Here is a 249,164-nt window from a genome sequence, read left to right as displayed (position 1 = left end):
ATTGGAGACAATCCTGTCCACCCTTTGGAACTGTGACTTAGGAATAGAGTTTTTTATGGATGGGGGGTGGCAACTGGTGAAATGTAGTAGGCCATTCCTATCCGTAGGTTTGGTGAATAGGTCTATGCCAAGTGTCCCCCCCCTCTCCCGATAAATCGAGGTGTCCAGGAAACTGATTCTGTTTGTATCGTATTGTATGGAAAATTTGAGTTCAGGCCAGATGTTGTTGATGTGATTATCAAAGGTTATAAGTGACTCCATAGGTCCATCCCAGATGCAAAAAATGTCATCAATATATCTCCGCCAAGTGATACAGTGAGCTAAGAACAGGGGATGACCATATACAAAGTCGTTTTCGAAGGCTGCCATGTATGCAACAGCATATGGAGGCGCTACATTAGAGCCCATTGCTGTGCCTTGTTGCTGGACATAGAAGGAATCTTGGAACATAAAGTAGTTCTCTCTAAGCACCAAGTCCAAAAGGTCAGCACAGAAATGACGAATTTTCATGTCTACCCCGGCCTCACTTAAAAGTCTATCCGTGGCTGCCAAACCTTTTTCATGGATGATGGACGTATAAAGGCTATTGACGTGCACTTTCTTGGGGTCCATACGAAAACCCTCACAGGACACAATCATCCCCATCCATCTCACATCCTCCTCAGAACTGTTCTTAACATACAATCCTCGGTCTCCAACCACAGACAGCCACCTCATGCCCTCTCCTGCTCCCACCTGCTAACACTTTCTCTGCTCCTTCTCACTGCTGGTGATATCTCTCCAAATCCTGGTCCTCCTCACCACATTCCCACAGTCAGTTCTACCTCCCATCCACGCTCTATCACTAATTTTCATAACCTCTTTAACCTTATACCCATTCGCCCAGCCCCCACTTCCCCAGTCCCACTAACAGGAGCTCTGTGGAATGCTCACTCTGTCTGCAACAAGAACAATTATAAAAAAATCACAGTAATAAGCAAGTGCTAGTCAAAAGATGTAAAGAAAACAGGGTATTTAGTTGATACGTTTTTTTGCAAAAAAAGACTTGTTCAGTGTGCAAGTAGCCCATGTGTTTCTGGTTCTATAATTGTTCTCTTGTTTCTACAAGACTGGGGAGTCCACCACTCCTCTGTGGGTCATTTGCATTTAAGCTGTTCCATCCTGCATGTCCACATGTATATTTTTTTCTCTCTGAACCCTGCTTATACAGGTACTATACAGATAATCAGGTTTTAAATACATCAGATAGGGATTGCATACATTAGTTAGGACTGCTCTATAAGGGTATACCTTGGCGATTTGGTGGAGCAGCTTAGTATACATTTTTTTGCAAAAAAACGTATCAACTAAATACCCTGTTTTCTTTACATCTTTTGACTAGCACTTGCTTATTACTGTGATTTTTTTACAACAGAGTATTTTTGACCTCACTGTGCTTTTTTGTCTCTTTGGCTGTCATTTACTGCCCCTCAGGGCCAGCCACCACCTTCTTTGACCACTTCACCACCTGGCTACTTAATTTCCTTTCTGCGGACATCCCCACTATCATCATGGGCGACTTCAACATACCCATTGACACTTCCCTCTCAGCTGCCACTAAACTTCTATCTCTCACTTCCTCCTTCGGCCTCACTCAATGGTCTTCTGCAGCCACTCACAAAGATGGTCAGTGGTCACACATTGGACCTCATCTTCACCCGCTTCTGCTCCCTATCTAACCTCTCTAACTCACCTCTTCCTCTTTCTGACCCCAATCTACTCACATTCTCTTCCCTCTCCACTCATTGTCTACAATCCCCACCCCACAAACTTGCACACCCTCACAGAAATCTTAAACACCTTGATCTACATTCACTCTCTGAATCCCTCCTCCCTCTCACAGACATAAGTACCCTACACAATGCGGATGACGCTGCCGCTCTATATAACACCACAATAGCTGCAGCTTTGGAATCTCTTGCCCCTTTCACACATACCAAAGCTCGCTAAATCAACAGACAGCACTGGCACACCAGCCTGACCAAAGAACTGAGGCGAGCTTCCAGGGTTGCAGAGCGGAGATGGAAAAGATCCCACTCCAACGAGCACTTTATCGCATTCAAACAGTCCCTCACTACTTTCAAGACCACACTCGCCACAGCAAAACAAACCTACTTCTCATCTCTCATATCCTCCCTGTCTCACAACCCTAAACAGTTATTCAACACCTTCAACTCTCTCCTCCATCCCCCAGCACCTCCTCCCTCCCCACTCATCTCAGCTGAAGACTTTGCCTCATTTTTCAAGCAGAAGATTGAGAACATCAGAGAGTTTTAGTCGACAATCCCCAGAGCCCTTCCTCCCAACTACCCAGCCCTCCACATCGAAAACCAACTTCTCCACCGTTACAGAAGATCGACTCTCCACTCTACTCTCAATATCGCATCTCACCACCTGTGCACTTGACCCGATCCCTTCCCACTTCATCCCAAACCTTGCCACAGTCTTCATCCCAACTCTAACCCATTTCTTCAACCTATCACTAACAACTGGTGTTTTCCCCTCAAGCTTTAAACATGCCTCAATCACACCTATCCTCAAAAAGCCCTCTCTTGACCCATCCTCTGTATCTAGCTATCGCCCTATATCACTTCTCCCCTATGCCTCAAAACTACTGGAAAAACACGTCCATCTTGAACTGTCTTACCATCTATCTTCCTGCTCCCTCTTCGACCGCTTACAATCAGGCTTCCGGTCACATCACTCCACTGAAACTGCCCTAACTAAGGTCACCAATGACCTATTAACCATCAAGAGCAAGCAACACTACTCTATCCGCCTCCTCCTGTACCTGTCCTCTGCCTTTGACTCAGTGGACCATTCCCCCTTGGCATCACAGACTTGGTCTTATCCTGGATCTCGTCATACCTAATTGACCGGACATTCAGCGTCTCCCATTCACACACCACCTCCTCACCTCGCCCCCTATCTGTCGGAGTCCCGCAAGGTTCAGTTCTAGGGCCCCTGCTCTTCTCCATTTACACTTTTGGCCTGGGACAGCTCATAGAATCTCACGGTTTTCAGTATCATCTCTATGTTGATGACACACAGATCTACATCTCTGGACCAGATATCACCACCCTACTAACCAGAATCCCTCAATGTCTATCCGCTATTTCATCCTTCTCCACTAGATTTCTAAAACTTAACATGGACAAAACAGAATTCATTGTCTTTCCCCCATCTTACGCGACCCCCCCCAATGAACCTATCCATTACAGTAAAAGGCTGCCCACTCTCCCCAGTCCCACAAGCTCGCTGTCTCAGGGTAATCCTTGACACTGATCTCTCCTTCAAACCGCATATCCAAGCCCTTTCCACTTCCTGCCGCCTTCAACTCAAAAATATTTCACGGATCCGTACATTCCTAAACCAAGAATCTGCAAAAACCCTAGTCCATGCCCTCACCATCTCCCACCTCGACTACTGTCATCTCCTGCTCTGTGGCCTCCCCTCTAACACTCTCTCACCCCTCCAATCTATTCTAAAATCAGCTGCCCGACTAATCCACCTGTCCCCCCGCTATTCCCCAGCCTCTCCCCTCTGTCAATCCCTTCACTGGCTCCCCATTACGCAGAGACTCCAGTACAAAAGCCTAACCATGACATACAAAGCCATCCACAACCTGTCTCCTCCATACATCTGTGACCTTGTCTCCCGGTACTTTCCTGCACGCAACCTCCGATCCTCACAAGATCTCCTTCTCTACTCCCCTCTTATCTCCTCTTCCCACAATCGCATACAAGATTTCTCTCGTGCATCACCCCTACTCTGGAACTCTCTACCACAACATATCAGACTCTCACCTACCATCGAAACCTTCAAAAAGAACTTGAAGACCTACCTCTTCAAGCAAGCCTACAACCTGCAGTAATCGCCGATCGACCAAACCACTGCACGACCAGCTTTATCCCCACCTACTGTATCCTCACCCATCCCTTGTAGATTGTGAGCCCTCGCGGGCAGAGTACTCTCTCCTCCTGTACCAGTTGTGACTTGAATTGTTCAAGATTATTGCACCTGTTTTTATTATGCATACCCCTCATCACATGTAAAGCGCCATGGAATAAATGGCGCTATAATAATAAATAATAATAACTAAATAAATGAATGAAAAACCTGACATGGGTTCCCCCTATTTTCTTGAATCAACCAGTCAAAACCCTCAGCTTTCAAGTACATCAAGGTTGGTTATCAAGAATAGAGGGGTCCCCACGCTGTTTTTTAAATTATTTAAATAAATAATTTTAAAAAACGGCGTAGGGCCCCCCATTTTTGACAACCAGCCTTGCTAAAGCTCACAGCTGGGGGCTGGTATTCTCAGGCTGGTAAAGGGCCCTTGATATAGGCCCCCCAGCCTAAAAACAGCAGCCTGCAGCTGCCCAGAAAAGGCACATCTATTAGATGCGCCAATTCTGACGCCTTGCCCGACTCTTCCTACTTGCCCTGTAGCAGTGGCAAGTGGGGTTAATATTTGTGTTGTTGATGTCACCTTTGTATTGTCAGGTGACATCAAGCCCACAGCTTAGTAATGGAGAGGTGTCTATAAGACACCAATCTGTTGTGAATTCCGTTCTTGGGCTCCCTCTGGTGGTTTCTGGTGGAACTTAGCAGCTGCATTCACTAATCGGTTCCCTGGTCTTGTTATTTAACTGGGCTCTTGTCTGAAGTCAATGCCAGCTGTCAATGTTCCTCCTGTGGACTCAGTCCTTTCCTGGAAGTGCTCTGTTGGCCAGTTCATTTCAGCTTAAGATAAGTCTGCTAGTTTTGGGGGTATTTCCCTGCTTATGATCTTCAGTTCAAGTTAATGTTATGTCTTTTTGTCCAGCTTGCCAGTATGAATAATTGCGGCTAGTTGGAAGCTCTGGGGTAGCAGATTTGCCCCTCCACACCGTGAGTCGGTGTGGAGGTTATTTTTTGTAAACTCTGCGTGGATATTGAGTTTTTAATACTGACCGCACAGTAGCCTTTTCTATCTCTGTCTATTTAGATAGTTTTGGCCTCCTTTGCTAAAATCTAGTTTCATTTCTGAGTTCGTCATTTCCCTCTCCTCTCACCGTCAATATTTGTGGGGGGCTATCTTTCCTTTGGGGGTTTCTCTGAGGCAGATAGTTTTCCGTTTCCATCTTCAGGGGTAGTTAGCTCTTAGGCTGTGAAGAGGCGTCTAGGCAGAGATAGGAACGCTCCACGGCTATTTCTAGTGTTGGTGTTAGGTGTAGGGCTTGCGGTCAGTAAAGTTACCACCTCCTCAGAGCTTGTACTTGATTGGTTTTACCCACCAGGTCATCTCAGCACTGCTTCGTACCCATCAGGTCATAACACCAATCCATTACTAATCCTATAGTTATATGTTAAATAAAGGCACAGCCAGAATAAAATCCTTTAATTGAAAAAATGACACAGACTCCTTTAATATTCTCAATTAAACCATACTTACGACCTCATGGCTAAATAAGATTAAAATAGATAAATTTCCAGGTCCGGATGGCATACACCCACGAGTACTAAGAGAACTAAGTAATGTAATTGACAAACCATTATTTCTTATATTTAGGGACTCTATAGCGATGGGGTCTGTTCCACAGGACTGGCGCATAGCAAATGTGGCACCATTATTCAAAAAGGGCTGTAAAAGTGAACCTGGAAATTATAGGCCAGTAAGTCTAATCTCTATTGTTGGTAAAATATTTGAAAAGTTCTGTGGGATGTTATTCTGGATTATCTCAATGAGAATGAATGTTTAACTCCATATCAGCATGGGTTTATGAGGAATCGCTCTTGTCCAACCAATCTAATCAGTTTTTATGAAGAGGTAAGCTATAGACTGGACCAAGGTGAGTCATTGGACGTGGGATATCTTGATTTTTCCAAAGCGTTTGATACCGGGCCACACAAGAGGTTGGTACACAAAATGAGAATGCTGGGTCTAGGGGAAAATGTGTGTAAATGCGTAAGTGACTGGCTTAGTGATAGAAAGCAGACGGTGGTTATAAATGGTATATTCTCTAACTGATAGCTGTGACCAGTGGGGTACTTTCATCATTCTCCTCTGCTTACGCCAATCGCCGTCAGAGCAGGGGACAATGATGAGAACCGTCTTCAGCATCCACCGCCGGGGAACAGCGCTTACTGTAGCGCTTATTCCCCGGCGGCCGTCCGTGTGGGTGGTACATGGTTGCCACTCATGTGCCGCAAGTATTACACAAACGGATATCTCCGGTACCGGAAATAAATGGACATGTGAAACTGGTATTAGGCAGGAAACTCAGGCTAGTGTAGACCATGGCTCGCTGAGGTGGATGTGGGAGAAGAAGGGGAACAGTGCCCGAGTGACCAGGTGGCACCTAGCGCTTCAAGATTTTAGCTTCCATGTGTAGAGCATAGGCCCGGAAAACTACATGGCAATGCTGACGCTCTGTTGAGAGTCCACTATTTGATGGCGGAAGGTGTGAAGCCCCCCGGCTTTAGGCAGAGGGGGGTATATAAGATGGCAGCCCGACAGGTCCTCAAGGGAGATATGTACCATCAAGGCTGGTAGCCTCGGTGATGTAAGGCCAGAAAAGCAGGCTCCAGCACATATAGTGCTGAGAGAGTTAATAGGGCGTGTCAGGTTTACGAGCAGTCATAGAGATGGGTGGGACTGGTGGCTCACATATCCCCACCCCAGGGAAGTGTTAAGGCAAAAAAAAAGGAGACCAGTTATCTCATTCAGTGTCTGAGTGTTGAGGTGGGCTAACCTCCAGTGTGGTTGACTTTCCTAAAGAGCTGGACAATACCTCAAGCAAGAAAACCTGCACTGCTGTATAGACTTTTTGCTTTCTGTTTTCACTTTGTGCCTTGAAATCGCTGTCTTGTTTTGTTATCCAGAAGGGGTTTTGGAGTTTCAATAAACCAGCCTGGAAGTTGCACTAAAACATCTTCAAACTGCAACCTGGTGAGTAGAATTCTTACAAGCCATATAACTGCACAAGGCAGCCCTGTATAATATACGGCCATATAACTGTACACACAGCCTGTATAGTATATGGCCATATAACTGTACACACAGCCTGTATAGTATACGGCCATATAATTGCACACACAGCCCTGTATAGTATACGGCCATATAACTGCACACACAGCCCTGTATAATATACAGCCATATAACTGTACATACAGCCCTGTATAGTATACGGCCATATAACTGTACACACAGCCTGTATAGTATACGGCCATATAATTGCACACACAGCCCTGTATAGTATACGGCCATATAACTGCACACACAGCCCTGTATAATATACAGCCATATAACTGTACATACAGCCTGTATAGTATACGGCCATATAACTGTACACACAGCCCTGTATAGTATACGGCCATATAACTGTACACACAGCCTGTATAGTATACGGCCATATAACTGTACACACAGCCTGTATAGTATACGGCCATATAACTGTACACACAGCCTGTATAGTATACGGCCATATAACTGTACACACAGCCTGTATAGTATACGGCCATATAACTGTACACACAGCCTGTATAGTATACGGCCATATAACTGTACACACAGCCTGTATAGTATACGGCCATATAACTGTACACACAGCCTGTATAGTATACGGCCATATAACTGTACACACAGCCTGTATAGTATACGGCCATATAACTGTACACACAGCCTGTATAGTATATGGCCATATAACTGTACACACACACAGCCTGTATAGTATACGGCCATATAACCGTACACACAGCCTGTATAGTATACGGCCATATAACTGTACATACAGCCTGTATAGTATACGCTGTTATGGTTCTCAATGGCAAGAGAACATAGCCCAGCATACATAGGAACTAGCTCTTGGAAGGATGGAAACTTAAACTGACCATGAACTAAACCTGCCGCACAACTAACAGTAGCCGGGTAGCGTAGCCTGCGTTTTATCCCTAGACGCCCAGCGCCGGCCGGAGGACTAACTAATCCTGGCAGAGGAAAATATAGTCCTGGCTCACCTCTAGAGAAATTTCCCCGAAAGGCAGACAGAGGCCCCCACATATATTGGCGGTGATTTAAGATGAAAATGACAAACGTAGTATGAAAATAGGTTTAGCAAAATCGAGGTCCGCTTACTAGATAGCAGGAAGACAGAAAGGGTACTTTCATGGTCAGCTGAAAACCCTATCAATACACCATCCTGAAATTACTTTAAGACTCTAGTATTAACTCATAACATCAGAGTGGCAATTTCAGATCACAAGAGCTTTCCAGACACAGAAACGAAACTGCAGCTGTGAACTGGAACAAAATGCAAAAAACAAACAAGGACAAAAGTCCAACTTAGCTGGAAGTTGTCTGGTAGCAGGAACATGCACAGAAAGGCTTCTGATTACAATGTTGACCGGCATGGAAGTGACAGAGGAGCTAGGTTAAATAGCGACTCCCACATCCTGATGGGAACAGGTGAACAGAGGGGATGATGCACACAAGTTCAATTCCACCAGTGGCCACCGGGGGAGCCCAAAATCCAATTTCACAACAGTACCCCCCCCTCAAGGAGGGGGCACCGAACCCTCACCAGAACCACCAGGGCGATCAGGATGAGCCCTATGAAAGGCACGGACCAGATCGGAGGCATGAACATCAGAGGCAGTCACCCAAGAATTATCCTCCTGACCGTATCCCTTCCATTTGACCAGATACTGGAGTTTCCGTCTGGAAACACGGGAGTCCAAGATTTTTTCCACAACGTACTCCAACTCGCCCTCAACCAACACCGGAGCAGGAGGCTCAACGGAAGGCACAACCGGTACCTCATACCTGCGCAACAATGACCGATGAAAAACATTATGAATAGAAAAAGATGCAGGGAGGTCCAAACGGAAGGACACAGGGTTAAGAATCTCCAATATCTTGTACGGGCCGATGAACCGAGGCTTAAACTTAGGAGAAGAAACCCTCATAGGGACAAAACGAGAAGACAACCACACCAAGTCCCCGACACAAAGCCGAGGACCAACCCGACGCCGGCGGTTGGCAAAAAGCTGAGTCTTCTCCTGGGACAACTTCAAATTGTCCACCACCTGCCCCCAAATCTGATGCAACCTCTCCACCACAGCATCCACTCCAGGACAATCCGAAGATTCCACCTGACCGGAGGAAAATCGAGGATGAAACCCCGAATTACAGAAAAAAGGAGACACCAAGGTCGCAGAGCTGGCCCGATTATTGAGGGCAAACTCCGCTAAAGGCAAAAAAGCAACCCAATCATCCTGATCTGCAGACACAAAACACCTCAAATATGTCTCCAAAGTCTGATTCGTCCGCTCGGTCTGGCCATTAGTCTGAGGATGGAAAGCAGACGAGAAAGACAAATCTATGCCCATCCTAGCACAGAATGCCCGCCAAAATCTAGACACGAATTGGGTTCCTCTGTCAGAAACGATATTCTCCGGAATACCATGCAAACGAACCACATTTTGAAAAAACAGAGGAACCAACTCGGAAGAAGAAGGCAACTTAGGCAGGGGAACCAAATGGACCATCTTAGAGAAACGGTCACACACCACCCAGATGACAGACATCTTCTGAGAAACAGGAAGATCCGAAATAAAATCCATCGAGATGTGCGTCCAAGGCCTCTTCGGGATAGGCAAGGGCAACAACAATCCACTAGCCCGAGAACAACAAGGCTTGGCCCGAGCACAAACGTCACAAGACTGCACAAAGCCTCGTACATCTCGTGACAGGGAAGGCCACCAGAAGGACCTTGCCACCAAATCCCTGGTACCAAAGATTCCAGGATGACCTGCCAACGCAGAAGAATGAACCTCAGAAATGACTTTACTGGTCCAATCATCAGGAACAAACAGTCTACCAGGTGGGCAACGATCAGGTCTATCCGCCTGAAAATCCTGCAAGGCCCGCCGCAGGTCTGGAGAAACGGCAGACAATATCACTCCATCCTTAAGGATACCTGTAGGTTCAGAATTACCAGGGGAGTCAGGCTCAAAACTCCTAGAAAGGGCATCTGTCATGATCTCCATGGCCAGAGAACTAGCATAAGCCTCAATAGGAACAAGCTCTTGGAAGATGTAACTGTACTGACCATGAACTAAACCTACCGCATCATCTAGAAGTAGCCAGGTAGCATGTCCTACTTTTTATCCCTATATGCCCAGCGCCGGCCGGAGAACTAAATAATGCTAGCAGAGGGAAATATAAGACCTGACTCACCTCTAGAGAAATGCCCCAAAGGAGACAGAAGCCCCCCACATATATTGGCGGTGATATGAGATGAAACAACAAACGCAGCAGGAAAATAGTTTTAGCAAATTTGAGGTCCGCTTTCTAGATAGCAGAAGACAGAAAGCATACTTTCATGGTCAGTAGAAAACCCTAACAAAACACATCCAGAAATTACTTTAGGACTCTGGCATTAACTCATAATACCAGAGTGGCAATTCCTGATCAACAAGAGCTTTCCAGACACAGTAACGAAACTGCAGCTGTGAACTGGAACCAAAATACAAAAACAAAACATGGACGAATGTCCAACTTATCTAGTAGATGTCTGGGAGCAGGAACAAGCACAGAGAGGCTTCTGATAACATTGTTGACCGGCAAGCATCTAACAGAGAAGCCAGGTTATATAGCGACACCCAGATCTAATCAGAACAGGTGAACAGGGAAGATGATGTCACAAGTTCAATTCCACCAGTAGCCACCGGGGGAGCCCAGAATCCAAATTCACAACAGTACCCCCCCCTCAAGGAGGGGGCACCGAACCCTCACCAGAACCACCAGGGCGATCAGGATGGGCCCTATGAAAGGCACGAACCAGATCAGAGGCATGAACATCAGATGCAGTGACCCAAGAATTATCCTCCTGGCCGTATCCCTTCCACTTGACCAGATACTGGAGTCTCCGTCTGGAAACACGGGAGTCTAGGATTTTTTCCACAACGTACTCCAACTCAACACAGACATAGCTCTCCAGTCAAGGACTGGGTTGTGAGACTGCAGCCATGGCAATCCCAGCACCAAATCATCATGTAGATTATACAGCACCAGAAAACGAATAGTCTCCTGGTGATCCGGATTAATACACATAGTCACTTGTGTCCAGTATTGTGGTTTATTATTAGCCAATGGGGTGGAGTCAATCCCCTTCAGAGGAATAAGAGTCTCCAAAGGCTCTAAATCATACCCACAACGATTGGCAAAGGACCAATCCATAAGACTCAACGCGGCGCCAGAGTCGATATAGGCGTCCGTAGTAATAGATGACAAAGAGCAAATCAGGGTCACAGACAAAATAAATTTAGACTGTAAAGTGCCAATGGGAACGGATTTATCAAGCTTTTTAGTACGCTTAGAGCATGCTGATAAAACATGAGTAGAATCCCCACAATAGAAACACAACCCATTTTTCCGTCTAAAATTCTGCCGCTCGCTTCTGGACAGAATTCTATCACACTGCATGTTTTCTGGCGTCTTCTCAGTGGACACCGCCAGATGGTGCACTGGTTTGCGCTCCCGCAGACGCCTATCGATCTGAATGGCCATTGTCATGGACTCATTCAGACCCGCAGGCACAGGGAACCCCACCATAACATCCTTAATGGCATCAGAAAGACCCTCTCTGAAAGTAGCCGCCAAGGCGCACTCATTCCACTGAGTAAGCACAGACCATTTACGGAATCTTTGGCAGTAAATTTCAGCTTCATCTTGCCCCTGCGATAGGGACATCAAAGTTTTTTCTGCCTGAAGTTCCAAATGAGGTTCCTCATAAAGCAAGCCCAAGGCCAGAAAAAACGCATCCACATTGCGCAACGCAGGATCCCCTGGTGCCAATGCAAAAGCCCAATCTTGAGGGTCGCCGCGGAGCAAGGAAATCACAATCCCAACCTGCTGTGCAGGGTCTCCAGCAGAACGAGATTTCAGGGACAAAAATAACTTACAATTATTTCTAAAATTCTGAAAGCTAGATCTATTCCCTGAGAAGAATTCCGGCAAAGGAATTCTCGGCTCTGATACCGGAGCATGAACAACAAAATCTTGCAAACTTTGTACTTTCGTGGCGAGATTATTCAAACCTGCAGTTACACTCTGTAGATCCATTATAGACAGGTGAACATAGAGCCATTCAAAGATTAGAAGGAGAGAGAAAAAAAAGAAAGACTGCAGCATAGACAGACTGGCAAGTGATCCAATTAAGAGCACACTCACAACTAGAGAAAAAAAAAAAAAAAAATTCTCAGCAGACTTCTTAATTCTCTCCTTTCTCAGCCAAGGATTTTAACCCTTTAGTGGGCCGGTCAAACTGTCATGATCTCCATGGCCAGAGAACTAGCATAAGCCTCAATAGGAACAAGCTCTTGGAAGATGTAACTGTACTGACCATGAACTAAACCTACCGCATCATCTAGAAGTAGCCAGGTAGCATGTCCTACTTTTTATCCCTATATGCCCAGCGCCGGCCGGAGAACTAAATAATGCTAGCAGAGGGAAATATAAGACCTGACTCACCTCTAGAGAAATGCCCCAAAGGAGACAGAAGCCCCCCACATATATTGGCGGTGATATGAGATGAAACAACAAACGCAGCAGGAAAATAGTTTTAGCAAATTTGAGGTCCGCTTTCTAGATAGCAGAAGACAGAAAGCATACTTTCATGGTCAGTAGAAAACCCTAACAAAACACATCCAGAAATTACTTTAGGACTCTGGCATTAACTCATAATACCAGAGTGGCAATTCCTGATCAACAAGAGCTTTCCAGACACAGTAACGAAACTGCAGCTGTGAACTGGAACCAAAATACAAAAACAAAACATGGACGAATGTCCAACTTATCTAGTAGATGTCTGGGAGCAGGAACAAGCACAGAGAGGCTTCTGATAACATTGTTGACCGGCAAGCATCTAACAGAGAAGCCAGGTTATATAGCGACACCCAGATCTAATCAGAACAGGTGAACAGGGAAGATGATGTCACAAGTTCAATTCCACCAGTAGCCACCGGGGGAGCCCAGAATCCAAATTCACAACAGGCATCCGCCTTAACATTCTTAGAACCCGGTAGGTATGACACCACAAAATTAAACCGAGAGAAAAACAACGACCAGCGCGCCTGTCTAGGATTCAGGCGTCTGGCGGACTCAAGATAAATTAAATTTTTGTGGTCGGTCAATACCACCACCTTATGTCTAGCCCCCTCAAGCCAATGACGCCACTCCTCAAAAGCCCACTTCATGGCCAAAAGCTCCCGATTCCCAATATCATAATTCCGCTCGGCGGGCGAAAATTTACGAGAAAAAAAAGCACAAGGTTTCATCACGGAGCAGTCGGAACTTCTTTGCGACAAAACCGCCCCAGCTCCGATTTCAGAAGCGTCGACCTCAACCTGAAAAGGAAGAGCAACATCAGGCTGACGCAACACAGGGGCGGAAGAAAAGCGGCGCTTAAGCTCCCGAAAGGCCTCCACAGCAGCAGGGGACCAATCAGCAACATCAGCACCCTTCTTAGTCAAATCAGTCAATGGTTTAACAACATCAGAAAAACCAGCAATAAATCGACGATAAAAGTTAGCAAAGCCCAAAAATTTCTGAAGACTCTTAAGAGAAGAGGGTTGCGTCCAATCACAAATAGCCCGAACCTTGACAGGATCCATCTCGATGGAAGAGGGGGAAAAAATGTATCCCAAGAAGGAAATCTTTTGAACCCCAAAAACGCACTTAGAACCTTTCACACACAAGGAATTAGACCGCAAAACCTGAAAAACCCTCCTGACCTGCTGGACATGAGAGTCCCAGTCATCCGAAAAAATCAGAATATCATCCAGATACATGATCATAAATTTATCCAAATAATCACGGAAAATGTCATGCATAAAGGACTGAAAGACTGAAGGGGCATTTGAAAGGCCAAAAGGCATCACCAAATACTCAAAGTGGCCCTCGGGCGTATTAAATGCGGTTTTCCACTCATCCCCCTGCTTAATTCGCACCAAATTATACGCCCCACGGAGATCTATCTTAGAGAACCACTTGGCCCCCTTTATGCGAGCAAACAAATCAGTCAGCAGTGGCAACGGATATTGATATTTAACCGTGATTTTATTCAAAAGCCGATAATCAATACACGGCCTCAAAGAGCCATCTTTCTTAGACACAAAGAAAAAACCGGCTCCTAAGGGAGATGACGAAGGACGAATATGTCCCTTTTCCAAGGACTCCTTTATATATTCTCGCATAGCAGCATGTTCAGGCACAGACAGATTAAATAAACGACCCTTAGGGTATTTACTACCCGGAATCAAATCTATGGCACAATCGCACTCCCGGTGCGGAGGTAATGAACCAAGCTTAGGTTCTTCAAAAACGTCACGATAGTCAGACAAGAATTCAGGAATCTCAGAGGGAATAGATGACGAAATGGAAACCAAAGGTACGTCCCCATGCATCCCCTTACATCCCCAGCTTAACACAGACATAGCGTTCCAGTCGAGGACTGGGTTATGAGATTGCAGCCATGGCAATCCAAGCACCAACACATCATGTAGATTATACAGCACAAGAAAGCGAATAATCTCCTGATGATCCGGATTAATTCGCATAGTTACTTGTGTCCAGTATTGTGGTTTATTACTAGCCAATGGGGTGGAGTCAATCCCCTTCAGAGGTATAGGAGTTTCAAGAGGCTCTAAATCATACCCACAGCGTTTGGCAAAGGACCAATCCATAAGACTCAAAGCGGCGCCAGAGTCGACATAGGCATCCGCGGTAATAGATGATAAAGAACAAATCAGGGTCACAGATAGAATAAACTTAGACTGAAAAGTGCCAATTGAAACTGACTTATCAAGCTTCTTAGTACGCTTAGAGCATGCTGATATAACATGAGTTGAATCACCACAATAAAAGCACAACCCATTTTTTCGTCTAAAATTCTGCCGTTCGCTTCTGGACAGAATTCTATCACATTGCATATTCTCTGGCGTCTTCTCAGTAGACACCGCCAAATGGTGCACAGGTTTGCGCTCCCACAGACGTCTATCGATCTGGATAGCCATTGTCATGGACTCATTCAGACCCGCAGGCACAGGGAACCCCACCATAACATCCTTAACGGCATCAGAGAGACCCTCTCTGAAATTCGCCGCCAGGGCGCACTCATTCCACTGAGTAAGCACACACCATTTACGGAATTTTTGGCAGTATATTTCAACTTCATCTTGCCCCTGAGATAGGGACATCAAGGCTTTTTCCGCCTGAAGCTCTAAATGAGGTTCCTCATAAAGCAACCCCAAGGCCAGAAAAAACGCATCCACATTGAGCAACGCAGGATCCCCTGGAGCCAATGCAAAAGCCCAATCTTGAGGGTCGCCCCGGAGCAAGGAAATCACAATCCTGACCTGCTGAGCAGGATCTCCAGCAGAGCGAGATTTCAGGGACAAAAACAACTTGCAATTATTTTTGAAAGCAAGATCTATTCCCCGAGAAAAATTCAGGCAAAGGAATTCTAGGTTCAGATATAGGAACATGAACAACAAAATCTTGTAAATTTTGAACTTTCGTGGTGAGATTATTCAAACCTGCAGCTAAACTCTGAATATCCATTTTAAACAGGTGAACACAGAGCCATTCCAGGATTAGAAGGAGAGAGAGAGAGGAAGGCTGCAATATAGGCAGACTTGCAAGTGATTCAATTGAAAGCACACTCAGAACTGAAGGAAAAAAAAAAAAAAAATTTTCTCAGCAGACTTCTTTTTTCTCTCCTTTCTCTGCCTATTAATTTAACCCTTTGTGGGCCGGTCAAACTGTTATGGTTCTCAATGGCAAGAGAACATAGCCCAGCATACATAGGAACTAGCTCTTGGAAGGATGGAAACTTAAACTGACCATGAACTAAACCTGCCGCACAACTAACAGTAGCCGGGTAGCGTAGCCTGCGTTTTATCCCTAGACGCCCAGCGCCGGCCGGAGGACTAACTAATCCTGGCAGAGGAAAATATAGTCCTGGCTCACCTCTAGAGAAATTTCCCCGAAAGGCAGACAGAGGCCCCCACATATATTGGCGGTGATTTAAGATGAAAATGACAAACGTAGTATGAAAATAGGTTTAGCAAAATCGAGGTCCGCTTACTAGATAGCAGGAAGACAGAAAGGGTACTTTCATGGTCAGCTGAAAACCCTATCAATACACCATCCTGAAATTACTTTAAGACTCTAGTATTAACTCATAACATCAGAGTGGCAATTTCAGATCACAAGAGCTTTCCAGACACAGAAACGAAACTGCAGCTGTGAACTGGAACAAAATGCAAAAAACAAACAAGGACAAAAGTCCGACTTAGCTGGAAGTTGTCTGGTAGCAGGAACATGCACAGAAAGGCTTCTGATTACAATGTTGACCGGCATGGAAGTGACAGAGGAGCAAGGTTAAATAGCGACTCCCACATCCTGATGGGAACAGGTGAACAGAGGGGATGATGCACACAAGTTCAATTCCACCAGTGGCCACCGGGGGAGCCCAAAATCCAATTTCACAACAATACGCCATATAACTGTACACACACACAGCCTGTATAGTATACGCCATATAACTGTACACACACACAGCCTGTATAGTATACGGCCATATAACTGCACACACAGCCTGTATAGTATACGGCCATATAACTGTACACACAGCCTGTATAGTGTACGGCCATATAACTGCACACACAGCCTGTATAGTATACGGCCATATAACTGTACACACAGCCTGTATAGTATACGGCCATACAACTGTACATACAGCCTGTATAGTATACGCCATATAACTGTACACACACACAGCCTGTATAGTATACGGCCATATAACTGTACACACAGCCTGTATAGTATACGGCTGTCACGATATGGTATGAAATATCATAAGTTTAGTTTCTCTTGTCAGCCCAGGATGTGGGCTAAGAAACCCCCCTTCTCTTTTACTTCAGAGTTGAGCTTGCCTTGCCAATGTATGTGAGAGGGGAGTTTTATTGAAGAAAGGTATTTACGACCGGCATTTCCTGCCGCGTAAGCTCTTGTCCAGCTATCACTGGACTAGAAGCTTCTAGAATCATGAAAGTCCTTTGTTCTGTTTTTGTAAGATATTAGGCAAACGATTTAAAATACGAACACCAAAATATATCGTCATAATCACACTCGGAGGATCTACGCATCACTCTAAATACGGGCGTCTAACTCCATCTGGTGAAGAAGTAGGGATTTCTCTGTAAATATGTATCCCAGACAGGGCATATTTGATCTTATTAGAAAGCCCACGTTACTCCGAGATGAATGCTGGTTATGTTAGGACTATGATAGGTTCAGCAGCGGAATTACAAGTCTTAGAAAGATTTAGCTTATACTTAGTCAGAATGCAGAGAGAGGAGGGACTGGGATAGCCAGCCTTTTTGGTGATGTCACCAGGCTAAGCTATAACTGTTTTGGCTGGACTCCAGCAGTCGGTCTGTTGCTGTAAGAACATGTGGGTCTGACCTGAAGAGCTGTACCTCATGCATTGGGATTTTTGGGAGCCCCTCCCACTAGCATGGTGTTTGCCTGAACTGATATGAACTAAGAACATGTGAGTTATCTTTTCTTCCTTTAATCCTTTTATTTTCATAATTACCTTGTACATATTTGCAATTGTCTCATTTGTAACATCTTTGTATAATTTTGATAAAGCACTGCCTAACCTTTCTGGAGTATAATATTTAATGCTAGTTCTTCCTCCCTGCTCTAAAAACGTACCCTAAGTCTCTTGAAGGGAAATTACGCTACTGTTTTGGGTTAGCTCCGGACCCGTTTGATCGGAGCTGGTGGCAGCGACCGTGTGCAGGCTTTTGGGTGCTGTTTCAGCGACTGCGGCTTGATAATTATTGTTCCTGCCTGCGTAGGAGTAGTTATCGCGTCGCTGCAGCGCACCCAATAGCCAGTACATAGCAGGCAGCCTTTCTGGCGACTAATTACCCTAGGTGCAGTACCTAATCTGACCTGAGAGTAAGGGGGGCGCCAGAGAGCTGCAAGTGTTAAGTGGAACTGTAAGCGGGATACACAAATCCCTGCAGTTCATGGTATATTGGAGAGCAGTGGGATACCTACAATAAGCCCCTGCTGTAACCTAAGAGGTCAATAGCATTGTGTGTGGTTTTTTTTTTACACATTGTGGCAGTGGAGGGATAACTAAGATAAGCCCCCTACACATGTGATAGCCGTCTGTTGGTCTAAAGTCACCCCAATCCGGGACATATTGTGGGCAGCGGCTAAGGGATCTTGACAGTCACGGTGTGAATCATGACAATTGGTGGCAAGGCGGTGGGATATTAGAGCATTAGTGATTCGGTTTGAGCAATCATTCCTCTCACTAAAAACTTGCAGAAAGTTCTTGCGAGGACTCTGCGCAAATAAGTTTGGGAGAACGAACTCAGTGTTTTTTAGTCTTGAGACAATTGTGTACTGGTAATTATCCCCTCCCTTTTTCTTCGTTTTTCTATCCTATCTTTTATTTGGCAACCATGGTTGTGCTGGGAGAAACCTTTTATAAGAAGCAGTCCAAGGACACTCTTATGGCCTTGTGCATGTCACAGCAGATTGACTACAAACAAAACCAAGGCTCAAATGGTCGCTGAACTGGTGCAATTTGAAGCAGACCAAGCCAGGCCACAGAGCCCAGAGGCCGCAGAAGCCGGCACCAGCGAACATGGTGCTGCAGCAGAGGTCCAACCACTGAATGCTGGCCCTGTTAGCAATCCGGGCGAATTGGACCCCCACCTGCAGGCGGCCTTGAAAGAATTCCCCACTGACGACCATGAGGGACGTTGGCAGCTGATTCAGCAATACCGGCAGGAGACCGAGGCCCGAGCCGAGCGAGAGGCCCAGCGAGCCGAGCGAGAGGCCCAAGCGCAGCGGGAGTACCAGCTGCAGATGGCCCGACTGCAAATGCAGGGGTCGTCCCAGTCCAGTCGTGAGCCCAGCAGCGCTCAGACACCAAAGCCCCGGCCCGACCACTTTCCTGTTATGGAAAAGGATGGGGACTTGGACACTTTTCTGCGGGCCTTTGAGAAAGCCTGCAGACAGTACCAGCTGCCTACACAAGAATGGGCACGATACCTGACACCAGGGCTGAGAGGAAAAGCTCTGGAGGCGTTTGCTGCCCTCCCTCAAGAACAAGATGGTGACTATGAGGCCATCAAGCAGGCTCTCATAGCCAAGTACCAGCTTACACCCGAGGTGTACCGTAAGAAGTTCTGGACCCTCCAACGTGGCCCACACGACAGTTACAGTGATGTGGTGCATGGACTGGGGACCCACTTTGACCAGTGGACCCAAGGACTGTCAGTGACCACCTTTGCACAGCTGCGAGACCTGATGATCAAAGACCAGTTCTTCCATCTTTGCCCAACTGAGGTGCGACAGTTCGTGATGGACAGAGAACCCAAAGACGTGACGAAAGCAGCGCAGATTGCCGATGCCTATGAGGCCAACCGTAGATCGGAAGTGCGGAAGCCAGTCACCACCAGCTGGAGAGGGGGTAAGCCTGCATCCGACGCCAGTACTCCTGCCAGCCAACCTACCAGAGGTCCTGTCCCCGTGGCCAACAGCACCAGACCTACCACCGAACTTCGCCAGTGTTACCACTGCAGGCAGACTGGACACCTCAGTCACCGATGTCCAGCCAAGCAGAAGAACCCCTCATCCCAGGTCCCAGGGCCTAACGCAGCAGTTCTTTTGGTGGGTGGTGTGGCTGGGAGGGGGTGTGATAACGTACAGCATGTCATTGTGGGGGATCATGTTGCTACAGGCCTCAAAGACACCGGGGCTGAACGAACCCTCATCCGACCCGAACTGGCGGCCCCTGAAGAAATCATTCCGGGGAAAACCCTAACTGTCACTGGGATTGGGGGCATCAGCTGTCCCTTACCGATGGCCCGGGTTTTTATTGATTGGGGTGCCGGGAGTGGGGTGAAGGAAGTGGGGCTGTCTGATAATTTGCCCACTGATGTTTTGTTGGGGACTGATTTGGGGAGGTTGTTTGCATACTACGTCCCTGACACCCCTCCCCAATCTGCTAATAAGGGTAACGTTAACCCTGATGATGATGATGATGATGATGATGGGAAATCGCATGTGTTACCTGACCATGCTTTATCTTGTAATGATGCATCTGTTAACCAGTTTTTCCCTAGGATTGATGGTGGAAATGTTGTACCTGTGCCAACTGTATCTGATAATGATGTTTCTGTGAAAGTTGATGTGTCCATAGGTACAGGAGTGCTTAGCCACGTCGCTCTGCGGAGTGAGACGGCTGAGGAACCCCTAGCAGGGGCAAGTGTCGGAGCTACAAGAAATGGGGAGATACATGGGAACCGTGAGGAAGGTGATGCCATGCAATTGACCAGTGCCACCGAGGAAGGTAACTGGCCCATAAGTAGCAATGCTCCTGAGGTAATGGGGGAGGATGGGGAGGTAGAGCCCATAGCAGCGTCGGCTGATGGGTCTGTAGAAACCCCCGGGGAGACAGCCTACGTAGCTGCTGTCACCCGCAGTCAGAGTGCCCGGAACGCAGATACCTGTCTGCCTTCCGGACCCTCCTCAGTCATCAGTGTGACTGAACCAGAGGTGGACCCAGAGCAGGTCCCAGAGGGCTCCCGTGGGGAAGGGACCCTGACATCGCTTCTGGCTTCCCCTAGCCAGGAGTTTCAGGCCGCTCTGCACACAGATGCGAGCCTAGAGAGTTTGAGACAACTCGCCGGGACGTCATTCTCCGAGACTGATAAGGAGAAGGTGTTCTGGGAAGGAGGAAGGTTGTACCGGGAGACAGTACCTGGAGAATCACAAAAGGAGTGGTTGAGGGAAAGACAGAAGGTCGTCCCACAGCAATTCCGGGGTGAGTTGTTGCGGATTGCCCATGAGATCCCACTAGCTGGACACTTGGGGATCAGCAAAACTAAGGCCCGGCTGTCTCAACACTTCTATTGGCCTAAGATGGGGACAGATGTGTCAAACTACTGCCGCTCCTGTGTCACCTGTCAAAGAGTGGGGAAGGCGGGGCCTGCTCTTAAGGCTCCCCTGATCCCTTTGCCAGTGATAGAGGAGCCTTTCCAGAGGATTGCGGTGGACATTGTGGGCCCGCTGGCCGTCCCCAGCAGCTCTGGAAAGCAATATATTCTTACTGTGGTAGACTACGCTACCCGGTACCCAGAGGCAGTAGCTCTGTCGTCAACTAGGGCAGATAAGGTGGCGGATGCCCTGTTGGCCATCTTTTCACGTGTAGGATTTCCCAGGGAAATGCTTACTGATCAAGGGACCCAATTTATGTCTCACCTAATGGAGGCTCTCTGTAAGAAAATGCAGGTGAAGCACCTGGTATCGAGTGCGTATCACCAACAAACCAATGGCTTGTGTGAACGCTTCAATGGTACCCTCAAACAGATGCTACGCATGCTGGTTGAGACACAAGGGCGCGACTGGGAGCGGTACCTCCCACACCTGCTATTCGCTTACCGAGAGGTTCCGCAGGCCTCGACGGGGTTCTCCCCCTTCGAGCTCCTGTACGGCAGGCGAGTCCGGGGACCCCTTGGGTTGGTAAGAGAATCCTGGGAAGGGGAGCCGAACCCTTCTGAAGTGTCCATAGTGGAGTATGTCATGCGCTTCCGTGACAAGATGCAGACCTTGACGCAGTTGGTGCATGACAACATGACGCAGGCTCAGGCTGATCAGAAGCACTGGTACGACCAGAAAGCCCGGGAGCGGACCTACCACGTGGGTCAAAAGGTGTGGGTGCTGGTTCCTGTACCAACGGATAAGCTTCAGGCAGCCTGGGAGGGCCCGTACGTCGTCCACCAACAGCTCAACCCGGTCACCTACGTGGTCACGCTTGACCACACTCGGGGTAGGCGAAAGGCCTTTCACGTCAACATGATGAAGGCTCATCACGAACGTGAACCTTTCGTCCTACCGGTCTGCAGCGCACCCGAAGAAGGGGAGGAAGACACCCTCCTGGACATGCTGGCCCAAGCCAAGGCCCGTGGGTCCATTGAGGACGTGGAGGTAAGCGCCTCGCTAGATGAACCACAGGGGTTGCAGTTGCAAACCACACTGGAACCCTTCCGGGTCGTGTTCTCCAACCGGCCTGGAAGGACTGAGTTAGCCGTCCACGAGGTGGACACCGGGAATCACGCCCTACTACGGCGAACACCCTATCGAATCTCTGACCAGGTGCAGCAGATTATGCGTCAGGAGATCGATGAGATGTTACAGCTGGGGGTGATTCGACGGTCAAAGAGCGCGTGGGCCTCACCTGTAGTTCTCGTGCCAAAGAGGGACCGGACCACCCGGTTCTGCGTGGACTACAGGGGGCTCAACGCCATTACAGCCTCTGACGCGCACCCAATGCCGCGCATCGAGGAGCTGCTTGAGAAGTTAGCTGGCGCAAAATACCTGACAATAATGGATCTGAGTCGCAGATACTGGCAGATTCCCCTGAGCCCCGAGGCGCAGGAGAAGTCCGCCTTTATCACACCCTTTGGACTGTACGAGTCCACGGTCATGCCCTTCGGCATGAAGAATGCCCCTGCCACTTTCCAGCGGATGGTCAATCTCCTGCTTCAGGGACTGGAGAAGTACGCCGTGGCGTACTTAGATGACATTGCCATCTTCAGTCCTTCCTGGGATGAACACCTGCAGCATCTCGAGGAGGTGCTCAGGCGAATTCACCAAGCAGGCCTGACTATCAAGCCGGGAAAGTGCCAGATGGGCATGAGGGAGGTCCACTACCTGGGGCACCGGGTAGGCGGAGGCACCCTGAAACCGGAGCCTGACAAAGTGGGCGTGATCGTGAACTGGCCCACTCCTGGGACCAAGAAACAGGTGATGTCCTTCCTGGGCACTGCAGGGTACTATAGGCGCTTTGTGCAGCACTATAGTAGCCTAGCAAAACCTTTGACGGACCTCACCAGGAAGAAGCTACACCACATCGTCAACTGGACAGATGGCTGTGAGGGGGCCTTCCAGGCGTTGAAAACAGCACTGGGCAATGCCCCGGTGTTGAAAGCAGTCGACCGCAGTTGACCGTTTTTGGTACAGACCGACGCCAGCGAGTTTGGCCTTGGTGCTGTGCTCAGCCAGGTTGACTCGGAGGACCAAGAGCACCCCGTGTTGTACCTGAGCCGGAAACTTTTGCCGAGGGAAGTGGCCTACTCCACCATCGAGAAGGAGTGCCTGGCCATAGTCTGGGCCCTGCAGCACTTGCAGCCCTACTTGTACGGTCGCACCTTCACGGTGGTGACCGACCACAACCCTCTGCGCTGGCTAAGCACCATGTGTGGAACCAACGGCAGGTTGCTACGCTGGAGCCTTGCCCTTCAGCAATTTGACTTCACCATTGAACACAAAGCGGGCAGGGAGCATGGGAATGCAGATGGACTCTCCCGCCAGGGTGAACCCACGGAGGTGCGCATGGAGGCATACCGAGAGGTTCTGCCGCCGTAGCGCACGCCAAAAGGTGGAGGTGTCACGATATGGTATGAAATATCATAAGTTTAGTTTCTCTTGTCAGCCCAGGATGTGGGCTAAGAAACCCCCCTTCTCTTTTACTTCAGAGTTGAGCTTGCCTTGCCAATGTATGTGAGAGGGGCGTTTTATTGAAGAAAGGTATTTACGACCGGCATTTCCTGCCGCGTAAGCTCTTGTCCAGCTATCACTGGACTAGAAGCTTCTAGAATCATGAAAGTCCTTTGTTCTGTTTTAGTAAGATATTAGGCAAACGATTTAAAATACGAACACCAAAATATATCGTCATAATCACACTCGGAGGATCTACGCATCACTCTAAATACGGGCGTCTAACTCCATCTAGTGAAGAAGTAGAGATTTCTCTGCAAATATGTATCCCAGACAGGGCATATTTGATCTTATTAGAAAGCCCACGTTACTCCGAGATGAATGCTGGTTATGTTGGGACTATGATAGGTTCAGCAGCGGAATTACAAGTCTTAGAAAGATTTAGCTTATACTTAGTCAGAATGCAGAGAGAGGAGGGACTGGGATAGCCAGCCTTTTTGGTGATGTCACCAGGCTAAGCTATAACTGTTTTGGCCGGACTCCAGCAGTCGGTCTGTTGCTGGAAGAACATGTGGGTCTGACCTGAAGAGCTGTACCTCATGCATTGGGATTTTTGGGAGCCCCTCCCACTAGCATGGTGTTTGCCTGAACTGATATGAACTAAGAACATGTGAGTTATCTTTTCTTCCTTTAATCCTTTTATTTTCATAATTACCTTGTACATATTTGCAATTGTCTCATTTGTAACATCTTTGTATAATTTTGATAAAGCACTGCCTAACCTTTCTGGAGTATAATATTTAATGCTAGTTCTTCCTCCCTGCTCAAAAAACGTACCCTAAGTCTCTTGAAGGGAAATTACGCTACTGTTTTGGGTTAGCTCCGGACCCGTTTGATCGGAGCTGGTGGCAGCGACCGTGTGCAGGCTTTTGGGTGCTGTTTCAGCGACTGCGGCTTGATAATTATTGTTCCTGCCTGCGTGGGAGTAGTTATCGCGTCGCTGCAGTGCACCCAATAGCCAGTACATAGCAGGCAGCCTTTCTGGCGACTAATTACCCTAGGTGCAGTACCTAATCTGACCTGAGAGTAAGGGGGGCGCCAGAGAGCTGCAAGTGTTAAGTGGAACTGTAAGCGGGATACACAAATCCCTGCAGTTCATGGTATATTGGAGAGCAGTGGGATACCTAAAATAAGCCCCTGCTGTAACCTAAGAGGTCAATAGCATTGTGTGTGTTTTTTTTTAATCACATTGTGGCAGTGGAGGGATAACTAAGATAAGCCCCCTGCACATGTGATAGCCGTCTGTTGGTCTAAAGTCACCCCAATCCGGGACATATTGTGGGCGGCTAAGGGATCTTGACAGTCACGGTGTGAATCGTGACAACGGCCATATAACTGTACACACAGCCTGTATAGTATACGGCCATATAACTGTACATACAGTCTGTATAGTATACGCCATATAACTGTACACACACACAGCCTGTATAGTATACGGCCATATAACCGTACACACAGCCTGTATAGTATACGGCCATATAACTGTACACACAGCCTGTATAGTATATTGCCATATAACTGTACACACAGCCCTGTATAGTATACGCCATATAACTGCACACACAGCCTGTACAGTATACGCCATATAACTGTACACACACACAGCCTGTATAGTATACGGCCATATAACCGTACACACAGCCTGTATAGTATACGGCCATATAACTGTACACACAGCCTGTATAGTATACGGCCATATAACTGTACATACAGCCTGTATAGTATACGGCCATATAACTGTACACATAGCCTGTATAGTATACAGCCATATAACTGTACACACAGCCTGTATAGTATACGGCCATATAACCGTACACACAGCCTGTATAGTATACGGCCATATAACCGTACACACAGCCTGTATAGTATACGGCCATATAACTGTACACACAGCCTGTATAGTATACGGCCATATAACTGCACACACAGCCTGTATAGTATACGGCCATAGAACTGTACATACAGCCTGTATAGTATACGGCCATGTCACGATTCACACCGTGACTGTCACCAATTGTCAAGATCCCTTAGCCGCTGCCAGCCTGTATAGTATACGGCCATATAACTGTACATACAGCCTGTATAGTATACGGCCATATAACTGTACATACAGCCTGTATAGTATACGGCCATATAACTGTACACACAGCCTGTATAGTATACGGCCATATAACTGTACACACAGCCTGTATAGTATACGGCCATGTAACTGTACACACAGCCCTGTATAGTATATGCCATATAACTGCACACACAGCCTGTATAGTATACGGCCATATAACTGCACACACAGCCTGTATAGTATATGCCATATAACTGTACACACACACACAGCCTGTATAGTATACGGCCATATAACTGTACACACAGCCTGTATAGTATACGGCCATATAACTGTACACACAGCCTGTATAGTATACGGCCATATAACTGTACATACAGTCTGTATAGTATACGCCATATAACTGTACACACACACAGCCTGTATAGTATACGGCCATATAACCGTACACACAGCCTGTATAGTATACGGTCATATAACTGTACACACAGCCTGTATAGAATACGGCCATATAACTGTACACACAGCCCTGTATAGTATACGCCATATAACTGCACACACAGCCTGTATAGTATACGCCATAGAACTGTACACACACACAGCCTGTATAGTATACGGCCATATAACCGTACACACAGCCTGTATAGTATACGGCCATATAACTGTACACACAGCCTGTATAGTATACGGCCATATAACTGCACACACAGCCTGTATAGTATACGGCCATATAACTGTACATACAGTCTGTATAGTATACGCCATATAACTGTACACACACACAGCCTGTATAGTATACGGCCATATAACCGTACACACAGCCTGTATAGTATACGGCCATATAACTGTACACACAGCCTGTATAGTATACGGCCATATAACTGTACACACAGCCCTGTATTGTATACGCCATATAACTGCACACACAGCCTGTATAGTATACGCCATATAACTGTACACGCACACAGCCTGTATAGTATACGGCCATATAACCGTACACACAGCCTGTATAGTATACGGCCATATAACTGTACACACAGCCTGTATAGTATACGGCCATATAATTGCACACACAGCCTGTATAGTATACGCCATATAACTGCACACACAGCCTGTATAGTATACGCCATATAACTGTACACACAGCCTGTATAGTATACGGCCATATAACTGTACACACAGCCTGTATAGTATACGGCCATATAACTGTACACACAGCCTGTATAGTATACGGCCATATAACTGTACACACAGCCTGTATAGTATACGCCATATAACTGTACACACAGCCTGTATAGTATACGGCCATATAACTGTACACACACACAGCCTGTATAGTATACGCCATATAACTGCACACACAGCCCTGTATAGTATACGCCATATAACTGCACACACAGCCTGTATAGTATACGCCATATAACTGTACACACAGCCTGTATAGTATACGGCCATATAACCGTACACACAGCCTGTATAGTATACGGCCATATAACTGTACACACAGCCTGTATAGTATACGGCCATATAACTGTACACACAGCCTGTATAGTATACGCCATATAACTGCACACACAGCCCTGTATAGTATACGGCCATATAACTGTACACACAGCCTGTATAGTATACGGCCATATAACTGCACACACAGCCTGTATAGTATACGGCCATATAACTGCACACACAGCCTGTATAGTATACGGCCATATAACTGTACACACAGCCTGTATGGTGGTATATACGGCCATATAACTGTACACACAGCCCTGTATAGTATACGGCCATATAACTGCACACACAGCCCTGTATAGTATACGGCCATATAACTGTACACACAGCCTGTATAGTATACGGCCATATAACTGCACACACAGCCTGTATAGTATACGGCCATATAACTGTACACACAGCCTGTATAGTATACGGCCATATAACTGTACACACAGCCCTGTATAGTATACGGCCATATAACTGTACATACAGCCTGTATAGTATACGGCCATATAACTGTACACACAGCCTGTATAGTATACGCCATATAACTGTACACACAGCCTGTATAGTATACGGCCATATAACTGCACACACAGCCTGTATAGTATACGGCCATATAACTGTACACACAGCCTGTATGGTATACGGCCATATAACTGTACACACAGCCCTGTATAGTATACGGCCATATAACTGCACACACAGCCTGTATGGTATACGGCCATATAACTGTACACACAGCCCTGTATAGTATACGGCCATATAACTGCACACACAGCCTGTATAGTGTACGGCCATATAATTGTACACACAGCCCTGTATAGTATACGGCCATATAACTGTACACACAGCCTGTATAGTGTACGGCCATATAACTGTACACACAGCCCTGTATAGTATACGGCCACATAACTGTACACACAGCCTGTATAGTATACGGCCATATAACTGTACACACAGCCTGTATAGTATACGGCCATATAACTGTATACAAAGCCCTGTATTTTATACGGCCATATAACTGCACACACAGCCTCTATAGTATACGCCATATAACTGCACACACAGCCCTGTATAGTATACGGCCATATAACTGTATACAAAGCCCTGTATTTTATACGGCCATATAACTGCACACACAGCCTGTATAGTATACGGCCATATAACTGTACACACAGCCTGTATAGTATAGGGCCATATAACTGTACACACAGCCTGTATAGTATACGCCATATAACTCTACACACACACAGCCTGTATAGTATACGGCCATATAACCGTACACACAGCCTGTATAGTATACGGCCATATAACTGTACACACAGCCTGTATAGTATAGGGCCATATAACTGTACACACAGCCTGTATAGTATACGCCATATAACTGTACACACAGCCTGTATAGTATACGGCCATATAACTGCACACACAGCCTGTATAGTATACGGCCATATAACTGTACACACAGCCTGTATAGTATACGACATATAACTGCACACACAGCCCTGTATAGTATACGGCCATATAACTGTACACACAGCCCTGTATAGTATACGGCCATATAACTGTACACACAGCCTGTATAGTATACGGCCATATAACTGTACATACAGTCTGTATAGTATACGCCATATAACTGTACACACACACAGCCTGTATAGTATACGGCCATATAACCGTACACACAGCCTGTATAGTATACGGCCATATAACTGTACACACAGCCTGTATAGTATATTGCCATATAACTGTACACACAGCCCTGTATAGTATACGCCATATAACTGCACACACAGCCTGTACAGTATACGCCATATAACTGTACACACACACAGCCTGTATAGTATACGGCCATATAACCGTACACACAGCCTGTATAGTATACGGCCATATAACTGTACACACAGCCTGTATAGTATACGGCCATATAACTGTACATACAGCCTGTATAGTATACGGCCATATAACTGTACACACAGCCTGTATAGTATACAGCCATATAACTGTACACACAGCCTGTATAGTATACGGCCATATAACCGTAAACACAGCCTGTATAGTATACGGCCATATAACCGTACACACAGCCTGTATAGTATACGGCCATATAACTGTACACACAGCCTGTATAGTATACGGCCATATAACTGCACACACAGCCTGTATAGTATACGGCCATAGAACTGTACATACAGCCTGTATAGTATACGGCCATGTCACGATTCACACCGTGACTGTCACCAATTGTCAAGATCCCTTAGCCGCTGCCAGCCTGTATAGTATACGGCCATATAACTGTACATACAGCCTGTATAGTATACGGCCATATAACTGTACATACAGCCTGTATAGTATACGGCCATATAACTGTACACACAGCCTGTATAGTATACGGCCATATAACTGTACACACAGCCTGTATAGTATACGGCCATGTAACTTGTCACGATATGGTATGAAATATCATAAGTTAGTTTTCTTGCTAGCATGCGGGGGCTAAACCCCCCCTCTCTCTGGTTCTCTTTCCTTCCCTGTGTTTCTATCTGTCTGTGTAGAAGAGCTTGCCTTGTGGGGGAGTTATATTGACGGAAGGTATTTACGACTGTCATAGCTGCAAGGGAAATTTGTGTTAGCAGGAACTGTTAGAGAAACTTCTAGAATCATGAAAGTCTTTTGTTCCATTTTTGTAAGATATTACGCAAACCGTTTACGTTAAAAACACGAAAATAGATGTTCTTATTCTCTCTCGGTGGATCTATCAATGACTCTAATCACAGGCTTGTAGCTCCCTCTGGTGAAGAAGTAGGGATTGCTCTGTAAATAATAGGACATATTTGATCTCATAAGAAAGCTCATGTTAATACAAGCTGAATGCTGGGTGTGCTATGATTCTGATATGTACTGGAACGGAGTTATAAGCATTAGACCAAGTTGTATTCAAAGTACTCAGACTGAAAGGTAGGAGGATCTGGAAAAGCCAGCCCTTTCTGTGATGTCACTAGCTGTAGGTCTTAAGTTTGTGGCCAGATCCCCAGCTCCTTCTTCTTGTCTTTTCCTGTGAGGCCTGAGCAGCACGACAAATGAGCTGGGATGTCTGGTTGCCTGCAATGCAATGATCTGAGAATATGTGAGTGTTATCTTTTCTTCATTTAATCCTTTTATTTTCGTAATTACCTTGTACATATTTGTAATTGTCTCATTTGTAACATCTTTGTAAAATATTTTATAAACACTGCCTAAAAATCATTTGTGGGGTATAATATTTAATACTAGTTCGTTCTTCCTGCCCTAAACCGTACCCTGTCTCTGAAGGGAATTACGCTACTGTTTTGGGGTTAGCTCTAGACCCGTTCAATTGGAGCTGGTGGCAGCGACCGTGTGCCGGCTTTTGGGGGTCACTGTAGCGACTGCGGCTTGATAATTATTGTTCCTGCCTGAGTGGGAGTAGTTATCGCGTCGCTGCAGTGCACCCAATAGCCAGTACATAGCAGGCAGCGTTTCTGGCGACTAATCACCCTAGGTGCAGTACCTAATCTGCCCTGACAGTAAGGGGGGCGCCAGAGAACTGCAAGGTTTAAGTGGAACTGTACGCGGGATATACACAAATCCCTGCAGTTCATGGTATACTGAAGAGCAGTGGGATACCTAAAATAAGCCCCTGCTGGAAACAAGAGGTCAATAGCCTCGTGTGTGTTTTTTTTTCATCACATTGTGGCAGTGGAGGGATAACTAGGATAAGCCCCCTGCACATGTGATAGCCGTCTGCTGGTCTAAAGTCACCCCAATCCGTGACATATTGTGGGCAGCGGCTAAGGGATCTTGACAGTCACGGTGTGAATCGTGACATATTGGTGGCAAGGCGGTGGGATATTAGAGCATTAGTGATTTGGTTTGAGCAATCATTCCTCTCACTAAAAACTTGCAGAAAGTTCTTGCGAGAACTCTGCGCAAATAAGTTTGGAGAACGAACTCAGTGTTTATTAGTTGTGAGACAATTGTGTACTGGTAATTATCCCCTCCCTTTCTCTTCGTTTTTCTATTCTCTCTTTTATTTGGCAACCATGGTTGGGCTAGGAGAAGCCTTTTATGAACAGCAGACCAGAGACACCCTTGTTGCCTTATGCAAGTCACAGCACATTGACTATGCAAGCAAAAGCAAAAGCGAACTGGTCGCAGCCCTGATGCAATGGGAAGCCGCTCTAGACCACTCACAGAGCCCAGAGGCCGCAGAAGCCGGCACAAGCGAACATGGTGCTGCAGCAGAGGTCCAACCACTGAATACGGGCCCTACTGGCAACCAAGGGGGCGCAGACCTCCTCCTGCAGCTGGCGCTGCAACAATGCTCCGCAGATGACCTGGACCGACGTCTGCAGCTGATCCAGCAATACCAAGAGAGAGCCGAGCGAGAGGCCCAGGCCCAGCGAGCCGAGCGAGAGGCCCAAGCGCAGCGGGAGTACCAGCTGCAGATGGCCCAACTGCAAATGCAGGGGTCGTCCCAGAGCCGTGAGCCCAGCAGCGCTCAGACACCAAAGCCCCGGCCCGACCACTTTCCTGTTATGGAAAAGGATGGGGACTTGGACACTTTTCTGCGGGCCTTTGAGAAAGCCTGCAGACAGTACCAGCTGCCTACACAAGAATGGGCACGGTACCTGACACCAGGGCTGAGAGGAAAAGCTCTGGAGGCTTTTGCTGCCCTCCCTCAAGAACAAGATGGTGACTATGAGGCCATCAAGCAGGCTCTGATAGCCAAGTACCAGCTTACACCCGAGGTGTACCGTAAAAAGTTTCGGACCCTCCAACGTGGCCCACACGACAGTTACAGTGATGTGGTGCATGGACTGGGGACCCACTTTGACCAGTGGACCCAAGGACTGTCAGTGACCACCTTTGCACAGCTGCGAGATCTGATGATCAAAGACCAGTTCTTCCGTCTTTGCCCAACTGAGGTGCGACAGTTCGTGATGGACAGAGAACCCAAAGACGTGACGAAAGCAGCGCAGATTGCCGATGCCTATGAGGCCAACCGTAGATCGGAAGTGCGGAAGCCAGTCACCTCCAGCTGGAGAGGGGGTAAGCCTGCAACCAACGCCAGTACCCCTGCCAGCCAACACACCAGAGGTCCTGTCCCCGTGGCCAACAGCACCAGACCTACCACCGAACTTCGCCAGTGTTACCACTGCAGGCAGACTGGACACCTCAGTCACCGATGTCCAGCCAAGCAGAAGAACCCCTCATCCCAGGCCCCAGGGCCTAATGCAGCAGTTCTTTTGGTGGGTGGTGTGGCTGGGAGGGGGTGTGATAACGTACAGCATGTCCTTGTGGGAGGTCGTGTTGCTACAGGCCTCAAGGACACCGGGGCTGAACGAACCCTCATCCGACCCGAACTGGCGGCCCCTGAAGAAATCATTCCGGGGAAAACCCTAACTGTCACTGGGATTGGGGGCATCAGCTGTCCCTTACCGATGGCCCGGGTTTTTATTGATTGGGGTGCCGGGAGCGGGGTGAAGGAAGTGGGGCTGTCTGATAATTTGCCCACTGATGTTTTGTTGGGGACTGATTTGGGGAGGTTGGTTGCATACTTCGTGGATGACCCTCCTCCCCAATCTACTAATGAGGGTAAAGTTAACCCTGATGATGATGATGATGATGATGATGGAAAATCGCATGTGTTACCTGACCATGCTTTATCTTGTAGTGATGCATCTGTTAACCATTTTTTCCCTAGGATTGATGGTGAAAATGTTGTACCTGTGCCAACTGTATCTGATAATAATGTTTCTGTGAAAGTTGATGTGTCCATAGGTACAGGAGTGCTCAGCCACGTCGCTCTGCGGAGTGAGACGGCTGAGGAACCCCTAGCAGGGGCAAGTGTCGGTGCTACAAGAAATGGGGAGATACATGGGAACCGTGAGCAAGGTGATGCCATGCAATTGACCAGTGCCACCGAGGAAGGTAACTGGCCCATAAGTAGCAATGCTCCTGAGGTAATGGGGGTGGATGGGGAGGTAGAGCCCATAGCAGCGTCGGCTGTTGGGTCTGTAGAAATCCCCGGGGAGACAGCCTACGTAGCTGCTGTCACCCGCAGTCAGAGTGCCCGGAACGCAGATACCTGTCTGCCTTCCGGAACCTCCTCAGTCATCAGTGTGACTGAACCAGAGGTGGACCCAGTGCAGGTCCCAGAGGGCTCCCGTGGGGAAGGGACCCTGACATCGCTTTTGGCTTCCCCTAGCCAGGAGTTTCAGGCCGCTCTGCACACAGATGTGAGCCTAGAGAGTTTGAGACAACTCGCCGGGACGCGCTTCTCCGAGACTGATAAGGAGAAGGTGTTCTGGGAAGGAGGAAGGTTGTACCGGGAGACAGTACCCGGAGAATCACAAAAGGAGTGGTTGAGGGAAAGACAGCTGGTCGTCCCACAGCAATTCCGGGGTGAGTTGTTGCGGATTGCCCATGAGATCCCGCTAGCTGGACACTTGGGTATCAGCAAAACTAAGGCCCGGCTGTCTCAACACTTCTATTGGCCTAAGATGGGGACAGATGTGTCAAACTACTGCCGCTCCTGTGTCACCTGTCAAAGAGTGGGGAAGGCGGGGCCTGCTCTTAAGGCTCCCCTGATCCCTTTGCCAGTGATAGAGGAGCCTTTCCAGAGGATTGCGGTGGACATTGTGGGCCCGCTGGCCGTCTCCAGCAGCTCTGGAAAGCGATATATTCTTACTGTGGTAGACTACGCTACCCGGTACCCAGAGGCAGTAGCTCTGTCGTCAACTAGGGCAGATAAGGTGGCGGATGCCCTGTTGGCCATCTTTTCACGGGTAGGATTTCCCAGGGAAATGCTTACTGATCGAGGGACCCAATTTATGTCTCACCTAATGGAGGCTCTCTGTAAGAAAATGCAGGTGAAGCACCTGGTATCGAGTGCGTATCACCCACAGACCAATGGCTTGTGTGAACGTTTCAATGGTACCCTCAAACAGATGCTACGCATGCTGGTTGAGACACAAGGGCGCGACTGGGAGCGGTACCTCCCACACCTGCTATTCGCTTACCGAGAGGTTCCGCAGGCCTCGACGGGGTTCTCCCCCTTCGAGCTCCTATACGGCAGGCGAGTCCGGGGACCCCTTGGGTTGGTAAGAGAATCCTGGGAAGAGGAGCCGAACCCTTCTGAAGTGTCCATAGTGGAGTATGTCATGCGCTTCCGTGACAAGATGCAGACCTTGACGCAGTTGGTGCATGACAACATGACGCAGGCTCAGGCTGATCAGAAGCACTGGTACGACCAGAACGCCCGGGAGCGGACCTACCACGTGGGTCAAAAGGTGTGGGTGCTGGTTCCTGTACCAACGGATAAGCTTCAGGCAGCCTGGGAGGGCCCGTACGTCGTCCACCAACAGCTCAACCCGGTCACCTACGTGGTCACGCTTGACCACGCGCGGGGTAGGCGAAAGGCCTTTCACGTCAACATGATGAAGGCTCATCACGAACGTGAACCTTTCGTCCTACCGGTCTGCAGCTTACCCGAAGACGGGGAGGAAGACACCCTCCTGGACATGCTGGCCCAAGCCAAGGCCCGTGGGTCCATTGAGGACGTGGAGGTAAGCGCCTCGCTAGATGAACCACAGCGGTTGCAGTTGCAAACCATGCTGGAACCCTTCCGGGTCGTGTTCTCCAACCGGCCTGGAAGGACTGAGTTAGCCGTCCACGAGGTGGACACCGGGAATCACGCCCCACTACGGCGAACACCCTATCGAATCTCTGACCAGGTGCAGCAGATTATGCGCCAGGAGATCGATGAGATGTTACAGCTGGGGGTGATTCGACGGTCAAAGAGCGCGTGGGCCTCACCTGTAGTTCTCGTGCCAAAGAAGGACCGGACCACCCGGTTCTGCGTGGACTACAGGGGGCTCAACGCCATTACAGCCTCTGACGCGCACCCAATGCCGCGCATCGAGGAGCTGCTTGAGAAGTTAGCTGGCGCAGAATACCTGACAATAATGGATCTGAGTCGCGGATACTGGCAGATTCCCCTGAGCCCCGAGGCGCAGGAAAAGTCCGCCTTTATCACACCCTTTGGACTGTACGAGTCCACGGTCATGCCCTTCGGCATGAAGAATGCCCCTGCCACTTTCCAGCGGATGGTCAATCTCCTGCTTCAGGGACTGGAGAAGTACGCTGTGGCGTACTTAGATGACATTGCCATCTTCAGTCCCTCCTGGGATGAACACCTGCAGCATCTCGAGGAGGTGCTCGGGCGAATTCACCGAGCAGGACTGACCATCAAGCCGGGAAAGTGCCAGATGGGCATGAGGGAGGTTCACTACCTGGGGCACCGGGTAGGCGGAAACACCCTAAAGCCAGAGCCTGACAAAGTGGGCGTGATCGTGAACTGGCCCACTCCCAGGAACAAGAAACAGGTGATGTCCTTCCTGGGCACTGCAGGGTACTATATGCGCTTCGTGCAGCACTATAGTAGCCTGGCAAAACCTTTGACGGACCTCACCAGGAAGAAGCTACCCCACATCGTCAACTGGACAGATGGCTGTGAGGGGGCCTTCCAGGCGTTGAAAACCGCACTGTGCAACGCCCCTGTGTTGAAAGCAGTCGACAGCAGTCGACCATTCTTGGTACAGACCGACGCCAGCGAGTTTGGCCTTGGTGCTGTGCTCAGCCAGGTGGACTCGGAGGACCAAGAGCACCCCGTGTTGTACCTGAGCCGGAAACTTTTGCCGAGGGAAGTGGCCTACTCCTCCATTGAGAAGGAGTGCCTGGCCATAGTCTGGGCCCTGCAGCGCTTGCAGCCCTACTTGTACGGGCGCACCTTCACTGTGGTGACCGACCACGACCCTCTGCGCTGGCTAAGCACCATGTGTGGAACCAATGGCAGGTTGCTACGCTGGAGCCTTGCCCTTCAGCAATTTGACTTCACCATTAAACACAAAGCGGGCAAAGAGCATGGTAATGCAGATGGACTCTCCCGCCAGGGTGAACCCACGGAGGTGCGCATGGAGGCATACCGAGAGGTCCTGCCGCCGTAGCACACGCCAAAAGGGGGAGGTGTCACGATATGGTATGAAATATCATAAGTTAGTTTTCTTGCTAGCATGCGGGGGCTAAACCCCCCCTCTCTCTGGTTCTCTTTCCTTCCCTGTGTTTCTATCTGTCTGTGTAGAAGAGCTTGCCTTGTGGGGGAGTTATATTGACGGAAGGTATTTACGACTGTCATAGCTGCAAGGGAAATTTGTGTTAGCAGGAACTGTTAGAGAAACTTCTAGAATCATGAAAGTCTTTTGTTCCATTTTTGTAAGATATTACGCAAACCGTTTACGTTAAAAACACGAAAATAGATGTTCTTATTCTCTCTCGGTGGATCTATCAATGACTCTAATCACAGGCTTGTAGCTCCCTCTGGTGAAGAAGTAGGGATTGCTCTGTAAATAATAGGACATATTTGATCTCATAAGAAAGCTCATGTTAATACAAGCTGAATGCTGGGTGTGCTATGATTCTGATATGTACTGGAACGGAGTTATAAGCATTAGACCAAGTTGTATTCAAAGTACTCAGACTGAAAGGTAGGAGGATCTGGAAAAGCCAGCCCTTTCTGTGATGTCACTAGCTGTAGGTCTTAAGTTTGTGGCCAGATCCCCAGCTCCTTCTTCTTGTCTTTTCCTGTGAGGCCTGAGCAGCACGACAAATGAGCTGGGATGTCTGGTTGCCTGCAATGCAATGATCTGAGAATATGTGAGTGTTATCTTTTCTTCATTTAATCCTTTTATTTTCGTAATTACCTTGTACATATTTGTAATTGTCTCATTTGTAACATCTTTGTAAAATATTTTATAAACACTGCCTAAAAATCATTTGTGGGGTATAATATTTAATACTAGTTCGTTCTTCCTGCCCTAAACCGTACCCTGTCTCTGAAGGGAATTACGCTACTGTTTTGGGGTTAGCTCTAGACCCGTTCAATTGGAGCTGGTGGCAGCGACCGTGTGCCGGCTTTTGGGGGTCACTGTAGCGACTGCGGCTTGATAATTATTGTTCCTGCCTGAGTGGGAGTAGTTATCGCGTCGCTGCAGTGCACCCAATAGCCAGTACATAGCAGGCAGCGTTTCTGGCGACTAATCACCCTAGGTGCAGTACCTAATCTGCCCTGACAGTAAGGGGGGCGCCAGAGAACTGCAAGGTTTAAGTGGAACTGTACGCGGGATATACACAAATCCCTGCAGTTCATGGTATACTGAAGAGCAGTGGGATACCTAAAATAAGCCCCTGCTGGAAACAAGAGGTCAATAGCCTCGTGTGTGTTTTTTTTTCATCACATTGTGGCAGTGGAGGGATAACTAGGATAAGCCCCCTGCACATGTGATAGCCGTCTGCTGGTCTAAAGTCACCCCAATCCGTGACATATTGTGGGCAGCGGCTAAGGGATCTTGACAGTCACGGTGTGAATCGTGACATAACTGTACACACAGCCCTGTATAGTATACGCCATATAACTGCACACACAGCCTGTATAGTATACGGCCATATAACTGTACACACAGCCTGTATAATATACGGCCATATAACTGTACACACAGCCTGTATAGTATATGCCATATAACTGTACACACACACACAGCCTGTATAGTATACGGCCATATAACTGTACACACAGCCTGTATAGTATACGGCCATATAACTGTACACACAGCCTGTATAGTATACGGCCATATAACTGTACATACAGTCTGTATAGTATACGCCATATAAATGTACACACACACAGCCTGTATAGTATACAGCCATATAACCGTACACACAGCCTGTATAGTATACGGTCATATAACTGTACACACAGCCTGTATAGAATACGGCCATATAACTGTACACACAGCCCTGTATAGTATACGCCATATAACTGCACACACAGCCTGTATAGTATACGCCATATAACTGTACACACACACAGCCTGTATAGTATACGGCCTGTCATGATCTCCATGGCCAGAGAACTAGCATAAGCCTCAATAGGAACAAGCTCTTGGAAGATGTAACTATACTGACCATGAACTAAACCTACCGCATCATCTAGAAGTAGCCAGGTAGCATGTCCTACTTTTTATCCCTATATGCCCAGCGCCGGCCGGAGAACTAAATAATGCTAGCAGAGGGAAATATAAGACCTGACTCACCTCTAGAGAAATGCCCAAAAAGGAGACAGAGGCCCCCCACATATATTGGCGGTGATATGAGATGAAACAACAAACGCAGCAGGAAAATAGTTTTAGCAAATTTGAGGTCCGCTTTCTAGATAGCAGAAGACAGAAAGCATACTTTCATGGTCAGTAGAAAACCCTAACAAAACACATCCAGAAATTACTTTAGGACTCTGGCATTAACTCATAATACCAGAGTGGCAATTCCTGATCAACAAGAGCTTTCCAGACACAGTAACGAAACTGCAGCTGTGAACTGGAACCAAAATACAAAAACAAAACATGGACGAATGTCCAACTTATCTAGTAGATGTCTGGGAGCAGGAACAAGCACAGAGAGGCTTCTGATAACATTGTTGACCGGCAAGCATCTAACAGAGAAGCCAGGTTATATAGCGACACCCAGATCTAATCAGAACAGGTGAACAGGGAAGATGATGTCACAAGTTCAATTCCACCAGTAGCCACCGGGGGAGCCCAGAATCCAAATTCACAACAGTACCCCCCCCTCAAGGAGGGGGCACCGAACCCTCACCAGAACCACCAGGGCGATCAGGATGGGCCCTATGAAAGGCACGAACCAGATCAGAGGCATGAACATCAGATGCAGTGACCCAAGAATTGTCCTCCTGGCCGTATCCCTTCCACTTGACCAGATACTGGAGTCTCCGTCTGGAAACACGGGAGTCTAGGATTTTTTCCACAACGTACTCCAACTCACCCTCAACCAACACCGGAGCAGGAGGCTCAACGGAAGGCACAACCGGTGCCTCATACCTGCGCAATAACGACCGATGAAAAACGTTATGAATAGAAAAGGATGCAGGGAGGTCCAAACGGAAGGAAACAGGGTTAAGAATCTCCAATATTTTATACGGACCGATGAACCGAGGCTTAAACTTAGGAGATGAGACCCTCATAGGGACAAAACGAGAAGACAACCACACCAAATCTCCAACACAAAGCCGAGGACCAACACGACGGTGACGGTTGGCAAAAAGCTGAGTCTTCTCCTGGGACAACTTTAAATTGTCCATCACCTGCCCCCAGATATGATGCAATCTCTCCACCACCGCATCCACTCCAGGACAATCCGAGGATTCCATCTGACCGGAGGAAAATCGAGGGTGGAACCCCGAATTACAGAAAAACGGGGACACCAAAGTGGCAGAGCTGGCCCGATTATTGAGGGCGAACTCCGCCAATGGCAAAAAAGCAACCCAATCATCCTGGTCAGCAGACACAAAACACCTCAGATATGTCTCCAGGGTCTGATTAGTCCGCTCGGTCTGGCCATTAGTCTGAGGGTGAAAAGCAGACGAAAAAGACAAATCTATGCCCATCCTAGCACAGAATGCCCGCCAAAATCTAGACACAAATTGGGTTCCTCTGTCAGAAACGATATTCTCAGGAATACCATGCAAACGAACAACATTTTGAAAAAACAGGGGCACCAACTCGGAAGAAGAAGGCAATTTGGGCAGGGGAACCAAATGGACCATTTTAGAAAAACGGTCACACACCACCCAGATGACAGACATCTTCTGAGAAACAGGCAGATCTGAAATAAAATCCATCGAGATGTGTGTCCAAGGCCTCTTAGGAATAGGCAAGGGCAACAATAATCCACTAGCCCGAGAACAACAAGGCTTGGCCCGAGCACAAACGTCACAAGACTGCACAAAGCCTCGCACATCTCGTGACAGGGAAGGCCACCAGAAGGATCTTGCCACCAAATCCCTGGTACCAAAAATTCCAGGATGACCTGCCAATGCAGAAGAATGTACCTCAGAGATGACTCTACTGGTCCAATCATCAGGAACAAACAACCTATCAGGCGGACAACGATCCGGTCTATCCGCCTGAAACTCCTGCAAGGCCCGCCGCAGGTCTGGAGAAACGGCTGACAAGATAACTCCCTCCTTAAGAATACCTGTGGGGTCAGAGTTGCCGGGTGAATCAGGCTCAAAACTCCTAGAAAGGGCATCCGCCTTAACATTCTTAGAACCCGGTAGGTACGATACCACAAAATTAAACCGAGAGAAAAATAATGACCAGCGCGCCTGTCTAGGATTCAGGCGCCTGGCGGTCTCAAGATAGATCAAATTTTTGTGGTCAGTCAATACCACCACCTGATGTCTGGCCCCCTCGAGCCAATGGCGCCACTCCTCAAACGCCCACTTCATGGCCAAAAGCTCCCGATTCCCAACATCATAATTCCGCTCAGCGGGCGAAAATTTACGGGAAAAGAAGGCACAAGGCCTCATCACGGCGCAGTCAGAACTTTTCTGCGACAACACTGCCCCAGCCCCGATCTCAGAAGCGTCGACCTCAACCTGAAAAGGAAGAGTCACATCAGGCTGACGCAACACAGGGGCAGAAGAAAAACGGCGCTTGAGCTCCTGAAAGGCCTCCACAGCATCAGGGGACCAATTAGCAACATCAGCACCCTGTCTAGTCAAATCGGTCAATGGCTTAACGACATCCGAAAAACCAGAAATAAATCGACGATAAAAGTTGGCAAAGCCCAAAAATTTCTGAAGACTTTTAAGAGAAGAGGGCTGCGTCCAATCACAAATAGCTTGAACCTTGACAGGATCCATCTCAATGGAAGAGGGAGAAAAAATATATCCCAAAAAGGAAATTCTCTGAACCCCAAAAACGCACTTAGAACCCTTGACACACAGAGAATTAGACCGCAAAACCTGAAAAACCCTCTTAACTTGCCGGACATGAGAGTCCCAATCATCCGAAAAAATCAGAATATCATCCAGATACACTATCATAAATTTATCCAAAAAATCGCGGAAAATATCATGCATAAAGGACTGGAAGACTGAAGGGGCATTAGAAAGACCAAAAGGCATCACCAAATACTCAAAGTGGCCCTCGGGCGTATTAAATGCGGTTTTCCACTCATCCCCCTGCCTGATCCGCACCAAATTATACGCCCCACGGAGATCAATCTTAGAGAACCACTTGGCCCCCTTTATGCGAGCAAACAAATCAGTCAGCAACGGCAATGGGTATTGATATTTAACCGTGATTTTATTCAAAAGCCGATAATCAATACATGGTCTCAAAGAGCCGTCTTTTTTTGACACAAAGAAAAAACCGGCTCCTAAGGGAGATGACGATGGACGAATATGTCCCTTTTCCAAGGACTCCTTTACATATTCTCGCATAGCAGTATGTTCAGGCACAGACAGATTAAATAAACGACCCTTTGGGTATTTACTACCCGGAATTAAATCTATAGCACAATCGCACTCACGGTGCGGAGGTAGTGAACCCAGCTTGGGTTCTTCAAAGACGTCACGATAATCAGACAGGAACTCAGGGATTTCAGAGGGAATAGATGATGAAATGGACACCAAAGGTACGTCCCCATGAGTCCCCTTACATCCCCAGCTCAACACAGACATAGCTCTCCAGTCAAGGACTGGGTTGTGAGACTGCAGCCATGGCAATCCTAGCACCAAATCATCATGTAGATTATACAGCACCAGAAAACGAATAGTCTCCTGGTGATCCGGATTAATACACATAGTCACTTGTGTCCAGTATTGTGGTTTATTATTAGCCAATGGGGTGGAGTCAATCCCCTTCAGAGGAATAAGAGTCTCCAAAGGCTCTAAATCATACCCACAACGATTGGCAAAGGACCAATCCATAAGACTCAAAGCGGCGCCAGAGTCGATATAGGCGTCCGTAGTAATAGATGACAAAGAGCAAATCAGGGTCACAGACAAAATAAATTTAGACTGTAAAGTGCCAATGGGAACGGATTTATCAAGCTTTTTAGTACGCTTAAAGCATGCTGATATAACATGAGTAGAATCCCCACAATAGAAACACAACCCATTTTTCCGTCTAAAATTCTGCCGCTCGCTTCTGGACAGAATTCTATCACACTGCATGTTTTCTGGCGTCTTCTCAGTGGACACCGCCAGATGGTGCACTGGTTTGCGCTCCCGCAGACGCCTATCGATCTGAATGGCCATTGTCATGGACTCATTCAGACTTGCAGGCACAGGGAACCCCACCATAACATCCTTAATGGCATCAGAAAGACCCTCTCTGAAAGTAGCCGCCAAGGCACACTCATTCCACTGAGTAAGCACAGACCATTTACGGAATTTTTGGCAGTAAATTTCAGCTTCATCTTGCCCCTTCGATAGGGACATCAAAGTTTTTTCTGCCTGAAGTTCCAAATGAGGTTCCTCATACAGCAAGCCCAAGGCCAGAAAAAACGCATCCACATTGCGCAACGCAGGATCCCCTGGTGCCAATGCAAAAGCCCAATCTTGAGGGTCGCCGCGGAGCAAGGAAATCACAATCCCAACCTGCTGTGCAGGGTCTCCAGCAGAACGAGATTTCAGGGACAAAAATAACTTACAATTATTTCTAAAATTCTGAAAGCTAGATCTATTCCCTGAGAAGAATTCCGGCAAAGGAATTCTCGGCTCTGATACCGGAGCATGAACAACAAAATCTTGCAAACTTTGTACTTTCGTGGCGAGATTATTCAAACCTGCAGTTACACTCTGTAGATCCATTATAGACAGGTGAACATAGAGCCATTCAAAGATTAGAAGGAGAGAGAAAAAAAAGAAAGACTGCAGCATAGACAGACTGGCAAGTGATCCAATTAAGAGCACACTAACTACTAGAGAAAAAAAAAAAAAAAAAATTTTCAGCAGACTTCTTATTTCTCTCCTTTCTCAGCCAAGGATTTTAACCCTTTAGTGGGCCGGTCAAACTGTCATGATCTCCATGGCCAGAGAACTAGCATAAGCCTCAATAGGAACAAGCTCTTGGAAGATGTAACTATACTGACCATGAACTAAACCTACCGCATCATCTAGAAGTAGCCAGGTAGCATGTCCTACTTTTTATCCCTATATGCCCAGCGCCGGCCGGAGAACTAAATAATGCTAGCAGAGGGAAATATAAGACCTGACTCACCTCTAGAGAAATGCCCAAAAAGGAGACAGAGGCCCCCCACATATATTGGCGGTGATATGAGATGAAACAACAAACGCAGCAGGAAAATAGTTTTAGCAAATTTGAGGTCCGCTTTCTAGATAGCAGAAGACAGAAAGCATACTTTCATGGTCAGTAGAAAACCCTAACAAAACACATCCAGAAATTACTTTAGGACTCTGGCATTAACTCATAATACCAGAGTGGCAATTCCTGATCAACAAGAGCTTTCCAGACACAGTAACGAAACTGCAGCTGTGAACTGGAACCAAAATACAAAAACAAAACATGGACGAATGTCCAACTTATCTAGTAGATGTCTGGGAGCAGGAACAAGCACAGAGAGGCTTCTGATAACATTGTTGACCGGCAAGCATCTAACAGAGAAGCCAGGTTATATAGCGACACCCAGATCTAATCAGAACAGGTGAACAGGGAAGATGATGTCACAAGTTCAATTCCACCAGTAGCCACCGGGGGAGCCCAGAATCCAAATTCACAACAACGGCCATATAACCGTACACACAGCCTGTATAGTATACGGCCATATAACTGTACACACAGCCTGTATAGTATACGGCCATATAACTGCACACACAGCCTGTATAGTATACGGCCATATAACTGTACATACAGTCTGTATAGTATACGCCATATAACTGTACACACACACAGCCTGTATAGTATACGGCCATATAACCGTACACACAGCCTGTATAGTATACGGCCATATAACTGTACACACAGCCTGTATAGTATACGGCCATATAACTGTACACACAGCCCTGTATTGTATACGGCCATATAACCGTACACACAGCCTGTATAGTATACGGCCATATAACCGTACACACAGCCTGTATAGTATACGGCCATATAACCGTACACACAGCCTGTATAGTATACGGCCATATAACTGTACACACAGCCTGTATAGTATACGGCCATATAACTGCACACACAGCCTGTATAGTATACGCCATATAACTGTACACACACACAGCCTGTATAGTATACGGCCATATAACCGTACACACAGCCTGTATAGTATACGGCCATATAACTGTACACACAGCCTGTATAGTATACGGCCATATAACTGCACACACAGCCTGTATAGTATACGGCCATATAACTGTACATACAGTCTGTATAGTATACGCCATATAACTGTACACACACACAGCCTGTATAGTATACGGCCATATAACCGTACACACAGCCTGTATAGTATACGGCCATATAACTGTACACACAGCCTGTATAGTATACGGCCATATAACTGTACACACAGCCCTGTATTGTATACGCCATATAACTGCACACACAGCCTGTATAGTATACGCCATATAACTGTACACACACACAGCCTGTATAGTATACGGCCATATAACCGTACACACAGCCTGTATAGTATACGGCCATATAACTGTACACACAGCCTGTATAGTATACGGCCATATAATTGCACACACAGCCTGTATAGTATACGCCATATAACTGCACACACAGCCTGTATAGTATACGCCATATAACTGTACACACAGCCTGTATAGTATACGGCCATATAACTGTACACACAGCCTGTATAGTATACGGCCATATAACTGTACACACAGCCTGTATAGTATACGGCCATATAACTGTACACACAGCCTGTATAGTATACGCCATATAACTGTACACACAGCCTGTATAGTATACGGCCATATAACTGTACACACACACAGCCTGTATAGTATACGCCATATAACTGCACACACAGCCCTGTATAGTATACGCCATATAACTGCACACACAGCCTGTATAGTATACGCCATATAACTGTACACACAGCCTGTATAGTATACGGCCATATAACCGTACACACAGCCTGTATAGTATACGGCCATATAACTGTACACACAGCCTGTATAGTATACGGACATATAACTGTACACACAGCCTGTATAGTATACGCCATATAACTGCACACACAGCCCTGTATAGTATACGGCCATATAACTGTACACACAGCCTGTATAGTATACGGCCATATAACTGCACACACAGCCTGTATAGTATATGGCCATATAACTGCACACACAGCCTGTATAGTATACGGCCATATAACTGTACACACAGCCTGTATGGTGGTATATACGGCCATATAACTGTACACACAGCCCTGTATAGTATACGGCCATATAACTGCACACACAGCCCTGTATAGTATACGGCCATATAACTGTACACACAGCCTGTATAGTATACGGCCATATAACTGCACACACAGCCTGTATAGTATACGGCCATATAACTGTACACACAGCCTGTATAGTATACGGCCATATAACTGTACACACAGCCCTGTATAGTATACGGCCATATAACTGTACATACAGCCTGTATAGTATACGGCCATATAACTGTACACACAGCCTGTATAGTATACGCCATATAACTGTACACACAGCCTGTATAGTATACGGCCATATAACTGCACACACAGCCTGTATAGTATACGGCCATATAACTGTACACACAGCCTGTATGGTATACGGCCATATAACTGCACACACAGCCTGTATAGTGTACGGCCATATAACTGTACACACAGCCTGTATGGTATACGGCCATATAACTGTACACACAGCCCTGTATAGTATACGGCCATATAACTGCACACACAGCCTGTATAGTGTACGGCCATATAATTGTACACACAGCCCTGTATAGTGTACGGCCATATAACTGTACACACAGCCTGTATAGTGTACGGCCATATAACTGTACACACAGCCCGGTATAGTATACGGCCACATAACTGTACACACAGCCTGTATAGTATACGGCCATATAACTGTACACACAGCCTGTATAGTATATGGCCATATAACTGTATACAAAGCCCTGTATTTTATACGGCCATATAACTGCACACACAGCCTCTATAGTATACGCCATATAACTGCACACACAGCCCTGTATAGTATACGGCCATATAACTGTATACAAAGCCCTGTATTTTATACGGCCATATAACTGCACACACAGCCTGTATAGTATACGGCCATATAACTGTACACACAGCCTGTATAGTATAGGGCCATATAACTGTACACACAGCCTGTATAGTATACGCCATATAACTCTACACACACACAGCCTGTATAGTATACGGCCATATAACCGTACACACAGCCTGTATAGTATACGGCCATATAACTGTACACACAGCCTGTATAGTATAGGGCCATATAACTGTAAACACAGCCTGTATAGTATACGCCATATAACTGTACACACAGCCTGTATAGTATACGGCCATATAACTGCACACACAGCCTGTATAGTATACGGCCATATAACTGTACACACAGCCTGTATAGTATACGACATATAACTGCACACACAGCCCTGTATAGTATACGGCCATATAACTGTACACACAGCCCTGTATAGTATACGGCCATATAACTGTACACACAGCCTGTATAGTATACGGCCATATAACTGTACACACAGCCTGTATAGTATACGGCCATATAACTGTACACACAGCCTGTATAGTATACGGCCATATAACTGTACACACAGCCTGTATAGTATACGGCCATATAACTGTACACACAGCCTGTATAGTATACAGCCATATAACTGTACACACAGCCCTGTATAGTATACGGCCATATAACTGTACACACAGCCTGTATAGTATACGGCCATATAACTGCACACACAGCCTGTATAGTATACGGCCATATAACTGTACACACAGCCTGTATAGTATACGGCCATATAACTGTACACACAGCCCTGTATAGTATACGGCCATATAACTGTACACACAGCCTGTATAGTATACGGCCATATAATTGTACACACAGCCTGTATAGTATACGGCCATATAACTGTACACACAGCCTGTATAGTATACGGCCATATAACTGTACACACAGCCTGTATAGTATATGGCCATATAACTGCACACACAGCCTTTATAGTATACGGCCATATAACTGTACACACAGCCTGTATAGTATACGCCATATAACTGTACACACAGCCTGTATAGTATACGGCCATATAACTGTACACACAGCCTTTATAGTATACGGCCATATAACTGTACACACAGCCTGTATAGTATACGGCCATATAACTGCACACACAGCCCTGTATAGTTTACGGCCATATAACTGTACACACAGCCTGTATAGTATACGGCCATATAACTGTACACACAGCCTGTATGGTGGTATACGGCCATATAACTGTACACACAGCCTGTATAGTATACGGCCATATAACTGCACACACAGCCTGTATAGTATACGGCCATATAAGTGCACACACAGCCTGTATAGTATACGCCATATAACTGTACACACAGCCTGTATGATGGTATACGGCCATATAACTGTACACACAGCCTGTATAGTATACGGCCATATAACTGTACACACAGCCCTGTATAGTATACGGCCATATAACTGCACACACAGCCTGTATAGTATACGCCATATGACTGTACACACAGCCTGTATGGTGGTATACGGCCATATAACTGTACACACAGCCTGTATAGTATACGGCCATATAACTGTACACACAGCCTGTATAGTATACGGCCATATAACTGCACACACAGCCCTGTATAGTATACGGCCATATAACTGTACACACAGCCTGTATGGTGGTATACGGCCATATAACTGTACACACAGCCTGTATAGTATACGGCCATATAACTGCACACACAGCCTGTATAGTATACGTCCATATAACTGCACACACAGCCTGTATAGTATACGCCATATAACTGTACACACAGCCTGTATGATGGTATACGGCCATATAACTGTACACACAGCCTGTATAATATACGGCCATATAACTGTACACACAGCCCTGTATAGTATACGGCCATATAACTGCACACACAGCCTGTATAGTATACGCCATATAACTGTACACACAGCCTGTATGGTGGTATACGGCCATATAACTGTGCACACAGCCTGTATAGTATACGGCCATATAACTGTACACACAGCCTGTATAGTATACGGCCATATAACTGTACACACAGCCTGTATAGTATACGGCCATATAACTGCACACACAGCCTGTATAGTATACGGCCATATAACTGTACACACAGCCTGTATAGTATACGGCCATATAACTGTACACACAGCCTGTATAGTATACGGCCATATAACTGTACACACAGCCTGTATAGTATACGGCCATATAACTGTACACACAGCCTGTATAGTATGCGCCATATAACTGTACACACAGCCTGTATGGTGGTATACGGCCATATAATTGTACACACAGCCTGTATAGTATACGGCCATATAACTGTACACACAGCCTGTATAGTATACGGCCATATAACTGTACACACAGCCTGTATAGTATACGGCCATATAACTGTACACACAGCCTGTATAGTATACGGCCATATAACTGTACACACAGCCTGTATAGTATACGGCTGTCACGATATGGTATGAAATATCATAAGTTAGTTTTCTTGCTAGCATGCGGGGGCTAAACCCCCCCTCTCTCTGGTTCTCTTTCCTTCCCTGTGGTTCTAACTGTCTGTGTAGCAGAGCTTGCCTTGTGGGGGAGTTTTATTGACGGAAGGTATTTACGACGGTCATAGCTGCAAGGGAAATTTGTGTTAGCAGGAACTGTTAGAGAAACTTCTAGAATCATGAAAGTCTTTTGTTCCATTTTTGTAAGATATTACGCAAACCGTTTACGTTAAAAACACGAAAATAGATGTTCTTATTCTCTCTCGGTGGATCTATCAATGACTCTAATCACAGGCTTGTAGCTCCCTCTGGTGAAGAAGTAGGGATTGCTCTGTAAATAATAGGACATATTTGATCTCATAAGAAAGCTCATGTTAATACAAGCTGAATGCTGGGTGTGCTATGATTCTGATATGTACTGGAACGGAGTTATAAGCATTAGACCAATTTGTATTCAAAGTACTCAGACTGAAAGGTAGGAGGATCTGGAAAAGCCAGCCCTTTCTGTGATGTCACTAGCTGTAGGTCTTAAGTTTGTGGCCAGATCCCCAGCTCCTTCTTCTTGTCTTTTCCTGTGAGGCCTGAGCAGCACGACAAATGAGCTGGGATGTCTGGTTGCCTGCAATGCAATGATCTGAGAATATGTGAGTGTTATCTTTTCTTCATTTAATCCTTTTATTTTCATAATTACCTTGTACATATTTGCAATTGTCTCATTTGTAACATCTTTGTGAAATATTTTATAAACACTGCCTAAAAATCATTTATGGGGTATCATATTTATTACTAGTTCGTTCTCCATGCTCTAAAAACGTACCCTGTCTTTGAAGGGAATTTACGCTACTATTTTGGGGGTTAGCAGCCGAACCCGGTTAATCGGCGCTGGTGGCAGCTTACCGTGTGCCGGCTGTTGGGGAGTCACTGTAGCGACTGCGGCTTGATAATTATTGTTCCTGCCTGAGTGGGAGTAGTTATCGCGTTGCTGTAGTGCGCCCAATAGCCAGTACATAGCAGGCAGCCTTTCTGGCGACTAATTACCCCAGGTGCAGTACCTAATCTGACCTGAGAGTAAGGGGGGCGCCAGAGAGCTGCAAGTGTTAAGTGGAACTGTAAGCGGGATAGACACAAATCCCTGCAGTTCATGGTATATTGAAGAGCAGTGGGATACCTAAAATAAGCCCCTGCTGTAAACAAGAGGTCAATAGCCTCGTGTGTGTTTTTCATCACATTGTGGCAGTGGAGGGATAACTAGGATAAGCCCCCCTGCACATGTGATAGCCGTCTGCTGGTCTAAAGTCACCCCAATCCGTGACATATTGTAGGCAGCGGCTAAGGGATCTTGATAATTGGTGACAGTCACGGTGTGAATCGTGACAAATTGGTGGCAAGGCGGTGGGATATTAGAGCATTAGTGATTTGGTTTGAGCAATCATTCCTCTCACTAAAAACTTGCAGAAAGTTCTTGCGAGAACTCTGCGCAAATAAGTTTGGAGAACGAACTCAGTGTTTATTAGTTGTGAGACAATTGTGTACTGGTAATTATCCCCTCCCTTTCTCTTCGTTTTTCTATTCTCTCTTTTATTTGGCAACCATGGTTGGGCTAGGAGAAGCCTTCTATGAACAGCAGACCAGAGACACCCTTGTTGCCTTATGCAAGTCACAGCACATTGACTATGCAAGTAAAAGCAAAAGCGAACTGGTCGCAGCCCTGATGCAATGGGAAGCCGCTCTAGACCACTCACAGAGCCCAGAGGCCGCAGAAGCCGGCACAAGCGAACATGGTGCTGCAGCAGAGGTCCAACCACTGAATACGGGCCCTACTGGCAACCAAGGGGGCGCAGACCTCCTCCTGCAGCTGGCTCTGCAACAATGCTCCGCAGATGACCTAGAGAGACGCCTGCAGCTGATCCAGCAATACCAGGAGCGAGCCGAGCGAGAGGCCCAGCGAGAGGCAGAGAGAGCCGAGCGAGAGGCCCAGCGAGCCGAGCGAGAGGCCCAAGCGCAGAGGGAGTACCAGCTGCAGATGGCCCAACTACAAATGCAGGGGTCGTCCCAGTCCAGCCGTGAGCCCAGCAGCGCTCAGACACCAAAGCCCCGGCCCGACCACTTTCCTGTTATGGAAAAGGATGGGGACTTGGACACTTTTCTGCGGGCCTTTGAGAAAGCCTGCAGGCAGTACCAGCTGCCTACACAAGAATGGGCACGGTACCTGACACCAGGGCTGAGAGGAAAAGCTCTGGAAGCGTTTGCTGCACTCCCTCAAGAACAAGATGGTGACTATGAGGCCATCAAGCAGGCTCTGATAGCCAAGTACCAGCTTACACCCGAGGTGTACCGTAAAAAGTTCCGGACCCTCCAACGTGGCCCACACGACAGTTACAGTGATGTGGTGCATGGACTGGGGACCCACTTTGACCAGTGGACCCAAGGACTGTCAGTGACCACCTTTGTACAGCTGCGAGACCTGATGATCAAAGACCAGTTCTTCCGTCTTTGCCCAACTGAGGTGCGACAGTTTGTGATGGACAGAGAACCCAAAGACGTGACGAAAGCAGCGCAGATTGCCGATGCCTATGAGGCCAACCGTAGATCGGAAGTGCGGAAGCCAGTCACCACCAGCTGGAGAGGGGGTAAGCCTGCAGCCAACGCCAGTACCCCTGCCAGCCAACACACCAGAGGTCCTGTCCCCGTGGCCAACAGCACCAGACCTACCACCGAACTTCGGCAGTGTTACCACTGCAGGCAGACTGGACACCTCAGTCACCAATGTCCAGCCAAGCAGAAGAACCCCTCATCCCAGGCCCCAGGGCCTAATGCAGCTGTTCTTTTGGTGGGTGGTGTGGTTGGGAGGGTGTGTGACAACGTACAGCCCGTCACTGTGGGAGGTCGTGTTGCTACAGGCCTCAAGGACACCGGGGCTGAACGAACCCTCATCCGACCCGAACTGGCGGCCCCTGAAGAAATCATTCCGGGGAAAACCCTAACTGTCACTGGGATTGGGGGCATCAGCTGTCCCTTACCGATGGCCCGGGTTTTTATTGATTGGGGTGCCGGGAGCGGGGTGAAGGAAGTGGGGCTGTCTGATAATTTGCCCACTGATGTTTTGTTGGGGACTGATTTGGGGAGGTTGGTTGCATACTTCGTGGATGACCCTCCTCCCCAATCTACTAATGAGGGTAAAGTTAACCCTGATGATGATGATGATGATGATGATGGGAAATCGCATGTGTTACCTGACCATGCTTTATCTTGTAGTGATGCATCTGTTAACCATTTTTTCCCTAGGATTGATGGTGAAAATGTTGTACCTGTGCCAACTGTATCTGATAATAATGTTTCTGTGAAAGTTGATGTGTCCATAGGTACAGGAGTGCTCAGCCACGTCGCTCTGCGGAGTGAGACGGCTGAGGAACCCCTAGCAGGGGCAAGTGTCGGTGCTACAAGAAATGGGGAGATACATGGGAACCGTGAGCAAGGTGATGCCATGCAATTGACCAGTGCCACCGAGGAAGGTAACTGGCCCATAAGTAGCAATGCTCCTGAGGTAATGGGGGTGGATGGGGAGGTAGAGCCCATAGCAGCGTCGGCTGTTGGGTCTGTAGAAATCCCCGGGGAGACAGCCTACGTAGCTGCTGTCACCCGCAGTCAGAGTGCCCGGAACGCAGATACCTGTCTGCCTTCCGGACCCTCCTCAGTCATCAGTGTGACTGAACCAGAGGTGGACCCAGTGCAGGTCCCAGAGGGCTCCCGTGGGGAAGGGACCCTGACATCGCTTTTGGCTTCCCCTAGCCAGGAGTTTCAGGCCGCTCTGCACACAGATGCGAGCCTAGAGAGTTTGAGACAACTCGCCGGGACGCGCTTCTCCGAGACTGATAAGGAGAAGGTGTTCTGGGAAGGAGGAAGGTTGTACCGGGAGACAGTACCCGGAGAATCACAAAAGAAGTGGTTGAGGGAAAGACAGCTGGTCGTCCCACAGCAATTCCGGGGTGAGTTGTTGCGGATTGCCCATGAGATCCCGCTAGCTGGACACTTGGGTATCAGCAAAACTAAGGCCCGGCTGTCTCAACACTTCTATTGGCCTAAGATGGGGACAGATGTGTCAAACTACTGCCGCTCCTGTGTCACCTGTCAAAGAGTGGGGAAGACGGGGCCTGCTCTTAAGGCTCCCCTGATCCCTTTGCCAGTGATAGAGGAGCCTTTCCAGAGGATTGCGGTGGACATTGTGGGCCCGCTGGCCGTCTCCAGCAGCTCTGGAAAGCGATTTATTCTTACTGTGGTAGACTACGCTGTCGTGATTCTCAATGGCGAGAGAACATAGCCCAGCATATATGAGAACTAGCTCTTGGAAGATGGAAACTATACTGACCATGAACTAAACCTGCCGCACAACTAGAAGTGGCCGGGTAGCATGCCTACGTTTTTTATCCCTAGATGCCCAGCGCCAGCCGGAGAACTACCTAATCCTAGCAGAGGAAAAGACAGTCCTGGCTCACCTCTAGAGAAATTTTCCCAAAAGGCAGACAGAGGCCCCCACATATATTGGCGGTGATTTTAGATGAAATGACAAACGTAGTATGAAAATAGGTTTAGCAAAATCGAGGTCCGCTTACTAGATAGCATGAAGACAGAAAGGGCACTTTCATGGTCAGCAGAAAACCCTATCAAAACACCATCCAGAAATTACTTTAAGACTCTAGCATTAACTCATAACACCAGAGTGGCAATTTCCGCTCACAAGAGCTTTCCAGACACAGTAACGAAACAGCAGCTGTGAACAGGAACAAAATGCAAAAACACACAAGGACAAAAGTCCAACTTAGCTAGGAGTTGTCTAGTAGCAGGAACATGCACAGAAGGCTTCTGATTACATTGTTGACCGGCATGAAACTGACAGAGGAGCAAGGTTATATAGCGACTCCCACATCCTGATAGGAGCAGGTGAACAGAGGGGATGATGCACACAAGTACAATTCCACAAGTGGCCACCGGGGGAGCCCAGAATCCAATTTCACAACAGTACCCCCCCCTCAAGGAGGGGGCACCGAACCCTCACCAGAACCACCAGGGCGATCAGGATGAGCCCTATGAAATGCACGGACAAGATCGGAGGCATGAACATCAGAGGCAGTGACCCAAGAATTATCCTCCTGACCGTATCCCTTCCATTTGACCAGATACTGGAGTTTCCGTCTGGAAACACGAGAGTCTAAGATCTTTTCCACAACGTACTCCAACTCACCCTCAACCAACACCGGAGCAGGAGGCTCAACGGAAGGCACAGCCGGTACCTCATACCTGCGCAACAATGACCGATGAAAAACATTATGAATCGAAAAGGATGCAGGGAGGTCCAAACGGAAGGACACAGGGTTAAGAATCTCCAATATCTTGTACGGGCCGATGAACCGAGGCTTAAACTTAGGAGAAGAAACCCTCATAGGGACAAAACGAGAAGACAACCACACCAAGTCCCCAACACAAAGCCGAGGACCAACACGACGACGGCGGTTGGCAAAAAGCTGAGTCTTCTCCTGGGACAACTTCAAATTGTCCACCACCTGCCCCCAAATCTGATGCAACCTCTCCACCACAGCATCCACTCCAGGACAATCCGAAGATTCCACTTGACCGGAGGAAAATCGAGGATGAAACCCCGAATTACAGAAAAACGGGGACACCAAGGTGGCAGAGCTGGCCCGATTATTGAGGGCGAACTCCGCCAAAGGCAAAAAAGCAACCCAATCATCCTGATCCGCAGACACAAAACACCTCAAATATGTCTCCAAGGTCTGATTAGTCCGCTCGGTCTGGCCATTAGTCTGAGGATGGAAAGCAGACGAAAAAGACAAATCTATGCCCATCCTAGCACAGAATGCCCGCCAAAATCTAGACACGAATTGGGTCCCTCTGTCAGAAACGATATTCTCCGGAATACCATGCAAACGAACAACATTTTGAAAAAACAGAGGAACCAACTCGGAAGAAGAAGGCAACTTAGGCAAGGGAACCAGATGGACCATCTTAGAGAAACGGTCACACACCACCCAGATGACAGACATCTTCTGAGAAACAGGCAGATCCGAAATAAAATCCATCGAGATGTGCGTCCAAGGCCTCTTCGGGATAGGCAAGGGTAACAACAATCCACTAGCCCGAGAACAACAAGGCTTGGCCCGAGCACAAACGTCACAAGACTGCACAAAGCCTCGCACATCTTGTGACAGGGAAGGCCACCAGAAGGACCTTGCCACCAAATCCCTGGTACCAAAGATTCCAGGATGACCTGCCAACGCAGAAGAATGAACCTCAGAGATGACTCTACTGGTCCAATCATCAGGAACAAACAGTCTACCAGGTGGGCAACGATCAGGTCTATCCGCCTGAAACTCCTGCAAGGCCCGCCGCAGGTCTGGAGAAACGGCAGACAATATCACTCCATCTTTAAGGATACCTGTGGGCTCAGAATTACCAGGGGAGTCAGGCTCAAAACTCCTAGAAAGGGCATCCGCCTTAACATTCTTAGAACCCGGTAGGTAAGACACCACAAAATTAAACCGAGAGAAAAACAACGACCAGCGCGCCTGTCTAGGATTCAGGCGCCTGGCAGACTCAAGGTAAATTAAATTTTTGTGGTCAGTCAATACCACCACCTGATGTCTGGCCCCCTCAAGCCAGTGACGCCACTCCTCAAAAGCCCACTTCATGGCCAAAAGCTCCCGATTCCCAATATCATAATTCCGCTCGGCGGGCGAAAATTTACGGGAAAAAAAGGCACAAGGTCTCATCACGGAGCAGTCGGAACTTCTCTGCGACAACACCGCCCCAGCTCCGATTTCAGAAGCGTCGACCTCAACCTGAAAAGGAAGAGCAACATCAGGCTGACGCAACACTGGGGCGGAAGAAAAGCGGCGCTTGAGCTCCCGAAAGGCCTCCACAGCATCAGGGGACCAATCAGCAACATCAGCACCCTTCTTAGTCAAATCAGTCAATGGTTTTACAACATCAGAAAAACCAGCAATAAATCGACGATAAAAGTTAGCAAAGCCCAAAAATTTCTGAAGACTCTTAAGAGAAGAGGGTTGCGTCCAATCACCAATAGCCTGAACCTTGACAGGATCCATCTCGATGGAAGAGGGGGAAAAAATGTATCCCAAGAAGGAAATCTTTTGAACCCCAAAAACACACTTAGAACCCTTCACACACAAGGAATTAGACCGCAAAACCTGAAAAACCCTCCTGACCTGCTGGACATGAGAGTCCCAGTCATCCGAAAAAATCAGAATATCATCACAATAGAAGCACAACCCATTTTTTAGTCTAAAATTCTGCCGCTCGCTTCTGGACAGAATTCTATCACATTGCATATTTTCTGGCGTTTTCTCAGTAGACACCGCCAAATGGTGCACAGGTTTGCGCTCCCGCAGACGCCTATCGATCTGAATAGCCATCGTCATGGACTCATTCAGACTCGCAGGCACAGGGAACCCCACCATAACATCCTTAATGGCATCAGAGAGACCTTCTCTGAAAATCGCCGCCAGGGCGCACTCATTCCACTGAGTAAGCACAGACCATTTGCGGAATTTTTGGCAGTATATTTCAGCTTCATCTTGCCCCTGAGACAAGGACATCAAGGCCTTTTCCGCCTGAAGCTCTAAATGAGGTTCCTCATAAAGCAACCCCAAGGCCAGAAAAAACGCATCCACATTGAGCAACGCAGGATCCCCTGGTGCCAATGCAAAAGCCCAGTCCTGAGGGTCGCCCCGGAGCAAGGAAATTACAATCCTGACCTGCTGTGCAGGGTCTCCGGCAGAGCGAGACTTCAGGGACAAAAACAATTTGCAATTATTTTTAAAATTTTGAAAGTGAGATCTATTCCCCGAGAAGAATTCAGGCAAAGGAATTCTAGGCTCAGACATAGGTGCATGAACAACAAAATCTTGCAAATTTTGTACCTTTGTGGCGAGATTATTCAAACCTGTAGCTACACTCTGAAGATCCATTTGAAACAGGTGAACACAGAGCCATTCAAGGATTAGAAGGAGAGAAAGAGAGGAAGGCTGCAGCATAGGCAAACTAGCAAGTGATTCAATTAAGAGCACACTCAGAACTAGAGGGAAAAAAAAAAAAAAAAAAAAAAATTGTAGCAGACTTCTTTTTTCTCTCCTTTCTCAGCCAGTAATTTAACCCTTTTTTGGGCCGGTCAAACTGTCGTGATTCTCAATGGCGAGAGAACATAGCCCAGCATATATGAGAACTAGCTCTTGGAAGATGGAAACTATACTGACCATGAACTAAACCTGCCGCACAACTAGAAGTGGCCGGGTAGCATGCCTACGTTTTTTATCCCTAGATGCCCAGCGCCAGCCGGAGAACTACCTAATCCTAGCAGAGGAAAAGACAGTCCTGGCTCACCTCTAGAGAAATTTTCCCAAAAGGCAGACAGAGGCCCCCACATATATTGGCGGTGATTTTAGATGAAATGACAAACGTAGTATGAAAATAGGTTTAGCAAAATCGAGGTCCGCTTACTAGATAGCATGAAGACAGAAAGGGCACTTTCATGGTCAGCAGAAAACCCTATCAAAACACCATCCAGAAATTACTTTAAGACTCTAGCATTAACTCATAACACCAGAGTGGCAATTTCCGCTCACAAGAGCTTTCCAGACACAGTAACGAAACAGCAGCTGTGAACAGGAACAAAATGCAAAAACACACAAGGACAAAAGTCCAACTTAGCTAGGAGTTGTCTAGTAGCAGGAACATGCACAGAAGGCTTCTGATTACATTGTTGACCGGCATGAAACTGACAGAGGAGCAAGGTTATATAGCGACTCCCACATCCTGATAGGAGCAGGTGAACAGAGGGGATGATGCACACAAGTACAATTCCACAAGTGGCCACCGGGGGAGCCCAGAATCCAATTTCACAACACTACGCTACCCGGTACCCAGAGGCAGTAGCTCTGTCGTCAACTAGGGCAGATAAGGTGGCGGATGCCCTGTTGGCCATCTTTTCACGTGTAGGATTTCCCAGGGAAATGCTTACTGATCGAGGGACCCAATTTATGTCTCACCTAATGGAGGCTCTCTGTAAGAAAATGCAGGTGAAGCACCTGGTATCGAGTGCGTATCACCCACAGACCAATGGCTTGTGTGAACGTTTCAATGGTACCCTCAAACAGATGCTACGCATGCTGGTTGAGACACAAGGGCGCGACTGGGAGCGGTACCTCCCACACCTGCTATTCGCTTACCGAGAGGTTCCGCAGGCCTCGACGGGGTTCTCCCCCTTCGAGCTCCTGTACGGCAGGCGAGTCCGGGGACCCCTTGGGTTGGTAAGAGAATCCTGGGAAGAGGAGCCGAACCCTTCTGAAGTGTCCATAGTGGAGTATGTCATGCGCTTCCGTGACAAGATGCAGACCTTGACGCAGTTGGTGCATGACAACATGACGCAGGCTCAGGCTGATCAGAAGCACTGGTACGACCAGAACGCCCGGGAGCGGACCTACCACGTGGGTCAAAAGGTGTGGGTGCTGGTTCCTGTACCAACGGATAAGCTTCAGGCAGCCTGGGAGGGCCCGTACGTCGTCCACCAACAGCTCAACCCGGTCACCTACGTGGTCACGCTTGACCACGCGCGGGGTAGGCGAAAGGCCTTTCACGTCAACATGATGAAGGCTCATCACGAACGTGAACCTTTCGTCCTACCGGTCTGCAGCTTACCCGAAGACGGGGAGGAAGACACCCTCCTGGACATGCTGGCCCAAGCCAAGGCCCGTGGGTCCATTGAGGACGTGGAGGTAAGCGCCTCGCTAGATGAACCACAGCGGTTGCAGTTGCAAACCATGCTGGAACCCTTCCGGGTCGTGTTCTCCAACCGGCCTGGAAGGACTGAGTTAGCCGTCCACGAGGTGGACACCGGGAATCACGCCCCACTACGGCGAACACCCTATCGAATCTCTGACCAGGTGCAGCAGATTATGCGCCAGGAGATCGATGAGATGTTACAGCTGGGGGTGATTCGACGGTCAAAGAGCGCGTGGGCCTCACCTGTAGTTCTCGTGCCAAAGAAGGACCGGACCACCCGGTTCTGCGTGGACTACAGGGGGCTCAACGCCATTACAGCCTCTGACGCGCACCCAATGCCGCGCATCGAGGAGCTGCTTGAGAAGTTAGCTGGCGCAGAATACCTGACAATAATGGATCTGAGTCGCGGATACTGGCAGATTCCCCTGAGCCCCGAGGCGCAGGAGAAGTCCGCCTTTATCACACCCTTTGGACTGTACGAGTCCACGGTCATGCCCTTCGGCATGAAGAATGCCCCTGCCACTTTCCAGCGGATGGTCAATCTCCTGCTTCAGGGACTGGAGAAGTACGCTGTGGCGTACTTAGATGACATTGCCATCTTCAGTCCCTCTTGGGATGAACACCTGCAGCATCTCGAGGAGGTGCTCGGGCGAATTCACCGAGCAGGACTGACTATCAAGCCGGGAAAGTGCCAGATGGGCATGAGGGAGGTTCACTACCTGGGGCACCGGGTAGGTGGAAACACCCTAAAGCCAGAGCCTGACAAAGTGGGCGTGATCGTGAACTGGCCCACTCCCAGGAACAAGAAACAGGTGATGTCCTTCCTGGGCACTGCAGGGTACTATAGGCGCTTCGTGCAGCACTATAGTAGCCTGGCAAAACCTTTGACGGACCTCACCAGGAAGAAGCTACCCCACATCGTCAACTGGACAGATGGCTGTGAGGGGGCCTTCCAGGTGTTGAAAACCGCACTGTGCAACGCCCCTGTGTTGAAAGCAGTCGACAGCAGTCGACCATTCTTGGTACAGACCGACGCCAGCGAGTTTGGCCTTGGTGCTGTGCTCAGCCAGGTGGACTCGGAGGACCAAGAGCACCCCGTGTTGTACCTGAGCCGGAAACTTTTGCCGAGGGAAGTGGCCTACTCCACCATTGAGAAGGAGTGCCTGGCCATAGTCTGGGCCCTGCAGCGCTTGCAGCCCTACTTGTACGGGCGCACCTTCACTGTGGTGACCGACCACGACCCTCTGCGCTGGCTAAGCACCATGTGTGGAACCAATGGCAGGTTGCTACGCTGGAGCCTTGCCCTTCAGCAATTTGACTTCACCATTAAACACAAAGCGGGCAAAGAGCATGGTAATGCAGATGGACTCTCCCGCCAGGGTGAACCCACGGAGGTGCGCATGGAGGCATACCGAGAGGTCCTGCCGCCGTAGCGCACGCCAAAAGGGGGAGGTGTCACGATATGGTATGAAATATCATAAGTTAGTTTTCTTGCTAGCATGCGGGGGCTAAACCCCCCCTCTCTCTGGTTCTCTTTCCTTCCCTGTGGTTCTAACTGTCTGTGTAGCAGAGCTTGCCTTGTGGGGGAGTTTTATTGACGGAAGGTATTTACGACGGTCATAGCTGCAAGGGAAATTTGTGTTAGCAGGAACTGTTAGAGAAACTTCTAGAATCATGAAAGTCTTTTGTTCCATTTTTGTAAGATATTACGCAAACCGTTTACGTTAAAAACACGAAAATAGATGTTCTTATTCTCTCTCGGTGGATCTATCAATGACTCTAATCACAGGCTTGTAGCTCCCTCTGGTGAAGAAGTAGGGATTGCTCTGTAAATAATAGGACATATTTGATCTCATAAGAAAGCTCATGTTAATACAAGCTGAATGCTGGGTGTGCTATGATTCTGATATGTACTGGAACGGAGTTATAAGCATTAGACCAATTTGTATTCAAAGTACTCAGACTGAAAGGTAGGAGGATCTGGAAAAGCCAGCCCTTTCTGTGATGTCACTAGCTGTAGGTCTTAAGTTTGTGGCCAGATCCCCAGCTCCTTCTTCTTGTCTTTTCCTGTGAGGCCTGAGCAGCACGACAAATGAGCTGGGATGTCTGGTTGCCTGCAATGCAATGATCTGAGAATATGTGAGTGTTATCTTTTCTTCATTTAATCCTTTTATTTTCATAATTACCTTGTACATATTTGCAATTGTCTCATTTGTAACATCTTTGTGAAATATTTTATAAACACTGCCTAAAAATCATTTATGGGGTATCATATTTATTACTAGTTCGTTCTCCATGCTCTAAAAACGTACCCTGTCTTTGAAGGGAATTTACGCTACTATTTTGGGGGTTAGCAGCCGAACCCGGTTAATCGGCGCTGGTGGCAGCTTACCGTGTGCCGGCTGTTGGGGGGTCACTGTAGCGACTGCGGCTTGATAATTATTGTTCCTGCCTGAGTGGGAGTAGTTATCGCGTTGCTGTAGTGCGCCCAATAGCCAGTACATAGCAGGCAGCCTTTCTGGCGACTAATTACCCCAGGTGCAGTACCTAATCTGACCTGAGAGTAAGGGGGGCGCCAGAGAGCTGCAAGTGTTAAGTGGAACTGTAAGCAGGATAGACACAAATCCCTGCAGTTCATGGTATATTGAAGAGCAGTGGGATACCTAAAATAAGCCCCTGCTGTAAACAAGAGGTCAATAGCCTCGTGTGTGTTTTTCATCACATTGTGGCAGTGGAGGGATAACTAGGATAAGCCCCCCTGCACATGTGATAGCCGTCTGCTGGTCTAAAGTCACCCCAATCCGTGACATATTGTAGGCAGCGGCTAAGGGATCTTGATAATTGGTGACAGTCACGGTGTGAATCGTGACAACGGCCATATAACTGTACACACAGCCTGTATAGTATACGCCATATAACTGTACACACAGCCTGTATGGTGGTATACGGCCATATAACTGTACACACAGCCTGTATAGTATACGGCCATATAACTGTACACACAGCCTGTATAGTATACGGCCATATAACTGTACACACAGCCTGTATAGTATACGGCCATATAACTGTACACACAGCCTGTATGATGGTATACGGCCATATAACTGTACACACAGCCCTGTATAGTATACGGCAATATAACTGCACACACAGCCTGTATAATATACGGCCATATAACTGCACACACAGCCTGTATAGTATACGGCCATATAACTGCACACACAGCCCTGTATAGTATACGGCCATATAACTGTACACACAGCCCTGTATAGTATACGGCCATATAACTGTACACACAGCCTGTATGATGGTATACGGCCATATAACTGTACACACAGCCCTGTATAGTATACGGCAATATAACTGCACACACAGCCTGTATAATATACGGCCATATAACTGTACACACAGCCTGTATAGTATACGCCATATAACTGCACACACAGCCCTGTATAGTATACGGCCATATAACTGTACACACAGCCTGTATAGTATACGGCCATATAACTGTACACACAGCCTTTATAGTATACGGCCATATAACTGTACACACAGCCTGTATAGTATACGGCCATATAACTGCACACACAGCCCTGTATAGTATACGGCCATATAACTGTACACACAGCCTGTATAGTATACGGCCATATAACTGTACACACAGCCTGTATGGTGGTATACGGCCATATAACTGTACACACAGCCTGTATGGTGGTATACGGCCATATAACTGTACACACAGCCTGTATAATATACGGCCATATAACTGTACACACAGCCCTGTATAGTATACGGCCATATAACTGCACACACAGCCTGTATAGTATACGGCCATATAACTGCACACACAGCCTGTATAGTATATGGCCATATAACTGCACACACAGCCTGTATAGTATACGGCCATATAACTGTACACACAGCCCTGTATAGTATACGGCCATATAACTGCACACACAGCCTGTATAGTATACGGCCATATAACTGCACACACAGCCTGTATAGTATACGGCCATATAACTGCACACACAGCCTGTATAGTATACGGCCATATAACTGCACACACAGCCTGTATAGTATACGGCCATATAACTGCACACACAGCCTGTATAGTATACGGCCATATAACTGTACACAAAGCCTGTATAGTATACGGCCATATAACTGCACACACAGCCTGTATAGTATACGGCCATATAACTGCACACACAGCCTGTATAGTATACGCCATATAACTGTACACACAGCCTGTATGATGGTATACGGCCATATAACTGTACACACAGCCTGTATAGTATACGGCCATATAACTGTACACACAGCCCTGTATAGTATACGGCCATATAACTGCACACACAGCCTGTATAGTATACGCCATATAACTGTACACACAGCCTGTATGGTGGTATACGGCCATATAACTGTACACACAGCCTGTATAGTATACGGCCATATAACTGTACACACAGCCTGTATAGTTTACGGCCATATAACTGCACACACAGCCCTGTATAGTATACGGCCATATAACTGTACACACAGCCTGTATAGTATATGGCCATATAACTGTACACACAGCCTGTATGGTGGTATACGGCCATATAACTGTACACACAGCCTGTATAGTATACGGCCATATAACTGTACACACAGCCCTGTATAGTATACGGCCATATAACTGCACACACAGCCTGTATAGTATACGCCATATAACTGTACACACAGCCTGTATGGTGGTATACGGCCATATAACTGTACACACAGCCTGTATAGTATACGGCCATATAACTGTACACACAGCCTGTATAGTATACGGCCATATAACTGTACACACAGCCTGTATAGTATACGGCCATATAACTGCACACACAGCCCTGTATAGTATACGGCCATATAACTGTACACACAGCCTGTATAGTATACGGCCATATAACTGTACACACAGCCTGTATGGTGGTATACGGCCATATAACTGCACACACAGCCTGTATAGTATACGGCCATATAACTGCACACACAGCCTGTATAGTATACGGCCATATAACTGCACACACAGCCTGTATAGTATACGCCATATAACTGTACACACAGCCTGTATGATGGTATACGGCCATATAACTGTACACACAGCCTGTATAGTGTACGGCCATATAACTGTACACAGCCTGTATAGTATACGGCCATATAACTGTACACACAGCCCCGTATAGTATACGGCCATATAACTGTACACACAGCCTGTATAGTATACGGCCATATAACTGTACACACAGCCCTGTATAGTATACGGCCATATAACTGCACACACAGCCTGTATAGTATACGCCATATAACTGTACACACAGCCTGTATAGTATACGGCCATATAACTGTACACTCAGCCTGTATAGTATACGGCCATATAACTGCACACACAGCCTGTATAGTATACAGCCATATAACTGTACACACAGCCCTGTATAGTATACGGCCATATAACTGTACACACAGCCTGTATAGTATACGGCCATATAACTGTACACACAGCCTGTATAGTATACGGCCATATAACTGTACACACAGCCTGTATAGTATACGGCCATATAACTGTACACACAGCCTGTATGGTGGTATACGGCCATATAACTGTACACACAGCCTGCATAGTATACGGCCATATAACTGTACACACAGCCTGTATAGTATACGGCCATATAACTGTACACACAGCCTGTATGGTGGTATACGGCCATATAATTGTACACACAGCCTGTATAGTATACGGCCATATAACTGCACACACAGCCTGTATAGTATACGGCCATATAACTGCACACACAGCCTGTATAGTATACGCCATATAACTGTACACACAGCCTGTATGGTGGTATACGGCCATATAACTGTACACACAGCCTGTATAGTATACGGCCATATAACTGTACACACAGCCTGTATAGTATACGGCCATATAACTGTACACACAGCCTGTATAGTATACGGCCATATAACTGTACACACAGCCTGTATGGTGGTATACGGCCATATAACTGTACACACAGCCTGCATAGTATACGGCCATATAACTGTACACACAGCCTGTATAGTATACGGCCATATAACTGTACACACAGCCTGTATGGTGGTATACGGCCATATAACTGTACACACAGCCTGTATAGTATACGGCCATATAACTGCACACACAGCCTGTATAGTATACGGCCATATAACTGCACACACAGCCTGTATAGTATACGCCATATAACTGTACACACAGCCTGTATGGTGGTATACGGCCATATAACTGTACACACAGCCTGTATAGTATACGGCCATATAACTGTACACACAGCCTGTATAGTATACGGCCATATAACTGCACACACAGCCTGTATAGTATACAGCTATATAACTGTACACACAGCCCTGTATAGTATACGGCCATATAACTGTACACACAGCCTGTACAGTATACGGCCATATAACTGTACACACAGCCTGTATGGTATACGGCCATATAACTGTACACACAGCCTGTATGGTGGTATACGGCCATATAACTGTACACACAGCCTGCATAGTATACGGCCATATAACTGTACACACAGCCTGTATAGTATACGGCCATATAACTGTACACACAGCCTGTATGGTGGTATACGGCCATATAACTGTACACACAGCCTGTATAGTATACGGCCATATAACTGCACACACAGCCTGTATAGTATACGCCATATAACTGCACACACAGCCTGTATAGTATACGCCATATAACTGTACACACAGCCTGTATAGTATACGGCCATATAACTGTACACACAGCCCTGTATAGTATACGGCCATATAGCTGCACACACAGCCTGTATAGTATACGCCATATAACTGTACACACAGCCTGTATGGTGGTATACGGCCATATAACTGTACACACAGCCTGTATAGTATACGGCCATATAACTGCACACACAGCCTGTATAGTATACGGCCATATAACTGTACACACAGCCTGTATAGTATACGGCCATATAACTGTACACACAGCCTGTATGATGGTGTCACGATATGGTATGAAATATCATATAGGGTTAGTTTCTCTTGTCAGCCCAGGATGTGGGCTAAAAAACCCACCCCCTTCTCTTTTACTTCAGAGTTGAGCTTGCCTTTCCACTGTACATGGGGGGAAGAGAGTTTTATTGACGAAAGGTATTTACGACCAGGCATTTCCTGTAGTAGAAAGTGCTCAGCTTTAACTGTTAGAGAAGATTCTAGAACCATGCGGTTCTTTGTTCCATTTTTGTAAGATATTATGCAAACCATTTACGTTAAAAACACGAAAATAGATGTTCTTATTCTCTCTCGGTGGATCTATCCATGACTCTAATCACAGGCTTGTAGGTCCATCTGGTGAAGAAGTAGGGATTGCTCTGTAAATAATAGGACATATTTGATCTCATTAGAAAGCTCATGTTAATACAAGCGGAATGCTGGGTGTGATATGATTCTGATATGTACTGGAACGGAGTTATAAGCATTAGACCAATTTGTATTCAAGTTACTCAGACTGAAAGGTAGGCGGATCTGGAAAAGCCAGCCCTTTCTGTGAGGTCACAGACTGTAGGTTTTAAGTTGTTGGCAGCCTTCAGGAGGGAGATTTTGACTCTGTTGCTGGAAGAACATGTGGGTCTGACCTGAAGAGCTGTACCTCATGCATTGGGATTTTTGGGAGCCCCTCCCCCTAGCATGGTGTTTGCCTGAACTGATATGAACTAAGAACATGTGAGTTATCTTTTCTTCCTTTAATCCTTTTATTTTCATAATTACCTTGTACATATTTGCAATTGTCTCATTTGTAACATCTTTGTAAAATATTTTATAAACACTGCCTAAAAATCATTTATGGGGTATAATATTTAATACTAGTTCGTTCTTCCTGCCCTAAACCGTACCCTGTCTCTGAAGGGAATTACGCTACTGTTTTTGGGTTGGCTCCAGACCCGTTCAATTGGAGCTGGTGGCAGCGACCGTGTGCCGGCTTTTGGGGGTCACTGTAGCGACTGCGGCTTGATAATTATTGTTCCTGCCTGAGTGGGAGTAGTTATCGCGTCGCTGCAGTGCACCCAATAGCCAGTACATAGCAGGCAGCGATTCTGGCGACTAATCACCCCAGGTGCAGTACCTAATCTGACCTGACAGAATGGGGGGCGCCAGAGAGCTGCAAGGTTTAAGTGGAACTGTAGCGGGATATACACAAATCCCTGCAGTTCATGGTATACTGAAGAGCAGTGGGATACCTAAAATAAGCCCCTGCTGGAAACAAGAGGTCAATAGCCTCGTGTGTGGTTTTTTTTTTCATCACAGTGTGGCAGTGGAGGGATAACTAGGATAACCCCCCTGCACATGTGATAGCCGTCTGCTGGTCTAAAGTCACCCCAATCCGTGACATATTGTGGGCAGCGGCTAAGGGATCTTGACAATTGGTGACAGTCACGGTGTGAATCGTGACATATTGGTGGCAAGGCGGTGGGATATAAGAGCATTAGTGATTTGGTTTGAGCAATCATTCCTCTCACTAAAAACTTGCAGAAAGTTCTTGCGAGAACTCTGCGCAAATAAGTTTGGAGAACGAACTCAGTGTTTATTAGTTGTGAGACAATTGTGTACTGGTAATTATCCCCTCCCTTTCTCTTCGTTTTTCTATTCTCTCTTTTATTTGGCAACCATGGTTGGGCTGGGAGAAGCCTTTTATGAACAGCAGACCAGAGACACCCTTGTTGCCTTATGCAAGTCACAGCACATTGACTATGCAAGCAAAAGCAAAAGCGAACTGGTCGCAGCCCTGATGCAATGGGAAGCCGCTCTAGACCACTCACAGAGCCCAGAGGCCGCAGAAGCCGGCACAAGCGAACATGGTGCTGCAGCAGAGGTCCAACCACTGAATATGGGCCCTACTGGCAACCAAGGGGGCGCAGACCTCCTCCTGCAGCTGGCTCTGCAACAATGCTCCGCAGATGACCTGGACCGACGTCTGCAGCTGATCCAGCAATACCAAGAGAGAGCCGAGCGAGAGGCCCAGGCCCAGCGAGCCGAGCGAGAGGCCCAAGCGCAGCGGGAGTACCAGCTGCAGATGGCCCAACTGCAACTGCAGGGGTCGTCCCAGAGCCGTGAGCCCAGCAGCGCTCAGACACCAAAGCCCCGGCCCGACCACTTTCCTGTTGTGGGAAAAGACGGGGACTTGGACACTTTTCTGCGGGCCTTTGAGAAAGCCTGCAGACAGTACCAGCTGCCTACACAAGAATGGGCACGATACCTGACACCAGGGCTGAGAGGCAAAGCTCTGGAGGCGTTTGCTGCCCTTCCTCAAGAACAAGATGGTGACTATGAGGCCATCAAGCAGGCTCTGATAGCCAAGTACCAGCTTACACCCGAGGTGTACCGTAAAAAGTTTCGGACCCTCCAACGTGGCCCACACGACAGTTACAGTGATGTGGTGCATGGACTGGGGACCCACTTTGACCAGTGGACCCAAGGACTGTCAGTGACCACCTTTGCACAGCTGCGAGACCTGATGATCAAAGACCAGTTCTTCCATCTTTGCCCAACTGAGGTGCGACAGTTCGTGATGGACAGAGAACCCAAAGACGTGACAAAAGCAGCGCAGATTGCCGATGCCTATGAGGCCAACCGTAGATCGGAAGTGCGGAAGCCAGTCACCTCCAGCTGGAGAGGGGGTAAGCCTGCAGCCAAAGCCAGTACCCCTGCCAGCCAACACACCAGAGGTCCTGTCCCCGTGGCCAACAGCACCAGACCTACCACCGAACTTCGCCAGTGTTACCACTGCAGGCAGATCGGTCACATCAGTCCCCGATGCCCAGCCAAGCAGAAGAACCCCTCATCCCCGGCCCCAGGGCCTAATGCCGCAGTTCTTTTGGTGGGTGGTGTGGCTGGGAGGGGGTGTGATAACGTACAGCATGTCATTGTGGGAGGTCGTGTTGCTACAGGCCTCAAGGACACCGGGGCTGAACGAACCCTCATCCGACCCGAACTGGCGGCCCCTGAAGAAATCATTCCGGGGAAAACCCTAACTGTCACTGGGATTGGGGGCATCAGCTGTCCCTTACCGATGGCCCGGGTTTTTATTGATTGGGGTGCCGGGAGCGGGGTGAAGGAAGTGGGGCTGTCTGATAATTTGCCCACTGATGTTTTGTTGGGGACTGATTTGGGGAGGTTGTTTGCATACTACGTCCCTGACACCCCTCCCCAATCTGCTAATAAGGGTAACGTTAACCCTGATGATGATGATGATGATGATGGGAAATCGCATGTGTTACCTGACCATGCTTTATCTTGTAATGATGCATCTGTTAACCATTTTTTCCCTAGGATTGATGGGGGAAATGTTGTACCTGTGCCAACTGTATGTGATAATGATGTTTCTGGGAAAGTTGATGTGTCCATAGGTACAGGAGTGCTCAGCCACGTTGCTCTGCGGAGTGAGACGGCTGAGGAACCCCTAGCAGGGGCAAGTGTCGGTGCTACAAGAAATGGGGAGATACATGGGAACCGTGAGCAAGGTGATGCCATGCAATTGACCAGTGCCACCGAGGAAGGTAACTGGCCCATAAGTAGCAATGCTCCTGAGGTAATGGGGGTGGATGGGGAGGTAGAGCCCATAGCAGCGTCGGCTGTTGGGTCTGTAGAAATCCCCGGGGAGACAGCCTACGTAGCTGCTGTCACCCGCAGTAAGAGTGCCCGGAACGCAGATACCTGTCTGCCTTCCGGACCCTCCTCAGTCATCAGTGTGACTGAACCAGAGGTGGACCCAGAGCAGGTCCCAGAGGGCTCCCGTGGGGAAGGGACCCTGACATCGCTTCTGGCTTCCCCTAGCCAGGAGTTTCAGGCCGCTCTGCACACAGATGCGAGCCTAGAGAGTTTGAGACAACTCGCCGGGACGTCATTCTCCGAGACTGATAAGGAGAAGGTGTTCTGGGAAGGAGGAAGGTTGTACCGGGAGACAGTACCCGGAGAATCACAAAAGGAGTGGTTGAGGGAAAGACAGCTGGTCGTCCCACAGCAATTCCGGGGTGAGTTGTTGCGGATTGCCCATGAGATCCCGCTAGCTGGACACTTGGGGATCAGCAAAACTAAGGCCCGGCTGTCTCAACACTTCTATTGGCCTAAGATGGGGACAGATGTGTCAAACTACTGCCGCTCCTGTGTCACCTGTCAAAGAGTGGGGAAGGCGGGGCCTGCTCTTAAGGCTCCCCTGATCCCTTTGCCAGTGATAGAGGAGCCTTTCCAGAGGATTGCGTTGGACATTGTGGGCCCGCTGGCCGTCCCCAGCAGCTCTGGAAAGCAATATATTCTTACTGTGGTAGACTACGCTACCCGGTACCCAGAGGCAGTAGCTCTGTTGTCAACTAGGGCAGATAAGGTGGCGGATGCTGTTGTGAATTTGGATTCTGGGCTCCCCCGGTGGCTACTGGTGGAATTGAACTGGTGTTGTCATCTTCTCTGTTCACCTGTTCCCATCAAGATGTGGGAGTCGCTATATAACCTTGCTGCTCTGTTAGTTGCTTGCCGGTCAACAATGTTATCAGAAGCCTCTCTGTGCTTTTTCCTGCTCCTAGACAACTACTAGATAAGTTGGACTCTTGTCCATGTTTGTTTTTGCATTTTTGTTCCAGTTCACAGCTGAAGTTTCGTTACTGTGTCTGGAAAGCTCTTGTGAACAGGAATTGCCACTCTGGTGTTATGAGTTAATGCCAGAGTTTTAAAGTAATTCCTGGATGGTGTTTTGATAGGGTTTTCAGCTGACCATGAAAGTGTCCTTTCTGTCTTCTGCTATGTAGTAAGTGGACCTCAAATTTGCTAAACCTATTTTCATACTACGTTTGTAATTTCATCTTAATTCACCGCCAATACATGTGGGGGGCCTCTGTCTCCTTTCGGGGTATTTCTCTAGAGGTGAGCTAGGACTAATATTTTCCTCTGCTAGCATTATTTAGTCCTCCGGCTGGTGCTGGGCATCTAGAATCAACGTAGGCATGCTACCCGGCCACTGCTAGTTGTGCGTTAGGTTTAGTTCATGGTCAGCTCAGTTTCCATCTTCCAAGAGCTAGTTCCTATATATGCTGATGCTATGTTCTCTTGCCATTGAGAACATGACAGTTTGACCGGCCCACTAAAGGGTTAAAATCCTTGGCTGAGAAAGGAGAGAAATAAGAAGTCTGCTGAGAGTTTTTTTTTTTTTTTTTTCTCCTTCTAATCTTTGAATGGCTCTGTGTCCACCTGTTTGTAATGGATCTTCAGAGTGTGACTGCAGGTTTGAATAATCTCGCCACGAAGGTACAAAATTTGCAAGACTTTGTTTGTCATGCACCTGTATCTGAGCCGAGAATTCCTTTGCCGGAATTTTTCTCGGGGAATAGATCTGGGTTTCAGAATTTTCGAAATAATTGCAAATTATTTTTGTCCCTGAAATTTCGCTCTGCCGGAGACCCTGCACAGCAGGTCAGGATTGTGATTTCCTTGCTCCGGGGCGACCCTCAAGACTGGGCTTTTTCATTGACACCAGGGGATCCTGCGTTGCTCAATGTGGATGCGTTTTTTCTGGCCTTGGGGTTGCTTTATGACGAACCTCATTTGGAGCTTCAGGCAGAAAAAACTTTGATGTCCCTATCTCAGGGGCAAGATGAAGCGGAAATTTACTGTCAAAGATTCCGTAAATGGTCTGTGCTTACTCAGTGGAATGAGTGCGCCCTGGCGGCGACTTTCAGAGAGGGTCTCTCTGATGCCATTAAGGATGTTATGGTGGGGTTCCCTGTGCCTGCGGGTCTGAATGAGTCCATGACAATGGCTATTCAGATCGATAGGCGTTTGCGGGAGCGCAAACCAGTGCACCATCTGGCGGTGTCCACTGAGAAGTCGCCAGAGAGTATGCAGTGTGATAGAATTCTGTCCCGAAGCGAGCGGCAGAATTTTAGACGGAAAAATGGGTTGTGTTTCTATTGTGGTGATTCTACTCATGTTATATCAGCATGCTCTAAGCGCACTAAAAAGCTTGATAAATCTGTTTCCATTTGCACCTTACCGTCTAAGTTTATTCTATCTGTGACCCTGATTTGCTCTTTGTCATCTATTACTACGGACGCCTATGTCGACTCTGGCGCCGCTTTAAGTCTTATGGATTGGTCCTTTGCTAAACGCTGTGGGTATGATTTAGAGCCTTTGGAGACTCTTATTCCTCTGAAGGGGATTGACTCCACCCCATTGGCTAATAATAAACCACAATACTGGACCCAAGTAACTATGCGTATTAATCCGGATCACCAGGAGATTATTCGCTTTCTGGTGCTGCATAATCTACATGATGATTTGGTGCTAGGATTGCCTTGGCTGCAATCTCACAACCCAGTCCTCGACTGGAAAGCTATGTCGGTGTTGAGCTGGGGATGTAAGGGGGCTCATGGGGATGTACCTGTGGTTTCCATTTCATCATCTATTCCCTCTGAAATTCCTGAGTTCCTGTCTGACTATCGTGACGTCTTTGAAGAATCCAAGCTTGGTTCATTACCTCCGCACCGAGAGTGCGATTGTGCCATAGATTTAATCCCGGGTAGTAAATACCCAAAGGGTCGTTTATTTAATCTGTCTGTGCCTGAACATGCTGCTATGCGAGAATATATAAAGGAGTCCTTGGAAAAGGGACATATTCGTCCATCGTCATCTCCCTTAGGAGCCGGTTTTTTCTTTGTGTCAAAAAAAGACGGCTCTTTGAGACCGTGTATCGATTATCGGCTTTTGAATAAAATCACTGTAAAATATCAATACCCATTGCCGTTGCTGACTGATTTGTTTGCTCGCATAAAGGGGGCCAAGTGGTTCTCTAAGATTGACCTTCGTGGGGCGTATAATTTGGTGCGTATTAGGCAGGGGGATGAGTGGAAAACCGCATTTAATACGCCCGAGGGCCACTTTGAGTATTTAGTGATGCCTTTTGGTCTTTCAAATGCTCCGTCAGTTTTCCAGTCCTTTATGCATGATATTTTTCGCGATTATTTGGATAAATTTATGATTGTGTATCTGGATGATATTCTGATTTTTTCGGATGACTGGGACTCTCATGTCCAGCAAGTCAGGAGGGTTTTCCAGGTTTTGCGGTCTAATTCTTTGTGTGTGAAGGGTTCTAAGTGTGTTTTTGGGGTACAGAGGATTTCCTTTTTGGGATATATTTTTTCTCCCTCTTCCATTGAAATGGATCCTGTCAAGGTTCAAGCTATTTGTGATTGGACGCAGCCCTCTTCTCTTAAGAGTCTTCAGAAATTTTTGGGCTTTGCTAACTTTTATCGTCGATTTATTGCTGGTTTTTCGGATATTGCTAAACCATTGACCGATTTGACTAAGAAGGGTGCTGATGTTGCTGATTGGTCCCCTGACGCTGTGGAGGCCTTTCGGGAGCTTAAGCGCCGTTTTTCCTCTGCCCCTGTGTTGCGTCAGCCTGATGTTGCTCTACCTTTTCAGGTTGAGGTCGACGCTTCTGAGATCGGAGCTGGGGCAGTGTTGTCGCAGAAAAGTTCTGACTGCTCCGTGATGAGGCCTTGTGCCTTCTTTTCCCGTAAATTTTCGCCCGCTGAGCGGAATTATGATGTTGGGAATCGGGAGCTTTTGGCCATGAAGTGGGCTTTTGAGGAGTGGCGCCATTGGCTTGAGGGGGCCAGACATCAGGTGGTGGTATTGACTGACCACAAAAACTTGATTTATCTTGAGACCGCCAGGCGCCTGAATCCTAGACAGGCGCGCTGGTCATTATTTTTCTCTCGGTTTAATTTTGTGGTGTCATACCTACCGGGTTCTAAGAATGTTAAGGCGGATGCCCTTTCTAGGAGTTTTGAGCCTGACTCGCCTGGTAACTCTGAGCCCACAGGTATCCTTAAGGATGGAGTGGTATTGTCAGCCGTTTCTCCAGACCTGCGGCGGGCCTTGCAGGAGTTTCAGGCGGATAGACCGGATCGTTGCCCACCTGATAAACTGTTTGTTCCTGATGATTGGACCAGTAGAGTCATCTCTGAGGTTCATTCTTCTGCGTTGGCAGGTCATCCTGGCATTTTTGGAACCAGGGATTTGGTGGCAAGGTCCTTCTGGTGGCCTTCCCTGTCACGAGATGTGCGAGGCTTTGTGCAGTCTTGTGACGTTTGTGCTCGGGCCAAGCCTTGTTGCTCTCGGGCTAGTGGATTGTTGTTGCCCTTGCCTATTCCTAAGAGGCCTTGGACGCACATCTCGATGGATTTTATTTCAGATCTGCCTGTTTCTCAGAAGATGTCTGTCATCTGGGTGGTGTGTGACCGTTTCTCTAAGATGGTCCATTTGGTTCCTCTGCCCAAGTTGCCTTCTTCTTCCGAGTTGGTTCCTCTGTTTTTTCAAAATGTTGTTCGTTTGCATGGTATTCCTGAGAATATCATTTCTGACAGAGGGACCCAATTCGTGTCTAGATTTTGGCGGGCATTCTGTGCTAGGATGGGCATAGATTTGTCTTTTTCGTCCGCTTTCCATCCTCAGACGAATGGCCAGACCGAGCGGACTAATCAGACCCTGGAGACATATCTGAGGTGTTTTGTGTCTGCTGACCAGGATGATTGGGTTGCTTTTTTGCCATTGGCGGAGTTCGCTCTCAATAATCGGGCCAGCTCTGCCACTTTGGTGTCCCCGTTTTTCTGTAATTCGGGGTTTCATCCTCGATTTTCCTCTGGTCAGGTGGAAACTTCGGATTGTCCTGGAGTGGATGCTGTGGTGGAGAGATTGCATCAGATCTGGGGACAGGTGGTGGACAATTTGAGGTTGTCCCAGGAGAAGACTCAGCTTTTTGCCAACCGCCACCGTCGTGTTGGTCCTCGGCTTTGTGTTGGGGATTTGGTGTGGTTGTCTTCTCGTTTTGTCCCTATGAGGGTCTCTTCTCCTAAGTTTAAGCCTCGGTTCATCGGCCCGTATAAGATATTGGAGATTCTTAACCCTGTTTCCTTCCGTTTGGACCTCCCTGCATCCTTTTCTATTCATAACGTTTTTCATCGGTCATTATTGCGCAGCTATGAGGTACCGGTTGTGCCTTCCGTTGAGCCTCCTGCTCCGGTGTTGGTTGAGGGTGAGTTGGAGTACGTTGTGGAGAAAATCTTGGACTCTCGTGTTTCCAGACGGAGACTCCAGTATCTGGTCAAGTGGAAGGGATACGGCCAGGAGGATAATTCTTGGGTGAATGCATCTGATGTTCATGCCTCTGATCTGGTTCGTGCCTTTCATAGGGCCCATCCTGATCGCCCTGGTGGTTCTGGTGAGGGTTCGGTGCCCCCTCCTTGAGGGGGGGGTACTGTTGTGAATTTGGATTCTGGGCTCCCCCGGTGGCTACTGGTGGAATTGAACTGGTGTTGTCATCTTCTCTGTTCACCTGTTCCCATCAAGATGTGGGAGTCGCTATATAACCTTGCTGCTCTGTTAGTTGCTTGCCGGTCAACAATGTTATCAGAAGCCTCTCTGTGCTTGTTCCTGCTCCTAGACAACTACTAGATAAGTTGGACTCTTGTCCATGTTTGTTTTTGCATTTTTGTTCCAGTTCACAGCTGAAGTTTCGTTACTGTGTCTGGAAAGCTCTTGTGAACAGGAATTGCCACTCTGGTGTTATGAGTTAATGCCAGAGTTTTAAAGTAATTCCTGGATGGTGTTTTGATAGGGTTTTCAGCTGACCATGAAAGTGTCCTTTCTGTCTTCTGCTATGTAGTAAGTGGACCTCAAATTTGCTAAACCTATTTTCATACTACGTTTGTAATTTCATCTTAATTCACCGCCAATACATGTGGGGGGCCTCTGTCTCCTTTCGGGGTATTTCTCTAGAGGTGAGCTAGGACTAATATTTTCCTCTGCTAGCATTATTTAGTCCTCCGGCTGGTGCTGGGCATCTAGAATCAACGTAGGCATGCTACCCGGCCACTGCTAGTTGTGCGTTAGGTTTAGTTCATGGTCAGCTCAGTTTCCATCTTCCAAGAGCTAGTTCCTATATATGCTGATGCTATGTTCTCTTGCCATTGAGAACATGACAGGATGCCCTGTTGGCCATCTTTTCACGGGTAGGATTTCCCAGGGAAATGCTTACTGATTGAGGGACCCAATTTATGTCTCACCTAATGGAGGCTCTCTGTAAGAAAATGCAGGTGAAGCACCTGGTATCGAGTGCGTATCACCCACAGACCAATGGCTTGTGTGAACGCTTCAATGGTACCCTCAAACAGATGCTACGCATGCTGGTTGAGACACAAGGGTGCGACTGGGAGCGGTACCTCCCACACCTGCTATTCGCTTACCGAGAGGTTCCGCAGGCCTCGACGGGGTTCTCCCCCTTCGAGCTCCTGTACGGCAGGCGAGTCCGGGGACCCCTTGGGTTGGTAAGAGAATCCTGGGAAGGGGAGCCGAACCCTTCTGAAGTGTCCATAGTGGAGTATGTCATGCGCTTCCGTGACAAGATGCAGACCTTGACGCAGTTGGTGCATGACAACATGACGCAGGCTCAGGCTGATCAGAAGCACTGGTACGACCAGAACGCCCGAGAGCGGACCTACCACGTGGGTCAAAAGGTGTGGGTGCTGGTTCCAGTACCAACGTATAAGCTTCAGGCAGCCTGGGAGGGCCCGTACGTCGTCCACCAACAGCTCAACCCGGTCACCTACGTGGTCACGCTTGACCACACTCGGGGTAGGCGAAAGGCCTTTCACGTCAACATGATGAAGGCTCATCACGAACGTGACCCTTTCGTCCTACCGGTCTACAGCGCACCCGAAAACGGGGAGGAAGACGCCCTCCTGGACATGCTGGCCCAAGCAAAGGCCCGTGGGTCCATTGAGGACGTGGAGGTAAGCGCCTCGCTGGATGAATCCCAGCGGTTGCAGTTGCAAACCACACTGGAACCCTTCCGGGTCGTGTTCTCCAACCGGCCTGGAAGGACTGAGTTAGCCGTCCACGAGGTGGACACCGGGAACCACGCCCCACTACGGCGAACACCCTATCGAATCTCTGACCAGGTGCAGCAGATTATGCGCCAGGAGATCGATGAGATGTTACAGCTGGGGGTGTCATGATTCTCAATGGCGAGAGAACATAGCCCAGCATATATGAGAACTAGCTCTTGGAAGATGGAAACTATACTGACCATGAACTAAACCTGCCGCACAACTAGAAGTGGCCGGGTAGCATGCCTACGTTTTTTAACCCTAGATGCCCAGCGCCAGCCGGAGAACTACCTAATCCTAGCAGAGGAAAAGACAGTCCTGGCTCACCTCTAGAGAAACTTTCCCAAAAGGCAGACAGAGGCCCCCACATATATTGGCGGTGATTTTAGATGAAATGACAAACGTAGTATGAAAATAGGTTTAGCAAAATCGAGGTCCGCTTTCTAGATAGCAGGAAGACAGAAAGGACACTTTCATGGTCAGTAGAAAACCCTATCAAAACACCATCCAGAAATTCCTTTAAGACTCTAGCATTAACTCATAACACCAGAGTGGCAATTTCCGATCACAAGAGCTTTCCAGACACAGTAACGAAACAGCAGCTGTGAACAGGAACAAAATGCAAAAACACACAAGGACAAAAGTCCAACTTAGCTGGGAGTTGTCTAGTAGCAGGAACAAGCACAGAAGGCTTCTGATAACATTGTTGACCGGCAAGAAACTGACAGAGGAGCAAGGTTATATAGCGACTCCCACATCCTGATAGGAGCAGGTGAACAGAGGGGATGATGCACACAAGTTCAATTCCACAAGTGGCCACCGGGGGAGCCCAGAATCCAATTTACAACAGTACCCCCCCCTCAAGGAGGGGGCACCGAACCCTCACCAGAACCACCAGGGCGATCAGGATGAGCCCTATGAAAGGCACGGACAAGATCGGAGGCATGAACATCAGAGGCGGTGACCCAAGAATTATCCTCCTGACCGTATCCCTTCCATTTGACCAGATACTGGAGTCTCCGTCTGGAAACACGAGAGTCTAAGATCTTTTCCACAACGTACTCCAACTCACCCTCAACCAACACCGGAGCAGGAGGCTCAACGGAAGGCACAACCGGTACCTCATACCTGCGCAACAATGACCGATGAAAAACATTATGAATCGAAAAGGATGCAGGGAGGTCCAAACGGAAGGACACAGGGTTAAGAATCTCCAATATCTTGTACGGGCCGATGAACCGAGGCTTAAACTTAGGAGAAGAAACCCTCATAGGGACAAAACGAGAAGACAACCACACCAAGTCCCCAACACAAAGCCGAGGACCAACACGACGACGGCGGTTGGCAAAAAGCTGAGTCTTCTCCTGGGACAACTTCAAATTGTCCACCACCTGCCCCCAAATCTGATGCAACCTCTCCACCACAGCATCCACTCCAGGACAATCCGAAGATTCCACTTGACCGGAGGAAAATCGAGGATGAAACCCCGAATTACAGAAAAACGGGGACACCAAGGTGGCAGAGCTGGCCCGATTATTGAGGGCGAACTCCGCCAAAGGCAAAAAAGCAACCCAATCATCCTGATCCGCAGACACAAAACACCTCAAATATGTCTCCAAGGTCTGATTAGTCCGCTCGGTCTGGCCATTAGTCTGAGGATGGAAAGCAGACGAAAAAGACAAATCTATGCCCATCCTAGCACAGAATGCCCGCCAAAATCTAGACACGAATTGGGTCCCTCTGTCAGAAACGATATTCTCAGGAATACCATGCAAACGAACAACATTTTGAAAAAACAGAGGAACCAACTCGGAAGAAGAAGGCAACTTAGGCAAGGGAACCAGATGGACCATCTTAGAGAAACGGTCACACACCACCCAGATGACAGACATCTTCTGAGAAACAGGCAGATCCGAAATAAAATCCATCGAGATGTGCGTCCAAGGCCTCTTCGGGATAGGCAAGGGCAACAACAATCCACTAGCCCGAGAACAACAAGGCTTGGCCCGAGCACAAACGTCACAAGACTGCACAAAGCCTCGCACATCTCGTGACAGGGAAGGCCACCAGAAGGACCTTGCCACCAAATCCCTGGTACCAAAGATTCCAGGATGACCTGCCAACGCAGAAGAATGAACCTCAGAGATGACTCTACTGGTCCAATCATCAGGAACAAACAGTCTACCAGGTGGGCAACGATCAGGTCTATCCGCCTGAAACTCCTGCAAGGCCCGCCGCAGGTCTGGAGAAACGGCAGACAATATCACTCCATCTTTAAGGATACCTGTGGGCTCAGAATTACCAGGGGAGTCAGGCTCAAAACTCCTAGAAAGGGCATCCGCCTTAACATTCTTAGAACCCGGTAGGTACGACACCACAAAATTAAACCGAGAGAAAAACAACGACCAGCGCGCCTGTCTAGGATTCAGGCGCCTGGCAGACTCAAGGTAAATTAAATTTTTGTGGTCAGTCAATACCACCACCTGATGTCTGGCCCCCTCAAGCCAGTGACGCCACTCCTCAAAAGCCCACTTCATGGCCAAAAGCTCCCGATTCCCAATATCATAATTCCGCTCGGCGGGCGAAAATTTACGGGAAAAAAAAGCACAAGGTCTCATCACGGAGCAGTCGGAACTTCTCTGCGACAACACCGCCCCAGCTCCGATTTCAGAAGCGTCGACCTCAACCTGAAAAGGAAGAGCAACATCAGGCTGACGCAACACTGGGGCGGAAGAAAAGCGGCGCTTGAGCTCCCGAAAGGCCTCCACAGCATCAGGGGACCAATCAGCAACATCAGCACCCTTCTTAGTCAAATCAGTCAATGGTTTTACAACATCAGAAAAACCAGCAATAAATCGACGATAAAAGTTAGCAAAGCCCAAAAATTTCTGAAGACTCTTAAGAGAAGAGGGTTGCGTCCAATCACCAATAGCCTGAACCTTGACAGGATCCATCTCGATGGAAGAGGGGGAAAAAATGTATCCCAAGAAAGAAATCTTTTGAACCCCAAAAACACACTTAGAACCCTTCACACACAAGGAATTAGACCGCAAAACCTGAAAAACCCTCCTGACCTGCTGGACATGAGAGTCCCAGTCATCCGAAAAAATCAGAATATCATCCAGATACACAATCATAAATTTATCCAAATAATCGCGGAAAATGTCATGCATAAAGGACTGGAAGACTGAAGGGGCATTTGAAAGACCAAAAGGCATCACCAAATACTCAAAATGGCCCTCGGCGTATTAAATGCGGTTTTCCACTCATCCCCCTGCTTGATTCGCACCAAATTATACGCCCCACGGAGATCAATCTTAGAGAACCACTTGGCCCCCTTTATACGAGCAAACAAATCAGTAAGCAGTGGTAACGGATATTGATATTTAACCGTGATTTTATTCAAAAGTCGATAATCAATACACGGCCTCAAAGAGCCGTCTTTCTTAGACACAAAGAAAAAACCGACTCCTAAGGGAGATGACGAAGGACGAATATGTCCCTTTTCCAAGGACTCCTTTATATATTCTCGCATAGCAGCGTGTTCAGGCACAGACAGATTAAATAAACGACCCTTAGGGTATTTACTACCCGGAATCAAGTTTATGGCACAATCGCACTCCCGGTGCGGAGGTAGTGAACCAACCTTGGGTTCTTCAAAAACGTCACGAAAGTCAGACAAGAATTCAGGAATCTCAGAGGGAATAGATGATGAAATGGAAACCAAAGGTACGTCCCCATGAGTTCCTTTACATCCCCAGCTTAACACAGACATAGCTCTCCAGTCGAGGACTGGGTTATGAGATTGCAGCCATGGCAATCCCAGCACCAAAACATCATGTAGATTATACAGCACCAGAAAGCGAATAACCTCCTGGTGATCCGGATTAACACGCATAGTAACTTGTGTCCAGTATTGTGGTTTATTACTAGCCAATGGGGTGGAGTCAATCCCTTTCAGAGGTATCGGAGTCTCCAGTGGCTCCAAATCATACCCACAGCGTTTGGCAAAGGACCAATCCATAAGACTCAAAGCAGCGCCAGAGTCGACATAGGCGTCCGCGGTAATAGATGACAAAGAACAAATCAGGGTCACAGATAGAATAAACTTAGACTGTAAAGTGCTAATTGAAACAGACTTGTCAGGCTTCTTAGTGCGCTTAAAGCATGCTGATATAACATGAGATGAATCACCACAATAGAAGCACAACCCATTTTTTCGTCTAAAATTCTGCCGCTCGCTTCTGGACAGAATTCTATCACATTGCATATTTTCTGGCGTTTTCTCAGTAGACACCGCCAAATGGTGCACAGGTTTGCGCTCCCGCAGACGCCTATCGATCTGAATAGCCATCGTCATGGACTCATTCAGACTCGCAGGCACAGGGAACCCCACCATAACATCCTTAATGGCATCAGAGAGACCTTCTCTGAAAATCGCCGCCAGGGCGCACTCATTCCACTGAGTAAGCACAGACCATTTGCGGAATTTTTGGCAGTATATTTCAGCTTCATCTTGCCCCTGAGACAAGGACATCAAGGCCTTTTCCGCCTGAAGCTCTAAATGAGGTTCCTCATAAAGCAACCCCAAGGCCAGAAAAAACGCATCCACATTGAGCAACGCAGGATCCCCTGGTGCCAATGCAAAAGCCCAGTCTTGAGGGTCGCCCCGGAGCAAGGAAATTACAATCCTGACCTGCTGTGCAGGGTCTCCGGCAGAGCGAGACTTCAGGGACAAAAACAATTTGCAATTATTTTTAAAATTTTGAAAGTGAGATCTATTCCCCGAGAAGAATTCAGGCAAAGGAATTCTAGGCTCAGACATAGGTGCATGAACAACAAAATCTTGCAAATTTTGTACCTTTGTGGCGAGATTATTCAAACCTGTAGCTACACTCTGAAGATCCATTTGAAACAGGTGAACACAGAGCCATTCAAGGATTAGAAGGAGAGAAAGAGAGGAAGGCTGCAGTATAGGCAGACTAGCAAGTGATTCAATTAAGAGCACACTCAGAACTAGAGGGAAAAAAAAAAAAAAAAATTGTAGCAGACTTCTTTTTTCTCTCCTTTCTCAGCCAGTAATTTAACCCTTTTTTATGGCCGGTCAAACTGTCATGATTCTCAATGGCGAGAGAACATAGCCCAGCATATATGAGAACTAGCTCTTGGAAGATGGAAACTATACTGACCATGAACTAAACCTGCCGCACAACTAGAAGTGGCCGGGTAGCATGCCTACGTTTTTTAACCCTAGATGCCCAGCGCCAGCCGGAGAACTACCTAATCCTAGCAGAGGAAAAGACAGTCCTGGCTCACCTCTAGAGAAACTTTCCCAAAAGGCAGACAGAGGCCCCCACATATATTGGCGGTGATTTTAGATGAAATGACAAACGTAGTATGAAAATAGGTTTAGCAAAATCGAGGTCCGCTTTCTAGATAGCAGGAAGACAGAAAGGACACTTTCATGGTCAGTAGAAAACCCTATCAAAACACCATCCAGAAATTCCTTTAAGACTCTAGCATTAACTCATAACACCAGAGTGGCAATTTCCGATCACAAGAGCTTTCCAGACACAGTAACGAAACAGCAGCTGTGAACAGGAACAAAATGCAAAAACACACAAGGACAAAAGTCCAACTTAGCTGGGAGTTGTCTAGTAGCAGGAACAAGCACAGAAGGCTTCTGATAACATTGTTGACCGGCAAGAAACTGACAGAGGAGCAAGGTTATATAGCGACTCCCACATCCTGATAGGAGCAGGTGAACAGAGGGGATGATGCACACAAGTTCAATTCCACAAGTGGCCACCGGGGGAGCCCAGAATCCAATTTACAACAGTACCCCCCCCTCAAGGAGGGGGCACCGAACCCTCACCAGAACCACCAGGGCGATCAGGATGAGCCCTATGAAAGGCACGGACAAGATCGGAGGCATGAACATCAGAGGCGGTGACCCAAGAATTATCCTCCTGACCGTATCCCTTCCATTTGACCAGATACTGGAGTCTCCGTCTGGAAACACGAGAGTCTAAGATCTTTTCCACAACGTACTCCAACTCACCCTCAACCAACACCGGAGCAGGAGGCTCAACGGAAGGCACAACCGGTACCTCATACCTGCGCAACAATGACCGATGAAAAACATTATGAATCGAAAAGGATGCAGGGAGGTCCAAACGGAAGGACACAGGGTTAAGAATCTCCAATATCTTGTACGGGCCGATGAACCGAGGCTTAAACTTAGGAGAAGAAACCCTCATAGGGACAAAACGAGAAGACAACCACACCAAGTCCCCAACACAAAGCCGAGGACCAACACGACGACGGCGGTTGGCAAAAAGCTGAGTCTTCTCCTGGGACAACTTCAAATTGTCCACCACCTGCCCCCAAATCTGATGCAACCTCTCCACCACAGCATCCACTCCAGGACAATCCGAAGATTCCACTTGACCGGAGGAAAATCGAGGATGAAACCCCGAATTACAGAAAAACGGGGACACCAAGGTGGCAGAGCTGGCCCGATTATTGAGGGCGAACTCCGCCAAAGGCAAAAAAGCAACCCAATCATCCTGATCCGCAGACACAAAACACCTCAAATATGTCTCCAAGGTCTGATTAGTCCGCTCGGTCTGGCCATTAGTCTGAGGATGGAAAGCAGACGAAAAAGACAAATCTATGCCCATCCTAGCACAGAATGCCCGCCAAAATCTAGACACGAATTGGGTCCCTCTGTCAGAAACGATATTCTCAGGAATACCATGCAAACGAACAACATTTTGAAAAAACAGAGGAACCAACTCGGAAGAAGAAGGCAACTTAGGCAAGGGAACCAGATGGACCATCTTAGAGAAACGGTCACACACCACCCAGATGACAGACATCTTCTGAGAAACAGGCAGATCCGAAATAAAATCCATCGAGATGTGCGTCCAAGGCCTCTTCGGGATAGGCAAGGGCAACAACAATCCACTAGCCCGAGAACAACAAGGCTTGGCCCGAGCACAAACGTCACAAGACTGCACAAAGCCTCGCACATCTCGTGACAGGGAAGGCCACCAGAAGGACCTTGCCACCAAATCCCTGGTACCAAAGATTCCAGGATGACCTGCCAACGCAGAAGAATGAACCTCAGAGATGACTCTACTGGTCCAATCATCAGGAACAAACAGTCTACCAGGTGGGCAACGATCAGGTCTATCCGCCTGAAACTCCTGCAAGGCCCGCCGCAGGTCTGGAGAAACGGCAGACAATATCACTCCATCTTTAAGGATACCTGTGGGCTCAGAATTACCAGGGGAGTCAGGCTCAAAACTCCTAGAAAGGGCATCCGCCTTAACATTCTTAGAACCCGGTAGGTACGACACCACAAAATTAAACCGAGAGAAAAACAACGACCAGCGCGCCTGTCTAGGATTCAGGCGCCTGGCAGACTCAAGGTAAATTAAATTTTTGTGGTCAGTCAATACCACCACCTGATGTCTGGCCCCCTCAAGCCAGTGACGCCACTCCTCAAAAGCCCACTTCATGGCCAAAAGCTCCCGATTCCCAATATCATAATTCCGCTCGGCGGGCGAAAATTTACGGGAAAAAAAAGCACAAGGTCTCATCACGGAGCAGTCGGAACTTCTCTGCGACAACACCGCCCCAGCTCCGATTTCAGAAGCGTCGACCTCAACCTGAAAAGGAAGAGCAACATCAGGCTGACGCAACACTGGGGCGGAAGAAAAGCGGCGCTTGAGCTCCCGAAAGGCCTCCACAGCATCAGGGGACCAATCAGCAACATCAGCACCCTTCTTAGTCAAATCAGTCAATGGTTTTACAACATCAGAAAAACCAGCAATAAATCGACGATAAAAGTTAGCAAAGCCCAAAAATTTCTGAAGACTCTTAAGAGAAGAGGGTTGCGTCCAATCACCAATAGCCTGAACCTTGACAGGATCCATCTCGATGGAAGAGGGGGAAAAAATGTATCCCAAGAAAGAAATCTTTTGAACCCCAAAAACACACTTAGAACCCTTCACACACAAGGAATTAGACCGCAAAACCTGAAAAACCCTCCTGACCTGCTGGACATGAGAGTCCCAGTCATCCGAAAAAATCAGAATATCATCCAGATACACAATCATAAATTTATCCAAATAATCGCGGAAAATGTCATGCATAAAGGACTGGAAGACTGAAGGGGCATTTGAAAGACCAAAAGGCATCACCAAATACTCAAAATGGCCCTCGGCGTATTAAATGCGGTTTTCCACTCATCCCCCTGCTTGATTCGCACCAAATTATACGCCCCACGGAGATCAATCTTAGAGAACCACTTGGCCCCCTTTATACGAGCAAACAAATCAGTAAGCAGTGGTAACGGATATTGATATTTAACCGTGATTTTATTCAAAAGTCGATAATCAATACACGGCCTCAAAGAGCCGTCTTTCTTAGACACAAAGAAAAAACCGACTCCTAAGGGAGATGACGAAGGACGAATATGTCCCTTTTCCAAGGACTCCTTTATATATTCTCGCATAGCAGCGTGTTCAGGCACAGACAGATTAAATAAACGACCCTTAGGGTATTTACTACCCGGAATCAAGTTTATGGCACAATCGCACTCCCGGTGCGGAGGTAGTGAACCAACCTTGGGTTCTTCAAAAACGTCACGAAAGTCAGACAAGAATTCAGGAATCTCAGAGGGAATAGATGATGAAATGGAAACCAAAGGTACGTCCCCATGAGTTCCTTTACATCCCCAGCTTAACACAGACATAGCTCTCCAGTCGAGGACTGGGTTATGAGATTGCAGCCATGGCAATCCCAGCACCAAAACATCATGTAGATTATACAGCACCAGAAAGCGAATAACCTCCTGGTGATCCGGATTAACACGCATAGTAACTTGTGTCCAGTATTGTGGTTTATTACTAGCCAATGGGGTGGAGTCAATCCCTTTCAGAGGTATCGGAGTCTCCAGTGGCTCCAAATCATACCCACAGCGTTTGGCAAAGGAACAATCCATAAGACTCAAAGCAGCGCCAGAGTCGACATAGGCGTCCGCGGTAATAGATGACAAAGAACAAATCAGGGTCACAGATAGAATAAACTTAGACTGTAAAGTGCTAATTGAAACAGACTTGTCAGGCTTCTTAGTGCGCTTAAAGCATGCTGATATAACATGAGATGAATCACCACAATAGAAGCACAACCCATTTTTTCGTCTAAAATTCTGCCGCTCGCTTCTGGACAGAATTCTATCACATTGCATATTTTCTGGCGTTTTCTCAGTAGACACCGCCAAATGGTGCACAGGTTTGCGCTCCCGCAGACGCCTATCGATCTGAATAGCCATCGTCATGGACTCATTCAGACTCGCAGGCACAGGGAACCCCACCATAACATCCTTAATGGCATCAGAGAGACCTTCTCTGAAAATCGCCGCCAGGGCGCACTCATTCCACTGAGTAAGCACAGACCATTTGCGGAATTTTTGGCAGTATATTTCAGCTTCATCTTGCCCCTGAGACAAGGACATCAAGGCCTTTTCCGCCTGAAGCTCTAAATGAGGTTCCTCATAAAGCAACCCCAAGGCCAGAAAAAACGCATCCACATTGAGCAACGCAGGATCCCCTGGTGCCAATGCAAAAGCCCAGTCTTGAGGGTCGCCCCGGAGCAAGGAAATTACAATCCTGACCTGCTGTGCAGGGTCTCCGGCAGAGCGAGACTTCAGGGACAAAAACAATTTGCAATTATTTTTAAAATTTTGAAAGTGAGATCTATTCCCCGAGAAGAATTCAGGCAAAGGAATTCTAGGCTCAGACATAGGTGCATGAACAACAAAATCTTGCAAATTTTGTACCTTTGTGGCGAGATTATTCAAACCTGTAGCTACACTCTGAAGATCCATTTGAAACAGGTGAACACAGAGCCATTCAAGGATTAGAAGGAGAGAAAGAGAGGAAGGCTGCAGTATAGGCAGACTAGCAAGTGATTCAATTAAGAGCACACTCAGAACTAGAGGGAAAAAAAAAAAAAAAAATTGTAGCAGACTTCTTTTTTCTCTCCTTTCTCAGCCAGTAATTTAACCCTTTTTTATGGCCGGTCAAACTGTCATGATTCTCAATGGCGAGAGAACATAGCCCAGCATATATGAGAACTAGCTCTTGGAAGATGGAAACTATACTGACCATGAACTAAACCTGCCGCACAACTAGAAGTGGCCGGGTAGCATGCCTACGTTTTTTAACCCTAGATGCCCAGCGCCAGCCGGAGAACTACCTAATCCTAGCAGAGGAAAAGACAGTCCTGGCTCACCTCTAGAGAAACTTTCCCAAAAGGCAGACAGAGGCCCCCACATATATTGGCGGTGATTTTAGATGAAATGACAAACGTAGTATGAAAATAGGTTTAGCAAAATCGAGGTCCGCTTTCTAGATAGCAGGAAGACAGAAAGGACACTTTCATGGTCAGTAGAAAACCCTATCAAAACACCATCCAGAAATTCCTTTAAGACTCTAGCATTAACTCATAACACCAGAGTGGCAATTTCCGATCACAAGAGCTTTCCAGACACAGTAACGAAACAGCAGCTGTGAACAGGAACAAAATGCAAAAACACACAAGGACAAAAGTCCAACTTAGCTGGGAGTTGTCTAGTAGCAGGAACAAGCACAGAAGGCTTCTGATAACATTGTTGACCGGCAAGAAACTGACAGAGGAGCAAGGTTATATAGCGACTCCCACATCCTGATAGGAGCAGGTGAACAGAGGGGATGATGCACACAAGTTCAATTCCACAAGTGGCCACCGGGGGAGCCCAGAATCCAATTTACAACATGGGGGTGATCCGACGGTCAAAGAGCACGTGGGCCTCACCGGTAGTTCTCGTGCCAAAGAAGGACCGGACCACCCGGTTCTGCATGGACTACAGGGGGCTCAACGCCATTACAGCCTCTGACGCGCACCCAATGCCGCGCATCGAGGAGCTGCTTGAGAAGTTAGCTGGCGCAAAATACCTGACAATAATGGATCTGAGTCGCGGATACTGGCAGATTCCCCTGAGCCCCGAGGCGCAGGAGAAGTCCACCTTTATCACACCCTTTGGACTGTACGAGTCCACGGTCATGCCCTTCGGCATGAAGAATGCCCCTGCCACTTTCCAGCGGATGGTCAATCTCCTGCTTCAGGGACTGGAGAAGTACGCTGTGGCGTACTTAGATGACATTGCCATCTTCAGTCCCTCCTGGGATGAACACCTGCAGCATCTCGAGGAGGTGCTCGGGCGAATTCACCGAGCAGGACTGACTATCAAGCCGGGAAAGTGCCAGATGGGCATGAGGGAGGTCCACTACCTGGGGCACCGGGTAGGCGGAGGCACCCTGAAACCGGAGCCTGACAAAGTGGGCGTGATCGTGAACTGGCCCACTCCCAGGAACAAGAAACAGGTGATGTCCTTCCTGGGCACTGCAGGGTACTATATGCGCTTCGTGCAGCACTATAGTAGCCTGGCAAAACCTTTGACGGACCTCACCAGGAAGAAGCTACCCCACATCGTCAACTGGACAGATGGCTGTGAGGGGGCCTTCCAGGCGTTGAAGACAGCACTGTGCAACGCCCCTGTGTTGAAAGCAGTCGACAGCAGTCGACCGTTCTTGGTACAGACCGACGCCAGTGAGTTTGGCCTTGGTGCTGTGCTCAGCCAGGTTGACTCGGAGGACCAAGAGCACCACATGTTGTACCTGAGCCGGAAACTTTTGCCGAGGGAAGTGGCCTACTCCACCATTGAGAAGGAGTGCCTGGCCATAGTCTGGGCCCTGCAGCGCTTGCAGCCCTACTTGTACGGTCGCACCTTCACGGTGGTGACCGACCACAACCCTCTGCGCTGGCTAAGCACCATGTGTGGTACCAATGGCAGGTTGCTACGCTGGAGCCTTGCCCTTCAGCAATTTGACTTCACCATTAAACACAAAGCGGGCAAAGAGCATGGTAATGCAGGTGGACTCTCCCGCCAGGGTGAACCCACGGAGGTGCGCATGGAGGCATACCGAGAGGTTCTGCCGCCGTAGCGCACGCTAAAAGGGGGAGGTGTCACGATATGGTATGAAATATCATATAGGGTTAGTTTCTCTTGTCAGCCCAGGATGTGGGCTAAAAAAAAACCCCCTTCTCTTTTACTTCAGAGTTGAGCTTGCCTTTCCACTGTACATGGGGGGAAGAGAGTTTTATTGACGAAAGGTATTTACGACCAGGCATTTCCTGTAGTAGAAAGTGCTCAGCTTTAACTGTTAGAGAAGATTCTAGAACCATGCGGTTCTTTGTTCCATTTTTGTAAGATATTATGCAAACCATTTACGTTAAAAACACGAAAATAGATGTTCTTATTCTCTCTCGGTGGATCTATCCATGACTCTAATCACAGGCTTGTAGGTCCATCTGGTGAAGAAGTAGGGATTGCTCTGTAAATAATAGGACATATTTGATCTCATTAGAAAGCTCATGTTAATACAAGCGGAATGCTGGGTGTGATATGATTCTGATATGTACTGGAACGGAGTTATAAGCATTAGACCAATTTGTTTTCAAGTTACTCAGACTGAAAGGTAGGCGGATCTGGAAAAGCCAGCCCTTTCTGTGAGGTCACAGACTGTAGGTTTTAAGTTGTTGGCAGCCTTCAGGAGGGAGATTTTGACTCTGTTGCTGGAAGAACATGTGGGTCTGACCTGAAGAGCTGTACCTCATGCATTGGGATTTTTGGGAGCCCCTCCCCCTAGCATGGTGTTTGCCTGAACTGATATGAACTAAGAACATGTGAGTTATCTTTTCTTCCTTTAATCCTTTTATTTTCATAATTACCTTGTACATATTTGCAATTGTCTCATTTGTAACATCTTTGTAAAATATTTTATAAACACTGCCTAAAAATCATTTATGGGGTATAATATTTAATACTAGTTCGTTCTTCCTGCCCTAAACCGTACCCTGTCTCTGAAGGGAATTACGCTACTGTTTTTGGGTTGGCTCCAGACCCGTTCAATTGGAGCTGGTGGCAGCGACCGTGTGCCGGCTTTTGGGGGTCACTGTAGCGACTGCGGCTTGATAATTATTGTTCCTGCCTGAGTGGGAGTAGTTATCGCGTCGCTGCAGTGCACCCAATAGCCAGTACATAGCAGGCAGCGTTTCTGGCGACTAATCACCCCAGGTGCAGTACCTAATCTGACCTGACAGAAAGGGGGGCGCCAGAGAGCTGCAAGGTTTAAGTGGAACTGTAGCGGGATATACACAAATCCCTGCAGTTCATGGTATACTGAAGAGCAGTGGGATACCTAAAATAAGCCCCTGCTGGAAACAAGAGGTCAATAGCCTCGTGTGTGTTTTTTTTTTCATCACAGTGTGGCAGTGGAGGGATAACTAGGATAACCCCCCTGCACATGTGATAGCCGTCTGCTGGTCTAAAGTCACCCCAATCCGTGACATATTGTGGGCAGCGGCTAAGGGATCTTGACAATTGGTGACAGTCACGGTGTGAATCGTGACAGATGGTATACGGCCATATAACTGTACACACAGCCCTGTATAGTATACGGCCATATAACTGCACACACAGCCTGTATAATATACGGCCATATAACTGCACACACAGCCTGTATAGTATACGGCCATATAACTGTACACACAGCCTGTATAGTATACGGCCATATAACTGCACACACAGCCTGTATAGTATACGGCCATATAACTGCACACACAGCCCAGCCTGTATAGTATACGGCCATATAACTGTTCATACAGCCCTGTATAGTATACAGCCATATAACTGTACACACAGCCTGTATGGTGGTATACGGCCATATAACTGCACACACAGCCTGTATAGTATACGGCCATATAACTGCACACACAGCCTGTATAGTATACGGCCATATAACTGTACACACAGCCCTGTATAGTATACGGCCATATAACTGCACACACAGCCTGTATAGTATACGGCCATATAACTGCACACACAGCCTGTATAGTATACGGCCATATAACTGTACACACAGCCTGTATGATGGTATACGGCCATATAACTGTACACACAGCCCTGTATAGTATACGGCCATATAACTGCACACACAGCCTGTATAGTATACGGCCATATAACTGTACACACAGCCTGTATAGTATACGGCCATATAACTGTACACACAGCCTGTATGATGGTATACGGCCATATAACTGTACACACAGCCCTGTATAGTATACGGCCATATAACTGCACACACAGCCTGTATAATATACGGCCATATAACTGCACACACCGCCTGTATAGTATACGGCCATATAACTGCACACACAGCCTGTATAGTATACGGCCATATAACTGCACACACAGCCTGTATAGTATACGGCCATATAACTATACGCACAGCCCTGTATAGTATACGGCCATATAACTGCACGCACAGCCTGTATATTATACGGCCATATAACTGTACACACAGCCTGTATAGTATACGGCCATATAACTGTACACACAGCCCTGTATAGTATACGGCCATATAACTGCACACACAGCCCTGTATAGTATACGGCCATATAACTGCACACACAGCCTGTATAGTATACGGCCATGTAACTGTACACACAGCCCTGTATAGTATACAGCCATATAACTGCACACACAGCCTGTATGGTATACGGCCATATAACTGTACACACAGCCCTGTATAGTATACGGCCATATAACTGCACACACAGCCCTGTATAGTATACGGCCATATAACTGCACACACAGCCTGTATAGTATACGGCCATGTAACTGTACACACAGCCCTGTATAGTATACAGCCATATAACTGCACACACAGCCTGTATGGTATACGGCCATATAACTGTACATACAGCCCTGTATAGTATACGGCCATATAACTGTACACACAGCCTGTATAGTATACGGCCATATAACTGCACACACAGCCTGTATAGTATACGGCCATATAACTGTACACACACACAGCCCTGTATAGTATACGGCCATATAACTGTACACACACACAGCCCTGTATAGTATACGCCCATATAACTGTACACACAGCCTGTATAGTATACGGCCATATAACTGTACACACAGCCTGTATAGTATACGGCCATATAACTGCACACACAGCCCTGTATAGTATACGGCCATATAACTGTACACACAGCCCTGTATAGTATACGGCCATATAACTGCACACATAGCCTGTATAGTATACGGCCATATAGCTGCACACACAGCCTGTATAGTATACGGCCATATAACTGCACACACAGCCCTGTATAGTATACGGCCATATAACTGTACACACAGCCTGTATAGTATACGGCCATATAACTGTACACACAGCCTGTATAGTATACGGCCATATAACTGCACACACAGCCCTGTATAGTATACGGCCATATAACTGTACACACAGCCCTGTATAGTATACGGCCATATAATTGCACACACAGCCTTGTATAGTATACGGCCATATAACTGTACACACAGCCTGTATAGTATACGGCCATATAACTGTACACACAGCCTGTATAGTATACGGCCATATAACTGTACACACAGCCCTGTATAGTATACGGCCATATAACTGTACACACAGCCTGTATAGTATACGGCCATATAACTGCACACACAGCCCTGTATAGTATACGGCCATATAATTGCACACACAGCCTGTATAGTATACGGCCATATAACTGCACACACAGCCTGTATAGTATACGGCCATATAACTGTACACACAGCCCTGTATAGTATACGGCCATATAACTGCACACACAGCCCTGTATAGTATACGGCCATATAACTGCACACACAGCCCTGTATAGTATACGGCCATATAACTGCACACACAGCCCTGTATAGTATACGGCCATATAACTGTACACACAGCCTGTATAGTATACGGCCATATAACTGTACACACAGCCTGTATAGTATACGGCCATATAACTGTACACACAGCCCTGTATAGTATACGCCATATAACTGTACACACAGCCTGTATAGTATACGGCCATATAACTGCACACACAGCCCTGTATAGTATACGGCCATATAACTGTACACACAGCCTGTATAGTATACGGCCATATAACTGCACACACAGCCTGTATAGTATACGGCCATATAACTGCACACACAGCCTGTATAGTATACGGCCATATAAGTGCACACACAGCCCTGTATAGTATACGGCCATATAACTGCACACACAGCCTGTATAGTATACGGCCATATAACTGCACACACAGCCTGTATAGTATACGGCCATATAATTGCACACACAGCCTGTATACTATACGGCCATATAACTGCACACACAGCCCTGTATAGTATACGGCCATATAACTGCACACACAGCCTGTATAGTATACGGCCATATAACTGTACACACAGCCTGTATAGTATACGGCCATATAACTGTACACACAGCCCTGTATAGTATACGGCCATATAACTGCACACACAGCCCTGTATAGTATACGGCCATATAACTGTACACACAGCCCTGTATAGTATACGGCCATATAACTGCACACACAGCCCTGTATAGTATACGGCCATATAATTGCACACACAGCCTGTATAGTATACGGCCATATAACTGCACACACAGCCCTGTATAGTATACGGCCATATAACTGTACACACAGCCCTGTATAGTATACGGCCATATAATTGCACACACAGCCCTGTATAGTATACGGCCATATAACTGTACACACAGCCCTGTATAGTATACGGCCATATAACTGCACACACAGCCTGTATAGTATACGGCCATATAACTGTACACACAGCCCTGTATAGTATACGGCCATATAACTGCACACACAGCCTGTATAGTATACGGCCATATAACTGTACACACAGCCCTGTATAGTATACGGTCATATAACTGTACACACAGCCCTGTATAGTATACGGCCATATAACTGTACACACAGCCTGTATAGTATACGGCCATATAACTGCACACACAGCCTGTATAGTATACGGCCATATAATTGCACACACAGCCCTGTATAGTATACGGCCATATAACTGCACACACAGCCTGTATAGTATACGGCCATATAACTGCACACACAGCCTGTATGGTGGTATACGGCCATATAACTGCACACACAGCCTGTATAGTATACGGCCATATAACTGCACACACAGCCTGTATGGTGGTATACGGCCATATAACTGCACACACAGCCTGTATAGTATACGGCCATATAATTGCACACACAGCCTGTATAGTATACGGCCATATAACTGCACACACAGCCCTGTATAGTATACGGCCATATAACTGCACACACAGCCTGTATAGTATACGGCCATATAACTGTACACACAGCCTGTATAGTATACGGCCATATAACTGTACACACAGCCCTGTATAGTATACGGCCATATAACTGCACACACAGCCCTGTATAGTATACGGCCATATAACTGTACACACAGCCTGTATAGTATACGGCCATATAACTGCACACACAGCCCTGTATATTATACGGCCACATAACTGCACACACAGCCCTGTATAGTATACGGCCATATAACTGCACACACAGCCCTGTATAGTATACGGCCATATAACTGCACACACAGCCCTGTATAGTATACGGCCATATAACTGTACACACAGCCTGTATAGTATACGGCCATATAACTGTACACCCAGCCTGTATAGTATACGGCCATATAACTGCACACACAGCCTGTATAGTATACGGCCATATAATTGCACACACAGCCCTGTATAGTATACGGCCATATAACTGTACACACAGCCTGTATAGTATACGGCCATATAACTGCACACACAGCCCTGTATAGTATACGGCCATATAACTGCACACACAGCCTGTATAGTATACGGCCATATAACTGCACACACAGCCTGTATAGTATACGGCCATATAACTGCACACACAGCCCTGTATAGTATACGGCCATATAACTGTACACACAGCCTGTATAGTATACGGCCATATAACTGTACACACAGCCTGTATAGTATACGGCCATATAACTGCACACACAGCCTGTATAGTATACGGCCATATAATTGCACACACAGCCCTGTATAGTATACGGCCATATAACTGCACACACAGCCCTGTATAGTATACGGCCATATAACTGCACACACAGCCCTGTATAGTATACGGCCATATAACTGCACACACAGCCCTGTATAGTATACGGCCATATAACTGTACTCACAGCCTGTATAGTATACGGCCATATAACTGTACACACAGCCTGTATAGTATACGGCCATATAATTGCACACACAGCCCTGTATAGTATACGGCCATATAACTGCACACACAGCCTGTATAGTATACGGCCATATAACTGTACTCACAGCCTGTATAGTATACGGCCATATAACTGCACACACAGCCTGTATAGTATACGGCCATATAATTGCACACACAGCCCTGTATAGTATACGGCCATATAACTGCACACACAGCCCTGTATAGTATACGGCCATATAACTGTACACACAGCCTGTATAGTATACGGCCATATAACTGTACACACAGCCTGTATAGTATACGGCCATATAACTGTACACACAGCCCTGTATAGTATACGGCCATATAACTGTACACACAGCCCTGTATAGTATACGGCCATATAACTGCACACACAGCCTGTATAGTATACGGCCATATAACTGCACACACAGCTTGTATAGTATACGGCCATATAACTGCACACACAGCCTGTATAGTATACGGCCATATAACTGTACACACAGCCTGTATAGTATACGGCCATATAACTGTACACACAGCCTGTATAGTATACGGCCATATAACTGTACTCACAGCCTGTATAGTATACGGCCATATAACTGCACACACAGCCTGTATAGTATACGGCCATATAATTGCACACACAGCCCTGTATAGTATACGGCCATATAACTGCACACACAGCCTGTATAGTATACGGCCATATAACTGCACACACAGCCTGTATAGTATACGGCCATATAACTGCACACACAGCCTGTATAGTATACGGCCATATAACTGTACACACAGCCTGTATAGTATACGGCCATATAACTGTACACACAGCCTGTATAGTATACGGCCATATAACTGCACACACAGCCCTGTATAGTATACGGCCATATAACTGCACACACAGCCCTGTATAGTATACGGCCATATAACTGTACACACAGCCTGTATAGTATACGGCCATATAACTGTACACACAGCCTGTATAGTATACGGCCATATAACTGTACACACAGCCCTGTATAGTATACGGCCATATAACTGTACACACAGCCCTGTATAGTATACGGCCATATAATTGCACACACAGCCCTGTATAGTATACGGCCATATAACTGTATACAAAGCCCTGTATAGTATACGGCCATATAACCGTACACACAGCCTGTATAGTATACGGCCATATAACTGTACACACAGCCTGTATAGTATACGGCCATATAACTGTACACACAGCCTGTATAGTATACGGCCATATAACTGTACACACAGCCTGTATAGTATACGGCCATATAACTGCACACACAGCCCTGTATAGTATACGGCCATATAACTGTACACACAGCCTGTATAGTATACGGCCATATAACTGTACACACAGCCTGTATAGTATACGGCCATATAACTGCACACACAGCCTGTATAGTATACGGCCATATAACTGCACACACAGCCTGTATAGTATACGGCCATATAAGTGCACACACAGCCCTGTATAGTATACGGCCATATAACTGCACACACAGCCTGTATAGTATACGGCCATATAACTGCACACACAGCCTGTATAGTATACGGCCATATAATTGCACACACAGCCTGTATACTATACGGCCATATAACTGCACACACAGCCCTGTATAGTATACGGCCATATAACTGCACACACAGCCTGTATAGTATACGGCCATATAACTGTACACACAGCCTGTATAGTATACGGCCATATAACTGTACACACAGCCCTGTATAGTATACGGCCATATAACTGCACACACAGCCCTGTATAGTATACGGCCATATAACTGTACACACAGCCCTGTATAGTATACGGCCATATAACTGCACACACAGCCCTGTATAGTATACGGCCATATAATTGCACACACAGCCTGTATAGTATACGGCCATATAACTGCACACACAGCCCTGTATAGTATACGGCCATATAACTGTACACACAGCCCTGTATAGTATACGGCCATATAATTGCACACACAGCCCTGTATAGTATACGGCCATATAACTGTACACACAGCCCTGTATAGTATACGGCCATATAACTGCACACACAGCCTGTATAGTATACGGCCATATAACTGTACACACAGCCCTGTATAGTATACGGCCATATAACTGCACACACAGCCTGTATAGTATACGGCCATATAACTGTACACACAGCCCTGTATAGTATACGGTCATATAACTGTACACACAGCCCTGTATAGTATACGGCCATATAACTGTACACACAGCCTGTATAGTATACGGCCATATAACTGCACACACAGCCTGTATAGTATACGGCCATATAATTGCACACACAGCCCTGTATAGTATACGGCCATATAACTGCACACACAGCCTGTATAGTATACGGCCATATAACTGCACACACAGCCTGTATGGTGGTATACGGCCATATAACTGCACACACAGCCTGTATAGTATACGGCCATATAACTGCACACACAGCCTGTATGGTGGTATACGGCCATATAACTGCACACACAGCCTGTATAGTATACGGCCATATAATTGCACACACAGCCTGTATAGTATACGGCCATATAACTGCACACACAGCCCTGTATAGTATACGGCCATATAACTGCACACACAGCCTGTATAGTATACGGCCATATAACTGTACACACAGCCTGTATAGTATACGGCCATATAACTGTACACACAGCCCTGTATAGTATACGGCCATATAACTGCACACACAGCCCTGTATAGTATACGGCCATATAACTGTACACACAGCCTGTATAGTATACGGCCATATAACTGCACACACAGCCCTGTATATTATACGGCCACATAACTGCACACACAGCCCTGTATAGTATACGGCCATATAACTGCACACACAGCCCTGTATAGTATACGGCCATATAACTGCACACACAGCCCTGTATAGTATACGGCCATATAACTGTACACACAGCCTGTATAGTATACGGCCATATAACTGTACACCCAGCCTGTATAGTATACGGCCATATAACTGCACACACAGCCTGTATAGTATACGGCCATATAATTGCACACACAGCCCTGTATAGTATACGGCCATATAACTGTACACACAGCCTGTATAGTATACGGCCATATAACTGCACACACAGCCCTGTATAGTATACGGCCATATAACTGCACACACAGCCTGTATAGTATACGGCCATATAACTGCACACACAGCCTGTATAGTATACGGCCATATAACTGCACACACAGCCCTGTATAGTATACGGCCATATAACTGTACACACAGCCTGTATAGTATACGGCCATATAACTGTACACACAGCCTGTATAGTATACGGCCATATAACTGCACACACAGCCTGTATAGTATACGGCCATATAATTGCACACACAGCCCTGTATAGTATACGGCCATATAACTGCACACACAGCCCTGTATAGTATACGGCCATATAACTGCACACACAGCCCTGTATAGTATACGGCCATATAACTGCACACACAGCCCTGTATAGTATACGGCCATATAACTGTACTCACAGCCTGTATAGTATACGGCCATATAACTGTACACACAGCCTGTATAGTATACGGCCATATAATTGCACACACAGCCCTGTATAGTATACGGCCATATAACTGCACACACAGCCTGTATAGTATACGGCCATATAACTGTACTCACAGCCTGTATAGTATACGGCCATATAACTGCACACACAGCCTGTATAGTATACGGCCATATAATTGCACACACAGCCCTGTATAGTATACGGCCATATAACTGCACACACAGCCCTGTATAGTATACGGCCATATAACTGTACACACAGCCTGTATAGTATACGGCCATATAACTGTACACACAGCCTGTATAGTATACGGCCATATAACTGTACACACAGCCCTGTATAGTATACGGCCATATAACTGTACACACAGCCCTGTATAGTATACGGCCATATAACTGCACACACAGCCTGTATAGTATACGGCCATATAACTGCACACACAGCTTGTATAGTATACGGCCATATAACTGCACACACAGCCTGTATAGTATACGGCCATATAACTGTACACACAGCCTGTATAGTATACGGCCATATAACTGTACACACAGCCTGTATAGTATACGGCCATATAACTGTACTCACAGCCTGTATAGTATACGGCCATATAACTGCACACACAGCCTGTATAGTATACGGCCATATAATTGCACACACAGCCCTGTATAGTATACGGCCATATAACTGCACACACAGCCTGTATAGTATACGGCCATATAACTGCACACACAGCCTGTATAGTATACGGCCATATAACTGCACACACAGCCTGTATAGTATACGGCCATATAACTGTACACACAGCCTGTATAGTATACGGCCATATAACTGTACACACAGCCTGTATAGTATACGGCCATATAACTGCACACACAGCCCTGTATAGTATACGGCCATATAACTGCACACACAGCCCTGTATAGTATACGGCCATATAACTGTACACACAGCCTGTATAGTATACGGCCATATAACTGTACACACAGCCTGTATAGTATACGGCCATATAACTGTACACACAGCCCTGTATAGTATACGGCCATATAACTGTACACACAGCCCTGTATAGTATACGGCCATATAATTGCACACACAGCCCTGTATAGTATACGGCCATATAACTGTATACAAAGCCCTGTATAGTATACGGCCATATAACCGTACACACAGCCTGTATAGTATACGGCCATATAACTGTACACACAGCCTGTATAGTATACGGCCATATAACTGTACACACAGCCTGTATAGTATACGGCCATATAACTGTACACACAGCCTGTATAGTATACGGCCATATAACTGCACACACAGCCCTGTATAGTATACGGCCATATAACTGTACACACAGCCTGTATAGTATACGGCCATATAACTGTACACACAGCCTGTATGGTGGTATACGGCCATATAACTGTACACACAGCCTGTATAGTATACGGCCATATAACTGCACACACAGCCTGTATAGTATACGGCCATATAACTGCACACACAGCCTGTATAATATACGGCCATATAACTGTACACACAGCCTGTATAGTATACGGCCATATAACTGTACACACAGCCTGTATAGTATACACCATATAACTGTACACACAGCCTGTATAGTATACGCCATATAACTGTACACACAGCCTGTATAGTATACGGCCATATAACTGTACACACAGCCTGTATAGTATACGGCCATATAACTGCACACACAGCCTGTATAGTATACGGCCATATAACTGTACACACAGCCTGTATAGTATATGGCCATATAACTGCACACACAGCCTGTATAGTATACGGCCATATAACTGTACACACAGCCTGTATAGTATACGGCCATATAACTGTACACACAGCCCTGTATAGTATACGGCCATATAACTGTACACACAGCCTGTATAGTATACGGCCATATAACTGTACACACAGCCTGTATAGTATACGGCCATATAACTGTACACACAGCCTGTATAGTATACGGCCATATAACTGCACACACAGCCCTGTATAGTATACGGCCATATAACTGTACACACAGCCTGTATAGTATACGGCCATATAACTGTACACACAGCCTGTATGGTGGTATACGGCCATATAACTGTACACACAGCCTGTATAGTATACGGCCATATAACTGCACACACAGCTTGTATAATATACGGCCATATAACTGTACACACAGCCTGTATAGTATACGGCCATAAAACTGTACACACAGCCTGTATAGTATACGCCATATAACTGTACACACAGCCTGTATAGTATACGGCCATATAACTGTACACACAGCCTGTATGGTGGTATACGGCCATATAACTGTACACACAGCCTGTATAGTATACGGCCATATAACTGTACACACAGCCTGTATAGTATACGCCATATAACTGTACACACAGCCTGTATAGTATACGCCATATAACTGTACACACAGCCTGTATAGTATACGGCCATATAACTGTACACACAGCCTGTATAGTATACGGCCATATAACTGCACACACAGCCTGTATAGTATACGGCCATATAACTGTACACACAGCCCTGTATAGTATACGGCCATATAACTGTACACACAGCCTGTATAGTATACGGCCATATAACTGCACACACAGCCCAGTATAGTATACGGCCATATCACTGTACACACAGCCTGTATAGTATACGCCATATAACTGTACACACAGCCTGTATAGTATACGGCCATATAACTGTACACACAGCCTGTATAGTATACGGCCATATAACTGCACACACAGCCCTGTATAGTATACGGCCATATAACTGTACACACAGCCTGTATAGTATACGGCCATATAACTGCACACACAGCCCAGTATAGTATACGGCCATATCACTGTACACACAGCCTGTATAGTATATGGCCATATAACTGCACACACAGCCTGTATAGTATACGGCCATATAACTGCACACACAGCCTGTATAGTATACGGCCATATAACTGTACACACAGCCTGTATAGTATACGGCCATATAACTGTACACACAGCCTGTATAGTATACGGCCATAGAACTGTACACACAGCCCAGTATAGTATACGGCCATATCACTGTACACACAGCCTGTATAGTATACGGCCATATAACTGTACACACAGCCCTGTATAGTATACGGCCATATAACTGCACACACAGCCTGTATAGTATACGGCCATATAACTGCACACACAGCCTGTATAGTATACGGCCATATAACTGCACACACAGCCTGTATAGTATACGGCCATATAACTGCACACACAGCCTGTATAGTATACGGCCATATAACTGTACACACAGCCTGTATAGTATACGGCCATATAACTGCACACACAGCCTGTATAGTATACGGCCATATAACTGTACACACAGCCTGTATAGTATACGGCCATATAACTGCACACACAGCCTGTATGGTGGTATACGGCCATATAACTGTACACACAGCCTGTATAGTATACGGCCATATAACTGCACACACAGCCTGTATAGTATACGGCCATATAACTGCACACACAGCCTGTATAATATACGGCCATATAACTGTACACACAGCCTGTATAGTATACGGCCATATAACTGTACACACAGCCCTGTATAGTATACGGCCATATAACTGCACACACAGCCCTGTATAGTATACGGCCATATAACTGTACACACAGCCTGTATAGTGTACGGCCATATAACTGTACACACAGCCTGTATAGTATACGGCCATATAACTGTACACACAGCCTGTATAGTATACGGCCATATAACTGTACACACAGCCTGTATAGTATACGGCCATATAACTGTACACACAGCCTGTATAGTATACGGCCATATAACTGTACACACAGCCTGTATAGTATACGGCCATATCACTGTACACACAGCCTGTATAGTATACGGCCATATAACTGTACACACAGCCCTGTATAGTATACGGCCATATAACTGTACACACAGCCCTGTATAGTATACGGCCATATAACTGTACACACAGCCTGTATAGTATACGGCCATATAACTGTACACACAGCCCTGTATAGTATACGGCCATATAACTGTACACACAGCCTGTATAGTATACGGCCATATAACTGTACACACAGCCCTGTATAGTATACGGCCATAGAACTGTACACACAGCCCAGTATAGTATACGGCCATATAACTGCACACACAGCCTGTATAGTATACGGCCATATCACTGTACACACAGCCTGTATAGTATACGGCCATATAACTGTACACACAGCCTGTATAGTATACGGCCATATAACTGCACACACAGCCCTGTATAGTATACGGCCATATAACTGCACACACAGCCTGTATAGTATACGGCCATATAACTGCACACGGCGGCACACAGCCATATGGGCAGCAATCACGTGACAACCGCAGGTCGCTGTCGCCGGTGTCGGCTCCACGTGTCATTCATAATATTGACATCACTGACTGCTCATTAGTCCTGCGCCCGCCCGTACCAAACCCTCCCACTCTAATCGTAAACTCGCCCACATCACTGCACAGATGTATTAACCAGTTACGTAACCACGCCTATCACAGCTATTATTGGCCCTTCTAGAGCCTTCGCCGTCTCCTATTGGATCTCGACTGACGTTTCTGCTGTACTGTTTTGCATAACACCTCTCATTGGTCAGACACATTTGCACTTGGTAGTTGATTGGCTGAGTGTCTTGTGTTAGTTTACTAGCATGCCTGGGGCGGCAGTTGGGCTCACACTTAGTATGAGTAAGTGGAGTTGCTGATAGTGGAAGGCGGTGTTGGTGCGGACGCCGCGTGCAGCCAGGGATCGAGCGACCACCGAGGAGGTAAGGCAGCGCGACCGGGGGCGCCATACTTTACATACTCTTCTTTCCCGGTAAAAGTACGTACTTGGTGTGTGCTCGTTATGTACGATTACCCCTATGTGATTGCTGGGAAGTTGTTGCGCAGGGGCGAGGCTTCGGATCGTGGTCCGCGATGTGGCGCAGCACGTCATAGCTTTTATGGCCCGTGGTCGTGACGTCATACATGCAGTACACTGGTAAAACAACCCATTACATACTCCGGATCAGGCTGTGTCAGACACGGTGGGCTGCCCTGTGTTATATGTGCACAGAGGAGACCCCCAGTGACTATGGATGGCAGAGAGGGGAGACCCCACTCACCTGTACAGCAGGACCCTGCTACTGTCCATGGGACTATTCACATGGCCATATGTTATTTGCAGAGCAATTGTCTGAAAAGAGAAAGAGGCAGACTAAACTCTTACAATGTAACCAGTGGGGAGCACGGTGGGCATTGGGTAATATACAGGGGTAGGAGCAGCAGACCCTGTCCCATTTCATGATCGTGTCTGGAGAGCGGACAGCGTTCTTCTTCAGGTTTCATACAGAAGTAAGAAGACCACGGCTGGATGTGAAGCCATACAGGAGGTGGATGGCACGGAGACACCGCCACGGCTAATCTGTAGACTAATGGCGCTCTTAGCTGCCCAGCGCCTGCACTGAAAGCTTCACTATGGGGAGGAGATGAACTTTATGCCTCAGGCTTTCAGTCCTAGAGGCCGGCACGGTTTTCGTCACTGCACGGAGCATAGTGAATGGTGGCTGTCAGCACTCCCCAGCACTGACTGCCATCTCAGCAGTGCATCAGTACAGAGCCGGCTGTCAGCCAGTGGCGGGGCGCGGTTATAGCCACTGCTCACTATGTACTGAGCAGTAACCGAAGCCGCACTGGCTGCTCCTCTATGACTGAAACCCAGAGCCCTCGGAGAGGTGTAAAGTTAATTTCCTCCCGGTAGCTGTGCTTTCAGTGCAGCCGCCACGACTTTAGAACGTTATTAACCCACAGATTAACCCCATATCTGCAGATTAATAGCATTTGGGACATGACAGGTTCCCTTAAAGGGAATCTGTCACCAGGTTTGGCCGATATAAGATGCGGCCACTGCCTTTCAGGGCTGATAAACCGTATTCTGTAATGCTGCAGATAAGCCCCCGATCCGACCTGAAAGATAAAAACAGGTTTTATTATACTCACTTGGGGGGTGGTCCTCGAGCCATGAAGCAATTATGAGGGCGGCAATCATAAGAAGATGGGAGGCACCGGACCTGCTACACCCATCGGACCGGACCGCCCCTGGGTGAGTATAATCTAACTTATTTTTCTTACCTTTCAGGTTGGATCGGGGGCTTACATACAGCATTACAGAATTCTGTTAATCAGCCCTGAAAGGCGGGGCCACATCTTATATCGGCCAAACCTGGTGACAGGTTCGCTTTAACATTATGTGCTCACAATGTGTTTTCTTTTTTCCAGCAGATTCCGTTTGTAATCCACTAGAAAATGTGCTTCAAAATGTTAAATGGTATTAAAGGGGTTGTTCAACCTGAAACTACAAGTCTGCAGTTAGGCTATGTGACTGCAGACATGTGAATCCTTACAGTGTGTGTACTGCACTCTGGGAGGATTTTCCGGTGCTGGAAGCAGGCGGTCATTTGACATCAATTATGAAATTTACCTACTTCTGGCCACATTCCTACTAGACTGTGTCCTTCCTCTCTCAATATACCGGTACCTGCATTAAGTGAGGCCGTGCACTTCTAGTCGGCATGTAAACTGCTTAGGAGGGTTCACCCTACTGACATAATGGGTACTTCTTCCATCTGCTTAAAAAAACAAAACGGAATACATACATACATACATACATACATACATACATACATACATACATACATACATACATACATGATACACAGATGTGTGAGTGGGCTCTAAGTTGAATGCTTGATACCACCAAGCTCGAGTAGTGAAACCGTTGAAATCCAACAAGACAATTCGACATTTCCCCCAAAAGCAGATGATGGGGAAATCAGAAGGTCATACACACTACTCATTCAGACGGACATCTCAAAACCTGAATCATTTGACTTTTTAATCATCTGTACAGCCAGCTTAAAAATGGCTGATTTCTTCTACCTGTCGACAAGCTTTGAGGGATATTGTAGCCGACCCTCGTTCCTGTCTGTGAAGCTCAGAGACAACCAAGTGTAGCACCATTTGTGGAGGAAAGCAGACGTGTTCTTCCAGTCCTGTAGAACCTCTTCATGAAGTCATTTAGATCAGCGCCCAGATCTCAGGGGTTGCAGCTGTATGGACTTTATGGACTTCTGTAAGCTGAGCTCATTCATGGGCCATGTCGCTGCAGCCCCTGAAACCAAGACCAAGGTACTGATGAATGTAAACCTTTGATCCTTCAGGACCTCTAGCGCAGACGTTATTTATTTATCCTGGAGAATCCCTTTAACAATGATGTTTTGTTTCGTATCTGTGTCTCTCGCCAGTGAAACCATGACCTTTTTATCAGTTCGGTTGTCACACTTTTGTTACCCCAGTGATTTTTGAAGGAAACATTTCCGTGATGTGTATCTAACCCTGCTGTTAATGATAAACTATGTCTCCATGGGGGTTACGCTGGTAAATTACCGTGTGGGATATTTTTGGATTTGGAACACGGTAATGATGGGAACCAAGCATCTGGTGTGGTTGTAGTGGGATCTTCTCATAAGCTGTTCTTGTTGTTTTAGGAAGACCCTACAGCAAATTCCACCTGCATGGAAAGATGACCCCGGCTCTTACAGACACAGTTCCACAAGAACCTGGCGTTCACTTCTCCCCTTCTCTCGGTATAAAGAGCCTCAGTGCAGATATCAATGTATGCGTGGATAATTCCAAGACTACTTCCAAAGCCAGCAGCTCAAGCCTAGCCTGCTGTGACCCTACACTTTGCCTTCAGGAGGACTTCATCGGCTTGCAGCTAGAGGAAGCCCTTTCTTCCACACATTACCAAACTATCTTTCTGTTGGCCAGTTCTGATATGAATGTTGAGGATAGCAGTAGTTTCACGTTGAAGACAGAGCAAGACAACTACAGGCAAAGGTTACATGCAAAGCATGATGCTCATGGAAGGAAAGTTAAGAGAGAACTTTTCCCAGGTACCGTCAGCAAAGTTCTAGCGGATGTAAACAAACTATGGGATATATCTGTGACTGAGGATGAAGGGGTACATAGACTGAGTGGGCGAATAGATGGACAGAGCCTTGCCATCCCTTTTGCTAGTGACTGTACTCTACCTAATTTGAGGTGTATCTCACCTATGGAAAATAAACTGCAAAAGTCATCAGCTGACGCAAAGGTATTACAGCTGGGATATCTAAACCGGCAACAGGAACTTCTAAGCCGCGCCCAAAGGTCCAGGAAACGTTTACAGCTGCTCTTGGCCAGATATACGGTGGATCATTGTAGCCAACAAATAAGCAGCTTAGTGAAGCAGAAGATTGGAAAGCTCAACGTACAACATAACTCTGCCACCCGCTCATGTACAGGAGTCCAGACTCAGCCAGACGTGGTCGTAGGACGGATCGAAAATGCCTGCGTCAACATCAATGATGAGGCCACTCTGGAGTGTTCCTCTGCTATTAAGACGTTTTCTGTGCCGGCAGCTAAGGTTTTACATTGTATTCAGCAGGAATTGGACTCCGATGTAACAGAAAGCAGCTCTGATGAGGACTGGGAGGAAAAGCCTAAAAATGTTCATGACTGGTAAGTGTATGAAGCTTTAAAGAGGTTCTCCAGATACTTGGGACAGACCATTAATATTAGATCGAATGGGACACTGCTCTCTGCTTCTCCCGCCGATCAACTGTTTGATGGGACCATGACGTGCAGATAGATGGGGCAAAATTGCAATAGCTAGCACAGCTGCAGTGAAAACTATGGCCTACTGCAGACTAGACCCAAGAAAGAGGCAGCAGTGCTTGCCTAAGTGCTGCAGCGCCTTCAAACAGCTTATCGGTGAGGGCGCAAAGAGTTGGACCGCCGCCAATTTAACTTTGAAGGTCTATCCTAATTATAGACCATTAGTTTTAAAAACCTGATAACCCCCTGAAAGTCTTACTATTGTGATAGCAGATACATTCCAGTATATTGTACAGTTGCTCCGGCCCGGAACTCCCAGAAAAGTAAGTTGATAGAGCCATGCACACATGATCACCTCTCTGTTCTCAGCGGTCTCATCATCGGGCTGGACCGAGGACCATGTTATGGAGATCATGGGGTCCTACCTCTGGGAACCACATGGGATTAGATATTTATGGCTATGAATATCAATATTCTGTTGATATACCATATATAGTTAAGATTAGACTGACACTTTAAATGTGGAACAAAGAAATACTGTAGGTTAAAATATGGTATTGTGATTTTATTGTAGCCTCCATGACACACAACTAAAATGTGTTTGGAACTGTTCGCTTTGGACAATTCTCTCTATGACCAGGTCAAGACTTGCCATTTTCCCTGTCAGTCACCAACCATGGTTATGCTTTTTTAGTACAACAGGGTGTTTCTCATCTGACTATTCAACTTTTTATGTGATCAGAGGCTTTTTTAATGCTGTTTTTCATTTGTGATATTACTATTCTTCTGTAAAAATCAGATAAAAACATAAAATACGGTCTACTTTTTTACTTTTTTTTTTTTTTTATATCACAAAGTTCCATTAACAAAAAAATATGTATTGCTTCTTTCCCTATGTTAAGGCCCCGTCTCACATAGCGATTTACCAACGATCACGACCAGCGATACGACCTGGCCGTGATCGTTGGTAAGTCGCTGGGGAGCTGTCACACAGACAGCTCTCTCCAGCGACCAACGATCAGGGGAACGACTTCGGCATCGTTGAAACTGTCTTCAACGATGCCGAAGTCCCCCTGCAGCACCTGGGTAACCAGGGTAAACATCGGGTTACTAAGCGCAGGGCTGCGCTTAGTAACCCGATGTTTACCCTGGTTACCAAAAAAACCAAACAGTACATACTCGCCTTCTGATGTCCGTCAGGTCCCTTGCTGTCTGCTTCCTGCTCTGACTGAGTGCCGCCGTACAGTGAGAGCACAGCACAGCAGTGACGTCACCGCTGTGCTCTGCTTTCACTTTACGGCCGGCAGTCAGTCAGAGCAGGAAGCAGACGGCAAAGGACCTGACGGACACCGAAAGGTGAGTATGTACTGTTTTTTTTTTTTTTTTTTACATTTACGCTGGTAACCAGGGTAAACATCGGGTTACTAAGCGCGGCCCTGCGCTTAGTAACCCGATGTTTACCCTGGTTACCAGTGAAGACATCGCTGGATCGGTGTCACACACACCGATTCAGCGATGTCAGCGGGACCTCAACGATCAAAAAAAGGTCCAGGCCATTCCGACACGACCAGCGATCTCACAGCAGGGGCCTGGTCGCTGCTACGTGTCACACATAGCGAGATCGCTACTGAGGTCGCTGTTGCGTCACAAAACTTGTGACTCAGCAGCGATCTCGCTAGCGATATCGCTATGTGTGACGGGGCCTTTAGTCATCTTTATGGATGGAATGTATGACTCTGGATCATCAGGATTGGACTGTAGAGATAGCTTGTGCTAGTAGTGTCTGCTTTTGTTTTGTTTTTTTCCTTTGTGTTTATTTAATTTTTGTAACTATTTAATTTGTATTTGTTTATTTTATATATTTATAACAAATACAAAATAAATAAAAAATATTAACAAAAAGTAAATAAACACAAAGGAAGAACAAAACAAAGCAGCCACTACTAAGCTATATAATGTAGAAATAAGTGTGTGTGTATATATACATACACACACACACACACACACACACACACACACACACACACACACACACACACACACACACACACACACACACACACACACACACACACACACACACACACACACACACACACCCACCCACCCACCCCTCTGGCACAAATTAAGAGACCACTGCAAAATGTTCAGTTTGTCTGATTTTTCTCTTTATAGGTATATTTTTGAGTAAAATGTAAATTGTTCTTTTATTCTATAAACTTCTGACAACATGTCTCCGAATTTCCAAGCAATACATTTTGTATTTTTTTTTCTGACAAAGAAAAATGGTCAAAATAAAAAAAAAAAAAATCCAGTCCTTTCAGACCTCAAATAATGCAAAGAAAACAAGTTCATAATCATTTAGAAACAACAATACTAATGTTTTAACTCAGAAAGAGACATGACAGAAAAAAGACTGGCACATCCAAACTAGTGTGAATAGGTGCATACCAGGAGCAGCTACCTCCATACACAATATACAAGAAAGGTTGCACTCTATTGTGCCAAAGCATGTCTAATATGAAATACATGAAATATGAATAGCAAAATGGCTTTTGAATATTAGGAAAATATTTGAGAGACGCTTGGCACAGAATTTGATCAAATAGTGTGAGCCCATCAACCATCGTCAAGGTGGTCTCATTAACCCCTCTGTGACCTTAGACGTACTATCCCGTCGAGGTGACCTGGGCCTATCTGACCCTCGACAGGATAGTACGTCATAGCCGATCGGCCGCGCTCACGGGGGGAGCGCGGCCGATCGCGGCCGGGTGTCAGCTGACTATCGCAGCTGACATCCGGCACTATGTGCCAGGAGCGGTCACGGACCGCCCCCGGCACATTAACCCCCGGCACACCGCGATCAAACATGATGTGCCGATGTGATCGCGTTGCTACGAGGGTCTTACCTCCCTCCCTGCCTGCTCCAGACCCGGATCCAAGATGGCCGCGGATCCGGGTCCTGCAGGGAGGGAGGTGGCTTCACAGAAGCCTGCTCAGAGCAGGCACTGTGAAGCAGCCTGTACTTCTCTCAGATCGGTGATCTGTCAGAGTGCTATGCAAACTGGCAGATCACCGATCTGTATTGTCCCCCCCTGGGGCAAAGTAAAAAAGTAAAAAAAAATATTTCCAAATGTATAAAAAAAAAAATATTCCAAAATAATGGAAAAAAAAAAATATATTATTCCCATAAATACATTTCTTTACCTAAATAAAAAAAAAAAAACAATAAAAGTACACATATTTAGTATCGCCGCGTCCGTAACGACCCGATCTATAAAACTGGCCCACTAGTTAACCCCTTCAGTAAACACCGTAAGAAAAAAAAAAAAAAAAAGAGGCAAAAAACAACGCTTTATTATCATACCGCCGAACAAAAAGTGGAATAACACGTGATCAAAAAGACAGATATAAATAACCATGGTACCGCTGAAAGCGTCATCTTGTCCCGCAAATAACGAGCCACCATACAGCATCATCAGCAAAAAAATAAAAAAGTTATAGTCCTGAGAATAAAGCGATGCAAAAATAATTATTTTTTCCATAAAATAGTTTTTATCGTATAAAAGCGCCAAAACATAAAAAAATAATATAAATGAGATATCGCTGTAATCGTACTGACCCGAAGAATAAAACTGCTTTATCAATTTTACCAAACGCGGAACGGTATAAACGCCTCCCCCAAAAGAATTTCATGAATAGTTGGTTTTTGGTCATTCTGCCTCACAAAAATCGGAATAAAAAGCGATCAAAAAATGTGACGTGCCCAAAAATGTTACCAATAAAAACGTCAACTCGTCCCACAAAAAACAAGACCTCACATGACTCTGTGGACCAAAATATGGAAAATTTATAGCTCTCAAAATGTGGTAACGCAAAAAATATTTTTTGCAATAAAAAGCGTCTTTCAGTGTGTGACAGCTGCCAATCATAAAAATCCGCTAAAAAACTCGCTATAAAAGTAAATCAAACCCCCCTTCATCACCCCCTTAGTTAGGGAAAAATAAAAAAAATGTATTTATTTCCATTTTCCCATTAGGGCTAGGGTTAGGGCTAGGGTTGGGGCTAGGGTTAAGGCTACAGTTAGGGTTGGGGCTAAAGTTAGGGTTAGGGTTGGGGCTAAAGTTACGGTTAGGGTTTAGATTACATATACGGTTGGGAATAGGGTTGGGATTAGGGTTAGGGGTGTGTCAGGGTTAGAGGTGTGGTTAGGGTTACTGTTGGGATTAGGGTTAGGGGTGTGTTTGATTAGGGTTTCAGTTATAATTGGGGGGTTTCCACTATTTCGGCACATCAGGGGCTCTCCAAACGCGACATGGCGTCCGATCTCAATTCCAGCCAATTCTGCGTTGAAAAAGTAAAACAGTGCTCCTTCCCTTCCGAGCTCTCCCGTGTGCCCAAACAGGGGTTTACCCCAACATATGGGGTATCAGCGTACTCAGGACAAATAGGACAACAACCTTTGGGGTCCAATTTCTCCTGTTACCCCTGGGAAAATACAAAACTGGGGGCTAAAAAATAATTTTTGTGGGGAAAAAAAAAGATTTTTAATTTTCACGGCTCTGCGTTATAAACTGTAGTGAAACACTTGGGGGTTCAAAGTTCTTACAACACATCTAGATAAGTTCCTTGGGGGGGTCTAGTTTCCAAAATGGGGTCACTTGTGCGGGGCTTCTACTTTTTAGGTACATTAGGGGCTCTGCAAACGCAATGTGACGCCTGCAGACCATTCCATCTAAGTCTGCATTCCAAATGGCGCTCCTTCCCTTCCGAGCCCTCCCATGCATCCAAACGGTGGTTCCCCCCACATATGGGGTATCAGCGCACTCAGGACAAATTGGACAACAACTTTTGGGGTCCAATTTCTCCTGTTACCCTCGGGAAAATACAAAACTGGGGGCTGAAAAATAATTTTTGTGGGAAAAAATTTTTGTTTTATTTTTACGGCTCTGCATTATAAACTTCTGTGAAGCCCTTGGTGGGTCAAAGCGCTCACCACACATCTAGATAAGTTCCTTAGGGGGTCTACTTTCCAACATGGTGTCACTTGTGGGGGGTTTCTACTGTTTAGGTACATTAGGGGCTCTGCAAACGCAATGTGACGCCTGCAGACCATTCCATCTAAGTCTGCATTCCAAATGGCGCTCCTTCCCTTCCGAGCCCTCCCATGCGCTCAAACAGTGGTTCTCCCCACATATGGTATATCATCGCACTCAGGACAACTTGGACAACAGATTTTGGGGTCCAATTTCTCCTGCTACCCTCGGGAAAATACAAAACTGGGGGCTAAAAAAATAATTTTTGTGGGAAAAAATTTTTGTTTTATTTTTACGGCTCTGCATTATTAACTTCTGTGAAGCCCTTGGTGGGTCAAAGCGCTCAAAACACATCTAGATAAGTTCCTTAGGGGGTCTACTTTCCAAAATGGTGTCACTTGTGGGGGGTTTCAATGTTTAGGCACATCAGGGGCTCCCCAAACGCAACATGGCGTCCCATCTCAATTCCAGTCAATTTTGCATTGAAAAGTCAAACGGTGCTACTTCCCTTCCGAGCTCTCCCATGCGCCCAAACAGTGGTTTATCGCCACATATGGGGTATCAGCGTACTCAGGACAAATTGTACAACAACTTTTGGGGTCCAATTTCTTCTCTTACCCTTGGGAAAATAAAAAATTGGGGGCGAAAAATAATTTTTGTGAAAAAATATGATTTTTTATTTTTACGGTTCTGCATTATAAACTTCTGTGAAGTACTTGGTGGGTCAAAGTGCTCACCACACCTCTAGATAAGTTCCTTAGGGGGTCTACTTTCCAAAATGGTGTCACTTGTGGGGGGTTTGAATGTTTAGGCACATCAGGGGCTCCCCAAACGCAACATGGCGTCCCATCTCAATTCCAGTCAATTTTGCATTGAAAAGTCAAATGGCGCTCCTTCGCTTCCGAGCTCTGTCATGCGCCCAAACAGTGGTTTACCCCCACATATGGGGTATCGGCGTACTCAGGACAAATTGTACAACAACTTTTGGGGTCCATTTTCTCCTGTTACCCTTGGTAAAATAAAACAAATTGGAGCTGAAGTAAATTTTTTGTGAAAAAAAGTTAAATGTTCATTTTTATTTAAACATTCCAAAAATTCCTGTGAAGCACCAGAAGGGTTAATAAACTTCTTGAATATGGTTTTGAGCACCTTGAGGGGTGCAGTTTTTAGAATGGTGTCATACTTGGGTATTTTCTATCATATAGACCCCTCAAAATGACTTCAAATGAGATGTGGTCCCTAAAAAAAAAATGGTGTAGTAAAAATGAGAAATTGCTGGTCAACTTTTAACCCTTATAACTCCCTTACAAAAAAAAAATTTTTGGTTCCAAAATTGTGCTGATGTAAAGTAGACATGTGGGAAATGTTACTTATTAAGTATTTTGTGTGACATATCTCTGTGATTTAAGGGCATAAAAATTCAAAGTTGGAAAATTGCAAAATTTTCAAAATTTTCGCCAAATTTCCATTTTTTTTGCAAATAAACGCAGGTAATATCAAAGAAATTTTACCACTATCATGAAGTACAATATGTCACGAGAAAACAATGTCAGAATCGCCAAGATCCGTTGAAGCGTTCCAGAGTTATAACCTCATAAAGGGACAGTGGTCAGAATTGTAAAAATTGGCCCGGTCATTAACGTGCAAACCACCCTTGGGGGTGAAGGGGTTAAACTGATGGGTCCCTGACCTCCCTGTCCAAATGTGAACACTTACCAAAGGCCAATGTCTGTATGCCTGGGTATGCCCATCAGTTTAATGAGGCCACCTTGACGATGGTTGATGGGCTCACACTATTTGATCAAATTCTGTGCCAAGCGTCTCTCAAATATTTTCAATGTTCAAAAGCCATTTTGCTATTCATATTTCATGTATTTCATATTAGACATGCTTTGGCACGATAGAGTGCAACCTTTCTTGTATATTAACTCAGGAAGAGTTGAGAAATCAATATTTTGTGGAATAACCATGATTTTTAATCACAGCTTTCATGCGTCTTGGCATGCTTTCCACCAGTCTTTCACACTGCTTCTATCGCTAAAATATAAGCAGTTCTTCTTTCTTTGATGGCTTGTGACTATCCATCATCCTCTTGATTACATTCCAGAGGTTTTCAATGGAGTTCAGGTCTGGAGATTGTGCTGCCCATGACAGGGTTTTGATGTGGTGGTCTCTTAATTTTTGTTAGAGCTGTATATACATATACATCTTTTTCACCCATAAAGGGGTTGTCCACTAGTCAGACAACTCCTTCTCGATCCCTATGTTTTCCCCTTGCAAAATAATAACCTTTTATACTGACCGCCGCTTCACTCTCCCCACCTTCCAATGAATCGCAGACACCCAAGGGAAGTGAGAGAGCAGCTCTCAACAATGTCACACGATCCCCGGGAGAGCCAGTACTGACATTGCTAGAATGGTGCTGACACCGGAGGGAAGTATAAGTATTATTATTTTGCAACGGGGAAACATAGTAATTGAGAATGGGTTGTCCAAGTAGTGAACATCCCCTTTAAGGTCAATAGAGACCTTGCGTTTTTTTGAATTGCTGATTGCCCTTCTAGCTGGGGCTGACATATAAGTGCAGTGATGTCGCCTCCTGACTGCACTGTTATGTAGAGGCAGATCACTAGGACTGTAATAGATAGTGACATCTACGGAAGGCAGACACGGTAATAAGCTGTTTCTGTCTTCTCTCTGGAGAGAACGGTTGCTGCCTTAGCAAATTAATATGGCCTATGCATTTAGAACATTTTTAAAGGAGTGAAACATGTTTTTGTTGTTTAATACTGAATATCATTTTTTTTTCTAGAACTAGAAAAACTATTTTACTTTTTGTTCTTTGGACACAACCCCACATCTATTCCTTGGGCTGTGTTTTCTTCCTTGTCCAAGTGAATCAGACCAAAAGGTAAAAGTAATACCAGCCACAGCCCTGAACTTGGTGTGCTAGAAAATATTTTTTTTTCACCCCCCGTCTTCCCATTCTAGCTTTAAGCTGCAATTGTCCCAAGGATTGGTCTCTATTAAAATAACAATCATTATTACATAAATAATTTAATGTTCAGTTTATAGCTAGTATGTTCTGGCTTTTTCCCAAGTGGAGCCTTGCAACCTATAATTTTTTTTTTTTTTGTCATAATTATCTGTTTTGTTTTGTTTTTTCTTTTATAAAGAGACAATTTACCCAAATGCAACATGCAAAATCCTATGTAGTAACCCTTAAATTTTTATTGTCTATTTCACAAAAGAATAACAATTCCAAACCGGTGTCCTTTATCCAAGGTCTGATGTAGTTGAGTAATCACTTTCTGCGAAACATTGATTAGTGAACATTGATGAGGTTTCGTCATGCAGGTTATATTGGAACAATGATGTATGTTCGAGACACAGAAAAACTTAGAAAGTGTAACACAAACCCACAATATGGAAGATGCAGAAGAGCCCTGTGGACAATGAGCCATGAAAAAAAGACGCATTCAACAAAATATATTGGCACACCTCCTATTAACTTAGGAAACTCTGACCACAACATTTTTTGCCACCAATACACACCAGAAAAAAGGGGGAGAAAAGGCAGCCAAAAAGTGGTATTTTTGCAAAACTCAAATTTTTTTTTTATCTTCTCTCTGTTTTTAGTAGGTGTCTGCAACCAAAATATACAGTAGAAATCTGTTCTGATTGTGTTGGTTTTTACTTTATACCGGTACATATTTTAAACAGTGATTTTTCTTTCTTTCTTAATATATTATTGTTCTTTTTTTAGTGAAATGTAGGGACCCCACACTTAAAAATAGAATTGTGTTTTTTTTTAGGATCCCCATAGAAGCCTATAAGGAAACAAATGCACCGAAAATGCAGAGTTCTGCAGTGAAGTGCACAGTGGGCATGAGTTTTCATGAAATCACATCCTCACGTCAAAAACAATTGATAATTGCAGCAGATTTTTCCACACAAAAATGCAGCCAGAAAAAAATGAGATCATGGGCTAAGGGATTAAAGAGAAATGGAGAATACGGCATACAGGAAGGATGATGAATGATGACATGAGCTCCTGTACTGATCCTTCAGAATATAATGTATGGCATAGTGCACAAATATAAATTCAAACACAAGCAAAAGCAGAATGACAAATAAGTGCACCTAAATCTAAAAATAGAAACCTTTATTATTTATTGTTAAAAATGTCTAAGTGACACTAAAATATACAGCGGCTTACAAAAGTATTCGCCCCCTTGGCGTTTTTTACCTCCCAACCTGGAATTTCACGTCTGTTCATGGAAAGAACATGCCTACAACTGTGAACATTTTGGTTTTGTTTTATTGTCAAGTAAACAACAAATAGGACAAAATAACTGAAAACTTCAGTGTGCATAGCCATTCATCACCCTAAAGTCAGTACTTTGTAGAGCCTCCTTTTGCGGCAATTACAGCTGCAGTCACTTTTGTTAAGTCCCTATGAGCTTTCTACATCTTGCCACTTGGATTTTTTCCCATTCCTCAAGGCAAAACTGCTCCAGCTCCTTCAAGTTAGGCCAGTCGCACACGTCCAGATAATTCCGGTACCGGAAAAAAACGGTACCGGAATTATCCGTGTCCGTGTGCCCCTGCGTTTCTGTGGCACATCGGTGTGGCACACGTGTGCCTCCCGTGTGCCCACTGGGTACCACACGCACCGTGCAGGAGACAGTGCTAAAGTTTAGCGCTGTCCCCTGCATCGTGCTGAAGCCGCGATTCATATCTTCTGTGCAGCAGCGTTTGCTGTAAAGAAGATATGAATAATCCATTTTTTTAGTGGTATTTCGTGTTTAAAATAAAGCTCCATGTCCCCACCCCCTGTGCGCCCCTCCGCTGTTCTGAAAATACTCACCCGCCTCCCTAGCAGTGTCCTGTCCTGGCCGCAGCTTCTCCTGTATGCGGTCACGTGGGGCCGCTCATTTACAGTAATGAATATGCGACTCCACCCCTATGGGAGGTGGAGCCGCATATTCATGACTGTAATCGGCGGCCCCACGTGACCGCTCATACAGTAGAAGGTGCGGCCAGGACAGGACACTGCGAGGGAGGCGGGTGAGTATTTTCAGAACAGCGGGGGGGGCGCACAGGGGGTGGGGACATGGAGCTTTATTTTAAACACGAAATACCACAAAAAAAAATGGATTATTCGTATCTTCTTAACAGCAAACGTTGCTGCACCGAAGATATGAATCGCGGCTTCAAGTCTGACCACAGATTCTCCATTGGATTAAGGTCTGGGCTTTGAGTAAGCCACTCCAAAACATTTACACGTTTCCCCTTAAAAGGCACCTGCCACCAGTTTTGTCACATAGCAATTGAAATGGAACTCTCGCTCCTGCGCAGACATATCGCGGCTCTCCAGTCCTCTTCTGCAATTTCCAGCAGCAATGGTGGCAGAATTATTCCAGTACAAGAGCCGTAAATGCATGTGCCGGCGCACTTTCGCATCTGTTTTTCTGCTTTGACTGCAGTATAACAATAGAAAAGTGCGCAGGCGAGAGACACAATATGTCTGCGCATGCGTGAGATTTTGCACGGCGATGTGGATGACACAGGAGGCATCATCCACGTCAATTAAAGGAAGACGGCGAAAAGCAGCCGGGGAGGAGTCAAGAGGCCCGAAGCCACGCCCACTGAACCGAGCCGATTACCATACTGTGCTGAAGTAATCTGCTTATCAAATAGAATCTGTCAGCAGGTTTTTTCCATGTAATCCGAGAGCAGCATGAAATAGGGGCAGAAACCCTGATTCCAACGATGTATCTTTGTCTGCCCCATTGAGAATGAATGGAGCGGAGGTGCACAGACTAGAGGATAGCTTCCAACCTTGGCGTAAACCTTTTACATTAGAAGAAGTCAAAAAGGAATCCATTTTGAATTAGCCAATGTGTCTGAAAGGGAATAAGGTCTACGTCTAGCTGTAAGAATGAGAATACATTACTTAATACTTAATTCTGCTGCCTAGAAATCTAAAGCACAGCTGTGCATGCAGCCTAAGGCCGGGGTAACACGCAACGTATAAAAATACGGTCTTTTTTTAACGGACCAAATACGCAGAAATGTTCCCTGAACAGTGATCCCTATGTCATCCGTAGGCAGGGTGTGATTGCGTATTTTGCGCATGTAAACCTAGGTATGGCATCCGTACTGCATTTTTTTCTCACAACCTTGCAAAGTGGACATATAATGGGTCCATGGGCTCAAATATTTGTGAAAAAAAATAAATATATATAAATTAGATGGTGGCCCGATTCTAACGCATCGGGTATTCTAGAATATGTATGTCCACGTAGTATATTGCCCAGCTACGTAGTATATTGCCCAGCCACGTAGTATATTGCCCAGCGACGTAGTATATAGCACAGCCACTTAGTATATTGCCCAGTCACGTAGTATATAGCACAGCCCATGTAGTATATTGCCCAGCCCATGTGGTATATTGCCCAGCCCACGTAGTATATAGCCATGTGGGCATGATATCCCTGTTAAAAGAAAGAATTAAAATAAAAAATCGTTATATACTCCGTATCGCGACGCGACGCGCTCCGGTAACCGGTCCATGCTGCGATCTCGCGAGAGGATGACTTAGCGATCTCGTGAGATGGCTACGTCATCCTCTCGCGAGATCGCAGCATGGACCGGTTACCGGAGCGTCACGAGCGGGAAAGGCCTGTTGTGGATCCGAGGGGCCGACGGAGGGTGAGTATATAACGATTTTTTATTATTTTTAACATTAGATTTTTTTGCTGTTGATGCCGCATAGGCTGCATCAATAGTAAAACGTTGGTCACACAGGGTTAATAGCAGCATTAACCGAGTGCGTTACACCGCGGCATAGCACGGTCGGTTAACGCTGCCATTAACCCTGTGTGAGCGCTGACTGGAGGGGAGTATGGAGGGGGCACTGACTGCGGGGAGGAAGGAGCGGCCATTTTTCCGCCGGACTGTACCCGTCGCTGATTGGTCGTAACTGTTTTGCCACGACCAATCGGCGACTTGGATTACATGACAGACAGAGGCCGCGACCAATGAATATCCGTGACAGACAGACAGACAGAAGGACAGACGGAAGTGACCCTTAGACAATTATATATATATATCAGTGAGAGTTTATGCCACAAGGGGGCGCAGCCTCTATGACGGCACCGCAAGTCAATGAAGCTGCATTCCATTAATTCCCCAGTTTTTACAGCTAGGGGGCGGCTGCATTAGCAGGCTCCTGGTTGTAAATATATTTAACCCCTTAAGATGGATTTACATCGTGGAACATGACTGTACGGCGGACAGGTATGGAATATTGTTGCTTTTTTATTTTCCTTTTTTTCAGAAGATGAGGGTCGTCAGTTGGATTGTGTACAATAAATAGATTAAAACCCCATGTGTTTATTTCATTAAAATACTTCATTCATAATGTGTGTGCGAGGGACAAGGGAGAATCCATTTTGGATTTTAAGTCCCCCTCCACTCCTGAAATGTGCCCTCACCCTTGGGATTCCCCAGGCTCTTTGTTTTCTTTTAATTACACGAGCTAGGACAAGCTCTTTTGAAGTTAACACAAGGGTGCGAACTCTTGTGCAGCTGTGGAAACCAGAACCTCTTTGTCTGACCAAGCACATGGGAAAGCAAGGCTAGGAAGTATTGAATATGGGAAATGACTATGATAACATAATGCAATATGTCTTAGAATAAACCAAGCACATATTCCGAATCGGCGTCCCTTTTCCCACGTGCACATATTAGTTAGCCACCTGTAGCACTCTGGATCATGGAGTTATAACACATAGCTAGCAATAATTACATATGGTAGTCATATTTAGTTTCTATGCACAGTTAAAATCCAGTGGCGGTACAACCACCCCATTCAGAGCTTCGGGCGCCAAGATATGGGCCAGACACGGTTCTAGGCAGAAAATAATATTCAGACATGGGTGGAGAGCGGCTGCACCACACAGGGGGTGGGAGCAGATGTGTGAGGTAGCAGTATAGGAGATATAAGGCAGCCCCTCATTTTGGGTCAGTGTTTTTTGATGGCCGGAGTTTACGTTTGCTGACACAGCCCGGAAAGCCTGTAACTAAGATTTGGACCTGTGATCCATCAGCGCCTCCCTGTGGTCACATGCTACATAACACAGTAATTGCAACCTATCTATACCCTAGCCTTGTACTACACTCCTAACTGTAAATATTTGCGCTTGTATGTATAGCTGTATTTTCTAGTGCGCCTCTTCGGCAATTAAATATAAAAATAATCTTGGGCTGCTCTTTTATCTCGATCCACGAATCCCCACGTCCGCACTGTCCGTTGGTTATATCATACGCTACCCCAGGGTTGGTTCCTGACCCGATCTAAGCCTGCTGTCGGACGGGGCATATTTTCAATTTGGAACTGGTTGCGGAATACAGTATTCTTTTAGTGAGGAACTCTGGCAGTGATGGCCGGGAGGTTTAGATATATATCTCCAGCCTGAACTGGTGATATATATTCCCCCTCATTGGGAGCACCTTACTAACTCGTACCTACAAGGGAAGCCTTTCCGGCGACTACTTGCCCTCGGTGCAGTTCCCTGACTGACCTGAGGCAAGTGGTGGCGCCAGAGAGCCGACCCCTGCTGGGCCCTTCTCTCCCCTCCGAGGAGAGCGAAGTCAACGCCCCCCTTCCCCTGAGAGATCCCTGAAAGTGTGTATTTTTAACCCTTTACTACTATTGGATTAATAATGGATACCTGTCTTATTGACACCTCTCCATTATTAACCAGGCTTAATGTCACTTTACAATAGGAAGGTGACATTAACCCCTTATTACCCCATATCCCACCGCTACTCGGGAGTGGGAAGAGAGTGGCTAAGTGCCAGAATAGGCGCATCTTACAGATGTGCCTTTTCTGGGGTGGCTGGGGGCAGATGATTTTAGCCAGGGGGCTAATATCCATGGTCCCTCTCTAGGTTATTAATATCTGCCCTCAGTCACTGGGTTTCCCACTCTGGCGGAGAAAATTGCGCGGGAGCCCACGCCAGTTTTTTCCGTGATTTAACCCTTTTTTTTTTTAATACCTAGAGCTCCCAAATTTTGCACACACACACACACACACACACACACACACACACACACACACACACACACACACACACACACACACCTAACATTATTAGTGAGGAATATGTAAAAATATAACGGATGTGAAATGGTTTACTGTATGTAAACCATGTCTCAAATCCTGTCGGGTTTGGTAAGGAGATAGCAAAAATTCCCACGCAGCTTTGCCATAAAGTGAGACCAATGAACTCAGGTAACCTGTTCAGTGATGCACTGCAGGAGCCATTGTCTCCTGTCAGTGTGTCACTGGAGGCCCTAAAGAGCAGTGACTCACTGTTCTATAGGGGAGATCGTCGTGGGACACTCGTTATTAATTGGACTACGGCGGAAAGGGAGTATACTGTTGATTATTATTTTTAATTTTTTGCAGGCGATCGAGTATGATAAGTGTGGTGAAATTAAGAATATTAAAATACTTTTTTCTGGCTGTGTCTTTTTTTTTTTTTTTTTTAACCCTTTATTACTATTGGATTAATAATGGATACGTGTCTTATTGACGCCTCTCCATTATTAACCGGGCTTAATGTCACCTTACAATAATAAGGTGACATTAACCACTTATTACCCCATATCCCACCGCTACTCGGGAGTGGGAAGAGAAAGGCTAAGTGCCGAAATTGGCGCATCTTACAGATGCGCCATTTCTGGGGCGGCTGGGGGCTGGTATTTGTAGCTGGGGGGGCAAATATCCATGGCCCCTCTCTAGGCTATTAATACCAGCCCGCAGCTGTCTGCGTAATCTTTCTGGCTATAAAATATAGGAGGACCCCACGTCATTTTTTTTTTTTTTGGGGGGGGGGGGGGGGTAACCTATTTTAATAGCCAGTAAATGCTACGCAGACAGCTGCGGGCTGATATTCATAGCCTGGGAAGGGGCCATGGGTATTACCCCCTTCCCAGGCTACAAATATTGGCCCCCGGCGGTCGACTTTCCCCCTCTGGTGCAGAAAATTGTGCGGGAGCCCACGCTATTTTTTTCCGTTTTTTTTTTTTTTAATTAAACATGTTCATTAATCAACATCGGCCTTGCTATTATATATCTATAGATATACAGTACAGACCAAAAGTTTGGACACACCTTCTCATTTAAAGATTTTTCTGTATTTTCATGACTATGAAAATTGTAAATTCACACTGAGGGCATCAAAACTATGAATTAACACATGTGGAATTATGTACTTAACAAAAAAGTGTGAAACAACTGAAAATATGTCTTGTATTCTAGGTTCTTCAAAGTTGCTTTGATGACTGCTTTGCACACTCTTGGCATTCTCTTGATGAGCTTCAAGAGGTAGTCACCGGAAATGGTTTTAACTTCACAGGTGTGCCCTGTCAGGTTTAATAAGTGGGATTTCTTGCCTTATAAATGGGGTTGGGACCATCAGTTGTGTTGAGCAGAAGTCTGGTGGATACACAGCTGATAGTCCTACTGAATAGACTGTTAGCTGCTTTTTTCTTGCCATAATACAAATTCTAAGTAAAGAAAAACGAGTGGCCATCATTACTTTAAGAAATGAAGGTCAGTCAGTCCGAAAAATTGGGAACACTTTGAAAGTGTCCCCAAGTGCAGTTGCAAAAACCATCAAGCGCTGCAAAGAAACTGGCTCAGATGAGGACTGCCCCAGGAAAGGAAGACCAAGAGTCACCTCTGCTTCTGAGGATAAGTTTATCCGAGTCACCAGCCTCAGAAATTGCAAATTAACAGCAGCTCAGATTAGAGACCAGGTCAATGCCACTCAGAGTTCTAGCAGCAGACACATCTCTACAACAGCTGTTAAGAGGAGACTTTGTGCAGCAGGCCTTCATGGTAAAATAGCTGCTAGGAAACCAATGCTAAGGACAGGCAACAAGCAGAAGAGACTTGTTTGGGCTAAAGAACACAAGGAATGGACATTAGACCAGTGGAAATCTGTGCTTTAGTCCAAATTTGAGATCTTTGGTTCCAACCACCGTATCTTTGTACGAAGCAGAAAAGGGGAACGGATGGACTCTACATGCCTGGTTCCCACCGTGAATCATGGAGGAGGTGGTGTGGGGGTGCTTTGCTGGTGACACTGTTGGGGATTTATTCAAAATTGAAGGCATACTGAACCAGCATGGCTACCACAGCATCTTGCAGCGGCATGCTATTCCATCCGGTTTGCGTTTAGTTGGAACATCATTTATTTTTCAACAGGACAATGACCCCAAACACACCTCCAGCGTGTAAGGGCTGTTTGACCAAGAGGGAGAGTGATGGGGTGCTACGCCAGATGACCTGGCCTCCACAGTCACCAGACCTGAACCCAATCGAGATGGTTTGGGGTGAGCTGGACCGCAGAGTGAAGGCAAAAGGGCCAACAAGTGCTAAGCATCTCTGGGAACTCCTTCAAGATTGTTGGAGGACCATTTCGAGTGTGCAAAGCAGTCATCAAAGCAAAAGGTGGCTACTTTGAAGAACCTAGAATATAAGACATATTTTCGGTTGTTTCACACTTTTTTGTTAAGTATATAATTCCACATGTGTTAATTCATAGTTTTGATGCCTTCAGTGTGAATGTACAATTTTCATAGTCAAGAAATACAGAAAAATCTTTAAATGAGAAGGTGTGACCAAACTTTTGGTCTGTACTGTATATGGATAGTTAGATGGATCTATCTATCTAATAAATATAAATATATATATATATATATATATATATATATATATATATATATATATATATATATATATAATTAGTCTAGGGGGTACTTCCGTCTTTCTGTCGGCAACTTCCGTCACGGATATTCATTCGCTGATTGGTCTCGCCAGCTGCCTGTCATGGCTGCCGCGACCAATCAGCGACGGGCACAGTCCGATTAGTCCCTCCCTACTCCCCTGCAGTCAGTGCCCGGCGCCCGCTCCATACTCCCCGCAGTCACCGCTCACACAGGGTTAATGCCAGCGGTAACGGACCGCGTTATGCCGCGGGTAACTTACTCCGTTACCGCCGCTATTAACCCAGTGTGACCAAGTTTTTACTATTGATGCTGCCTATGCAGCGTCAATAGTAAAAAAAAATGTAATGTTAAAAATAATACAAAAAATAAAAAATCATTATATACTCACCTTCCGCCGCCTTTCCCGCAAGCAAGCTGCAGGTTCCGTTGGCAAGGATGGTATGCGCGAAGGACCTGCCATGACGTCACGGTTATGTGACCGCGACGTCATCACAGGTCCTGCGCTCATACCAACCTTGGGACCGGAAGGACTACAAGGGGCCCTCGGAAGGTGAGTATATGTTTATTTTTTTAACCCGTGACATACGTGGCTGGGCAATATACTACGTGACTGGCCAATATACTACGTGGCTGGGCAATATACTACGTGGCTCTGTGCTGTATACTACGTCGCTGTGCAATATACTACGTGGCTCTATGCCGTATACTACGTGGCTGGGCAATATACTACGTGGCTGGGCAATATACTACGTCACTGGGCAATATACTACGTGGATGGGCAATATACTCCGTGGTTGGGCAATATACTACGTGGGCTGTGCAATATACTACGTGGACATGCATATGCTAGAATACCTGATGCGTTAGAATCGGGCCACCATCTAGTATAGATATATCTATCTATACATCTATCTACATCTATCCATAGATATATCTATAGATAGATATATGAATAGATATATCTATCTCATTCCTTCTATCTATCGATAGATAGACAAATATATGATAGATATAATAGATAGAAGGAAAGAGAAGGAATTAGATAGATGACAGATCTATAGATAGATGACAGATAGATCTATAGATAATATCTATTGATCTATGTATAGATCTATAGATCTATCTGTCATCTATCTATCTAGCTCGCTCATTCCTTCTATCTATCATCTATATATATATATAATTGTCTAAGGGTTTTTCCGTCTGTCTGTCTGTCCCGTTTATTCATTCTCTGATTGGTCGAGACCGCCTGGGCCTCGACCAATCAGCGATGGGCATAGCATGGCGACGATGATGTCATAATGGAAATCCCGCGTCTCTGATTGGTCGAGGCCGCCAGGCCTCGACCAACCATCGACGGGCACAGTATCGACGTAGATGTCATAATGGTTGCCATGGCGACGATGTCAAAAAGGTTGCCTCGACCAATCAGCGACGGGCACAGTCGGAATCATCATTGTCCATATACTACGGGGACATGCATATTCTAGAATACCCGATGCGTTAGAATCGGGCCACAATCTAGCGACGGGCACAGCATGGCGACGATGATGTCATAAAGGTTGCCTCGACCAATCAGCGACGGGCACAGTCTGCCGCGAATTCTGGAATCATCATTGTCCATATACTACGGGGACATGCATATTCTAGAATACCCGATGCATTAGAATCGGGCCACAGTCTAGTCTATCTATCTGTGTGTAATGGAGTGTGGGTAGGACAAATTTAAAAGAGGAGGTTGGACAAGAAATGACATCACAAATTTTTGTTGTTTTTCAATAATACATCTTTATTTAGCTTTCAAAAACACATTAAAAAACCACGCAAAAAATGCATCAAAAACGCACCTGTGTTTTCTGCCAAGAGATGCAGATTCAGTGCAGAAAAATCCACTGGCAAATCTGCAACGTGTGCACATACCCTAATAGAAAAACAGAGAAGTGGACGTCCTTTGGCCACATCCCACACTGATTATCGCTTCTTTGGTAACAATGCCCTTCGAAGCCCAATGATGAATGCCATACAATTCCAGGCACATTTAAGGGAGGAGAGAGGCACCCAAGTGTCTCATCAGACCATTCGAAACCATTTACATCAGCTTGCTCTGCGTGCTAGACGGCCAGCAAGTTTACCCAACCACACCACCAGACACAGTTGTCATTGTCTTGCATCTGGTTTGGACGAAGAACCAGTAGGCCTCAGTGCTGTTCACTGATGAACATCGATTCACACTGAGCAGATATGATGTCCGACAACGATGTGGGAGACCTCAGGGAGAGCGCTATGCATCAGCCACTGTTGGTAATTCTGGTTTTGCAGTATGGGCAGGTGTCTAGTCAATACAGAAGCGCCCTACACTTTGTGAATGGTACAGTGACAAGTCCCTACTACTTGAATAACATCATTACTCCAGTCATTGTGCCACTGCATGAACAACACAGGCCTAATTTCACCTTCATGGAGGGCAATGCTCCAGATCATCGAGGTTGCATCATTAGAGACAGGCTGCTGGAGACTGGGGTAACTCAAATGGAGTGGTCTACACTTTATTCATACTTGAATTCCATAGAAAACCTATGGGATGAGCTGAATCCCCTCGTAGAGGCTCTGTAGACCAGAACCTCAATGACCTGTGGGTGGTCCTTCAAGAAGAGTGGGATGCCATGCCTCCACAGACAATAACTCGACTTGTGAACAGCATGAAACCCCGTTTTCAAGCTGTAATTGATGAATTGATGCTCAAGCCCACAGGACACGTTATTCAGACACTGCCATTTTTGTTGAGTATACCATACCCACCACTGTTGTTGACTTTTGTTTTGCTTCAATAAATTGTTTGCGATAACGTTTTATGTTTTCCATAAATTTTGCTCATAAACCAAATATCCCTAACTTTTTGTGAGAAGTGTATATCTAGTAATAACGGCATATGAGAATGGTAACCTGCTAATCAATAAATGATGTTACCGCTATGGCAGCGAGAACCCACCTGCTCTAATGACTACACCTGCTTTCCTTTAGACATAGTGCAGACCCTTTCACGAGCCTTGAAATAATGTTATGTTAGTAATATTTTCTCCATAGAAATCCTGAAATTGATTGCCACTGGGGAAAAGGTGTTCCTTACTAATGCTAGAAAGGTGTAGAAAGTGTGAATACATAGACTGCTGACAGCTTGTAATGTACACCCTTGTTAAAACACGAACAGCAGGGCTAAGGAGGGGCAGACTGCTGGTGAGGCCTGTTTAATTTTTTTATCCAGATGCAGCTTTACACTGCTGTTTAACTGCGGTTTTTGACAAAGCAAGTGTTCTCCATATGCCCACATTATATAACCCAAATTGACATTATTTCAGGAAACATTAAAGGTTGTTTCCAGGCTATTTTCCTTAGTTTTTAGGCCCATAGTAAAAAGCAAAACCAAAAAAAACCAAAACAAGCAGAGGTAGTTGCTAACTACCTACTTGTTCTACCCAGCATCGACACTTCAGCTGATCCACAGCAACATAGCAGCTCTTCCAAACTGCAGTAAGGCAGCAGGGAGTTGTCTAACAGTCAGTATGACCTCAGCAGTCTCGCCCCATCAACAGAGCAGGGGGAAGAGAAGCCGCTGGTCTGTCAACTTGACGTCGGGGAAGCTGCTGAATCGAAGGCAGAAGCTGTCTGTCGATTTATTTCTTAGGCCCAAAGTACAAAAAATTAATTTGTCCTAAATAAACCCTTTAATTTTGCTGAGCCTTCAGGTGGAAGCTAATGACTAATGGGACCTTGCAAGGTTGTGACCAACTGCACTAATATATCTGAGCTATTCATCTCTTCTCAGGCCAGATAAACTTCAGTGATTTTGGATTTTCCAGAATCAATCATTAGTCTAGACCAGTGATGGCGAATCTTTTAGCCAACACGGTAATTTACCAGAATACTGACGTTTTAGATTAGAAAAACAACTCGTACATTAGCGCGCTATACAGTCTATAGCAAAGAGCCTGTAAGCGCTGCACTGCAAGCATAAGATACTAGCCACCGAATGCAGTGAAGGTCTGTTCTTGAGAATGGAGAGAATTTTAAATTAAATGTAAAATTGCTAAGTTGTTTGTTTCTACAACCTATTTGGAATTCTAACCCTTTATCATGATGAGAATAACCCTTTAAGCCAGTGTTGTGAATTCTGCTCTTGGGCTCCCTCCGGTGGTTGTTGGTGGTAGTGCAGTTGTCTTGGGGTTGTAATCCGGGCAGGTGTTTCTGCTGATTGCAGCTCTATTAGGTATTTAGGTGTGCAGGATCCATGAGTCCATGCCAGTTGTCCATTGTACTTGGAGGGATTGCATCTCTCTCTGGCTCCTCATGCCCTGCTGCCAATTCAACTAAGATAAGTGTCTGTTTTTTTGTCTCTGTGCACACATGCAGTGTGCTTTGCAATTCAGTGCAATTCATTGTGTTTTTGTCCAGCTTAGACTTTGTTTGGATTTTTCAGTCATGCTGGATTCTCAGGAGTTGCAGATATACTTTCTATGTCTTTAGTTAGATGTAGAATATTTGTATTATCTGCTGTGGATATTTTTAGGATTTTAATACTGACCGCTTAGAATTCTGTCCTATCCTTTTCTATTTAGCTAGAAGTGCCTCTTTTGCTAAATCCTGTTTTTCTGCCTACGTGTGTTTTTCCTCTTATACTCACAGTCAATATTTGTGGGGGGCTGCCTATCCTTTGGGGTTCTGCTCTGAGGCAAGATAGAATTCCCATTTCCATCTATAGGGGTATTTAGTCCTCCGGCTGTGTCGAGGTGTCTAGGACGTGTTAGGTACATCCCATGGCTACTTCTAGTTGCGGTGTTAGTTTAGGGTTTGCGGTCAGTACAGGTACCACCTACTCCTGAGAAAGTCTTTCATGCGGCTCCAAGGTCACCGGATCATAACAGCCAGTGATGCCAAATACACATAGGACCAACGTTAAAAGCTTTGACAAAGTCAACCTTGATATTTGTAAAAAAAAATATATATATATCTACAATTGAGGAGATTTTTCCTTATTAAATAAAACGATAAACTTTTGGAATTATAGTGGAATGATATAATATATGTTATGGAAGAGCAGTACAGTACAAAGCATATGGCCCAATGGCCTAATTTAAATGTAATAACAAAGGATAAAAACCTTGAATAAAAAACCTTGAAAAGTAATAACAAAGGATAAAAACCTTGAATAAAACAGATAATAAAGTATGATGCAAACAAAAGTGCTCCCAAACACAGTATTATACCCCACACAGCGAACTCCTCCACACGCACAGTACGATTACCCTACTGTACCCCCTCCCTCAATTCTCCCAACAAAGAATGGGGCCCCCACACAGTATGATTCTCCAACTGTAATCGCCACACAGACCTCCATACAGTATAACGGGCACATAAAGTCCTCCATACAGTACAATGCCTCCACATAGTCCTTCATACAGAGTAATGGCCCCCACATAGTCCTGCATAAAGTATAATGGCCCACGTAGTCCTCCATACAGTATAATGGGCACAAAAAATCCTCCATACAGTACAGTGGGTCCCACATAGTGCTCCATACTGTATCATGTGCCCACATAGTGCTGAATGCTGTATAATGGCCCCACATAGTGCTCCATACAGGAATACCAGAAAAAAACGGAGCAATGGCCCAATTAAAAAAAAAAATAAATAAAAGTTTATTAATTCAAAAATTACATATATCAACACAAGTCAAAAAGACTAGGACATACACTAATATATCTATATCCGCATAGTAAGAGCAAAAAGCATCAGCTCATCCATGAGAAAGATAAAGTGGATATGAGGAATACATTTTGGATAAAGTGTTAATATGTTAATGCATGACATGCCTCAAATAAAGTGCAAGTGCTTTTAGCAGTTCTTGTCATAATAAGTACAGCATGATGTTGCTGATTGCAAATTACCAACAAGAGATTTCCTGGGGCAATAAGTAAACAAACCACTCGGCCAAATACATGCATACACTGAAAAGATAAACTTATGTCGCATGATCCAGGCTCTTACCCATATTTGTCCCACTTGAATGAGCCAGTGTGCAGCCCCTGTCCTTACTGTGCCCCTCATTGTCGCCTGGTGTGTGTATGTGTGTGTGTGTATATATATATATATATATATATATATATATATATATATATATATATATATATATATATATATATATATATATATATATATATATATATATATATATATATATATATATATATATATATATATATTGAATGTCCTACTCTTTTTTTACTTGTGTTGATATACGGTATGTAATTTTTGAATTAATAAACTGTTATTTTTTTATTGGACCATTGCTCCGTTTTTTGTTCTGGTGTGCCTATTGCAATTTATATAGTGTCCATAAAATATTTAGCCTGTCAAAACTTTTTGTTTTTGGTGCATTTAATTTAATGGTTGGTGTTACTATGTTTTCAGCTTCAGTATTATTGTTTACCATGATGTTCCATAGAGTATAATAGATCCACATAGCGATCCATACTGTATAATAACCCCACACGATGCTCCGTGCTGTATAATCGCCCCACATAGTGCTCCATACTGTATAATGGCCATATGTAGTGCTCATACTGTATAATGGCCCCATATGATGCTTCATACCGTATAATGGCCGTATCTCGCTGTAGTGTGACTCCGGCCTTAGGGAAACCTTCACACCTGAATTTCTTGTTAAGCGATTATCCGGATAGACTTTGACAGAACATCTTTCTTTCTTGAGATACTGTTTCCCACTTTAGCACGCGGTGGTGTAAATCTTCCAGTATGACTCCATGTCTAGCTTCTGCGGGACTCGCCCACTACTAGGTGGCCTGCTCCGCGTGTAATTATCGGGTGGCAAGTTGCTGCCTGCATGTAGTCACAGGTTATTAAACAAAGTTCACTAAGCAAACCAAAATCTAAAAGCAAATAACCTCCTGCGTGCCTAAGCCGCCTGAAAGGCCTGGTGTTCAGACACTATGTCCTACAAGTAATGTGGGCCACTGTGAAGGAGGCCTTGAATCCTGTAATTAATGTGTTAACACTTGGCAGCAAATTTTAGACATTTAGTTAATAAATAAAAATAGGCTAGAAGTGCAGAGACATTCAGTCTGGAGAAAGTCTGTAGAGTTTACCCAAGGCTCGTACAGCACCTTCATGTGACGCTCACCCAATATGATGTACCATATAGTGCTCATTAATGCTATCCTATATGGTCATTTGTGGGCAACACAGGTGTTTGCTGCTTTGTAGCGCTGGCGTCTGGGGTTCAATTCCCTCCAAGGACAACATCTGCATGGACTTTGCATCTTTGTTGCTCTAAGTATGCTAGTGCACCACCGACGGTAGTGGCAGATATGGTGGCCGGTCTGATCGGACAACTCTGAATGTTCATGTGTGTGAAGTGCTAGGCCGACAGCTATGTCGCCTGCTTGTCTCATACTCTTGCATGCTCACCTCTGATGAGTGTGCATGTGTTTTCGGTGGGGATAGTTGAGTGAACCGGTGACCAGAAAAATGCCCACTTGGAAAGAGGCCCACATGGTAAATTGCCCACACGGAAAATTGCCCACACAGAAAATTGCTGTGATTCAGCGCGGATACATGTAGGCCTTTAAAGTGATTTAATTGGCCTCCGAGGTCACATTAAATGTGCTTACTAGTGCCTTTATTCCCAGCAGTGGGGTGGCTGAGTAAACTGCTGTGCCATGGAAACGTGGAGACGTCTCTCTGAGCTCGGATAATGTGGCTCGCCAATTCAGGGGCTTTATTATCTTCCGGACGATTATTAGTTTTCACAGCCCAAGATTTTGATAATACTTTTTTTCCCCTCAGTTCTACAAAAGTCACATTATCTGGTAAGCATAACCACCAGGTCAACGTGACTGACTGTCAGCTTATTAACGCACTATTGAATAGCCTCGGTTAGATATTGTAGAAACTCTCATTGGTTGCTATAATCCACTTCACCAATATATTTTAGACCTGGGCATTTTTTGTGGGTATCAACAACAGGATTAAAGGAGTTTTCCAGTCAATATGATGTATTCATAAAAGGGCTCTGAACAGTTAAAAAAAAAATAATAATAATAATGTTCACACTTAGTGACCCTGTAAAAACCATTCTGATGCCCACCTGATCTCAACTGGTCTGTGCTTTCTCATCTTAACTTGGACAATGATGACCTGCCTCAACCAGCAATTAGCTGTGTGGGCATTTCCAAACTTCCCTGATACAGCTCTGGCAAAAATTAAGAGACCACCACATCAAAACTCTGTCATGGGCAGCCCAATCTCCAGACCTGAACCCCACTGAAAAACTCTGGAATGTAATCAAGAGGATGATGGATAGTCACAAGCCATCAAACATAGAAGAACTGCTTACATTTTTGCGCCAGAAGCAGTGTGAAAGACTGGTGATAAGTATGCCAAGACGCATGAAAGCTGTGATTAAAAATCATGGTTATTCCACAAAATATTGATTTCTGAACTCTTCCTGAGTTAAAACATTAGTATTGTAGTTTCTGATTATGAACTTGTTTTCATTGCATTATTTGAGATCTGAAAGCACTGGTTTTTTTTTTTTAATTTTGACCATTTCTCCTTTTTTAGAAAAAAAATACAAAATTTATTTCTTGGAAATTCAGAGAAATGTTGTCAGTAGTTTATAGAATAAAATAACAATTTATACTTTACTCAAATATGCCTATAAAGAGAAAAATCAGACAAACTGGACATTTTGCAGTGGTCTCTTAATTTTTGTCAGAGCTGTATATTGAGGACAGGACCATGAAGCACAGAACGGAAACTGGGTGTCACGGGCTTACCTTATAAGATGAATTTGCTAAGCTGTTTGCTAGGGTGAGCAGCACGGATGGAGGCACTGTTGCGGTGGAGCTAGTCTTGCCAGGTAGCATTTGGAACAGCAGAGCTGAATAGGCAGAACAGCTCGTGTATGAGCAGAGATGAAAGTGCTGGATGCAGCAGATGCGAGTGTGCAGACAGCACTTTAATGACATGTAGTTGAGTGTTTGTACAGCACCTTGAATCAGCAGAGACTAATAGTAGGTACCATGAGAAGCAGAGTAGCACTCAGGAATAGCATAGCTACCGTAAGTTGATAATCGGGTACCTTGCTGGTTGGACACCTATAAAGAACAGCATAACTGGGTAGACAATCAGATATTTTGTAGTAGCAAATGCTGGATGTGAGGATAGCAGAGCCGAAGAGACCATCAGGCACCTTGGACTAGTTGAACTGAATGTGCGGGTAGCATTCAGGAACAGCAGAGCTGAGCAAACAATTAGGAGAGCTAGATGTGTGGATAGCATTCAGGATCAGCTGAGCCGAGAATCAAACACCTCAATGTAGCAAAGCCATGTCGGAAGTATGGGTTGTCTCCTGAACAGCATGTGAAAGTAGCATGGAATTTTGGGTCAAAACTTGTCAGTCTTTGCACTTATTTTATTTTTGCTGCTCCACTGAGTATCGTTTTTTGTAATCTGCTGGTTCCAGAGATATGAGCCTTTTTATTCACTGCTAATTTTTATGGTCTTTACCAGAGAGACATGTCTGACATGGTAATAATGCAGTGCAGCTTAAAGACGTGCCCCCAGAGAGTTGGACGGGCACCATCCCAATAAAAACCATAAAAATTAGCACTAAATAAAAGCCTTATCTCTGGAATTGTATGGTGGCTTTAAAAACAAAAAAAAACACAACAAATTGAATGCTCAGAGGAGCAGCAGGAACAAAATAAGCTCTAACCTGGCCACTATTGACTTGATGAAAGGGCCTCTTTTAAAAGACCTTGGATGATGACATCAGAGGTGCATGCCGGATTACTAATGTAACGTGACAGGTACTAGCACAGAGGGAAGGAGGAAGCAAAGTCTGGCGCTGGAGCCAGGACAGGTGAGTTGCCCCAAGTAAGCACTGAAGTGGGATAGCTGAGGATGATGAGTATTTATTTTATTAGTTTTAACCCCTTTTAACGTCTTCCTTTTATATAAATCGTAATTTCATTGCTATAACATCTAATGGATACAGAACACAAGGAACTTTTTTCTCTTGCTAGTGTATGAGATAAATCAGCTCACCACAGTTCTTGTGCACTGAAATCCAGTGATCCTGCAAATCTCCTCGCTGTATACTCCCAGCATTGGACATCTATGTTCAGCACATGGGATAAAGGCAATTTCATAAATCCAATAAAACATCCTTACAGAAGAATGAGTCAAATAATCGGTACTAATGCTTATGCTGTACATGCGCCGCAATGTCTTTCTATGAATAAGCATGCAATATTACTAATTGCTGCATCCTTCTCCAGTATAGATGTGTGAATGGATTTCTAACTAAAGCCAGAACTGTTTTTATTCCATGTGCTGGACATAACTCTGTTGTGCTGTGACCTTGAATGTACAGTATCCCTTTAATGTGGAGTGTTCATGTCTCCTGTAAACCGTAATGGAGGACAACTGTGTGCGGCCAGCTCAAGGACATTTAGTGTACTGTGCAGTCCTTGGATGGAGTCTTGGGCCGCATCTGGGGTAAGTGCTACTAGTGTGCCAACATAGTGTGGATAGAAATAAAAAGAACATGGCGCCAGGCTTAAGTTGTCTGTCCCAGTAAATATCGTTATTTCCCTTGGAATAACAATTCTAGACGATCTTTACTAAAAGCTCTGCATTGCCCTATAGGTTCCCCTATAATTCTTCCAGAAAAGTAATAAATTGACAATTGGGTGTTACCATTCCCTTTGTCAAACTCTTAACACCTAGTTGTCAATAAATTTATAAAATGCAACAGCTCAGAGTTCTAAGAAAAAACTAATCCCGAATTTGTAAATTGTATACAAAAAAAAAGATAGGTCAGGAATGCAAAGATCCTCATTCGGTGGGAAGAAGCCTGTAACCACTGCAGCCAATTACTGGGCACCACAGTCATTCATACATGTGACTGCTGCAGCCAATCACTGGCCACACCACCAATTATTGGCCACTGCAGTCATATGCCCTTCATATACCGGAAGAGGAAGCCTGAAGAGTAGTGGAGGACTTGGGCATTGCTTATAGATGGATGGATATAATCTATATATATAATCGTCTAAGGGGTACTTCCATCTGTCTGTCTGTTTGTTTGTCTGTCACGGAAATCCCGCATCGCTGATTGGTCGTGGCCGGCACGGCACGTGGCGACGGGCACAGTCCGGCCGCGAATTCGCCCCTTCCTACTCTGTCAGTGCGCCCTCCAGTCAGAGCTCACACAGGGTTATATACTATGTGGGCTGTGCTATATACTGCTTGGGCTGTGTTATACACTGTGTGGGCCGTGCTATATACTACGTGGGATGTGTTATACACTGCGTAGGCGTTGCTATATACTACGTGGGCTGTGCTATATACTGCGTGGGCTGTGCTATATACTGCGTGGGCTGTGCTATATACTGCGTGGGCTGTGCTATATACTGCGTGGGCTGTGCTATATACTGCGTGGGCTGTGCTATATACTGCGTGGGCTGTGCTATATACTGCGTGGGCTGTGCTATATACTGCGTGGGCTGTGCTATATACTGCGTGGGCTGTGCTATATACTGCGTGGGCTGTGCTATATGCTACGTGGCTGTGTTATACGCTACGTGGCTGAGCTATATGCTAGGCTGGCTGTGCTATATGCTACGTGGGCTATGTTATATGCTACTTGGCTGTGGTATATTTCTCTGCTGTATCTGTGCATCATGAATCGTGTGGTATGTGTTAAAGAGGGGGCCCACTGAGGCTCTTTCGCCCACGGCCCTCAAAAACCTGAAGCCGGCCCTGGCTTCACTGATTGGTCACGCCCGGCTGGCCGCGAACAATCAGCGACAGGCGCAGTCCGGCCTCGAATTGGCACAGAATTTGAGCCACGCTTCGCCAATTGGTCGCGCCTGGCCAGCCGAATCCTGTGTATAAATTGCATTATTCTGAAAACTTCATAAATAAACTACATACCGTACATATTCTAGAATACCCGATGCCTTGGAATCCGACCACCATCTAGTGTGTATGTATGTATGTATGTATGTATGTGTATATATATATACAGTGGGGCAAAAAAGTATTTAGTCAGTCAGCAATAGTGCAAGTTCCACCACTTAAAAAGATGAGAGGCGTCTGTAATTTACATCATAGGTAGACCTCAACTATGGGAGACAAACTGAGAAAAAAAAATCCAGAAAATCACATTGTCTGTTTTTTTTATCATTTTATTTGCATTTTATGGTGGAAAATAAGTATTTGGTCGGAAACAAACAATCAAGATTTCTGGCTCTCACAGACCTGTAACTTCTTCTTTAAGAGTCTCCTCTTTCCTCCACTCATTACCTGTAGTAATGGCACCTGTTTAAACTTGTTATCAGTATAAAAAGACACCTGTGCACACCCTCAAACAGTCTGACTCCAAACTCCACTATGGTGAAGACCAAAGAGCTGTCAAAGGACACCAGAAACAAAATTGTAGCCCTGCACCAGGCTGGGAAGACTGAATCTGCAATAGCCAACCAGCTTGGAGTGAAGAAATCAACAGTGGGAGCAATAATTAGAAAATGGAAGACATACAAGACCACTGATAATCTCCCTCGATCTGGGGCTCCACGCAAAATCCCACCCCGTGGGGTCAGAATGATCACAAGAACGGTGAGCAAAAATCCCAGAACCATGCGGGGGGACCTAGTGAATGAACTGCAGAGAGCTGGGACCAATGTAACAAGGCCTACCATAAGTAACACACTACGCCACCATGGACTCAGATCCTGCAGTGCCAGACGTGTCCCACTGCTTAAGCCAGTACATGTCCGGGCCCGTCTGAAGTTTGCTAGAGAGCATTTGGATGATCCAGAGGAGTTTTGGGAGAATGTCCTATGGTCTGATGAAACCAAACTGGAACTGTTTGGTAGAAACACAACTTGTCGTGTTTGGAGGAAAAAGAATACTGAGTTGCATCCATCAAACACCATACCTACTGTAAAGCATGGTGGTGGAAACATCATGCTTTGGGGCTGTTTCTCTGCAAAGGGGCCAGGACGACTGATCCGGGTACATGAAAGAATGAATGGGGCCATGTTTCGTGAGATTTTGAGTGCAAACCTCCTTCCATCAGCAAGGGCATTGAAGATGAAACGTGGCTGGGTCTTTCAACATGACAATGATCCAAAGCACACCGCCAGGGCAACGAAGGAGTGGCTTCGTAAGAAGCATTTCAAGGTCCTGGAGTGGCCTAGCCAGTCTCCAGATCTCAACCCTATAGAAAACCTTTGGAGGGAGTTGAAAGTCCGTGTTGCCAAGCGAAAAGCCAAAAACATCACTGCTCTAGAGGAGATCTGCATGGAGGAATGGGCCAACATACCAACAACAGTGTGTGGCAACCTTGTGAAGACTTACAGAAAACGTTTGACCTCTGTCATTGCCAACAAAGGATATATTACAAAGTATTGAGATGAAATTTTGTTTCTGACCAAATACTTATTTTCCACCATAAAATGCAAATAAAATGATAAAAAAAACAGACAATGTGATTTTCTGGATTTTTTTGTCTCAGTTTGTCTCCCATAGTTGAGGTCTACCTATGATGTAAATTACAGACGCCTCTCATCTTTTTAAGTGGCAGAACTTGCACTATTGCTGACTGACTAAATACTTTTTTGCCCCACTGTGTGTATATATATGTGTATATATATGTGTATATATATATATATATATATATATATATATATATATATATATATATACAGTACAGACACCAAAAGTTTGGACACACCTTCTCATTTAAAGATTTTTCTGTATTTTCATGACTATGAAAATTGTACATTCACACTGAAGGCATCAAAACTATGAATTAACACATGTGGAATTATATACTTAACAAAAAAGTGTGAAACAACTGAAAATGTGTCTTATATTCAAGGTTCTTCAAAGTAGCCACCTTTTGCTTTGATGACTGCTTTGCACACTCTTGGCATTCTCTTGATGAGCTTCAAGAGGTAGTCACCGGAAATGGTCTTCCAACAATCTTGAAGGAGTTCCCAGAGATGCTTAGCACTTGTTGGCCCTTTTGCCTTCACTCTGCGGTCCAGCTCACCCCAAACCATCAGTTCATCTGGCATAGCACCCCATCACTCTCCTTCTTGGTGAAATAGCCCTTACACAGACTGGAGGTGTGATTGGGGTCATTGTCCTGTTGAAAAATAAATGATGGTCCAACTAAACGCAAACCGGATGGAATAGCATGCCGCTGCAAGATGCTGTGGTAGCCATGCTGGTTCAGTATGCCTTCAATTTTGAATAAATCCCCAACAGTGTCACCAGCAAAGCACCCCCACACCATCACACCTGCTTCACGGTGGGAACCAGGCATGTAGAGTCCTTCCGTTCACCTTTTCTGTGTCGCACAAAGACACGGGTGGTTGGAACCAAAGATCTCAATTTTGGACTCATCAGACCAAAGCATAGATTTCCTTTTGCTCTATTGTCCATTCCTTGTGTTCTTTAGCCCAAACAAGTCTCTTCTGCTTGTTGCCTGTCCTTAGCAGTGGTTTCCTAGCAGCTATTTTACCATGAAGGCCTGCTGCTCAAAGTCTTCTCTTAACAGTTGTTGTAGAGATGTGTCTGCTGCTAGAACTCTGTGTGGCATTGACCTGGTCTCAAATCTGAGCTGCTGTTAACCTGCGATTTCTGAGGCTGGTGACTTGGATAAACATCCTCAGAAGCAGAGGTGACTCTTAGTCTTCCTTTCCTGGGGCGGTCCTCATGTGAGCCAGGTTCTTTGTAGCGCTTGATGGCTTTTGCAACTGCACTTGGGGACACTTTTCAAAGTTTTCCCAATTTTTTGGACTGACTGACCTTCATTTCTTAAAGTAATGATGGCCACTCGTTTTTCTTTAGTTAGCTGCTTTTTTCTTGCCATAATACACATTCTAACAGTCTATTCAGAAGGACTATAAGCTGTGTATCCACCAGACTTCTGCTCAACACAACTGATGGTCCCAACCCCATTTATAAGGCAAGAAATCCCACTTATTAAACCCGACAGGGCACACCTGTGAAGTGAAAACCATTCCCGGTGACTACCTCTTGAAGCTCAAGAGAATGCCAAGAGTATGCAAAGCAGTCATCAAAGCAAAAGGTGGCTACTTTGAAGAACCTAGAATATAAGACATAATTTCAGTTGTTTCACACTTTTTTGTTAAGTATATAATTCCACATGTGTTAATTCATAGTTTTGATGCCTTCAGTGTGAATTTACAATCTTCATAGTCATGAAAATACAGAAAAATCTTTAAATGAGAAGGTGTGTCCAAACTTTTGGTCTGTACTGTGTATGTGTATGTATGTATGTATATATATATGTGTGTGTGTATGTATATATATATATATATATATATATATATATATATATATATATACCCTTAATCTTTTACTTTGATGTACCCTTTCAACGATGTCTTTGCTGTGTTGTAAGCTGGTTGTGAATCATGGTTTTGCTGTAAAGAACAATAAGGAAAATATTTGGAAAATCCTTCTAGAACAGGTATACTTTATATGGGGTCAATCAGAATCACGGTAAATGATGGCGGCTGTGTAGTGTAAAGGTCATTGGCTAATTCTGAATGTAAAGGTCATTGGCTAATTCTGAATACAACCACATCCCTAATTATAAGAGGGTGTTCCCACTTATACAAGCATATCCAAGAGACTTCAATTCTCAAATTAATACGTGTGATGAAACATGCATCCACCACTATGGTCCTGAGACCAAACAAGTCCATGCAATAGAAGCACAAGGTCTCGCCTATTGTAAAGAAATTTTGTATCCAGCAGTCAGCTGGAAAGATCATGACAATAGTGTTTTTGGATCCAGAAGACATTTTACTACTAGAATTCATGCCACACAAGGCAACAATTACCGGAGACTGCTGCTTCATGACAATGCACCACCTCACATATGTCACAAATCACGAGCTGCTCTCGGGGAACGCAACATCATGGAGATTAACCATCCACCCTAGAGACTAGACCGGACTCCTAGTGATTAGCTTTTGTTTTGGAACCTGAAGAAATTTCTGCAAGTACAACAATTTCCTGATGATAATGCAATCAAAGAAGTAGTAACAAGATTCTTGCAAAAGCAAAAAGTCTTCTATTCTGAGGGCATCCGATCACAGAAGGCGAAGCAGAATAAGGCTATCAATACGTTGCGGATTTAGTGCGGATCCGCAGCTTTTTTTTTCCATGCAGAAATGCTGCAGATCCGCAAGTGATTTACAGTACAATGTAAATCAATAGGGAAAAAAGTGCTGTGCTGATGGTGCAAAAAATTCTGCACTGAAAAGCTGCGGATTAAAAGAAGGAGCATGTCACTTCTTTTGTGCGGATCTGCAGCGTTTTTGTACCCATTCCATTATAGAAATCCGCAGGGGTAAAAAACGCATGAAATCCGCACAAAATCTGCATAAAAAACGCATCAAATCCGCACCTGCATTTTCTGCCAAGAGATGCAGAATCCGCACAAAAAATTCCAGAGGCTAATCCGCAACCTGTGCACATAGCCTAATACATCTTACCTTCCACACACTAAGGCTATGTGCACACGTTGCAGATTTGGGTGCAGAATTTTCTGCACAAAATCTGCATCTCCTGGCAGAAAACGTAGGTGCAGATTTGATGCGTTTTTATATGCGGATTTTGTGCGTGTTTGTTGCGGATTTCATGCGTTTTTTTTTTTTTTATCCCTGCGGATTTCTATAATGGAATGGGTGCAGATACGCTGCAGATCCGCACAAAAGAAGTGACATGCTCCTTCTTTCAATCCGCTGCGTTTTCCATGTGGATTTTTCCGCACCATTAGCACAGCATTTTTTCCCCTATTGATTTACATTGTACTGTAAATCACTTTGCGGATCTGCAGTGTTTCTGCGTGGATCAAAACGCTGCCGATCCGCAGTAAATCAGCAACGTGTGCACATAGCCTTACACTGAAAAGTAGTAAGCTCAATTTTCTCAGAAAATTGTTTTCATATTCAGGTAGATAAATTATTGAACACCCCTTGTATATATGAATATTTTTTTCTTACACCATGCTTGGCCTATTTTTGAAGAATTTGTCAGTCTTAGGCTACGTTCACATTAGCTTTGCGTCAGGCGCAGCCGCGGCGACGCATGCGTCATGCGCCCCTATATTTAACATGGGGGGCGCATGGACATGCATTGCACTTGCGTTTTGTGACACATGCGTCACTGTAGCGCATGCGTCAGGGCGCAGAGGACGCTGCATGATGCAGTTTTTTCTGCGCCAAAAACCATGCAAAAGTGGACGCATGCGTCACAAAACGCTGCATTGTGTATGCGTTTACATTTGCGTTGTGCGTTGCGTCGCCGACGCTGCACCGCACAACGCAAATGTGAACGTAGCCTTAAGTAATAAGATACAGTGTATAGATAGAACAGTGTTAAGAAATAATATTTTATATCAGTTATCAAGTGGATTATTTTTCTACACAGTCCTGCAGAATGGAAGTGGCTTTCGGGGAGAGCAGATGTTGGCAGCCGGTGGAGCTGGCTTCAGGCTCAGATTGCAGAACTGGAATGCAAAATTCATCAACTGGCTGATCTACGTATTCAACTACGAGACAAGAAGGTACCCAGTCTTTACTACTGAAGACTAGTGTGTCTTGCCTAATGGAAATGTCACTGAATCCTCTTAATATATTGCAGTCATCCATATTATATTGCACTGTGCATTTACAATCGCTCATTTTGCCTTTCTACCCGACTAATACTTCTCTTTTCTATTAGGTTTATGACCTTTTGTGATTTAAAAACTTTCAGAATTGTTCACTGTATAAAAATATGAAATAAATTAATCAGATCAGTAAACTACTTAATGAGAAAAAAAATCAAAACTTCAGAATTATGTTTTTATTGCCGCCACAATGTTGCAATGAGAGGCGATCAAAACAGCGCATCCAGCCCAAAATAGTATCAATAAAAACGTCAGCTCAGGGCACAAAAAATCAGCCATTACACAGCCCAATATCCTGAAAAATGAAGACGTTACGGCTCTCAAAAAAAATAATAATGACAAAAGCAAAATGTTTTATTCATGCAAATTTCCGAATTTTTTTCTCACCACTTAAATAAAAGAAAAAACTATACATGTTTGGTATCTGTGTACTCGTATTGACCTGGGGAATCATACTGCCAGGTCCGTTTTACCATATAGTGAACGTGGTAAATAAAAAAACAAAAAATACAAAAGAAACTGTGAAATTGAACTTTTATTGTAATTTCACTGCAGTTGGAATCTATTTTTCCTGTACACTATATAGTAAAATCAATGGGGTCACTCAAAATTACAACTCATTGCTCATTAAAAAAAACAGCCCTCAAATGGCCATATTGACTGAAAAATAAAAAAGTTATGGTTCTTGGAAGAAGGGCAGGAAAAAAAACGAAAACTGAAATTGGCTCGGGGATGAAGGTCAGATTTTGTGACTTCCACTCCTTATTTCTCTGGTTCTCTTCTTCTTCTCACATGGGTTCCTTAATCTGCGGTGTGAAATGCTGGGCCTGTGTGTAATTATGTTACACGCTAAATTATAGTTTATCACTCCACCTCCAAACATGCCTCTGTCCGTGGGTGGCCTCTTTAGGAACAATCACGCTAAATGTTACCATTGCTTATCTGGACAGGTTTTATTTCTGTCTCCCAGGGAACTCTGGTGTTTCAGGAATGTTCAAATTGCATTCTCGGGGAAGACTCCCATCTGCCAGGGACTTCTCAATGGCCTGCAGAGAGGCTGGCAACACCCCCAGAGGCAAAAAATCCACCTCCAGCAACGGATTTAGAAATGTCTCCAAGCAGCCCGACCTTGCTCCTGAGAAACATAGAGAAACAGGTAATAAAGTCCAGAAACTGTGGTGCTTCATTGTGCCGCATAATTGTAAACCAGAGATCCGTGAAGCTATTTCATCTCGCTGGCAGAGAAAACGCCATTAGCTGGATGAGAAATCTGTAATCTGGATTTACAATTAACTTCATGAAGTTACTGCACCTTCTCAGGAGGCGTCCCGGATTGTGCGTCCTGGATTTTGTGGCCTGACCACATTCACAGTGCTGTTTATTGCTGTAAATGATCTGTACTGAAAACTTGCTTCACTGATCGCTAGCCAGAAACTGATGGAATCACTCTCAGCCCCTGAAATGCAATCTCATTAGCTAGTGACTTAAAGTGAACCTGTCCCCTTTTTTTATTTGTTACTTTCCGACAGCTAATGATATTATTTACCACTTTTTTTTTTTCAAACGGAAAAAAAAAAGTTGTAAAGTTGCCTTGTAATTAAATAAAATGATACCTTGACATCTGCAATCCAATGTCTAATTCCAGGGAAATTCACTTTTTTTTATGTAAATGAGCTATTCAAGACTATGGTTAGGACACGAATCTGCATCCAGAGTTTAGTTTTAATAAAAGGAGGTGTTACCGGTGTGAGACATATATCTAACACAGAAAAGCAGAACTGCTTTGTCTCATTACAACCACATTTGCTGCAGTTCTCACAGCTGTGCTGTATTGCACCTCTGGCTGCCTGTGAGATAGTAGCTGAAGCTGAGAGAAACCTGCAGATGTGTCAGGTATAATCACACACAATTATTTCAAATAAAAAAGGGGGTCGTTTCCAGTGTGATGGCCGCTCTCGGCTCTCCTGATCTCGCTGCAGAGCTGTGTGTGATTATACCTGACACATCTGCAGGTTCCTCTCAGCTTCCAGCTCACAGGCAGACAGGGCTGTAATACAGCAGAGCTGTGAGAGCTGCAGCAAATGTTTGTAAGGAGACAAAGTCCAGTCATACTCTTCTGTGTTAGTTACATGTCTCACACTGGTAATGTTCCCTTTTCATTTACAATAATCTCTGGAGGGAGGTTCTCAGGGGAGGTCTATGTCCGGCCCATAGTCCTGAATATTGCATATAAAAGAAACATAGATTTCTCTGGAATACATCAGATCGCAGATATCAAGTGTAACGGGGTCTTCGTGCTGTAGTACCTCTTTCAGTACCACCCCGTGGGTCAGGAGGTCCACTCTGCTTTGGCTAGAGTCTGAATGAAGGACGCTGGCAGGAATTTCTTGATTACATGAGAGCATATAAAAGCTGACTGCTACTCCACGTATTTCCAGTCTAAGAACACACTTTATTCACAGAACACAGAATATAACACACAGTTACAGGGGCGGGTCAATAGAAAAACAGCCCAGACATTCATTACAATAGCTGCAGGGGGCCTGAGCCTGCCAATATTTACTGTGGGAATTACAGAGGTGAAGGTGGGGGAGGTCAGAAGGAAAATATCTTGTCCAGGGGCACAGCCTGTGGACTGATGCATTTCACATGGAAACCATTATATATACATACACTGCATAACATATTCTTGGTGCTGGGGGGTTCTGTAACATCAAGGTATCATTTTATTCAGCTTCCTATGACGTACAAGTCCATATAAACAGCTCAGAAGGGTTGATGCTACGTGCCCAAACCATGAACAGCATGTATCAGACACGGGCTGTTTATCTCCGCCAGGTATGTTTGGCTCTAAAGTGTTGCGGCGTTTCATTGAAAAACAGACTTTTAAAGCCACCATCCCTGTCCGCTGTTACAGTATGTCTTTTTCTGAAACTCTGTAGCGTTTCCAAGTCAAACATACCTGGCTGAAATATAGCCAGTGTCTGATGCACACTGTTCATGGTTCGGGCAACATGTATCTGCTGTCACGTTTCCTTTAAGGTCCAAAATGGACAGGTCTTTATGGGGCTTGGCTACATACAAGGACACGTTTATCCATTATTTTACAGACTGCATATAGAATTCAAAATGTACCTCCAAATTTTGAAATCTTCAGTTATGTCATAGTGAATATATGGGAGTAAACTATTTGACTGACTTCAGTGGCAACCAGAAGAAGTGTGAATACAGCTCTATTCCATAATATTGGCTCTAATAGAGTTAGTATCGGTACAGGAAATGTAGTGCATATTTCCAAATTAAGTTAACATTTAAAGGGGTTATCTGAGACTTAATATTTTTGTGTATGGACTAAGAACTTACAGGCAGGAAGTTGCTAACTACCGGTCTGTGCTGCCTTGCGCCAATGTCTACTGGCTCAGAGTGGTCACGGACAGCTCCTGCCTGTGATTCCGTTTGTTTCCTTTGACTTCACGTTGGCAGAGCAGCGTCTTCTGCTCTTCTCTGTTGATGGGCGCCAGTATCCCGCTGATTGACAGCTGGCTCCCTGCTACCTAACTGCGGGGAGCCAGCTATCAATTAGCATGACTTCAGTGATGCCCCATCAACTGAGCAGACCGGAAGTGCAGGTGCACTTCTGCGGACCAGGACTGTAAAGTCAGTAAGCCAAAGTTCCAACTCCTCAATTTCCCTGACTTCACGACTCTGACTCCACAGCACTGCCTACTATGGATCATATACATAAAGTGCAGCACCGATTTATCTCCACTAAAAGCCCAGATCCTTAGGTCAGGAACAGCACAGACATTTGTAGGACATTTATAGTAGTCTGCATCGGTCCACTTTATTCTGACTCTGTGTGCACCTACCCTCAATCAGTAAACGCTGCTGGCTGGACACAGTGTTAGACGTCTCAGCATGACGTGAGTCGTGAAATAACCAGTATGTCTGCAAAACGTAAGTGGTACCTTAGAGGAAGGTACCATGGATGTTGTTCATTGTAGGGACATAGGAGGCATATTATGGAAGTGGGGTTCATGTTATCACTCTGTGTTCATTCATATATGTTGTCTTGTTTTTCAGAGCGCTCAACTGACTCAAATGGTCAGCAGTCTGATTAACTCCATCCCTGTTAGTCTGTCTCCTACTAGCCCTGATAAGCCCTATGCAAATGGAATGATGGCTGCAAGAGGTCCTCATGGGTAAGGCTTAGTGATTGCGCAGAACATCAGTACACCTACTAGGGAAAAAGCCAACACACACAGACAGTAGTGATGAGCGGACGTGCTGGGATAAGGTGTTACCTGAGCATGCTCAGGTGCTAACCGAGTGTTTTCCGCGTGCTCGAATAATATGTTTGAGTCGCTGCGGCTGCATGTTTCACAGGTGTTTGCCTGCATGTGTTGTGGCTGTCGAACAGCTGCTAGACATGCAGATTCCGGGACTTGAACATATTTTTTGAGCATGCGGAAGACACTTGGCTAGCACCTGAGCATGCTCAGATAGCACCTTATTCCAGCACATCCGCTCATCACTACTGTCTATGTGTTCACTCATCACTAATAGACAGCAATAAAATGCCACTCTCCAGGGGCAGTAGACTTAGGGAACAGTCTTGTTTTTAGTTATGATTCAAGGATTTTCTTTCTTTTAGAGCATCAAAGCTGCGGAAGGCAGGAGTGAGCCCCAGGAATAGATTCTGCAAGCAGCAGCTAGTAAGAAAAAGGAAGCGGATTCGCATGAAGGCCTCCTCCACCATTAGGAGCAGCTCAGCCCGGACCAGACCTCTGCTGTTATTTCACAAGCGGAACCTGTACAGATTGTTTCCAGGCTGTGCGCCTTTCCATTTGGTGAGGCTTGTGTCCAGCCATGTCTTCTAGGAATGCATTCCCTGTGCCAGCAGTCTTACCACTCTTTACAAGCCAACCTAAATGTTATGGGCATAGTTTCTAAAAGTATTCAGATTTGTCCCTTGTGTTTAGAGAATCCAGCTGAACGCTGATTGATTCTTCTTCCTATATTTTGTACTTATTAGAGGGATGATCTACTTTATAAAATTATTTTGAGCTGTATTTCTATCTATATATATATATATATATATATATATATATATATATATATATATATATATATATATATATATATATATATATATATATATATATATATATATATATATATATATACTAGCTTTTTCCAGCCAGCTAACGCTCGGCATGCTCATTGCTATCTAATTAACGCTGCTAGTGATTAAACTAGAGTAAATAATTACAACATTCAATAGCGCTTATGCAGGTGGTAAATTAACTTAAAATGAAGTTAATTACAATAATAATAATTCAAAATCAGAATAATACTAATACATTTTATTCACAGTGTAAAATGAAAAGCAAACTGGATTTGTGTGGTAATGTGTGGGGACAGAGCCTCATGTGGTAATATGTGGGGACGGAGCCTCGTGTGGTAATGTGTGGGGATGGAGCCTCGTGTGGTAATGTGTGAGGACGGAGCCTCGTGTGGTAATGTGTGGGGACGGAGCCTCGTGTCACGTGTGGTAATGTGTGGGGATGGAGCCTCGTGTGGTAATGTGTGGGGATGGAGCCTCATCTGGTAATGTAGTGGGGGGCGAGATTGTGTGTGGTAATGTGGTGGGGGGCGAGATTATGTGTGGTAATGTGGTGGGGGGTGGGATTGTGTGTGGTGATGTGTGGGGGCGGAGCTACTGTGCAGGGGGCGGAATTAGCGAGTAATCACGATGCTGCTTATATATATATATATATATAGATGAGTGTATGTGTTTCAGTCACGCCCACTCCATAGCCCCACCCAATCACTAAGCATGTGTGTATCAGCCACGCCCACTACACGTAGCCCCACCCAATCACTAAGCATCTTTCATTTCACCAGAGCTGTTTAAAAGAAGCTGAGCTGTGATTGGTTGCTATGAGCAACAGTTTTCCCACTCCACAACACCTCAGCAGACACTGACCGGGTGGGAGAAACCTAGCATCCCCGGGAACATAAGCTCCAGCCATTGTCTGCCCCCCAGACATGACAGAAATGAATCCCCCCTCCTCTATTACTGCCGCGCTCTATTGTTACCGGCGTAGAAAATCGCATCATCAGCGGCCGCACACAGAGCCGCACTGCCAGGTTACATAACAGCACAACTCCAGGAACTCCCTGCTCAGCGCCACCCAGCTCGGGACTATGGGATGGAGGATGTGTATGATGGGTATATGGGCAGGGGACTATGGGATGGAGGATGTGTATGATAAGTATATGGGCACTGGACTATGGGATGGAGGATGTGTATGGCACAGGACTATGGGATGGAGGATGTATATGATGGGTATATGGGCACAGGACTATGGGATGGAGGATGTGTATGATGGGTATATGGGCACAGGACTATGGGATGGAGGATGTGTATGATGGGTATATGGGCACAGGACTATGGGATGGAGGATGTGTATGATGGGTATATGGGCACAGGACTATGGGATGGAGGATGTGTATGATGGGTATATGGGCAGGGGACTATGGGATGGGGGATGTGTGATGGGTATATGGGCATTAGACTATGGGATGGAGGATGTGTATGATGGGTATATGGGCAGGGGACTATGGGATGGAGGATGTATATGATGGGTATATGGGCACTGGACTATGGGATGGAGGATGTGTGATGGGTATATGGGCAGGGGACTATGGGATGGAGGATGTATATGATGGGTATATGGGCACTGGACTATGGAATGGAGGATGTGTGATGGGTATATGGGCACTGGACTATGGGATGGAGGATGTGTATGATGAGTATATGGGCAGGGGACTATGGGATGGGGGATGTGTGATGGGTATATGGGCATTGGACTATGGGATGGAGGATGTGTGATGGGTATATGGGCACTGGACTATGGGATGGAGGATGTGTATGATGAGTATATGAGCAGGGGACTATGGGATGGGGGATGTGTGATGGGTATATGGGCATTGGACTATGGGATGGAGGATGTGTGATGGGTATATGGGCACTGGACTATGGGATGGAGGATGTGTATGATGAGTATATGAGCAGGGGACTATGGGATGGGGGATGTGTATGATGAGTATATGGGCAGGGGACTATGGGTTGTGTGGGTATATGGGCACTGGACTATGGAATGGAGGATATGTATGATGGGTATATGGGCACTGGACTATGGGATGGAGGATATGTATGATGGGTATATGGGCATGGGACTATGGGATGGAGGATGTGTGATGGGTATATGGGATGGAGGATATGTATGATGGGTATATGGGCAGGGGACTATGGGATGGAGAATGTGTATGATGAGTATATGGGCAGGGGACTATGGGTTGTGTGATGGGTATATGGGCACTGGACTATGGAATGGAGGATATGTATGATGGGTATATGGGCACTGGACTATGGGATGGAGGATATGTATGATGGGTATATGGGCAGGGGACTATGGGATGGAGGATATGTATGATGGGTATATGGACACTGGACTATGGGATGGAGGATATGTATGATAGGTATATGGGCAGGGGACTATGGGATGGAGGATGTGTATGATGGGTATATTGGCACTGGACTATGGAGGATATGTATGATGGGTATATGGGCAGGGGACTATGGGATGGAGGATGTGTATGATGGGTATATAGGCACTGGACTATTTGTTATACCGTATTTTTCGGATTATAAGATGCACTTTTGTTCCCCTAAATTTTTAGGGAAAGTGGAGGGTGCGTCTTACAGTCCGAATCTGTGTGCTGTGCTGTGCTGTAGAGGAGAGGGGGCTGCTGTGTCAGGGGGCTGGGGTGGGCTGGCTGCAGATACAGCGGGAGGTCACGTGCTCCCGCTCATTATAATTTAGATTGTGAGCCCTATCAGGGTCAGCGATGATAATGTGTGCAAACTGTAAAGCGCTGCGGAATATGTTAGCGCTATATAAAAATAAAGATTATTATTATTATTATTAGCCTCATATAATATTCACTGCACACGCTGTCCATCACCTCGGTGCTGAAGCCGCGCCGAGTTGGTTGACAAGGGAGCGGCACATATCGCATGTGCCTGCACTCCCCCCTCCAATCATGAATATGCTTCCCCCCCTCCCCGGTCACTCTACATGCCTCCCTGCTGTCACCACATGATTAAGTAACAAACAGCTAACTCGCCTTCTGATGATGGCTCTGTGCTCCCAGCTGCCCTGTGGCACTTCCCAGGTCACATGATCGTATGCCCAGGAAACAGGAAGCACAACAGAGGAATTGGGAGCACGGAGCCATCATCAGAAGGTGAGTTAAGTGTTTACTTTATCATGTGCGTGCCAGCAGGGGGGCATATAGTGACTGGGGTGGGGCCATGTGCGTGCCAGCAGGGGGGCATATAGAGAGAGGGCGCCATGTGCGTGCCCAGGGGGGCCATATCCAGGAAGGGATGGGGGGCTATGTGCCAGCAGCACAGGGGGGCAGTGTGCCAGCACAAGGGCTAATGTACTAGCACAGGGGGGCAGTGTGCCAGCAGCACAGGGGGGGCCATGTAGCAGCACAGGGGGGGCCATGTACCAGCACAGGGGGGCCATGTGCCAGGATGGGGGTTATATAGATACCAGGATGAGGGACATATATATGATTTGTAAGACTGACACTGGCATTATAAAACAGACCCCCATTTAACATAAAAATATTTTTTTTCTATTTTTCTTCACCAAATTTGGGGGTGCGTCTTATAATCGGATGCATCTTATTAAGCGAAAAATACGGTAACTAACCACAGTTAGTTACTATGCCCGGGCAACGCTGGGCTCTTCAGCTAGTGAATATATAAAGGAGCCTCCATGTATCCGGGTTCCCCCTATAGCTTATTGTGTAAGCACTATAGCTCACCGAATAAGCAGGGACCCGATCAAATTCGCTTATCTCTAGTCACAACAAGTAACGATTTGACTTAGATTTCTCTTTTGATCATTCACTTTGCATTATATCAATTGGTAAAAATTAACTATTAACACTCTTATTTTTTATTGCATTCTCCTTTTCCACTCCTGCCTAAAACTTGGACTGTACTGTACATTATGATGCCTACTAGGATGTCTTTTAATAACAATAATAATTATGATTTTGCTTCTTCGGTCCTGTGTTTTCTATCATTCACATGGCTTCTATTATTACTGCAGGCTCATAAACCAGTATATGGAAGTAACAAGTCATGGCAACCCGTAAACTACAGCTCCATTGGGCTCCGTTGTGACGAGACTCAGAAACCTGTGCTGGTAAAACGAGATGTGTGTGAGAGAGATCCATCCTTCCACCCCGTCTTGTCCCTACCTTCTGGTAACCCTCAATACTGACTACATCTCCAGTGCCATGTGCCTTGTTCATTCTCACCAGCCTGACATTATTGATTTGTCATCTAGACGTTCTGTTGTGTCTGCACCTTGAGGGTTTGCTGAAACGAAAGAGTGATATTAAAGATCCATTGAAAAGCAGATTGTTCTATCCTCATGATGACGATGAAGATGATGATGACACTGAACATCTTCCTCATGGTATGCCTATAGACTCGAGTCTACACTCGGAATGTTTGTGCATACTATATATTCTACACATTAAAACTCTTTACGTTTTCTTTCTATTCTAAAAGGGTGCAAAATTAGAGGATTGTGTGTGTGTGTGTGTGTGTGTGTGTATATATATATATATATATATATATATATACTAGCTATTGAACCCGTTCTACGCCCGGGTGGCGAGCATTTATATTGGTATATGGTCTCCATCCTGGTATGTGCTGCTCCCATCTTGCTCTCCCATCCTGTCATGTGCTCCCATCCTGCGCCCCCATCCTATCATGTGCTGCTCCATGCTGCGCCCCCATCAGTGCGGGCGGCTGTGCTGAGTGCGGGCGGCTGTGCTGAGTGCGGGCGGCTGTGCTGAGTGCGGGCGGCTGTGCTGAGTGCGGGCGGCTGTGCTGAGTGCGGGCGGCTGTATGTGGCTGTGCTGTGCAAGGGCGGCTGCGCGTGGCTGTGCTGGGTGCGGGCGGCTGGGCGTGGCTGTGCGTGGCGTTACTGAGTGCAGGCGGCTGTGCGTGGCTGGGGGCGGCTGTGCGTGGCTGTGCTGGGTGTGGCGGCTGTGCGTGGCTGTGCTGGGTGTGGCGGCTGTGCGTGGCTGTGCTGGGTGCGGTGGCTGTGCTGGGTGCGGTGGCTGTGCTGCTCCATCCTGCGCCCCCATCCTGTCATGTGCTGCTCCACCCTGTCATGTGCTGCTCCATCCTGCGCCCCCATCCTGTCATGTGCTGCTCCACCCTATCGTGCTGCTCCATCCTGCGCCCCCATCAGTGCGGGCGGCTGTGCTGTGCATGGGCGGCTGTATGTGGCTGTGCTGTGCATGGGCGGCTGTGAGTGGCGGTGCTGAGTGTAGGCGGCTGTGCTGGGTGGGCGGCTGTGCGTGGCTGTGCTGAGTGCGGGCGGCTGTGCGTGGCTGTGCTGGGTGTGGGCGGCTGTGCGTGGCTGTGCTTGGTGTGGGCGGCTGTGCGTGGCTGTGCTGGGTGCGGCAGCTGTGGGCGGCTGTGCGTGGCGGTGCTGGGTGCGGCGGCTGTGCGTGGCTGTGCTGGGTGCGGCGGCTGTATGTGGCTGTGCTGTGCGTGGGCGGCTGTGCGTGGCGGTGCTGAGTGCAGGCGGCTGTGCGTGGCTGTGGGTGTGCGTGGCTGTGCTGGGTGTGGCGGCTGTGCTGGGTGTGGCGGCTGTGCGTGGCTGTGCTGGGTGCGGTGGCTCAGGCTGTGCTGGGTGCGGGCGGCTGTGCTGGGTGCGGTGGCTGTGCTGGGTGCGGTGGCTCAGGCTGTGCTGGGTGCGGGTGGCTGTGCTGGGTGCGGGTGGCTGTGCTGGGTGCGGGTGGCTGTGCTGGGTGCGGGTGGCTGTGCTGGGTGCGGTGGCTGTGCTGGGTGCGGTGGCTGTGCTGCTCCATCCTGCGCCCCCATCCTGTCATGTGCTGCTCCATCCTGCGCTGCTCCATCCTGCGCCCCCATCCTGTCATGTGCTGCTCCACCCTATCATGTGCTGCTCCATCCTGCGCCCCCATCAGTGCGGGCGGCTGTGCTAAGTGCGGGCGGCTGTGCGTGGGCGGCTGTGCGTGGCGGTGCTGAGTGCGGGCGGCTGTGCGTGGCTGTGCTGAGTGCAGGCGGCTGTGCGTGGCTGTGCTGGGTGCGGGCGGCTGTGCGTGGCTGTGCTGGGTGCGGCGGCTGTGCTGGGTGCGGCGGCTGTGCGTGGCGGTGCTGGGTGCGGTGGCTGTGCGTGGCTATGCTGGGTGCGGCGGCTGTATGTGGCTGTGCTGTGCGTGGGTGGCTGTGCGTGGCGGTGCTGAGTGCGGGCGGCTGTGCGTGGCTGTGCTGAGTGCAGGCGGCTGTGCGTGGCTGTGCTGGGTGCGGCGGCTGTGCGTGGCTGTGCTGGGTGCCGTGGCTGTGCTGGGTGCGGCGGCTGTGCGTGGCTGTGCTGGGTGCGGTGGCTCAGGCTGTGCTGGGTGCGGTGGCTGTGCTTGGTGCGGTGGCTCAGGCTGTGCTGGGTGCGGCGGCTGTGCGTGGCTGTGGCTCAGGCTGTGCTGGGTGTGGGCGGCTGTGCTGAGTGCAGGCGGCTGTGCGTGGCTGTGCTGGGTGCGGTGGCTGTGCTGGGTGCGGCGGCTGTGCGTGGCTGTGCTGGGTGCGGTGGCTCAGGCTGTGCTGGGTGCGGTGGCTCAGGCTGTGCTGGGTGCGGTGGCTCAGGCTGTGCTGGGTGCGGTGGCTCAGGCTGTGCTGGGTGCGGCGGCTGTGCGTGGCTGTGCTGGGTGCGGTGGCTGTGCTGGGTGCGGCGGCTGTGCGTGGCTGTGCTGGGTGCGGTGGCTCAGGCTGTGCTGGGTGCGGGCGGCTGTGCTGGGTGCGGCGGCTGTGCGTGGCTGTGCTGGGTGCGGGCGGCTGTGCTGGGTGCGGCGGCTGTGCGTGGCTGTGCTGGGTGCGGTAGCTCAGTCTGTGCTGGGTGCGGGCGGCTGTGCTGGGTGCGGCGGCTGTGCGTGGCTGTGCTGGGTGCGGTGGCTGTGCTTGGTGCGGTGGCTCAGGCTGTGCTGGGTGCGGCGGCTGTGCGTGGCTGTGGCTCAGGCTGTGCTGGGTGCGGTGGCTGTGCGTGGCTGTGCTGGGTGCGGTGGCTCAGGCTGTGCTGGGTGCGTCGGCTGTGCGTGGCTGTGCTGGGTGCGGTGGCTGTGCTTGGTGCGGTGGCTCAGGCTGTGCTGGGTGCGGCGGCTGTGCGTGGCTGTGGCTCAGGCTGTGCTGGGTGCGGTGGCTCAGGCTGTGCTGGGTGCGGTGGCTCAGGCTGTGCTGGGTGCGGGCGGCTGTGCGTGGCTGTGCTGGGTGCTGCGGCTGTGCGTGGCTGTGCTGGGTGCTGCGGCTGTGCGTGGCTGTGCTGGGTGCGGTGGCTGTGCGTGGCTGGGCTGGGTGCGGGCGGCTGTGCGTGGCTGTGCTGGGTGCGGTGGCTGTGCGTGGCTGTGCTGGGTGCGGTGGCTCAGGCTGTGCTGGGTGCGGGCGGCTGTGCTGGGTGCGGCGGCTGTGCGTGGCTGTGCTGGGTGCGGTGGCTCAGGCTGTGCTGGGTGCGGGCGGCTGTGCTGGGTGCGGCGGCTGTGCGTGGCTGTGCTGGGTGCGGGCGGCTGTGCTGGGTGCGGCGGCTGTGCGTGGCTGTGCTGGGTGCGGTGGCTCAGGCTGTGCTGGGTGCGGGCGGCTGTGCTGGGTGCGGCGGCTGTGCGTGGCTGTGCTGGGTGCGGTGGCTGTGCTTGGAGCAGTGGCTCAGGCTGTGCTGGGTGCGGCGGCTGTGCGTGGCTGTGGCTCAGGCTGTGCTGGGTGCGGTGGCTGTGCGTGGCTGTGCTGGGTGCGGTGGCTCAGGCTGTGCTGGGTGCGGGCGGCTGTGCTGGGTGCGGCGGCTGTGCGTGGCTGTGCTGGGTGCGGTGGCTCAGGCTGTGCTGGGTGCGGGCGGCTGTGCTGGGTGCGGTGGCTGTGCTTGGTGCGGTGGCTCAGGCTGTGCTGGGTGCGGGCGGCTGTGCTGGGTGCGGTGGCTCAGGCTGTGCTGGGTGCGGTGGCTCAGGCTGTGCTGGGTGCGGTGGCTCAGGCTGTGCTGGGTGCGGTGGCTCAGGCTGTGCTGGGTGCGGTGGCTCAGGCTGTGCTGGGTGCGGTGGCTCAGGCTGTGCTGGGTGCGGTGGCTCAGGCTGTGCTGGGTGCGGGCGGCTGTGCTGGGTGCGGTGGCTCAGGTTGTGCTGGGTGCGGTGGCTCAGGCTGTGCTGGGTGCGGTGGCTCAGGCTGTGCTGGGTGCGGTGGCTCAGGCTGTGCTGGGTGCGGTGGCTCAGGCTGTGCTGGGTGCGGTGGCTCAGGCTGTGCTGGGTGCGGTGGCTCAGGCTGTCCTGGGTGCCTGAGCAGGCGGGGACACCGGCGCGCTGTGGGGGTCAGGTGCCGGAGTCGCCGCTAGCTCAGGCCCCCGGCACTTGCTATAGTTACCTGGGCCTGATCCAGCGCTGAGCGCCGGTCTGTCTTCCGGGTCCTCTGGCTGTGACTGTTCAGTCAGAGGGCGGCGCGCATTAAGCGCGTCATCGCGCCCTCTGAACTGTGAACGTCACAGGCAGAGGATGTGGACCGGAAGACGGAGGAGCAGCGCGCAACGGAGGAACGGGACAGGTAAATATATCATACTTACCCTCCTGGCGGTCCCTGCTTCTCCGTTGGAGATCGCGGTGCGCGTTCAGTGTTTACGCATACTGCGATCTCCTGGGAGCGTCGCTCTATGGGGTCTAGACTGCGCCGGCGCTTGCGCATGCGCTGTCTATAGAGGCTTCGGACAGAGTGACGCTCCCAGCGTTTTATATATATATATATATATATATATATATATATATATATATATATATATATATATATATACATATACACATATACACACAGCCCTGGCAAAAATTAAGAGACCACCACATCGAAACCCTGTCATGGGCAGCCCAATCTCCAGACCTGAACCCATTGAAAACCTCTGGAATGTAATCAAGAGGATGATGGATAGTCACAAGCCATCAAACAAAGAGGAACTGCTTACATTTTTTCGCCAGAAGCAGTGTGAAAGACTGGTGGAAAGCATGCCAAGACGCATGAAAGCTGTGATTAAAAATCATGGTTATTCCACAAAATACTGATTTCTGAACTCTTCCTGAGTTAAAACATTGGTATTGCTGCTTCTAAATGATTATGAACTTGTTTTCTTTGCATTCTGACATGTTGTCAGAAGTTTATAGAATAAAAGAACAATTTACATTTTACTCAAAAATATACCTATAAAGAGAAAAATCAGACAAACTGAACATTTTGCAGTGGTCTCTTAATTTTTGCCAGAGCTGTATATATGTATTGTACATGTCACATATTTTCTGAGTAAATATATTTCTAAAGGTGCTATTGACATGAAATTTTCACCAGATGTCGGTAACAACCCATCCAATCCACACAGGCAAAGAAATCAATACATTAAGTTATGTGTAATAATGAGAAATGACACAAGGAAAAGTATTGAACACATGAAGAAAGAGAGTTGCAAAAAAATGGAAAGTCCTGACACCAGGTTAAATCTATCAGAAATTAGAAAACAATCTTGCCTGTTAGTAAGTAAGTAATGCACTCAACCTCAATAACCTGTATGCATGCTCATGACTGTATGCACGCTCAACGCGCAAGACTCCATTGCTGAACAAAAACCATGTTCAATCGCATTTACAGTTTGCTCAACAACATTTAGACAAGTTCTAATAAATAGACCAAAAAGGTAATAGGCCCTCCAGGGAGCAGGGATAGCTTGGGTGCCCCCTAGCGTTAAGGATAGCCCCGAGATATCTGAGCTGTGAAATATACATTGCAATAGTCATCCTCTGCACTCTCATATGCCTATAAAGCCCATGAGTGACAAGGCAAACCCAAAGTAAAGTCATACTAGAGAATAACGTTCCTGACGTACATTTCGTGTATGGCTTCTTCCGAGGGATGAGACACATTTATTTTTATATAAGTCCTTGGTAAAGCCTGCTTCTGTTTTAACATCTCCTTTTAATCAGGTTTGTTAGATTTTGTTTTATATATATATATATATACTGAATAATTCTTATTGATTTTTTATATATGGCTGTTCTTCTACTAGTTTTCTGTGTAGATTATATAACATTTAGACAAGCTTGTGAAATACTGGGAGAATATAGTCTGGTCAGATGAGCCCAAAATTGAACTCTTTGCATACCATAATACACACCATGTTTGGAGGTTAAAAAACACTCCATATCACCCCAAAAACACCATACCATCAGTGAAGTTTGGAGGTGGGAACATCACGGCATGGGACTGTTTTTCAGCGTAGGGCACTGGCAAAATTTTTATAATTGAAGGAGCAATGAATGGAGAAATGTCCGGAGACATTCATGATAAAATATCTGCTGCAATCTACCAGGAAGATGAACATGAAACGAGGATAGTCATTTCAGCAAGAAAATGATCCCAAACACACAGCCAGGGAAACTCAATTGGTTTCAGAGAGTGAAAATAAAGCTGCTAGAATGGCTCCAACAATCACGTGACCTGAATCCAATAGAACATTTATAGAAGGAACTAAAGCTCAGAGTTCATAGAAGGAGCCCACGAAACCTTCAGGATGTGAAGATTGTTTGCGTGGAAGAATGGGCCAAAATCGCACCTGAGCAATGCATGTGACTAGTTTCTCCATACAGGAGACGTATTGAAGCTGTCATCGCCAACAAAGGCTTTTGTACAAAGTATCACATTTCAGTAAGTGTGTTCAATACTTTTTCACTGTGTCATTTCTCATTATTACACATGGCTTAATTTATAGACATCTGTGGTTTGATTTCTTTGCCCTTGTGTATTGGATGGGTTGGTACCAACATCTGATGAGAATTTCTTGTCAACAGCACTTTTAAAAATGTATATTTGTAAAGAAGATTTGTGACTTGTTCAATACTTATTTCAGCCTTATTAAGTTCATTCCATTGGTGAACACAAGTTACGATATATATATATATATATATATATATATATATATATATATATATATATATATATATATATATATATATATATATATATATATATAATGTGTGTTCATCAGTATAATGAACTCAATAGTTACACAGTATCGTACTGATTTGCAGGTAGTCAGGAATGTTATCCTTTACGTTCATGTGTATTCAGAGGCTTTGAAATTCTGTATTAGAAAAGCCGAGCTTTAATCCATGTAAAGATATAATAAGAAACTCCTAAGCAATTTTTTCTCTACCTAGAAATGTAGTAGTAAAGGGTGAAGCTTTTTAACCCTCTTCGCGCATTCTGACATCCCGTCACAGTGAAGGCTGTGGGTGTATGGTCAGTCTCAGGAGCTGAGCCTGCACCTTACCCAGCATCTGCCTGTAACCGCAGCAATATGAACTTACCTCATTCGCTGCGGTTTATATATTTAAGTGCCTCTGTCAATCACTGACAGTGACCTTTAAGTAGCATGATCACCGATACCCCTGTTCACCACCTACAATTGCTTGCGACGCTTTTGTGGGATGCTGATTGGTTACTCTGGCAGCCGAGGCCATAGTGAAGACCCTTCTTTGCTGCCCGAAGCTTCACAGTAAGAGGTAAATTTAACTATTTAAGAAATGGAGCAAAAAAAAATAAAAAATACAAAAAAAACAAAGTTTAAAGCTCCCCCTTTTTCTATATTTTATAATAAAGAAACAAAAAATAAATATAATTATAATCGCCACGTGTGAAAATGTCCAATCCTTAAAAATATTTAAAGTTATTTAAACCATAAGTTGAATGCCAAAAGGATCCCACCTGATTGTGGTAGTTCAGTTGCTACACTTTCACAAAAATGTGTAATAAAAAGAGATCAACGATGTACCCCAAAATGGTATTAATAAAAATGTCAGGTGGAAAGATAAAGTTATGGGTGTTGTGTTTTTTTTTTTTACCACTAAATTGCACTAAAAGCGCATGAATTCTGCACTTGACTGTATCAATAAAGCTTTGTCAAATCCCAAAACCAGAAAGTATCAAATACAAAGCAACTTTATTTAAAGCATGACGTATCAACAAGAGACAAAAAAACACAGCGTCATAAACATGATAAAAGGCATGTAAAAAAAACCACAGCTAATAATAGAGGCAGAAAAAATTGCAATATCAAAAACTCCCTAAATACTCCTCGTAGAAACTTAGCTTTATTCACCCAGAATGAAGCCAGAGCCAGAGTTATTACATTACTAGGATACAACTGTAGCTTTGAGAACCAATTCTCTGCCACTGAAAAATGTATATAAAGCGATCTAACGGGAAGGAACATCTGCAGGAATTCCTTAGGCCATGTGCACACGCTGTGGATTCCATTGCGGAATTTTCCGCAGCGAATTTGATAAATCCGCAGTGCAAAACCGCTGCAGTTTTTACTGCGGATTTATCGCGGTTTCTATTGCGGTTTCCGATGCGGGTTTTCACCTGCAGTTTCCTATTGGAGCAGGCGAAAAAAACCGCTGCGGATTCCGCACAAAGAATTGACATGCTGCGGAAAATAAACCGCTGCGTTTCCGCTCGGTTTTTTCCGCAGCATGTGCACTGCGGATTTCATTTCCCATAACATTACATGGTACTGTAAATGCATGGGAAACCGCTGCGGATCCACAGTGCAAAAATGTGATTCTTATCCATTGCGTCCCATAGCTGCAGAAAAATCTCTCCATAGTGCTCTCCCATTGGTTGTCTTCCTTCTGTGTAACTTGCAGCCCCTGTTTGAAGTGAGGAGTAATCCACCACTAATGGCAGAGACCCAGAGATGGATTAAAGGAAGCGGGGTGGGGTCTTTGTCTCCCTGCTTCTGCTACCCTATCAAACCGCATACAGGCATAAAAGTGAGGAGGGCTTACAGGTCAGGGCTGGTAAGCCATGAGTGATGCATCCTGGGAACTGTGATAGAGAAATTCCTGCACCTATAGTGCTGGCAGAATGCTGATGAAGAGGACTGCCTAGACAAAAAGATTTGATGGAAAGATAGAGAGCGCAAGACTTTGTGCACCAAAAGTAGTTTGGGCTTGTTGTGGGTAATGAGTTCTACAAGAATGGGCATTTCTAAAGGTTTTGTAGTTGAGGATCAGTATACCGTAATGTGAGCACTTCAGTCTTTATGTTCGATCAGATCATTGTGCTGAATGTTATGTGAGATTCACTAATCTTTGTCTGGGTTGTTATCTAGTACCTGCCAAATGGAGGAAGAGGTGTATATTGAGCCCTGGGCCACGAATAGTACTTGAAACGCCTGATCGAGAAGTGAGACTTGGAAACGTGACCGAAAGCGGTAAAACCCAACACTGAAAACATTTTAACTCAAAAAGCAAAATGATAATTTTCACTGTATAACAATGTCTTATGTTGTACTACTTGCTATATTTGTATGCATTTTGCACCAGGAGGGGATTTGGCTGGGACCCATCTCTCACGGGGGGAAATTAAGATGACGTATTTGTAGTGAATCACTGGTATAAATGTACAGGTGTTATACCTGGCGGAAATCACAGCTCAAAATCTTTAAAGCGAGTTTGTCAGTAAAAATGTGTTCTGAGCTAATCAGAATGTGACACTGAGAAGAATCGTAGCATTATTGTCCAGACGTGATCTACATACCCAGAAAGTATCTTTTATCTGACATGCTGCTTTGTGCACTGTGGGCGGTCCTGATGCACTGTGGGCGGTCCTGATGCACTGTGGGCGGTCCTGATGCACTGTGGGCGGTCCTGATGCACTGTGGGCGGTCCTGATGCACTGTGGGCGGTCCTGATGCACTGTGGGCGGTCCTGATGCACTGTGGGCGCTCTGATGTACTGTGGGCGGTCTGACGCACTGTGGGCGCTCCGATGCACTGTAGGCGCTCCGATGCACTGTGGGCGGTCTGATGCACTGTGGGCGGTCTGATGCACTGTGGGCGCTCCGATGCACTGTGGGCGGTCCGATGCACTGTGGGCGGTCCAATGCAGTGTGGGCAGTACAATGCACTGTGGGCGGTCCGATGAACTTTCCCTCTCGTTCTTCCCGAATATTCTCTGGCCTATATTATCTAGTATTTAGCACCCAGTCTTCTATCATGACATATTTTTGACTAGAGTCCTATATACTCGATACATAGCATTATATATAATATCCAACACATATATATTGGAAGGAGAGTTATTTAACTCGTCTCTAGTTGTGAATGCCAGGCACAACGCTGATGCAGTAAAGGACGGCAGTCCTGGAGAGCTGAACTTTTGTTAATGACCAAATACTTATTTTCCACCATAATTTGCAAAATAAATCTTGCCAAATCAGACAAGGTGATTTTCTGGATTTGTTTTCTCATTTTGACTCTCATAGTTGTGGTCTACCTATGATGTCAATTACAGGCCTCTCTCTTCTTTTTAAGTGGGAGAACTTGCACAATTGGTGGCTGATCAAATACTTTTTTCCCACTGTACTTGCCATCTCCAAGAAGGAAAAGTCATGGAATTATGGAAATCAAAGGATATTCATGTTAAAGAGAATCTGTCAGGAGGTGTTTGCTATGTAATGTGTAGACAGCATGCTGCAGGGGTTAAACACAGATTTCAGCTATACCCATCTGATCAAGCTCCTGGTTTTGTTTGCTTGCGATGATTGCTTTAGCACCAGGAGCTTATCATTACCATGACTAGCTGGTCCCCTGGGCGTTAATCTAACCCCCCCCCCCCCCCCCTTCCCTCCTGTGATGAGCACCTCATTTTCTATGGACGTTGTCTATACAGAGTCTGGTATGGGCGGGGTTAGCTTCCTCAGCTCTGCTGCATTGCTAAATCTAAAAACTTTCATTAAGTACTGCTGCACTCAGTAACCTAAGTGATACATTCTTGGATTCAGCTTCTCTTTGACTACATTAGGCTGCTCTCGGATGAAGTAGAAAAAACCTGCTGACAGATTCTCTTAATGATATGCAAATGTGAAAAAAATGTAAACAATTTTCAAAACGTCTTGATTTATTTAGTATCAAATATGATCGCCACGTACGGAAATCCCTGCACTTACAACTCTTGACTGCTATCAGTGAGTTAATTAATGGTTGTCTGAGGAATATTCTGCACCCTGAATGCACTTGGGCACACAAATCATCAAGATCCGCTGCTGGCAGCTCCCTTTGTAATTGTACACCAATGACGTTCCAGATGTGCTCGATGGAAGACAAATCTGGAGCACTTTACAGGCTTTTTTGTTTCTTCACACATTTAACTTTGATGTGATCTGCAGTCATAAATCATCTGAGAGGAGCTCAGAAATAGACAAATAAATGAGTTAGAAATGCTATGTCGGACCATCATGACTGACAGATTCTCAGTTACTATTGCTGTCTGCAGTAGGAGTTAAGTGCAACACCGCGTCTAAAGAAGGCAAATGGGGCAACATTTCTAATGAAACTTAAGTGCAAAAAGATTGTTAGCGCCAATTACAGGTATATAAATATACAAAAAGTCACCAAAAACGGACAACCCCTTTAATCTAATCTGCTGCAATAACTGTATGGGTTCCCTGCATCTATAGAAATAGTGGTTTTCCTTTAAAATATGTCTATCAGCTGTGTGAGAAAGGGGAAAAGAAAGCAAAAAAATGTATTTGTTTTTACGCCTCACTTTGTATGGCATCGTAACCTCCATGTGAGACTTGTTACACACTGAATTTTGTTGGCAGCTTTCCCCATAGAATTTAATTAAATGCAGAAAATCCACTGGTAAAAAACCCCCCATATAATCCATGTGTCTTTTTATCAATAAACTTTTGTCAACGCCAAATATCAGGAAGTATCAAAAACAAAACAGCTTTATTTAACCCCTTTCTGCCAGCTGACGGAATAGTACGTCAGCTGGCAGATCCCCTGCTTTAAGGTGGGCTCCGGCGGTGAGCCCACCTTAAAGCCGCGACATGTCAGCTGTTTTGTACAGCTGACATGTGCGCGCAATGAGCGCGAGCGGAATCGCGATCCGCCCGCGCCAATTAACTAGTTAAATGCCGCCGTCAAGCGCTGACAGCGGCATTTAACTAGCGCTCCCGGCCGCGCGGCCTGATGTGCTCGCACCGCTGAACCCTGTCACATGATCGGGGGTCAGCGGTGCATTGCCATAACAACCAGAGGTCTCCTTGAGACCTCTATCGTTGTTGATGGCCGATTGCTTTGAGCGCCACCCTGTGGTCGGTGCTCAAAGTACACCTGGATTTCTGCTACATAGAGGTGATCTGTACTTCACCTCTATGTAGCAGAGCCGATCGAGTTGTGCATGCTTCTAGCCTCCTATGGAGGCTATTGAAGCATGCCAAAATAAAAAAAAAAAACTGTTTAAAAATATAAAAAAAATAAAAAATATATAAAAGTTCAAATCACCCCCCTTTCGCCCCAATCAAAATAAAACAATTAAAAAAAAATTAAACATACACATATTTGGTATCGCCGCGTTCAGAATCACCCGATCTATCAATAAAAACAAAGGATTAACCTGACCGCTAAATGGCGTAGCGAAAAAAAAAAAATCAAAATGCCAAAATTACGTTTTTTTGGTCGCCGCGACATTGCATTAAAATGCAATAACAGGCAATCAAAAGAATGTATCTACACCAAAATGGTATAATCAAAAATGCCAGCTCGGCACGCAAAAAATAAGCCCTCACCTGACCCCAGATCATTAAAAATGGAGACGCTACGGGTATCGGAAAATCGCGCAATTTTTTTTTTTTTTTCTTTAGCAAACTTTGGAATTTTTTTTCACCACTTAGATAAAAAATAACCTAGACATGTTAGGTGTCTATGAACTCGTAATGACCTGGAGAATCATAATGGCAGGTTAGTTTTAGCATTTGGTGAACCTAGCAAAAAAGCCAAACAAAAAACAAGTGTGGAATTGCACTTTTTTTGCAATTTCATCACACTTGGAATTTTTTTCCCGTTTTCTGTTACACGGCATGGTAAAACCAATGGTATCGTTCAAAAGTACATCTCTTCCCGCAAAAAATAAGCCCTCACATGGCCATATTGACAGAAAAATAAAAACGTTATGGCTCTGGGAAGGAGGGGAGCGAAAAACGAAAGCGGAAAAAGCTCCGGGGGTGAAGGGGTTAAAACATGACATACCAGCCAGATACAAAACATGAAAAACTTCTCAATACTCCTCATGGGAATGCTAAAAGACTTGTTTTGTGATAGCCGTTCAGCTTCAGAAACCTTCGATTTTGCTGGGTAACGTGTAGGAGTCCATACATTAACCCTGCAGGTGACTTTGTAGAAGAAATATAGTTGTATAATGAATGGCGGTCTGTAATTTTAAGACAATCTCCATCCCGAGAAATGCAAGGTGCTCTTACGTACTGGCCTTAAGGGTATATCCGGGACTTAACAAAAAAAAAAAAAAAATGTATCTAAGCACTAACAGGTAGGTAATTGCAACTTACCTGCCTGTTGTGCACGGCGCTGTACTTCCCCGATCCCGAGAGGTCACAGACCGCTCTTGCCGGGGATTCAGCTGCCTTCTGACACAACAGGGCGGGACTTCTGAGGTCAGTCTGATTGACACCCAGCTTCCCCAGTTAGGCAGCGGGGATCTGGCTATCAATCAGAAGGATGTCAGAAGGTCCCGCCCCATCAGCAGAGTGGAGCAGAAGCGAAGCCTCTGCTCTGTAGATGTGACATCAGCAGTGGTAGCTGAATCCCTGGCAGGAGCCGGGGAAGAATGTCGACGGTCACAACAGGCAGGTAAGTTGCAATTACCTGCCTGTTAGTGCTTAGGTACATTTTTTGTTTTTTATAAAGTCCCGGGTGCCCTGTTATGATCCTTAGTGGCTGAGGATCACAGAAAGAACTAGCTAAGTTACTGAACATTGAACGAGCTCTAGGGAGGTGGTAACTGGACTGACCGCAAAACCTGATCCTAACCAAACACACTAAAGGTAGCCGGTGAACGTGCCTAAATTCCTGGACGTCTCGACGCAGCCTGAGAAACTTGCTACCCCTATAGAGAAAGTAAGACCTCACTTGCCTCAGAGAAATGACCCCAAAGATATAGGAAGCCCCCAACAAATAATAACGGTGAGGTAAGGGGAAAATACAAAACGTAGAAATGAAAACAGATTCAGCAAATGAGGCCCACTAATACTAGATAGCAGAAGACAGGCAGGGAACTGTGCGGTCAGTAAAAAACCCTATACAAAATATCCACGCTGAGAATACAAGAACCCCCACACCAACTAACGGTGTGAGGGGAGAAACTCAGCCCCCTAGAGCTACCAGCAAGCAAGGAAATCACATATTAGCAAGCTGGACAAGGACAAATAAATAACCAAGAAACATATTGAACACTGATGAGCAAAAAATAACCAAACAGAAACTTAGCTTCTCTCGGCGAGACTGATAACGAAGGGATTCAGGAGAGATCAAAATAGCACTGAATACATCGACAGCAGGCAACCACTGAAAGTCCAGGTGAGCTAAATAGGAACCAGCTAACAGATAATGAGACAGCTGATCCAGCCTCAGACCTGCAGAATGACACAAAGAGCCACCAGAGGGAGCCCAAAGACAGCACTCACACAGTACCACTTGTGACCACAAGAGGGAGCCCAAAAACAGAGTTCACAACAGTGCCCCATTTAATAGTTGGCACAAAGGACCCCACCTCTGTGATGTACATATCCCCTGATGTAACATACCAACACTAGATATATTTCTATTGCAGACTTGGTACCCATTATTATACCTGCAAATCGCAACCTCAGAATTCAGCACTGCATGTCTACTTTTGACCACACAAGGGAAGGGGACTTAAAGGGGTTGTTCAGGTTTTTCACAAGAGTCACTTGTGAATCTTCACATCATGCACTGTGAGAATTCTCCGGTGCCGGCGGACAGACCGAGCGGGCATATTCTTACTAGACGTGTGCGGACTCTCTCCATACAAGTGTAGCCTAAAGCTGATGGGCAACACATTTGTGTAAAAAGGACGCGCTGCTGAGAATATTCCAGCTGTATGGGAGGAATAATCGGCCATATATAAGTGTAATGAGCGCTAACCAGCCAGCGGTGTCGTCAGTCTTAGGCTACCTTCACACTGGTCCGTCGGTACGGGCCCGTCGCAATGCGTTGGGCCGACGTACCGATGGACGCTGTGAAAAACTGCAAGACGTGGGCAGCGGATGCAGTTTTACAACGCATCCGCTGCCCATTCTGCAGTTCGGGGAGGAGGGGGCGGAGTCTCGGCCGTGCGTGCGCGGTCCAAAATGGCGGACGCGACGCACAAAAAAAGTTACATGGAACTGGTGGAACGATGGAACTGGTGGAACGATGGATGCGACTTGTGGCAATGCGTCGCTAATGCAAGTCTATGGAGAAAAAACGCATCCTGCGGGCAACTTTGCAGGAAGCGTTTTTTCTCCAAAACGACGCATTGTGACGTCCGTCACACAACGCTAGTGTGAAAGCAGCCTTACTTGTCTTTGTCACCTTCACAAAAGATTAAAGACATTGCTAGTACCATGTAAATGTAATTGATTCTCCTTATAATTTCAGAGGCTCCCCTTCGCCATGCTGCCCCAGCCGATGATCTCTATATGACCCCTACTTCTCAGAAAACTTCTTTTCAGGTATTTTAACACATCAACATTTACGTTGTCTTTTTTTAAGATTTAGGAAACGTCTGGTGTGAGATTCATCAACATAAATATTTTTTTTTATACCCGGTAATGTGATATATTTGTAGCTGTACTGCCACCCTTTGGTTGTGATGTGAATTGCAGCCTATCAAAAATTTTGCTTGAATGTCACAATATTGCATTGACTGTTTTCTTGCTTTTTTTGTTCTTTGACAATCAAAACAAAAAAAAGCTGGACTGGTTCACATGTTGAAGGTAAAATGTAGTAACCGCTTTTTTTTTCTCTTCCTTTTTTTTATGATTAAGTTACAATCACGGGACCCCAGTATTGTGCTAAATGCAGCCAGACGCAGAGTGAGGAGTGAAAGCTCATATGACATTGACAACATTGTTATTCCTATGAACCTGGTGGCACCATCTAAACTAGAAAAATTACAGTACAAGGAAATCCTCACCCCAAGGTATTTCGGCATATAGCAAACTGCTTTGATAAAATTATTACCTTGTATGCAACTGAATTTGATACCATCACTGGTATAAGCAGAGCTAAGAAACTCTGTAATGTATCTTATCAGAGAAGTACTTGTTTCTCCACTTATCAGCCACTTCTCTTCTCATCTCGCCACCTGAACTGATCATTCACTATGTAGGAAAAAAAATGCCATCATTACTTCACCCGACAGACTTAATGGTAAAAAAACAAGTAGCACGCAGATGCCATCCATGCATCATCCAAGTGCTATCATTTTTTCACTGAGAAGTTGATCACAGAAGCTTTGAAAAAAAATTTTTTCCCTTGACCATGACAGCACCGTACCGAGAGAGCGTATCTGCCACAAGGATCAGGAAACCCACTGAATTAAAAGGGTGGTACCTCTCCGTACTCCTCAGTTTGGCTTCCTGTTCCTGGAAGAGGAGACCTATGACCCCGTGGGGTGTAGAGGACATACCTGGGGAGATCCTGGCAGCCAGAAGGTCGTTCCATAGACTTTGGGCTGTTGTCCTCCCTACTACTCCTTTGACTTTTTTTGCCCAGTGTGGTACATAACGTTTCATATATGGTAGGTGATATATATCTCCAAAAGGGATGAATGGCAGACCATTCGGAAATATGGTGAGGACCAAGAAGAAAAAAGCCAAACATGTGGTCATAGAGAAAGTAGGACCAAATATATAAAGATAAAATACTTTTATTGGGACAAGAAAATGGTAAGTGGTAACACCACGACAACAGGGTGCCTGCACAATTAATAAAACAGTAACTTATTACACAAGAAAAAAAGGAAAAAACCAGAGAACACCAGGTAAGATATATACCATATATGTGAGTCAAGTGGAATACTAGATTATGCCATTACATAAATGCCACTTGAAAACTAAACAAACTGTATCTTATGGTATCCCACAAAAAATATGTAGTTTACTGTAAAGCCAGAGGGAGGGGGCCAAGGCACGCTAGCCAGGAGCAGCAAAGGTAAATATATAGGTGGTGATCCAAAAAGTAGGTGGTCCTGGAGAGCAGTGTCTGGGCACAAAGCCTGAGGACTGTAAAAGGTAAGAAGTGCTGGAAAGGTGGATCACAGCATGATGGTGGGAAGAAAGAGGAGATTATCTGGTGGGTGGTAGGAAGATAGTGCGGTTCACACCCCGACCCTTGTTTCGGACTTTCTTCCAGTAGAAGACACGGGAAAATGATTTAAAGTTGTTAGATCTATTATAGGAGTAGAAGCCCTTAGAGAACCTACAGTGGGGGAAAATAAGTATTTGATACTCTGCCGATTTTGCAAGTTTTCCCACTTACAAAGAATGGAGAGGTCTGTAATTTTTATCATAGGTACACTTCAACTGTGAAAGACAGAATCTAAAAATAATGACCCTGGGGTCATTATTTGATAAAAAAAATTGCTGATCATCCATGGATACATAGGTTCATCAAAGCTTCTTTTTCTTATAGACCAGTAAGTGCTCCCAAAGTGGCTCCCTGGGACCTAAATTTAGTTTTCAATGCCCTTACCAAAACTTTGCTTGAACCGATTTCATCTGTTTGTACTAACGTGCTCACTCTTAAAACAATACTTTTAGTAGCTCTAAATTCGACTCGACTGGTTAGTGAGTTGCAGGCTATTTCAATTAATCCACTCTTCATAAGTATCCTAGAGTAGAGTAATTTTAAGACCTGACCCAGCTTTTCTTCCAAAAGTGGTCCCCAGATTTCATAGAGTTCGGGAAATAATCCTCTCGTCCTTCTGTGTCAGTCCAAAATCACAGGGTGAACTAGTCTTTCATTCTGTAGATGTCAGAAGATATTTCCTTAAATATCTGGAGCTAGCAAGTTAATGGTGGAGGTGTACAGCCATGTTTTATTTTGTTGCAAGGCCCAAATAAGGGTAGGAGAGACACTGAATCCACCATTGCTAGATGGGTTAAGATGGCCATAACCTTAGCCTACTATGCCTCGGGTCGGTATCCTCCTCAAGATAAGGCTCATTCTACTAGGGCTGTGACTTCTTCATGGGCAGAAAGAGCTAATGCTTCTATTGATCAAATCTGCAAGGTGGCAGTATAGTCTTCCCCCTCCACCTTCTTTATGCCCTACAGGTTGGTTCTGGGGATCTCTGATCTTTCCTTTGGAAGAAAAGGTTCTTTCAGCTGTGGTCCCTCCCTAGATATTTCTTCTATTTTAGTATTTTTGGACGTGCTGTCATGCTGAAGGGAAAAGATAATTGCTTATTGGTAATTAGATTTTCTCGAACCATGACAGCACCATGCTATTTCCCTCCCTTTCAATTTTTGATGGTGGAATGTTTTCCCTATCTTTTTCTCTGTGTACTATAATTCTACTGTTCACACTCTCTAGGAATGGTATCATCTTTTCATTTGAGAAAGCAGGATAATACATCTGTGCTCAAAAGTTTACATACCCCGACAGAATTTTTGCTTTCTTGGCCTTTCTTCAGAGACTATGAATGATAACACCAAAACTTTTTCTCCACTCATGGTTAGTGGTTGGGTGAAGCCATTTATTGTCAAACTACTGTGTTTTCTTTTTTTAAATCATAATGACAACCCAAAACATTCAAATGACCCTGATCAAAAGTTTACATACCCTTGTGATTTTGGCCTGATAACATGCCCAGAAGTTGACACAAATGGGTTTGAATGGCTACTAAAAGTAACATCCTATCCTGTGACCTGTTTGCTTGTAATCAGTGTGTGTGTATAAAAGCTGAGTGAGTTTCTGGGATCCAGACAGACTCTGGCATCTTTCATCCAGCCACTGACATTTCTGGATTGTGAGTCATGGGGAAAGCAAAAGAATTGTCAACGGATCTACAGCATACACACCACACACTGTCAAAATTCAGCAGTATTCAGTCACATAGTGACTGCTGACTTTTTGTGTCAAGCCTGGACAACCCCTTTAATGCACTCCCTTCCCCCCTATATATCCCCCATTGTGTCTCCACAGTGCTATACTACTATTTTAAAGAAAGAAAAATCTGTTATCCCCGGTTCTATGCTGAGCGACTCATACCATTTTCTCCTTTTACTGGCTGGCTCCCTGCCCCGCACTTGCTCTACAGTCATGAGCCTCCCTGTATTATGTATGATAGATAGATATCTGTGTCATGCATGGGAAGTAATATATACTATCACACCCCATACATGACACACACAATATATATATATATATATATATATATATATATATATATATATATATATATATATATATATATATATATATAATATATATCTATAATATAACGCTGGGAGCGTCACTCTGTCCGAAGCCTCTATAGACTGCGCAAGCGCAAGCGCCGGCGCAGTCTGGACCTCACAGAGCGACGCTCCCAGGAGATCGCGGTATGCGTAAGCGCTGAACGCACACCGCGATCTCCACCGGACAAGCAGGGACGAGCCAGGAGGCGGAGGGTGAGTATACTTACCTGACCCGTTCCACCGACGCGCTTCCGGGCCGTGACTGTCCCCCTGCTCCCGGAATCGGCGCCTGCGCAGTCCGCGCTTTCCGGCGCCATTTTCTTGAAGACACATTGCAGTGTCTTCAAGAAAATGGCGCCGGAAAGCGCGGACTGCGCAGGCGCCGACTCCGGGAGCAGGACCAAGAAAATGGCCGCACCCAGCACAGCCGCCGCGCCCAGCACAGCCACGCACAGCCGCCGCACCCAGCACAGCCGACCACAGCCACGCACAGGCGCCCACAGCCACGCACAGCCGCCGCACCCAGCACAGCTGCCCACAGCCACGCACAGCCACCCATAGCCACGCACAGCCGCCGCACCCAGCACAGCCGACCACAGCCACGCACAGCCGCCGCACCCAGCACAGCCACCCATAGCCACACACAGCCGCCGCACCCAGCACAGCCGCCGCACCCAGCACAGCCGCCCACAGCCACGCACAGCCCACAGCCACGCACAGCCCACAGCCACGCACAGCCGCCGCACCCAGCACAGCCACCCACAGCCGCCGCACCCAGCACAGCCGCCGCACCCAGCACATCCGCCGCACCCAGCACAGCCATGCACAGCCGCCACAGCCACGCACAGCCTCCCACAGCCACGCACAGCCGCCCACAGCCACGGACAGCCGCCGCACCCAGCACAGCCGCCGCACCCAGCACAGCCGCCCACAGCCACGCACAGCCGCCGCACCCAGCACAGCCGACCACAGCCACGCACAGCCGCCGCACCCAGCACAGCCGCCCACAGCCACGCACAGCCGCCGCACCCAGCACAGCCGCCCACAGCCACGCACAGCCCACAGCCACGCACAGCCGCCGCACCCAGCACAGCCACCCACAGCCGCCGCACCCAGCACAGCCGCCGCACCCAGCACATCCGCCGCACCCAGCACAGCCATGCACAGCCGCCTACAGCCACACACAGCCGCCTACAGCCACGCACAGCCGCCCACAGCCACGGACAGCCGCCGCACCCAGCACAGCCGCCCACAGCCACGCACAGCCACCCATAGCCACGCACAGCCGCCGCACCCAGCACAGCCGACCATCCACGCACAGCCGCCGCACCCAGCACAGCCGCCCACAGCCACGCACAGCCGCCGCACCCAGCACAGCCGCCCACAGCCACGCACAGCCGCACCCAGCACAGCCGACCACAGCCACGCACAGCCGCCGCACCCAGCACAGCCGCCCACAGCCACGTACAGCCACCCATAGCCACGCACAGCCGCCGCACCCAGCACAGCCGCCGCACCCAGCACAGCCGCCACACCCAGCACAGCCGCCCACAGCCACGCACAGCCCACAGCCACGCACAGCCGCCGCACCCAGCACAGCCACCCACAGCCGCCGCACCCAGCACAGCCGCCGCACCCAGCACATCCGCCGCACCCAGCACAGCCGCCGCACCCAGCACAGCCGCCTACAGCCACGCACAGCCTCCCACAGCCACGGACAGCCGCCGCACCCAGCACAGCCGCCGCACCCAGCACAGCCGCCCACAGCCACGCACAGCCGCCCACAGCCACGCACAGCCGCCGCACCCAGCACAGCCACGCACAGCCGCCCACAGCCGCCGCACCCAGCACAGCCGCCCACAGCCACGCACAACCGCTGCACCCAGCACAGCCACCCACAGCCGCCGCACCCAGCACAGCCGCCGCACCCAGCACAGCCGCCGCACCCAGCACAGCCGCCGCACCCAGCACAGCCGCCACAGCCATGCACCGCCTCCGCACCCAGCACAGCCACGCACAGCCGCCTACAGCCACGGACAGCCGCCGCACCCAGCACAGCCACCCACAGCCACGCACAGCCGCCGCACCCAGCACCGCCTCCCACAGCCACGCACAGCCGCCTACAGCCACGCACAGCCGCTGCACCCAGCACAGCCGCTGCACCCAGCACAGCCACCGCACCCAGCACAGCCGTCCACAGCTGCCGCACCCAGCACAGCCGCCCGCACCCAGCACAGCCACGTCACATACAGCCGCCCGCACTCAGCACAGCCACATACAGCCGCCCGCACTCAGCACAGCCGCCCGCACTCAGCACAGCCGCCCGCACTGATGGGGGCGCAGGATGGAGCAGCACGTGATAGGATGGGGGCGCAGGATGGGAGCACATGACAGGATGGGGATGAGGATGGAGCAGCACATGACACGGTGGAGCAGCACATGACAGGATGGGGGCGCAGGATGGAGCAGCACATGACACGGTGGAGCAGCACATGACAGGATGGGGATGCAGGATGGAGCAGCACATGACACGGTGGAGCAGCACATGACAGGATGGGGGCGCAGGATGGAGCAGCACATGACACGGTGGAGCAGCACATGACAGGATGGGGGCGCAGGATGGAGCAGCATATGACAGGATAGGAGCAGCACATACCAGGATGGAGACCATATTCCAATATAAATGCTCGCCACCCGGGCGTAGAACGGGTTCAATAGCTAGTATAATTAATATATATATATATATATATATATATATATATATATATATATATATATATATATATATATATATATATATATATATACAGTGGGGCAAAAAAGTATTTAGTCAGTCAGCAATAGTGCAAGTTCCACCACTTAAAAAGATGAGGAGTCTGTAATTTACATCATAGGTAGACCTCAACTATGGGAGACAAACTGCGCAAAAAAAACCCAGAAAATCACATTGTCTGTTTTTTTATCATTTTATTTGCATTTTATGGTGGAAAATAAGTATTTGGTCAGAAACAAAATTTCATCTCAATACTTTGTAATATATCCTTTGTTGGCAATGACAGAGGTCAAACGTTTTCTGTAAGTCTTCACAAGGTTGCCACACACTGTTGTTGGTATTTTGGCCCATTCCTCCATGCAGATCTCCTCTAGAGCAGTGATGTTTTTGGCTTTTCGCTTGGCAACACGGACTTTCAACTCCCTCCAAAGGTTTTCTATAGGGTTGAGATCTGGAGACTGGCTAGGCCACTCCAGGACCTTGAAATGCTTCTTACGAAGCCACTCCTTCCTTGCCCTGGCGGTGTGCTTTGGATCATTGTCATGTTGAAAGACCCAGCCACGTTTCAACTTCAATGCCCTTGCTGATGGAAGGAGGTTTGCACTCAAAATCTCACGATACATGGCCCCATTCATTCTTTCATATACCCGGATCATTCGTCCTGGCCCCTTTGCAGAGAAACAGCCCCAAAGCATGATGTTTCCACCACCATGCTTTACAGTAGGTATGGTGTTTGATGGATGCAACTCAGTATTCTTTTTCCTCCAAACACGACAAGTTGTGTTTCTACCAAACAGTTCCAGTTTGGTTTCATCAGACCATAGGACATTCTCCCAAAACTCCTCTGGATCATCCAAATGCTCTCTAGCAAACTTCAGACGGGCCCAGACATGTACTGGCTTAAGCAGTGGGACACGTCTGGCACTGCAGGATCTGAGTCCATGGTGGCGTAGTGTGTTACTTATGGTAGGCCTTGTTACATTGGTCCCAGCTCTCTGCAGTTCATTCACTAGGTCCCCCCGCGTGGTTCTGGGATTTTTGCTCACCGTTCTTGTGATCATTCTGACCCCACGGGGTGGGATTTTGCGTGGAGCCCCAGATCGAGGGAGATTATCAGTGGTCTTGTATGTCTTCCATTTTCTAATTATTGCTCCCACTGTTGATTTCTTCACTCCAAGCTGGTTGGCTATTGCAGATTCAGTCTTCCCAGCCGGGTGCAGGGCTACAATTTTGTTTCTGGTGTCCTTTGACAGCTGTTTGGTCTTCACCATAGTGGAGTTTGGAGTCAGACTGTTTGAGGGTGTGCACAGGTGTCTTTTTATACTGATAACATCTTTAAACAGGTGCCATTACTACAGGTAATGAGTGGAGGAAAGAGGAGACTCTTAAAGAAGAAATTACAGGTCTGTGAGAGCCAGAAATCTTGATTGTTTGTTTCTGACCAAATACTTATTTTCCACCATAAAATGCAAATAAAATGATAAAAAAAACAGACAATGTGATTTTCTGGGTTTTTTTTGCTCAGTTTGTCTCCCATAGTTGAGGTCTACCTATGATGTAAATTACAGACCCCTCTCATCTTTTTAAGTGGTGGAACTTGCACTATTGCTGACTGACTAAATACTTTTTTGCCCCACTGTATATATATACACTCACCGGCCACTTTATTAGGTACACCATGCTAGTAACGGGTTGGACCCCCTTTTGCCTTCAGAACTGCCTCAATTCTTCGTGGCATAGATTCAACAAGGTGCTGGAAGCATTCCTCAGAGATTTTGGTCCATATTGACATGATGGCATCACACAGTTGCCGCAGATTTGTCGGCTGCACATCCCAAAGATGCTCCATACAAGGCAGGATGGATCCATACTTTCATGTTGTTTACGCCAAATTCTGACCCTACCATCCGAATGTCGCAGCAGAAATCGAGACTCATCAGACCAAGCAACGTTTTTCCAATCTTCTACTGTCCAATTTCGATGAGCTTGTACAAATTGTAGCCTCAGTTTCCTGTTCTTAGCTGAAAGGAGTGGTACCCGGTGTGGTCTTCTGCTGCTGTAGCCCATCTGCCTCAAAGTTCGACGCACTGTGCGTTCAGAGATGCTCTTAGGCCTACCTTGGTTGTAACGGGTGGCGATTTGAGTCACTGTTGCCTTTCTATCAGCTCGAACCAGTCTGCCCATTCTCCTCTGACCTCTGGCATCAACAAGGCATTTCCGCCCACAGAACTGCCGCTCACTGGATTTTTTTTCTTTTTCGGACCATTCTCTGTAAACCCTGCGTGAAAATCCCAGTAGATCAGCAGTTTCTGAAATACTCAGACCAGCCCTTCTGGCACCAACAACCATGCCACGTTCAAAGGCACTCAAATCACCTTTCTTCCCCATACTGATGCTCGGTTTGAACTGCAGGAGATTGTCTTGACCATGTCTACATGCCTAAATGCACTGAGTTGCCGCCATGTGATTGGCTGATTAGAAATTAAGTGTTAACAAGAAGTTGGACAGGTGTACCTAATAAAGTGGCCGGTGAGTGTATATATATTATATTTGCACAGTACAATATGCATGGGACGTAATGTATCTGTCTCTATATTGCGTGTATCATGTATAAGGTGTAATGTTTATTTATGCATAAACACTAGGCATGACACAAAGATTACACATGATACATTAAAAATAATGCACCGTGGAATATCAGTATGTGCAGATGAGACACACATTTGGAGCTCAAAACAGGGTGAATGTATTAGAATCCAATGAGATATAGTGTTGGAATATGTGTGTGGTGAAGGGACTACGAGGGGGGTTATTTCCACCCTATATAAAGATTTACTGCATACATTAATGTTGGGATTTACGATAAATCCGAGAGCTAAGTGGGAAAGGGAACTGGGCCCACTGGAGAATGAAACCTGGGAGTCGGTGCTGGAGTGGGTTCCACGGCGGTCACTAAGCGAACCATATAGGCTGTCACAGCTTTATATAATACACAGAGTTTACAAATCTCCGGAAGTATTCTATAAAGCAGGTTTGCGTGCTGATTCTGAGTGCCCGAGGTGTAAGACTGTAAATGCTGGAATATTTCATATGATGTGGACGTGTCCGAGACTGGCTGCTTTTTGGTTGGTGGTTTTGAGTCGTGTGGAAGGAGTGTATAGCTGCACGGTACCAAGGGATCCGATGGTGTTTGCTGGGATATGTGGATGACATTGGAGTGGATAACACCTTGAAGATGGCAATTGCCAGATTGTTGCATATGGCCCGAAAGGTAATAGCTCGAAACTGGATAAAGGATGAACCGCCCACAAGAGGAGAATTCCTTTAATATGTGAAGCAGGGTCTGACATTGGAAAAAGGAATTTATAAGAAAAGAGGGAAAATAGAAATGTTTGACAAACTGTGGTCTGCGTGGCTTGAAATGGGCTAGAGGTTAGGTATAGGGAAAAGGAGAGTTGAGGGCCTGACTTGGTGAGAACAAAACATGGTATGCGGTCCTAATTGGGATAAAATCCATTAAGTATCATTGGTGGAAGTGTTATTAAAAGAGGTGAGCGGTCTTATTGGGGTGGGGAGGGATAAGTTGGGAATATTGGGGTTTTGATACTGGTAAAATATTGTATTGAAAACAAGACTGTAATATGTAAAATTGCAATGTTATTCTTAATAAAAATCTATTTGAGTTAAAAAAAATAAATAAATAATAATAATAATAATACACCGTACACATCATATATAGTGCATTATGTTCACCTGTTATTGATCTACTCCTGCCCTGACATTGAATTAATCTGCAGTGGAGCTGCATACATGAACAGTACATTTATATATATATATTAGCAAAAATTGGAACAGCACAAATCCTTTACTTATCCTCGAGTGCAAAGCCCCCAGACAGCCCGTCCACTGCTTGTCTCCAGTCCATACACTTCAAAAAAGCCGGCAGCACTCCATTTTCTTATAGATAATATGCAGGATTTATTTAAACCCACATGTCTGTGCGACGTTTCGGCTCTGAATGAGCCTTTCTCAAGCAGTGAGTATTACTTCATATTGCATACATATAGACATTCCCATCATCCCCTAATCACAGCCAATTAAAGTGCAATTTTAGAACATGTATATTACAAATCATTACAATTTGCATAAAGTGCTTAAGTGCCACTAGTGTGCGGTGTTCATATATATTTAATCAAACCATTTCACTCAGTTAACTACTGTCCATCTGATTAGTTGTTTATGCTTACCCCTGGAGGGACATGCTGTTCATGGAGGATATCGGCGTTCTAAATTACTTACTGCGCATGTCTAAGTGCTTGTGATTACGTCATACCCACATGTTAGATTCAAGGCCAATCAGACACCTGTATGCGGCATCTAAAATCGGGCGCATGCGCAGTAGCGCCTATTATCGCCATTTTGGTTGTGGCATATCTCCCAGGGTGCCTATTATCGCCATTCTGGTTGTGGCATGCCTCTCAGGGTGCACCATCAATAGCGATCCACACGCACATCAATTGTATTATACGGCGCTTGAAAAATATGATTAATTTGCTTTTTTTCTAGAGCAAAAAGAAATTCTTTTTTCTAAAAAAAAAAATGTTTTCAAAAAAATTAATTGTGAATCTAGTTCAATCAAATAGCAAAATAATGAGAAATAATTATATAAAATATATTACAAACATATTAAGTCATACATGTGAAGAGATTGAAGGCCAATAAATAAATTGTTTAAAAACACTTTTTTAGTATTTTTTACAATTGGTATATATTGGTTGGGACTTTTTTCTATAGTGGCCAGGGGTTGGGGCTTTCTGCCTGAAAGGGTTAACTGCATTTTTCTTGTACTGGTTGACTTCTAAGTAAAAGAGCCGTGTGTTTGTTGATATAGTTGCGGTTTTAGGTATTAGCCGGGACTGATGTGCTACCGCTGTGCAGAGGTCAGGAGTTGAGGCACTTTGCCTGGAAAGTTTGGGTGCACCCTCTTGACACTGTTTGACAACTTGATGATGGTCTGAATAAAGGCCATATCTGGTTTGTCAGGGCGGGATTAGGCATAGAAATAAAAGTCCGTGCGGCAATGAAAGGGTATTATGCTTTGTGAACTACACTATGGTGCGAATTAGTCATACCAGGAGGTTAATAGGGTTAAGGCGCTAGAAAAAAAGCAAAGTAATCATATTTTGCAAGCGCCGTATAATACAATTGATGTGCGTGTGGATCGCTATTGATGGTGCACCCTGAGAGGCATGCCACAACCAGAATGGCGATAATAGGCACCCTTGGAGATATGCCACAACCAAAATGGCGGTAACAGGCGCTACTGCGCATGCGCCCGATTTTAGATGCTGCATACAGGTGTCTGATTGGCCTTGAATCTAACATGTGGGTATGACGTAATCACAAGCACTTAGACATGCGCAGTAAGTAATTTAGAACGCCGATATCCTCCATGAACAGCATGTCCCTCCAGGGGTAAGCATAAACAACTAATCAGATGGACAGTAGTTAACTGAGTGAAATGGTTTGATTAAATATATATGAACACCGCACACTAGTGGCACTTAAGCACTTTATGCAAATTGTAATGCTTTGTAATATACATGTTCTAAAATTGCACTTTAATTGGCTGTGATTAGGGGATGATGGGAATGTGTATATATATATAGTAATACTCACTGCTTGAGAAAGGCTCATTCAGAGCCGAAACGTCGCACAGACATGTGGGTTTAAATAAATCCTGCATATTATCTATAAGAAAATGGAGTGCTGCCGGCTTTTTTGAAGTGTGTGTGTGTGTGTGTATATATATATATATATATATATATATATATATATATATATATATATATATATATATATATATATATATATATATATATACATATATATATATATATATATATATATATATATATATATATTGTTACAACTTATAATTATTTTGATTTACTTTCAGTTGGAAAGAAGTTGCACTTGAACCATTGAAGTCTCCTCCGTGTGAAGAGGTTAGATTGTTTTATATATAATATACTGTTTTTGTTTTTATATTTTTTTAACCAAACACAGCTCAGTTATTCCTCCAATATTGACTTGTCGAGCACCGGGAAGACTGGTGTGCACGTGTCACCTCTTGCTTATACTCTATGTATGCGCAGTTGCTTGTTGGGAATAATCCATATTATTGGTGATATCAGCCCTAAAAATCTACATTCTAGTTTGAGAAAATTCCTGTAATCTGGCGGCTGGTAGTCGCCATTCATTGTCCACTACTTGTTTCTAGAACTGACCATTCAGAATTGATAAAATCAATGTCTGTTCTAGTTTAAAAGTCCTAAACTACAAGTCTGCAGTCACACTATGTGACTGCAGACTTGCGAATCTTCACTTTGTGTGCTGTGAGGATCCTCCGACGCCTGGAGAGGAAGGGGCATGACTACACGTATTACATGCATGCGGTCACGTGCCGACTAGACTGTCCGGCCTTGCTCAATGCAAGTGAATTGAGCAAGGTTGGATACAGTCTAGTTGGAATGTGGCTGGAAGTATGAAAATCGCATATTTGCAGTCACATGACTGTCCATTTGATGACACCGGAGAACCCTCATTATGCGAAAAGTGAAGATTCACATAGTGACTGCAGACTTGTAGTTTTAGACCAGACAACCCCTTTAAGGGCTCTGTGACTCGCATTACTTCCATGTTTTAAAATACACAAGACGCCAATCAACTCACACGTATTAGAGTGGATCTGTCAGACAATCCAAACTGTATACATTGCTAAATAAATGTCTTAAACCTGTTACATTTAATGTATTTTTCTGACTAGAAGGTTTCAATGATTATTTAGTGAGTTTTAGATGTTGCAGATATTCCGTCCCTGTTAAGTACAGTTGAAACCAGAAGTTTCCATACACCATATAAAAAGACACACATGCATGTTTTTCCTCAATATCTGACATGAAATCAGAATAAACCTTTCCCGTCTTAGGTCGATTAGGATTACCATAATTATTAATATTTGCCAAATACCAGAATAATGAGAGACAATGTTTTAAGGCATTTTTATTACTTACTGCAAAGTCAAACGTTTACATACATTTCATTAGTATTTGGTATCATTGCCCTTAAACTGAATAACTTGGGTCAGATGTTTGGGGTATCCTTCCACAAGGTTCTCACAATAATTGGTCGGAATTTGGGCCCATTCCTAATGACAAAACTGGTGTAACTGATCCAGGTTTGTAGGTCGCCTTGCTCGCACCGGCCTTTTCAACTTTGCCAATAGATTTTCAATAGGATTGAGATCAGGACTTTGTGATGGCCACTCCAAAACATTGACTTAGTTATCCTTAAGCCTCTTTGTTACCATTTTGGCAGTATGCTTCGGGTCATTGTCCATTTGGAAGACCCATTTCCGCCCAAGCTTTAACTTCCTGGCTGATGTCTTGAGTTGTTGCTTCAGTATTGCCACATAATCTTCTTTTCTCATGATGCCATCTATTTTGTGAAGTGCACCAGTCCCTCCTGCAGCAAAACAACCCCACAACATGGTGCTGCCACCACCGTGTTTCACAGTTGGGATGGTGTTCTTAGGCTTCCAAGCTTCTCCCTATTTTCTCCAAACATTATGCAGAAAAAAGTTCAATTTTACTTTACTCAGATCACATTATGTTAATGATTATATTAACAATTATGGCAATCCTAATTGACCTAAAACAGGAAAGGTTTATTCTGATTTCATGTCAAATAATGAGAAAAACATGCAGTTGTGTCTTTTTATAAAGTGTAAGTAAACTTCTGGTTTCGACTGTATATTAGGTTACTTGCGTTTTGTTTTTACATATGTTTTGTCTCTATTTTTTGGTTTGCCATGTCTAAAATGTTGCCTTGTTTTGGATGCTTCTAGTATTTGTCTTTGACCAAGCTCTGTTAGTATAGTCATATCCCGCAGTGGAAATGCACCAAAAACACATACGCATTATTTTTTGTAACCTGCAGATTTTCTGCACTTCCGTTATGAAAATCAGCACATAAATCTAAGCATACCTGAGAAATTGACATGTTGCGAATTTCAAAAATATACTGCAGGTCAGCCTGCGCTGCTTAAAAGTGGGGAAAAAAAAAATACAGTGGGCATGAGAGATGTGTAGATCCCATTCACTTTGCTGGAACTATAAGGCGCTGTGCTTTTTTGCACAGCGAAAATATGTAGCATCAAAAACTTTTTGGAAACTTAAACTTAGATGCATTTTTTAACAAGAAAAAATATTGCTAAAAATTGTCTTCTAGCACAGCTGCACAGTTCTCGCTCTCTGCCCTGATTAGTGCAGTGATAATTTCAAAATAAAAATGAGCAGGAATAACACAGCACTGCTAAAGAATAGTAAGAATCTAGCAGTATTCTTTCAAAGCATTATTTTTATATAGATAAAAAGCAGGACTATACATTTAGGCACGGAACTTGCCCCGTCCTCAGGACAGAAGGTACTGGAAACAGTGGCAGTCCATGGGCAGAACGCTGCCATCAGTGTTGAGGGTGTGGTTGGACTACCTGGCAGCAGGTTTACTTGTCCTCTGGTGACAATCTCCTACTGATAAAGTAGTGCTGTTGTCAAAACTACAGCAAGTAGCTTAGGAAGTGACACATCACTGGTGTCAGGGTCTCTGTCTCTGCATTATGCTGCTCTCAGACTACATAGAAAAAATGTGGTGACAGATTCCCTTTAACTACTGATTTGAAGATTTTCAGGGTTATCTCCATTTCTGTAATACAGCGTTAGGCTATATGCCCTCAGCCAAATTACAGAGCCATATTGATAGCCTCCATAGTATGGTACCATTAGCCTATTATTTGCCCATGAAATGTATTATGTAGGTCTCACAAAAGTACTATAGTATGAAACATTGAATGCCATTGCAGTCTGTCACCAAGAGATTAACATTTCCGGACTACACCATTCCAGCAGTGCTCCCTCCCCCTATGATAAGCACCGCACTGACTATGGACTTGGATTCATCTTCTTTTTACCTGCATTACACTGCTCTCCGATGATGTAGCAAAAACCTGCTGTCAGATTTCCTTTAAGACTTTCAGAATTTTAATGCAGCTGTTGTATGCATATATTCTCAGAAACTAGAATGTAATCCAAAAAGAGAACTATAGGGACATCTGTACAATTTGGCCCTAATAAGGCTGGCTGAAAAAGACCCCAAAAATTCCATGTTGAATCATCAAAACCTTATGCAAGTGCTAACAAAGGTTAAAGGGAATCTGTCACCTCATTTTTCATTCTGTAATGCTGTAGATAAGCCCCCGATGTATCCTGAAAGATAAGAAAAACAAGTTAGATTTTGCTCACCCAGGGGCGGTCCCAGTTCGGTCCGGTCCGATGGGCGTCACAGGTCCGGTGCCTCCCATCTGCATGCGATGACGTCCTCTTCCTTGCTTCTGTCGCGGCTCCGGCGCAGGCGTAATTCTGTGCCCTGTTGAGGGCAGAGCAAAGTACTGCAGTGCGCAGGCGCTGGGCCTCTCTGACCTTTCCCGACCCCTGCGCCCCGTGCCATCCTCTCTGCCCTCAACAGGGCAGACAAAGTACATCTGCACCGGAGCCGCAGCATGAATACAAGAAGAGGACGTCATCGTAAGAAGATGGGAGGCCCTGGTGCCCATCAGACCGGATCCGAACCGGACCGCCCCCGGGTGAGTATAATCTAACTTGTTTTTCTTATCTTTCAGGTTACATCGGGGGCTTATCTACAGCATTACAGAATTCTGTAGATAAGCCCCTAATGGCGGTGGCCGCAGCTTATATGCGAAAAATGAGGTGACAGATTCCCTTTAAGGAAAACATGACACTTTGGTTTAGAACTGCCTAAATGTAAAGTCCTATGAAGTACGGGTATTTTATTTAAATCCACTGAAAACAGAAAAATTCAGTTCTGATTTCACACGCAGTATTTTTTGGGGGGAGGAAAGAAATGCAGTACATCCCCAAGTCTAGCAGTTGTGTTTTCATTATTTTTTTCACCACATTCACAACTATTTTATTAACATTTTTAGCAGGAAGATCTGGCAGACGAGGCTTTTTTAATACGACATCAGAAATATGAGCAGATAGAAAAGGTTCGCTGGTCGTTTTGGGAACAGCGCAAATGTCCGAAAAGAAGCAGGTTAGTTGTCTGAACCAACTGTTGAAAACATCCAGGAAAAATAAATGTATTTGATTTTAGTTTTTTTGACATTACATATTCTTCATTATGGATTGTATAAATGGGGTTGTACGTTAGAAAACTTCAATGCCACAGCGCCTCCCCTGTCCGTAGGTTGTATCTGGTATTGCAGCTTGGCTCCATTAAAGTGAGTGAGGCTGAGCTGCAAATACCACAAACTGCCTTCACAGAAGTCGCGCTATTTTTTTTTTTTTCTATATATATAAATTCTCACACTATTACAGCTGCTACTTAGTGTTACCACTACGCCGGGTGATCAAAATCAAAGCAAATATATATTCCTGTATAGTGCCTACAGTTGGCTGAGGTGGTTAAAGCGTTCATGGCCACATCCCTTGGTCTGGAGCAGAAAAGTATTTAGTGTTTTCAACCTTGGTTGTCTAAAGCTGCAGAAGGGTTAATGACGGTATCCTTGGTATTCTCTAGATGTGGAAGAGTTGCTGTGGCTTCCCTAGTGTTTAGCAAGTTAATTAATCTACTTAGGCTGGAGTCACATTGTCTATTTGCGAGAAAATCGGGCCGATTTTGCTAATGTCACTCAACCCAAACATGTCACAGATTGATTCGAGTGTCATCTTACCGTGATCTGATTCTCTCACATGATAGAATCATATCTCCGTTGTGGAGAACTTAATTTTTCCATTGTCTCTGTCTGACATCCAAGTGCAGTCAAATGTTTCACTCACACCTATAGACTTTATGGGTGCCCATGATCCAACCAATTGATGCACCTGTAGCATGCTGCGATTGTTCTCTCATATAATTCAGTAGAATACATGGTCTGTCCTAGTTCTCATATCCATTTAAATATATACAGTACACTAACCAGGGCAGACCCGAACCATAAATGGACAACTGCATATAAATATACCACAAGAAAAAAGCACCAAAAACGCAGTCAACACTGTCCAATTATTACAAACATAGAAAATGCGTTTATTGAAGGTAAAAACACAGGTATACAGCAGGGGGGTTCCCCCTGAGGAAGGCAAATCGCCGAAACGCGCGTTGGGGAGGACGGGATTGCTGTGCGTAGGTACTGTGACTTACCACTGTGGTAGGTATCTGATCGTTTGATCCAAATTTATATGGTCACAGGTACCACAGATAGATATCTCTATATGCTTAATATGATTAAAGCCTTCCACTTGGATTTTGCTACTTCTGTGGTCTACAATATCATTTATGCACTTTAATCCGGTCCCTTGGTGACATATGTGTGCGGGTTTGTATAGGGGATGTTTTCCTGCCATGCTGTATACCTGTGTTTTTACCTTCAATAAAGGCGTTTTCTATGTTTGTAATAATTGGACAGTGTTGACTGCGTTTTTGGTGCTTTTTTCTTGTGATTGTTCTCTCATGTTGAATCTGCATGGAAAAAATTGCAGATGTGCACTGCCCATAGCATAACGTTAACCTTGGTCTGAAGACTATCCGATAAAACATCACATAGCACTCGGCAGTGTTATACACTCTTAAAACTGTTCAACGCTGCCTTCTCAACAGCCTGAAGTACATCATCGAACTGAATGTCCTTGTAAAGCTCCCTAATCTGTGGGCCAACAACGATACCCTCTTGCAACTTTCAATTGCCAACCTAATATGAAAAAAAGTCTTTGCTTCCATACATTTACTGCATTACAATTCTCCACGATCGACACTTGTAAAATAAAAACTAGAGCTGATCATCAATTTTATATAGTTTTCATTTTTATATTATCAAACACATCCATAAATAAATAATTCTTTTCAGGGGAAAAGAGAGGATCCATTGCACAAAATGAATTTAAAAATATATTTTTTTATTAAATCATGTTAAAATAATGTTAAAAATTCCAACAGTTAGAACAATAGTGGCTTACTGCATCCTGTATGGAGCCTTCATATTGGGGCAAAATGTGAATGTTACACTGTCTTGGCTAAACCTACAGTATCAATAGATTTTATACCTCAAAGCTGTTAATCATAAATGCATTTTTACTTATTTTAGAGCCTAATATAAAGTGCAAAGTGCGTAGTTCATAAGGCTAAATCCATAAAGTGCTTCAGGCATTTGAGAGAGTGTAAAGTTTTAGGTAAATCAAGCCATAAAAAGTAAACATACTTACAAAGTGCCCAGTGCTTTTACGTATACAGCTCTGCCAAAATTAAGAGACCGCTGCAAAATGTTCAGCTTGTCTGATTTTTCTCTTTATAGGTATATTTTTGAGTAAAATGTAAATTGTTCTTTTATTCTATAAACTACTGACAACATGTCTCCGAATTTCCAAGCAATAAATTTAGATTTTCTTTTCTGAAAAGGAGAAATGGTCAAAATTAAAACAAAACAGTGCTTTCAGACCTCAAATAATGCAAAGAAAACAAGTTCCTAATCATTTAGAAACAACAATACTAATGTTTTAACTAAGGAAGAGTTCAGAAATCAATATTTTGTGGAATAACCATGATTTTTAATCACAGCTTTCATGCGTCTTGGCATGCTTTCCACCAGTCTTTCACACTGCTTCTGGCGCAAAAATGTAAGCAGTTCTTCTTTGTTTGATGGCTTGTGACTATCCATCATCCTCTTGATTATATTCCAGAGGTTTTCAATGGGGTTCAGGTCTGGAGATTGGACTGCCCATGACAGGGTTTTTATGTGGTGGTCTCTTAATTTTTGCCAGAGCTGTAGATGCAGTAAGCCACCACCCCTAACGACGCCGTTTCGCCAGATGCTTTTTCAGTGTCTGCAGTCTCCTTTTTGATAACAAACTATAACATAATAAAATGTGTGTTTTTATTTTTCAGATCTTCAAGCCACAGCTCAGGGCAGTGCCCTGGAAATGTGTTTTCGTGCACTGAAGAAAACTATAGTCCAAATTCCATGTCCCCAGTCTCTTGGGACACACCACCCCTTAATGGTTGGGCTTCACAAAACTTGCAATTTACAGACGATTTTCAGCAAGTGAAGGTAAAGAGTTAAATCTCCTCATGTTATGGACTTAATGGGCTGGCTGTATCTATAGAAATAACCCAAGTACCAAAATGGCAGCTATGGTGGCCTTCAGTAATCCCCTAGCTGCTTTGGTAATCCATCAGTGCTCCGGCAATCGGTCCATTTGAATGAATGTCTCTATCAGCGCTTGACAGCGGCATGTAAATGGTTAGACAGCCACAATCAGACCTAGCTGTGGTCAGTGCTGTTACAAGCAGATGTCAGCCGTGTAGCACAGCTAATATCTGATGCTGAGCTCACTCCACACATGCGCACCCCATCATGGCTGTACAGTTGTGCCAAGGGGTTAAATCATTCTTATTTCTGTTTTCCTGTAACATGTAAATCATGTTAAAGGGGTGGTTCAGCAGGCTTGATTTTAATCTCCTCTCTACCCACCCCAGCATGCATGGTTACTGACAGCCAATATCAAAATACAAAATGAACCCGTATGGCGAACGGCATAAAGAGAAAAGAAAAATCAAAATGCCAAAAAAATGTTTTTCTTTGCCACCCACACCAGGCCTAAAATAAATTCATTAAATAGTTATTTAAAACATTGCCCGATCCTGAAGGGGATAATGGGTTTCTCTAATAGAAGTGCTCAACACCGAAATCTGTGAGCCATGCTAATGGGATTCAGCTCTATAACAGGAAATCTGACCCTATCTTAATTTCATGCAAACACTAAATGCTGCATTTCATCATATTTAGACATTCATGCTTATTCGACTGACTGTCATGTCTGACCAAGTGTCTATGTTCATTCCAGTACTTAAAGGGAACCTGTCACCCCCCCAGTCGTTTCATACTAAAAGAGCCACCTTGTGCAGCAGTAGTGCTGCATTCTGACAAGGTGGCTCTTTTAGTTCTGGCTGCTGTAACTAGAGAAATAATCAGTTTTATAATTTGTCTGAAATACCTGCTCCTCAGTCAAGTGGGCCGGCGTTTCCCCCCTGGGGGGGGGGGGGTGACAGGTTCCCTTTAAGAGGCAAATAAGTTACTAATCTGGTGTGAAGGATGGGGGATTTATTGACCACTTACAATCCTCCTCAAAAGGTACAGCTGGTACCGGACACTTGGCTCAGCAGAGAGAGCCCAGCTTCTCTGTTTCAAAGAACGAATTCACACCCCCACCAACCAGATAGTACAGGAAAACCCCCTGTGGATCAAAAAAATGCCGTCTGTCTGCTTTGTTCATACAGCTTGCTTTTCATAAGGAAAATATGTACTTAACTTATGTCCTAGCCACATTGCGGTTACATTTTCCAGATCTCTGGAATGGCTGGAATGGAACAAACGCCTTACAGGGTCTTGATCCGTTCTGGCACCCTACGGAGTGGAGATACATAGAATGGCTAGTAGGAACCAGATAGCAAAGATGTGTTTAGTGTCAACACGTAGCTGGGGCCTGGCCGGATGTAATTTTGCCAAAACCGCCTCCCTAGGACCGTCTATTAAGGAATTATGACTCATCTTAGGTTTTGGAGTTTTTAGCTGCTGGATGCAAGGGGACTGGATACATCTCAGCCCAGAGGGGAGTGACCCAAAGGGGATAAATGCTAGTGTAAGGCCATGTGGTCTGTCTCTCTGTTATGCTTACGGTTCACTTTGAAGGGGAGGTCCACCTTGAGTAACGTGCTGTTAAGGACCTATGACCCAGCTGGCAGCCCATGCCCCCTGCTGCCCAGCACACACATGGTCAAACATCAACCCTGTAATTGACATGAGTCATCTGCTTATATCTTTTGTCCTACCACTATTTGTATTTGTATGTCTGACCACTGTATATGTATAACCATTGTGTGTGTATAGTGTATAACGATTAAATATATAACATAACCCTGGGCTGCACTTTTATCTCGATCCACGAAACCGCACATCTGTTTATGGGCTTAACTTTCCATGCTACCGGGGCTGCCTTCTGACCCAATATAATACCATTAACGGACCAGGCTTATATTGAGCGAGGAACTGGTGGCAATCTTACCGGACGCTGACCTGGTGCTAGTGAAAGGGGCCTCTAAGGCTGAGTGTGGTGCCACATCATTGACTGTGTAGGCCACATCCTCTCACTCCCTGTTCCTCCCGAGGCCCATGTGGACAGCTGGTGTCTATGTATAACTGTACCTACCTCACCTTGCGTGTCCCCAGTGGGTGCGGAACGTGGGGAGACCGCATTACATGATCCTTCTGATGTAATAGTGACGTCAGGCGAGGTGCGGATTCATCACATCTGGTAATAACTTATTGAAATAAAATATTATTAAAATCAAATTCATAAAACTGATCAAATATTTAAGATGAACACTCGACTCACTGTAATCCTTTCTCCTTTCCATCAGCCAGTCCCTTTAATGCTTTTCTTTCACATTTTCTTAATTAAAAGTTTGTACTTTACCTTGATTCATGATTACTCTGTTTGACTTTAACAGTTTTGTATTGACATTTTTTAATAGAACCTATATAAGATTAAGGGGGTTGTACAAGATTATACAAACATGGCTGCTTTCTTCCAAAAACAGCCCACATCTGTCCATTAGTTGTCTGAAACGCTGAGCCCCTTGGAAGTTAATTTCAGCACCACACAAATCTTGTGGACAGATGTTTGGGTAACAAGGGATCATGAATGTTGAGGTCCAGAGTCCTATCCTTTTGTCCTGGCAGAGTTGAGACACTAACTCCTGCTCGGCCAACACTATCTTATATGTATCTGTCCAAAGAGGTTTATTTAATAATAAGGATATGAGAATTTCTTTAATGATCCATGTCAGAATGGCTGTATTATTTTTATTGAAAGTTTAAACTATCTCCAGCCACCTAGATCTGATTACCAGCTCCTCAGTGTCCCTTCTCCCTGCTGAGATCTTGCAGCGCTCAGTATAAGCTGTAGCTGTAAGGTTCGTTGGGAGGAGACTGAATGTATTTGGAGTCATATAATTCTACAGCTGTTGGTCCTGTTCATGTCAGATGAATTCTGAAAATCAGATGTATTAGGATTATAAAGTAAGCACACCAACGTCACCAGGTCTGAGAGATCTGATTTATTAACATATGTAGTTTGTATTATGAAATCTGGTGACCGCTTCACTCCAATGCCCAACTGCATAAGTTCTCTATAGTCATTTCCCTGCCATCGAAGAACGTGAAAACGTATTAGTTGCTTATGAAGAGTTTAAACAAAGTCAACCACTTTTATTACTGTTGTTTTATTTCGTTGTCCTTTAGTTGTCCCTGGTTTGTGAACTGTCTTACTTTACGTCTGTGTAATATTTCTCTCTACCAGGCTGAACACTGGGAGCGTAGAATATTTCCTCTAACAGAAGAAGCTGCTGTGACTTTAAAACACTTATCTTCTCCCCTTGCAACACAGTGGACCCCAACTCATGAGGATAAAGTAGTGGAACCCCTTCATTCCAGCTGTGACCAGGAGAATAGGTGACGGAGCGTTCTCCATTTACACTCGCCTGCTGGCCTGGCGCTATGAGAGGTGAAAAAGGTGCATATGAAATTGTTATATACAGAAGATCTGACAACTAGGTGATGTATGAACTGTAAGATGTCAACTTTTAATCGGGCAGGAGGGGACAACTTGCTTTTGTCCCTCATCACAATTCTGGAAATATTTAAAGGCAAAGTGTCCCTTTTTTTTGTTTGTTTTTTTACATATGGAAGGAGTAGCTTATCTGTGTGGGCACTTGTCCCACCATAAGATACTTTTTCTTTTTGTAGAGATGTGATGTGACAGCTATGAGAAATCTAGTGTAGAAGCCATATGCAAAGCAGGCTGGGAGTGCACTTGACTGGGTTCTTCTAGATGCACTGACACTCCCCAGTGCACATGCAGCCTGATTTACATATGGCTTCTAAACTAGATCTATCATGACTACCACATCGCATCTCTACAAAAAAAGTATCATTTTCATTGGGGGACAAGTGCCTTCACAGCTATACTACTACCGTGCTTCAATATGTAAAAACATGACACCTGTTTCACTTTTTAAGGCATGTGTGTAATCGTAGAAATGTTATATAGGAGGTCCTCAATGTAAATATTTGTTTGACCACCCACTGTACTCCCTGATAAGGCGGCATGTCAGAAATGAAGGTGCCAGATTTTTTTCCCAATATCTGCTGTTGGGGAAGACTTAGGAAACCTTATGCACATAAGAGAGTTGTCCAACTCCATGGAAATCATCACACCTCGCTGTAATATTTCTGGGCTCATTGAGCTGCAGTGCGCCCAACTTACTTGATTGTAAGGGTACATTGCCTGGATGTATCCGGCTTCTACCAGCAATAGTAATCGTTCAGCATTCATAGGGCAAATTAGGAAATCTGAGCAAACAAATACACACCTACTACTCCAATGGCTGCATCTACAAGGTTTAGTGAAGAGCATAAATATTAGCAGAGGCCGATGGCCATGATGGTGCTCTCCGTTATGGGTGCAGTAAAATGCAAAATCCTATAAATTAGAACATGAACAGCTGAAACTTTCTACCCTTTGTTTTTGTTTTTAAAAGGTGCAGCGGAGGATGCCGAAATACTACAGATATATTGGCCGGTCAGCAGTACAATGGCCACCCTGCATCCTATAGGGTTATTGTTCAATGGCGTTGGATTCATGCAGTCAGAAGATAAATCTAGCCCGCGCTCAATGTTATTGCGCTGTATGATGCCAGAAGTCCAATTGTGACAGAAGGAAGTGGTACCAGACTGTTGGGTGCAATACCCATCACCGGATGGGCGGCTCAATCCCATGACCCGGGTCAGCCAAAAAGCAGCATTTTACATACAGTTCTTGAGGAAAGGAGGGAGAATTTAGTAAGCGTTATTGCACTAATTTCTGCAAGGCCTTTGATAGACTTTTCTTGAAGGTTTTTTTTATATCAGATATTTTTCACTTCTCTGCAGCACAGGTGATAAATCCCTGATGACTGGCTGATTACTAGATGGGGGGTCTTGTCCCTTATTTCTACTCCAATCAGAGGAGTTTGAATGGAGCATCAATACATGTAGAGCGCTGCTCATTTCAACACCTATGGGGCCCGGACCCCCATCAGTCAGATGTCCCGTGGATAAGTAATAAGTGTAAATTGTAAGAGAACCCTCTGTTTTACTTGGTTTGCTGCATTTTTCGCACTTATGTTACTTGACTTTTTAGGCAAAACGGCCACTGTCCAAGAGTGGTGAGAACAATGTAGGCTAAGGTTACGCCAGCTTCTGTTTAGCTCCTGTGCCTTTTCTTGGCAAATGTTAGACGTTTTTGTTAGATTTGTATTTGTATCTTCTATAAAATGACATCTTAGGGGAGACAACAGCTCCTTTCCAGCTTGTCCATTTTGCAGACCATGATCTACAGTTCAGACTCTTGTGCTGCATTTTTTAATTTGTAATAAAGTTATTACAATAAATCGTTGTCTGACCGATTTAATGACGACCCATGTACTTGGTAACGTGTAGCTCAAAGATGCTGAAATGTACTCCTTTCGATAACTAGTTGTCTCAACAAGTCAGCCCCAACTATGTTGTCGTGTTCCCCAAAAGGTTCGTAAAAAAGCTCTGGCAACCAATAATCTGCAAACAGGAGCCACCGGGTATCTGTCATTGGTAGCAACAGATTACTACGGTCAGCATTCTACACAATGGCAAACCTGCAACAACAAGCCAGAAGTATCCAGCACACTGCAAATGAGATTTTCTGATGACTAAATTCCCATATTTTTCAGCCTTCCGGGCTCCGTGATAGGAAACCTGTAAGTTAGCAAAACAGTATAGTCTATATAATTGCAACTTCTTACAGTATCCCTAGGAGTCCTGCACCCAACAATGTCATTTTTTTGCACATTACATTGATCATTGAGCAATACTGGGAAATGGAATTGGGAAGAGGAGCGTCAGGAAGTGGTATGGTGGCTACACTTCTTTTTTTTAAATCAAAAGGATCTTAACAGCAAATAAAACATGTATTTACTTGCAGCCGTAGTAACTCATGTCCAGAAAAGTTTCTCAGGCGCTTCATTGGGGACAAAGGAAACAATGGGGTATGCTGCTGACTCTTAGAAATACATTCTTATAAGGGTTGGGCACTACTAGGACAGCCCCTTCTCATTCCCCATGTTTGCCTTCATTAATATAAAAACGCTTGGAATGTTTATTTCTATAGCACCAACATATTCAGCAGCACTTTACATTAGAGGGAACTTGTAAAGACAATATAGAGTAAACCCATAATTCAACAGATACCAAGAGGAGGAATTTATGAGGAAGTAGGGGGAACACAAAAGATAAATGGTAAAAAGTATGTACTTGCGCTAAATGGTATATTACATTAGATAAATAATGAGGGTGTTAGTTACCTGTTCCAATTACTTTTATGTTGAGGTTGGTAAAATCTGAAGATACGTAGGATCAGGTGTTTAGTGAAGGCTACACCTTGATTGATTTAGGTTGAGGTAGATCAAATCTGAGGTTGTGTAGGCACAACTAAGGTAGGGAGAAAAAAAATAATGTATAATCAGAACAATACTGGGTTCAGATAATATCCGAATTCCTATCATGTCCAGTTTTTAAAAATGAGTTTACTTACAATTCTTTGCAACCATTAGTAAGGAGAGTGTACATTTTTTTTGGATCTGAATATCTACATCAACGAGGGTAAGATAAAAACTTGCACATATACTAAACCTACTGATTCGAATAGTTTTATTTCCATAAGCAGCTGCCATCTTCCAAGGTGGCTACTCAATGTCCCACGCAGTCAATTTATAAGGTCAATTCGTAATTGTACCAGCACTTCAGATTATGACAGGAAGGCAGATGTTTTGATTAATAAATTTGTAAATAAAGGTTATGATAAAAAATCATTGATCGAGACAAAAGATGATGTAAGGAGAAATCCTAGAGAAACTCCTAGATGACAATGAAAAGAATGAGAATTACCCCCTAGACCAGCAGGCCCAAATATCAATACCAATTATAACGCAGTATAAATCAAATACCCAATTGTTGAAAAAAATTGTTAAAAAACATTGGGATATTGGGATCTTCTAAAGGAAGATAAAAGAATTTGGGATAAACTATCTAAGCGTCCGAGTTTTGGGTTCAGGAGAGCGCGTAATTTGGGTTTAATAATCGCCCCCACAGTGCGGAACCCCAATCCACAAAGTAACACTAAAGGACCGTTCAAACAAGTATTACAAGGTTTCTTCCCGTGCCAAAAATGTAAGATGTGCAAATCATTACACCTAACCAAACAAAAATTTGTGCTAGCACACAACGGCACACAGATGCACATTACAGACTTCATAACATGTACGACACAGGGGGTCATTTATGTTATAGAGTGTCCATGTGGAAAGCAGTATGTGGGACTTACTAAACGCCCCCTAAGCAAAAGGATTAATGAGCATCTACGTAACATATGAAATAAATATGATGAACATCCCCTATCTAAGCATTTTTCAGCTCATCATGGGGGATCCACACAGGGAATGAAAGTAACGGGTATTAAAGTGGTCCAAAAGGATTGGCGCAATGGAGACTTTATAAAACAAATCTCCAGTGAAGAGACTAAGTATATCTTTGAAATGGACACATTGAAACCTAGAGGTTTGAACAATAAAGTGGAACTATTCACATTTTAACTAGACGGTGCAACACTAACCGCGGGTATTTAAAGCCATCCAGCGCAGGGGGAGCCAACCCCGATAAAGGAATCCGTCGCTATTTTGAAACGCGTTAGTTTCTTGGCTCCCACTGCGATCCGTAGTTATCTCTGGGGCACCATGTGACTACCGATCACGTGACCTGAACGGCACGAAGGTCCTGCCGATTACCGCGCAAGGATCTCCAAACGCTGGCAGCGCGAGCGTCCATCACCGGCCGGGACGGCGCTTATACAAGCCACCTGGAAGCAGATGGATCGCCCCCATAGGGCAGTGGGGTACTCGGTACCAGGTCCTTCGGTTCTCAAGAGGGATGTCACGGTGGCTGACCCGGTCCGTGGCCCTAGGGGACGTCTGTTGTAAAAGGGGGGGAAAGGTCTGTAAAGGGGAAGTGTTTGTGACGCCACCTGTGGTGTTCGGTCAGGGTGACCGACGCTGCTTTAAGGGGGTCCGCTGGGGTGATGTTATGGCAGCTAGATGGTATACCTTCCCACAGTGAAGTATATCCCCAGGGCTTCCCAGAGGTGTAGATGGTGGATGGTGGGAGGCGCAGTGAAGAACAAGGACACAAGGTTGCAGTCTCTTTACCTTTTTACTGAAGGCTTGAGCATCCACAGTCCAGATCACAGGGCAGGCAGAGTCCGGCCGGTCTGAAGTCAAATCCAGAGTCCCCTTATCCAGGTGGAAATCAGTAGCCTTCCTCTAGCGCCTGGGTGTTGTAGTACCTTGCTGCTGAGCCTCTCATAAGGTCCTCACAACTGTTGTAGATGTTATGTCTCTTTCTCTGTCCCCCTGATGGATAGGATAAGACAAACCCGTATGACTGGTGGCTTGAGGCTTTTTACAGGGACTGTAGCACGCCCCGGCCTCCACAAATCGCCACCGTGCCTCCTGGGTATAGAGCGGATCAGTTACTTGAAATTAGCTGTCCTGCCGGTCTCTGGAGCAAGGCATAAAGGACTGTTGCTCCCTCGGTGTTCCGGCTACTGGATCCTGCGCCTCAGAAGGAGGCAGCCTGTGCAGGGCAGAACTCCTTCTGTTTTTCACTCCTTTTGCTATAACTTCTCCTTACGCTTAACAATACAGTTCTCTGTTTGTGTCTCTTTCTTAGGGACTGCCGCACGTGGGGCAGGCGCAGCTCCGTGGCCTTCTGTCTAGGCCTCTGACAGGATCCCACCCCTGTCAGGGACCCACTAACTGAGCGGAGCTCAGCTAGCAGCTGCCTGAGTCAAGCTCATTAAAATGACCCTGATGCCAAAAATACTCTATGTCCTTCATAATGCGCCAGTTTGGGTCCCGCTCGGGAGATTTAGACAGATTAATTCTCTGTTTAGGAATTTAATATGGGGGAGACAGTATCCGCCGTATCAAACTGGAGACATTACAGCGACCCAAAGACGATGGGGGACTGGCACTGCCTAACCCTGAAATGTATTTTCTGGCAGCTCAAAGTCAGCATTTAAAAGGCTGGGCGAGTGAAGGGTCATCTGGAGCGACACAGCGGTTGATGGAAGTAGTGACAAAAAGAAGGCCAGTAGCACAATGTTTGGAGGATGGATCCCTGGGGGCTCTGGGGAAATTATTCCCGACTGTGTTGCTGATACGGAAGCTGTGGGGTAGGCTGAGGCACATACGGGGGGTCACGGGTTTGACTAAATTTTCACCGATATGGCATAATAGCAACTTACAGGAATTTGCGACAATGGGAATACTGATGGAATGGCAAGTTAAAGGGATTCAATACGTGTATCAAATAATTGAGCGAGGGGAACTGAAATCATTTTCCCAATTGCAGGCGGAATTTGGTCTTGGGTCTATAGGGGAATTCCAGTATTTGCGGATGAGGCATGCGTTTGGAGCTCAGAGTAGGAACGGAAGTATTGAAATTCAGAGGGATATAGTACTGGAGTATGTATGTAATGATGGGACTACTGGGGGGGTCATATCTACTTTGTATAAAGATCTGTTGCATACTTTCCTACTGAGGTTCCCAATAATGGCGAGAGCTAAATGGGAGAGGGATCTGGGTCCAATGGAGAATGAGACTTGGGAGGTGGTACTGGAATGGGTCCCAAGACTGTCACTGAGTGAACCAAATAGAATGTCGCAGCTCTATGTAATACATAGGGTGTATAAGTCACCGATGATGCTTTATAAGGCTGGTTTGCGTGATGACTGATTGTCCGAGGTGTAAAACTGGGGATGCTGATATACTTCACATGATGTGGACGTGTCCGAGACTAGCTGCCTATTGGTTGGTAGTTTTGAGTCGTATGGAAGGTGCGTATGGATGTCTGGTTCCAAGGGATCCAGTTGTGTGCCTGTTGGGATATGTGGATGAGATTGGAATGGATAATAACTTAAGGATTGCTATTGCTAGATTGTTATACAGGTCCTTCTCAAAAAATTAGCATATAGTGTTTAATTTCATTATTTACCATAATGTAATGATTACAATTAAACTTTCATATATTATAGATTCATTATCCACCAACTGAAATTTGTCAGGTCTTTTATTGTTTTAATACTGATGAATTTGGCCTACAACTCCTGATAACCCAAAAAACCTGTCTCAATAAATTAGCATATTTCACCCGTCCAATCAAATAAAAGTGTTTTTTAATAACAAACAAAAAAACCATCAAATAATAATGTTCAGTTATGCACTCAATACTTGGTCGGGAATCCTTTGGCAGAAATGACTGCTTCAATGCGGCGTGGCATGGAGGCAATCAGCCTGTGACACTGCTGAGATGTTATGGAGGCCCAGGATGCTTCAATGGCGGCCTTAAGCTCATCCAGAGTGTTGGGTCTTGCGTCTCTCAACTTTGTCTTCACAATATCCCACAGATTCTCTATGGGGTTCAGGTCAGGAGAGTTGGCAGGCCAATTGAGCACAGTAATACCATGGTCAGTAAACCATTTACCAGTGGTTTTGGCACTGTGAGCAGGTGCAAGGTCGTGCTGAAAAATGAAATCTTCATCTCCATAAAGCATTTCAGCCGATGGAAGCATGAAGTGCTCCAAAATCTCCTGATAGCTAGCTGCATTGACCCTGCCCTTGATGAAACACAGTGGACCAACACCAGCAGCTGACATGGCACCCCACACCATCACTGACTGTGGGTACTTGACACTGGACTTCAGGCATTTTGGCATTTCCTTCTCCCCAGTCTTCCTCCAGACTCTGGCACCTTGATTTCCGAATGACATGCAATATTTGCTTTCATCAGAAAAAAGTACCAGGTCAGGCGCTTCTGCCGCTGTTTATGGTTCAAAAGTGGCTTTACCTGGGGAATGCGGCACCTGTAGCCCATTTCCTGCACACGCCTGTGCACGGTGGCTCTGGATGTTTCCACACCAGACTCAGTCCACTGCTTCCTCAGGTTCCCCAAGGTCTGGAATCGGTCCTTCTCCACAATCTTCCTCAGGGTCCGGTCACCTCTTCTCGTTGTACAGCGTTTTCTGCCACATTGTTTCCTTCCAACAGACTTACCATTGAGGTGCCTTGATACAGCACTCTGGGAACAGCCTATTTGTTGAGAAATTTCTTTCTGGGTCTTACCCTCTTGCTTGAGGGTGTCAATGATGGCCTTCTTGACATCTGTCAGGTCGCTAGTCTTACCCATGATGGGGGTTTTGAGTAATGAACCAGGCAGGGAGTTTTTAAAAGCCTCAGGTATCTTTTGCATGTGTTTAGAGTTAATTAGTTGATTCAGAAGATTAGGGTAATAGGTCGTTTAGAGAACCTTTTCTTGATATGCTAATTTATTGAGACAGGTTTTTTGGGTTATCAGGAGTTGTAGGCCAAAATCATCAGTATTAAAACAATAAAAGACCTGACAAATTTCAGTTGGTGGATAATGAATCTATAATATATGAAAGTTTAATTGTAATCATTACATTATGGTAAATAATGAAATTTAACACTATATGCTAATTTTTTGAGAAGGACCTGTATATGGCTAGGAAGGTAATAGCTCGGAATTGGATTAGGGAAGAACCACCATCAAGAGGGGAATTCCTCCAGTATGTGAAACAGGGTCTAACACTGGAAAAAGGGTTTTATAAAAAGAAAGGGAAAAATCGAGATGTTCAATAAAATGTGGTCTCCGTGGATTGCTATGGGATAGGGGTATTATAGTGCGAGACTTAATTAAAGCTTCTAATTAAGGGTAATGTAAACTGTGGCTTATATTATTAGTTGAGAAATAGATATTATATTGGTTTAATGATGAAAGTGATAAGTAAGATGAGCTGCTTTGAAGGGTTAGGGTGGGGGGAGGGGGGATTAAAAGGGATTGTTTGAAGGGAGGGGGGGGAAGATTTGTAATGAAAATAGGAATGTACCATGTAATTTATCTTGTTGTTCTTAATAAAAATTTATTTGAGTTAAAAAAAAAAAAAAAAAAAAAAGATTTATCTGGGAAAAATGTGATTTTTTTTTTTTTTTACTTTCACGGCTCAAAGTTATAAACTTCTGTGAAGCACCTGTGGGTTCAAGGTGCTCAATACACATCTAGATCAGTTCCCTAAGGGTCTAGTTTCCAAAATGGTGTCACTTGTGGGGGATTTTCACTGTTTAGGCACATCAGGAGCTCTCCAAACATGACATGGCGTCTGCTAATTATGCCAGTAAATTTCACATTCAAAAAGTGAAGTGGCGCTCCTTCCTTTCCGAGCTCAGGAGAAATTGCACAAAAAAAATATATGCTCCATTTTCACCTGTTACCATTGCGAAAATTTTAAAAAAAATAGGTCTAAAGGAACATTTTTGTGAAAGAAAAGTAAATGTTTATTTTTCCTTCCACATTCCAAAAATTCCTGTGAAGCACCTGAAGGGTTAATAAACTTCTTTCAGTTTTGAGTTAATTACATGCTTGTTCTCCGGGGCGGTCTGTGGAGGTCTTCATGTGGTGCTCTGATTAGGTATTCATCAGTATGGCTTCTGACCTGCCCCCTAGTTTACATAATGAATAATATATATATTGGAAAAAATCCCCTTCTACAAGTAGGTGTTGGCGGTGGCACCTGCGCTGTAGCATGATCGCATATTTAATGTATATGTAATCCTCTTTCATGTTGTCCATAAATTCCTAACAAAAATAAATAATAAAGTTTGAAAATGGTGCTGGCTGCACCTGAGCAGTAGCAGCTATAAGCGATCCTGCCTGCAGAAGGGCGATATATATATATATATCTCTCAGCACAAAAAAAATCGAAAAAAGAGGGCTTTAATGCCTGAACGGCTCATCACTACTTAATTGAATTTTTGAAGTCGATATAACATTTTGTTCATTCTTGATGTATTTTTCTGCAATGTCGGAGGTGAACAAACAAATGTAATTCTGTTGTTTTGATTGTTTTTCTCCTTTTGGTGTTTTCGATCCAATTAAAGTGAACCTGTCAGCAGGATTGTGCACAGTAACCTACTGACAGTGTCAGGTCGGCGCTGTTATACTGATTACAATGATCCCTTGGTTGATGAAATCCGTCTTGTGGTTGTTGTTTATTCTTCACTTTCAGTTTTGAGTTAATGATCTGCTCGTGCTCCAGGGCGGCCTGTGGAGGTCTTCACGTGATGCTCTGATTAGGTATTCATCAGTATGGCTTCTGACAGGTCACTGATCCCTCAGTGACCTGCCCCCTAGTTTACATACTGAATATTATATATTGGAAAAAATCCCCTTCTGCAAGTAGGTGCTGGCGATGGCACCTGCGCTGTAGCATGATCGCATATTTAATGTGTATGTAATCCTCTTTGTTGAAAAATCGCATACAGAAAAACAACTGCGTTTTCGTATCATAGATATAATTCCTGTACAGAGGAGAGGGGGTGATCGTATTCGATTACTCAAAAAAAGAGAATTGGAGTGGATCATGAAATTAAGTACGCTAAAACCATATGGTCTTAATGTAGACTTCAAGATTAATCAGATTCTATAAAAGAATAGTGATAAGTTCAGCTATATCCTCATTGTTAAGACAATCTTCCTGTAAAATTTTACATGGATTTTAACTTCTATTTCTCTTTTTCTTCTCTTTTCAGATGTCCCAGTTTGTGAAATTAATATTTTTTTGCAATTTATGATGTTGATTAATAGAACTTGATACACTGTGTGAAGAGATGCATTAAATAATATTTGAGATTACACTCATTGTTCGTTATTTATTATTTTTTTAAAAACCGTGGCTGTATACAATTGGTTATTTGGTGTGTATGCAGGATGTGATTGACATATGGGGGGATTTCCGCCTCCCATGTGTCTCTCTTTCCCTGTTTTGGTTTTTGACCCCTCATTTACCTATGGGGAGTTTTTGGGACTTTAACACACCATACATAGAGCTTATGCCTGAACCAATTATGTCCACTATAAATACTATGAAATAAATGAGTATAACCCTCCATTCATGGCTTTATAGCGATATTTGTCCTTTAATAAGTGACAAAAAAACTCAATCATTTTTTTAGTTTGTTATATTATGCACTCTCTCCTACATATTGCTATTGCTTATATTATAATGCTGCACAGATACAAGTTGTCAGATTTTTTTTCTGCCTGCCTGAAGTCTGTATGGCCATATACCTTTTCCAAGATGGCGCTTATGACTTCAAAGCACTATTGCACAGGTGCGGACCGTAATGCTCTAGGTCCGGACTGCAGCTGCCATAGACATGTGCAGTTACAACAGGAGGACGCCGGAATCTCCAGCACCTGCTGTATTATCTTTGTAAGTGCGCGTTTTTTCTATTTTCACAAACATGGGACACCTGAGGATATTAAATTGCTTATTAATATATTTTTAAAGTTTACCACTGTGCACTATATGGCACTTTTTTTTTGATATATAATGTATATGATACAGATTTATCACAGTGGCACTGTTACACTTTTTTGGTCAGATGACTATTGCTGATCTGATGTCCAAAATAACTTAATATGTTTAATTGTATACAAAGAATGTTTTCTATATATACCCACCTTGTCTGTACTAACACTGCTTGAAAAAGGATAAAGATATCCGAAACGTCGCCACGCCGTTCAGGCATTAAAGCCCTTTTTTTTCTATTTTTTTTGTGCTGTCTTTCTTTTTTTCATCTATTACCAAAGACCATTTCAACAGTGGTTGGGAAGACGCTGCACTACAATTTGGTAATATAAGATGCTGTTCCGATTTTGAACTAATATATATATATATATATATATATATATATATAATGCCCTTCTGCAGGCAGGATCGCTTATAGCTGCTACTGCTCAGGTGCAGCCAGCGCCATTTTCAAACTTTATTATTTATTTTTGTTAGGAATTTATGGACAACATGAAAGAAGAGGATTACATTCACATTAAATATGCGATCATGCTACAGCGCAGGTGCCACCGCCAACACCTACTTGCAGAAGGGGATTTTTTCCAATATATAATATTCAGTATGTAAACTAGGAGGCAGGTCACTGAGGGATCAGTGACCTGTCAGAAGCCATACTGATGAATACCTAATCAGAGCATCACGTGAAGACCTCCACAGGCCGCCCTGGAGCACGAGCAGATCATTAAAGGTACCGTCACACTAAACGATATCGCTAGCGATCCGTGACGTTGCAGCGTCCTCGCTAGCGATATCGTTTAGTTTGACACGCAGCAGCGATCAGGATCCTGCTGTGATGTCGCTGGTCGCTGAATAAAGTCCAGAACTTTATTTGGTCGTCCGATCGCCGTGTATCGTTGTGTTTGACACCAAAAGCAACGATACCAGCGATGTTTTACACTGGTAACCAGGGTAAACATCGGGTTACTAAGCGCAGGGCCGCGCTTAGTAACCCGATGTTTACCCTAGTTACCAGCGTAAAAGTAAAAAAAACAAACAGTACATGCTCACCTGCGCGTCCCCCAGCGTCTGCTTCCTGCTCTGACTGAGATCCGGCCCTAAAGTGAAAGTGAAAGCACAGCGGTGACGTCACCGCTGTGCTGTTAGGGCCGGAGCTCAGTCAGTGTCAGGAAGCAGACGCTGGGAGACGCGCAGGTATGTACTGTTTGTTTTTTTTACTTTTACGCTGGTAACCAGGGTAAACATCGGGTTACTAAGCGCGGCCCTGCGCTTAGCAACCCGATGTTTACCCTGGTTACCCGGGGGCCTCGGCATCGTTGGTCGCTGGAGAGCGGTCTGTGTGACAGCTCTCCAGCGATCAAACAGCGACGCTGCAGCGATCGGCATCGTTGTCGCTATCGCTGCAGCGTCGCTTAATGTGACGGTACCTTAACTCAAAACTGAAAGTGAAGAATAAACAACAACCACAAGACGGATTTCATCAACCAAGGGATCATTGTAATCAGTATAACAGCGCCGACCTGACACTGTCAAAAAGACACTGACAAAAGGAGAAAAACAATCAAAACAACAGAATTACATTTGTTTGTTCACCTCCGACATTGCAGAAAAATACATCAAGAATGAACAAAATGTTATATCGACTTCAAAATGGTGTCAATTAAGTAGTGATGAGCGAACATGTTTGCACAAGGTGTTATCCGAGTATGTTCAGGTGCTAATCGAGTGTCTTTGGCGTGCTCTAAAAATATATTCAAGTCCCCGTACCGCCATATCCCACGGCTGGTCGACAGCCGCAACACATGCAGGGATTGCCTATTTGTTACTGTAGTTTGTCGAACAGCCGCGAGACATGAAGGTGCGGGGACTCGAATATCTTATTCAAGCACGCCGAAGTCACTCGGTTAGTACACGAGCATGCTCGCTCATCACTACTAATCACGAAACAAAAAATCAACCTTCAAACAGCCCCATTGAAATAAAAATGAAAGGAATCACAAAATTGCCGTCATTGTAGTGATCTGGCGAATCATACTGCCAAGTCATTTTTACAGCACAATGAACGCCAGTCTTTACATGGCCAGTCTGTTTCTCCGTAAGAGAAATATAAGAACTGATATGCAAATCAGATTTAAGACCTATTTATAGATCTGAAGCCACTGTCACTCCAGTTCTATTCCTCGCTCAACGCTGTATCCTTCTTCCTGACTAATGGGTCAAACAAGGAAGAGGCAGTGCTGGGCAGGAACAGAGCTGGAGTGACAGAGGCTTCAGATCTTCCCATAGTACTTCAGCCTCATTTACATATCAGTTCAAACTCTGATGATTTCTCAGTAATGGAGGAAAGGACTGGCCATGTAAAGGTGTTGCTGAACTTGTCTTTGAAAGAGCTACATGTGCATATACATTTTTTGGGGAGTGAAATCCTGCTGACAGATTTTCTTTAAAGTGGTTATTTGGGGTGGAGTATTTGGCTGAACATGGGTAGTGCTTGAATTTTGCATTATATACTATTACAATTAGATTCCCTAACAATAATCTCAGGTCAATGGCTGCAGGGGGGTTTTTGTACCCAGACAGCACTTCCATGGACAACATGGATTTGTTCCCTTAGGCTATGTGCAGACAAGTATTTGGCGCAGAAATTTCGACACTATCTCTTGGCAGGAAAAACACTGCGTGAAAGTCATAGTTACTCACCGCTAACGGTGTTTCTCGGAGCCCATGACAGCACTACGGAGAGAGGGGATCCGCCCTTCAGGGACAGGAAACCTACAGATAAAAGGGCGGTACCTCTCCCTCGCATCAGTTGGTTTACAGAGCATCAGAGGACCTCCAGGTTAGTTACAACAGAGAAAATTACATTATAACATTTCTTAATAGAGGAACCCCGTGCCTAAACTATAGTATATAAATTATACTTAAAAAGGTGCTCACCGCACTCGTGATGGGAGGGAATAAGCGGGTGCTGTCATGGGCTCCGAGAAACACCGTTAACGGTGAGTAACTATGACTTTCTCGGTCTCCCATGACAGCACTACAGAGAGAATTGCAGAGATTAAGCTTAGGGAGGGACCACCGCCTCAAGGACCCTTCGTCCGAAGGTTAAGTCAGACACAGAGGCTAGATTTAGTCTATAGTGCCTAAAAAAGGTTGATGGTGATGACCAGGTGGCCGCCTTACAGATTTGCTCTATCGATACCTCTGACCTCTCAGCCCATGAGGTAGCTACTGCTCTTGTGGAATGCGCTTTTATACCATCCGGGATTGTATTCCCCGAGGATGAATATGCCAAGGCTATCGCCTCCTTTATCCATCTTGCTAAAGTACCCTTGGATGCCCGGAATCCTTTTCTGGGACCCTGAAAACAGACAAACAAAGAGCCTTCCCTCCTATACTCCCTGGTGGAATCTAAGTATTGGACTAGGCATCTTCTAACGTCTAGATTATGGAAGTTTAGCTCTTTCTTGTTTTTCGGGTTTGGACAGAAGGATGGCAGGGATACCTCTTGTGACCTATGAAATTTTGATGCCATTTTTGGCAAATAGGCTGGGTCGGGTCTAAGAGTGACTCTATCATCCAATATTTTAGTGAAAGGTGGATTAGAGGAGAGGGCTTGAATGTCACTTATTCTGTGCACAGATGTTAATGCTACTAAGAGAATAGTTTTAAGTGATAATATTTTTATGGGAATCGTTTGTATAGGTTCAAATGGAGGGCCTGTTAATGCTGAAAGGACTAAATTTAGGTCCCATGAGGGTATTTTTTGAGTACACTAAGGGTTTCGATCTTGTAACCGCCTTAATAAACCTTATTACCCATGGGTTAGCTGCAATGTTTTGGTTATATAGTGCTCCCAGAGCTGCTATTTGCACCTTAAGAGTACTGACTGACAACCCCTGCTCCAGACCTTTTTGTAGGAACTCAAGGATTTTAGGAATTGAAGGCCCGTCCTGGATCTTTACCTTGGAGACAGATAGGAATTTCCTCCATGTTTTCCCATATATTTTAGTAGTGATGGGCTTTCTACTTTTTAACAGCGTAGCCACTAAGTTATCTGAGAAACCTCTTTCTCTTAATAGTCCCCGTTCAAAAACCAGGCTGTCAAATGGAGGTTCGACTCCTGTGGGTGGAAGATTGGTCCTTGATGTAGAAGGTCTGGTATATCCGGTAGAACCCACGGGTCTGATACCGATAGCATCCTTAGCCAGGAAAACCATGTCCTTTTTGGCCAGAATGGGGCAATAAGAATCATTTTTGTTTTGTCCTCTCTGACTTTCCGAATGACTGCCGGAATCAGAATGGTTGGTGGAAAAGCGTATGTCAGTTTGTGTGTCCATGGAATCAGAAAGGCATCCAGAGCCTGGGGATTCCCTTCCGGGCTTAGAGAACAAAATCTGCTTACTTTTTTGTTCTTGCAACTGGCGAACAAGTCTATTGTTGGTGTCCCCCACATTTCTGTGATCTGATTGTAGATGGATTGGTTTAGGGACCACTCGCCTTGTTTTAACTGAGTTCGACTCAAGTAATCTGCCCTTTCGTTGTTTGAACCCTGGATGTGTAGTGCCGAGAGGGATAGTAAGTTTTCTTCCGTCAGCTTGATAATTTTGGCTGAAGAACTCATCAGTGAATGAGACCTTGTTCCCCCCTGGTGATTTATATAGGCTACAGTCACTTTGTTGTCTGAAAGAATTCAGACATGGTGCCCCTGAATGTCGGCTAGAAAAAATAGAAGAGCATGATATACCGCCCAAAGTTCTTTTTGGTTTGAGGATGCTAATAGTTTTTGAACTGACCAATTTCCCTGAGCCACTTTGTCCCCCAGGTGGGCCCCCCACCCTCTGGGACTCGCATCGGTTGTTATTATCCGAGAGATATTTGGCACCCAAGGGACTCCCTTTGACAGGTTTTGGTCTTTTCCCCACCAAAGAAGGGAATTAATAACTGTTGAATTTAGGATGACCCGGCTTTCCAATTTGTTTTTTAGAAACAACTGCCATTCTAGTATGTGCCACTGAAGCTCCCTTGTGGGAAATTGTGCGAAGGGTATCGCTGGTAGGCATGAGGACAGAGAGCCTAGAAGCGACATTGCTCTCCTTAGAGTCATTGAGGGATTGTGTAATGTTCGCGCTATCATGGATAATATGTTGTCTTTTTTGGGACCTGGGAGTCGGCATTCTTGGACCCGGGAGTCTAATGTCAGTCCTAGGAACTCCTGTACTTGACAGGGTTCCATTCTTGATTTTTTTTACATTTATAAGCCATCCCAAGTCCGTCAGGATGGTCATTACTTGGTCTCTCTTTTCCCTGCAACTTTGCGCTGAGTTGCTTGCGATAAGAAAGTCGTCCAGGTAAGGGATTATTAGTATATTTTGTTCCCTCACGTGGGCCATCATTTCCGCTGTTAGTTTCGTAAATATACGTGGAGCCATTGAAATTCCGAACGGGAGAGCCTTGTATTGAAAAAACCTTATTTGACCCTTTATGGAGACTGCCATCCTGAGAAATTTTGGGGATTGATCGTGGATGGGCACATGGTAGTATGCGTCGGTTAGGTCTATTACGACCATGTAGCAGTTCGGGAAAAGGATTTTTATAGTGGACCTTATTGTTTCCATTTTGAATTTGTAATTTACGACGTATCTGTTTAAGTTTTTTAGATTTATAATCGTCCGAAAGGACCCGTCGGGCTTTGGTACTAAAAATAGAGGGGAGAAAAACCCTTCCCCTATTTCCTGAGGAGAGATTTCCCGAATCACCGATTTTTGCAGTAGGGAAATAATTTCTTCCTCTAATGCAGCTTGTTCTGCTGCCGAAGATCTTGTTTTTGTTACTATATAATTCCAGGGAGGGAAAGAAACGAAATCTATTTTTAGACCAAACTGTATGATATTTAGAATCCAGATGTTGTTGGAAATTTTCTTCCAGGCGGGAAGGAATGATGTTAGCCTTCCTCCCACCAAAGGATAAATGTCATTTGGAGAGCTTTTTATCACGGGAGGTGTTGCCAAAGAGGTTACCCCTATCCCTTCTTCTTCCGCCTTCCCACTTATTCTGCTCTCTGGGGGGTCTACGACGAAAAAAATCTGCGGCTCCGAAAGGATTGTCTAAAAGGAGCCGGACCCAGATTTGGAAACCCCTTTTTTTTATCTCCCGCTTTCTGGAGGATGTCATCCAGGGTTTCTCCGAATAAAAAATTTCCCTCACATGGGATAGAACATAGTTTCAACTTCGTTTGTAGATCTCCTGGCCAGCTCTTCAGCCACAAGGTTCTTCTGGCTGCGTTGGAGAGAGCAGCGGCCTTAGATGTTAGGCGTACGGAGTCCGCCAGGAACGCTGCTGCTGCTCTCATTGCAGGGATTGAATCCAGCAATTTATTTCTGGGTAACCCATCTTTAATCTGACTTTCCAGCTGGTCGATCCACACCATCAGAGATCTGGAAGTGCAAGTTGCTGCAACTGCAGGTCTCAGGCTACCCCCAGCCGATTCCCATGCTCCCTTAAGGAAAGTATCCGCTTTTTTATCTAATGGGTCTTTGAGGGTACCCATGTCCTCGAACGGAAGCGTGAATTTTTTCGAGGCTTTGGCTACTGCAACATCTAGTTTTGGTGCCTTATCCCAGAAAGAGGAAGCCTCATCCTCAAAGGGATATTTTCTTTTAAGGGAGGGTACCGAGGAATTTCTTCTATCCGGTTTCTCCCATTCTTTTTTGATTAATGTCTGGATTAATGTCTTTTTTTAGAGGAAAAGTTCTTCTCTTTTTTTGTCCCAGACCTCCAAACATTACATCTTGGGCCGTTTTGTCGGGTTTGGGTTCCTCCACCCCCATAGTAGCCCTAACCGCTCTCACTAAAGAATCCACTTCTTCTAGTGGGAAACAATGCCGGGCCGAATCTTCCTCGGAAGAGGATAGCGGGGAATTTGAATCGTCCGAATCAGTATTTTCGGATGAGGATCGGACCGAGTGGGAATGTACCGACTCCTTCACTTTCTTCATCCCTTTTTTGGAGGATAAAAGGGCATTCTGAACCTCAGACCTGATTACATTTTTAAGTTCAGATGCAAAGTCAGGGGTCTCCTCACATAGTAAATGCTGGATGCATGACTTGCAAAGCTTTTTGTCCCAGGTTACTGGTAAAGCTTTGTTACAGATGGGGCAGACCCTATTTTTCTTTTTCTCCAGGCTCTTCTTACCCTAGTAAGGGAGAAGAGGGAGCCCCATTATAAAATATGCACATTCACGGAGATCACTCACCATTCGGATGTGGAGGCAGGTACCGGTTCTGGAGGGGGACCCGGGCCTGGTAGGGAAGGTCCTTGAGGAGGAGTATCAGTCTTCGCAGCAGATCTGCTGTGCCGTGTGGAACGGCTGCTAGATCCACTCCTGGTACTCTGTCTCTGATTTTCTGTGGCGCTGCTGTCCAAGCTGCAGCTCCTGTGGATCGCTGACCTCCATGGTTACAGGGAGAAAGTGCGACAACCATGTGTGCACCATCTCCCTATTTGTAACTGGCGCCACCCCTCCCGGCGTCCGCCACACTTCCGGTTCTCTGCACATCCTTCAGGGAGAAGATATTACCGCGCATGCGCGCGGTGATGACCTGGAAGTCCTGCCGCATTTCCGGAGCGGCGGCCATCTTTGTACACCCGGAGCGTGCGCTTGTCAGCACAGAAGCTCCGGTGATCCAGCGCCCCTCCTCATCAGATTTGGCGGCGTTCTCCCCTCGCTCACCCTGAAGAACCCCTCGGTTCCAGCGGTGGCGGCTTCGGGAGCCGGACAAGCCGCGGCAGGAGCCTCCTCGCTGCCGGAACCCGACCGCCCTGTCCATCGGTCTTCATACAGGTACCGCCGAAGAGAGGTTCCCTGTCAGGGAAAGGAAATCAACTGATGCGAGGGAGAGGTACCGCCCTTTTATCTGTAGGTTTCCTGTCCCTGAAGGGCGGATCCCCTCTCTCCGTAGTGCTGTCATGGGAGACCGAGAAATATGCGCTTTATCACGCATTTTTTTAAGTGTTCTTAATGCAGATTTTCTTCCACTCATTAGGATGAGCGAAATCTGCAGTCAAAAAAATAAAAAAAAAAACTTGTGGATATGACAAATCTGCGCCGGAAAAAAAAAGCGTCAAATCTGCAGCGTGCGCATAGGCCCTTAAGAAGCAAATGCATAAATGCTTTAATTGTGGATCCTGTGAAAAATGCTGGAGGATCAAACTACACGAGATTATGTTCATGAAACATCTCTGTGGCACAAAGGGCTTCAAATAAGGAGTACAAGGAACAATACAAGGAACTTACCGATGTCTCACAGTCCAATCGTCGTCTGCTTGGTGATGCTTGGAGCTTCTTTTCGTTAACTGCAAGAAATCCTGTGAGAATGGTGAGTAAATATTTTATTACAAAACACATACAACTGTTCTTATAACTCTGCGTTGTCCTTTTCCTCTCTTATTGCTAATATGAATTAATACTTTGGCAGCTTGATGTTAGTATTTCCTTATTAACCCTTTCGCGACATGCGCCGTACATGTACGGCGCATGTCGGGTCCCCTGCTTTGATGTGCTCTCCGGCGGTGAGCGCACATCAAAGTCGCGACATGTCAGCTGTTTTGTACAGCTGACATGTGCGCGCAATAGCGGCGGGTGAAATCGCTATTCACCCGCCACTATTAACCTGTTAAATGTAGCTGTCAAACGCAGACAGCGGCATTTAACTTCCGCATCCGGCCGTGCGGCCGGAAATGACGTCATCGTCGTCGACCCCCGTCACATGATCGGGGGTCGGCGATGCATCAGGAAGGTAACCATAGAGGTCCTTGAGACCTCTATGGTTACTGATCGCTGGTAGCTGTGAGCGCCCCCCTGTGGTCGGCGCTCACAGCACACCTGCATTTGAGCTACATAACAGCGATCTGATGATCGCTGTTATGTAGCAGAGCCGATCGGGCTGTGCCTGCTTCTAGCCTCCCATGGAGGCTATTGAAGCATGGCAAAAGTGAAAAAAAAAAGTTTTTAAAAATGGGAAAAAAATATTAAAAATATAAAAGTTTAAATCACCCCCCTTTCGCTCCATCCTAAATAAAACAATAAAAAAAACAAAAACCTACACATATTTGGTATCGCCGCAATCAGAATCGCCCAATCTATCAATTAAAAAAAAGCATTAACCTGATCGCTAAACAGCGTAGCGAGAAAAAAATCCGAAACGCCAGAATTACGTTTTTTTTGGTCGCCGCGACATTGCGTTAAAATGCAATAACGGGCGATCAAAAGAACGCATCTGCGCCGAAATAGGATCATTAAAAAAATCAGCTCGGCACGCAAAAAAATAAGCCCTCACCCGACCCCAGATCACGAAAAATGGAGACGCTACGAGTATCGGAAAACGGCACTTTTTTTTTTTTTTTTTTTTTAAGCAAAGTTTGGAATTTTTTTTCACCACTTGGATAAAAAATAACCTAGACATGTTAGGTGTCTATGAACTCGTAATGACCTAGAGAATCATAATGGAAGGTTAGTTTTAGCATTTAGTGAACCTAGCAAAAAAGCCAGACAAAAAACAAGTGTGGGATTGCACTTTTTTGCAATTTCACCGCACTTGGAATTTTTTTCCCGTTTTCTAGTACACGACATGGTAAAACCAATGATGTCGTTCAAAAGTACAACTCGTCCCGCAAAAAATAAGCCCTCACATGGCCATATTAACGGAAAAATAAAAAAGTTATGGCTCTGGGAAGGAGGGGAGCGAAAAACGAAAACACAAAAATGAAAAAGGGCCGCGGCATGAAGGGGTTAAAGGGGTGTGTCCCTACATAGTCAGATACTCTGAGTACTGATTGGACAATGTCAAACTGTGTAGTGACCAGAGATGTGGAGTCAGAGTCGGAGTTGGTGGTTTGGCTTAGGCTAGGTTCACATTGCGTTAGTGGGTGATCGCTAACGGACAGCGTTGCACGGCGAAAATGTCGCAATTAACGCCGTGCAATGGGTCCGTTAGCGCACCCATTGACAGCAATGTAAATTTCGCCAGCAGCGCATCACTAGCGCGTGCCTTTTTCGGCTCGCGCTAGTGATGTGCCGTTCTTCTGTGACGCGCCTCGGACGCTGCTTGCAGCGTCCTCGGCGCGCCCGAGGTCCGTTCCCCGCTCTCGCAGATCGGGGATCTGCGAGAGCGGGGACGTTAACGCGACCCCTAAACGCGATCCCTAAAAATACATTGCGTTAGCGCAATCCGCTAGCGCTAAACGGATTGCCCTAACGCAATGTGAACCTAGCCTTACCGACTCCACAGCCCTGGTAGTGACACCCCCACACTGGTAACATCCATTTGTTAATTCAATCATCCACTTCTAGGAGGAATAATAAAGAGACAACTAATGCAGAGATCTAACTAAAGATGTCCACGCATTTTATTTTATGAGGAGTACAAGTATTTACCGGCCATTTGTAGTGTTTATCAACTGGAGAAAGCTGATGGACAGGTCCGGCCCCTACACCATGGCGACAGAAGAGCTGTGTAGCCCTCCTGTAATAATTCATCCTAGCAGATTAAACCTTTGCAAGCTGTATTCTCGTTTATCTGGACTGCATCACACAGAGACGTCTTACTACATGACTGATGAAGGACAATATTCAGTATGATGTAAAGAGTGAAGTCATTCACTGCCCATTAGAGGGGATTACGGAATGAAATGGTAAATCAATTCTGCCAATGATAATCTATGGACCAATGAGTTTTGGCTGTGTAGGATCCGCCTAAATGATGAACGTGGCCTAACGGTGAAATCAATTAGAAACAGGAAATGTTATTGATTACTGATTTTAATAAGTGTAAAACCTATTATTACCTGGCCAGCAGATGATTTCCCCAGCGTTTTCCCTGGAAACGAGCCAAGCCCAGCACACCATTCCTTCTTCTTCGGGGATTTTTCCGCTGTGTCACCAACACTTTTGTTCTGCATTTTCCATGTATCTGACATGACATCAGTTCTGGAGTATGAAGCACATTCAGGAGGTACATAAAAAAGTGGGGGGCCTTGGGCAGACCATCCGACATATGGTTTACTCTCGAAAAGTGGAAGCCCGCGATCAGTCTCATCTGTACCCTTGTGACAAAATTCATTTTCTTGCCCACAGACATTTTGGGACTCTTTTGGATCATCTTTACCATTAAGTCCCGCTTGATTCTCTCGCAAAACTGTGTGAATGTACATCAGATTGTCAAGAGTGGATTTGTTATATCTCTGGATAGAAGTGAGTCTGTCATTTAGCTCGCAGTGCCAGCTCTCATTTGGTGCGGGGGTCCTGCCATACACTTCTTCCTCTGGGTCAGAACTTGTTCCTGTCTCAGAATCACTGATTAGTGATAAAGAAATGGACGGGCTTCCAAGATTTTGTAGACAGGATTCCCCCCCCCCCCTTGTTTTGGCCTGGGCGGGCATTCATCTCATCGGCTTGTTTTACCAGCTGGCATATTGCGGGCAGTGACTCCGAGGAGGAAACGACTGTACCAGAATTAGAACTCGAAATAGTTGATCCTTCATAGAGAACATTTGTAGTTTCCTCGAATGCATCTGAAGAACAAAGCAAAAAAGGAAGGAGACGTTTAATACCAGTCGGCAAGAATTGATGCCCAGCTGTAGAACCTCTCTGCTACTTTTCCTAAGCACTGATGGGTGACTTCTCCCCGAATGTTCCGAAATAATCCTATATCACAGCCATCACTCTTCCATGTCTTATTAAACCAGTCATTCAATCAATATGCTCAAATAGTAAAAAAAAAAAATTCCTATAAGCAGTACGTGCCTGGTGCAGCGTCCTGTTCTGTATGTTGCACTTTCACATCTCTTTCTGCCTCCATGGTCACAGTGGCATGTTTGGGACATGGAAGTTTGTCCAGAGAGTGCTGTAGGTAAAAAAATAGGGTAATAAAACGTAAAAGCACACTACAAACAAAGCAAATGTCATTTATTGTAGCATAAATACAATTCAAGGGTATGTCCATATGCAGCATTTTTTAAGTCTTTTTTTATGCATATTAAAAGCTGCATTTTCGGTATAGTATATATAGCACTAATGCAATTTAATAACTATATACTCGGTACTACTACTGTGCTGCTTGGTATATACACTCACCGGCCACTTTATTAGGTACACCATGCTAGTAACGGGTTGGACCCCCTTTTGCCTTCAGAACTGCCTCAATTCTTCGTGGCATAGATTCAACAAGGTGCTGGAAGCATTCCTCAGAGATTTTGGTCCATATTGACATGATGGCATCACACAGTTGCCGCAGATTTGTCGGCTGCACATCCCAAAGATGCTCCATACAAGGCAGGATGGATCCATGCTTTCATGTTGTTTACGCCAAATTCTGACCCTACCATCCGAATGTCGCAGCAGAAATCGAGACTCATCAGACCAAGCAACGTTTTTCCAATCTTCTACTGTCCAATTTCGATGAGCTTGTACAAATTGTAGCCTCAGTTTCCTGTTCTTAGCTGAAAGGAGTGGTACCCGGTGTGGTCTTCTGCTGCTGTAGCCCATCTGCCTCAAAGTTTGACGCACTGTGCTTTCAGAGATGCTCTTAGGCCTACCTTGGTTGTAACGGGTGGCGATTTGAGTCACTGTTGCCTTTCTATCAGCTCGAACCAGTCTGCCCATTCTCCTCTGACCTCTGGCATCAACAAGGCATTTCCGCCCACAGAACTGCCGCTCACTGGATTTTTTTTCTTTTTCGGACCATTCTCTGTAAACCCTAGAGATGGTTGTGCGTGAAAATCCCAGTAGATCAGCAGTTTCTGAAATACTCAGACCAGCCCTTCTGGCACCAACAACCATGCCACGTTCAAAGGCACTCAAATCACCTTTCTTCCCCATACTGATGCTCAGTTTGAACTGCAGGAGATTGTCTTGACCATGTCTACATGCCTAAATGCACTGAGTTGCCGCCATGTGATTGGCTGATTAGAAATTAAGTGTTAACAAGAAGTTGGACAGGTGTACCTAATAAAGTGGCCGGTGAGTGTATACAGTCACATGCAACTCGCACCTGTTCACATTTGAATCATCCTGTTAGGAGGCGCTGCTCAAATTAGTTTCTTTGTAGCAAAGTATTTAGTTAGTCATATGCTAGGATAATTCCGCAACTTTATTTATAAAGTTCAAGTACAATATCCCCAAGGTAATGTTTTTAGAAATACTAGAAAGTCAATGGGAAAACCTGCCTGGCTCTTTCAATTCCCATAGATGTGACCCTCCCACAGGCCGCCCGAAGCACGAGCATATCATTAACTGAAAACTGCAAATACAGATTAAACAACAACCACAAGACGGATTTCATCACCCCAGGTATCATTTTATTCAGTATAACAGCGTTGACCTGACACTGTCTGTAGGTTACTGTGCACAATGCTGCTGACAGGTTCCCTTTAACAGATGACAGACCCGAGTGGGGGCTTGTTATTCTGTCCGTAAGATTTTCTGTGTCATGTCCTTTAGCGGGTAGTTCTAGTAGAGAAGGATACCTATAGCTCGGGTTCTTGAACTACTTAGGAATTGACCACCTCACGGAGTACGGCATTGAATGAGAGTGAATGTGAATAGAAGGTGTGTGGAAGTTGGGAATAGCCCTATAAGCCGCCCAGGGTGTTGAAACAGAAGAAGTGACTGTCCCACTGGGCAACGTGGTTGCGTCCTTTCGGGGAGACCTCCGCGCCTATGTTCAATCTCTGATCCTGTCTTTGACGAAAACCTGGTGACGGATAAGTGTATGATAGTATGAGCCCAGGACAGATAAATTAGCCTGGGACAAGATACGTTGTATTTTGATCCTCTGTCTGGTTGCATTTGTGTTGTTTGCTATAGGTGTAGGAATCAGGATTTTCTTACATCAGCACGGTACGCAGAAGCCGTTAAACATCCTAGCTCCTTAGGAAGAAGGTAACGAGGTATTCTCATACCCAAACGCCACCTAGGGCAAGAAAAGAAAAAAGCTCAGGATAAGAAAATGGGGAATAAGCAAACAAAGTTGGAACCAGAAGAATTAGATATCTATACTATCATAAAGGAGAGAAGTGGTGAAGATGCCACTAAGGGGCTGAGAAAGATTTTTAGTAAGTTTGGAGTTACTAAGGCAGAAGCCTTTAGTAGGAAAAAATGGGAAGGAATTCAGGAAAAAAAAAAAAGGCATAATCAGAGACAAGAAATGGATAGATCAGATCCAAGCGTTGATTGATGTCTCTAGGGTAGCAGAAAAAGAGGGATGGACATATAATCAACAAAAAAATAAAAAGTGGTGTATTAGACCCGCAGGCTATGGAGAAAAACAAAATGTGGAATATAAGAACACCCCACCCCCATACCTTAACCCACATGCCCCATCTTTTCTCCAAACACCACCTCAAAGTTTAGCCGGACCAGGAGGATGGGTATGTCCGCACTGTGGACAACAAAATCCAGACTGGAGAAATGATTGCCTAGCCTGTGGTACACCTAGACATGGCGCTGTACTTGCCCCTGTTAGGGTAGTACCAAGACCCTTTAGGGAACCTGGTGCTGACGGAGTAATGGGAACTAGATATCACCAAACTCGACAATATTTCCCTTGGTCCCCAGCTGAAGGCATGTCTCTCTTGCATAACGCACCAGATCCCACCCAGTGTCCAGTTAGATTTGCACAATATATACAGCAAATTATGCAGACTCACGCTGGAGTTTGGGCAGATGGAGAAGAATTATGTAGAATGAAAATGACTCCTGGACTCTTCCAGGAGCTATTAGCAAATCTACAGGTACATAGGCCCCAGGCAGGAGATGGTGCCTTACAAACGATAGAATCAGGTACGCAATTTATAGATCACTTAATGGTCTTCATGAGGGAAAAACAGAGGCAGAGGATTATTCATTATGCACAGTGCGGGGCGGGGATTCAGTAACAGGGCGGCCGCACTGCCGGCACAGGCGCAGTCAGGCACCCTGCGTCTGTGCTGTGACTCACAGTAAACACTGCGCAGGCCCCAGGCAGGAAAGAACAGCGCAAGCGCCGGATTTCAGAAGATAACAACGCTCAGGGGGCGGAAACCAGCGCCCCTGAAGAGAAGAGTGACGGCCGTTGGGGGATTCATACAGGGCGCTTCGGACCGCCTCCCAGTACAATAGCTGGTCTTTGTGGACAATTTTCAAATCGCTTTATTGAGGTAATAACTTAATCAAAAACTAAAAGAGCCACCTTGTTAGACTGCAGCATTACTGCTGCACAAGGTGGCTCTTTTAGTTTATAACGGCTGGAGGGGGTGACAGTGGCCCTTTAAGAGAAAATTCTAAGCCAGTAAGAATTGCACAGGCTAATACTGGCTCTGCTAATCAAAAGTTTACTTGTCATTACTGTAAGAAGCCAGGACATTTCCAAAGGGAATGTAGGAAGAGAAAAGCAGATATAGATTCAGGAACCTTTGTACCCAAAAATAGGATAAATAACCCAGCGCCTGATCAAACAGACAGCTCAGAAGGACTGAAGGTTATGCAGGTCTCTCTTCCTTCTAGAAGACCAATAACACAAGTTGAGGTTGAGGGTAAAAATGTACCTTTTCTGATAGATACGGGAGCAACATCCTCCATTTTAAATCAAGACTTTTTACCATATCCTGACAATATATCCTCAAAGGTAACATATGCAGAAGGGTATGATGGTAAAATTCAGGCGTTGCCTTTTACAAAACCTTTAAATGTGAGCTTTGGCCCTAAAACCTTTGTATCCAAATTTTTATTTGCTAAAGGTGCACCTACCTGCTTGCTGGGTACTGATGTCTTAAGTAAAATGCACGCAAACATCCATTTTAGAGAAAATGGCACAGTTATGCTGACCATCCCTGAAGATGCAGAAACTCTGGAACAATATGTTAGAATACAGGCAATGGAGGATTTTCCCGAAATTTGCACTCAACAAGCAAAAATTGACTTGTCTCGGGTTCCTGACAGCCTATGGGCAAAAGGAGACACTGATGTAGGATTCTTATCAGTAGCTCCTATACTGTTAGAAACTGCCCCGGGAACCATTTTACCTCAGCTTAGGCAATACCCCATCAGCGCCCAGCAAGAACTGGCGATTTCTCAACAAATTCAGGATTATGTATTACAAGGTGTTTTGGTAGAAATCAGGTCACCCGCCAATACACCCTTATATCCTGTTAAAAAGAAAGTTTCCTCCAAAGAAACTATGGTGAAATATCGCATGGTGCACGACCTACGGGAAATCAATAAGGTTTTGGCACCGGTCACCCCTGTGGTACCGAATCCTCATACCTTAGGGTACCGTCACACATTGAAATTTCCATCGCTACGACGTTACGATTCGTGACGTTCTAGCGATATCGTTACGATATCGCTGTGTCTGACACGCTACTGCGATCAGACACCCTGCTGAGAATCGTACGTCGTAGCAGATCGTTTGGAACTTTCTTTCGTCGCTTGATCACCCGCTGACATCGCTGGATCGTTGTGTGTGACAGCGATCCAGCGATGTCTTCGCTTGTAACCAGGGTAAACATCGGGTAACTAAGCGCAGGGCCGCGCTTAGTAACCCGATGTTTACCCTGGTTACAAGCGTAAACGTAAAAAAACAAACCGTACATACTCACCCGTCGGTGTCCTTCAGGTCCCTTGCCGTCTGCTTCCTGCTCTGAGTGCCGGCCGGAAAGTGAGAGCAGAGTGCAGCGGTGCTGCGCTCTGCTCTCACTGTACGGCTGCACTCAGAGCAGGAAGCAGACGGCAAGGGACCTGAAGGACACCGACGGGTGAGTATGTACTGTTTGTTTTTTTACGTTTACGCTGGTAACCAGGGTAAACATCCGGGTTACTAAGCGCGGCCCTGCGCTTAGTTACCCGATGTTTACCCTGGTTACCCGGGGACTTCGGCATCGCTCCAGCGCCGTGATTGCAATGTGTGACCGCAGTCTACGACGCTGGAGCGATATTCATACGACGCTGCGACGTCACGAATCGTGCCGTCGCAGCGATGAAAATTTCAATGTGTGACGGTACCCTTACTGTCTCAAATTCCCAGCACTGCTGCATATTTTACGGTAATTGACTTATCAAACGCATTTTTTTCTGTGCCACTACATAAGAACTGTTGGCATTTGTTTGCCTTTACATTCAAGGGTAAACAATTAGCATGGACAAGATTGCCACAAGGTATGGTACACTCACCAACTTTGTACTCTGAAGCAATGCAGACCGTGCTAAAAACATTTCATCCCAGAACCAGGAGTAGTCATTCTACAGTATGTAGATGACTTACTTATTTGTTGCCCTGATGAGCAGACGGCAGTTACCTCAACTGTTAATTTCTTAATTTTCCTAGCGCAAGAAGGCTGTAAAGTAAATAGACAGAAACTCCAGGCTTGTCAACAAACAGTCGTGTTCTTAGGTCACTGCATATCACAGGGCATCAGACACCTCACACCTCAACGTACGGAAGCCATACGTAACATGCTTGAACCCAGGAATCACAAACAGCTGCGTGCTTTCCTGGGTATTGTTTCACACTGTAGACAGTGGATCATACATGCAAGTCAACTCATGCAGTCTTTATATGACTGTATTGCCAACACGCCATATTCACTCAGTGAAGAGGCTAAACAGTCATTTTCCTCTTTGAAAACAGCACTGGTATCAGCTCCGGCTCTGGGACTCCCAGACTACACTAAACCTTTTCAATTGATGGCAGCTGAGATATCCTCACATGCTACAGGGGTGCTCACACAAAAACATGGAAACAAACAGAGACCTGTGGCATACATATCAGCTCATCTGGACCCTGTAGCTAGAGCCGCACCTTCTTGTGTAAGGGTACCGTCACACAGTGCCATTTTCATCGCTACGACGGCACGATTCGTGACGTTGCAGCGTCGTATAAGTATCGCTCCAGCGTCGTATACTGCGGTCACACGTTGCAATACACGGCGCTGGAGCGATAATTTCATGACGTATTTGCGATGTAGAAGCCATTGGTTACTGTGCGCACATCGTATACAACCTGTGTCACACAATGCAATCATGCCGCCACAGCGGGACACTAGACGACGAAAGAAAGTTTCAAACGATCTGCTACGACGTACGATTCTCAGCGGGGATCCGGATCGCAGTAGCGTGTCAGACACAACGATATCGTAAATGCATCGCTGGAACGTCACGAATCGTGCCGTTGTAGCGATCAAAATTGCACTGTGTGACGGTACCCTTAGAGTAGTAGCCGCAAATTCACTGTTATTAGATAAAGCTTCTGAGATTGTTCTTGATCACCCACTTCTAGTTCAGACCACTCATGATGTACATGGCATTCTTAACCAGGTCCAACCTAAACATATTTCAATGGCCAGACACCTCCGTCTCCAATGTTCCCTACTACTGCCGCCCAACATTTCCTTTGCCAGGGTTCAGACTCTTAATCTCGCGTCTTTGCTCCCTTTAGAGTCTGAGGGGGGTACCATACCTGAGGAAACTGCACTCTCCAACTCCTTTGACCCATCAGAGTCAATGCATGATTGTGTACAATTAATGGAACAAGAGACTCAGGGCTTACGTAATGTATGTGACAAGCCACTCTGTAATGCTACATTTGAACTTTTCATAGATGGCAGTAGATATGCAGATATGAATGGACAATTTCATACAGGTTATGCGGTAGTAACTCAGCATGAAGTGCTGAAAGCAGAACCTCTCCCTGCTAATCAGTCTGCACAAGAAGCAGAACTTACGGCATTGGTTGAAGCTCTAAAAATAGCCAAAGATCAGACAGCAAACATATACACTGATTCTAGATATGCACATGGCATTATTTTCGATTTTGGCGTAATATGGAGAGCCAGAGGTTATATGACTGCTTCAGGCCAACCTGTTAAACATGCCTCCCTCATTAGACAGATTCTGGAGGCAGCACAAGAAACTAAAGAAATAGCGGTGATAAAGGTAGCTGCACATGTGAGACTCGACACCGAGGAAGCCAGGGGTAACGATAAAGCCGACAAAGCAGCAAAACAGGCAGCACGTAAACCCTTACATCATGCCCACACACTAGATAGCTCTGAAGATGATGAGGAGAGATTGAAGGAAGCTCAGAAACAGGTAGACGACGAAGAAAGAGGGCAGTGGCAGAAAAAAGGGGCAGAAGATCAGCAAGGATTATGGAAAAAAGGAACTTTGTTGTGTTTACCCAGAGCCTGGTACCCCGCAGTGGCGAGTGACCTCCACCTACCTACGCATGTATCGGCAAACGGTATGACGCTCAAGGTAAAAGAAAGGTGGTTGGCTCCAGGCTTTGGTAATTTCGCTCGGAACATGTGTGCTGCATGCGCTATATGCCTGGCACACAATCCAGGTCAGACCATTAAAACCCCAACCAAGCATCATGTAAAACCACTGTATCCCTTTCAAAGACTCCAGATCGACTACATCCAGCTTCCTAGGTACAATGGATACGAATATGTGCTTGTGTGTGTGGACATGTTCTCAGGGTGGCCAGAGGCTTATCCAGTTCGTAAAGCCTCAGCAAAAACTACTGCCATTAAAATAGCACATGAACTGATACCCCGTTACGGCATGCCTGAGGTGATCGAGTCAGATAGGGGTACCCATTTTACTGGAGAAATATTCCAGAATGTTATGAAAATGTTGGGAGTAGAAAACCAGTTTCACACTCCGTATCACCCACAGAGTTCAGGTAAAGTGGAAAGATTAAATGGAACAATAAAATTAAAAATCCAGAAGGCCATGGCAGAAACAGGAAAGCCTTGGACCGAGTGTCTACCACTTGCCCTGTATTCCATCCGAAACGCCCCAAGGGGGAAGGCTAAGCTGTCACCACATGAGATTCTTTTTGGTAGAGCAGCAAATTTGGGTTGTTATTTTCCACAACAACTGATGTTGAATACTGAGACTTTAACTGCTTATGTACAAGAATTACAAAAACGTTTAACTAAAGTGCATTCGCAAGTTTTTGCTTCCCTTCCAGATCCAGAAAATCTCGAAGGAGGCCACAAGTTGGAACCTGGTGATCAAATCTACGTGAAAAGACACACCAGAAAGACTCTGGAACCGAGATTTGACGGACCTTTCCAAGTCCTGTTAACAACTCCAACAGCAGTCAAGCTTGAAGGAAAGGCATCATGGATACATGCAAGCCATTGCAAAAAAGCAGTATAAGACTCATGATATTGATGTTAACCTCAACGGAGGCATGGGAAAGATTGAATTCTCTAGCCCCTTTGAACAATAGATTCGTACAACATCATAGAAAATTAGTGCATGATTTGTTAAATAATACGCAACCCCTGGCAGATTGTTGGATCTGTACCCATTCACCAGTATCAGCCACAAGTATACCTTTTCTAGCAGTTCCCGTGTCAGCTGAAGAAATATTCGCTTGGCCTAATTGTTCAGACAACCTGGCCAACAACCAACCTGGCAATACTAGACTATGGAATACTACAATCGCCATACCAGTTGTGGGATGGGTAGAATTTCCTTGGTGGCAGGGCAATCTTACAGGAAAAATAGGCAACTTACAATATTTAGCACTCAGAGGAGGAGCATGGGTACCTAGGAATAAGACTGGATTAACTGATTTAGGACAGGTCCCCACTGAAAATCTACAGCTCAGTTTCAGTACAACCGCCCCTTCCTCTGATGCTTTCAAACCTACAGTATTGGAAAGGTACATACATAATAGAAAATGGGAACATTCCGAGTTTTTCCCCCAAGGTGATGCAAACAGTTGTACAAGTAAGCCGGGGAACCTGGTTTGTAATGAATCCGATGAGTATGTCAACGGAATGCATGTATGTGGGAATCCCGCAGCCGGGTACTGTAGCCCCTTGGGACAAAAACCCTCTTGGTGTATGCTTCAGAATGTATCTAGTTTTGTGGATTTGGCTCACAGATTGGTATTGCAGCACTCAGCTTTGTGGGATCTGCCTGAGGGTACATTTTGGATATGCGGAGAAGGAGCATATAAATGGCTTCCCGTAGGTATAAAGGGTACTTGTACATTAGGACGCCTAACCCCGGCTACTTTCATAATTTCGAACAAACAAGTGAATATGCAAGCCGTGCCCAAGCACACACTGTATAAAAGAGCTGCAGATAACTCACCACGTCCCTCGGGGAGGCCACATATAGTACAAATGGGAATTCCCAACAAAATTGCTAGTACCATTTTTATTTATCCTATGTTAACACAGATGTGGGATAAATTAGTTAGAGCCACGGATTATCTAGATGACCAGATCTGGGATATATTGGACATATTAAATACTAGTATAGCTGTACAGAATCAGCTTATAATAGTCACTAACCAACATACCCTGGTATTGGATTACCTAACTGCCTCACAAGGGGGTATGTGTCAAATCATCGGACCCACCTGCTGTCATTATATAGACCCGAATAGTACTATGAGTATGAGATTTAAATTAGAAGACGTACAACGACTCAGGGATCAGTATGACAAAGACAATGACCAAAATAAGGATAGCTGGTGGTCAGATACCTTTTCTTTTCTTAACCCGGCCAATTGGTTCAGGGGGATCGGTGGGTGGGTTACCGGGATTACGCAAAGCCTAATACATACAGTTATAGTTATTGTAATTATATATGTATTATTCAAGGTTGTATTCAAGGGTATCTCGGTATGCACAAATAAATTTTGTGTAATGGATGCGAGAATATAAAGTTTTTTTAATATCACAAAAAGAATGACTAAAATAATCGTCTATATGACAAGGTTTTGAATGGAATATGTCAAAGGGGGGATTGTGAAGAGCGGAACAAAAATGGTTACCTCAATGAACCAAAAAGAATTTGTGATCAATATTGACCTGTCCATTCAAGGACATTTTAGCCATAGTGTGAAATCCTATTTTTTGTTTGTGAAAACTGCCACTTAGGCGAAACTGTACTGTTTTGTTTGTTGTGAAACTATCACATAGCCGAAACTGTTTTCTTTTGTCTTCTCTTTTCTCTCTTTGTTTAAACAAGCAAAACTTGTATAACCACTGAAACTACCTCTACAACTATATAAAGAGGGGATAGCACCTTGAAGGCAGGCGTGCTTCAGAGGCTTCCCAGTGATATACTATACGAGACGTGTCTTGTGTATTATTTCTGGTGATTCCCCACTTCCAAAGGCTGCTCCGACTGAGTGTGGTCCCGACAATTAGCATAATTTTTCTTAGATTTTTTTCCGTTCTCTCATTTTTTTTTTTAGATTTGTACCTTTTTTTTTTGCTTTTTCACTTAGTTCCTCTATGGGACTTTAACTTTTATTAGTCTGATCCCTGGTGTGTTGCATTGCAATGCACCACTACTGCAATGCATTATACCAGTTAGGTCAGGGTCACACTACTGTAGAATACGGACGAGTGCTATGCGAGAAAATATCTTTTTTCTCCGGTGTATTCGACGTGCGTGTAAAATCATAGCATGCTGCAATTTTATGCGTATATTGTCCAAGACTCTCCAATGCAAGCCTATGAGTGTGAGAAAAACTCGGACACCACACGGACCATCAGTGTGACTTGTGACTCATTTTCCTCATTTCAGCCCATTGAGCCATTAAATTCAATAGGGAAAAGCAGTGAGGAATGTAAAGCCATACACATGTCATAACGATTCCATACAGATACATAGGTGCGAGGAAATCGCATCATCGCATTGCGAACGCATTACACACGGATGACCATACGGACGACACTTGTGCGACTCTCGTCAGGGAGAGTCGGGTCGATTTTTCATACCTTAAGTGTGACCCCGGCTATAGTGTGACATTGGAAGAAGCCTTTTACACCATGCTCTTGGCATGGTCTAACAGGCCACTGTAGCTGGCCTACCCAGAGGTCATTATTTCACTTCTGCCATGAAAACCATCAGCAGCCTGGGATTACGTCACAGGGTAGGAGTGCGAGCCCCCTCTCCCACTCACAACAATATTAAAAAACACATTAACGAAGGCGATGCAATGCAGAGAATAAATACCATAGGTAGTGTCTTGGTTATCTTAGCATTAGCAGCCGTGTGCTGCGGTGACATAGGGCACCGATGTCACCTAAATCTCCAGCCGCAGCGTTATTTATTCTTTTTTCATAATTTATTATTTTTTATTACCTATTATATATATTTCATGGTTTTATTTATAATTTTTATTTGTTATATATTACTATTGATTTAATATAATTTTTATTAATTCATTTTTTAATTCAGATTTATCCTGATTCCTCATGTATTTATTTTTATTTTATTTATATATTCTCAATTCTTTACACAATCCTATATTAATTTCTCCATGTTCAATTGATGCCCTTATAGAACGCTAGATCTGATATCTAATCCATTCCCTGCAATGAGTGTAAGATTACAGAGTACTGCAGTCTGTCTTCCAACCACAAGATGGCGATATAGTGCCTTAGCTTTCCACTAAGAGGCTTGCGCTGGCGACGGATGCTGTTGTCGCCATCTCCAGGGCAAGGGCAACGCGTGTACACGATGTTTTCCCCACTACGCCCTCTTATGTAACGCAACATCTTGGGGAGGGGGGGGGGTGTCAGCACGGGGGACGTGTCGGGATCCTGTCTGACACTGCAGCCAGAGATTTAGATGACGTCGGCGCCCTATATCATCGCAGCACACAGCCGCTAATGCTAATGGCAAGAGATTCCATAGGCTGTTCATCCATATAAAAATCATACATGGCAATTCCAATTCATACCCTTTCTGAGGAAGCCAAAAGGCGAAACGCGCGTCAGGCGGACTGGTGGTAAATATGCTCTTAATCTGATATGCTTTCTTACCCTTCTTGTTAGTAACTTTGATTCTTTAAACATGCAATTCATCTCTTCCAACATATGCGGCAATACATGTGCATCCTCAATGGTCCTTTTTATTAGGTGTTGCCAAAAATGTATTTTGGCACTAGCATGTTATTGCATCCTTCACGAGGGGCTATTTATTTATTAGTGTATCCTGGCGCATTTTTTTGTACATTTATATATAGTTATGGTCACTATCACTTTATACCTTTTATTTAACAAGTAGCACCTTATATACCAGTGTCCAGCAGGTGGAGCTGTTGATTTTTATATGGGTATATTTATTTTTATTGCTTGGTTCATTTATGCCATTTACAACATTTGTGGATTCACTGTTTATATATCCAAGTGGTGAAAAAAGTTATTATATCTATTATTTTTATTTGTGTATAGATTTGTATGTATAAGTGGTTATACATTTCTCCATTTGAGCTAGAGGCTGATTATCCTATTATATAAAATGTACCAATGATTTTTGTATTTAACTAAGACACCACCTATTTATTCTCTGTATTGCATCTCATTCATATATGTGTTTATATATTGTTTGAATATTCAATAAAGATTTGTATTTATACTTTATTTTTAGAGGAGTTCTTTTCTTACCGGTTTTCTAATTAGTGTTTTAACTCCTATTTACGGCTGTTTCCCTCCTTCTTTGGGTTATCCTATCTATAGGTAACGTAGCATAAAGTGAGAAGAGATGAACACATTGATACATAGGTTTGAGGGAAAGATTCAGAATAACTTTTTTCATTCATTGCAATCCCAGCTTATTTTGAACTCATTGAAAAGAGTACCAGCTATAAAATACTATCCAATCATTCAGATTACTCATGCATAGTTTATATAAATAGGAGAACAAAAGAGTTTTACTGAACATGCAATTTATTAAATACAAAAAATTTTACATAGTAAAAATGGATAATACATAATGCAAAGTGCAAGAAAAGTGAACTACCCAGGTGAGTATAACATGACCTATGGGCCACACATAGAATCAAGACAAAACCTGCTTGTGCACAATAATAATAACATCCCAATGTCTCAGTATAATTTGTGTAATTGGACCTTACACCTATGCCTAACCATTTTTCCTGGTGGGCCACTAGTCACTACATTACACTCATATAAATTGCATTGGCAAATGTCCACATAAAGATTTAGCCATAATATTTACCCATGTGGTATTTGTCAGATTCCTGTGTGGGCCTCAGTCTCCCCGATAAAGTGAGAAGAGATGAACACATTGATACATAGGTTTGAGGGAAAGATTCAGAATAACTTTTTTCATTCATTGCAATCCCAGCTTATTTTGAACTCAGCAGTCAAGGGGGCGGTCCTACTCAGTGACGCAAAGTAATCTATGTATGCACACTTATATAGGGAGTTGTACAGGATTAAGGTTTTCTTCAATTTACAGAAGGTGGTCATGACACTAAAAATGATATAACTTTGCAATTTAATCAAATAATTGTTTTTTTCATGTAGCATATATATATATATATATATATATATATATATATATATATATATATATATATATATATATATATATATACACACATACATATATATACATACATATACACTATAGATCTGATATTGTATTTCTACAGTTCAAGACTGAGAACGATCACTTACTATGTGACCACTGGTCGGGGGAGGAGGGATTGTGATTATAAAATAAATAAAAGTTAATTGAAAAGTCATATGCTCTTTTTCATTGAAAAATTAAAGGGTCGACATTGACTTGTAGGATTGCTACCTTCCAATAGGTGGCACTAGAGTTCTAGCTCTCTTCCTCTCTAAAGAGACAATTTGCATAATTAGGATATTTCCCAGAGGTGCGTTGTGGCTTTGTCTCCTCATCTCGGCATGCTTAGCATGTCAATCTCCGCAAGGAGAAATTATACTTCTTGTATAACAATCTCAGTGGCAAACTCTTCACTGTTTTATGCACACACAAGCATCTCTGGTGCTACAGCACAGTGATTGAGATCACATGGGAGAGCCGTGAGGTGAATCATTGATTTCAGGAGACCCCTTCACTAAGCGCCTTGCCCTTATTCTCTGAGTTGTCTATTTCTCCTCCTCCTACAGGTGAGCAGATCTTCCTCTGACCTGAACAATCACAAACACAATCCATAACCTGGGGTGAAACACTGCTTCAGATGTGCCCTCTCCCAATTTACAAGTCATGGGCTCTTTCAAGCAATGTAGCTTCTACCCACTCCACTTGTAATCTGGTGGTCTCTTTTTGCTGTCCTTATGAATTAGCATGGCCTCTTCTAGCATGCAAAAAACACAGAGGAAATCTGCCCTCTCTACCTTGGGCCGACACACTGCTCAGACGCGTCTTGTTTGCATTTACATGTCACGTGCTCTAACAAGTAGTGTAGTTCATGTCCACTCCACAAACCTTCTACAACTGTCCCAGAATGGATTGATACCAACTCTTTAATAACTTCCGGGTCTCTCAGTTTTAAGTTTTTAAGCAAACTTAAGTCAGATGTGCAGGAACACTGGGAGCGAAAGTACCAGTGACTCGTCGGCACCTGCACAGTAGGAACATGAAGCCAATGCCCAGAGAAGGAAGAGGAATGACGGAACTGGAAATGCGCAGGCAGGAAGAGAGTCGGAAATCCCACCCATCAGTGACCCCGTCATGTGATTGTGGGTCACCGATGGGTTGGCATGACAACCAGATATCTCCAGCAGACCTCTATGGTTGTCACTGCCGGATTGCTATGAGAGCCGCTCGGTGGTCAGCGCTCATAGCTAGGGTTGAGCGACTTTCATTTTTTTAAGGTCGAGTCGGGTTTTGTGAAACCCGACTTTGTCCAGAGTCGAGTCGAGTGCAGTCGGCCGATTATCGCTAAAAGTCGGGGATCGACCGAAACACGAAACCCAATGACAGTCAATGGGGAAGCATAGTCGGCAGTGAGTGGAGGCCAGGAAAACACCTACAGTGCCCATTTTAATGCCAAAAACATCCATTCTTGTTTCTGAAGCTTGTCAATCTTAATTAACTTCATAATAATAGTTGGGCATTGGAACTTGGGAATCATTTGGCAAAAGTTGTGGGGGGTAGGGCTGGTTCAAGGTTTTAGTGGGCCCAGGAAACGTGGACTACGTCACGGCGGTGGAGCAGGGAGAGGTAAGTATTTCAACGTTGCAAGTGCTGTGATCCTGAGCAAGCAGGGGGGGCCCACTCGTTCGCATTGGCACTGGCACAGGGCCCCTCAAAGTACGGCGGTGTGTTTGCATGGCGGGGGCGCCTCCCACCAGCAGCGACACTTTTGCGTACTCTGAGGGGCCCTGTGCCAGTGACGTCGCCAACGAGTATGCCCCCCCCCCACCTGATGAAGGAACCTGCACTTTCATCTGCACCTTCCTCTTTGTCCCTGTGTAAGGTGGTATAACATGCGGGAAGGGGAACCTTACTTTCAGCAGGGTCAGATTCTGGCTGTGTAGAGTGCAAGGGGAATGTAGTGGTCTAGGTCAATGTACCAGCAGACTCACCTAGCAGTGGCTGGGCAATGGGCAGGATGAGGAGGAAACAGATATAGGGCCAAAGAATATAGTAGGCTAAATGCAGTTCAAAATTGGTAACAGGACTAAACAGGCGCAATTGCTTTGTTCAGTGGAGTAGCAAACCCAAGAGCAGCAGACACTGTTTTAAGGGCCCAACCACACTAGTAGGCCAAATGCAGTTTAATATCTGCTACTGTAGGCCAAAAGCCAGAAGGTTGAAGCTCAGCTTTATTCAGTTGAGGACAAACAACATGGAGGGGCAGACACCGTTAGTAGGCCCTAACCACCAATTTTTAAAAACACAGCACTTAATGAGAGCCAGAAGTTTTAAGCTCAGCTGTATTCAGTTGAGGTCAGACTCAACACCAGGGAGGGGCAGACACCGTTAGTAGGCCGTAACCAAAGTTGAAGGTCAAATGCAGTTTAATATCTGATACTATAGGCCGAAAGCCAGAAGGTTGAAGCTCAGCTGTATTCAGTTGAGGGCAAACACCAGGGAGGGGCAGACACCGTTAGTAGGCCGTAACCAAAGTTGAAGGTCAAATGCAGTTTAATATCTGATACTATAGGCCGAAAGCCAGAAGGTTGAAGCTCAGCTGTATTCAGTTGAGGGCAAACACCAGGGAGGGGCAGACACCGTTAGTAGGCCCTAAACACCAAGTTTTTAAAAAACAGCATTTAATGAGAGCCAGAAGGTTGAAGCTCAGCTATACTCAGTTGAGGGCAACACCAGGGAGGGGCAGACACCGTTAGTAGGCCCTAAACACCAAGTTTTTAAAAAACAGCACTTAATGAGAGCCAGAAGGTTGAAGCTCAGCTGTATTCAGTTGAGGGCAACACCAGGGAGGGGCCGACACCGTTAGTAGGCCGTAACCAAAGTTGAAGGCCAAATGCAGTTTAATATCTGATACTATAGGCCGAAAGCCAGAAGGATGAAGCTCAGCTGTATTCAGTTGAGGGGAAACACCAGGGAGCAGCAAACAGAGCTATTAGGCCCCAACCAGCACTTAAAAAAAATAAAAAATAAAAAAAAATATATATATATATATATATATATATATACAGTATATTAGAGCCAGAAGGTTGAAGCTCAGCTGTATTCAGTTGAGGGCAAACACCAGGGAGGGCAGACACCGTTAGTAGGCCCTAACCACCAAGTTTTTAAAAAACAGCACTTAATGAGAGCCAGAAGGTTGAAGCTCAGCTGTATTCAGTTGAGGGCGACACCAGGGAGGGGCAGACACCGTTAGTAGGCCCTAAACACCAATTTAAAAAAAAAAAAACAGCACTTAATGAGAGCCAGAAGGTTGAAGCTCAGATTTATTCAGTTGAGGAGAAACACCAGGCAGGGGCAGACACCGTTAGTAGGCCCTAAACACCTATTTTTTTTTTTTTTTTTTAAAAAAAGCTTAATAAGAGCCAGAAGGTTGAAGCTCAGCTTTATTCAGATGAGGACAAACACCAGGGAGCAGCAAACAGAGGTATTAGGCCCCATCCAGCAATTAAAAAAAAAAAAAAATTAGAGCCAGAAGGTGGAAGCTCAGCTTTATTCAGTTGAGGACAAAAACCAGGCAGGGGCAGACACCGTTAGTAGGCCCTAAACACCAAGTTTTTTAAAAAAAAAAACAGCACTTAATGAGAGCCAGAAGGTTGAAGCTCAGATTTATTCATTTGAGGACAACTTGAATTAGGGACGGCAGACAGACTTACCAGGCTGTCCCCTGTGTGGACCATGCATCCAATACATTAACCCATTGCGCCACAAAGGACACGTAACCTTCCGTGGCCATGCCTACAGGTCCATGTGTTTGTTGTCAGGTGTAGCTTTGGACTCACAGATTGACAGAGTGCATGGACAATGCGGTCTTTTACTTGCTGGTGGAGGGGTGGGATGGCTTTTCTCGCAAAAGAATTGTCAACTGGGTAGCTCATAGCGTGGTACAGCGTAGTCCATCATGGCTTTATTAATATTAAATAAAATAAAAAAATAGGCTCTATGCACTGTAAAATAGGTTCCAGGGGTAAACGGGCAGCATTGGTGTGGTCAGTGGAGGAGTAATGGAAGTAGGGACCGCAGACAGGCTAACAAAGGCCTAAAATAACAAACAATAGGCTCATGGCAGTTTTACATCGGTTACATGGATACACAGGCAGGCAGCATTGTGGTCAGTGGAGGAGGAGTAATGCAAGTAGGGACCGCAGACAGGCTAACAAAGGCCTAAAATAACAAACAATAGGCTCATGGCAGTTTTACATTGGTTACATGGATGCACAGGCAGGCAGCATTGTGGTCAGTGGAGGAGTAATGGAAGTAGGGACCGCAGACAGGCTAACAAAGGCCTAAAATAACAAACAATAGGCTCATGGCAGTATTACATCGGTTACATGGATGCACAGGCAGCATTGTGGTCAGTGGAGGATGAGTAATGCAAGTAGGGACCGCAGACAGGCTAACAAAGGCCTAAAATAACAAACAATAGGCTCATGGCAGTTTTACATCGGTTACATGGATACACAGGCAGGCAGCATTGTGGTCAGTGGAGGAGTAATGCAAGTAGGGACCGCAGACAGGCTAACAAAGGCTTAAAATAACAAACAATAGGCTCATGGCAGTTTTAAATCGGTTACATGGATACACAGGCAGGCAGCATTGTGGTCAGTGGAGGAGTAATGCAAGTAGGGACCGCAGACAGGCTAACAAAGGCCTAAAATAACAAACAATAGGCTCATGGCAGTTTTAAATCGGTTACATGGATACACAGGCAGGCAGCATTGTGGTCAGTGGAGGAGTAATGCAAGTAGGGACCGCAGACAGGCTATCAAAGGCCTAAAATAACAAACAATAGGCTCATGGCAGTTTTAAATCGGTTACATGGATGCACAGGCAGCATTGTGGTCAGTGGAGGAGGAGTAATGCAAGTAGGGACCGCAGACAGGCTAACAAAGGCCTAAAATAACAAACAATAGGCTCATGGCAGTTTTAAATCGGTTACATGGATGCACAGGCAGCATTGGTGTGGTCAGTGGAGGAGGAGTAATGCAAGTAGGGACCGCAGACAGGCTAACAAAGGCCTAAAATAACAAACAATAGGCTCATGGCAGTTTTAAATCGGTTACATGGATACACAGGCAGGCAGCATTGTGGTCAGTGGAGGAGTAATGCAAGTAGGGACCGCAGACAGGCTAACAAAGGCCTAAAATAACAAACAATAGGCTCATGGCAGTTTTAAATCGGTTACATGGATGCACAGGCAGCATTGTGGTCAGTGGAGGAGGAGTAATGCAAGTAGGGACCGCAGACAGGCTAACAAAGGCCTAAAATAACAAACAATAGGCTCATGGCAGTTTTAAATCGGTTACATGGATGCACAGGCAGCATTGGTGTGGTCAGTGGAGGAGGAGTAATGCAAGTAGGGACCGCAGACAGGCTAACAAAGGCCTAAAATAACAAACAATAGGCTCATGGCAGTTTTAAATCGGTTACATGGATGCACAGGCAGCATTGGTGTGGTCAGTGGAGGAGGAGTAATGCAAGTAGGGACCGCAGACAGGCTAACAAAGGCCTAAAATAACAAACAATAGGCTCATGGCAGTTTTACATCGGTTACATGGATGCACAGGCAGGCAGAATTGTGGTCAGTGGAGGAGTAATGGAAGTAGGGACCGCAGACAGGCTAACAAAGGCCTAAAATAACAAACAATAGGCTCATGGCAGTTTTACATGGGTTACATGGATACACAGGCAGGCAGCATTGTGGTCAGTGGAGGAGGAGTAATGCAAGTAGGGACCGCAGACAGGCTAACAAAGGCCTAAAATAACAAACAATAGGCTAATGGCAGTTTTAAATCGGTTACATGGATACACAGGCAGGCAGCATTGTGGTCAGTGGAGGAGGATTGCAAGGAGTGTCTGACACAGTTAGTACTCCCAAAAAAAAATACATGTTAATGTCTCGCAAAACAACTATAAGTAAAAAAAGGGTGGCATGCTTAGGTACAGGGGTGGGCTCATCTGCAGAGTTTATGACAAAGTAATTTGGCAGTAAATTAGTATTTACTGGTGTCAATATAGGACACTGCCCCAGACTACTTTAACTAGCATCATAGATGCAAACAAATTGGTATTGTTTGTCAGTGCCAGGCATTGAATGATGTCAGTGCATAGACTAAACATTGGTGGAGCTGTGCGAGATAATTTTGCACGTGGTAGAGCACAGTTTGAGCTGGGGGGGGAACTCTCTTGTGGCCGGCGGTACCGCCCCAGGGCCCCTCATGTTACAACGGTGTGTCTGACGTTGGGTGCGCACCACCACCGCCAGAGACACTACATTGTACTATGAGGGACCCAGTGGCAGTGCCATCGACCAAAAGTGGGCACACCCACCTCTTCAGACAAACAGCACTGTAACGGGTGCTTGCGCCAAGTGGCGAGACAACGGCCCCGTGGGGGGATTTTTCCCATTGGGGGAGGTGTAAACATGTCGTATGCTGGACAAACAGCTGCTGCAAATTAAGAGATTGGAACACTCAGTAAAACCAGTCCACAAGCAAGACCTTTTTATAGGAAAGCTAGGTGTCAGCCGGGATAGGTGGGGCAAAATAATTTGAAATCCAGGAGTGGTTCATTTTAATGAAGGTGAGATCATCCACATTTGGGGTAGCCAGAAGAGTCCTTTTTTCGGTTAATATTGAACCAGCAGCACTGAATACTCTTTCTGATAGCACACTAGCTGCTGGGCAAGCAAGCTCCTGCAACGTATATTCTGCCAATTCAGGCCAGGTGTCTAATTTTGATGCCCAGTAATCAAATGGGAATGACGGTTGAGGGAGAACATCGATAATGGAAGAAAAATAGTTAGTAACCATACTGGACAAATGTTGTCTCCTGTCACTTTGAATAGATGCTGCAGTACCTGTCCTGTCTGCGGTCATTGCGAAATCACTCCACAACCTGGTCAGAAAACCCCTCTGTCCAACGCCACTTCTGATCTGTGCACCTCTAACACCTCTGCCATGTAGCCCCCTGCAGCTTGTGTGAGACTGAGAACCATCACCGGCGCTGTGTGCTGGGAATGCCTGAATCAAACGGTCTACAAGAGTAGCTTGTTTGGTTGCTAATATTTGTTCGAGGTTCTCATGTGGCATAATATTTTGCAATTTGCCTTTATAGCGAGGGTCAAGGATGCAGGCCAACCAGTAATCGTCATCGCTCATCATTTTAATAATGCGTGTGTCCCTTTTGAGGATACGTAAGACATAATCCGCCATGTGGGCCAAAGTTCCAGTTGTCAAATCTGCGGTTGTGCTGGTTGGAGGGGCTGTTACAGGCAAATCTACATCACTTGTCTCCCTTAAAAAAACAGAACCCGGCCTTGCAACGCCACTAATTTCTGTTGGCCCAGGAGAAGCTTCCTCATTCAAAAAGTACTCATCCCCATCATCCTCCTCGTCCTCCTCCTCCTCTTCGCCCGCTACCGCGTCCTCTACACGGCCCTGACCAGACAATGGCTGACTGTCATCAAGGCTTTCCACTTCCTCGGCTGCAGACGCCTGCTCCTTTATGTGCATCAAACTTTGCATCAGCAGACGCATTAGGGGGATGCTCATGCTTATTATGGCGTTGTCTGCACTAACCAGCCGTGTGCATTCCTCAAAACACTGAAGGACTTGACACAGGTCTTGTAGCTTCGACCACTGCACACCTGACAACTCCATGTCTGCCATCCAACTGCCTGCCCGTGTATGTGTATCCTCCCACAATAACATAACAGCACGCCTCTGTTCGCACAGTCTCTGAAGCATGTGCAGTGTGGAGTTCCACCTTGTTGAAATGTCGATGATTAGGCGATGCTGGGGAAGGTTCAAAGACCGCTGATAGTTCTGCATACGGCTGGAGTGTACGGGCGAACGGCGGATATGCGAGCAAAGTCTGCGCACTTTGAGGAGCAGGTCGGGTAACCCCGGGTAACTTTTCAGGAAGCACTGCACCACCAGGTTTAAGGTGTGAGCCAGGCAAGGAATGTGTTTCAGTTGGGAAAGGGCTATGGCAGCCATGAAATTCCTTCCGTTATCACTCACAACCTTGCCTGCCTCAAGATGTACAGTGCCCAGCCATGACTGAGTTTCATTCTGCAAGAACTCGGACAGAACTTCTGCGGTGTGTCTGTTGTCGCCCAAACACTTCATTGCCAATACAGCCTGCTGAAGCTTGCCACTAGCTGTCCCATAATGGCACACCTGGTGTGCAACAGTGGCAGCTGCGGATGGAGTGGATGTGCGACTGAGGTGTGTGGACGAGCTCTCGCTTCTGCATGAGGAGGAGGAAGAGGAGGAGGGGGGGCAAACGCCAACAGCCAACTCTTTCCTTGACCGTGGACTAGGCAAAACTGTCCCAATATTGCTGTCCCCTGTGGACCCTGCATCCACCACATTCACCCAGTGTGCCGTGATGGACACGTAACGTCCCTGGCCATGCCTACTGGTCCATGCATCTGTTGTCAGGTGCACCTTTGTAGTCACAGACTGCCTGAGTGCATGGACGATGCGGTCTTTAACATGCTGTTGGAGGGCTGGGATGGCTTTTCTAGAAAAGAAGTGCCGACTGGGTAGCTCGTAGCGTGGTACAGCGTAGTCCATCAGCGCTTTGAAAGCTTCGCTTTCAACTAACCGGTAGGGCATCATCTCTAATGAGATTAGTCTAGCAATGTGGGCGTTCAAAACCTGTGTACGCGGATGCGAGGATGAGTACTTCCTTTTCCTAACAAGAGTCTCATGTAGGGTGAGCTGGACTGGAGAGCTGGAGATCGTGGAACTAGCGGTGGTGCCGGTGGACATGGGTGAGTGAGAGAGGGTTGGAGATGGTATTCTTGCTGGTGCCCTACATGCAGTGTTTCCTACTGCAAACCTGGTGATTCCCTGACTGCTTTGGCCTGGCGACGAAAGCTGCACAGATACTGCCGGTGGTGCGGGAAATGGTGGGTTTACAGTGAGGGAAGGGATGTAGCGTTGCTGACTAGCTTCATTGGCCGAGGGTGCTGCAACCTTTAGGGACATTTGGTAGTTATTCCAGGCTTGCAAATGCATGGTGGATAAATGTCTATGCATGCAACTTGTATTTAGACTTTTAAGATTCTGACCTCTGCTTAAGGTAGTTGAACATTTTTGACAGATGACTTTGCGCTGATCATTTGGATGTTGTTTAAAAAAATGCCAGACTGCACTCTTTCTACTATCGGATAACTTTTCAGGCATTGCAGACTGAGCTTCTTTAACCGGATGGCCACGCTGTCCTCCAGCAGGTTTTGGTTTTGCCACGCGTTTTTGGCCAGATACGGGCCCGGTAGATGGAACCTGTTGTGATGTTGATGCCTGCTGCCGCTCCTCCTCCTCCGCTTCTGAACTACTGCCGCCTGCACCCTGTTCCCCCAATGGCTGCCAATCGGGGTCAACAACTGGGTCATCTATGACCTCCTCTTCTATGTCGTGTGCAACTTCATCTGTGTCACCGTGTAAGCCGGTGGTATAGCGTTCGTGACGGGGCACCATAGTCTCCGCTGGGTTTGATTCTGCCTCAGTACACTGCGAGGGCAATGTTCTGGTCTGAGTCAAAGGAACAGCATAGTAATCTGGCTGTGGCTGTGCATCTGTGCACTCCATGTCCGATTCAACTTCTAATGGGCATGGCCTGTTAACTGTTTCACTGTCTAACCCAGGAACGGTATGTGTAAAGAGCTCCATGGAGTAACCTGTTGTGTCGACTGACGCATCCTTCACTGTTGTTCTGGGTGAACGACACAAGGAAGCCACTTGTTCCTGACCGGGAGCATCCACTGATGATGCACTGCTCTGACATTTGGCACTTTCCGAGGAGGAGGCGAAAGAGCTAGAGGCAGAGTGAGCAATGAAAGCCAATACTTGTTCCTCCTGCTCCGGCTTCAAAAGTGGTTTTCCTACTCCCAGAAAAGAGAGCGTTCGAGGCCTTGTGTAGGCAGATGACGTTTTTGGCTCAACAACTCGAGACTTAGGTGCTGTACTGCTTTTACCACGACCACCTGATGCTCCACCACCACTACCATCATTACCAGCTGACAATGACCGCCCACGGCCATGACCTCTTCCACTAGACTTCCTCATTGTTTGCAAAACGTAACCAAAGTAACGCTATTTGTTACTGTAAAACAACTTATAAGGTGAACTCAAACTTCTGTAGGATTTATATATACCTTTATAGGTGCCTGACACTGAAAGGAAAATCAGGCCCAATGTTACACACTAGGTTTTCTGTGCCCCAATAATTTGAGACAGATGGCACACACAGGAGCAGCACTCAAGCAGACTTGCCAATATTTATCTCCCACTAATTATTTTTTTTTGAAAAGGGAGAATGTACCCAAAAACAAAAAAAATGGCCAAGTATCACACACTGGTTTTCGGTGGCACACAATGAGAGAGAGATGCCACCCACAGCAATGGCACGGAGGCAGACTTTCCAATATTTATCTCCCACTAATTTTTTATTTTTTTTTAAAAGGGAGAATGTACCCCCCCCAAAAAAAATGGCCAAGTATCACACAGTGTTTTTCGGTGGCACACAATGAGAGACAGATGCCACACACAGGACTGGCACGGAGGCAGACTTGCCAATATTTATCTCCCACTAATTATTTTTTTTTGAAAAGGGAGAATGTACCCCCCCCCCAAAAAAAAAGGCCAAGTATCACACACTGGTTTTCGGTGGCACACAATGAGAGAGAGATGCCACCCACAGCAATGGCACGGAGGAAGACTTGCCACTATTTATCTCCCACTAATTTTTTTTTTTTTTTTAAAGGGAGAATGTACCCCCCTCAAAAAAAATGGCCAAGTATCACACAGTGTTTTTCGGCGGCACACAATGAGAGACAGATGCCACACACAGGACTGGCACGGAGGCAGACTTGCCAATATTTATCTCCCACTAATTATTTTTTTTTTGAAAAGGGAGAATGTACCCAAAAACAAAAAAAATGGCGAAGTATCACACAGTGTTTTTCGGTGGCACACAATGAGAGACAGATGCCACACACAGGACTGACACGGAGGCAGAGTTGCCAATATTTATCTCCCACTTATTATTTTTTTTTAAAAGGGAAAATTTACCCCCCCCCCAAAAAAAGGCCCAGTATTACACAGTGGTTTTCGGTGGCGCACACAATGAGAGACAGATGCCACACACAGGACTGGCACAGAGGCAGTTGCCAATATTTATCTCCCACTAATTATTATTTTTTTTAAAAAGGGAGAATGTACCCCCCCCCAAAAAAAAATGGCCAAGTATCACACAGTGTTTTTTGGTGGCACACAATGAGAGACAGATGCCACACACAGGACTGGCACGGAGGCAGACTTGCCAATATTTATCTCCCACCAATTATTTTTTTTTGAAAAGGGAGAATGTACCCCCCCAAAAAAAAGGCCAAGTATCACACACTGGTTTTCGGTGGCACACAATGAGAGAGAGATGCCACCCACAGCAATGGCACGGAGGCAGACTTGCCAATATTTATCTCCCACTAATTTTTTTTTTTTTGAAAAGGAAGAATGTACCCAAAACCAAAAAAAATGGCCAAGTATCACACAGTGTTTTTCGGTGGCACACAATGAGAGACAGATGCCACACACAGGACTGGCACGGAGGCAGACTTGCCAATATTTATCTCCCACTTTTTTTTTTTTTGAAAAGGGAGAATGTACCCAAAAACAAAAAAAATAGCCAAGTATCACACACTGGTTTTCGGTGGCACACAATGAGAGACAGATGCCACACACAGGACTGGCACGGAGGCAGACTTGCCAATATTTATCTCCCACTAATTATTTTTTTTTTAAAAGGGAGAATGTACCCAAAAACAAAAAAAATGGCCAATTATCACACAGTGGTTTTCGGTGGCACACAATGAGAGAGAGATGCCACCCACAGCAATGGCACGGAGGCAGACTTGCCAATATTTATCTCCCACTAATTTTTTTTTTTGAAAAGGGAGAATTTAGAAAAAAAAAAATGGCCAAGTATCACACAATGGTTTTCGGTGCCACACAATGAGAGAGAGATGCCACCCACAGCAATGGCACGGAGGCAGACTTGCCAATATTTATCTCCCACTATTTATTTATTTTTTTAAAAGGGAGAATGTACCCCCCCAAAAAAAATGGCCAAGTATCACACAGTGTTTTTCGGTGGCACACAATGAGAGACAGATGCCACACACAGGACTGGCACGGAGGCAGACTTGCCAATATTTATCTCCCACTAATTTTTTTTTTTTGAAAAGGGAGAATGTACCCCCCCCCAAAAAAAAGGCCAAGTATCACACACTGGTTTTCGGTGGCACACAATGAGAGAGAGATGCCACCCACAGCAATGGCACGGAGGCAGACTTGCCAATATTTATCTCCCACTTTTTTTTTTTTTGAAAAGGGAGAATGTACCCAAAAACAAAAAAAATAGCCAAGTATCACACAGTGTTTTTCGGTGGCACACAATGAGAGACAGGTGCCACAAACAGGACTGGCACGGAGGCAGACTTGCCAATATTTATCTCCCACTAATTATTTTTTTTTTTAAAGGAAGAATGTACCCAAAAACAAAAAAAAATGGCCAAGTATCACACAGTGTTTTTCGGTGGCACACAATGAGAGACAGATGCCACACACAGGACTGGCACGGAGGCAGACTTGCCAATATTTATCTCCCACTTTTTTTTTTTTGAAAAGGGAGAATGTACCCAAAAACAAAAAAAATAGCCAAGTATCACACAGTGTTTTTCGGTGGCACACAATGAGAGACAGGTGCCACAAACAGGACTGGCACGGAGGCAGACTTGCCAATATTTATCTCCCACTAATTATTTTTTTTTTAAAAGGGAGAATGTACCCAAAAACAAAAAAAATGGCCAATTATCACACAGTGGTTTTCGGTGGCACACAATGAGAGAGAGATGCCACCCACAGCAATGGCACGGAGGCAGACTTGCCAATATTTATCTCCCACTAATTTTTTTTTTTGAAAAGGGAGAATTTAGAAAAAAAAAAATGGCCAAGTATCACACAATGGTTTTTGGTGGCACACAATGAGAGAGATGCCACCCACAGCAATGGCACAGAGGCAGACTTGCCAATATTTATCTTCCACTAATTTTTTTTTTTTGAAAAGGGAGAATTTAGCAAAAAAAAAAAAAAAAATGGGCAAGTATCACACAGTGGTTTTCGGTGGCACACAATGAGAGACAGATGCCACACACAGCAATGGCACGGAGGCAGACTTGCCAATATTTATCTCACTGCAATAATCTCAGAAAAGTATGGCAGGCAGCTATAAAAAGGACTGCTGCACACAAAAGTGTGGACAAACACACAAGATAGCTGTGCAGAAAGGAAGGAAAAACAGGATTTGTGTTTTGAAAAAAGCAGTTGGTTTGCACAGCATCGTACACACACAGCAACGCAGCTATCAGGGTCAGGGAGCCTTCTAGGGCAGCCCAATGAGCGACAGCGCTGAGGAAAAAAAAAATGTAGCTTCCACTGTCCCTGCAAACAAAAGGTGGTGTTGGACAGTGGAAATCGCTACAGCACAAGCGGTTTGTAGCTTTATGTACCCTGCCTATCACTATCCCTGCTTCTGAAGAAGCGGTAGCAACCTCTCCCTACGCTCAGATCAGCAGCAGTAAGATGGCGGTCGGCGGGAACGCCCCTTTATAGCCCCTGTAACGCCGCAGAAAGCAAGCCAATCACTGCAATGCCCTTCTCTAAGATGGTGGGGACTGAGATCTATGTCATCACGCTGCCCACACTCTGCGTCCACCTTCATTGGCTGAGAAATGGCGCTTTTAGCGTCATCAAAATGCGACTTTGGCGCGAAAGTCGCGTACTGCATGGCCGACCCCACACAGGGATCGGCTCGGTTTCATGAGATGCCGACTTTGCCAAAAGTCGGCGACTTATGAAAATGAACGATCCGTTTCGCTCAACCCTACTTATAGCAAGTGAGCAATTCTGCTACATACAGCCGATCTGATCAACGCCTGTAAGTAGCAGAGCCAATCGTATTATGGCAGCTTCTAGTCTCCCATGAAGCATGCTAAAAGTAAAAAAAAAATGCTTTTAAAAATATTAAAAAATAAAAAAAATATAAAAGTTCAAATCATCCCCGTTTAGCTGCATTCAAATTAAAACAATAATAAAAAAAAAATACACATATTTGGTATTGCCGCATTCAGAATCGGCCAATTTATCACTATAAATAAAGAATTAACCTGATCTCTAAACGGCGTAACAAGAAAAAAAGTAAAAACGCCAGAATTATTTTTTTTTTTGGTCGACACTACATTGCAATTAAAGGCAATAACAGGCGATCAAACTGTTGTATCTACACCTACATGGTATCAATAAAAACATCAGCTCAGCGCCAAAAATAAGCCCTCAGTTAGCTCCAAATCACGAAAAATGAAGACGCTACAGGTGTCGGAAAATGGCATTAGTTTTTTTTTTTACCAAAGTTTGGATATTATTTTCACCACTTAAATAAAAAAGAACCTACACATGTTTGGTGTCTATGAACTCGTAATGAGCTGTAGAATCATAATGACAGATCAGTTTTAGCATTTAGTGAACATGGTAAAAAAAACAAAACAACTGTGGAATTGAACTTTTTTGCAATTTCACCGCACTTGGAATTTTTTTCCCCGTTTTCCAGTACCCTATATGTTAAAATCAATGGTGTCATTCAAAAGTACAACTTGTCCTGCAAAAAATAAGCCCTCACATGTCCATTTTGACAGAAAAATAAAAAGTTATGACTCTGGGAAGAAGGGGAGCAAAAAAGGAAAAAAATGTAAAATGGCCTGGGGGTCAAGGGCTTAATGAGGATGTTTTCACAAAAGTCATTTATCTTTAGATAATGCCAATTTTCTAAAATGTTTGGGGAATTGTGTGCAAAAGAAAATTTAGCTACTAACTTCCCAGAGTTTACTAATGTCACCAACCATGAAGGTGAGTCAGAGTAGTTCACGGATAGTAATGGCAAATCTTAATATGTTAGAGCAGGGTGGAGACACGAGACAGTAATATGGATGATATACAGTATAATTGGCCTATTAAGAAGACGCGTTCATTTTTTACATGATTTCCGCACTAAATTAGTGTAATGCAAAACTACAGGAATAATCTGTATGAGCAAACATGTTATTCCAATGTAATAATTGTAATGGATGCTGACATCACACAACCACAATAAGAAAACAGAGCAGCAGGGCACTGTTTAATTCTCCCTAGGACAAGCCGGGTACAAACATTCTTAGGGCTCATTTCCACGTGCGAGTCACACGTCCGTATCTCGCATGTGGAAACCAAGCTCTGGCGCCGGCACTCAGGAGCGGAGCTGTGCAGCTCCATGTGTTCCTATGCGGCCGCACAGCTCCGCTCCTCAGTGCCGGCTCCACAGCTTGGTTTCCACATGCGAGATACGGACGTGTGACTCGCATGTGGAAATGAGCCCTTAGAAGCAATAAACCATATGGCAAGCAGCTTAGTTTCAAAAGATATTATGTAATCTGTTTGCAAAAGAGACATCAAGTGCGTTTCTAGTAGCTAGCACTGTCATAAAGATTTGTTCCATTTAATAATTCCCTATAATGGGCTCTAATACTCAATAATGGGCAGTCTTTTTGCACGAGGACATACTTGGTAATTCTATGCAAAAGAAGTATAGAAAGGATGGAGGGAAAAAAAGATGACATAGACACCTAGAGGTGCCCCAGTGGATGAATGGCAGATGTTGGCACAGCTATGGGAGCATCACCAGGCTTCATTACATATAGGCGTATATAGACATAGCTTGGAATGTGACGCACGGCTCCACACTAATGGGAATGTTTTCAAATCTTAATGTACTGCACAGAATTAGAGAAAAAAGTCTTTTGCTATGGATAATAGTTTCTAGGCTGCTAACAGTGATGGTAGTAAATTTTTGGGAACATTATGGAGAACTTATCACTGGAAATCCAATTTACAGTCACAACTACATTTTAATTTTTGGATGGAGATTGTATCTGACCAATCTCCATTCAGGGATCTCAGCCAGGTGATTTAGCGCTCTAACTATGAAACTTCAAAGAGAGGAAAGCCGGCACTCTCTGTTCCATAAAAATGTTGTTTATTGCAGAATTATTAAAAAATGGATGCAGGTGAATGCAAGTGCAAGAGACAAATGATGGCCATTTCGCACACAACGGTGCCTCAAGGGGTCCAACGTGTGTTTGGACACGTTGGAGCACTATTGTGTGCGAAACGGTTGTTGACCGTCTCTTGCACCTGCATTCTCCTGAATCCACTTTTTAATAATTCTGCAAAAACGACATTTTTATGGGACAGAGAGTGACGCCTCGAAGTTTCACGAAAATCTTGCATTTGGTGAAGCACCCGGAGTTCCAGAAGAACTTACCTCTTTTCTTAACTTCTAGAAGGTTTCAAATCAATCAGTAAATGATGGACAGGAATTTCTGTTTCAGCCCTGGTCTACAGAAGCCAATGCCATACCTGTAGATCATCTGAGAAGACACTGTACACCATTAGTCAGAAGCTGTCAGAGGCAGAATAAACATTGACATCAAGATATCAAGATACTGTATATTTATTAGTTTTCACCATCATTTTCATCAGGAACTGCAGTGTGAACTATCCAGTAATGTACCCTTAGGTGCTTGAGAACATGGAAATGCAACAGCTGAAGGTCTCCTTTAAGAAAAGCGTAGGTGTAAGATCAGCAGTGATGTCTGGGCACTCCCAACAAAGTCACAGGTATCTCAGGTGCTCAGTGCTGGATTCATAGCCGCACTGCTCAGTACTGTTGTCTATCCTTCAAGACTCTGGAGTGAGCAGATGTATCTGTCTGCTCTCTGCAAGACGGGGGAGATAGAGGAGATAATTCCGGTGCCATGCTACTGGCAGCCCATTGCAGCAGCAGCTACTCGGTTTGTCTGTTACAGTTTTGCCTGTTGCCTGTTCTTTTGGACCTTCTGAACTTTGACTGACCCCTAATTTTAATTTTGGATTGATGGATTTTTATACCCTGTGGATCGCACTGTTCCTGCATGATGGACCCCTGTGGGAAGGTGGAAACCACTCTCCACAACCAACCAAATGCCCTTGGACACGCAGCTCTGGATGGGCACCCGGATCTGCCACTACAATGTACTTCCCCCACAGGTACATGCAACTCCTAAAGACATACCAGTGATGAGCAGTTATTAGCGCCCTTGGACATGAATCTAATACAACCACTGTCAACTACAGTTTCGCAATACACACAGCTTCTAACTTGTTGGTTACTGATGCAGCCATCTGGGTACAGAGGTGAACACTGGACACAATCAGACACGGTGTGGACTGGAATGAAGGAAAGGGTGACTGATCTGCTGGCTGTCCCAAAGCCCATCACTAAACGTATTGTGTATTCAATGGATCAACTTCTGGAGGTGAGCAGGTTGAAACTTTCTCCAGCTGTGGCTATACCACACATTCCTCATGAAGTATGGAGACCTTTCAGAGGCTGCAGAGCAGTTAAAAAGTTGAAGTCCAGGAGAAGAAGGTTTAAACTAGCAGAGCCATAAATTATGATGGGTAATGTACGCTCGCTGGGAAATAAGATGGATGAACTGCTAGCTCTGTGTAAAACCCAGACAGAGTTCAAGATATGCAGTCTCATGTGCTTTACAGAAACCTAGTTACATGGGTAGGTTCCTGATTCAAGTAGCTCGATTCCAGGGTTTCACATGGTCTTGGCTGATAGAGACAAAGCTAAGTGTGGTAAGAAGAAGGGTGGTGGGGTGTTATTATACAATAATAACAGATGGTGTAATCAGCGACATATTACTGTTAAGGAAAGTCACTGCAGTCAAAACATTGAACTCTTAGCAGTTGGCCTTAGTATCTAAGACAAAAAAACCAATGCACAGGCAGAGATGTTTACCTGTCTCAGGCCTCCAACTAATTACACTAACCAAAGTGCAGCAGACCCAAGTTAAGATGGTGGATGACAGATGCACAGGTGCAATAATACCGATACTGCAGCCAGCCTACAATCAGGATTTGGCCGCCTGGCACACCTGTGCAAAAATGATCTGTATGTGGCATGTTCACACAGAAATACAAAGCATATGGCTCTGGCCTATTAGTAACGCCATATAGCGGGCCAGCCATTGCTATCATGCGTCCTGTGTGAACAGAGGCCACAGTATACAGAGCCATCTAGGGTCCAGCTGCACCCTGAAAAAATGACGTGTCCAAAAACATAACAATGTATGTAAGGTATTAGTTGGTATTATGGCCACAATACTGTAAGCCGGCAACCCGCGTCAATGGTCCTCACATATTGCCGGTCCTAACGCTAACAACAAGAAAAAAAACCTCAGACAGGTAAACATCTCTGCCTGTGCATTGGTTTTTTTGTCTTGAATAGTGGAGTTTTTTTGTCCTCTTATGGTTTTTTTTCTTGTTGTTAGCGTTAGGACCGGCAATATGTGAGGACCCTTGACGCGGGTTGCCGGTTTACAGTATTGTGGCCATAATACCAACTAATACCTTACATACATTGTTATGTTTTTGGACACGTCATTTTTTCAGGGTGCAGCTGGACCCTAGATGGCTCTGTATACTGTGGCCTCTGTTCACACAGGACGCATGATAGCAATGGCTGGCCCGCTATATGGCGTTACTAATAGGCCAGAGCCATATGCTTTGTATTTCTGTGTGAACATGCCACATACAGATCATTTTTGCACAGGTGTGCCAGGCGGCCAAATCCTGATTGTAGGCTGGCTGCAGTATTGGTATTATTGCACCTGTGCATCTGTCATCCACCATCTTAACTTGGGTCTGCTGCACTTTGGTTAGTGTAATTAGTTGGAGGCCTCAGACAGGTAAACATCTCTGCCTGTGCATTGTTTTTTTTTGTCTTAGATACTAAGGCCAACTGCTAAGAGTTCAATGTTTTGACTGCAGTGACTTTCCTTAACAGTAATATGTCGCTGATTACACCATCTGTTATTATTGTATAATAACACCCCACCACCCTTCTTCTTACCACACTTAGCTTTGTCTCTATCAGCCAAGACCATGTGAAACCCTGGAATCGAGCTACTTGAATCAGGAACCTACCCATGTAACTAGGTTTCTGTAAAGCACATGAGACTGCATATCTTGAACTCTGTCTGGGTTTTACACAGAGCTAGCAGTTCATCCATCTTATTTCCCAGCGAGCGTACATTACCCATCATAATTTATGGCTCTGCTAGTTTAAACCTTCTTCTCCTGGACTTCAACTTTTTAACTGCTCTGCAGCCTCTGAAAGGTCTCCATACTTCATGAGGAATGTGTGGTATAGCCACAGCTGGAGAAAGTTTCAACCTGCTCACCTCCAGAAGTTGATCCATTGAATACACAATACGTTTAGTGATGGGCTTTGGGACAGCCAGCAGATCAGTCACCCTTTCCTTCATTCCAGTCCACACCGTGTCTGATTGTGTCCAGTGTTCACCTCTGTACCCAGATGGCTGCATCAGTAACCAACAAGTTAGAAGCTGTGTGTATTGCGAAACTGTAGTTGACAGTGGTTGTATTAGATTCATGTCCAAGGGCGCTAATAACTGCTCATCACTGGTATGTCTTTAGGAGTTGCATGTACCTGTGGGGGAAGTACATTGTAGTGGCAGATCCGGGTGCCCATCCAGAGCTGCGTGTCCAAGGGCATTTGGTTGGTTGTGGAGAGTGGTTTCCACCTTCCCACAGGGGTCCATCATGCAGGAACAGTGCGATCCACAGGGTATAAAAATCCATCAATCCAAAATTAAAATTAGGGGTCAGTCAAAGTTCAGAAGGTCCAAAAGAACAGGCAACAGGCAAAACTGTAACAGACAAACCGAGTAGCTGCTGCTGCAATGGGCTGCCAGTAGCATGGCACCGGAATTATCTCCTCTATCTCCCCCGTCTTGCAGAGAGCAGACAGATACATCTGCTCACTCCAGAGTCTTGAAGGATATACAACAGTACTGAGCAGTGCGGCTATGAATCCAGCACTGAGCACCTGAGATACCTGTGACTTTGTTGGGAGTGCCCAGACATCACTGGTGATCTTACACCTACGCTTTTCTTAAAGGAGACCTTCAGCTGTTGCATTTCCATGTTCTCAAGCACCTAAGGGTACATTACTGGATAGTTCACACTGCAGTTCCTGATGAAAATGATGGTGAAAACTAATAAATATACAGTATCTTGATATCTTGATGTCAATGTTTATTCTGCCTCTGACAGCTTCTGACTAAGGCTAGGTTCACATTGCGTTAGGGCAATCCGTTTAGCGCTAGCGCTAGCGGATTGCGCTAACGCAATGTTTTTTTCGGGGTCGCGTTTAGGGGTCGCGTTAACGTCCCCGCTCTCGCAGATCCCCGATCTGCGAGAGCGGGGAACGGACCTCGGGCGCGCCGCGGACGCTGCAAGCAGCGTCCGAGGCGCATCACAGAAGAACGGCACATCACTAGCGCGAGCCGAAAAAGGCACGCGCTAGTGATGCGCTGCAGGAGAAATTTACATTGCTGTCAATGGGCACGCTAACGGACCCGTTGCACGGCGTTAATTGCGACATTTTCGCCGTGCAACGCTGTCCGTTAGCGTTAACCCATTAACGCAATGTGAACCCAGCCTAATGGTGTACAGTGTCTTCTCAGATGATCTACAGGTATGGCATTGGCTTCTGTAGACCAGGGCTGAAACAGAAATTCCTGTCCATCATTTACTGATTGATTTGAAACCTTCTAGAAGTTAAGAAAAGAGGTAAGTTCTTCTGGAACTCCGGGTGCTTCACCAAATGCAAGATTTTCGTGAAACTTCGAGGCGTCACTCTCTGTCCCATAAAAATGTCGTTTTTGCAGAATTATTAAAAAGTGGATTCAGGAGAATGCAGGTGCAAGAGACGGTCAACAACCGTTTCGCACACAATAGTGCTCCAACGTGTCCAAACACACGTTGGACCCCTTGAGGCACCGTTGTGTGCGAAATGGCCATCATTTGTCTCTTGCACTTGCATTCACCTGCATCCATTTTTTAATAATTCTGCAATAAACAACATTTTTATGGAACAGAGAGTGCCGGCTTTCCTCTCTTTGAAGTTTCATAGTTAGAGCGCTAAATCACCTGGCTGAGATCCCTGAATGGAGATTGGTCAGATACAATCTCCATCCAAAAATTAAAATGTAGTTGTGACTGTAAATTGGATTTCCAGTGATAAGTTCTCCATAATGTTCCCAAAAATTTACTACCATCACTGTTAGCAGCCTAGAAACTATTATCCATAGCAAAATACTTTTTTCTCTAATTCTGTGCAGTACATTAAGATTTGAAAACATTCCCATTAGTGTGGAGCTGTGCTATGTCTATATATGCCTATGCAGCGCCCCAGAGTCCTGGTCGTTGCAGTACTGTGGCTCCGCCACTATGGGGAGCTATGGTACGTCTGATTGCACTAAGGAGTTTCTCTGACCAGGTACACTCACACCACACTTCACACTCCGGCCACCAGGGGGGGTGGTTCTATCTACTAGGCCACTCCTCACACTTTGGTAAAACTGGGGGTTGGACAGGAAGACAGGGAGAAGTAGCTGGGAAGAGCTAGTGAGAGGACCTGTCAGGGATGGGATCCTGGCAGACTCCTCAGAGCAGAACAAACCAGTGAACAACGGGAATACAGTAAAGAGGAATTAGAACCAGAAGGAGTCGTGCTGTTAGACCGAGGCAACATCCTTCTGAGGCGCAAACAGTCGGTGGCCGGAACGCCGAGCAAGTAAGAGACTTTAAGTACTACTGCAAACCACGGCCGGACAGCTAATTACAGGTTGGCTGTCTCACTTAACACCTAAGCAGACAACGGAGGCAGCTGTGGGAGAGGGGCAACTCTAGGGTCCAGGAAGAACTCCAGGCCTACCCCGTCATACGGGTGCGTCCTACCATATCATCTGGAGGACGGAGAAAACGAACATCAGAGACAGACAGAAACAGTTGTGAGGACTTTCCCGGGAGCTCAGCAGGGAAGAACTACAACACTCAGCGCTAGAAGGTAGACACTGATTCCCACCTGTAAAGAGAACTCCTGATGTGCCTTTGGACCGGCCGGTCTCTGACAACCCAGTTAACAGCGCTCTGGACTGAGGTCTCCGAAACCTTCAGTAAAGAGGTAAAGAGACTGCAACCTGGTGTCCTCATTATTTACCGCGACCTGCATCCCACAACTGCACCATTATCATCATTTATTGCACTAGACGTTCCCCCACTGACAGACAGGGCCACGGACCGGGTCTAGCCACCGTGACAACCCCAGAACTGAGACTCAGAGGCCCGGCTCCGGGTACCCCTCGGCCCTGCGGCGGTGTGGGGGCGCTCCACCTATATGTAATGAAGCCTGGTGATGCTCCCATAGCTGTGCCAACATCTGCCATTCATCCACTGGGGCACCTCTAGGTGTCTATGTCATCTTTTTTTCCCTCCATCCTTTCTATACTTCTTTTGCATAGAATTACCAAGTATGTCCTCGTGCAAAAAGACTGCCCATTATTGAGTATTAGAGCCCATTATAGGGAATTATTAAATGGAACAAATCTTTATGACAGTGCTAGCTACTAGAAATGCACTTGATGTCTCTTTTGCAAACAGATTACATAATATCCTTTAGAAAAATATTTAGAATTGAGAGTCCTCAGTGGTTGATACCTTTTAATGGCTAAATGAAAAGATGGTAACAAATTGCAAGCTTTTGAGACTACATACGTCTCTTCATCAGGCAAAGACTAAAACAAATTC

General features: G+C 45.4%; 1 protein-coding gene across 3 annotated transcripts; it reads left to right on the top strand.

Annotated features, from left to right (window-relative positions):
• Positions 1-6,778: 6,778 nt before the first annotated feature.
• Positions 6,779-191,801, top strand: KANSL1L (KAT8 regulatory NSL complex subunit 1 like). Of its 3 annotated transcripts, none has more exons than XM_077272230.1 (16): positions 6,779-6,973; positions 106,180-107,194; positions 141,701-141,836; positions 142,912-143,097; positions 146,025-146,143; positions 146,596-146,791; positions 151,139-151,295; positions 151,379-151,510; positions 160,247-160,348; positions 166,601-166,674; positions 166,990-167,144; positions 179,139-179,187; positions 183,243-183,352; positions 186,200-186,362; positions 189,673-189,885; positions 190,913-191,801. In XM_077272230.1, exons 2-15 carry the CDS (start codon positions 106,215-106,217, stop codon positions 189,826-189,828), a joined length of 2,715 nt encoding a protein of 904 aa, XP_077128345.1. In that variant the 5' UTR covers positions 6,779-6,973; positions 106,180-106,214; the 3' UTR covers positions 189,829-189,885; positions 190,913-191,801. The 3 variants fall into 3 exon arrangements, with proteins under 3 accessions (XP_077128345.1, XP_077128344.1, XP_077128346.1); XM_077272229.1 differs by lacking the exon at positions 6,779-6,973 and adding an exon at positions 103,327-103,419; XM_077272231.1 differs by lacking the exon at positions 6,779-6,973 and adding an exon at positions 103,327-103,419 and having other exon boundaries at positions 189,760-189,885; positions 190,913-191,791.
• Positions 191,802-249,164: the final 57,363 nt, after the last annotated feature.

The sequence above is a fragment of the Ranitomeya variabilis genome, chromosome 7 (assembly GCF_051348905.1).
Source record: "Ranitomeya variabilis isolate aRanVar5 chromosome 7, aRanVar5.hap1, whole genome shotgun sequence".
Taxonomy (NCBI): Eukaryota; Metazoa; Chordata; class Amphibia; order Anura; family Dendrobatidae; genus Ranitomeya; species Ranitomeya variabilis.
Note: the sequence above shows the minus strand (reverse complement) of the source record. Positions and strands in the feature narration are given on the sequence as shown.

Excerpts from the sequence above, each read along its gene's own strand:
- KANSL1L (XM_077272230.1), top strand. The coding sequence starts at position 106,215 with ATGACCCCGGCTCTTACAGACACAGTTCCACAAGAACCTGGCGTTCAC. Across the intron at positions 107,195-141,700 it reads CCTAAAAATGTTCATGACTG|TCCTGCAGAATGGAAGTGGC; the intron begins GTAAGTGTATGA and ends TTTTCTACACAG. Across the intron at positions 183,353-186,199 it reads AAATGTCCGAAAAGAAGCAG|ATCTTCAAGCCACAGCTCAG; the intron begins GTTAGTTGTCTG and ends TTTATTTTTCAG.